This window comes from Metopolophium dirhodum, chromosome 1 (assembly GCF_019925205.1).
Source record: "Metopolophium dirhodum isolate CAU chromosome 1, ASM1992520v1, whole genome shotgun sequence".
Taxonomy (NCBI): Eukaryota; Metazoa; Arthropoda; class Insecta; order Hemiptera; family Aphididae; genus Metopolophium; species Metopolophium dirhodum.
Genome location: NC_083560.1, coordinates 47,087,262 through 47,374,849, shown reverse-complemented (window position 1 = coordinate 47,374,849; position 287,588 = coordinate 47,087,262). Strand labels below are relative to the sequence as shown.

The 287,588-nt window shown below is 29.3% G+C and overlaps 18 protein-coding genes and 1 pseudogene across 26 annotated transcripts; 11 read left to right on the top strand and 8 right to left on the bottom strand.

The window, feature by feature from the left end:
• Positions 1 to 1,163: 1,163 nt before the first annotated feature.
• LOC132934582 (transcription initiation factor IIA subunit 2) lies at positions 1,164 to 6,076 on the bottom strand. 2 transcript variants are annotated; one of them, XM_061000907.1, is made up of 4 exons: positions 5,749 to 6,071; positions 5,548 to 5,652; positions 1,574 to 1,703; positions 1,164 to 1,498 (listed from the first exon to the last, which is right to left on the bottom strand). In XM_061000907.1, exons 1-4 carry the CDS (start codon positions 5,818 to 5,820, stop codon positions 1,467 to 1,469), a joined length of 339 nt encoding a protein of 112 aa, XP_060856890.1. In that variant the 5' UTR covers positions 5,821 to 6,071; the 3' UTR covers positions 1,164 to 1,466. The 2 variants fall into 2 exon arrangements, with proteins under 2 accessions (XP_060856890.1, XP_060856891.1); XM_061000908.1 differs by lacking the exon at positions 1,164 to 1,498 and having other exon boundaries at positions 1,560 to 1,703; positions 5,749 to 6,076.
• Positions 6,077 to 33,574: 27,498 nt separating this feature from the next.
• LOC132935639 (docking protein 2) lies at positions 33,575 to 42,064 on the top strand. Its single transcript, XM_061002232.1, has 4 exons — positions 33,575 to 34,461; positions 34,702 to 34,881; positions 38,265 to 38,418; positions 40,009 to 42,064. Exons 1-4 carry the CDS (start codon positions 34,387 to 34,389, stop codon positions 40,959 to 40,961), a joined length of 1,362 nt encoding a protein of 453 aa, XP_060858215.1. The 5' UTR covers positions 33,575 to 34,386; the 3' UTR covers positions 40,962 to 42,064.
• A 2,574-nt stretch (positions 42,065 to 44,638) lies between these two features.
• Positions 44,639 to 57,790, bottom strand: LOC132936107 (arf-GAP with coiled-coil, ANK repeat and PH domain-containing protein 3). Of its 2 annotated transcripts, none has more exons than XM_061002791.1 (15): positions 57,112 to 57,790; positions 53,017 to 53,074; positions 52,694 to 52,926; positions 52,392 to 52,620; positions 49,931 to 50,112; positions 49,697 to 49,863; positions 49,389 to 49,494; positions 49,147 to 49,320; positions 48,961 to 49,067; positions 48,654 to 48,834; positions 48,320 to 48,579; positions 48,094 to 48,260; positions 47,887 to 47,986; positions 45,951 to 46,071; positions 44,639 to 45,568 (listed from the first exon to the last, which is right to left on the bottom strand). In XM_061002791.1, exons 1-15 carry the CDS (start codon positions 57,159 to 57,161, stop codon positions 45,466 to 45,468), a joined length of 2,238 nt encoding a protein of 745 aa, XP_060858774.1. In that variant the 5' UTR covers positions 57,162 to 57,790; the 3' UTR covers positions 44,639 to 45,465. The 2 variants fall into 2 exon arrangements, with proteins under 2 accessions (XP_060858774.1, XP_060858775.1); XM_061002792.1 differs by having other exon boundaries at positions 49,946 to 50,112; positions 57,112 to 57,787.
• Positions 57,791 to 73,719: 15,929 nt separating this feature from the next.
• On the bottom strand, positions 73,720 to 79,134 carry LOC132935556 (exocyst complex component 5). The gene is made up of 17 exons (XM_061002151.1): positions 78,882 to 79,134; positions 78,681 to 78,799; positions 78,484 to 78,601; positions 77,733 to 77,930; positions 77,583 to 77,647; positions 77,337 to 77,520; positions 77,134 to 77,274; positions 76,989 to 77,065; positions 76,771 to 76,881; positions 76,599 to 76,694; positions 75,642 to 75,801; positions 75,300 to 75,538; positions 75,141 to 75,227; positions 74,975 to 75,077; positions 74,757 to 74,913; positions 74,527 to 74,687; positions 73,720 to 74,460 (listed from the first exon to the last, which is right to left on the bottom strand). Exons 1-17 carry the CDS (start codon positions 78,912 to 78,914, stop codon positions 74,359 to 74,361), a joined length of 2,151 nt encoding a protein of 716 aa, XP_060858134.1. The 5' UTR covers positions 78,915 to 79,134; the 3' UTR covers positions 73,720 to 74,358.
• A 155-nt stretch (positions 79,135 to 79,289) lies between these two features.
• LOC132935557 (DNA repair protein RAD51 homolog A) lies at positions 79,290 to 86,852 on the top strand. Its single transcript, XM_061002152.1, has 7 exons — positions 79,290 to 79,783; positions 82,817 to 82,932; positions 83,110 to 83,247; positions 83,344 to 83,553; positions 83,776 to 83,984; positions 84,452 to 84,581; positions 86,222 to 86,852. The coding sequence occupies exons 2-7, from the start codon at positions 82,843 to 82,845 to the stop codon at positions 86,465 to 86,467; spliced, it is 1,023 nt and encodes a 340-aa protein (XP_060858135.1). The 5' UTR covers positions 79,290 to 79,783; positions 82,817 to 82,842; the 3' UTR covers positions 86,468 to 86,852.
• Positions 86,853 to 89,090: 2,238 nt separating this feature from the next.
• On the bottom strand, positions 89,091 to 98,518 carry LOC132937560 (transcription intermediary factor 1-alpha-like). Its single transcript, XM_061004382.1, has 12 exons — positions 98,394 to 98,518; positions 98,093 to 98,247; positions 96,702 to 96,850; positions 95,496 to 95,606; positions 95,185 to 95,379; positions 94,974 to 95,095; positions 94,797 to 94,903; positions 91,080 to 91,164; positions 90,743 to 90,893; positions 90,429 to 90,630; positions 89,928 to 90,074; positions 89,091 to 89,189 (listed from the first exon to the last, which is right to left on the bottom strand). Exons 1-12 carry the CDS (start codon positions 98,476 to 98,478, stop codon positions 89,091 to 89,093), a joined length of 1,608 nt encoding a protein of 535 aa, XP_060860365.1. The 5' UTR covers positions 98,479 to 98,518.
• Positions 98,519 to 109,992: 11,474 nt separating this feature from the next.
• On the top strand, positions 109,993 to 114,026 carry LOC132935830 (REST corepressor 2-like). The gene is made up of 7 exons (XM_061002462.1): positions 109,993 to 110,710; positions 111,629 to 111,691; positions 111,779 to 111,850; positions 111,917 to 112,128; positions 112,191 to 112,364; positions 113,267 to 113,386; positions 113,456 to 114,026. Exons 1-6 carry the CDS (start codon positions 110,626 to 110,628, stop codon positions 113,294 to 113,296), a joined length of 636 nt encoding a protein of 211 aa, XP_060858445.1. The 5' UTR covers positions 109,993 to 110,625; the 3' UTR covers positions 113,297 to 113,386; positions 113,456 to 114,026.
• Positions 114,027 to 117,137: 3,111 nt separating this feature from the next.
• LOC132936787 (RNA-binding protein 34-like) lies at positions 117,138 to 124,569 on the bottom strand. The gene is made up of 7 exons (XM_061003552.1): positions 124,340 to 124,569; positions 124,130 to 124,212; positions 121,474 to 121,900; positions 121,015 to 121,394; positions 119,861 to 119,979; positions 118,293 to 118,496; positions 117,138 to 117,425 (listed from the first exon to the last, which is right to left on the bottom strand). The coding sequence occupies exons 2-7, from the start codon at positions 124,203 to 124,205 to the stop codon at positions 117,363 to 117,365; spliced, it is 1,269 nt and encodes a 422-aa protein (XP_060859535.1). The 5' UTR covers positions 124,206 to 124,212; positions 124,340 to 124,569; the 3' UTR covers positions 117,138 to 117,362.
• An 11,806-nt stretch (positions 124,570 to 136,375) lies between these two features.
• Positions 136,376 to 152,365, top strand: LOC132936387 (putative serine protease K12H4.7). Of its 3 annotated transcripts, none has more exons than XM_061003107.1 (10): positions 136,376 to 136,513; positions 138,934 to 139,147; positions 139,249 to 139,430; positions 142,172 to 142,407; positions 148,374 to 148,509; positions 148,580 to 148,766; positions 150,683 to 150,812; positions 151,068 to 151,200; positions 151,692 to 151,861; positions 152,019 to 152,365. In XM_061003107.1, exons 2-10 carry the CDS (start codon positions 138,956 to 138,958, stop codon positions 152,156 to 152,158), a joined length of 1,506 nt encoding a protein of 501 aa, XP_060859090.1. In that variant the 5' UTR covers positions 136,376 to 136,513; positions 138,934 to 138,955; the 3' UTR covers positions 152,159 to 152,365. The 3 variants fall into 3 exon arrangements, with proteins under 3 accessions (XP_060859090.1, XP_060859089.1, XP_060859091.1); XM_061003106.1 differs by having other exon boundaries at positions 136,400 to 136,655; XM_061003108.1 differs by lacking the exon at positions 136,376 to 136,513 and adding an exon at positions 138,449 to 138,559.
• On the top strand, positions 144,167 to 146,140 carry LOC132936389 (homeobox protein 2-like). 2 transcript variants are annotated; one of them, XM_061003110.1, is made up of 5 exons: positions 144,167 to 144,472; positions 144,587 to 144,706; positions 144,826 to 145,044; positions 145,183 to 145,263; positions 145,328 to 146,140. In XM_061003110.1, the coding sequence occupies exons 1-5, from the start codon at positions 144,424 to 144,426 to the stop codon at positions 145,678 to 145,680; spliced, it is 822 nt and encodes a 273-aa protein (XP_060859093.1). In that variant the 5' UTR covers positions 144,167 to 144,423; the 3' UTR covers positions 145,681 to 146,140. The 2 variants fall into 2 exon arrangements, with proteins under 2 accessions (XP_060859093.1, XP_060859092.1); XM_061003109.1 differs by having other exon boundaries at positions 145,180 to 145,263.
• Positions 152,366 to 173,450: 21,085 nt separating the features above from the next.
• On the top strand, positions 173,451 to 184,334 carry LOC132939550 (putative serine protease K12H4.7). Its single transcript, XM_061006783.1, has 10 exons — positions 173,451 to 173,645; positions 173,732 to 173,913; positions 174,387 to 174,625; positions 174,913 to 175,048; positions 175,138 to 175,315; positions 177,459 to 177,591; positions 177,759 to 177,891; positions 180,042 to 180,211; positions 180,293 to 180,389; positions 184,325 to 184,334. Exons 1-10 carry the CDS (start codon positions 173,451 to 173,453, stop codon positions 184,332 to 184,334), a joined length of 1,473 nt encoding a protein of 490 aa, XP_060862766.1.
• A 5,685-nt stretch (positions 184,335 to 190,019) lies between these two features.
• On the top strand, positions 190,020 to 195,798 carry LOC132936961 (putative serine protease K12H4.7). Its single transcript, XM_061003775.1, has 9 exons — positions 190,020 to 190,238; positions 190,336 to 190,517; positions 191,799 to 192,028; positions 192,351 to 192,486; positions 192,586 to 192,772; positions 193,403 to 193,535; positions 194,763 to 194,895; positions 195,432 to 195,601; positions 195,686 to 195,798. Exons 1-9 carry the CDS (start codon positions 190,020 to 190,022, stop codon positions 195,796 to 195,798), a joined length of 1,503 nt encoding a protein of 500 aa, XP_060859758.1.
• A 20,157-nt stretch (positions 195,799 to 215,955) lies between these two features.
• Positions 215,956 to 222,898, bottom strand: LOC132933772 (uncharacterized). Of its 2 annotated transcripts, XM_061000051.1 has the most exons (11): positions 222,476 to 222,898; positions 222,186 to 222,399; positions 221,785 to 221,967; positions 221,649 to 221,720; positions 221,447 to 221,537; positions 220,308 to 220,575; positions 219,625 to 219,759; positions 219,333 to 219,467; positions 218,144 to 218,278; positions 217,487 to 218,049; positions 215,956 to 216,403 (listed from the first exon to the last, which is right to left on the bottom strand). In XM_061000051.1, the coding sequence occupies exons 2-11, from the start codon at positions 222,257 to 222,259 to the stop codon at positions 216,272 to 216,274; spliced, it is 1,788 nt and encodes a 595-aa protein (XP_060856034.1). In that variant the 5' UTR covers positions 222,260 to 222,399; positions 222,476 to 222,898; the 3' UTR covers positions 215,956 to 216,271. The 2 variants fall into 2 exon arrangements, with proteins under 2 accessions (XP_060856034.1, XP_060856035.1); XM_061000052.1 differs by having other exon boundaries at positions 222,186 to 222,898.
• Positions 222,899 to 223,981: 1,083 nt separating this feature from the next.
• Positions 223,982 to 233,245, top strand: LOC132933771 (pre-mRNA-splicing factor ATP-dependent RNA helicase DHX16-like). The gene is made up of 14 exons (XM_061000050.1): positions 223,982 to 224,575; positions 224,631 to 224,885; positions 227,222 to 227,344; positions 229,539 to 229,722; positions 229,793 to 230,111; positions 230,174 to 230,290; positions 230,360 to 230,539; positions 230,607 to 230,898; positions 230,969 to 231,255; positions 231,326 to 231,466; positions 231,529 to 231,747; positions 231,807 to 231,937; positions 232,444 to 232,768; positions 232,842 to 233,245. The coding sequence occupies exons 3-14, from the start codon at positions 227,236 to 227,238 to the stop codon at positions 233,151 to 233,153; spliced, it is 2,616 nt and encodes an 871-aa protein (XP_060856033.1). The 5' UTR covers positions 223,982 to 224,575; positions 224,631 to 224,885; positions 227,222 to 227,235; the 3' UTR covers positions 233,154 to 233,245.
• On the bottom strand, positions 224,892 to 227,203 carry LOC132933773 (uncharacterized; annotated as a pseudogene).
• Positions 233,246 to 239,825: 6,580 nt separating the features above from the next.
• On the top strand, positions 239,826 to 247,029 carry LOC132935315 (uncharacterized). The gene is made up of 12 exons (XM_061001830.1): positions 239,826 to 240,439; positions 240,516 to 240,729; positions 240,949 to 241,131; positions 241,196 to 241,267; positions 241,379 to 241,469; positions 242,341 to 242,453; positions 242,521 to 242,609; positions 243,158 to 243,292; positions 243,450 to 243,584; positions 244,638 to 244,772; positions 244,867 to 245,429; positions 246,514 to 247,029. The coding sequence occupies exons 2-12, from the start codon at positions 240,656 to 240,658 to the stop codon at positions 246,643 to 246,645; spliced, it is 1,722 nt and encodes a 573-aa protein (XP_060857813.1). The 5' UTR covers positions 239,826 to 240,439; positions 240,516 to 240,655; the 3' UTR covers positions 246,646 to 247,029.
• Positions 247,030 to 248,846: 1,817 nt separating this feature from the next.
• LOC132935903 (protein TEX261) lies at positions 248,847 to 252,040 on the top strand. Of its 3 annotated transcripts, XR_009663362.1 has the most exons (7): positions 248,856 to 249,225; positions 249,523 to 249,602; positions 249,884 to 250,105; positions 250,184 to 250,280; positions 250,345 to 250,520; positions 250,734 to 250,944; positions 251,752 to 251,934. XR_009663362.1 is itself a non-coding variant. In XM_061002539.1 (6 exons), the coding sequence occupies exons 2-6, from the start codon at positions 249,156 to 249,158 to the stop codon at positions 251,859 to 251,861; spliced, it is 579 nt and encodes a 192-aa protein (XP_060858522.1). In that variant the 5' UTR covers positions 248,847 to 248,992; positions 249,063 to 249,155; the 3' UTR covers positions 251,862 to 252,040. The 3 variants fall into 3 exon arrangements, 2 of the variants coding, with proteins under 2 accessions (XP_060858522.1, XP_060858520.1); XM_061002539.1 differs by lacking the exons at positions 250,345 to 250,520; positions 250,734 to 250,944 and having other exon boundaries at positions 248,847 to 248,992; positions 249,063 to 249,225; positions 251,752 to 252,040; XM_061002537.1 differs by lacking the exons at positions 250,345 to 250,520; positions 250,734 to 250,944 and having other exon boundaries at positions 251,752 to 252,040.
• Positions 252,005 to 271,497, bottom strand: LOC132935902 (ionotropic receptor 93a). Its single transcript, XM_061002536.1, has 19 exons — positions 271,356 to 271,497; positions 271,114 to 271,266; positions 270,517 to 270,621; positions 267,136 to 267,285; positions 266,919 to 267,033; positions 265,865 to 265,973; positions 265,631 to 265,792; positions 265,144 to 265,311; positions 263,676 to 263,888; positions 259,914 to 260,020; positions 259,105 to 259,171; positions 258,950 to 259,027; positions 257,779 to 257,934; positions 255,777 to 255,939; positions 254,472 to 254,695; positions 253,133 to 253,316; positions 252,985 to 253,063; positions 252,195 to 252,349; positions 252,005 to 252,127 (listed from the first exon to the last, which is right to left on the bottom strand). Exons 1-19 carry the CDS (start codon positions 271,471 to 271,473, stop codon positions 252,033 to 252,035), a joined length of 2,601 nt encoding a protein of 866 aa, XP_060858519.1. The 5' UTR covers positions 271,474 to 271,497; the 3' UTR covers positions 252,005 to 252,032.
• Positions 271,498 to 275,894: 4,397 nt separating this feature from the next.
• Positions 275,895 to 279,805, top strand: LOC132934562 (coenzyme Q-binding protein COQ10 homolog B, mitochondrial). Its single transcript, XM_061000878.1, has 3 exons — positions 275,895 to 276,139; positions 278,073 to 278,249; positions 278,320 to 279,805. The coding sequence occupies exons 1-3, from the start codon at positions 276,075 to 276,077 to the stop codon at positions 278,756 to 278,758; spliced, it is 681 nt and encodes a 226-aa protein (XP_060856861.1). The 5' UTR covers positions 275,895 to 276,074; the 3' UTR covers positions 278,759 to 279,805.
• The last annotated feature ends 7,783 nt before the right edge of the window (positions 279,806 to 287,588 follow it).

Here is a 287,588-nt window from a genome sequence, read left to right as displayed (position 1 = left end):
TTTTACAGAAAATTTTGTGCGACCCACAAATAACATACCTATGGTTCTATGATAAAAACAAACATAATATTTTATGCTATAGGTATTGTAATATAAATATCATGTAAAATATATAAAATTTTGCTCCAAGTAGTTGTAAAAAAATCGGGACTTTCTTATCCCGCTGGCTTGTAAGACGGGACACGGGACAGACATTAAAAATACGCATGCAAATCGTGACATACGGGTCCCGTAGCGGGACGCGGGGACTAGTATATATTAAAAGTCGGGAACGTCCCGCCCAGGACTGGCTCAAGTAAAAATAGTGAACTAGGCAAAATCAAATTTTGCCGCCCCTAACAGCTAACAATATAATATTATCAGTATTTTTGAAATGCCGCCCTCTTACTAAAGTGCTGCTTAAGTGCCGTCCTAGGCGTGGGCCTATGTCGCCTACCCCTTGAGCCGGGCCTGGTCCCGCCAAATCGGGAGGTATCCCAACCATAGACCTATAAACTAATGGACAGCGCTTAGAGAGAGAGGCCCGGGGCACGATATAGAGTAAAAGAGAAAAGAGAACGCGGGGGGAATATAGTATTAGTTTCATACGTCAATGGTTACCCCCCTTATGTTCTTTGTTCTTTCTTTCTCTTATATTATGGTTCCCGAGCATTGACGGCAGGGTGGAGTGGAATGCGCTGTCCATTAGTTTATAGGTCTATGATCCCAACCCTAGTTGTAGATGGTAGGTTCCAACCATGGTTCCAACATTATTTTCAGTATTCATTACCCAATGCCATTAATATTAGACACGGCGCTATTAACATTACTGTTTATTACATTAGAGAAATTTATGGCACAATGGATAATCCGCACTTGTATTTATGTATGTACTGATGTCTAATTAGTAATTTATTACTATAAATGTTCATTGCATTAATGCAAAATATTTTTTGCAAAAAATTCTTGGTTTAATGATATACATTTTGAGTTTATTTAGCAATAAATCTAAGTAGGAAGCTAAAGAGTTTGATTATGTAATAACTTTACTGCCAAAACAATATTGTGTTTTACTATAACCTTTCAGTTACATTAACATTTTTCCAGGATTCAGAATATTTAGTAGATTAAGGTTAGACCTAAAGCCATGTCCTGTTTTACCTACATAAATAAATAAAAATGTATAAAGCTAAACTTATTTTTATTAAATTTTATTTATTTTTAAAATTTTAAAATTAAATAATACATTTTTTGATTTTTTTAAATCAGTTAATTTTAACTATTTATTTGAAACACTAAATACTAAACAAATTCAAAAATGTACTAAAGGAGTTTCAGCTAATCAAATTAAATTTAAAAATGTAGATAATACACAAAAAATAAGTACATAAACAATGTTTTATAAGTACATCAAAAATATTATGTGAGCGTAAAAATTAATAATAATAGTAGTAGTAATAGTAGTAGTAACTCTTAAACAGTCAACATTAATTTTTCTTTGAATTTTCATCAGTTACACCTGAAAACATAAATTAATTATAAATAAGATATCTAAATCTGCATCAATTCGTAAAATAAGGCTAAAAATGTTTACTTTTTCCATCACATGCAACAATTTTCAATTTTTCGACTTTAGCCATTTCTTGTGTTTCTTTGAACTCTACATCACTTAACATAAATGTCCAAACATTATCACAAAATCTATAAGTGTCCATTTTTCCAGCCTAGAATAGTAAATAAAACAATTGTTTAAAAAAAAATATGCAAACATTTTTAAACAAGATTTCTTATGCTATACATTAGTGTTTTTGGAAAACACTTACAACAAAAAATTAACATTAAAGAAATATTCACAAACATTAGTTATAATCTTTTGTTTTATGATAAAAAAAAACTTAAATTAGTTCCTACTAAAACAATATTTTTTTTATTAGACTTAGGCCGTGTTGCATAAAAAATGAATTAATTTAATGGACTAAATATGGGTCACAAAATCATATTTAATGGTCCTTAGCTCAATATTTATACAATAAATGTTTAGTGATTGTTCATGCAACCCGGCACTAAAATATAAAGACACTTGGTGTCTAACACAATTTAAGATAGTAGTTGCCTAACGACTAATTAGAAAAATGTTATCACACTACAAATGATTTTAATCCAAAAGTCATGTGATCTGGTGACTTTTTTTATCTACAGAGCTACCAATGGGCAGTAAAATTTGTTTTAATTTTAGTTAATTAAATATTAATTAATAATTTTTGTTTATTTGGTTATTTACTTAGAATGCCTATTTAATAATCAGCGTACAGTCTTTAATAAGATGAGTAAATAACACGTAAAAAAGTTGTCCACCAGAAGAAGCGTTAGTACCGGGATACAAATTGAAATCATACGCCGTCTTATCATAGCTCATTGGGCAACAATACTATCATAAATTGTAGTGTCTACCCAACTCCTATATAACATATTTTGTATTGCTCTTGTTTAAATTGTAATTTAATATTTGCTACTGTATATACTGCCAATTGAATATGAGTTGAATTGTATAGAATATAGATGTATAATTTATGTAAGATGCTATTTTTATTCATTACAACGAGATTCTTATAGTATAGACTATAGATAATAATATAAAAAGAACTAACAAATGAAAGCAAAATGCAATTTCATTTTGAGTGCTATAACTATTGCTGTAGTTTTCTAGTTACACAATTAAATGGATATACGATATACCTACTAAAGAACTGTAGAATGTTATCTTAAATATAATTAGAACAATTGTATCTATAGATTTCAATTTATTGGTGAAATATGGTGTCTATTAATATTATATCTATACTCAACAATTTAACAATACGTAATAAATTAACACTAGAAAAACTGAATAATAGATTTTTCAAATACTTTAATCATAAATTTGGATACAGAAATAACAGATTTAAATTTTAGTTCATGTACACATTTTAAAATATAGATTGAAATGATTGAATATAAACATTATTCATAGTTCAAAGATAAACTATGCTCATTGAATCATTAATTAAAATCAAATTGAACTTAACCTAAATTTATTATGTTTATTATAAACATAATATAACATATACTTTACAACATACAACATATACAACATATATTTTTTAATACTGTGGCACCAAATATATACACAATTTTTTTTAATAAATACCATAAAACGCTTGAACATTATATACAAATAAATAATGGATTCCCACATGTTTATAGACATAACCAGGGCTGAATCTTACTAAGTTGTATTTAATGCTAGATGACATAAATCTTGCTAAGTTGTATTTAATGGTAGATGACATAATTCCATTTCAAGGTACCACTGTTAAATATGTGAAGTCTTATTATGCATGTTTTTGCATATTTAGAGGTTTTTTTGTCTATTTGGCATATTACTATTAATGTCTGAGCGAAGCGATGAATGTATTGATTTTACAATGTGTGTTTTTTCTTATATTTTTTTTTATTTTTGTGTCTGTCATCACCTTTTAGGACGGTAAAAGTGCTTGGATTTTCTTCAACAGTAACTTTTCTGATAGGAAAGTGAATCTAATTGGTACTTTGGGGGGTCAAAAGTAAAAATTTACGAGCGACATGAAAAACAAAAGAAAAATTAAGGAAAAATGGGAATTTTTACGCAAAATCTGTTTTCGAGAAAATCGATTTTGGTTTTTTGTGTAACTCTAAAACAAATGACCGTAGGGATATGAAATTTTGACTGAATGTTTATAATTGCATTTCCTATACACCATAACATTTTCCAAATATTTTGACTTATTTTGAGCTGTTTACGGACATTGTCAATTTCAATTTTTTTTTCTATAAATATCAATAAAGTTTTATCTGTTGAGTAAAAAAGCTTGAAAATTTAATAGAAGGCTCCTAGGTTATTGTTTCAAAGGCAGATGAAAAAAATTAAAAACCCTTATTCACAGTTTTTATTTATAAGCATTTAAAGTTCAAATTTTGAAAAAATCACGAAAATTAGCAAATTATTTTGAGTTGAGAATTCATAAAAATTTTTTTTTTTTAATTTTAAGATTTGAAAATGTAATATAAGATTACTCATAAGTTTGTCTACCTTTATCAAAAAAAAAAATGTCTACAAGAATCTTAAATTAAATTTTTATGAGCGTCTGAAATTTATATTTTTACAACATTTGATATTCACTCAATTTATCATATAACTATTTTCTTATTTTATGGTAATTAAAAAACGAATGACTGTAGATACTTGAAAATTTCACTGAATGTTTATATTAGAATTTTCTATACACCATACAATTTTGAAAATATTTTGACTCTTATAAGTCAGTTTTCAAATTTTTTAGTTTTTTTTCTATAAATTTCAATAAAATTTTATTTGTTGGGTAAAAAAGAGTGAAAATTTAATATAAGGCTCCTGATATATCGTTCTAATAGTAGTTGAAAAATATTAAAAATACATAGGCAATTTATTAATTATTTTGTAGTTAAAAATGTATAAAATGTTTAACTTTTATGGCTAAGGATTGAAAATTTAAAACAAGGCTCCACGTAAATAGGTTATATATAAATTACTTTATTCACAATAATATCATCAAATATACTTGGTAATATCATAGGCTGACTGACCGTTTTCGCTCAGAATCGTTTTTCTTATACAATGATATTATATCAATGAATTCAAATTTAACACTATCCATTACAGTGACCCACTTGAAACCTACTGTACAGCAGAGCGACATCCACTTATCCACCTTTTGTACATGATTTTGATATTCCTATTCATATTATTATATCAATATGCAACTTTTTATGGAAATACTATGAAAGAATCAACATTTGACAAAAAAAAAACGCGATTATTTATAATTTTTAATTATAATATTATATGTTATTTTTGGGAATTTGGTCGCAATATAAAATGATTAAAATTAAATAGCTATACAGTAGTAATTACTTCATTCAGTTTATTAGTGTTTTGGGTACACATCACAATTAGGTAGAATCATTCTATTAGATTCTAATCGGTTCTATCAAAAATGATTTTTTTAAGTGCATAATTTTAGATATTTAGTGCATATAAATGCATATTTTTTAACTTTTTAAGCAATATTTTGCCCATTTTGAGTGCATAAGTACATGCTTACTTAGGCATTTTTTAGGGCATGAACTTACGAGCCCTATACATTACTGTTAATTTAATCTTTATTATTATAAAGTATAAACACATGTAAATAACACGTAATAAGTATTTATGAAATTGTTTATTAATGCATATTAAATAAATTAATAACTAGCTACCTAGTTTACAGATTTTAGACAAAACCATTCTAATTTAATAAAGAATATGTAAAAAAAAAAAATGAAGTATGAATTAATTATATTAATATCCATCTTTATACAATGGTTTGGATAATTTTAATCAATGCTTGTAATAGGTTTAATAAAATACATAATCCACCATTTACCAAACCGATTCCTAAACATACGCAATTTGTGGCACTTATTAGTACCTATGTGTTGTCAATTTATAGTTCTTCATCTAAAACAATTTACCTTAAATGTAATTTTAGACTTGACACGGGTGGCTAATGAATTGTTCACAGACTTATCGAACTGTAGCAGGATTTTCATGCCGAGAGCAGGTGTTATTTGACCATACTGAAAAATCAAAATGTCCGTTTTAGATATTATATCGTATAACCTTACGTTGGCGCGAGCGGTCCACATTATTTAATATTATAAAGGATGCATTACCTGAATCATTTCGTCAATGCTCTCTTGAAGAGTATTCCCCAGAGTCGTGTTTCTATACAGTTGATAAGACATATTGACACGAAACGACGAATTAAAAATGTCTCGACGATCGGATAAAAGCGGTGTTGGCCGACAGACTACGATTCAGTGACGTGACATCGACATTTTAATATTACGACCGATAGAAGTTACCGACAAGCAACAACAAAAACCGGTGTAGCGTCTACCAAGTATCCGACCAAAATGTCGAACCAAAGTCCAAAATCAACAACTCTCACACTCGCACAACCACGATTAAAGATACTATCTCTAATCGTGCGCGCAACGCTCAAATATTGTCACTGATAACGCTATAGATAACGTTTAAACCGCGTGTGGTTCATTTGGTCCTCAACCACTATCGTCAACTATAATATTATGTCAACGTATAGTTTCTATAGTTCCATGGCTATATTATAGTCGAATCGTGCCAAAGCATTAAGTCCGTTATTAACACCGTGATAAAAAAAAAGTCCGGGATCTTTAATCTTTATAGTAAAACTACAATTTTTTGAACGAATGCAGTTTTGTTTCCAACGTTTTTTCGGAATTAATTTTTTCAATGTGTGTTTTTGCATGCTTAATTTGATGGTACTTTCAAAAAAAGTCGCACAAATTTCATTTGGAAGTTATGCTCGAAGAACTTCTAAATATCCGATTTTTCCAAATTGTATATGCTCAACATTTTGGCGAAATCGGAATTTATCTATCGTAGGTACTTATTTTTTATGGACTTTTTTCTAAAAGTAATCTTAAAAAAATCAGTCGTAGAGAGGGCTGGGGCATGCGGTACAGCATTAATTTAAAATTAATCAATTACATTATGGTAAACAATTGATTTTTGTGGATAAACTGTGTAATGATATTATGCTCACACATAATTATAATAAATAAGTAAAAAAGGGTCTCTGCCACCAAAGAATAATCTATAGTTCCCAGGCTCACGATAACCTTTTGATAAAGCCGCCTACCACTCTCTGGTCAGCATGTCCAGGACGTCCCTTAAATCAGCTCATGAGCTATGAGCACCTGCCACCAGAGTAACAACCTCTCAAATCTCAATACCGAATTCTACGAGCTGGACTTCCTATGACGAGCAATATTCAATAATCAGTGTGTTCATTATTTCGATTTGTGTATTTTGAAGTATTACTTCGTGTCGCCTAAAACCCACAGACAATTGCAAGTCAGGTAAGACATTAAATATAATATTTTATATTGATTGCAGTTATTACATTATATGTGCTTTTTGCATAAAATTATATTGTACGGTGTGTTTGATCGGTAATCGGTCAAAATATCCGAACGAAAATATCCAAGGACAAAATATCCAACGGTCAAAATATCCACGGACAAAATATCCAAATTTATCCGTTTTTACGCAAATTAGTAGATTACACTTTACTTTGTAATAAAACTAGCTCAAATATCAAATTATTTAATTATAAAAATATACCTAATATATAATAATAATATAAATATTAATATATCACAAAATTGACTGCACACATATTAGTCAAATAGTCAAATAATATAAAATAAAATGTAAAACAATTTGTTTTTATGAATACAGTATACACACAATGACATAAAATAAAATATTAAATAATTTGCTAAAAACATGACTACTTACACTATTTTCTAAAAATGTAGAAAAACGTTTTTAAAAATAGAAAATTTTATTTTATTTTCTAATAAAATTAGCAATACCATTTAAAAAATTTGGAATGTCCCTACTTCCATCATTGTACTCTTCGCAAAGATGTTTTAATATATGTTTTCTTTTATTTTTCGATGGTGGTCCAATAATACCCAGTTGACTCAAAGCAGGAGTTTTGACTAATGTGTGTGCAGTATAATTTGTGATATTATTACTATAAATGTAATTTATTTTACTATTAGTAATTAGTAATTACTAATTAGCACCTACATTTTTAAAAACGATTTTTTTAATTTTTGGAAAATAGTGTAATATTATATGGAATACCTATATTATATCATATATTTATATTTATATTATATTATTATTTTGCTAAGTTTAGTATCTTAATTAAAACAAAATTCAATTAATATGATGTTTAAATATAATATAGCTGATCCCGCTGGCACTTCGTTGCCCGTTAAATGTACCAATTCTACATGACTCAAACTTTGTTCAATTCGTTATTTAATATTCCGTGTATGGTATTCAAAATTTATCTTAACTTTTCTGCTGCCCGGAATAAAAATTCTGATTCGCAGCAGTATATTATCAGGTAATATATATATTATACAGCAATGATATTATTGTATATCATTGAATTCAAATTTAAATTGAACACCTTGCATTACAGTCAGCTACTTGTATAGTGGCGCGTTGAACTCATTTTTGGTGAGGAGCAAAAATGTATACAAGGCTACTTATATACCTACTTAAATGTAAGTTAGGTATTCTACATTCTACCCACTACCATTGATCACCAATAAGATTATTTATAATTATAAATTAATACATATCATAATTGCATGAAAAATAAAAACAATAATTTTGTACGTATAATAACAATCTTTTTACTACTTAATCAGCGGCGTAAATTATGATTTATTGGATACCTACCGACTACCGTTTCGCAATATAGGTACATATAAATATTGAAAAATGTGGTTAACAGGACTGTAAATTTAATGCGTTTGTACTACGTTTTGCATATTATGTTTATATATTTAACGGGTTATAGGACATTGTTTCTAACTATACTATAACTATAACTATATAGTTTTTATTGATATTTAAAATAAGTATTATTATTATTATTATTATATTTATTATAATATTATAAAGAGAGGCAGCGAGTAATTGCCTCCACACCACCAATTCACTCGCCAACCTAGCCAGGTTACACACACAAACATATGCGCACATCATTAATATTTTTGTGAATAATTATAATATAACATGGTAATTTTACCATCGATTATTGTATGTATATAGCAGCTCCTAAGAATGTGTCTAGTACGAAAAGTAAAGTGTGTAATTCAAATTGAACCTTTATAATATGATTTATAATTGTAAGGCTTCACTTTTTTTATTTTTGAATGGTTTTTTATCAAATTATACATTTTAACTATCTACATTCTACACAGGAATTTTATATATAGGTACCTACCTGACTACCTACTTGTAATGTTGTTTTATTTCTAAAATAAATAAAAACTTAAACATTTTTAGATTCTGAGTGGAGCGATGAATGTATTAGTTTTACAATATGTGTTTCTGTTTAAATTTTTTTTTTGTATCTGTACACGATAAGTAGTAAAATATAAAAATTTAAGTAATTTTCAAAAGCGCCGTAAAAAACAAAAAAATATTAAGAAAAACCGGGAAATTATAATCGGGTTTTCGACAAAATCGATTTTGGTTTCAAAAAATTTTGATTAGTTTTAAACGGTTTACGGACATTTTCAATTTTCAATTTTTTTAGTTTTTTTTCTAAGAATGTCAATAAAATTTTATTTGTAGGGAAAAAAAGTTTGAAAATGTAATACAAGGCTCTTAATATATTGTTACATATTTGTACAAAAGTACATTTTTATAAAAAAAAACCCGAAACGTGCAATTTTGTGCAACACAAAACTTTCTTTAAATTAATCTACATCTCTTAATTTGGATTTGTAGCTTATTTCTATTGAATTTAGAACACGCCATAATAAAAAGGTGCAATTGCACGGGAATCCGGTCTTTACTTATAACCTATTAAAAATATATAATTTATAAATATAAAAAAAAAAGGTTCCATTTTACGGTCGGAGGGAGAATGAATAATATGTGGGAAAAGACGACAATGACGGTCGACGATCATACGATATATTATTATTGTGTTCTGTCGTTTGTCGTTGTTTAACCGAACAGACATTACTCATTACTCATTATGTTCGGCCGGGTTGAAATACGACGATGTGTGCTCATGTACACTGGGCAGACAATATTTTTAACATAACGAAAGAAACATAAAATATGAGGATAGACGACGACAGTGATGTTGGACGGGTAGTAGTGGTATGTACGAGTCCAGTATATAGTCGTAAGAGCGAAAGAGTGAGTGACGGAAAGACGGGCTTAAGGCTTTGAAAGAACGACAGAGAGACGATGATCGAGCGTAGGCTGGCGGAGGTCACACCACACGATGCCAGTTAACAGACTGCGTAAGCCGTCCTAATCGAAAATATTTTTAACTCGAAAACGTGCGAAAAGTTATATTATTGTATATTATAGTTATATATAGTTATATTATTCACCGAACACGCGTAATGTAATATAATATTATATACGCAGTATACACAGATAGGAAACGGTGCGGAGATACGACGTAACAGACGCGATTACCACTGAACGCTGGTATATAGGTATAACACAAAAAACGCACATGTGCGTGTATAGTATAATACCTAAATTACCTATATTATTATCTAATATATAAAAATCTCGTGTCACAGTGTTATAATAGTGTTCGAATTTCTCCGATACGGCTCGACCGATTTTAATGAAACTTTTTTTTAGGATATTTGGTAGGTGTGAGAAATGAGAATAGATCGTTAAGTATTTTTCATCCTCCTTGGTCCAACTCGGGGAGATGATCAATCGGGGATTTTGAGATTTAAGGTGGACATTTTTGTTTATAAATGGTTGGTATTGGTTATAGGAGAAATATATAGTAGAAATGAGTATTTACTTATTATTGGTTGCCATTGGTCATTCGAGCAGATCAGGTACAAGCAGTTGAAAAATATTAAAAATGGATAGGCACAATTTTTTTTTATAAGTATTTAAAGTTCGAATTTCGACAAAATTTATGAAATTTTAAATTTAATAATTATTTTGTAGTTAAACATTTATAAAATGTTCAACTTTTATAGCTAAGGATTGAAATTTTAAAACAAGGTTTCACGTAAATAGGTTATATATAAATTACTCTATTCACAATAATATGATCAAATATACTTAGTAATATCATAGGCGGGCTGACAGACCGTCTTCGCTCAGAATCGTTTTTCACATATAATGATATTATATCATTGAATTCAAATTTAACACCATACATTACAGTGACCCACTTGTAACCTACTGTACAGCAAAGCGGCACCCACTTGCCCACCTTTTTCATATCAAAACTGTTTAATTTACCTAGGTACAATAAAATATGCATTTATTTTAATTTAATAATAATAGGTTTAAAATTTTTTAATGGAGCCTCCATGTGTTATGAAACATTATATGTATAGCCGTATACAGTATACATCACTCACATTGTAGTGTGACCTATCTAGATGAATATGAAAAGCAAGAAATCCTCGGCCTTACTTATGACCATTGATTATAAATACTCGTATTCATAATCAATGCTATGGTATTATGGTAGGTAATGATTTGAAAACCGTCCACAAACAATTTGACAACAACAACTAGAAAACTTAAATGATGCGTGTGGTTCAGTTTAAGACGAGCATCCTGAAGTCGTTTGTGTTGGGCCGTGTTCGCGGATTTGGTTTTACACTTGTTGCGTGTGTAAAATTTCGGTATCATGTAGATTTTAACAAATAATAATCATTTATATACATACACTTTGCAAATTAAATTGCTGTATATACTATATAGTACCTACACAATTCTGTGTGGTTTTAAAATTTAAATGCAACGTTTACATAATACATATCGTAAAACATCTAAAGACAATAGTAAGTAAGTACATATCGTTTTGTGCGATAAGTACCTAAATGATTCAGATGGTTTGAAAACAAAACTTTCTAAAAAATATTATTTTAGTTAACATAATTTAAACTTTGTTGGACTTATTGTATTTAATATCCTAAATAGGGCTTATAGTTTATTTCCTTATGATAAAATGCGAACCTATGTTTGGAAATTATAACAGATTTTTTAGGAAACTTCGAAAGCTTTAATTGGTACAATGGTACTAGAACATCACGTGTTTATGCGTATGATGGCAGAATTATTCATTATTTTCAAAAGTTCAGAAATGTAATTTTGTAGATAAAATATAGGTAAGATAAAATACATTTTAATTACTAGACATTATAATCTTCTTAAAATTTATTAGGACAAACAAACAAATTCAATGGAAAATGGTTGCATGAAAAATAATGCTGAATCGTATGTACACTGTATAATATATAGCCACATGGGTACTTACATAATATTATATTATTATGTTGCCAGAAAAATGTTGAATTCAGTCATTACTCATTAAAATATAATAATATAATGCCAAGGTATTTTATATCATTTTATAGAATGACCGTAATTACCTGGCGAAATATATAATACAAACATTCCTTCGACGTTATTATAATATATAATTCATATTAATTATATTATATAATGCCTAATCAAGGTATAGTTAATATTTTATTGGAAACACTCACAGATATTGATGACACAGATATTGCTGCAGCAATCGATTTTACGTTGTCCAATTATTTATTTATTTTTATTAACTAACCCGCGGAAATTTAGGCCATTGGGTGGTATTTTACTGTGTGGGAGGGTACTGTAAGTTTAAACACGTTTACACAGATTGGCAGATTTTTTTAGTGGGCACCCGTAGGTATCTGCCATGCCTGGGTGGGGGATGGCGGCACTTCTCTCCGGACACCGTGACTTTCCTGAAGAAAAATGCCACCCGCGGCCAGCATCGAACCAACGCCTTAATCCGCTCGTCCGTTCAGTCCCTCTATCAAATTATTACTTTTATTACCTACTGAGATAGGTTGTGTCATTTGTCGATTAAGATATTGTGACTTGTGTTCAAATTATTTTCAGTACACACTATATATACACTATATAGTACTATACAGCGCACAGAATATTTTTATGCGTATTATCTCAATTGTGAATTATTCATTTATAATAGTATAATATTATTAATATTATTCGTGTGTAGGTACTTGAAACTTTTAAAGTACCTATACGTATAATATTATTATATTTTATACACACAATGACATTTACAAATGCAAGGAACGTATTCGCTTTTTCTAATCATGGTATAATATTAAAAATATTTTGACTCTTTTTTGAGCTATTTATAGACATTTAAAATTTTTAGTTTTTCTTCTATAAATGTCAAAACAATTTTTTCGTTGGGTCAAACAGCTTGAAAATGTATAAGTTGTTATAATAGATAGCAGTGGAAAAATATTTAAGATACATTGTAATAACGTAGAAATAAGATAAATATAAAAGCGACTCCTGTCGATAGTTATATTAAAATAGTAAAGTTAGAGTAGTAAAATTACGCTATTACCTTCCTCCAGGTTCGGAGGGCTCTCGAGATCGTGTATTCGAGAATTAGATCAAATACACCGTACAATATAATTTTATGGAAAAAGCACATAGAATGTATTAACTGCAATCAACATAAAATATTATATTATATGCCTTACCTGATTCGCAGTTGTTTGTAGATAATATTGTAGGAGTTTTAGGTTTTAGATGAAACAAAGTAATACTTCAAATACACAAATTGAATTAAAGAACGCACTGATTATTTCTCGCATAAGGAGTCCAGTTGTCGCTCGTTGAAATCGGTTTTTTGAGACTTGAGAGGTTTCTACTCTGGTGGTTGGTGCTCATACACTGGTTTAAGAGACGACGCGAGGATGCTGACCTGAGAGAGGTAGGCGGCTTTATCAAAAAGTCGTGAGCCTGGGAACTAGATTATTTTTTGGCGGCAGCATAAAATAAAGTCACACACATCCTACGTATTACCGTTATAAGTGCGTGCCGATATCTTAATTGTCGTTGTTAATGGTTTTATTTGATGCGACCGATTTCTACAAACAACAGTATGGCCGTTGTTTATTATTCTGTAAAATTTTAGTTTATTATAATGGTGTGTGAGCATATCATTACAACCACCCTGCACTTTTTTGTGTTGTGCCCTCACAACACCGCTCGTGGGAGAGAGTGAGAACAATACAAATATTTAAGTAGAAGAGAGAGAAAGTGAAAAAAAATTGAAATTTGAAACTTGAAACTTGAAACTTGAAAAAGTTATACAATTTAAACTGGACATTTACATACATATATTATATAAAGAAAAAAATTGTATTATACAATCTAAAAAGGGCAATGTAAGTAAGATTAAAGTTTACATATTACATAGGACAAAATTAGGAAGATAGAACTGAAGCTGAAAGTTCGTACTCCCCGCATTCCATTGTTGTGTTTCTATTCTTGTTAATAATCTTATATATTTTATATTTTAAGTTCCCTATCTGGTGTTGTAATGATAGCTATACATTTTTGTTTTAAATTTAATATTTGTGTACAATATATTGTCATGTTGACATATTATGAATTTTTACATATTTTGTTTCTTATTCTATATATTCTACATAGTTTTAACTTTTAACTAATGACATTTTTGGTATGCTTATCTAAATATAAATTTTTATAGTTAATTCGCTTACAATGTACTTAATCCATGAACGTTTTTTTTTTATGATAGCTTAGAAGTTAAATGAGGATTTTTTTACTTTTTTTTTATATATTTCCTACTCTAACATTTATTTTCTTACTTATAGCAGTATACTAGCTTAAATTAGGTTAATTTTTTTTCGCATTTGATTATATTTTTTTACAATTATTTTCATGCCTTCGCTGACTTAATTAGGTAAAAAAAAATTTTACACAATCTTTGTATGTACTTGCTTTAACATTTTTTATACCTTATACTAACTTAAATTAGGTTAATCCTTTTAAATTTTTTTTCTTTTTTTATATTTTTTAAAATTTGTTTTTCATACTTATGCTGACTTAAATTAGGTTAATCATTTTACATTTTTTTTTATTTATTCATATTTTTTTCATGCTTATGCTGATTTAAGTTAGGTTAGAAAAAATTTTACTCATTCTTTATATTTAACTTACTTTAACATTTTTTTTATATCTTATTCTAACTAAAATTAGGTTAATCAATTACATTTTTTTTTTAGCATTCATTTGTTTTAACATTTATTTTTGTGCTTATGTTGACTTAAATTAGTTGTGTTGTGTGATTTGTGAATTATAGACTTAATATTTTTGGTACTTTTAAGAATGTTGGTTTGTTTGACCTTTTTATTTATTTTAATCGTTGTGTTTTTATCATCGTTTTCCGTTACTTTAAGTTTTATGTTGCGTATCAATGAAGCGAGCGTCGGTATTTCTTGTATGTGAACATGTATGTGTATATATTGTTGGAAATTTTATTGCACATTTTTGTTGTAACGGTATACAATCCACAATTCCCATCGTTGAGGACGTTTTCTTCTGGTTTGAATATAGGAAATATACGAGGAAATATATTATTAGTTTGATTTTGATATTTAGGTTGTACCATGTCTTTTATTTTTGTTTCAATTTTATTAATATTATTATCATTATTATCATTATTATCATTAAAAAATGTATAAATGTTATTTATTATGTTAGCGTGTTCTTTTGATTTCCAATTTTGTGTTATGTTTTGTTCGTCTTTATGGTGTATATATGTATTTCAATGTTAGTATTTTGAAATTTCGAGTATATTAATTGTTTTACTATAGACCAATTTAATTTGTCTATCTCTGAAGCTAAGGTGGGTATTGCAATTTTTGGAATGTTTAGTTATAGCTTCAAGTTTTAGATTGTGAATTGAAGATTTTAGATCCTTATATTTGGGCTTGTGATAGTTTACATTTTTTGTTATTAAGTGAAATATAGTTTTATAGTTATTGATTATAGGTATTGTGTCCTCTACATTTTATTTGTAATGCAAGTTGTGGTTTAGTATCACCGTATTCTTTGGATGTTAAATTTGTTATCCCCTTATTCATTTTGAGATCTGCAGATATACAGTGAGCTATAGAAAAGTTATCTGGGCAATTAAATATGCTACCTGTTAATTCTACAATAATGTTGGTATTATTTATACTATTGAGCGCGTTTATATTGTTGATTTTTAATTGGATATTTATATTATTATTTAAAATAATGTTACTGTCTTTGAAATCGATCAGGGCATTATTTTTGATCAAAAAGTAATTTCCAAATAAGATTGCGCTGCTTAATTGTTTTACTACGTGAGCGTCAATATTGAAATATATTGTCGATTTTGATTATAATTTTGGTTATAGCTACCACGCATAGACGCATATAGTGGTTCATTATCTGGTCCTGATATACTCGGCGTTATTGTATAATTACTGGGTAGTAGTTCTTGTCTAATACAACCAGGGACTGGAACCTTTAGGATTTTTCAGGTTCTAATTCCGGTTCGGTTCTTATAAAAAAGATATAATAGGTTCCGGTTCCGATTCCGGTTCTTAAAATTACAAAATATGGGTTCCGGTTCTTACCGGTTCTTAAAAATGAGTTTTTTCAAAAATTACCTATTGCTTATTAGGTAGATTTTTTACTCATTAAGTCATAACTTGGCCCAGTATTATAAAAGATTTAAGATACTTTTACAATTTTATTTAAATACAAATACAAATACATCCATTCAAAAAGTATTTAAAATATATTCCAAATACTTTTTTAATTTTACTCAATTTATTTCGGTTTGCAAAATTAATTTTATAATTGTTAATTTAAAATAGTGTAATGTTAGTTTGTTACATTCATCCAGATATTATTAGAACTTTTTGAACCTACTTCTTAAATTTATACTGGAAAATGAAAACTAATAAAACTGGCTATATAATAATTTTGAAATAATTTATTATTAGGTGGGTAATTAAGGAATTAAACAGTTATTAATAAAATCAGTAATTAATTTAATAATTTTACTAGGTAAGAAATTATTAATTTAAGAAGTGTATTCATTTTTCAAAAATGATTTTAATTGATTAACAAGTGTGCTGGGTTTAGGTCTTAGAAGTTGCTAATAACTAATAAGCAAAACATAAAATTACAGTATGACCATAAAATTAATAAGTCGTAAGTTACTCGTATGTGTTAATGTGTGAGTGTGTGACTGTGTTTGAGAATGTGAGACAGAGTTATAAATAACTATATAAATATTATTTCTCGTAATAGTCGTAGATATTTGGTAAAGATTGTAGAAAAACACATCATTGTTGTCGACCATTCTCGGTACATTACCAATGAAAAATGCAACCCGTATGTATGTAAATTAATCAGTTTCGGTCGTACCTATAATACGATTATTTCGAGTTAAAATATTAAAATATCACATCTTACTATGTACAAAACAAAAATATTTCTATGAAAAATAATTATTTGATTACAACTAAATTCAATTTAAATAAAATTTTAAGTTATTTGAAATAACTTAGAACCGATAAGAACCTAAAAGAACCGGAAAACTTATTGTATATTAAATTGTGGTTCCGGTTCTAAGGAACAACATAGACCATAGGCAGCTGCGAGTCAGGTGAGGAATTTAATATATTATAATATTAATTACAGATATTATTTTATATATATATATATATTACATACAATTATATTGTACGGCGTATTTGATCAAATTCTCGAATACACGACCTCAAGAGCCCTCCGAACACCTGGAGGAAGGTAATATAGCATTATTTTAATATTTGCATTTGATCTTATTCTCCAGTACTTATTATAACTTATAAGTGTAGAGCAGTGGTTTTCAAACTTTGTTATGGATTATAATTAAATACATTTCATTAGAAATGTGTGCTTGATGGGCTAACAAATTTTTATCAATTATATTTTTATAATTTTATTCTTTGACAAATAGTTGACATTTTTCAGAAGACCGCGGCACACAGTGATTGTTTGCGACACACCAGTGTGCCGCGGCACCCAGTTAGAAAACCACTGGTGTATAATATAATAATACAGGTTCTTAACTTTAACATCTAACTTTAATATAACTATTTATATACATTTGTAGTTTTTTTTATATTTGTCTTATTTTTATGTTATTAGTTATTACAATGTAGGTATAAACATTAATATCAATAGATGTGTATAATCGATTATTATATACATTTTATATTTACACAATTGTTAGGAACCCCTGTCAGTCATGTAATACTGTAGCAATGTTAATTGTAATGCAATGCAGTGCAGTAGAGGTATAAACGTTTCAATTATGTATAGGTAATTTCATTATGCGCAATAACTTCGTGGGAACTTATCGGCCAGCGAGAAAGAGAATGTGCTGACACAACCCTTTTGGTATACATATAGGCAGAGCTTGGGTCCCCGCCAGACGAGCTGTAGTAGTGTTATTACCGTGAATTAGGCATGAGGTTAATACAAGATCATATTTTGTACATTTTCCGACATCTTTCTTCAATACAACATCATTTTCGGTAGACGGTAATTCTTTCACGTAAAAATTAATATGTTACCTAACCTTAAGTGATAGGTACATCGTACATTATACTTTATGTATACATACATATTTTCATTAAAAGCTTATAATATATTACATTTATAATGTATAATGTATATATTATTTACTAGTGAAAATATCTGAGACAATATGTGGTTTTTATAGTGACAATTATAACCAACGCGAATAGAAAAAACCTATTCCGTCTTCGTATGTATGGTAAATAATTTTCTAAAATATTAATCTGGATTACTAAGTATATTATATTATATTATAGCTATTAGAGTAATTTATTTTAGGTACTATTTTTGTGAAAATATTTTATTTTATATAGGCACATTAAAAGTTTCAAGTGTCCACAAATAATGTTTAAAAATTTAAAAAAAAATAAATTAACTTGACATTCTCCATTTAAATATTTAATTTTATCTCTAGTTGAACTTAAATATCTTATAAAAAAAATAACTGTGATAAAATATTCAACTTTTATACTTAAGGATTGAAAATTTAAAACAAGGTTCCACGTAAACAGGTAAATAAATTACTTTATTCCCAATAATATCATCAAATATACTTACTAATATAATATAGGCTGACTGACCGTCTTCGCTCAGAATCGTTTTTGTGTATAAAGATATTATATCATTGAATTAAAATTTAACACCATCCATTACCATTACAGTGACCCGCTTGTAACCTACTGTTCAGCAGAGGGACACATATTTGTCCAACTTTTTTTTCTTCATATTACTGTATGCTGATATGCACTATATAAATAAATATAGACGTGGTGGTGTTTGCGTTATCGTGTCATTTTCTATTCTGTATATCCAACTATTCACTTTCACCTTTTCTGTTACTCCACATGAATTTCCATAGCCGCTATCACTGCCTTAAAGTCACTTTTCCTCATAAGTTATAACTTACATTATTATTACTAAAAATGTGTTGGTTTACAGATAAAACTAAGGTAGATGGATATTTTGTATCCATCGCGGTTTTTTTTCTTTAACTATTGTTTTGGTAATTACCCTGTTTACTTGTGCTTTTTATTTAAATAGAGAAAAGGTGATTATCAATAAATTTTTCATTGTTATCTCTATATATAAAAATGGATCCCTGTTTCCCTTGGTCATCGCATCACGCGTGAACGGTTAGACCGATTTTAATAATTCTTTTTTTGTTGTGTTCGTAATTATCAAGAGAAGGTTCTTATGTAACACAATTTTAGAAAAATCCACCGAAAAAGTAGAAAATTTGGATGTCAAAAAATACAATAGTGGCGCCATCTGTTCAGAAAAAAATAAACTAAATAATACAAAATTTTGTTGCACACTGGAAAAGTAGGAAATCCGGATCTAAAAAATACTGTGACGCAATAGGTTATGTTAGGATTTTAATTAATTGATTATATAATTCCACCATAGGTAGAATACGACAAACTTGGTATAACTTTGATACTTTAGAGTTAAATTACACACTTACGTACAAACAGCTCGTGGTCCGCGATCTACCGCAGATAATATACTGCTTCGAATCAGAATTTTTATTCCGAGCAACGGAAAAGTTAAGATTAATTTTGAACATCATACACTGAATATTAAATGACGAATTGAACAAAGTTTGAGTCCTATAGAGTTGGTACCTACATTTAACGGGCAACGAAGTTCACGGGTTCCTCTAGTATCTTATATAAATAATATAATAATTAACTATATAATTTTAAGAACAAGAATGCCACACAGCATATATTCAGCATCAAGACATTTCACTCAAATTTGTAATTTGTCAATTATACCTACAAGAGTATAACATAGCAAATTTGGTATAGTACCTAAAAAATATTTTACCTATCTAAATAATTTTCTTTAATATTAGTTAATTTCGTGGTTAATTAATGTTAATTAACGTTAAGGGGATTCCACCCGGTGATTATCTGTCTTAGTCTAACACACGAGCGACACAGGATTTTTGACTATACAAAGTTAAATTAAAAAAGTTAAAAATAACTAACTTAACATTATATTTTGACAAATGCTCACTTTTTTCTCCTTTAATAGACGCGATTCGTTCGATTATGATATCGATAGTACGATGTCATATTTTTACTTAATGTATTTTCTTTGATGGCCAACATTCAATTGTTACATAAATGTCACCGTAAACAATCAATTGTCACCGTAAACAAAAAAGGGTGGACCATTAAAAAAAAAAATGTGTTGTTTGCCAAACGTACCTATTAACATAGTAAAGCGATACAAATTCTAAAAACATATTTAAATTTCTTTTGAATTTCTACTTGAAATTGACTTTCTCGTATTTTTGATATTATCCCCTGAATTCCTAAAATTTTTATTTAAAAAAAGAGTTATTAGAGCATTTTATAAAAATAAAAAATAAAAAATGTGGAAAAGTTGAATTTAATTTGACTTGACGTCAAATAAAAATCTGTTTTTAGAATTCTTATCGCTTCATCATATAATTTATTGATATTACCAAATTTGCTATGTTATACACTTGTAGGTATGATTGACAAATTACAAATTCGAGTGAAATGTCCTATTAACCTTGACTTCAACCATCTCGAACACACTGGCATGGTGCTGATGCTGAATAGATGTATAGCGTTCTTGTTCTTAAAATTATACAATTAATTATTATATTATTTATATAAGATATAACAATAAAAATGTATTGATAATACCTTTTCTCTATTTAAATGAAAAGCACAGGTAAACAGGGTAATTACCAAAACAATAGTTAAAGAAAAAAAACGCGATTGATACAAAATATCCATCCCCCTTAGTTTTATCTGTAAACCAACACATTTTTAGTAAAAATAATGTAATAATGTGTGTTTGGGGGAAACTGTATTTCTTATTGTATTATAAAACTTTATAATTACAGATCCCAGCACCATTTCGCATTATAACCATCATACGGTGAATAACCATACGGCTATACGGTGCACCACATATATTTGGTAGGCCGACGGGCCGAATTCAATATTTTTATATTGCGCTTAACTTCTAAACTTCTAATATTTATATTATTTTCTAATGTTGTTGTGCCAAAAGTGTAAATTATTATAGCATTATCAAAAACAGCTGTCTTATATTTTATATATTATCATAATATCATCATATATACATATTGCGTTAAAAGTATAATCAGTGTCTATTAAAACAAAAAACCTTATATTAATATCATTATTCATATATTTTATTTAATAATTTAATGTCGATAGTGCAACAGCTATTGTTGCCTACCGTATTGGTGTGAGGGACCGCTCAACTTTATATTGTACACTTTTTTAGAGCCCACTGCGACATTTTTGTTGACCTCGACGTGATTCTCGTTTTTATTATTAGATCACAGAAGTATTAATATTGTATGAAATGTCTTGTTAAATGACAAAATAAAAAGGTCATAATTGAAAAGGTTTTATTGATTTTTTCATCTAATATTAAACTTTTTTATAAAATCTTATATTGCATCAAATTGTTTGTACATTGCATATTTTGACTATCATGTTTTTCTATTAGATTTTGTACTTGATGCACACGTTGTTTGCTGCATATTTATATAATTGTTATATTTAACATAAAAATTATAAACATATTGTTAAAAGTATAATCAGTATATATTAAAAAAATAACCTTATATTAACATCATTATTTATGCGTGTTCTTTTATTTAATAATTTAATAAATAATAATTTAAGGTCAATAATGCAGCAGTTATTGTTGCCTACCATCCTGCCAGCTGTCGTGAAGAAACCCTCAATGTTATATAAGAATAAAATCGACCAACTATGTACTTAAATTAATATTTTACCATCAAATTTCATAATAGTTCGATTCACTCAAATTTGTAAACCAACGAAACTAAACATGATCTGTTGAGTATACATTTTGCTATGTTACGCATTTGTCATACGGAGACAACAAAATATGCTAGTAACACCAAGCAATTTTGTCATGGAAAATAAAATAACTATATATTAGCACTAATATGGGTCTATTACTAAAGAATGAAGAAAAAAATGTAAAATGTTCATAAATATCATACTATTCACACACTATGTATTACTCTTTATTTTAGGTACTTATAGAATATACACATTAGCGTGAGTGCGTGACAATGAAAAAAAAATTAGTAAAAATATTTAAACATTTATATTTTATTTACGTCTGACTCATTGGGTATTATACTAGGGTACGCAAATATAGAACTGTGTTAATTTAAATTAAAAACAGACAAATCGATACCTATTTCACCCACGATAAATAAATAATACTGTACAAAATCAACCCATAATATTAATACCAAAAAAAAAAAAAACTAGGATCTATTAGAAAATATTATATGAGGATTTAAAAATAGTGAAATACACATAATTTACAATATTAATTATACATTAATGATTTTTTTAGATATTTCATTATATACCTATAAAATATACTATAGGAAAATCTGTCCTCAATTACAATTTTATCACACACTATTTAGATTATTTAACATCAATGCATTTAATTTTAAATATTTAATCTTAATAATTTTTCTCCCAGATTCTAAAATTCTATATGTAAAAAAAAATTTTTTTAGAAATAAATACATAATATGTAATTTAGCACCAGATCAGCAAAACCACTAGACAAACTGCCAAAACACCAGCAACATTTTTGTTTGTTCATTTATTAATTATAAACACCTATAGGCTCAAGTACCGTATAGGTAATGTACATAATATAACTTAACTATGAAGTTATGTTGAAAAAGCTACATAAAGGCAAAGGTCTCGGCTAAGACTTGAGACTTTTCATACGAAGGGCCAGATGAAGTATATTGATAATTAGGTACTAAAATATTTAACATCTGGAACGTTGAAATCACCAACAATTAAAAAGGTAACATCAGGATAGGGATATCTCAAATTCTCAATTTGTATACAATGGCAATTAAATATTTCAATTGGACTATTCAAGGGGGTCTATAAAGATATGATTCTAATTGTTATATTAATGCAATTAAGAAAAATGGCTACATAAGTGCAGTATCAGATAAGGTAAGTGCAACAAATGTAATCAATACAAAATGAAAATTTGGATTCATCTAATTTTGTTTCAACCCAACATTTAAATAACGTTAATTTAGTTAATATATCAATGAAACTCACGGAAATTGATTCGAATTTCAAATAAATGTGATCCCAGTCTAGCTGTAGGAAATTTACTTGTGAATTTATTGGTATTGCTACCAAATGGTCTAAAATTAAATAGCTTTTTTAAAATTTTTAATTTCTACAGCCAAGGATTGAAAATACTGATTTGAAAAACAGTTGTGTTGTTGTTAATTACTTACTATATCAAGAATATCAGAAACCTGGATCATAAAGTATGATAAATATTTAAAATTATTATTGGGGATGCCAAAAGATTTTTATTTTTGAATAAGTTATAAAAATCTCAAAATGAACGTAATTATAATAAACTTGTCATATCATATGTAGTAGGTACTAGCCACTGGGTACTGACCAATTTTATGTACAGTAATTTTAGCTATTATTTTTTTAAATTTGTTTTTGTTAGTTTATGTGTTGGTATTGTATTATATAGAATATATATGGTTGTTCCCCAAAGTTGTATTCCTTCATTAGAACTTCGCAGAATAATAGAATATGTAAATGATTTCATATATATGATGTGTTTATAGTAATGTATAATATTGTATTTATAATATTTGATCAATTGGCATTTGTTCTTTATTTTCATAATAATTAATATATTATAAAGCAATATTAACTTTCACGAGTGATACACTTAATATGCTTTTATAAATTGTGAATAAAGTAATTAATTTACATATTTACGTGGAACCTCGTTTTAAATGTTCAATCCTCAGCTATAAGAGTTGAACATTTTATAAGATTTTAACTACAAAATCTTTTTTAAAATTTAAAATTTGATATATTTTGTCAAAATTTGAACTTTAAAATCTTACAAAAAAAAAATTGTGACTATGTATTTATAATATTCTTCAACTGCCATTGATACAATATATTAGAAGCCTTCTATTAAATTGTCAAGCTTTTTGACCCAACGAATACAATTTTATTGACATATTTAGAAAAAAAACTAAAAAAATTGGAAACTGAAAATGTCCGTAAACAGCTCAAAACAAGTCAAGACATTTTGAACATTTTATGGTTCTAATATAAACATTCAGTGAACATTTCATGTATCTACGGTAATTTTATTTAGAGTTACACCAAAAACCAAAATCGATTTTGTCGAAAACTCCGTACCAACACGTACAGAAAAGTGAACTGCTGCCTTATATACAACTTTAAACTATATGTACCTAGTATAAGGTAGGTAGGTACTTATATCTAATTTTATTTATTTATTGATTTTAGAAACTGTGAACGATAATTTATCGAATATAATATTCTATTTTCACCTCGACCCATACAGCAATCGAATTCATGTGGGTTCCCTCGCTACGAGCATCCCGGGAAATGAAAAAGTGGATATACTGGCAAACGAGGCAATTACCTCGACCTCATCCTCAACCAATACTACTCTGCCATACCAAGATATAAAAAGAAGTATAAATATACACACTACCAAACATCTTGGGATGAAATACCAATCTCAAACAAATTAAAATCAATTAAAAGAAAATCACTAAATTGTATACTCAACCCAATGCCTCTAGACGTTCCGAAATTATAAACACAAGAACAAAAATCGGTCGTACCAACCTCACCCACATACATTTCATAAAACATGAAGAACAATCTCTCTGTAGTCAATGCAATGAACCGCTCTCAATCAAACACATAGTCCTAGATTGTCCGCAATTATTGTCAACGCAAGATAAACATCTTCAACCAACCTTCATCGATGGAGGAAGCACTAGGAGAACACAACACACATATGATCCATAGCTTCTTCAAATCCATCGGCATCGACACAAAAATGTAATATTAAGATAAAACTACATAACTAACAAATATAATGTAAATTTATAATATGATTAATATGTACTGTAAAAACCATTTATCCCATAACCGCATGTAATCTCAATTTATAACTTAATTATTCATTAATAATAATTTAATCACAACCGCAGGCTAATGACCTAGCCGTCGAAGCCTTTATTCTCAATAAATAAAAAAAAAAATTCTATTTTTCCTTGTTTTAAATATTATAAATTATTATAAAATTTCCTAAAAAACCTTGCCCCACACGTACAAACGTTTACAACCGTACCGACCCAACCAAACTTAGTACTTACAGGCTAATAACCTCAGTCGTCGATACCTTAAACCCAATAAAAAAAATAATTAAAAATAAATGACAATCCTTTCCATCCTTATTGAGTATATATAACCATAAATGACAAACAATATAGCAAATGCTAACATACATTTTCAGTAAAAATCGACAATAATATTGGTATTGTACAATAATTGTGTCGACGATAAACAACAATTATAGCAACGACTTTCCGCAACCAAATCAGCACGGCGGCTATTGTGGCAAACAAAACTAATGATGATCGCAGCGGCCGCAATGATTGCTGCAGGTGTCTCCAACGAGCTTGGCAGATTCAATAAATGTTGATTCATGACGTAACACACTCAAAGCTTCCAACATCAGTTATTGGAGGTCTTCTAGCTACTATAGGTAATTATTATTAGATATTAGAAAATACTATAGATTTGAATTATACGGGAAGTTTATGGAATTTCTGGGAACAGAATAGCGCAAAATTTCACTATGGGTTGCCTATGCAATCCCCTTATTGTAGATTCTGAGTGAAGCGATGAATGTATTGGTTTTTCAATGATGTGTGTTCTTTTTTTATTTTGTGTGCCATCAATTTTTAGGACTGTAAAAATGCTTAGATTTTCTTAAACAGCATAATTTATGTTAGGAAAGTGAATCTTGATTGTAGTTGGGGGGAGGGGTAAAAAACAAAATAAAAATTTAGGAAAAACGGGAATTTTGAAAAAATGTGGTTTTTAACAAAATCAATTTTCGTTTTTGGTGTAACTCTAAAAAAAATTACCGTAGATACATGAAATGTTCACTGAATGTTTATATTAGAATTTACTTGTTTTGAGCTGTTTACGGACATTTGCAGTTTCCAATTGTTTTAGTTTTTTTTCTATAAATATCAATAAAATTGTATTCGTTGGGTCAAAAAGCTTGGAAATTTAATAGAAGGCTTCTAATATATTGTGCCAATAACAGTTGAAGAATATTACAAATTTATAGTCACAATTTTTTTTTTTTTGTAAGATTGTAAAGTTCGAATTTTTACAAAATGTAACAAATTTCAAATTTCAAAAAGATTTTGTAGTTAAAGTCTTATAAAATATTAAACTCTTATAGCTAAGGATTGATCATTTAAAACGAGGTTCCACATAAATAGGTAAATAAATTACTTTATTCACAATTATATCATAAAAATATATACTTATAGTAATATACTTTATGTTATTTGCATTTGTTACTTGCATTACAATTTATAAAAGCATATTAAGTCTATGTAAGTAGGTGATTTCAATCGTATCTGAACGATGCATCTTTAATGTTTTGGGACACAAAATAGTTCGTCGCGTTCTATAAGTTAATAGTCTTGTTATTGACATAATAAGTATTCACCCATTATCGATTTATAAGAAGAACGCGAGGTAATGAAATTACACGAATTGTAGTTCCTGTATTATTTCCATATGTATACATTATATGGTTAGTTATAAAAAAATGGTTTTATATATTTTATACCCATGTCGTTTTTGTAAGTGTCAGTCGTCACTCGTCAGATAAATGTTTATAATCACCTTTTGATAAGTAATTATTTTTAATTAAATATTCAAAATCCATAATAAGTATTAGACCTACCTAGTACCTACCTAGTACCTATATAATTATTTAATTAAACTTATTGAAGGGTCCCTAGTTGGCCTATTAACTATTGTTAATTATTTCCGCTAAACCCTATATTAATAGACTAAAACCTACAAATGTATTAATGCAACGGGTTTAGTGTTCATATATTGTCAAATAATATAATATATTAATATATATTGTTAATATTATTATACATATGATTCTAAGATACAAATATAAAAATTAATTAATGTAAATAATACATGGGCACAGCAGCGGACAGTAATCTATGAATTTACGTAAATAGGATAAGTAATAAGTATTGTTTAGGTTATTATTTCGAAAATGTGTACAATTTGTTCAATGTCACTCACACTGTTGTCGTAACTCGTAAGACAAGAGACATTCTAGAAATACAAAGTATTTCTAGTAAAGTTAAAAAATTTATCAAGATAAGTATTTATATTTGTTCTTAAATAGTGAATACATGTTATTGTAAAAACTATTTGAAACACTAGGTATTTAAATAATTTTTAAATTGATCTATTTGTATCTCTATTTAAATATTACCTAATGAAAAATATCTTTTTACAATTTTGGTTCTCTCTCGTACATGTTTATGAAAATAATTAAAATATGTTTCAGAATCTGTAAGTTAAATCGTGTATTTGAGTCATAAATAAATATTTTTTTTTTGTTTACAAAATAGGATTTGAACATGTACGTGCGAAAGTACCTACATAGAATAGATAATTATCTAATCGTAGACTATAATATTATCAATATTAAGTAGTTGTAAAACAACAAAAAAATATATAATATGTTAAATGCGTTTAATATTTGATGTTTAAACGCAAAAAAATTTAAATGTCAATACCTATAATATAAAATGATAAAAACAATGAAACTTAAAAACAGTGACATAAAATGGTTATTTAGTTTTGTTTAAGAATATTATTAGTAATAATAGTGCTATATAACTATATAAGGGTGTTTTTTGAGGATTTACTTTATTTAAGACTTGGGTAGTTATTGTATTAATAAATAGAATAAGTACCTAATAACAGAACAACAAAATTAAACTGTAAATTAACTTTTCTTGTTTATAAATAATCATTACCATAATGAAATAATCGTTCGGTCTGGCTTTATTTTTATTTTATCTATCTGGTCCGCCCTGTCCGGTCCTAGTCTTTGTTAAAAATTATCAGTCCGGTTCGGTCTATAAGAAAACGGACCGTGCAGAACTCTTATTGAGGCCCTCGAGCTTATGGGATTTCCGCGTACACAATAACGCTCAATTTTATTTATTTTGATTTTTGTGATGAAATATTTAATTAGTATGATAAGTATAATAAGATAATATTATACAATAACTATTAGCTGTTATAATTATTAATTATAATTCAATATTTCAATATTTAATCGACATATTTTTTTATATTATTTTTATTTGTTAAATGTATTAAAATTTACAAAAGTATATGAAGAGTATTACTCGTGAAAGTTAATATTACTTTGTAATATTATATTTATTATGAAAATCATGAACAAATACAATCGATCAAGCCATTACCAAGTATCAAGCCTGAGCAAGTTAATGAAAATTTTAATTAAGTTAAGTTGATAAAAAATATTTTTCAAAGTTTATATAGTTAAAAGTTATCCTAATTTTTTAGATTCTAAGCGGAGATTAATGTATTGATTTTACAATGATGTGGGGTTTTTATATATGTATTATGTCTGTCATCACGGTTTGGGGCAGCAAAATGGCATCGTTTTCCTTAAACAGTATCTTGTTCGATGGGAAATTAAATCTAGTTGGTGCATTAGGGAAGTTTAAAATTCCCAAAAGTTTTCAAAAGCTCCGGGAAAAACAACATAAAATTTAAGGAAAAACGGGAATTTTTACTCATAATTTTAAAACAATTAATTACCTTATAGATACATGAAATGTTCACTGAAGATTTATATTAGCATTTTCTATACACCAAAAAATATTCAAAATATTTTGACTCATTTTTGCTGTTTATGGACATAATCAATTTTCAGTTTTATAGGTTTTTTTTTCTATGAATGTCAATAAAATTTTATTTGTTGGGTAAAAAAGCTTGAAAATTTAATATAAAGCTCCTACTATTTATGTTCCATTGACATTTGAAAAATATTAAAAATCCTTAGTCACAGTTTTTTTTTATAAGCATTAAAAGTTCAAAGCTTGACAAAATATAGAAAAATTATGAAAATTAGCAAATTATGATATTGTGTTATATTTATTATTTAATTAATTATAAATTATCGTAACTTGGATTTGGTTAAAAATAACTAGTTACCTATTTATTAAGTTTATGCCAATAATAATAAGTTAAGTTAAAAATTAAGTTAATAAAAATTAAATTTAAAAAGTTAACTTAAAAAAGTTTTAAAGTTTTAACTTTAACTTTTTAATTTAAAAATGGTTATCGAGTTATTGACATGTGCATGCGCGTACGAGAGAGGATACCCGCATTTAATTTCACTCACACTAATAATCATTTACAACTAACACATAGATTAGAAATTGCCTAAATGTTACCCCTTAAATAATGACCGTGGCGAAGTCCCTTGATAAATAATAATGCTTATAAGCTAGACAAAACTGCATGACTTTGAACGGCTCGATTTTAATTCTGAAAAAATCTTATTTACTTGGTTTGTCTATAAGTGATCCATCGAGGGTTTATTTTTTCTAGTACTAAAACCTAAACTATTACGAAAGTTTAAAAAGAAGTTTTGAATTTTAAGTATCCCGATCTTTAATAACTAAAAGATCGGTATCCAATCCCCTTAAAGACATTTTTACTTAATAATTTTTAATTGTGCATAATAATTATCAAAATAAATAAATTAAATAAATTGATAACTATTAATTAACTCTACCATATGGCAAAGAGCTAGAGTAACGTTAATATTCTAATAATTAAAACTATTGGTAATTTACTAATTAGTTTATTAACCTTTACTATAATCTGGCTATATTAAAACGTGACGATTGCGTAATATACCAACACAAAAATCATAATAATGTACCTACATATTACGCACTAAATCACAAAACAAAAATGTTTTTCAATTTTTTATCTCATATTTTAAATAGGTTATATATAATAATATATTATGTTTATCATTTACGTATATTTTTCTAAATTAACATTCAGCATACTTGTAACGTCTGCATATTCAATTACGACTATTAACTATAGGTATCTAGGTACTTGTATCTCATTTAATTAATTTATTGACTTAAGAAATTATGATCGATAATATATCGAATATAATATTTTATTTTTCTTGTACTGACATTTGAGTATTTATTGCATATTATATTATTAAATATTAATATAAATTATTATACAGTTTTCGACCGATAAGCTTTGATACCTATTAAAAGTTTTTATTTTGATTATCACTCTTCGTTATGTTTTTCTATAATGACGATGGAACTGTTTTAATTATAACTATATTTAAGAGATTATAATATATTATATACTACTAAGTAGTAGGTACCTATATATTATAAAGTATAAACGCGGTATTTTATATATTATAAAACTCAATGATATTTAACGATATATTACAATATATTATACATTTATAGTCGCTAATTTTCTGTAAAAAATAATACAATATAACATATAAGTACATGATTAACGTAATTAAATGATTGTAATTAAACCTGTATGTATATATATGTAGGTACGAGGTAGCTATTGTGATTATATTTTAATTGTGTTTGTATAGATATGTTAGGTTAGGTTTTAATTTATAAAACGTTTAAATGGCATTAAATATTTAATAATTTATTTTAAGTACCTGATACATACCATATTATAGTATTATAGTAGGTAATATTTGAAATAAAATACCCAATTAACATTTTTTTAAGCAATAGTGGTAGAAAACAGTATATACATATATAATATAGGTATTGACTACTGACCCGATATTAAGGACGTCGTTTAAATTTTTTCCGAACATAAACCGATTAAAATCAAATATTTAATTTAAACCTAAACCTATATCATGATATTATAAAATACATATTTATGTGCTACCTATGCCATACGCCCGTTCAATATATTGCAACTATAAATTGTAGTCATCAAATATAACATTGTATATAACATAAACATAATTTATTATGATTTATAAATTTACAATGCAATATATTATATTATCGATTAGACATCGAAGACATTCGCGCGTCCCATCAATAGTAGGTACCCATCTTGTGTAGTTGACAGACGTGCGCAACATAGACACATACTAATTGTATTATAGTCTTATGTCGCATATGCGACGTATGCAAGCGTTGAAGTGTACCTAAACTATAAGACATTATAAGTATATGTATATAGGTCCGTTGCGGTGTGTGTGTGTGTGAGAGAGGAGGGGGATACGGATACCTACTAGGATATAGTAAAGATACGAGTGCCATAATAAATAATAATTAAAAAACGGTTGGCGAAACGCGCGTATAATCAGTACGATATAAAATATAGTCGTCGAGCTATAAGTAATAGTACGTAGGTATAGTCGCCAATCGCCATCCACCGCGTAATAATATTATAATACGTATTATATTATTATATTATTCTGGCGTCTGACGAGTGATGACCGTACGGGGAGGTCGCGGGGAAACACTCGAGACGGATGTCCTCTTATACGCGATTGCGAGTTGTTACGTTTACCTATATAATGTAACACACAACAGTGTAATGTATATTAAATATATAATATATATATATATATACACACGTACATTCTGTCGCGTCCTACTTAAGAAGAACGTCGTCGCAGTATTACGTTATGTAACTATACGCGGATGCGAGTATGCGATATATACCTACCTAATCACTAAACATAGTATTTTAGTAATATAGTCAGGTACTTATATATATATGTAGTAGGTATTGTAATTTAACGCGAACCGAAAAACCGCACCGACAAAAATAAGTTATAAACTTATCAGTTATAACCGAATACCTATACAAGAAAACGAGTGTGTCCGAATATAATATTATCGCATTATAGTCACAGGCGGCATACGCCTTTCTACCAATATCTTATATTATTCAATTATTGTCTACTGTCCTAGGAATTGGGATATCTGTAGTCTGTACTGCAATAACATAATGTAGTTGTTGACTTGTCGTATCTAAGTACCTAACTATATGCACACTTGTACGTGCAATCAAAAATTATTATAATACCTACTGTGCGAGCGCACATTAATTGGCGGATATTTGGTCAAACGTGCGGTGTGTGGGCTTGACATTTTTATCCACTATCAAAAATGAAGCAGGCTTCAACCTTCAAATTGATAATTACTGCCTAAATATTTTCCCCCTCCCTCCAATATGTAATATTTGTACATGTGTATAAAATGTAGGTACTTCTTATTTACATAGGTAATAATATTATTGTGTAAGGCAAATAAATTATAAATTATATAAATCTATATCAATAATACAAGACGTGTTGTAGACGGACAAAACATTCGTAAGAGGGGGGGAGGGGCTTGAAAACATACTGGGAAAATTAAAAGCCCTCCAGGCGACCAGGCCCCAAGTCCCCCCCCCCTAGGCTCTAAGCCTCTAACATCCGTCAATGAATAGCACTTGATTGACATAATATTTTGGCGTTGGAAGTGTAAATCAATAAAACTAGATATTATAAACTAATATTATGAAAGTATGGTGGTCTAGTGGGTACTATAACGGCTGTACCAATTTTTTAGTACTCAACGTAATGTAAGAAATATGAATACGCCAGCTATAAGTGGATGTCGTCGAGACACGTAGATGTATCAATATTGCTGATAAGTAGGTCTGTGAAATGTGAATTTGTAGGAAAGTGCATTTTTTTTGGTGATTGTGAAGCGTACCTAGCTATTTAAGTACATAATTTGAATTATGTAACTACGAATCCATTTATGAAACATTTATTTTGCATTTTTAGGTCATATTTTTCTTTTATAATTCTTTTTTAGTTCATTTTTCGGTATTTTTAATCAAATTCCGTCAATTTTCATGTTTTAAAAAAACATTTTTTTGTTTTGTACACAGGCTGTATATATACGTCGATAAAATAAGGCAATTGCTAGATAACTAGACAAATTATTTATGGCATATCGTATATCAGTCACGAATTTCCAGATTATCTTTGCTGATTAATAATTTCAGTAGGTAATTGTTATTATTTTTTTTTGTATAAAGACATTTTTAAGCTTGTAAAATGTAATGTACTAATGCGTATAATATAATATCAGTATAAATATAAAAATGAAATCAAGAACCATTCCAAGTGAATTTTCTACCATAATTTGTTGGCATTTTATATTGCATTATTTTTATTTTTAAGGTTTTTTAGTGCAGGCCTGGTGATAAGTGGTAACATGTTCGTCGTACCGCCGCGGCCGGGCCAGTTCCGGATCGCGGTTGTCGGCGCGCGCGGTCAAGGATCATAGCTGTATAAATAATGTTATGGACATCCGCCACAGAACGTTGCCCGAAAAACCCGGTAGGTACGCAACAATTCGTGAACAACAAAATCGGATTCGCGTCTGACCCCCTCCCGAAACTCGACGTATTTTTTTCACCGAGAATCTATCGTCCGTCAGGTACGTCGCATCCCCCCCTCGCCGACATTAAGACGACGTGTTTACCGCCGCCGCTGCGCATACCGGCGGCTCTAATCAGCCAGCGCCACTGCGGTTATACCACTGATTAGAACACGACTACAACAGTGTCCGAAGCGCTATTGATACAACCGCGCACTACGGCATTACCACGGGACTCGGACGTACTGTGTCCAGTGTCCGCTATCAGACACCAGTGTATACTGACTACCACGACTGTCCACTACCCGCCGAGTGGACAGTTTGCACTCGGCGCAGTCGCGTCTCAAGTCCGTACCGCAGTGCGATCGGATCGGTGTTGACGCCTGGTCTGTACCACTTACCAGTGAAAACGCGCGTACAACTGTTTACGGGCTCGGGGCACATGGTTTGATAAGGTTGCCAGCTGCTGCCCGACAACATCACCGTCGACCGACAACAACAACGATAGACGACCACCTACGTATATTATCTTACAAATATTTTCGTTCTGTCGGTTTTCACGGCGCTCTCTTGACTTGACCGCGGAGGAATGCCTCCTATAGTCCCGTAAACCATTCATTCGTAGACTGGCAGGTTCGGTCGTGGTAACCGGAGTGACGACTGTAATATTATTATTACTATTGGTGGCTGCTTTATTCCTGCTTGTACTGCCGTGCTCCGACGACGATCTGGACAAATGGCGAGAGCGGACGACCCGTACAAAGAAGGATATCTCTGCTTTCCGCCACACGGAGTACTATCGCAGCTAAAGGTAATTTGTCAATTTTATTACCTCCATTATAATAATATTATAATCCGTCGATTCTTAACTAACTTTCATAATCTATTTAAATGTCAGTGGTACCCGACCTATTGGGCTGTTACTTGCAGTTTTAATACGTTTTGATTTGATTATAAAATAAGCGATACCCACCAGTATACAAAGCTATGACTAGCTGTAAATTCCACAGGTAGTTGTAAATATTTCTTATTATATTAATTGATCTTTCAGAAATCCTGGCAGAAACGTTATTGTAGATTATTCAAATGGAGTAAACATGGTATAGATCGTCTTGAAGTATTTGATGGCATCGACGATCAAAAGTCTTCAAATATTGCCTCAATAATACCCTTGGAAAGCTGTGTTAAAATAACACAAGATGCTCAAAAACATCAACCTAATGTGTTCGCGGTAAGTTAATTAATATTATTTTATATGTAGGTATTTAATTAATAAACATTTGATAGTGTGGTGATAAGTAATGAGTAAGATATGTTTGAACTCATCGTGTATTCACAGTTCATTATAATATTTAAATCTTAAAATAACTTAATATTTAAATTTAGGTCGGTGCCTACTGTTTTTCAATATCAATTTATCCATGAATAATATCATAGCAATATATCATAGTAATAACACAATTATGGCCCAAGACGTTTCATATTATGGAGCCTGCAATACATTTTTTAATTAAAACAGAATAGACTAATAAATTCAAATTGATTCCAAAATATATTTGATTGCAGTTATTAAAATGTTATTGAGTAAATATATGAAAACTAGGCAAATATAATAAATACTATACTCTATTCCACTTAAAAGTACACCGGGCGGTCGACGAAAACACGTCATGTTCGCGCATGACTTCCCACCACTGATACACAGCGACGGAGGCGGCAATAAAGACACTGTACACCATAGGCACAAATAGCGTTTGAGATTTGAGGGGGGGCTAAAGCCTTACTTTGATAATACTGAAAAAGCTTAAAACAAAATGTAGGAAATATTTAGGGGGGCTGTGGACAGCGTTTGGTCGGTAACAATCGTTTCAGAACGTATGACGGAAGCATACAATTATTTCCGAATGATCAATCATGGGGGTCTGGCAACATACAGCAGTCAGTAGCATATGCACAAACCGGTGTACTCTTAAGTTGAATAGAGTATATAGGGTATAGACATAGGTACCTATATTTATAGTGGTTTTATTGTAAAAGCAATATTACAATATTTTAACATTGGTTCAATAACTAAAGTCAGTAAAGGCATAGCTTGAGTCCTAGTTTATTATATGAAAACAATTATTGTACCTATGTGCTTTTCAATATAAAAATGTGTTTACATTTCAAAATGTGCCTATATTCTTAAAAATCTAGATCTTACTGATCTTAGTAGGTACTACTACCTACATTTAGTATTAAATTAAATATATTTATAAATATGCCTGTAATGTTTAACTTAATGAATTTTTAGTTTGGCAAAGTATTTTATTCATATTATGGTTTAATAATTTAACATAGCTATTGATTATCTTTTAATTTTATCAAGAATTTATATATATTTAAAAACTTTTATCAGTTTAGAAAGATTTTAAAACTAAAAGTTAGTTGGTTTCATGAATTGTTTGGAATATTATATCAATGATGCGCCAAGTATCAATAAATACATACGTAATTAAATACTTTTTTATTTCAACTACTTCCATTAATTAAGAAAAAACCACTATCATAAATTGTTTAAAATAATCTTTTAATGACTGTTGTAATGTGTTACCAAGCACTTATTAAACTCAATAAAAATATAAATTATGTTAATAGAGAATTTATTATTACTTCTTTATCAATATTTATTATGAATGTTTCATTATAGGTACTGTTTTTATAATTAGAACAGCCTTATATTATATTTTATTCAAAAATAAAATGAAGGCATCTTTATATAATCTAAAAATATTATAAAATAAATACTGAATAAAAGAATACATTTTTTTTATTACTTTTATAAACTATTATTTAAAATTGATAAATATTTTAAATTGACAAATACATTTATAATGTACAATAATGTAGACCTTGTTAATTTAAATTTAAAACACTTATAACCAGGGTTTGGAACTTACAGCACTTACAGTTATAATCATCAAAAAAAGCACTTAAATACTTCATTATAAGCACTCTAATAAGCACTTAAAAATATTAAAATAAGTAAAAAAAATCACGACAAAAACTATCAAAACAATTTTTTTCCATATTATCATTTAATTTTTAAGCTTAAGAAAAAAAAATTATCTTTAAAAAAATCAAATATTTTTAGATTTTGAAAATATTTAAATTTCTTTATTGAACTTCTTATAGATTTTATGATTTTATGTCACGCCTTAAAAATAAGCAAATGCTTAAGTCCCGAGTCCTGCTTATAACAATTCCTCGATGATTTTAGACAGAATCAGTTTGATATTGTCTTATGATATTTTATATTCTAAGGAATATGAATAATATGAATTAGTTTCTTCTAAATGTATAGTCCTATACTAATTTTGTGGATAATTACATAGTTAAATACTGATATTTTGTTAATAGCTTTATTACCTATATTACGTTTTAGTTTTTCATTTAAATTTAATAAATTAGTCATGAATTAATGTATTAAATTATGGATTACCAAGTTGCAGAACATTTTTTTTTTATGTACCTAGGTACAATTCTTTATAGGAAAATTGATGTATAAAGCTACTTAATCATTGCAATACTATTTAGAAATTATAGTAAAGGTTAATAACGTAATTAGTAATTATCAATAATTATAATTACTAGGATATTAAGATTACTCTTATGTTAGAGTTAATTAATAGTTATCAATTTATTTAAACTTTGATAATTTTTAAGCACAATTAAGAGTTATTAAGTCAAAAATGTCTTTAACCTACTGAACGCCATTAAATACATAATTGAATACTTATATTTAATTAATTGCTTATTATGTTATATATTTTTTATTTAAATTTAATATTCTAGTTATGAATTAATATATTAAATTATGAATTAAAATGTTGCACAACTGTTTTTTAAAATGTAGATACATTTTAATAGGAAACATGATACCTATGTCTGAAGCTATTGAACAATTGCAATTCAGAAATTATAGTAAAGGTTTACAAAGAAATTTTAGTCATGACTAAATAAAAACTTATACATATTTTTGTAGTCTCTAAATGATAAAACATATACAATTTTGAGTACAACAGAGCGAACTTTGTATTGTTAGATTTAATATTAGAGTGAATTGATCTATTATCAAACTTACCGTTATGAACATTATCTATATTTCCTCATAGGTTTTTATTACATTTTAATTTTTAAGTGAGTTATGAGTATGTAATATATTAATATATAAAAATGCTCATATCGGGCTTAAATTTAAAATATTGTTAAAAACCAAAATCTTTTCAATATTGTTAAGAACACACATAATGTTCTTACCTTTAAGTTGGAATATATTCACTTTAAAATAAACAATACCAAATTGGTTCTTAACTTAACAAAAATGTACTATGTTGGATGTTTTTAAGATGGAGACAACACATCATGCGGGTGTGCAACCTCTTAAACTCAATGAACATAATTTCAAACCATATTATACACATACATATTTACTTAAGACAATGTATGAAAAACTATACTTTGTATGGTTTTAGTATAATATTACTTAGATTATTTTTAGAGAGATAATTCAACTTTTAGTGCATTATATTATTTATATTGACCAATATTATTACTTCCTTATCTATGATATAGGTTTGGACGAAAACTGGTGTTCATCATTTTGCTGCAAACTCTGAACAAGAAATGACTGACTGGATATGTGCCTTGCAAGCTGTGGCATTTAGGGATAATGTGTCAAGACAAACAATTGAAGAAGATAATGATTTATATTGTTCGTCCGGAGATGGTAAGCTAATTAAAAATGTTTTTTGTAACTATTAGGGATATGATTTATGTGAAATATAAGTTAATATTGAACTATGTATTTAATGTTAATATTATAACATACCTAATGGTAAATGCTTAAATTTTAAATATACTTGTAAGTAAGGATTAAAGTTTAAATAATAATTATTTATTCATTATATTTCATTTTGAGAAAGTGTAAAAAAACTATTAAGTTAAAATATAATTATAGTATATAATTATAACTATAAAGTTAAAATATAATTTAAGAGTTAAAATATTTGTCAACTATAGTCAATAGTTCTTAAATTGTTTAGCTCATAACCAAGCAATATGTATTAAAAATTTAGTTAAAATATACATAAATATGATGCAAAATAAAATGTGCACTAATCACCAGGATTTAAGATACACAGGTTGCGTATCAAACTCCCATAATTTGACCGGTGAACTAACTATCTGAAACAGCTGTTCCCAGTACTACTAGCGCACCCTGAGGACAAACTTAAATATTCAATAATACTATATACTATAGGTATTATTGGTATCAAAAGCAGATAACCGTGGTAAGTGGTTTATGTCGTTATGATATTATATATATATTTAACATATTTAAACCACAACGAGCGCTAGTGATTCTGGGCCCTCAGCTGTTTCAGATAGTTGGTTCACCAGTCATCGTAAAGTACTATTCGTTATAGGCCGATGTTTAACCTGTATATCTTAAATCGTGCTAATCACTTTACAAAACTTAGGTACTAATGAAGATATTTTTTGGATTAAAGCACTTAAAATAATTAAAATAGACAAAATACTTTTAAAAACATTAAAGAAAAGAAAATTAACCTGACTAAATAATAAAAACCATAAATTTAGGTACTTTTGTAAAATATTGATAGTATAAATAATAAATGAAAATATATTAACTAATAATACAACCATTGATTTTCAAACTATTTCGGTGTTTTACTGTATTGACCGACGTACCAGATGTGAAGTGCACCAAAAATAACATCGATATTAGGATGAATGACAGTTATTGTATGATTGATTGTAAACATTTATTTCCAATAACACTTATTGTTCTCTAATAACTACTTGATTTATTAGAATTTTTAGTTATCACTATAAATTTAAAATAACATTTTTAACTATATATACAAACACTGTTTGGTTATGAGTCATGTATAACTTTTTGTTTCTGCTAACTTTTTAAATATGTAATGGAAAAAATTTGATTCCAATTCAAAAAAATAATCCTAAACTGAACCAGTAAAAAATAAATTTTTGTTATTTTTTGATATAGCCATTTGTTTCTTAAAAATATTTTCTACTTTGTAAAAACATAGGCAGTGAGTCAAAAGAATCAAGCAAGTTGTATATCAAAAATGGTTTATCTCACTGCCTGTGTTTATTCAAAGTAGAAAATATTTTTGAAATAAGCATTAAAATAAGCACTTTAAAGTTTTATATTTTAAACCTTAGAAATGAGGAATAAATGTCCATAATACTGCTAGAAGTCAAGCCAAATAAATAAGCAATACCATTACCCCACTCAACAGTTAATGTTTAAACCAATTTTTTTTTTCAGCTGGTGTTTTTAGTGTTAAATTAATTTCATCAGATGCCAGTGAACGTTGTGGTTTAAAAGAACAGCCTTATACATTAGTCATTACTCCTGTTGCTCTACAATTACGAGAATCTGATGAAAATGATACACTACTTCTAACGTGGCCATATAGATTTATTCGAAGATATGGGTATAGAGCTGGTAGATTTACATTTGAAGCTGGTCGCAAATGTGCCAGTGGTGAAGGTGTGTTTCATTTGGAACATTCAAATCAACAGGAAATATTTCGATGCATCTCATCAAAAATGAAAAGTATGAAAAAACTATTGAATGGCGGAGGTGATGCGACATCAATCATGTGTGGTGATAATCAGTTCCGAGCGGCTTTGTCTATGATGGCACGTTCTCGAAGCCCTTTACCACCATCCCCCACTAGCACTACTCCATTAATTTTGGATAATGACTTTAATAGCTTTTCTTGTTCAATCAAGCCTCTTATGCCTTTACCAACATTATTAGTACCTCCAACTACGTCTCCACCACCACCACCGCTAAAACCAAAACCAAAGGCAATTTTTTCTAAGAAACTACCTACTCCTTTCATGAACGACCCTTACAACGAAACTAAAGAAACAGAATCACCAGATGCAGCATATGAAGATGTCCTAGTAAGAAATGATGCCTGGAGGACTATGGGTCTAAATGATTCAAATCATTGCGAAAAACCTTATGCTAGTAATAATGTAATATCTGATGATGGTGCTGAACATTACGACCATCTACAACATTTTGGTTTCATATCTAAAACAGCACCTGGGTATAGACAAATTCACCCTATTGCTTTAACCACAAAGCACAAATCTATCATAAAAGCAGACACCATAATGATGCCTGCTCGAAAAGCTGACGATTCACATTACGGGTATGGTACTATAAATAAAAAAAAACTCAACCGAAGAAAATCGCTCAAATAACGAGTCATTGGACTCAGTAGCACACAATGAATTGCAATATGCTATGGTCTTCAAGCCTAATAAGGTCTAGTCTTATATTTTATTATTATTAATTTTTTTTTTTTTTTTGATGAAAATCAACCTTTAAATTTATATATTTTATATCATATTTTCCTATATCTAAACAAAATGTCGTAAATTTATTAAATAGATTCTGACCTAGGGGAAATTTGTTTTGTTTCATATTTTATCATTGACTACATCACATTTAGACATTTAGTGAAGAATTGTTAGTATCTTTATTTTACAATGTTTAATTTTAGAGTTTCTTATATTTGTTTTATTTAATTTATAACAATTTTAATAACATCATAATATCATATGTGCAATAATCACAGTGGAAATGATTTATAAATATTTATTTTATTAATTTGTCATAATTATGTTCTAATATTCAAAAAAATATTTTTGTTATTCTGTTCAAATAATATTACAAATAAAACTATATTAGGGTCAAGTGGGATGATTGGAAACAATATTAATTTATCATCGATGGGATATTATATCCAACCTAATAAAATAATAAAATTCTCATTTGCCCCTTAGCCATCAAGTAATATTGGGTAAATGGAAATATGTGTACTTCATACATTCAAATAATATAAAACAATCCTAATGACAAATATTTTCAAATTCCCCAGAGGTCATTCCTACAGGCTACAGATAACATCCTAACAAATTTGTTTTCATTTACCCCAAAAAATAGGTTTTATCATATTTTGATGGGGCAAATGTAAATTTATATTTTTTTGAAAAAAAGTATGAACATTAAACTTTTAATTGTGACATTGTCATTACCGAAAGTGTTCTAATTAGATCATAATGCAGAAATCGCCAACAATTGTCATGACAACTAATAATAATATAAAATATGGGAATTTAAAAATATTGTTACCAACATTACCCTACTTGATCCTATGTATAAATATTTTTAAAATAATAATATGAAACAATATCATTGTAAATTATATTAAATTATGTAAAATTAAATAGTTCAAATTATATGTTGTACAAATATTTTTATATAATATCAATCAAATAAAAATCTATAAAAAGAATGTTTATTCACTTTCAATTTTTATGACATTGCACATGAAGCTCATTATAAACTATATTTTCACTGTATCTTGACAAATATTAGAACTTTTGCCATATATACATATAACTGTCTAAGTGTATTTAATTATCAATTATTTTACTCAATGTATAACAAATGAAAAACCAAAATGTATTACCAGTTATTGATTTATGTATATACAAACAAATTATATATTAAATATTTATTTGTGTATTATATAAGTATAGAAATTATTGAGTAGGTATTATTTAGGATTAAAATATATTTATGACATGCTCTTAATCAGTGGCGTGGCAAAGAGGGTAAACGAGAGAATCGTCGTAATCGCTCATAAAAAACCCATGTGGCTTTACACTGTACTTAAATAAAATATTATGAGCAATCTTGTATTACATTTTGAAACCAGAAGTGTTAATCATTATAAATTTTAAACTACAAGAATATTTGAATATTTTAGTGGTTTTAAAGATTTTTGTCAACATTTGAACATTTAATTGTTTATAAAAAAAATTGAGTCTATCTTCCTTTAATATTTTTGAACTGCTATTATAACAATTTATGAGGAACATTGTATTATATATTCAAGCTTCTGAACCCAGCAAAAATGTTTAATATATAGGTACATATTAATTTCTTTTAGGTAGGTAACCAAAACGACTTAAGGGGATTGGATACCGATGTAAAAATATAGTAATGGAGACAAAAAACGAGACAACAGTGTGGGGCTTTGGGTGGTCGGATTTTATTCCTGAAAAATACTCTGAAATTGTTGTTTATTCTACAAGCAATTGATCGGTGCATTTGTTTCTTTTAGTTATTAAAGATCGGGATACTAAAAATTCAAAACTTATTTTTAAACATTCATAATAGTTTAGGTTTTAGTACTAGAAAAAATAAACCCTCGATGGATCACTTATAGACAAACCAAGTAAATAAGATTTTTTTCAGAATTAAAATCCAACCGTTCAAAGTCATGCAGTTTTGTCTAGCTTATAAGCATTATTATTTATCAAGGGGCCTCGCTACGGTCATTATTAAGGGGCAACATTTAGTCAATTACTTATCTTGTCATAGCCACACCGTATCTATGTGTTAGTTGTAAATGATTATTAGTGTGAGTGAAATTAAATGCGGGTATCCTCTCTCGTACGCGCATGCACATGTCAATAAATCGATAACCATATCAATTTCACTACACGAATTTTACAAAAACATTCATTTGTTTTGACAAAACTAAAGTTAGTTAACGACGTTAACGTAGTCTGATTTTGATTCTGAAAAAATATTTGAATCCAGCAGAAAAATTTCTGTAGATTGTACAAAACATTTTTCGTTTTTAAAATTAATTTTGATTTTAATTACGATTCGAAAAAGTTGATATTTTCCAGTTTTCAATTACACTATTTACACTTCACAATAATGTACAATAAAGCACAACAGTGCTTCGTAGTATCGATAGACAATTTTCTGGTGAGTTCAAATTTTTTTTCAGATCAAAATCGGATAACTTTAGTTTTTTCAACGCTTTAGGTCTGTTCAGTTAAAATTGACGGCAGTAGCGAGGCCCCTTAAAAAAGTTGGTATCGAATCCCCTTAGCGATTCCACTAGGAACTAAAAGAAATTAGTGATGTGTACTAAATAATTTGTATTATTCGTACTTATGTCTGTTTTAATTATTATAATATAGCCTATAGGTATATCAATTTCATCATGTATAGACAATAAACATTTGATGAATATTTCAAGTATCTATACGGTTTTTCATTTTTAAGTTACAACAAAATAAAATTGTTTATGAAAATTCTATTATAAAATTTAATTATAAATATAATTAATAAACAAATTGTAAATATCTGGGCGATTGTATTATTTACTAGGAATTTATTTTCAAATGATTAGTTTCCGTAGATTTTTTTTTAGCTATGATGTGGAGTCATTATTAGAGCAGAGGACTTATAGTCCTAAACAAACACTAGAAGTGCAATGTGCAAACACTTATGCATTTTTAGATACCTTAAAATAACCTCTAAAACCATACCATAGAATTAAAATTTTTTAAAGGATTAATCAATAAATAGCATTCAAAATAATAAAATACAATCATTTAATTTAAACATATTTCATGCTATTGCCAATAATACATTTAAAAAAAAATTGTGAATGAAATCGTAACTTTTATTTTATATGACTGATGAACTGAATTTATTTATTTGGGATTTCTTCTTCTGTACTAGTGTTTAAACAGCAATCTGCAAGTGCCTTTAAATTATATGATAACTAATTGTCATTTAATAAGCATTATTAAAAAAAAAAATTTGCCAAAAAACTACGATAACATATCTAAATATTATTCAAAAAGCAAAAATATGCAATCTAAAAATACAGAATTGGATTGGTTGTAAGTTGTAACATGAAACAAATGTATCATCTAGCTGGCTTTTTTTAAGCCTAAGCAAAATAAATACGCAAATGCTGTAAGTCCTCTGTCCTAGTCATCAGTTTAGGATAGTAATATAATTATTTACTACATTTTCTATATCAATAAATAATATATTTTTTTTTTATTTTAATATTTCATGTCAATTTAAACAATTAATACATTAACAACTTAAATAATATTTAATATCATTCACACTTCTTGTATGTACATTTAAGATAAATTTTTGTTTCATTATAACTTATTCAGATTTGCACCTCTATCCAAAATTAATATGCCAAACAACAATAATTTAATATGCATAAACATCAAATTTAAACTTAAATATAATATACTATCTTTTGTTTAACTTTTATTCTTTTACATAAAATACACCAGGAACATTATCAATCATAACAGCCATTTATAAATTAATATTACTGTTAAAAAAAAAAGTACAAACAAGAGTATGTTTATATTTGTCTTTATTTTCTATTTTGCTACTAACTATTAAGACAGTTAGTTTAAACATATGTTCGTTACTCATAAAAATCCTATAAAATATTCAACAAATAGGAAATAAATTGTAATAATTATAACAGCTTCACAAATAACGAGGTAAACCGACAGGAAATGTATATTATTTATTATAAACATGTTCGGTGCAATGATGCTTAAAATGAAATAAAATAATAATTATAATAATTTTTAATTAATATTTATTTATCGTTTGTAACATAATAATATAAGGTAACTCTAATAGAAGTATTGAAAAATAAAAAAAACTATTAAAATAACATTAGGCAAAAAACACTTATACATTAATAAAATAAAGTATTCGATAGTATTTTGTTCATTAACATGAATATAGTCTTATTAAATCTAAGAGGTTTATACTTTAGTAGAAAACCACAGAAGTCTTGTAGAGTAAAGTATAGTGATTTTATTAAGGCTAATTTTTGTTCGATAATCATTTATGTAAAGGGCTGAATGTAAGTTGTGTGAAATCACGTACTGCATCTTTGAAAGATTCTGGAATTTCAGACTGATCATTTAGACGGCTGATTTTGAGCCTAAAATAAATAAATATAATTGATTTAATACAGATTATTAATATTAGATAAAATTATTACATTTTTACAATAATTTAAGACCAGAGGTATAAACAATCCTCAAATAACAATAGAACAATATACAGTTAAGATATAAATTAGTCAAAATTATTTGCATTTAACAAAAAAAAAAAGATTAGATGTACTCAAGGTACAGGTAAGGATTGCACACCAGGCGGGCGGCTAAATATCTAAAGCCAGCCCTGATTATACTGTTTCTGAGTGAAAACAAAATGTTGTTCCTGGAATTTATTTTATGGTTCTTTGACCAGAAAATGAAAAAGTTTTGAAAACTATGTATATCGAAACTACAAAACTAGTGTTAGGTAATAAAAATACATACAATGTTACTATATTTGCATTGGCCTGTTTTGTGGCTACTTCTAGTGGTTCAATATTATCATGATCCCTGAGATATTGATTCGCTTTGTGTTTCAGAAGAAGACATACTTGTGCTGTATGGCCTAAAAAAGAAACCAATTTATAAATAACAAATTAACAAGATTAATAGAAAAGACTAAAATATAAAATATATAAACAACTAGCTGTTCGAAATTTACCGGGCCGAAGATTTGTATTTGTAATAAGTATATTTGTAAAAAAATTTATAATATACCATATTGTTTTTAAATTATAATACTATTATAATATGTAACCATTTAGTCAAAAAAAAATTTATTTTTTCCTAAACAAAAAAAATAATATATTTATGAGCTACCCTCAGCTACCTGGAGTTGATAAACTAAACTATAAATACCCTCCAAGTCTAAAGAAATGTATTTATATAACTTTTACTGAAAACAGTCCAGTAATTTTGAGTCTATTAACTTCAGATGAACCAACATCCGTTTTTAGCTGCATTACTCGACTTTGCTCGTGAAAAATATAAAATATTGTGCTATATAGGTGTCTTGGTTTTGATGTACCTCAGATCACAGGCAAATTTGCGTCAATGTACCTTGTGACCTAACCTAACCTTTGTGACTAATTAGACCGAGATGGACAATTCACCTGTGGTGTATAGGATATATCACTTGGTATAAATCAAACAGGATTCAAACTACTCTCTACACTTCCCTGATATCTTTAAGAACAATTTGACATTATTACAAAATCGATAAGTAATTTTTGAATATATATAATATATATATATATAAGCTATATAAGCAACAAACATACATTCAAATCTCATATTTGTTTTAAGATATAATTTCTTTATTCGAAATGATAAACGCGACAATTTGATGCATACTTTGACCTCATTTGCCCAAGTAACCTGGCAACCTTTCAATACAAAAAAAAAATATACTAAATTCTAATAAATATTTCTCTTATTACTATTATAATCTGTAAGCTGTAACCAATAGCAACCATTTATAAACAAAATCCTTAAATCTGTAAATATTAAGATCCTTTTTTGATCACCTCTTCAGATTGGACTTAGCGTGTCCAATTGTGAATCTAAACCATTCAGGTACCCATTCAAATATATGCAAAAAATGTCATCAAAATCTGTCTAGGCATTTAGGAGAAGTTCAATGTCATACATATTTACAGTAGAATTATTATTAGCAAGATACAATATTTATAACAATTAGTATCAGATACTTAAAATACAAAAAATAAGTGCATATTATTATAGTTCAGGAGTTAACAGCTTATGAGAATGGAAGCATACATCCTGAAGTTTGTTGCAAGAAGCAACTCGTAAAATTAAGGAGTGATAATATTTTTAATAGCCAGGTATTTGAAATTCACCGGGGACAAAATCTTGAAGTCTGACTATGCTTCAGTTTGAATCATTATATTAAAACAGAATTCAATATTATCAATATGGATACATAGTTATTCAACTTTTTGTTAACAATATTGTGTGTATTTAACATTAATATGTTTAGTGGATCTATATTTTTATATTTGTATTAATATTGCTCCATGGCCCGTTAAATGTTTCGAAGTTATTGTAGTTGTTACAAAGTATATTACAATTTTAAGAGGTCATCAATGATGATTTGAGATTTATAACAATTTGCCTAGTTAAATATTTTAATCATGTTGGATAACGTAATAAGTTATATTGCCGATTAATAAGATATAAAATAGTATGCGGGAGAAAGTTACAGTTAAAAGTTAAAAATGGCATGATTATAATTCATCCGTTCTATCTAATAGATATGAAAATTAAATATAGTATTATTAATTAAAATATGATAATTATTTACAAGAAAAAATAAGCAAACTAAAAATATTAGAAGATAATATGTAATAAGAAAATTTACCTAATTGTGTAGCAAAAAACAGAGGAGTTTGGCCATGATCATCTTGAATGTTTATGTCAGATGCATTAAGTATCAAATACTCACAAGCCATCACAGAACCCTGCAATATTACCACTTAATTATATATCAATTATAATTTAAGAAAAACACAGAAAATACATTGATGTAACATATAACATGTAAGTGAATATATAGAATGAACCTTACACTGAGTATAGCTTGAAAGAGTGAAGTCCGCCCATTGTCATTTGGATTTTTCCAATTTTTGTCTGCTCCTGTTGCTATTGCATGACACATTACTGGTAGGTTATGTGCTGCTGCAGCTCGGTAAAGCAACATATCTGGCCTCAATGTAGATATATCTTCTTCTACAACTAAAAAAATTAATTAACATTAATTTAAAGATTAAAATAGTTTTTTTTAATATTCTAACCATCTGTTCCATCATCACTAATTGTAGAATCATCATCGCTACTTATAACATCTAAAGATATGCTTCTGGTATTACCACCAATTACCATGACATTATCTTTTTTCTCATTTTTTACTGTAGATTGAGTTCCTCGTCGTCTTACTTTGCGGACACTCCATTTTCTTGTATTATATTCTTCCAAGACCAATTCATTATTAGGTATTGGTTTCACAAATAAGCGATCAACATACTTATTTCGAATCCATTGTTCACGAATTGGGCTAAAATATATAATATTGTAATATCAACAACAATATAGTTAATCAAACTTTGATACTAATAATTAAAGACCTACCCGAGACATTTTGCTGAAGCACGTATAACTGTATCAGGAACATTATATTCATACACCTCATTGACAACAGAATTTCCAACTTCAGCCAAAACTTTCAAAATCTCTGGCTCCCAGTCATCAAGTGTTAATGAACGAACCTTACTATAATGAACGCCAAGACTACGATGTACACCAGAACATTCTAAAATAAAAAATTATATTTATTGAATAAGGAATGAAAATGGTCAAACTAATTTGCCAATATAATGATAGTTGATGGAAGTAAATTTATCTTTTATATTCTTTAATATAATATTTTAATACTAACCAATACATAATGTAATACCCAAATTTATGCTAGCCCAATCTGGATTTGTTGCTTTGCAATCGCAACACTTTTCATTACCGGGAATTTTAACGAGCACATCCAACGTTCTAAGTCAATTTAATTAAATAAGAATAAATATAACTTGTAATAATATAATATTTTTAGTTAAAAATAAAAAAAAATTACTTGGACTTTTTAATTTTTGGAACTTGAAATTGTTCATTCAAATCATTAGAATCATCATCATTTTGATTATTTTTTTGCTGGGGTCTATTACGTATTGCATCTTCAATACCTTGTTGAAGAGCTTCTATCCATGATTTGTATACATACTCAGAATCAGCTTGTAAAATGTGACTTCTGCAAAAAAAATTTTAAAAAAACATTTATTTAGTTGGTTGAGATAAACATCTTATAATAGCACTTACTTAGTTGGAGATAAGACTTCAAAACAAAACCTTCGTTCTGCATCACATGCTGGCTTCACAGAACAAATTCTTAAATCATCTTCCATAACAGTAAATAAATTTTCACCTGAAAAATTATATTGAGGATTGATAATTTTAATGATAAGATTCTGTGTTAAGACAATACATAATTATCATTGTTATTCTAGCAGACATATTATAACATATACATTCAATACTACTTAAGAATTTTAATTATATTTTTGTTCTTTTCTCTGAAACACTAAAAACTTTCCAAGACAAAAACTACTTTTAATAAAATTACAAACCATTTCGTTTACGGTAAGCCAACTGATTATTCTTTAAGTAAAACCATCGTCTATTCCATGTTTTAAAAGCATTACTTGTTCGCTTGTACAGGTAGCCTTCAATGCGTGTCACATCCTTGTCCTTGACACCATTTTCACAATCACCATTCACCATAACCGTATCATTGCTTTAATTTCAAAATAATATTTATTACTATTTAGACTAATGAATTATTAATAATAATTATTTAATACACATCAATTCTGAACCTGTCGACCAATTTGTGATGTTCACTAAGTTGATTTTCCATTTCAGTTGCTTCGGTAGTCATAACAATTACCTCTTTGTTCAGACTCTGAATAAAATCTTGTAAGTCTTCAGTTAGTGTAAAACCTTGATGAAAGTATGTTCCCCACGCTTGAATATAAGATAATAGCTAAAACAAGAAAACATAAGGATTGTCAGATTTTATATGTTAAATGTTAATTAATCTAGAATAGGGGGATGTCAAACATTTTTCTGGTCACATGCTAAAATTTCATTTTTAATGTTTAAAAAAAAATTTTTCTTGACCAATCAAGGACTTCAAAATGTTAAGTATTTAAGAGGACGCTACATTTGTGCGTAACATAGCAAATTTATGTTAAGGAGAACGCGTTTAGCTCCGTTAGTTTAAAAATTAGAGTGAATCGATATATTATGAAACATGATGGTAAGTACATTATCTGTGTTTGTATGTGGGTTTTTTTTACGATAATTCAAGTTTTTAGTAAGTTATAAATATATAATATAGCGTAAATTAAAAATGGTCATAACTAGAACCCGGAATTATATGCACTAAAAATGTATGAAATATGCATGCATTTATGTACTAATTATCATTCAAATATGCACTTAACATATTATGCAAAAATATGCAAACAACAAAAATGCATTTTGATTAATAGTTAAATTAAGATCAGCGGAAATACATGTAACTAGTCCTAATAATTGTATTAGATTATGCAATTTTTATCCATATTGTTTGATTTGAAACAAAATCACAGATTTTGGCAATGATTTGTTCGTATAGATAGAATAAATAGTTGTTCCTTAATGTTGACTTGTCCAGAATAGTCTGGTAAAACTAACGAACAATAGTAAAACAAATGGGTACAAAACCATTCAGTATTCGTAAAACACAAAAATATGCAGTACACATTAATTAAAAATTTAAAAAATATGCAAAATAAAACTTTGTATTCTGGATTTATTGACTATAATTCAAACTTGTAGCTTAACTAGCTACTTTTTGGAATGTTAGAAAACTTGCTATTGCATATCAATCCGGGCCCTACTCATAACTCGCTTAAAAACTGAGTTATTGTAAAAAAAACCACAGACAAACACAGATAATGTTCTTACCATCAAGTTTCATAAAAGGTCGATTCACTCTAATTTTTAAACTAACTGAGTTAAACGTGATCTGCTGACCGTAAATTTGGTATGTTATGTACTTGTAAGACGGTGACAATAAATAACCGTGTAACGTCCTCTTAAGAACATTTTTTAATCATCTTCTTTTTAATGACAACTGAATTTCCTCAACCGACTACATTAGTCTCGCTGATCAGTACTTGATGGGATCAAATTCTATACGGATTATCAAACATAAGGCTTAAAAATAACGGTGTTTAAAGTAGCTCTAAAAAGGGATTTAGGTATGTAAGGTGTTTTAAATAATTTGTAATAAAATGTTGTAATAAAAATTAATAAAATATCAATAATATATTATATGTTTGTTTAGAAATTAATGTTAACATAAATAATTTTTATGAATGTATTTATGTGTATACAAATACATAGTAATATAATTAATTGATTGTCCAAATTAACCAGATGTCCTGATTAGCGATGACCAAATTAGTGTGACTTTATTGTACATACATTTTATTTTGATGTGATTTTTGTTCCAATTAATCATTGGATTTTTAGTATTGAGCAAGTATTTGTTAAGGTTTAATAAAACACAATCATTAGCTTCATTCATTTGCCATCAATGTAAATAAAATTTGACCCCTTTCCCATCATAAAAAACAAGCTTTCACAACTGTATTTTGATAATAATAATAATAAATAAATACTTTTTATAATATAGCTCAGTGGTGCCCAACCAGCAGCTTACGGGCCACGTGAGGCACGCAAAGGTATTCTATGTAGCCCATTTCAAACTTTTAAAATAAAACTTATTATTAAAAAAAAAAAATTAAATTTTTTATAAAATACGATAAAAATTGTAATAATAATAATAGTAAAACTAAAAAATGTTTTATAGTAATTTTTTATGTGACATTTGAGATTGCGTATTTCGTTTACTAATAATGAAAAATCTGGTTGGAATTTAGTTGAGATTACTTATACTTTTATAATATTTGGTGAACCGCTCGGAGGACGGAGTAATAGCTTACCAAAGTAGCCCGCTGAGGAAAAAAGGTACCTTTCACTAATATAGCTGGAAGTGAGTTTCAAATTTTTCAAATTTTATAATATTATTAACTACATTGTTAAAAAATAATAAAGAACTTTTATTTGCTACTTATTTTCATTAAATGCAAGATTTAACAATGAAATAAAAATAGTTTTGCATGTTGTTACAATTTTACCTATGTGGCTATGTGTCTTTTACACGTGTGATTAGTTATAGAACAACATACAACACAAAAATTAATTACTTACTGTTGAAAATATTTCAGGTTTTTTCCTAGTTAAAAGCATAGTAATACAATGCACATGATCCAAGGCAGCATGACGAAAAGAGCTTCTTGCTGATGCAACTTGACTTAGTAGTTCATCTGCTTCGTGTGGACGAGATTTTAGTACCTGAGAGTTTCTTAATAGGGCAGCGTCAAGTTCATATGTTGCCTTTTCAAATACATGCTTGGATTCCTTACTTGCTTTAATATCTCTAAATAAATTAATTAATTAAGAAAATATACTTTTAGATATTATTATATTAGTGCAATGTCCTAAAAACTCACTCTTTAACAAATACTGTTAAGTTGTTCAAAACGGTTCGAGATGCCTGATCCAGGAATGTTGTTAAAAATTTGTTCATTTCTTGAAGAGCATGAATGATTTTGTTTAAGTTTTTAGTTGATGATGTGTCATCACGGAAACAGAGTCCCATTTCCCACAAACTATTTGCAAATAATGATTGTTGACTTACATATGTCTTCCCAGAATCAATCATAAGACTGTATACTTTTACAACCTAAATTGATAGAAATAATTTATTTTAAATGTTAAGGTGAATGTTAATACAAAATAATAACAATTCAAATCTCTAAAACAACATTATTACCTTTTCTAACCTATGTTCTAGTAAATCAATATTGGACTCATGACGATCAAGTTGCGTCCTGAAATAAAGGCATATAAATAAGTTTTATAGTACATACAAGTAATTTAGTACACAGACAAAGTATAAGAAATTATTTTAATTAAAAATTGATGAATTTTTCAACATACTTTTAAATAATAGTAACAAATGGTTAATATTGTACCCATTTAATTTTCAACACAATATTATATTATATTATTAAACAACCAATAAAAATGTTAAGGTGTTAAAATTCAGTATTATTAAGAGGATGATATACCCGCATGTGTTGTCTCTGTCTTACAAATGCACAACATAGCAAAAACTGTTTTGCGCTGGACAACAATTCTCCCTCTGTAATTACAGTAGAATTACCTAAACTTCACAATACATAAGGATGAACTTTATCTGTGTCGTAGGTAGCATGTTTGTTTTTTTGATAGCACTTACCAATAATTTTTAATAAATAAACAAAAAAAACTTAATGTTCTCAAACAGATAACTTTAATTGTATTATGTTATCCAAGTAATAAAATCACCACGGCATAGGAAATTTCTTCCCTATGCGTTGAGAAATATGGTAATTCTACTATAAATACAGAGGGAGTATAGCTGTCCCATGCAAAACAGTTTTTTCTATGTTGTGCATTTGTAAGACGGAGACAATGCATGTGGATATTGCGTCCACTTAAGAGGATTCGATACCGTGATTTTCTGTATTTGTCTAACACACACGTGACATAGGATTTTAGACTGGTGCTTTGCCAATCATACCAATTGATCTAATGAAGCAATGAGAATTCTAAAAACAGATTTGAATTTGTCGTCAAGTCTATTTGAAATCGACTTTATCACATTTTTGATTTTTTGATTTTAACTTCTCCAAAAGTTAAAATACGACAATTTTTAAATACGACATTTATAGGAATTTGGGGAATAATATTAAACATGTGTAAAAGTCGATTTCAAGTAGACTTAATGACAAATTCAAATCTGTTTTCAGAATTCTTATCGCTTCAATAGATCAATTGGAATGTTTGGCAAAAAACACGTCTAAAATACTATGTCGCCCATGGGTTGGACAAAAATGGAAAATCACCGTATCGAATACCCTTAAAGTAGGTTTGATATCTGTCTTCAGTTGTATTTTTCAATTTGTTCAGATACCTACTGCTAAAAATACTGGCAAGGCAAACTTTTAAATCTTTTGAGGTACATTGCCTATTTTTATTGACACCCATCTCATGATCAGAATAAAAGAAGTAAAATACTAAAATTGTACATGAATTATTTATAATGAAGACTTTACTACTGACTTTCACCTTCCTGAATGGCTAATAGCAACCCATACACACACTACTCTCTAACCTTTTTCAGCCTGTACCTCAAAAAATTATCTTCACACTGACACTGATAAAAATTAGGTAGTAGGGTTTTTTAAAGTAGGTACGAAAATCTAAGATTAAATTTCAATGAGTAGTTGACGGTTTTAGTTTTTACAAATAAGAATTTTATAATTTCATGTTCTATTAATAAACAATCACATTTATTAGCACAAATAATTCAAACAAAAAATAAAATGTTGATAAATTCATTAATTTATCAATCTAAAATGTATCTAAAAATATTAAAAATTAAATTATTTATTATCATTATTACCTAAGCTATTTATATAGTTGTGCATTTTAAAATTTTAAACAAAGAAACAGAATATTTAATTTTTCAATAGAATTCTTAAATAGGTATCTACTATCTATAGTAGGTATTATAATTTATGTACTTTTAATTGGTTTAGTAAAATACTAAAATGCTATCGGAAATTCATATTTGTAAATAGTTTGTGTTTTATTAATTTTGTATATGATGAAAATAAGCTGGTATGCTTATTTATCTGGATATTTATCAATAGACAATAATTGTATTTTATGATGATGCATTGATAGTATACTTAGAGACAACAATACATCTATTTCCAACATAATATGATAACAGAAAACCAAATATTTTAATGTATAAGGGAAAAAGTTGCGATGCTGCTATTTTATATAATATGGTAGTCCTAAGGCTATTTCCAAAAAAAAAAGTAGCTTACTATCTTCACTGATACATTTTTTTGAAAACTTTCTTGAATCAATTGTGTGATGGTAAAATATTATATTGTATTATTAATGGTTACACGAGTAAAATTCAAGTATTTTTGTCATATGCTGTCTACAGTATTAATATGTTTTAAATTATTCATTATAAATATTAATAAAAATTAAACATAGTAGGTCCAAAAATTAAAATTATGTCGATAGAAATAATAATCTTTATAATTATGATAAAATTTAAAAACAATAATAGAATAATGTATACCTAAGTATTCCTATACATAATATGATAATACATCAATTTAGTAAGACATCATTATTCAATAATACACAAATATAGGCACTTAATTTTCTTATTCCCTAATTCTAAATACAATAATTTTTTTTTCATAATTGCTTTAAATATATTATAGCCTATAGGTAGATAGGTACTACCAATTTTTTTACTACAAAATGTTTTAAGAGTATGTGATACCCGCATGTGTTGTCTCCTTCTTACAAGTGCGTAACATAGTACATTGTACGCTCAGCAGAACACGTGTAGCTCTGTTAGTTTAAAAATTAGAGTGAATTATAAAATCTAATTATAGAGATCTTATAAAATCTAAAGGTAAGATTATTATTTATGCAACCTCATTGGCTTTTTAATATATTTTAATTTAAAGCTAGTTATGAGTATTTTAAAATTGCAAATTGTTTGTACATCTTAAAGTATTCATAACTCATTTTAAAATTCAAAAATAATAAAAAGCCCATGGGTTGCCTAGATAATAATCTTAACTTTAGATTTATAAGAGGTCAATTCACTCTAATTTTTAAATTAACGGAGCTAAATGTGTTCTGCTTAGCGTAATATTTACTATGTTACGCACTTGTAAGACGGAGACAACACATGCGGGTATCACATCCTCTTAAGGCTCCCAATAAACTTTCTACATGGTGTTGTTGCCATAACTGACGGGATCAACAAACATTTGGGAATGTTTGACAGATTTATGAATATATAGTGTCTAATGTCTTATATGCTAGCCTTTCATACAAGTGTAGTTAGGTAGACATTTATAATGCAACCAATTATCTTATAATACATAGGTAGATATTTTATTTATCAAATAAAAGTGCAACTTTTACTGATCACTGTAGTCAACTTCGGTAGACGGCATACGCAAAGAATACTATAATATACTCACTTATCATAAATTATAATATTATATAATATTTATCTTGTGTTGATATGTTTTAGATATTATTTTAGATATTTGTGTAAACAATGTGCTTTCTATAGGTACTCTATTCCACTAAAAAATGTGCTGCGGACCAACCAAAATCGGTTCTTCTGTAATTACTAAAAATAAAGTACCTAATGTGTAACTAAATAGTCACTACTCCTGATTCCTGATCACTGTATAAAGCCATAAGGGTGAGTTCATATTAATAAAATCTATAGGTAGGTACCAAATAAATATTTTACTGCATTGTCTACTCTGCAATATGGTCTAAATTTATAGATGTAACCAAGTATAGACAGGTACAGTGTGTTAATCTATTGTATAAAAAATATATTATACCTAATATTAATAGTTTTTTTTTAATATTGTAGGTACTCGCGTTATATAGAAAGTAAAATTTAAAAAAGTAAACGTTTGTGGATTATTTAAAGAATACGTCCTAGTTATAACAATTTGAATATAAATTAAATTTGTCATAATTAAGACAAACGCAGTTACAGATTTAAAACTATAGATGGGTACAAGAGTATCTACCATAAGGACTACAAGTATTATTATGGAGTGTTGACAACAAAAATTATTTCGATACCTACCTACCTAGATACCTATTCGAATATAAATATCCTGTTTGGATATTTTCAAAATAATTTACAACCCATTGGTACCAGCCCGACCAGGCTACACGTCTGCTACAGTTTTAAATCGGCATACAATTATTATTTCAACCCACCGACTCCGCGGAAATCGTGACTAACCTGAACTTGGGCGAGTCCTGCAGGCAATTGCTCACCGAAATGGTTTGCATCTTGACGGTTTTCCTGTCGGCAGCGTCAGAACAGCATTATCGTCGTCGATGTGTGGGTGGGTCCGTATCCGCGGAGAACGGCGAAAACGCCAACGGATTATCGCAATAGTTCGCGGTGACCAGACAACGGGCCACGGGGAGAACAGAATAATATTATAGATAACGGGCGCGTCACCCAACACACCGACACCGCAGCAAAGCGACCAGTGAGAGTGTGAGGCAGCGCCGCAGTGGGTAACCAGTACGCTGCGGAGGCCTGAGTACTGAGTAGTGACTAGCGACTACGAATCATCGTGCCCACTATCGCCCGCTGACACCGCGCCCCGACCTACCACCGCACAAATCGCGCTGTTATCGTTTATGTCGGTTGTGTGTGTGTGTGTGTGTGTGTGTGTGTTCGTGTGTGAGTACTGTATATACGAAACACACGGGTGTACCCGCACCACGACTACCCGACTGTATATTATAGTATTATTATTATTATACGGTACGGAATAATAATAATATTATTTACAATATTGTACGCAAGCGCGTTACGAAAGTAGGTTCTATAATATTATTATTATTATTATTATTATTGCTTTATAGTAAACCGTAGACGCAAAAAACCTATACAAGCTGCAACCAGCCCGCCGACGGTGGCGTCGAGTGCGCGGTGCGCCGCCGCCGTCGTCACTCCTCGACGAGCAGCGATAAGCCGGACGACCGATCCGACGGGTGTTTCGCTTTGTCCGCGTCGTTGGCGGGTGGCGGCGGGTGTACCACGGATACACCTGCGCGCACGCCGCACGCGAGACGGGCGACGGCCTGCGTCATGCGTCTCGACCGCGGCCGTATGGTGCCCGTAATCCAACGACATTATTATTTTCGGCGCCGCGCCGTCGCGAGAGCGCGGCAGGCCCGGACCGCGTTATGATGTCGGCGGAGGGGAAGGCTTCGCCGGGCTACGATAAACTTACACTGGTCCCCCTCCACCCCAACTCACCCGGCCGACGACGACCACACTCCAGCCTCAGCGGCTTCGCCACAGTGCAAAACTGCGAAATACGCACCCGCTCATCGGCGGTTCCGAGTTGCGTATTATTTCTTTGTACCAATCAATTATTGTTAACCAACACTGCGTCACCGAACTGTATTATTGGTGCGTGTTACGATACATGAATAAAACGATATAAAATGTAACAATAGGTAATAATTGGAAAGTAGGAAATTGTGTAGATTACGAGAGCAGTAATGCGCATATTATTAAGTAGGTATTATAACGCCTATGCATAATATTAGGAACCCAGGTCGAAGGGTCGTCATTATTGACGTGGGCGGGCGGGGATCATAGTGCCACAACCTAGCAGCCCTACAATTTTATGGACTGATCAATTTGTTAGGGAATGCCAGATCGTTGTACATTTTGAGGAATACTTGACGTACTAAACCGACACTATAGATGCATCTAAGAAATAATCGATTCGTGTAAATATCCTTTAAGAGCTTAATTATTGCTTACTGTTTTATTTTTTACTGTTATAATTAATACCTTATTTATTTGTTTATAATTTATTTTAACTCAACAGCTTTAGCTCAGCATTATATTATTATTTATTATTTTATGTATAGGAGCAATTTATTATTTAAACATTGGCGGTAATCGAGAAGGCTTAGCCCCCCCCAAAAGTCCGTCAAGCCCCCTCCTTTTTCAGATTTGTAGGATCAGAGCCGGGGGGCTCATATTGTTGATAAAAATGTTACGCCCCCCCTTAAAATTTTAATGGATTGCCGCCTAGGATTATATATCTATACCTAACCTAATGTTTATAATAATATGCTTTTCCTACTTGGTGTTTGTGTTTCGTGAAATGCTATTTTATTCATCTATATCTTTTTTTGAATGTAGTAAACCCGCAAATTAATGACATTTTTCTATGACTATTATCATCTTAATACCTATCATTCATAATTAAATAGACACGTGGTATAATAATAAACAAAGATCACTATAGTTATGTCTATGACCATTGCATACTACTTATGTCCACATCATATAGTGATGAAGCTATAATATATTATGAAGAACTCGAAATAATATCTTATATAGGTAGTTACTCGCAGATGGTACCTATACCTACTTACATATTGCTGGAGCCGTGAATTCTTGTTTCTACTTTCGATTATATGAGGTATATTAAAATATGTTTCAGTCACGCCTCAATAACTACATTTTTTTGACCCTTTGAAATGTTTTAAGTTGTTTTTGCCTGTTTGAGGTATATATTATATACTTGGAAAAATACATAGGTAAAATTAATTTATTCTTATTCCCCTTTGGTATTCGAGTTATCGAGACCCGACTGTATCACAATATTTTATACACAGGCACACTGCACAGTGCACATAGTATTGAGTATGATATTAGAAACTGTACAGAGAAGATTAAAATATAAGAGACTAAGGGACTATAGGGAGTGCCTGTGTACGCATACTATCTACGTATAAATGTTTAATGTATGCATTAATACATTGTTTATTATATAGGTATAAATGGTATAATATTATATGTAATATATAGTATATACCAATATCAATATTTGTGTGTAACGAAACTATATACAGCCTACGCCCTATTACCATAATAGTCCTTCCGGCACATTTCGTATTAAAACAATATGTCAACAAATGAACAAACGAAAGCTTTGTATTTTTTTTTTTAAATTAAAATACTAACAAATTATTCTTTTCAAATCATATAAATATATAATTAAAACCAGGAATTTGTTTGTTTGTTCAAATTAAAAAGTATACACGCATGCGCATATTATACTTATTAAGAAACATTAGCTACACCCATCGGGAAATTACAATATGTCAACTATTCAAAATCAAAATAGTACTATAATGAATAACTTTAAGTACCTAACATAAAGTTATGCTTAAAAGAGACGCTATTAAAAATACTTTTTGTCTATTTATTTATAGTAACACACTAATAAGGTATAAATTATATCTTTAATCGTGACACTAACCCAGCATATTATAGGTCACATACTCACATGACACATGATAGGTCATAGACGATAACTGCTTAGCGTAGGTACCTAAATCGACGACTGTTGTTATTTCAGTACAAGGTATTAGGTACTTGTTTATTTTATATAAATATATATCGCAAAGCAAACTGTTCATACAGAAAACCAATATAATATAACCTTTGAATTCGAAAAAAAATTGAATCTCGAGTCTCGGCCCATCACTACTAAATAATATAATATAGGTAATAATATTTATTAGTTGTTATTAGTTATACAGTATATTATGCTTTATCCTGATGATTTGACTTATACCTGTGTGTTTTAAAGATATAATGGTGGTGACCTATACAATAAGCATCGTAAATTAAATGTATTTATTTATTTTTTAACTTATTTAGTTGTAATTTTGTCAAATAGTCTCACAAAATTCATTTTGTATTTATGATAAAATGATCATAATTATTATATTGATATTATGCTAGAATAAATTACATGATAATAAAATATTATCTCACAGTTAAACGAAATCTCTGTGAAAATTATTGTACCACGTTTTAAAGTAGGTAATTTTGTTTTAATGATTTTAAATGATTTCAATTTTAAAAGTAATTTTTTATTGTAATTAAAATTTCAATGATAATCATAGTAATATTATGCCGTGTAACACATGCAGTATACACTGTACAGCAATTAATAGGTAATAAAAAAAACCACACTATTCGATTAAGCTATTGCCTATAATATTAGGTACCTGTATAAATATCACCTGCCTATATAATAAAAATAAAAATGTATTGTTTGTATTTGTAGGTACACATTATAAGCATACAGTTCTACGTATTTAACTACATAATAAATCATAGGTATTTATATGTTACTTTATTCGTCAGAAATTAAATTTTTATAACAAAAAAATTATATATGTTGCAATTTTAAATATTTAAATAATAATAAGTTGTTATATTCTGTAATCTGTATAATAATAGGTAGGTATAATAATAGGTAAGTATATTGTACAATTCGCAATAAAATATAATTAATTAGGTACATGTTAGTAATTTAAAGATTTTACTTAAAATCCTTAAAATTGTTTCAAGCGCTTCGACCATAATTAATTGCTTATATTATAAAATCTATGAATCAGTAGGTAATCACTATATTCTGTAGGACGTAGGTATAATAAGCGTCTAGACTCTAGACATAGGCGCAAGTCGCGCAACTAGGGTTAAAATTCTGGGGGGGGAGGGGGCTAACAAAACTGTTTATTTAAAATAACCCATAGTGGTCTTATATCTAAATCAATAAGTGATATTTATGGGGGGGGGGGGGGGGGCTAAATCCCATACAGCATAAAAATATTTCCCAACTAAGGTAAAAATATTTTCAAGAAAATAATATAATTGTCAAAATATTTAAAAAAGTTGCGTAAATAATTAAGAAATATTTTAGTTATATTCTTCGGCCCAAAAGTTCAAATATTTGAAAAAATTTGATGAAAAACATTTACAAAATATTTTAATGATATATTTTCAAAAAACATTTTTACGGAAACTTTATAAAAATATTAAGTCAACATTTTTATGCAATCATATGGTACAATATTTTTTTATCATAAGAAGAAAATATTTATAAAATATTGTTAGTCAAATATTCATTATTCAACCACTTTAAGACATTCACAAAATATTATCATTTCCCAAATGCTGTGTGGGATCTTAGTCAGGGGGGCCAATGATCATAGACCTATAAACTAATGGACAGCGCATTCCACTCCGCCTTGCCATCAATGCTACGCGATCATATTATAAGCATATCTGCATATAACTGAAAGAAAAAGAACATAGAGTAATGAAGGAGCCCGCATAAGGAACTGTATACATTTTACTTCTTTGTTTTATTTCTCGCTATGTATCGTACCCCTGACTTTTCTCTCTAAGCGGAAAGTGCTGTCCATTAGTTTATAGGTCTATGGTAGTAAGTATGGGTTAGGTTAGTTTTTTCGTTAACACGGCGCGATGTACATTATGTCCTTATATAAAAAATGTAAATGTATTATGAGTAGATATGCCATCTCAAGTCTATTCCAATCCATACATTTTGTTTCCAAAAAGTATCCTAATTCCCAGTTAGAAACTATGAAGAGATATTTATCATATTATGTAGTCTGTGAAAAATAATGATTATGAATCAGACAAGCAGTCATCCGATTAGCGAGACTTCCGGACAGGTGCAGTCCGCGCTATTAGAGCTGTTTAGTCTTTCCCGTCTTGGATTACGATTTGAAAGGAGGGTTTTTTAATGTTTTTATACAGAAGATCGGTAAAAAATATACAACTGAAATATTATTATACGTATTATTACGAGTACCTATAAACTATAGGTATAAATGTATAATAAGTATAATATAGTATAACAATAAATTAATAACATTACCATTAATTTAAATTTTAAATACTATAATTTTGTCATTTGTCATTTACCTATTTTTATAAACTGACAACTATAATAGGTATACCTATAACCCGCGTAGATCTCTTTAATAGTTTCACCGTTTTCGTTGACCTTACATTAACTATACAATATGCATTTAAAGTGTTAATAAAATATACTAAATATTATGTAGCCAATAATTCAGTTTGTGTTCAAGCTATACCATAAACGTATAAGAAGTAAGAACACTGAGTTCTGAGTTTTGTTCAATTAAATATTTTTTTAGTAATATACCTAGTAAAAATTAGTCGAACTACAAATTATGATGACCATGTATAATTTATAGGTACAACTTAAACAAATATTTAAATTAATTGAGTCCATAGTTTAGATACTGTTGATATAGATTTGATAATTTGTTATTTACTATAATAATTAATAAACAGTAAACATACAAAACAAATAACATTTATATTACCTAGGTATATAATATAATGATATGTCGATAATACTATAATAGGTACCTACCTACCTACTAATAGGTATTTTAAGACCTATAATTTATTAAAATAATAAATGTTGATCGTAATTTTATTAGGTACCTAGGTGTATATTAACTTAAATCTAAAGTTTATAAACTATGCATTGTAATCAAAATATTTAATTTTACAGTCTATAATATCAAACTATAAATTAAGAACACTACATGTGTTTCTGCGTTGGCTATTTTATGATGTTTTAATTTTTATGTAAATTATTACAATTTAAAAATGCTTAATAATTGTAGGTATAACAATTAATATATCGTGAAAAAACCAATGTAGGAGGGGCACGGGTAATGTTATTAACGTTAAGAGGATACTATACCCATACATTTGTTCACTATATAGTTTCAATAGTGTGCTGTTAGTTTTGATATTAGAGTGATTTGACCTATTATAAAGGAGGTAAAACTTTAAATTCTCAATAATTTTCTAAAGCACTTTGAAAAACAAAAAAAAATTAAGAAAAAACGGGAATTTTTATGCAAAATCGATTTTTAACAAAATAATCTGTAAATCTTACGAAAACGATTGAGGTGTAACCTTAAAACCAACGACTGTAGATACAAGGAATGTTGACTGAATGTTTATATTAGCATTTTCTATACCTACACCATGACATTTTCAGTTTCCAATTTATTTAGTTTTTTTTTTCTATTAAATTAATTTGTTGGGTATAAAAAAGCTTGAAAATTGAATACAAGGCTCCTACTATATCTTTACAATGACACTTGAAAAATATTAAAAATCCTTAGTCACAGTTTTTTTTTATAAGTATTTAAAGTTCAAATCTAGACAAAATACGGAAAAGTCACAAAAATTAGCAAATTATTTTGAATTGAGATTCATAAAAATTTTTCTTTTTATATCTAAGATTTGAAAATGTAATACAAGATTCCTTATAAGTTTGTCTACCTTTATCAAAAAAAATGTCTTCAAGCAAATCAAATTAAATTTTTATGAGCGTTTGAAGATCATATTTTTATAAGACTGGATGTTTATTCGATTTGTCATGTAGGTAGCGATTTTGTTATTTTGTTGTAATTCAAAAAAGAATAACTATTAACTAGAGACACTTAAAATTTACACCATATGTTTATTTTATCAATTCCCATACTTGAAGATGTTGACTCTTTTTGAGCTGTTTACGGGCATTGTCAATTTTCAATTATTTGGTTTTTTTTTCTATAATCGTCAATAAAATGTTATTTGTTGGGTAAAAAGCGTAACAATTTAATACAAGGCTCCTGATATATTCCTTAAATGGAAGTAGGTAAATAAAAAAGTAGGTCAGAGCATTTCGGCGGTGGATGTTTGTCCATCGTCCCTTCTGGCCTCGGACAGGATAGTGTAATTTTACTGTATTCGATTTGAATGCAATGATTGCATTCGATAAAAAACGATTCTGAGCGGACGAGGGAATCTTTTTTATTTAATTTTATTCGTTTCTATGGTAATAAACAAAGCGTTATAAGAACAGCTTAAGAACGATTTATATAAATAGGTAATTTATATAATTATAATTGTAATTTATAATTATGAAATATCATAAAAATGAAAAAATATATAAAATAAAAGAAAAAGCTCATAAGTCGTTCAAATGTTTTGAAAATTTTACAATATGTCTAGGTAAGGCTAATATAAGTAAACAACCCAAATTTCAAGTTTTTACGAATGTTTTTAACCGAATTACAACAAAAAACTCCCAAAATTAGAATGTCTATAAAAAGCTAAAAAATAGCTAACATTTTCCGAACTTTAAGCCGTAAGAAACAAAAAACCAAAATACAACAAAAAATATCTCTTGTCATTTTTCATTTGAAGCAATATTTCTGGTAGAAAACGTCGTCCGTAATTATTTAATATTATAAAATCGTGAAATCATACGTTTTTCTCCTTTAACCGCTTTTATTTCGAGTAGCGTTTCGAAAATCGAAAAATGACCTCTCTAAAGTACCAGCTCAAGAATACCTTTCAGAAAAGATGCTTTTGAACAAGTTTAGAGGGAGAAAAAGTGTTTATAGAATAAAAAAGAAAAAGAAATAAACATCACTGTAAAACCATTACATTCCTCGCTCCGCTCAGAATCTAAAATATTAAAAATACATAGGCACAATTTTTTTTATACGCATTTAAAGTTGGAATTTTGACAACATTTATCAAATTTAAAATTTAATTACTATTTTGTAGTTAAAAATGTATAAAATGTTCAACTTTTATAGCTAAGGATTGACAATTTTATTTTTTTATTTATTATTTTATTTTACACAATAATATATATTATATGTACAAATTATGCACAATTAGCATATTTGATAATAAGAGTTACAATAATACATGAGTACGTCGTACGTGAGTAAGAAGCCACCCACTAGTGGCACTTGACTGTGACAATTTAAATTTATATTATATAACTTACTCTATTCACAATAATATCATCAAATATACTTGGTAATATTATAGGCTGACTGACCGTCTTCGCTCAGAATCGTTTTTCTTATACAATGATATTATATCATTGAATTCAAATTTAACACCATCCATTACAGTGACCCACTTGTAACCTACTGTACAGTAGAGCGACACCCACTAGCCTACCTTTTTTTTTGTGTCTGTCATTACCGTTTTGGGCAGTAGTACTGCTTCGATTTCCTTCGACAGTATCTTGTTTGATGGGAAAGTGAATCTAGTTTGTGCATTTGAGACGTCAAAAGTGTATCAATAGTTTTCAAAAGCGCAGAAAAATTTTAAAAAAACGGGAATTTTTACGCAAAACTGATTTTGGTTTTTAGTGTATAATTCTATTACAAATGACAGTTGAAAAATATTAAAAATATATAGTCAAAATTTTTTTACTAGGATCTAAATTTTGAATTTCGACAAAATACGTAAACATCACGAAAATGTGCCAATTATTTTGAGTTAGAAATTCCTAAAAACTTTTATTTTTAAACCTAATATTTTAAATGTAATATAAGATTTCTTATAAATTTGTCTACTTTTATCAAAAAAAAAAAAAAAAAAATGTCTATAAGAAAGTCAAATTTAATTTTTATGAGCGTTTGAAGTTTTTACAAATTTGGATATTCACTCGACTTTTCAAGTAGGGATTTTATTATTTTGTTGTAATTCAAAAACCAATAACCGTAGACACTTGAAATTTATATCATATGTTTATTTTATCAATTCCTATACTTGATAAAATTGTCTAAATATTTTGACTGTTTTCAAGCTGTTTACGGACATTTTCAATTATAATTTTTTTTTAATTTTTTTTTCTATAAATGTCAATAAAATGTTATTTGTCAAAAAGCGTGACAAATTAATACTATGCTCCTGATATATTGTTACAATAATAATTGAAAAATATTAAAAATACATAAGCACAATTTATTTTATAAGCATTTAAAGGTTCCATGTAGGTTGTTCTGTAACCAAAAAATATCAAAAATATAAAATACATTTTTTTTATAGTTATTTTATGTTTAAATTTCAACTTACCGGCTACCGTATAAAATATTAATAATAAATAATAAGTAATAAGTAATAACAATATAAATCTAATATAAAATATCCACAATGACAAATCGTCTCCGTTTAGAATCGTTTTTCATATACAATGATATTATATATCATTGAATTAAAATTTAATACCATCCATTATACAGTGACCCACTTGGAACCTACTGTACAGCAAAACGACATCCACTTACTTACCTTTTTTTTTTGAATTTTATTTTGGGCCTGTCATCACCTACTATGATCAAATGCTAAAATTGGTAAATACTAAAATATTTGTATTTACTATTTTGCACTCAGAAATCAGATAATATTCTCTTTTAGATAGGTACATCACGGTTTACCATGAATTTAACCATGATGACATCTAATCACTAATCAGTATTGACAGTATTAATATAAAAAAACTATTACTACTATAATTATGTTATTACAATTACGTCTTGTCTATTATTATATATATATACAGGTCAAACCTTCGCAATTTAATACCAACAAACATTTTTACTTGCGCCATTTTTCATTTGAAATTTTAATCTGTGCAACTTTCAAATTATTAATAATTTTCTTTTAAATCTTATTGATATGTATTTAAAATTGTATTCATAATTCAAGTATATTTAAAATGTTTTACAGATAAATTTCTAGAAGATTATTAAAACGTTACACAAATAGTAAAATAAAAAAAGCGGGGGCTTTCTAGAAATTTATCTGTAAAACATTTTAAATATACTTGAATTATGAATAATATTTTAAATACATATCAATAAGATTTAAAAGAAAATTATTATTAATTTGAAAGTTGCACAAATTAAAATTTAAAGTGAAAAATGGCGCAAATAAAAATGTTTGTAGGTGTTAATTGCGCAGATTTGACCTGTACGTGGACATGCGGGAGTACGTCTCTATTTATTTTAAACAGTTACTTACACTAATGATCACTTACTATGCAGTATGCACAGTTCACACAATAAGTCACATTTACACAACCCGCATGCAGACAAAAAGTTGCCTATATTGAACTCCTTAAAAACTGTCGGTATCGAATCCCCTTTTAATGCCCTTTTATTTCGCATAAATGACCAACATTAATATTTAGATGTGGGATGTGGGCAATGTGGCGCAAATTACATTTGTTCGTCGATTGTTTTGGCACTAATTACATCGTAATTTACAAGTTCAATAATATAATTAATTCAATTTATTTGCCTGTACGACATCGGACAATTCATAGGCGTGTCCACACCTCATCCGCAGGTCGTGCACAACAGTGGCATATTCAGGGGAGGGGTTACTGCACCCCCACCAAAAAAAATAGACAAAGGTTTGGGAATATGACCCCCCCAAATTTTAAAATAAGCTTTATCATCTGATTTTAATTGAATCAGTTTTACTTTTTTTATTTGGAAAAAAAAACAATATTTCTTATCAGATAAATAAATGACTAGGTAGCTTATATGAAATTGTATTTAGTAATTTTAAAATATAATTTTAACACTAATAATCAGGGCTAGGATTTGTATGCAATAAAAAACGGTAAAATATGCATTTTATTTACCAAATTATGCAAAAATATGCATTTAAATTTTTATAAGATAAACACAAAAATATAGTTACAAAAAAAATATTTTTTTGTTGAAATAAATCAGTGATTAGCTGTTTGTCTTTAGGGTCACGTTACCAGTTTTTCAAATTTTTCACAATTCTATAAAATTTGAAAATTAAATTTTATATTTTAGTTGCCACTTCAATTATAAGACTTTTACACTAATCTACTACCTGATACTTATTTAGGGGAGGGGGGGTTGATAGGGTGTATTATATCGAAAAAAAACGACTTTACGGGAATAACGCTCAAGCTTTGTAGAATTGTCGGATTCTGATGACTTTTTTTTTATCTGAAAGAAGAAGACTTCCTACAGCCCCCACCAATCTCTGATTTTGTATTTTATTTCAAATAATTGTATTAAAAAATTTGTAAAAAAAATGCTTTTTATCTTGTATGTTTTTAGACATATTATAAAGTTTGAGAATGAAATATTGAAAAACAGAGATCGATGCGGGCTGTAGAATATTTCTCTCTAGCAATTAAATAAAAAATTATGAAATTTGGTTGATTCTATAAGGTGGTATCATTATTCCCGCAGAATATATTTTTGAGGACAAAATGGCATCGGCATCGGGCGCCTTAATATAATATAATTGAGAAAAAAAAATAATTTAGAAATAAATTTTATAATTCACATTCATTACGAGTGTTACATGTTACGATCACATATTTTTTCAAATTTTCGAGAATGAATGTCAAATTATTTAGTCTTTTATCGCATACCTATTGTACCATAGGATTGTATTTATAAAAATAAAATTTATGTTTGACAAAAAACCAAGTATTATGAAATTTACTATAAAACATTTATTTTTCGCATTCTTATAATCAAAATGTACAATAATATTCATTTTATTCAATATAATATGCAATAATATGCATTTCATCCAAAATATGCAAAAACATGCAAAATAAAAATACCACCATTTATCTCATCATGAGGTGATTCGTGGACATTACTGACAAAATCAACAATCAGAAGTCGCAAAAAAAACATGCTTTTGCATATAAATCCTAGCCCTGCTAATAATACTTCTAACAAATATTTAATTTTATGTTATGAAAATCAAAAAACTTATACGAAATCAGAAACTTAGAAAAAAACGTTTATATTATGCACTGCAATTTATAATGTACCTAAGTTGGATAAAATTTCGCAGGTCATGCCTGTGCATGACAGACATGACCTGTAGACACGCCTATGTCGGACATAGATAAGTAGATAACAATAAATATTATTTGTAAACACCTAGTCAATTATTAAGAAATAACATTATTAAAATTAAGATAAGTAGCCTAAAATTCTAGGGACACAAACAATTTTCAATATTTTATATTGTATTTAACATTATGCAGATAAATTAAAAATTAATTATCAAAATTTACATACTAACTCAGATGATGACTAATGAATATATTGAAAATATAAGGAAATGATAATATTTTGTGGATATTTGAATAATAATATTTTATAAATATTTTCTTCTTCTAATAAAAAAATATTGTACTAAATGATTGCATAAAAATGTTTTTTGAAAATATTTTTTATAAAATATTTTCAAATATATGAACTTTTGGGCCAAATAATATAACTAAAATATTTCCTAATTATTTACGCAACTTTTTTTAAATATTTTGACAAGTGACAACTATATTATTTTCCTGAAAATATTTTACCATAGTTGGGAAATATTTTTATGCTGTAGGGGTAGGTACCTAATGACGACTTAACCCACGAAAATTATGATCTTGTACTATTATTTATTACCTTATTTAGGCTAGGTTAGGTTAGGTCTTATACAGTTATACTTGCCTATCCGTAACATATAATAAATATAATAATAATATTATGGTTAGATCCTTGATCATCGACTCAATCATAATATATAATATTAAAATATATAGGTATATATTTGAATATTATAAGTACCATTATACCAAGGTAAAAATAATATATTACGCATATAAAATGACTAACGTTTAACTATCTACTACGTACACGACACTACATGAATTACGTATATTATTATTGATATTACGCACGTTACACGGCAGACGGCAGCTACGGAATACCTACCTAGCTATTGTTAATTGTGTTAAGTTATCATATTAAAGTGATGTTTAGGTATGTACCAGCTACATGAATATATTACCTTTATGCAAACTAATTGCAGCCAACTAATCGTTGCTAGACTGTTATATTATGATATTTTATTAGCTATTACATTGTAATGTTTTTAAACAATTAATATTTAATCAGCACGCCTCATCTATATTAAATTGAATCTATTACGATGGGATTTGAGTAATGTTGCTGCAGCAGATGATATTTGATATGTAATAATAATAATAATAATAATAATAATAATAATTTACGTCTATGGATTACCATAGTCTAGGTATAAGTAAAAATTATATAGGTGTAATAATATATTGGGTTTGATACCTATTATATCAACAGACACGTCGCGCTGTATATTATTGCCCATACAGCATTTGGGAAATGATAATATTTTGTAAATATTTGGAGTGCTTGAATAATGAATATTTGACTACTTATATTGTATAAATATTTTATTCTCATGGTAACAAAATATTGGACTATATAATATGATTGCACAAAAATTTTGACTTAATATTTTTATAATGTTTCCATGAAAATGTATTTTGAAAAAATATGATTCAAATTTTTTGTTAATGTATTTTTCAAAATATTTTTCAAATGTGAACTTCTTGGCCAAAAAATATAAATAAAATATTTCCTTCTTATTTACGCAACTTTTTCAAATATTTTGACAACTATATTGTTTTTGTGAAAATATTTTTACCATAGTTGGGAAATATTAAAATGCTGTGTGGGTGGTCTTGCTATAGGTACAGGTCTGAGATAGGCACTGCTCTATTGAAGCATACTTATGGAGAGGAAATGCCCTATTGTTATATTTAGATCAGTCATAAATGATAAATGATAGGTAATAGGTATTCTGTGTTTGTATTTATTATATTAAATGCTATATTATATGTACGCAATATAAAAAAATCACATTACAATGGAAATACTGAATATCTCTAATAATTATGAAAAATAATATTCTATCTGCTATATTATATATATAGCAGATAGAATAGAGACTCGCGAGCCACCAAATATATTAATAAATATGGAAGAGCCAAATACCAAAATGTAAAAAAAAAGGTCATATTATTATATAATTTTTATATATATTGTAAATAAGATAAATATTTTAAATATGAACATGTGATGAGTGTTGTTCTTAAAATTGTAAATTACATACGTTCAGGTTCAAAGATACATCGCCAATTTAAAAACTTTGTTGAAAGTTTAGAGGATGATATTTCAAATGATGTTCCGTGGTATTGTTTAGTAATATATGGTATCGAATCTTGATAGTGAATTTATCTTATGAAACTGAAAAAATATATTAAAATATAGGAACGACTAAAAATGAAATCTTGAGGATGCTTAAATCATAGGAAACTAATAATTATAATTTATAACCAAATAAAGAACAGGGTACCTGGTACCTGGTACATCGTACCTACCTATTTAAAAATGCAACTGACATATGAAAACTTTTTGACTTGAAGACTTTCAGGTGTTATATACCATTTGTTTCTTAAACTAGAGGTCGGAATTAAAATTAATTCAAAATGATAAATAAAAAGCGGGTAAGCGGGTGTCGCTCTTCTGTACAGTAGTACAGTATATAGGTTACAACTGGGTTACTGTAATCATTACAGTGTAATGGATGGTGTTAAATTTGAATTCAACGATACCCATAACAATATAACATCAATGTATACGGAAAACATTTTTGAGCAGGGATGGTTTGTCAGCCTTAGATATATTTAAATTAATATTATACCTAGGTAGGTAGGTTTATTTTTGACTTCGCTGTTTCAATCATTAATACGGTAGCTGGTAAGCTTAAAATAATATTATTTTCATAATATTATCATATTTACAGTGTTGTTCATTTTGAAGTATTTGAATGGTATTTTAAATATTTTTTTTATTCTTTTAATTCTTTATTTGTTTCTATTTACAATCCTTGTTAAACTAATATTATATTATACCTATGTAGAGAAAAGTTCATCGTTGTGGTGCAACTATCACTAAAAAATAACTAACATGACTGATGAAAGCATTTTGATTATTGAACGAATCATATTTGTAAAATGCAATAAACAAATTTTTGATTATAACAAATTATATCAGAACTAAATATATTTTAGATTCTGAGTGAAACGATGAATGTATTGGTTTTACTATGATGTGGGTTTTTTTTTTCATTTTTTTTGTGTCAGTGTACACAATAAGTAGTCGAAATAATGATTGGATTTCCAACTTCAGTATCTTGTTCATTGAGAAAGTGAATATCGTTGGTGCATTGGGGAGGTCAAAATTGGAAATTTCCAATAGTTTTCAAAAGCGCCGGAAAAAGCGGGAATTTTACCCAAAATCGGTTTTCCACAAACTAGATTTAGTGTTACAGTATGAAACACATACGCATGACATATAACATAACCATGTTTTAAATTTGTTATCTTTAAAAAACTATAAAAAGTTGAACATTTAATACATTTTTAACCAGTGGCAAATTTAGTAGAAGATAAAAGGGGCAAATAGCTCAAAAATATTTTGAAAATTTTATGGTGTATAGCTAATATAAACATTCAGTGATCATGCATCACATGTATTTCATGCATCTAAATTCTACGGTTATTTATTTAAGAGTTACACTAAAAACCAAAATCGATTTTATCGGATTCCAATTTTGCGTAAAAATTCTAGTTTTCATTATTTTTTTTTTGTTTTCCTGCTCTTTTGAAAACTATTGTGAATTTTAAATTTTTGACTACCCAAATGCACCAACTAGATTCATTTTTAGTTTTTCCCACCGGAAAAGATACTGAAGTCAAAATCGAAGCATTATTTTGTTTACTTATTGTGTAGTGTAGACACAAAATATGAAATGTAGTTATGGAATAATCTTATTTTAATAAATATAAACTATAAGCTATTATTTTTGTATTGAAAAATAACATGATTTAATTGTCAAGTAGGTTTAAAAATATGCTGTTAACCAAATTGATTATAACAATATTGTTGTATTATCAGCGTCAGTCAATTATTCTATAAACAATGTAATAAACAATTACCATTGAAACAATTTAAAATTAATATAATTTTCCTATGTACCTGTTTTAGAAGCTTGTCTATTATAGGTAGTATATAGGTACACATTTAACAATCAGTTGTGACTTGTGATATACTGATATTTATTTACATATCAGCTTATCTCAATTTCAATTTATTACTCATAAACTTAAGTCAAACAAAAATAGTAAATATATTATTGTTTTGTGTATCTTATGAAAATAATTATTGATAAAAATCTTTTTTAGTGCCTTAACAATGTTAATTTTAATTAGTTTGGATTAGTTAAATAATAAAAATATACAGTGTGCAATAATTTATTATAATGCTGAAGTTACATATTTGTTAGTTAGTGTATACAGTATTGGTATGTGTTTTATTTGTCACATATAACAATTATTCGGCAAAAAAATTTACCAGATTAATATAACATTTATAGATTCATAGTCATTTGTATAAATAATTAACATTTCAAACGTAGAACAACATTTAAAATATTAAATGAAAAAATATATAGTAGAATATATATGGCACTATAGTAAATACTAATGAACGCATATAATAATACATGTTATTGCTCAACGAATACATTAAAATCTACATATACCTCAAAAACATTATGTATTACAATATTTAAAATGAGATTTCAGTGAAAATGTAATTATATGAATTATAATTAGATAGTAAATTAACTGATATACACATATATATATATATATATATATTACATTCATATTTATTTGATATAAAAATGTATAACGTTTTAACATAGTAACAAAATAAATTGTACTTAATAATATATTAACACAAAATTACTTTCATTCAGTCATTACATTTAGTGAGAGTAACTTTATAGTAAATGGAGTTCTGCATTATAACAATAAGTTGTTATACATCATCTAGATGTTAGATTTTTTAACAATGCAGCTAACTTTTGAGATTTAAAATCTGAACGAAGTTGAATAAAATTGCTCAATATCGAATGATCCAAACCCACCTATATCAATACAAATTTATTAACTGGTTAGTTACAATACATACACATTTAAAAATTTTATATTACCAATGTGTCACCATAGCACACTTGTTTTAAGTTTTCGTGTTTCACAAGTAGCAAGTTACATAGTGCGTGTAAAGTGTCAAATAAATCAATCACTAATGGTGATCCTAAATCTTTAACGCACCGTCTATATTCATTCATATCACATATCGCACACATGGCACCTAAAGGATTTTGTTTTTAATTTTTAATACACAGTTAAGGGTATAAATGATTCATGAATAAATTATTACCAGCAGAGTTATAAGTATATTGTAACAAATGTTCATAAACAATACGATGAAATTTGATTCCAAGTTCCGCTAAAACAAGATCAGCATTTTTGGCATCCAAACATTGACGTATGTGTTTTATGTTACTACTCAAATACTGAACAACAGATTTGCAAGCCTAAATAGCATAAAATAAATAATAAATATATATACATTTTGTACATTAATTATCTACTTACTACTGATGTCATTGTGTCTACATCGGTTTCTGGCTTAAAGTCTGACTTTTTTTGTTCAGAAGAAAGACAAATCTTGACCCAACCAGTGACAGCATTTAAAGATCTAAAACAAGTTAATTATTTAAATAGAAATATATGATTATATGTTTCGATATTTTATACAAACCTATCTAGACCAAAATCAATTTTTGATTCTATTTGTTCCAGTTTCTTTTTCTTAAAGCTTATACATTGTGAATACTTTGGAGTTGTACTAATAAAACAAAATTAATTTACTAAATTTTATATTCAATAATGATATTAATAAGAAAAAATTAAAACATACATAATTAAAGGGACTAAAGTATCAGACAGCTGGTTTTCAAATAACAAAATTATTGCATTGACTTGTTTTATGACTTCAAAGAAGTAAACATTTGGTGGATCGTGGGTCTTAGCTTCTGGTATGGGCACAGACTGTACAGCTAATTCTAAGCCATAATCAACATAATCTTCAATCAAGTAAGATGTTAAGATTTCAAAAATTTGATAGCTATTAGATGGGATATCAGATGATGAAGATAACTGAAAAATATTAACAATTCAATTATTATTATTTTCTATGAATGATTATAACAAGAGAGTTCAGGAAAAAGTAAATAAAATCAATTATATAAATGATAAATACCGTACAACACCTATCCAAGGCTTGATTAAATTCTTGAATAAGAGATGTAGCTACATATTCAGATAAAAATGTTTCTCCTCCATAATCTTCAATGTGCATTATATTAAAATTGGTACGAGTGCTAATAACTGTCTGTAAATCTCTACGCAATTCTTGAAACCTAAAATTATAAGAAAATTGTGTTAAATATGGTTTGGTCATTAAAATCATTGTTTCCTAATTTGTTGACGTTATGGACCACATAAAGATTACCTTCGGTAGATTACAGACTAGCTCAATTTTTGGGAAACCTATTTTTTCTTCTTATAAATATAGATAACTTTTTTCAAAAATGTTAGAATAAATAAAAACGATAAGTCAGTAGTAAGCAGTAATAACAACAATAAACAAGTCGTGTTTAGTATTGGTCAGGATAATAATAGTTATTATCTTAGATCATATACAATGGATGAAGCTACATGTGTTTCTCGTATACCGAGCCACGTCCAACATAATCCTCATCACACATACTTGGCATCAACAATCACTATAAAATAACCAATAAGTGGGTATAAATTTTGGATACAGCAAATAATTAAGGTAGCTCAAAAACTATTGTATATGATCTAAGGTTATTATTATCTACCCGGCATAATATTCATATTATAATTAACCATGATGGAAAAATACGATTATGTACAGAAAAGTCCCAATAAATAATATATTTTTCGCTACATTGATGTTTTTTAGGGAATAAAAATTATGAACATTTAAATATATCTTTAGTAGTCACCACATTTCACTGATGACAGACATATGGACTAATGTTTGGGAAACACTGATGACTTGAAATAGTGATTTGTAATTGAATAGTAGTAGGTACTAGGTAGTATGAATAATCAATATAAGAGTATAAACCTTAATCAGGTAAGCAAAATATTACTCATATTTCATAAATAGCAAATAAATTATAGTTACCCTCCTGCTTGAATTTGTTTTTTCTGGTGTCCTTTAGATTCATAAAATTGTTGTAAAATGATTAAACATTTTTCTTTAAGGTTTTTCAGTTCAGAACTGTAAATGGTAAAAAAAAAAAGTTTAGAAGATTATACTGATACTACTAATAAGATTGAACTGACAAAAAACATACATAAAGTATGAATCTAGATACTTTTGAAATATATTCTTTTGCATTTTATTTAAAAACATATCATCGTTTCCCATATTTAAGCGTGAAAGGTTTTTAGATAATATAGATGTTCTGGAAAAAAAAAATAATAATAATTCTAATTCTAACAAAACATTTGTGAATTATTTATTTGCCATAAATAGATAAAATAATAATTGAATATTCAAATAGAAACATACTTTTTGTATAACTGAGATAACTTTTCTAAATAGTTTGCCGTATCTTTAACTTCAGATAATATTGTAATAATATGGTTCTAAAATATTAAAAAATAAATATAAAAGGTACTATAGTATTCTATTAAATAAGATAACACAAATATACTTGTAGTTTAAGTTGATAAATATTCAAAATAAATTTGGCCATAACTTGATCAGGATTAGTAAATACTGCTTCAATAATTTTTAGGTTGTTTTCGCAAACAGGAATAATGTCAGCAAAGAGATTTTTTCCCGAAAGTGAGTTCTAAGGAAATATTTATTAAAAATGATATTATTTATTTATGACTTAATAGCATATCATAGTACCGCTTGACTGTATTCAATGAATGCATCCACACATTGAGAATAACCTTTGAAATGAGTTAATATGGCTGCAATTTCATTCATTCGCACTACATTTTTTCGAGAGTGGTTTTTAATAAACTCTTCAATTAATAAACATTCAATTTCATCATATTTTTTAATTATTTTCATTTTGGCTTCCTCGAATCTAAAATGTTAAGTATAAGAAGTTCAAAGTGAATTTAACTAGTAATTTTATCAAAAACTTACTTGCCTGGAGGAAGCTCTTGAGCTATAGGAAATAATTTTTGTATCACATCAGCTGCATCATCAATCTAAATTAAATTTACAATCACATGAATACATCTTTCCATAGAAAAAAAAGCAAAAAATATTCATATGTAATAGAAAGGTTTTTACCTTTGTTGGATCATTAAAAATATCTATGGATAGTGGACCGGCTGACATAAACTCCTCTAAATATCCAATAAGTTTATGAACTTGAACAGCTCTTGAACGTGGTGTATTAATTGATTCTAGTTGATCTCCAACATGAATAACTTTTGTGGCTACATAATTTATTCGTTCATCTAAATTTTGAAATATCGATATTCCAGCCTGTTTAAAAACGTAGATATAATTTTAATTAAGCAAGTTCAACATATAATTTGAATGAAATGTTTTTGTTCTCTATTTAAAGCAGTGATTCCCAACGTGGGCGATACCACCCACTTGTGGGCTTTTTTAATTTTGAGGGAGGTGTTTAATTTTATTAGATTTAAGAATTTAGTACATAAAAATCCAGGGTGGGGGGCGGTGTGAGATTTTTAAAAATCTAAAACGGTCGTTGAGTAAAAAAAGGTTGGGAATCACTGAATTCTAAAGCAAGTCAGATGTTAACTATTCAAGTCACTGTTTTTCAAATATGAAAAACATAATCTACTACCTACTTCTTAAAACTGCATATAGGTATTCAAGTATATCTATTATTTATCTTTGTTCAACTAATTAATTTACTTTTCATCAGTTTTTTATTAGCTGAGCACTCATTTCTTTTTCTCAAAAACTTTTAAAATGTTTAAATAAATTATATTTTAATGTGTACTTTTTTTATAGCATTGTTCTTACTTTTTCACATTCATTAACAAAAAATCAAAAGAATTAAATCTACCTTATTTTGCTCTTGAAGATTTTGAATTTGTATTGCATATAGAGATTCCTTTTCTCGACAATCTTGTTCTAATTTTTCGCATTTTCTTTTTTGACGTTCTTGTAAAAACTTTAAGTCTCTGAAATCCATGTACTAAATTAATATTCAGAAATACTACGGGTTGATTATTATTTTTCATTTATATCAAAGTTTAGTACTTAATTGCTTGGACAAATGTATCCTGAACATCGTCCACTACTGCATTATCACTGTCAGCACTGTTTCCAAATACACGATAAGCTAAACGTTCGACAAATTCATCAGGATCGTATGGATCCTACAAAACACAAGTAACAACGAAATAAATAATGTTTTTTTTCTTAACAACAGCATAATTATTTAGATCTGTACAATTTTACCTGTTCCATTTCTTTTATGTATTGTTGCATCATTTTGTCGTGTTATTCACAGAATAGTAGGTATGAGAACGGTAAATAAAAATAATCGGTTAAAGCGAAATGTGCTGCAGCATATTACACGTACATTTTAATAAATAATAAGCCGTTTGACGAAACGTATAAAATTAAATTGAAACGAAATTTCTTGATCGGCGGACCATAGCGATACGCGAATTTTACCAATCGTTGTTATCAGCTTATCACTGCGAAAAGAGGAGGGCGTTATCCTGATGATTTGGCCGAGAGGACGTAGACGACACGGAAATAAGCCTCAACGAATGACGTGAAATAATTAGTACACCATCGATACAATATTTTTACTATAGAAATATTGTTCAATAAGACAAATAACTCGTTTTGTTTATTGGTTTTAATAATTAATATTTTGATAAATAATTATGAACATAATTTTTCAAATGTTGTGTTGTACTTAATTATTATAGAAATTCGCTAGACAAAAACCGGTGTGAAAAATAATGAACCGGGATGTTCACCGAACCGACAGGTGTCCAACAGAGGAACACACCAGATATCTACCAGATTTTCGTCGTTTCCGAGTTTTCGGTACGAGTGTATCGTCCCCACCACGGGCAGTCTAATCTGTCGTTTCGCGCCCATTTGCCTTGTCCCCGTTGCCGACCGTTGATAATAACAAACATTTTAAACAACACGGTCTGCGCCTATCCAACCATTCCAACCACACTTTGTGCATCATTCCACAGAAAAAGCAGACATTATAATATAAAAATATAAAATATTACTGTTTTTTCCGTCTTTGGTTTATCGTCCGCATCGTGCCCATCGCACTCCGAAAAGAAGTTTTTAAAGAGATCAAACTCAACTTTCGATCCAATCAATCACCGGTAAGTGCGTGTTTTTTTTTTAAACGGTACATCTTCGTTGGTTTGATCCTCGCCATCCTGTTGTCGTGTTTGGATGGTATCATTTTCCGATCTTTTCCATCTCAGCTTTAACAAACTCGAATATCTGTTTTACTCGAATCGAAATGTTTGTTGTAATTTCGTTTGTTTTTTTCCGTCTGTCGCTTCACTTACCTACGTCGCGATTCAATGTGGCTTTGAAATTTCCACGTCCGATATAAAAGAGTATATTTTTTTAAATACAAACCTTGTTTTAGTGTTGATCAGGTAACACAATTTGGTTTTGGTTTTTGAAAATTAGTCCTACACCAGACAGATTTATTACAATATCTAGATTTTTCTTTTCCTATAGCTAAGTGATGACCAACCTGTGTCCTGCCAAGTCTATATAGGAGTAGCCCACAACCAATTTTAGAATATTCCTTAGGAGTTAATGTACCTTATACATAGAATACCTATGTTACAACTTACTAATAAAAATGCAACTACAATAGAAACAATATGACAACTAATGGGGATAAAGATGATGATACATATTATCATCAGTGGCGTATATAGAATTATTTTCACTATGGGCCAATTTATCACTACAGGTGCTCTGTTCAGCGAAACAACGTGCCAATTATGCACATCCTCCCGCATCACTTTGCTATCAAAACTGGTTTTTCCCTATAGCAAGGTGTCTTGTGGGGATTAACAGAAGACCCAATTTGAGCTGGCCTGTGGCATGTTCTCTCACTGAACAGAGTATATTCAAGCATAGCACTAATAATTAACAAAGCCATAACTGGACATCTTTTAGAGTGCCGGGTGGTTATAATTGTGACATAAACAAAACAAATAGAGATTGTGCCATTTTAATTTATAAATATTATGTAAATTAATTTTTATAATAATATTTACAATTTCATCTATATTTAATGTTATAATACAATGAATCGTCATCAAAGCAAGTTCTGCAAGGCTAAAAATCTAACATTTCCTTGTTGATTCCTTAAAAACGTTTTTAATCAACCTATAGTGTTGAAAAACTCCTATTATCAGTGTAAATACAACAGTGAATGGAAATCTATTCCTAATAAATAAAATACACCATCGATGTATTTAAACAATTTAAACAGAAAAGAATTGATGGTTATCACTTATTAGCAAGTAAAGAATTTAAATTCCAATTTTCATAAATCATATATTATAATATAGACTGTTAAAAAAGGAAAAACTTTAAGTATGGCATCAAAAGTATGTACTGGCCACAGGGTGTGATTATGTATTAAGATGTGGGTATATACATAAAGCATGCATTCAATGTTTTAATTAAACTTGGATTTTCACTATAGCTAGGCACACTTGGGTTCTCCCCCTAAATATGCCACACCCCATAGCATATGAAAAATCATACCTAATAATCCTAAAATGAGGTTTGAAATAAGTGTTTATAATGTTAAGTATGACAAAGTTTCAAAAAAAAAAAATTAATAGACGAGATATTTATATTATGAAGATATTTCATACTTAGATAATCATAGGTATTATGTTCAAACCAGAAATAGCTGCTGAACGTTCTCAAGATTTAGCTCTTGGGTTTGAAATTTCAGAAAATTTAATCTTCACCCGCTCAAAAACTACTTTTGATATAGTTGTAGATTTGTCTGTAGTCCACAAATAGTAAGTGTATATCTTGGTCGAATTTATAGATTTTTTCCATTATTTGATTGATTGTGTACTCAATTTGGTCTACTATTGATTTATCTTTTGTAAATCCTGTTTGGTAATCTCCTATTATATCTTTAGCATAATTTTATATTATTACTAACTGTTATACTGTTATTTTAACTTTGATTCGTAGAGCAGTGTGAATAGGTTCATTGTATAAAAAGCTTATAGTATACAATTTATCTAAATATTAATGAATATTTATTGTGTGTAGTAAATAATAATATAATATGTATTAATGTTAAGTTAGTTAAGTTAGTAATGTTAAGTCCCAACAAATAAAACTTTTTTAATTAAAAACAAAATAACTATCATTTTTATTATAATATTATGTTTGAACATTTAATGTTGTCTAAATTAAACTTTGATCGATCATAAAAAACTCAAATGGCTTTGCACTAAACTTTATTGAAATTATATAGGAAATCTTGTATTCAATTTTACAACCGTAAGTGTGGAAATACATTATTTATGAATTTTAGAGTAAAAAACAAAAACTGGATTTCTGTAAAAAATAAAAAAATACACATTCTTGTAAAATCAATTTCTCTATCTCTAATCATTTATCTTTCCTATCAGAATCTATAAATCAAAAATTTCTTATATAAATTTAAATAGTTTAAAAACAATCCCAATATTTTGAAAATCTTATGGTATATTGAAAATGTTAATATAAACATTCAATGATAATTGAATTATAATAGTATAATAACTGTATATCAAATATCTACAAAGCAGACTATGGTTATTCGTTTTTTAATTACCTACAATAAAATAAGAAAATTGTTCCATGAGATATTAAGAAATTGTTTGTGTAGGGGAATATCCCTGAGGATACAATGTCAGAAAATTTGAACTTCAAACGCTCATAAAAATGTAATTTGACTTTCCGATAAACTTTTTTTTGTTGTAGGACTTCTGAGGAATCTTGTATTCAATTTTCAAATCTTAGATATGAAAAAAAAACATTTTTATACATTTTTAACTTAATAACTAAAATAATTTGCATATTTTCATCAAAATTCTAACTTTATAAACAATTATTTCTATCAACAGCAAATAAAAGGTTAAATATAAATATTACTTTATTCATAATAATATCATCAAATATACTTATTAATATATCATAGGCTGACTGACCAACATAATTTTTCTTGTACAATGATATTATATCATTGAATTCAAATGTAACACAATCCATTACAGTGACCCACTTGTAACCTATTGTACTACAGAGCGACACCCACTTGCCTACCATTTTTTTGTTTTACGTATATTGAATATTTGCTTATTTATTTTCAGTTAATATAATATTGGTTTAATACAAAATGGCTATGGCGTCGACTTCACATGTTGAAGAAGCCGTGGTTGAAGATCATGAAGAAGATGATGGACCATTACTAATTGCAAAACTTGAAGTAAAATTATTTATAATAATTTATTAAACTAGTTACTTATATTAAATTTAACCTATTTATAGTGGGTTCGTAAATAAATATGTATGTAATCTAATTGAAATTATGGAAAATTTTGTTTTAATTAATTAGTTGTGTATAGTATTTGAGATAATTAATTTTGTCAATTAAATGGTACAGGGTCAAGGAATTACTAGTGGAGATATTAAAAAACTTCAAGAAGCTGGATACCACACTATAGAATCTATTGCTTTTGCGACAAAAAAACATCTCATTACTATTAAGGGCATAAGTGAAGCAAAGGCTGATAAAATATTGGTAAACAATTGAAATATATAATTAAAACATTTTTTTTGTTGGTTTATATAAGATGATGAAATATTTGTTTTACATGTTCATAATTATTCATCATAGGCTGAAGCATCAAAAATGGTCCCACTCGGTTTTACTTCTGCTACAATATTTCATCTAAAGAGATCTGAAATTATTCAATTGACCACTGGTTCAAAAGAATTAGACCGTTTATTAGGTGGTGGCATTGAGACTGGTTCAATCACAGAAATATTTGGAGAGTTCAGAACTGGTAAAACACAACTGTGCCATACTTTGGCTGTAACTTGTCAGGTAAAAATAATTAATTTGTTAAAAGTTAACCATATTCAAATGATAAGTACTAAATGTCATGAACTTATTTTGCTTTGTTATCTTCGAGTTTTGACAGAACTTAGAACTGTATTTATTTTTCAAAACTGGTTAAACATAAAATAATAATACTAAACAATAATACTAAACAAAATAAATAATCCTTATTCCTTTTAGAGTATAGATTAGTTTTGTGTTTTTTAGCTACCTATTGGTCAAAATGGAGGAGAAGGAAAATGCCTCTATATTGACACTGAAGGTACATTCCGGCCAGAACGATTGCTTTCAGTAGCTGAAAGATATCAGTTGGTAGGAAGTGATGTACTTGATAATATTGCTTGTGCCAGAGCATATAACACAGATCATCAAACACAATTATTATTGCAAGCTGGAGCTATGATGGCTGAATCTAGGTAAAATATTGTATATTATAACTATAATCTTAAACCTTTATTGATCAAAATGTGATCTCAGTGGTTAAGTATTTTCCATAAATAATTTATCATTTAGAAACTTAAATTTTTGACTTCAATAAATTTTAACATTAATTTAAATAATATCCTAAATATAACTTAAGTGAGCTCACTCAGAAGACCTATGGTGTTATAGAACACAACACAACCACAGACATGTTAAGAAAAAGTATACATAATTTTGTTTTTCAAAGTGAAGTGTTTAAATTTAAAATACTTATTGATACCATAACACTGAAAACAATTAAAAATTACTACTTTTCAAATAGAAATTATTCATTGATAATCAGATAACTACCTAAGAAATTATTCATAAAAAAAGAGTATTTTATTATAGCTTAATTAGCTCAATTATTTTATATTTACAATAAGTACAAAATTGTGAATAATTATCATTTATTTTTTAGGTATGCATTATTGATTGTGGATAGTGCCATGGCTTTATATAGAACTGATTATTCTGGTAGAGGTGAATTATCTGCTAGACAGAATCATTTGGCCAGATTTCTCAGAATGTTATTACGTCTTGCAGATGAGGTAAAAATTATATTTTAATATTCTACTATGTTTACTTCATAGCAGTGCTGTAATATCCACTCAGGCAGCCGTGATAAGGCTACAGGAATGTGAGGACACTCACCCATGGTATTTTGAGGCCTCTATTCTAAAAATGTTTAATTTATATGGTTTTAGTAATAATTTTGCATAAGAATAATCTGTATTTTTATTTATTTTAATGAATTAATTATAGTAATAATAATAATAATGTGGATGGAGGTAGAAGAATATGTATTTTATTGTACACAAATGAAAATTTCAAAATTAAATCTTTACTTATGTCGTTAACATTATTTTAATGAAACATAAAGCTCAATTTTAATCCGTGGAAAGTGTTTGTACATTTGATTTGTATCTAAAGAGGATGTGGCACTCGTATGTGTTGTCTCCGTCCTATAAGTGCGTAACATAGCAATTATTATGCTCAGCAGATCATGTTTATCTCCATTATTTTAAAATTAGAGTGAATTGAACTCTTTTATAATTTGAATTTAAGATTGTAATCTTGGCAATGTCATAGGCTTTTCATTATATATTAATTTTAAAGCGAGATATGAGTATTTTAAAATTGTAAATTGTTTGTACAATTTAAAATACTCATAAATTGCTTTAAAATTAAAATATAATAAAAATTGTATGCCATTGTCTAGATAATAATCTTACCTTTACATTTTAAAAGAGGTCGAATTTCTCTTAACGTGATGCTGAGCGTAACATTTTCTGTGTTACCCATTTGTAAGACGGAGACAACGCATGCGAGTCCCACGTCCTTCTAATCCGTAAAATTTGTCATGAAGATGACTTGATTAAGAAATTATATGATTTTGTATTAACTTAAAAAGAAAATATTGATTAGGATTTCACAAGCCAAATTTTAACACTGAAGGAAGTGTTTAAAAATAAATGCTTGATGAGTTTAGTACATGATATGGCTTTTTTTTATATATTTATAAATAATGACTATATTTTTTTTATATATATATTTGAATAATGATTGTGCTACAAGTTCACTGAAATTCTAGCAACTTGTTTAACTCTTAGCAACTATTGAGGGACTTCTTGGAAATCAAGAATTACTTAAGAAACTCCTGTTATTAGAATCATTTTAAGACATAACTTTGCTTTATAAGGAATATGAACGACCTTCAGAAATAAATACTGAACAGTTATTTAAGATTTTTCTAAATCTAAAAGCTAAAAAAATTAAATTTCAAATTTGTTTAAAATGCATTTATTACTAAATGTATTGAATTAAATGTATTAAATACTTTCCAAATATAGGATTTTCTATTAGTCATTCTAATTTCATTAATTTACTATTCGTCAAAAATAGTTGTGTTATAATAGTCAATGTTTGATAAAATACTTAGTACATAAAGTTCTTAGATTTTAAAAGTTTTGTTGGAAAAATATTTTTACTAAATGAAATTGGTATTTAACATATTATGTCATAATGCATCTATATAAATTTCATAAAATAATGTTTTGATAGAGGATGACCTCCAAAGTATCCTTCACATTAGGAAAAAAAACTGCAGCACTGCTTCATCATTAGATACCTAACAGCACTTCTGTCTTATCTCACTTTGTAACATCAATATCAAACAATATTTTTTCAGTTTGGGGTTGCTGTAGTAATAACTAATCAAGTAGTTGCTCAAGTGGATGGTGCTTCTATGTTTGCGGCAGATCCAAAAAAACCGGTTGGTGGAAATATAATGGCTCATGCGTCTACTACTAGATTGTACTTGCGTAAAGGCAGAGGTGAAACAAGAATTTGCAAGATATATGATTCTCCTTGTTTACCGGAGTCTGAAGCAATGTTTGCTATTAATGCTGATGGAATTGGAGACGCAAAAGAGTAACAAAAATAATTTTCTTTATCAAATTCATTCATAAGAATACCACTATTTAAAAATGTTCAGTTAAAACAATTATTTTTATTGTAGATTAAAATTTGTTAAAAAAAAATTTTTTTTTGACATTTGCTAAGCTAAATAATACAATTGTATTAATTTTTTTTTAATTAACCTTATGTTGACATGTTATTTTGTAGAATTATCTTTTATATTAAATATAATTTATCATACATTTTTGTAATATTATAATAGTGTTATTTTTTTTCAGTAAAATTAGTTTTTGAATCCAATTGTTGTATTACCTTGTGTATATCTATTGTAAATATTTTATAATTATTAATATTGTATTTCATCAATATAAAAATTATATATTAAAAATATTGATCTGATTTCATAATACAAAAATAGTTTATTTATTTAGATATCACAATATTACATTACAAATACAGTAGATTCCGCTTAATATGGACACGTCAGGACCAATTTCAACTGCCCACATTTTGTGGTTGGCCATATAAACTGAAATTAGTTAGTATACATTAGAATTGGGACCAGACTATTATGCCCATATTTACTGGTGCCCACATTAAGCATAATCTACAGTACTACCGTATTTATCTTGTGTGCACTATATAAACCTTGTATTTAACATCTGTAATGTAATAAGTCCCAATACTTTGTTCAAAATGAGATTGTACCTCGGTGGCAACCTGTTTTCGTCCTTGATGTTGGACTAATTGTCAGATGCTTCCCCTACAAAGTCAATGTGCAAGGTCAGTGGTTCAGAACAAAGCAACTCATACCCACACAAGTTGGCCGCCTAGGTATGATCTAATTTTGAACAGAGAAGAACAGGGACCTATTGGAGATGTTAAATACAAGGTTTATATAGTGCATACAACATAAATACGGTAGTTGAATACGGCACAAGAGTCCCATATTTTTTTTTGGTGATAGGTTCAATTGATTACTATCGAGATACTTAATGTAATAGGATGGGATTTAAAGGAATTATTGATGGCTGATTATTATGTACTCTACCTCCTCGGAAAAAAAACTGTTGTTTGGATTTCTATTAAGTCTTATCACCTGAAAGCCAAAGAAACAATTCACTGTCATTAATGTCAGGTGTTAGCCAAGTTCCAGTAAGCATAATGACGTCATAAAAGTAAAACATAGGAAAGAAACATCTGAGATTGACTAATTTAGTTTTAAATTAAGGCCATGAACATTTTGATAGAATATTTTTAGATTATAAATAATTGCCTTATTACACATATTATTGCTATTAGTATTAAAATTATCATCAGGTTTGGAAAATGAAGTTTTAAATCTATTAAAATACAATATGAAGGATTTTAAAGTTTGTTGAGCTGAGTGGCAGTGTGATGTACAGTAAAATATATTACACACGCGTATCACACGTCCACCAGCTATCAAATAATATTCATAATGAACTGCCTTTACATGTTATATAACACCAGATGACAGGAAGATAACACCAATCTTAATATAAACAATGGTATTAACGGTTTGTAGAACTCTTTCTTTTTTAAACTTATTTATTATTACTGGCTGATGGTTAAAAAAAAAATATTGTTTTAAAACTATATTTTATACTCAATTTTATATTATGTAATTATAATACAATTGAATATTTTTTTTCAAATAATTATAAAAAAAAATATTGATCTGATACATAGGTACATACATTCAGTTAAAACCAGAAATTGCCAATTGGGAACTATGGAAACTAATCTTCCACATATTGATCAAAAGAACTAATAACTAGGTATAAATAGATTTTTATTAGAATTATTTAGGTATGTGGTACCCATACAGGATGTAACAGAATGAACTGATAAATTATATAGGTAACATTTTTTATAATCAATATTTAAACAATCTTTTTATTTAATATAATTTATAAACACTTGGGCTATAATTATAATACTTATACATTTTTTCATTTTTATTTCTTAAAACTAAAAAATATGCATTTAAGAATGTGATCCAAATTTGTTTGGAAAAATTCAAAATAGCCAATTTTTAAATCTGTTAATAAGAACAATTTTGATGGTAAAAATATTTATCTAAGTCAACTAGTTTATTTTTCTAATTTTTTAAAATATCAATATTTTTTTTTAGTAAATTAGTAAATTAATTTAAAACATAATAACTTTTTTCAAAATATTATTTGTGGGAATTTCCTGACATTAGTATATTTCTTAAACTCTTTATTATCTATATAATTTTCATAATTTTTGTCATACGTTTAACTAGCATCAATTTTATTTTATTTTTGTTAGATTTTTCTGTTACACCATGTGTAATGAATATTATACATATACTTCTTAAAAGTGAAAGGTACTTGTATTGAAGGGGAAGTAATGTTTAAGCTGTTCCCCCTTATGTGGTAATTATGTGGTAATATTGCTATATTGTATTTAAATAATCAATTCAGCCACTATTCTTACAAAAAACCAAATATCTATGATATATATGAATATTTAAGTTTTTTTTTATGTGATGGGTAGTCAAAACTTAAAAATTAAAATACGAATAAAACCAGATTTTTAAACATTCATTGAAGTTTTTGATTCAAATTGATTCACATGTTTATGAATCATCATTTTCTTTTAGTATTTAGTTCTGGTATCCAACTGTCGATCATTGTATTTAAAGAAGTTAAAAGCCTACAGGCTGAATCATAATATCCATCACTTGGCTGAAAATTACATAAATTCTATAAATATATTTGTTGAAAAATATATATAGTGTAGTAAGCCATTTGCCCATATCCCCACGTCAGATTAATTAGATTGTGCTGTTGCATATCCTGTGTTTTTTTGTATGTAAAAAGTGTTAAGTCAAAAATCGTGTTGAGTGTCGGCAAGTCGGGCATCTAAGGTGAAAATCAATTTATGAGCAATTTGGTCACTTAGGTAGACAATCTGAGTATGTTGGGTCGTGAAAAATATGTCCACTAAGAACGGGTTTTGCGAAATTGAACCCCTAAATGGAAAATAAGGGATTGTAGGCGACAGCCGACAGGGCACAGCAGTGGCGCCATTTGTCCAGTAAAACAATATACAATACCACTGTTGTAACGCATTTGCTTAATTTTTCATTAAATGACAAAACGTATAAAGTTTTAATTTGAAATTGTGATTCCTCCAATGCTCTTGATGTGATTGGAAATTATTTATTCATTCCATGGGTACGCCGGGTATTAAGTAACAAATTTAACAATAAGTTTGAATCATACAAGTGGTGGCATTTTTCACTGGAAACGAAATGCGTGGAGGGGGGTCATCTATATTGTATAATATTAAATATACACTTATAATAGTAATATAATCTGAAAATAATATACTGCTTGTATAATCACAAGTGAGTCTCACGGGTAACGCTGGGCGGAATGGCTATAATATAATCGAACGAGTCTTGAACTTTAAATACTTACATGATAAAACATCAATGCATTCAAAAATACTTGTTTTAAATCATTGATTATGTGACCAAGTGTTGTATAGTATGTATTCGTTTCTAAATGATTCTTAATAATATTCAATGTTATTGGATTAGAAATCTTTTCGTAATACGATGGACACTATATTAAAATAATAATGTATTTGTTATAAAAATCAATTGTTAAAAATCAAAACTTTAGTCTGTCTCACGAAAGAAAGGTACCGTTTCACGCATTTAGACTGAGCTATGATGCCAGACCGTTAGTAACCCGATATATCACGACGGAGAACGATAGGTTCACGTCACCGCCGTTTATACATCACTCATGTCTTTCGCTACCCCGACCTTCATCATCGTTGCAGCTACTGACCAATTGTGGTGGTGGTACTAGTTATGGTACGGGGTGGGAATGTGCAAGAATGACCAGATTTCGTCAAGGACCTAACCATTCTTTTGTAAGACAGACTATAGTATTTATGTTTATTTAACTTACGATTCTTTTATTGGGGCAGTCTCTAAAATTAACACTATCACCATTTTGACAGAACAGTTCCATTAATATACGCTCAATAATTTTACGTCCGGGTTCACCAATTGATACACTATAAGTGGTTGATTTCAGATCTTCCAGAACCTTGGAAAACATTTTAGGATATTCACACATTGTACATCTCCAGAATGAGAATGGAGTACGTCTATAAACACAGGCAGATATTATTTAATTATAATTAAAAATAATGTTTTTAAGAGAAGTTTAATGCTGGTATAATTCAAATATGCACATTAATAAATTTAAATTTGAATTACTCATGAATAACATTCTCGGGAATCAAAGGCATATGGCAATGATTATGATAGCTCCTTTTACAATTAACGCATTTAACTAATTGTTCAGCTAATTGACGACAGCAAGAACATTCTACGTAATTAAATGGTTCACTGTCTACATTTTCAGTGTCTAAAATCAAAAATAACGTAAATAATAACTAAGTACTATCATCAATAACTAATCATCAATGACTTATGTTAAAAAACAATGTACGTATATGTAAACTGGACATTCTCTATTAAAAATTTAAGTTTTATCATATAAAGATGTACAACTACAGTTTATAGCAATAATTTTAAATAATATTTGTATTACCCATATTGAAATAACCACTAGTATTAACTTCGTCTTCCTCTAATGACTGAAATGGAAATTTTGACTTTGGATGTACGGACTGTGTCTAGAAACAAATGAATGTACTTAAATATTTATAATAATTGAGTAACTAGTATAAAATTATTTTACAAATAAAGATTTTTGAACCTAATTTTGTTAGGTAATTTTATACAATATTTTAATTATTAGTTTTGCATTATATCGAATAGGTTCTTTAAGTAGAAAACACTGGTACGGGGTAATTATATACTCCGGCCACCGTAGATATGAATTTTTCCGAGAAGTAAAATTCGACAATCTATATAAATATACGTATGTTTATATATAATATTTATATCTATATCTTTTTTGTTTTATATAATCTGTGGTGTTAGTGTACGAACTCCTCCGTAATGGCTCGACGATGTTATTAAAAAAATGTTTGAATACTTGGTAGGTATGAGAATGGGTCGTAAAGTATTTTTCACCCTCCTATCCCCACCAGGGGAGGTGCTCAAATTGGGGTTTTTAGATTTACAGTGGAAATTTTTGTATATAAATGGTTGCTATTAGTTATAGAAGAAATAAATAAAAATTAATAAATTAGTATAGGTAAGTATGTAAGGTTTCATTCAAAAAGAACAAAAACATGAAAAATAATAACGATAAAATATAAAATATTTTCAAATCTTAATTACTTTTTGATATGATAAGTCGAAGATAAGGAGCAAACATAATTTAGCAAACATACACAAATCATCAAAATTAGTAACATGAGAAGTTTATATTTTGACATAAATAGACAAAGCTGATGAGTGATGGTAGATGCTGCGCTAGAGGGAAGTAGGTCATCATATCGGCATAACCATACAAGGGAAATATCAACAAAATTGCTTGAGCAAATACATGATGTAATAAAAAAGTTATGCGCAAATTAATAAAGAGATGTTAGCAGCATCTTGTATGGTCGACACAACATATTAAAAGCCAAAAGGTATATTACGTATGTAATTACATCACGTTGAGGTAACCAACAGAACAGGTTATAGATAGAACCGAGACATTAGTAAACAATCATTTAAACGCAATAATACAAACTGGCATTTTCCAGGACTGTCATAAGAAAAAAAAGATAAAACACGTTAGTTTTATGTTCTTCTTCTTTTTGTTATGGATTTTGGCTGCTCCAGACAAAGTTTCCGACATCGCTTTTCCTGTTTTCTGGAAGTTTTCTCCATTGTATTCTTGGTTCCACTGCCTCAATATCTTTTTTGATACGGTCTTCCTATGTAATCGCGGTATACCTAATGATATTTTCCCAAACGGAGATTCCTTAATAACTTTCATAATAATTGAGACCACGATTGAAGAAGTGTAACCATATGTCATATTTTTATAATTACTAGCTGTTATAAGGTCCCCGTTCTTTGAACAAGTTCTTCAGTTCTTCATTGTGCCATATCACGCATGATGCATTCCTATGTGTCAATACATAGTCAATAAACTCTGATTATATTTCACTTGAAAACTGCAAATATTTTCTTAAGCTTTTCTTAGAGTCTGAAAATATTACTTGTCGTATTTTGTCCTGATTTTTCGTTTTTTTTCGATAAGATTTTTGAGCCGATCCTGATACCTATGCCATTTATGTTATATCAAGTAAAAAATGAAATACTAAATAACAAAGATATACCAAACCAACAAATACAATCTAGGACTTAGATGTAATTTAGCATTAGATTTTGCAGGGTCTTATGCTGATGGGAAATGTGCAATGGTAGTCATAGATGAATATTCCAGATTTTTGATACCCTATGATTTATACAAGTAATTCATTTGGACAGAAACAGTAATACATCACCTTAGAAACATTGCAATGGAACTAGGTTTATCAGACATTATCAAAACCGATAATAAACTTCCTATGAAAGGGAAAATGTTTACTAGTGTTCTTCACTCTCTTGGTATAAAACCCATGCAATTTACACCAATTACACATTTAAAAGCTACAAAGTTTCAGGCAATCAATACTAGTTAGGAACAAGCATTATGTAGATGATTTTTTTTTCGTCATATAATACTCATATCGAACAATATCTCATTTCAACAACTACAATTTCACCAGCATCTGGTTATGGCTTATCTATACAAGTCTATACTAAACCTTCTAGTAGTATTTATTATGATTTATGACATACATTTCCATTATTATACGGGTGTAAGTTAAAAGTATATGATTTCAATGATGGATGATTCGATGTATATGTAAAGACACTCGCTCTGCACAAACCGTCATACAGTGTATACAAGTCACTGATGCAATCCAGTTATATGTTACATTTATGTTATTGTTATAAGTTATAGCACAGACTACAGTATTTACATAATCATACAGTTTTATTAACTATTAGTAATCGTATGACATTATTATTGTATGTGTATTGTGTTTAATAGGTAATGTGTATTAATGATTGTATTGTTTCGATTATTTTAGATTCTGAGCGGAGCGATATAATAATTTGACACTTTTTGAGCTGTTTACGGACATTGTCAGTTTTCAAATTTTAGTTTTTTTTTCTATAAATATCAATAAAATTTTATTTGTTTGTTAAAAAAGCGTGAAAATTGAATGCGAAGCTCTTGATATATTGTTACAATAGCAGTTGAAAAATATTAAAAATACATCATAGGCACAATTTTTTTATGAGCATTTTTTTGACAAAATTTATCAAATTTAAAGTTAAATAATTATTTTGTAGTTAGAAATGTATAAAATATCAAATCTATTGTTATTCAACAACGAATAACTGTAGATACATGAAAATTTTACTGAATATTTATATTTTCATTTGCTATACACCATAAAATATTGAAAATATTTTGACTTTTTTTGAGCTGCTTATAGACATTGTCAGTTTTAAGTTTTTTTCTATAATTATCATTTTATTTGTTGGGTAAAAGAGCGTGAAAATTTAATACAAGGCTCCTGATATATTTTTACAATAGCAGTTGAAAAATATTATTACATTTTGAAATTCATTTTGTGAAGGCACAATTTTTTTTATAAGGATTTAAAGTCCGGATTTTGAAAAAATTTATCAAATTTAAAATTCAATATATATTTTGTAGTTAAAAATGTATAAAATGTTCAACTTTTATAGATAAGGATAGAAAATTTAAAACAAGGCTCCACGTAAATAGGTTATATAATATAAATTACTTTATTCACAATAATATCATCAAATATACTTGATAATATCATTGGCTGACTGACCGTTTTCGCTCAGAATCGTTTTTCTTATATAATGATATTATACCATTGAATTCAAATTTAACACCATCCATTACAGTGACCCACTTGTAACCTACTATACAGCTGAGCGACATCCACTTACCCACCTTTTTATATTTACTTTTAAAATTTTTACAATAAACAAATATGTAAATGGTTTTATATAATATATTAGGTAGGTATACATTTACATCTATAAATGATATATTTAATTATATTTTAATATCTTAATACTTTACATGTATGTATAATATAACCCATTAAATTAAGTCAGATCACCAAAACCCCATGGGCCATGAAAGAATAATTTCCAAATTCCAAATTATTTTAACAATGAGGGTGGAGGAGTCAGCCACTACTGGAGTCAGGTAATAGGTAATAAAAGTTTATCACAAATTGTCAGTTTTCAAATTTGTACATCTCACCTGCAGATTTACAGTAGTTTGGCCAACATTGCTCGATGTGTTTATGGTGTTAGTTTTTGATAAACTGAAAACTGGTGAAGCAATGATATTCCCAATTTCTTTGATAGCTAGAAAATAACTTTTGCATTATTATTTATTAATTTTAGTTTGTATTTATTAATAAACATGTCAAATTACTCGAAATGCAATTGTCCATAGTTTCATAAAAATTATTTTGCAAATCAACTTCTAACTTTGACGTCACCTCAGTTATATTTATGGCAATATTGTTAACATTTTCTAGCTGAGTCAAAACAAGTCTGAAACAAATTTTAATTATATTACCTAGTCAAATATGTATATTGTATATAATATTATGTATTCAAACTTAAATACAACATATAGGTACCTCGAAACATTAAAAATGTCAGATTGATTATTGTGACTCAAAACAGATTTTGCTATTTCAATATAATATTTATTTTTGTTTTGCAAATTCTTAAGTGTATGCTTATTCTTATAAGTTTCACCAATTGTATCTAAAAGGCAATTGTCAACTAAATATTTTATTTCTAATGCGCGCCTATTTATTTCTTCATGTAACCTGAAACATGTAATAAAAAAATGAAAATATTTAAATACTTTGATGTATATATACTATATATTATGTTCAATTTAAATTTAATTTGAAATAAAATAGATAGGTAAGGTAAACATTACATTTCTGTTTCTTTATCAATTTCTTCATGGATAGCTCTATTTTTAATTTCCAGATTTCGAATTTGGTTTTCTGTTTCTTTTAAAGACAAGTCTAGGTTCTTGTTATTCGATCTGAAAACATTTATCATTATTAGTTTGGAATGTAGATTAGAATAATAATAATACATTATTTTATAAAAATTAATTTTATTGAAAGATTCGCAGAGACTGCAAAAAATTATCCAACGGTTCGCCATTTGGTTACAACAATCTCTATATCTGATTATAGCAATGTAACCTTATAACAATATATATACTAACGAGAGTACATAAGTAAAAAGTACTTATATAATGATATATCATTAATTAATGTTTACGTATTATATATTCCTATAATTATATGGAGGGAATTCGATACCAATCGTTTTTAAGGAGTTAAATATAGTCAAATTTCTACGTGTGTGCATGCGGATTGTGTAAATGTGTGCATAGGAAGTGATCATTAGTATAATCAATGCTGTAAGTGACAGCGTGTTTAAAATTAACAGCGGAGCGCTCCCTCACGTGCAGGTACATATAAATAATGCATTACATAGGTAGATTTGTTTTTCTTGGTCAAAAGTATTAATAATGCAGAATGCTTAAAAGGTAGACAAAACTGCATGACTTTGAACAGTCGGAATTGAATTCCGAAAATATATCTTATTTACTTGATTAGTCAATAAGTGATTGAATGAGGGTTTTTTCTAACATTAAAAATCTAATGATAAAATCTAAAATCTTATGAATGTTTTAAAAAAAACTGTTTTTAAATTTTAAATATCCTGACCTTTAAAAACTGAATGAAAAAATGCTTCGATTGATTACTAGTAGAATAAACAACAATTTCAGAGTATTTTTCAGAAATAAAACCCGACTACTCAAAGCCCAACACTGCTGTTACGCTTTTTGGTCTCCATTGACCATTACTAAGTATATTTAAACATCGATACTCAATTTCCTTATTTATGAAAAATATTTAATTAATAATTATTAAATAAGTAGGTTCCTCTAAATACTTAATCGTATTTCTAAAATGTTGTATTTGTATGTATATAGTTAAATTGATTTTTAACATTATGACAAACAATCAAAAAAAAATAATAATAATAAGATATGGGTATGTATAAATATATGCCTTAAAATAATGTATTATTTTTATTTTTAATCATATAATATTTATCATACTCTAGTTTGAATTTCTCTAGTAACATATTTGAATTAATTTCTTTCCGAAACTTTTCAAGAACTTTGTAGTTATGATTATGATGGGAATGTAAATGACAAAATTGACACAACAAAATTGAACATTCAATACAGTAAACATCTGCATACGTCTGAAATAAAAAAAAATCAATTGAATATAATAGGTACATGGTGTTGAATACATAGACAGAGTAATTTAGGGATAACATTGTTAAAAAAAGATAGCATATAACCGGATCCATCTATATTCTATATAGGTACTCATTTATAGCGAGAGAGAGAAAGAGAGAGAGAGAGAGAGAGAGAGAGAGAGAGAGAGAGAGAGAGAGTGAGAGAGAGATAAATAAATAAATAAATAAATAAATTTAACAACAAAGATAATAACTATTTAAAGAAAGATAACATAAACCTTAGTGCTATCATATTATGCACAGGTATAGGCAACCTATCTATTTATAACAATATACGAGTATGCCATTGCTTCTCAAACAGTGAACTACGGCCCCCTATGGTAAGGTTAGTGCATAACGCGGGGAAACATGAAATATTTGTATATATTTATTATTTATTTTATCTTACCCATTATCAAATGTGTTAATGAAATAAAGGAATTATTTTCTATTATCAAATAATTGAATGGTCGGTTCTGTAATTATTATTACATCGAAGAAGTTTATGACACTTAATAATTTGTTGACAATGTTGATAATCTATCAAAGGTGTATAAAAATGTATGTTTATTATTTATTTAAACTGTATTCTTAGTATGTGTCGAACAATTTAGTTTTAGTATGTAATTAAGAATAAAAAATTCCATATTATTTTAACGATTTTGGTGGTAAAAAAATCTACACCTTAGCGGGCCACATAACAATTTTATATGAAATTCAGGTTGCCAAATTAAAAAAAAAATTGAGAAGCATTGATGTAGACAACCTATGATATGGTATGGGGGATGAGCACTTCATATATTAATATGTCTAATATTGTCTACCATTTGTCTAATATGTTACAACATCGTTCGAATTTATCAAAAGTTAAGTTTAGTTTTAAACACATAAAATGTATAATAAAAAATGTGAAATACTATTTAACTGTCCGTAAAACATGGCTTTACACATTTATTTTAATATTCAAACAATTTATCTTTTGAAAATTATCCACTTTTTTTACTCTACAAAAATATAATTTGATTAAGAATCCTATCATATTCATATTTTTTTGATAAATAATCAAATTGTTCTTTTATTTTTTTATTTTTTTAAACATAAAATATTCAAATATCACATTTTAATTATTTAATTAAGGCTTCAATTACAATGATTATTAGCCTACTTTTATTTCTTTTATAAGTATATTAAAAAATATCTTACATCTGTACAACAAGGGCACACAGGAAATTCTTCCAACATTGGATAAGTCATAATTGCATTTGGGTTATGGTCTTTGTTGATACTTATATTTGATGATTCAATAGGATAGTCAATCAGTTTGCCTTTTGTGACTGTTAGACATTTGCATTCCACTCCTATATTTTAACAATGTTTTAAATGCATTATAATATTGAAACTATGTAAATTTCTATAATATATAATAGAATTATGATATTGTATATTTGCATTGGCCATAATTTCTTATCTAAAGAAAGTAGGTAATGAAGTATAAAAAATGTACCTGAAACAGAGTTTTCCTTTCCTATGCAATCTTTACAAACGAAATGCAAGCAACTTAACATTTTTGGATCACCAGTTAACTGCATATTACAAATAACACATTTTCCTACTGACCAAATATCGGTATCTTCAGTAACATTATTTATTATTACTTCAGAAGCTGATGTTGAAGCCATTGTTTTAAATCTGAAATACAAACAATTTACTTATGTATAAGTGTATAACTATTAACATTAGGTAAGATAAATTACCTATCCATCTATTAGGTATATGTTTTAATATTAGATATACAGAAATATATTATTATAGGTATTAGGTAGGTACAGACAGAAGATAGGTACACTTAAAATTTTAAGACTCAGTGTGTTGTCAGAATAAAAAAAAAAAAATTTAAAACAGAATATTCAAGTACAAATACCTACTACATCAAATATAGACCTATATAAACAAAATAATTTATTTAATAATATAGACAACTAATTATTATTATCTAGTATACCTAGATAGGTACCCAAGATATTACATAATGTTTTTCAACAACTATCGTAGAATAATAAAAATTTACCTTTAAAGTTTAAATCCAAATATGGGAATCGACAAAACGTTAGATATGAATGACAAAATCGTATCGAATCGCAGTTATATATAATATTATAGGTAGCGGTATAATGTTTATCGTGTATGATATATTTAATAGATATAGGTAGGTGTTAGGTATTGTTCCGTTCTAAATAACGTCGATCTCAGCCGCCGAGCAATGGTGAACATTCAGAACTTTCGTCATTGCATAGTCGGATAGACGATATTTAAAATAATTAATACCTAAATTAGGTACTTATGTAGGTACAATAATTATGAAAATACCGTTGTTGTCTTAATATATAGAAACATAAATCATAAAAATACTTTTTCATGCACTGCAGAAGAAGTATTGAAAACGAAAGTAGTAGGTAACGTTTTAACCACAGATCACGACAACGGCCCTAAGGCATAGAAAAATAAACGGTAGCAACAACCACGGAGACGGACAGACGGTCCCCCAGAGGGCGAATGATCCTGTCCACAAACACACACAAACTGTTTAAATACAATAGAGAGCGTACACGACGTTCCCCTTTGACCCCCACATGATGCGCGCGCATTATACAGTATATACCTACATAATAATATAATATTATATGACGTGCCGAGGGTCGTCCGAATCAGATCAATAAGTGCGGATTCAGCGGGCTGCAAAATATTTTCCCGGGGCCGCGAGATGAATAATATAACATTATAACATATTATATCATATTATATGTACCATTCATTCACATTTCACATTATCATATCTTGTTAATGTAGCCATGTGGGTATTGCATAAACATTTTTTAATGATCTTATGGTTTATTTTATCATAATTTACTAATTTCAACTTTCACAGATTTACGCTAATATATTGAAGCATCCTGCCTGCAGGCTTTGAAAACGCTCGGATTTATGAAACGATTTTACCATGAATTTAATTATATTAGCTTCTTTGTAGGTAGGTACTGTGCATTAATTGTTACTTATTTGGAAAACTTAAGAGTTTTCTGATGTACCTATTAACTATTTATTTTTAATTTTTTGTTCCTTAAAATGTTAACCCTGTGCTCTTTATGCAAGTAATCAAAAAGCTTAATGTCATCTGACGTACTGACATATTATACTTTTCAAAACTTGTTTTTAAATATTCTTGCTTATCTAATAATACTTATCGTCAAGTATTGTCAATATTTTTATTTTTAGCATTGAATTTTGTGTTAAGTACCTACTTCCTATTTGAATTTGTTTTAACACATCAATAATTACTTGATAGATCATAAATATTCACAACTATATTTTTCAATTATAAATTTCAAAACCATATAGTTATTAAGTTTAGGATAATACCAATAGTATTTTATCTTAAGGGGATTCGATACCCTGATTTACTGTTTTTGTCTAACACAAACGTGACATAGGATTTTAGACTGGTTCTTTGCCAAACATACCAATCGACCTAATAAAGCGATAAGAATTCTAAAAACAGATTTGAATTTGTCGTCAAGTCTATTTGAAATCGACTTTATCACATTTTTGATTTTTTGATTTTAACTTCTCCAAAAATTAAAATACGACAATTTTTAAATACTCTTTTTTAATCTGACATTTTTAGGAATTTGGGGGATAATCTCAAACATGTGGGAAAGTCGATTTTAAGTAGACTTGACGACAAATTCAAATCTGTTTTCAGAATTCTTATCATTTCAATAGATCAATTGGAATGTTAGGCAAAAACACGTCTAAAATACTACGTATGTGAAAGACAAAAACAGGAAATAACGGTATCGAATCCCCTTAATACACAAAACAGCATTTGATAGCCTAGAGTCAAAGATAATATTCTTACCATCGAGTTTAATAATAGGTCATTTCACTCTAATTTTTAAACTAACGAAGCTACACGTGTTCTGCTGAGCGTAAATTTGCTACGGAGCTTTACGGAGACAAAAAATACCAGTGTCACGTCCTCTTAACCTTTACAGTCCTATCTTTCATATTTTATACTGTAGCATAGGTACAGCAAATTAAGCACAGCCACGTTACAAGGCTCAATCATATTTTTAGAAACTCACGCAGACACATTGTTTTTACTTTTTAGGCACAAAATATGTGATTTGCCCATCCGCACGACACTCCAAATTCTAATCGATAGTAAATAGTAGTAGTAGTAGTAGTAGCGCGTATAAAACGGTTTCCACGGTGGCAATATTGGTTGTGGCCAACATCGTTCCGGTACACCTTATGACGAGAGGACGGAGTGAAATAAGACGACTGCAAAAAAAATGGAATCGAGGACGCAAGGCACATGGATGATAAAAATATCTGGAATTGGTGGCAACAGGAATGGGATGATGTAAATGATAAAGGGGCGTGGACAAAGCGACTTATTCCTTAAGTTCGCGATTGGGCAAGTCGAGCACATGGTGATAAGCTACCACCTGACACAGATGTTGACGGGACATGGCTGCTTCCAGGCCAAACTACATAGCTTCACCCGTGCAGAATTCCCACATTGCTTATCCTGTGGAGATACTATTGACGATGCAGAATATACGTTCTTTAAATGTGGTCGGTGGGCAAGGAAGCTGGCAGATCTGGAAGCCGCGGTTGATCAAATCCTTTCACCGGAAACGATAATTTCAATCATGCTACACATCAAGGGAAACTGAGAAGCAGTGGAACGGTACATTACTCTAATCCTGGGGACTAAAGAAGAAGAGGAACGGCTGAGGAGATAGAACGAGAGGTCTAAAATGGCGGGCGTACACGTCGGCCTGAGAAACGGATGTCAAATTACAGGTGAAAAATAGCTCCAGGTGCAACGCACAGACGTGTAATATTGTTAAAATTAAGATTTTGTGTTGATGTTACTGATGTTTTGATGGTCATTATCTATTGTATATACATGTTGAATGATGAATGTTTAGTATAAGGTAAAAATGTATAAAGCTTGATTATATAAATAAAAGATGGCAGCTCGGTGGGAAAGCAGAGCAAAGGCAGTCCTCCCCCGAGTCCGGCGATAAGATAATAATAAAAAAAAAAAGTAGTAGAGAGTCAGTACTGTGTGTCAATCAGAGTAGTGAGGTGTTCGAGAGACGCCCTCTTGCGGTTGAGCACGGTTTGGACCTTAACTTAGGTTAGAAATAGTTCTCTAGAAATAGTTTTTTGAGTTTTCTGTCCAATTATACGATCAATATTATTATAAGTTCACGAACAACCCGGTGTCGGATTAGAGTCAGGTTGTATAAAACTGCCCCAGAGAGGGGTAAGCCAGGCTACTGCCATAAGGTTAACTCGGTCGCCCGATTAAGGTAAGATACACATCTTTTCTATTTTCGAAGTCACGTGCCAAATCGCGTTGTCCTTGAAACACAATCCATCCACATGAGCACATGGCGATAACAAACAAAGTATACAAGGCGTTTACATACTGAGCATACAGAGCGTTAGAGCAGCAAAAACCAACATGATGTAAAGCGCTAAACACCCCCGACCAAAACGTGCGGGGCATCTTGTTGTGACCTACGACCTCATTTTCCTGTTAAATCAGAACATTAACGACCACATACTAGCGGTTTTTCGTGGCCAAAAAACGTAATACAACACTCACGGTGCCAGGGTCCCATAAATCAATCCAAATTAGGAAAAAAATGACCCCGCTAGATAGGGCAACCACTAGCGAGTAACTTATCGAAAACCCGACTTGGCTCGGATCATGATTTTTTAAGAATAAGCATTTTTACACGAAGTATCAGGGGATTATATACCCGCTACGCCCGTTTATCAGATTCACGGAATTCGTTCCGTGGTTAAACTGTAGTAACGCTCAAACCCTCACTAGGGACTAAGGGCAGTGACAAACGGGGAGGAAAGGGGTCCTTCCCCTCCATTCGCCATGGACTCGCTGTCCGGGGCTAGTGGCCCCCAGGATGACCACTCGGTTGCGGAAAAAAAGCTTAAGAGCTTGCAGACAAACTAGTATCATCTAACATCAATAAAATGAAAACAGCCACACCAGGTGTGGGCATGACGAAAAACCCAAGGTCATTAGAAGAATGGGATAGGAAGAAGACTCAGAAAGGTTGGAGAACCTTCACTTTGAACAAATTGGGCGGAGGCTCGAGAAATTGTTGGAGGGCACACGGGCCGGAAACCGTACCAAAAGTGGTTCAAACGTCATTAGCTGAGGCGAATGACTCATTCCAGCTGGCCAGCAAGGCACGCACAGATCGAATTGAAGCTAACATACAGCTAGTGGACCAGAATTCTGAGAGAAGGGGTCATATCATTGAAGATATGGGTGGTGACACAGAAACCCACACATCCAAACAAGATGAAGTACTAAAATAGATCAAAAAGATCAACACAAGGCTGACCGATCATGACCAAAAAATTAAGTCACTGTTAAGTGACATTAATGAAACATTATCACGAGACTGTAGAATTTTCCCTCCACAAGGCTACAGACAATCGACGTCGGCGGGTCGTATAACACCAGCAATGCCCATTGGATAGAAGTAGTCAAGAGGAGCATAAGTTGGCTCCAACCATGGTCAGACAGAAAGCCCCTGCGGTGATGGTTAAAACTGGAGATCTGTCCTACGTTGAAGCACTGCAAAAAATTAGGAAGGAACCTTCCCTACTAGACCTTGCAAAAGACATTATGTCATTGCGTAAAACGGAAGCCGGTCATCTCTTAGTAGAAATAGAAAGAGGTTTCTGTAATATTATTGAATAAGTTCTGCCATCAAGAAAGCAGTCGGAGATGCAGCCGCAGTCTCAACGTTAACTCAAACAGTGAGATTGGGCATTTTTGGTCTTGACGAAAATTCAATACCAGAGGAGGTGGAGAAAGCCTTCGTCTTGGCAACCGGTGAGGACTCCACCATGAAGGCTGGCATGCGGAAGATGCCTCATGGCCTGAAAATGGCAATAATAACGGCCAACATCGACACGGCGCGCAAGCCAGCTGAGCTGGGGCGTATTCGGGTAGGATATACATACTGCAGAGTACGTATGTGGCAAGAAAGTAAGCGATGTTTCCGATGCCTTACATCAAATCACGAAGTCAAAAAGTGTCAAAGGACCGACCGCTCTAGTTGCTGCATTGGTTACGGCAATTCAAGACACTTCATTAAAGACTGCAATGAGACTGATTAAAAGCGAGTGGAATTTAAGGAGAAATTGAGACGTGAAGAGGCCGAGGCACACTCGCAATGATCAGCTTCCTGCAGATCAATGTTGGTGTATGCAGATCATCACAAGAACTGATGATTCACACCGCCAGGGAGTACGGGGCAGACGTAGTGCTGGTAAGCGAGCAGTACCGGAAAGCTGACGAGGACACTGGTTGGTACAATGACGCATCAGGAAGATCGGCAGTTTTTGTATCCAGCAACATAACGGGGGATGCTGTTGGTCCACTGGACATCGGTTTCCGGTGAGTTCAAATAAATGGTATACGCATCTACAGCGTGTATTATTCGCCAAACGCTCCCATTGCAGAGTATATAACTTGTTCCTCAGCAGGCTAGAAAGCAGCACGGACGGCCCAGTGCTAGTGGCGGGCAATTTCAAGGCAAACGCCCAGAATGGGGATCACCGACGACCGATTTACGTGAAGATTTGGCAGAATTTGCTAGTTCTTTAAACCTCCACGAAAGTAACGAAGGCAACCGACCAACATTTACACGAGGCGCTACCGAATCTTTCATCGACGTGACTTTTGTATCCCAGAGATTACGGTGAAAAGTTTCAAACTGGAGGATATTAGATTAGGACTCGTTGAGCCTACACTGTTATATCGCTTTCCATATCACTCAGACTGATCATGCCATACCACTTTCAACACCAGAATTGGTGTAACTCTAAAACAAATGACCGTAGATATATGACATTTTGACTGAATGTTTATATTAGCATTTTCTATACCTACACCATAATAACATTTTCGAAATATTTTGACTTATTTTGAGCTGTTTAATGTTTACGGACAATTTCAAATTTCTATTTTTTTAATTTTTTTTCTATAAATATCAGTAAAACTTTAATTGTTTTGCCAAAAAGCGTGAAAATGTAATACAGGGCTCCTGATATATTGTTACAATAGTTGTTGAAAAATATTAAAAATACATGGGCACAATTTTTTTTGATAAGCATTTAAAGTTCAAATTTTGACAAAATTTAAAAATTATTTTGTAGTTAAAAGTTTATAAAATGTTCAACTTTTATAGGTATTGAAGGATTGAAAATTTGTAACAAGGTTCCACTAAATTATTTTATTCATAATAGTATCATCAAATATTTAATATACTTACTAATATCCTAGGCTGACTGACTGTTTTCGCTCAGAATCATTTTTCATATACAATGATATTAATATATTATTACATCATTGAATTCAAATTTAACACCATATATTACAGTGGCCCACTTGTAACCTACTGTAGAGCACAGTGAGTATTGACATCCACTTGCCAGACTTTTATTTAAAGTAACTATATATAATAATAATAATATAATAAGTATAATATTTTTAATGTGAAAAAATTTAAATCGCAATTTATGCATATTATATTAATTTATAAATAAACACTAACTCTACAGCTACTGAGCTACTCTACCCAAAAAGTCCCTAGCTCGCTCTCACTATCGCTACTTTTTTGTAATGTAGACAATGTAGTGTGCTACTTCTAACGCAGCTATTATTTAAATGTAGCACGCTACTTTTATTTAAAATATTCTTATTGAAAATTGGTACCTAGTTTAATGTTTGTACCAATTTGACATTTGATCAGATTTGAGACAATATTTTACGGTCAGCGTCGTATATGGCTGTAGATATAGGCTGTATAACTGCTATATTGCTATCTACAGCCGTGTAGGTGAAGTGTAGCGTTTCCCAAAGTGTGTTCCGCGGAACCCTAGGGTTCCGTGGGACTATCTCAAGGGTTCCGTCAGATGTATGTGATTATTGAGAAAATAATTTTATATTATACTAGCTGATCCCGAGCACTTCGTTGCCCGTTAAATTTATCAACTCTTTATGACTCAAACTTTGTTCAATTCGTTATTTAATATTCGGTGTATGGTGTTCAAAATTTATCTTAACTTTTCCGTTGCCTGGAATAAAAATTATGATTCAAAACAGTACATTATTAGGTAGGCAATCTACCTGCGGTAGATCGTGGACCCCATGCTGTTTGTGCGTAAGTGTATGATTATAGTGTATAACTCTAAAGTATTAACGTTATACCAAGTTTGTCGTTTTTACTTAATTCCACCTACAGTGGATTAATATAATCAATTTATACAAAATCCTATTCTAACCAAACCATACTAAAATCCGATGAATAAAAAAAAACAAATTTAACCCTTTGTAAATTAACCTATCTTCTTATCAGAGGTCCAATCTACCCACAAACATTAATTTATATATATATATAACTATATCAATACACAGACTATAACTATATAGACTAAACTCTGGAACTACTTATCATATCTTCTTGTATATATTATAAATGTCTTGATTTTTTTTTAAACGAAGAGTATTTCACGGAGAAGGTTTATATAAAAGAAAATTTTAGGAAAATTCACCTGTGTATAATATATTGGTTGCTATTGGTTAATCGGGCATATTTGTTGATTTGTATTATTGTCTTTTGTCAATACACATATAAGATCTGATAAGTAGTTCCAGAGTTTAGTCTGTATAGTTATAGTCTGTGTATTTATATAGTTAGTTGGTAGATTAGACCTCTGGGAAGAAGATACGTTAATATTTACAAAGGGTTAAATTTGTTTTTTATTTATTCATCGGATTTTAATGCGGTTAGGTTAGACTAATTTAAAAAAGGAATTGATCACCCCTGGTAGTTTCTCAAACAGGAATTTTGAGATTTACGATAGAAATTGTTGTTTATTAATGGTTGCTATGGGTTATAGGAGTTGAGAATAATACTGATTTATTATTATTATTTATTATTACGTAATGGGTCATTATTTATAATAATTGATAACTCCTTTGTTTATTAAGTTAGAGAATCGATCAAATGCCATAAACCGTCTCCGCAATGAGCTCTTCAATTTAAAAAAAAAGTCATAACGATCGGGTTAGTAGTTTCCGAGAACATAGGCCTCAAAGGTTTTCATACTCACATTTATATATAAAGATTTGGATTATTTAGATAAAAATAATTATTTTATATTATTTAAAAAAAATTCACCTAAATAATAGTTACTATATAATAGTTATTATAGTATAACATCGTTATAAATAACATTTGTTGTATGTACTTGAAATTGAACAAAATAAAATTATAACACTAATGTACCTATAGACGTTGTCATTACCGTTTGTAACAACCTACCGTTATGAGGCTGGTTTTTCCTCTTATGCGTATACAAAAAGTAAATACAGAAATAGATCGAATGCCGCTAAAGACCTACGAATTCAAGTTTCAGATATAAAACCCAATTTTAAAACTATTGTAAATCAAACAATGAAACAGTTCCATTCTTCTCATAAAAAATATTAATAGTATGTATATTTTAAAATCTAATTAATTATAATTTGTTAAAAATAAATATTTGTGATAATTAAATAATAAATGTTTGTTATTTAAATGAATAAAATTTTCATTGAAAATTGTTTTTTTTAACTAATTTTAATAAACAATAATCATTAACAATCTCATTAAAACATTTTTTGGAGTACTGGTTTTTTTTTAGAAAAATGAGGTTGAGTTGGAATTAAAGACATTAGGGTTCCGCAAAACACAAACTATTTCCTAAGGGTTCCGTGATCCTAACAGTTTGGGAACCGCTGGTGTATTAGATGCAATTTACTAGTTACTAGAAAGCCTAGGGCCTAGGCCCTAGGCTTTAGTTTCTACAGCTTACGTTTTGTTAATTGCACAGATTAAGATAGGTATCTTCCTCGGTATCTTAGTTCATGGTTACACCCATATGTGTTGTCTCTGTCTTACAATTTATTAATATACAACAAAGGTAGCAAAAACTGTTTTGCGTGGGACAATTTTATACACTCTGTATTTATAATATAATTACCAAAATTCCACAACGCATAGGGAAGAGCTCATGTGTTGTAGGTAGACAGGTAGTGTTTTTATTATTTGGATAACATAAATACATTTAAAGTTATCAGTTTGAGAACACGAAATTGTTTTTGGGCTTTTAATTTAATTAATAAAAATGATTGGTTAGTGTTATCAAAATAAAATAGAAACACAAATAAAGTTCTTCCCTATGCGTTGTGGAATGTTGGTAATTTATTATACAGAGGGAGTAAAATGTTAGAAGCGTGCCCAGGATAAAAATGTAGGACAGGCCCGGTTATAATTATTTTAATTTATATAGGTACACATTATTTTTTAGAAACTTTTCATAACATTTTAAGATTTAATTAGAAAAAATTATCATATTATAATATAATATTACACAGTTTATTCCTCCTGTTTGACTTGTTAATAATATTTCAAAAATATTAAAAGTGAATACAAATGAAACAATAGTTTTTTTAAATTATAAGTACATAAAATATAAATATTTAGTGAATTGAAGTCTTCGATTTTTCAATACGAGTATTGAAGGATATACTTTGTACCATGAACTTTGAAAACCACGTTGTTTGTCACAAATTTTACGACATGGGAAATTAATAATCGGCTGAATAGGTTGTACATCACTATTTAAGCTAATATCATCTAGCATTTTTAAGCTAAAAGAAGAAGTAGAAGACTCGTTAGAAGTCGAGGTAACATTTAATTTTAATATTTTCAATTGAGGTTGATCTATTGTACAAGTATCATCATCGTTCAATGTCCTTGTGGATTTCGGAATAGGTTTGTAAAACTAGCTGTTCGTTTTGTTTTAATTTAATTAGTAGTCAATTTTTAAGCAGTTTTAAAAGAAAAATGTATTTAGGTTATTCTAATAGTGTTTTTAGACAAAAAAACAGACGAAACGATTACATCGATCGGCTCTGTCACTCACTATAAAAAGCCACTATACGTCTACACAGTGCACACCGACACACCGTAATAAATTATTAATAGGTACCAATAAATAACATTTTTAATCCATAGTCATTATCTTATATCAACATCGTCAAATTCTTGACGAATGTCGGCGGAGAACAGCCAGCGACGAACGTACCATAATTACTAACATTTAATAACAATCATTTCGGGAATATTATTTACTATTTTTAGTCGTCGTCCTATAAGCAGTATAGGAACTGTGGACACAAATTATTCACCGCGAAGGAAATAATTATTATAAACACGCATAAACGCTTGATATGAGTGTGTAATAAATCTTTAATGAAATCATTTCGTATCTTTTCGGAATACGAAAAAAACACAGGGCGGGCAAAAATGGTCTCGCGCAAAACAGTTTTTGCTGTGTTGTACATTTGTAAGACGGAGACGACACGTCATGTGGGTGTGACGTCCTCTTAAATTATTGTTATTCAAGGTGACTGCTGACTAGCCGACCGAGGTACAATGTAAAAAGCTAATAATTAATAAAGAAAAAAACGAATACAAAGATCCGTCGAAGTGAAAACCGTGCTATTTTCAAAAGCACATTATAATATGACGACAGTTCGCGTCGACGCGTTTGTTCGCAGTTACATCTTTACTTTTTAATATTAAAATAAATGCACACACTCCAAGTTCCACAGCCATCATAATCCCCTGATTTCCCAGCTATCCACCAACGCTATTCCTGGTGACCCCAGAAGGCGTCTAAAACGTACCTGGTGTCGTGACTTACTAATTTAAAATTGTTCATACCTCTATCTCCCCTAATCTTATAATCCTCTTACTAGCTAATCTCTTACTAGCAAATTAAAATCCTAGCCTAAAATCCTAACCTCAAGTGCCTCCAATGGGCGGCTTCTTATCTCCAGCCACTCAAGCCATATCACCTGCATCACACGCACTTATTGTAAAACAACATTTACAGATTGTGTATACTTAAATAAACGATAAAAAAAAAAAAAATAAATGCTTCTATTTTAATTTTTTCCAACAAACCAACTTGATCGGCACTAAATACCTAGGTACACTAGTAGCTGCTCGTTTTCACCCGTTACGTCCAAACTCCAAGTTTCGATTACCTACGCGTAACCATTATAGGAGCAAAGAGAACACCGCGTTCGTGCTTTCATAAAACAAAACCTATATAGGTTGGTTCAAGTGGTCAATAGGTTACTACACAAAACCCGGTCGCGCCGACCATGTCATTGTGACAACGATGATAAAATGTAATAACATAGTACAATATTATTATAATCATAGAAATTTATTGACAAAGTCCATACCGGAATAGGCCGGCAATGGGCGTGATAAAGTTAAGTTTACTTTATTGTGGGAATTGTACTATAAAAAACTGTTAGGTTAGATAGTCAGTTGTATTATAGATAGTCGACCGTCGATACGTCACTCACGTGACTCTGTCATTTTACCATTTCAGCTCGCTATAATATTATCTCCGGATTGTCGATCTCGATTTTTGATTCTCGTTACTTGTGTATGGTTTCGCCCATGTCGTGTCTATTGCATAGCTTTGAACCTCCGACTTAGTGTCTACCCGCCGTAGTACCTGTACCTACGTTGGTATTATTCGAAGGAAGTATGGCTCCCAACAGTTTACACAATTTGAAAAAGCGAAAGCGACCAGCACCGCCTGTGAATCTCGAAGACGAAAATTACATTGATGGTAAGCATTGTGTGGTAAGCGCTGTAGCAGACTAAACGCAAGTTGTGTATGTAATCTGATGTAGGTGGTTTATATACCTCTACACGTTATTAGCCAAGTGCCCAATCCAAAGTCCAAGTAGTTTGTAGTTGAGGAGGTAGATGTTTTGAATCTAGATTAATTTACAGCCACCATTTTCCATCCGTAAGATATTATTAGGATAGCGGTCAATTGTCACCTGTATGGGCTGTATGCAGATAATTCTCATCCATTCTTTGGAGCATGTGGCTATAATGGCTTTATGACTTTAAATTTCAGTAATATTATCTTAGGAGAAATTTTGTATCGTTTTCAAGCCTTAGATATAAAAATAAAAAATGTTATACATTTTGATATTGCAAACGGATTTAAAAGTATGAATAATAGTATTAAGTAATGAGATAGAGTATTTGGACGATTTGAAAAAAGCTTATGATTACTATTGAGTTACCAACATAAAAAATTTGTAAAAATAAAACAATTATAATAAATACTACATCTAATATTACATAATTATAGTTCTTATTTTTATAAAATCATTTTTAAGGATTATTATTCTTGGTATAAACATTTTAATAACTCAGAAACTACTCATCAGAATTTTGATTTAGATACATCAACATTTTCAGGAAAATAATCCACTTAACAATTTGCAGTAAAATAGGTGGGGGAGGGGGGGTCTCATTTGAAAAGTAGAAGTTTGTATCACCACAGGACATTCTTTAAGTAATACAAAAGTTATCAGAATTTGAAAAGATGGTCTTTGGGTATACTTGAAAATTCAAAAATCAGAATTTGAATAAATGTACTATTAAAGGAAAAATGGTGGTTAGCATGCTAGAATAATCACCCTGTACCTATAGTTAAAAATGAAATTATTATAATTTATTTTTTTATTAGAGGATCAAATCAAAGTGGGATCTAATTACCAGGCTGACATCCCAGAGATTTTATCACGCCCAGGTACGTCCTGTCATAAACATTGTTATTTTAAATAATCTGTATCAACATTGTTATGATTATTTAATGTCATGATTTTATTAATTACAGAAAACAAGCATAAACAGCGTCCAAAATCACTTAAACTTTGGTTTCCACCCAAAAAAATCTCAGAAGTCCAATGTACTAAAATCTCATTTTTTTATTTTAAGAAAATACCTATATTTATAATAAATTTATTTCTTATAGTAAATGATTACATATTGCTTTCAAAAAATAAATATGGTTATGATACTGAACAGTGTTTGGGCTTGCTGTACTGGAATAAACACAACTTGGAAAAGTCTATTCGTGATCTATCAAATTTTTCACCCCATCCAAACTGGTCAATTCATGAGAAGTCTAATTTTGAATCTGCCTTTAACAAGTTTGGGAAGGATTTTGTACAGATTAATAAAATGGTAATTAAAATACAATTTAATTAAATTATTTAAAACTCACATTTTACTCAATTGTTTTTTAGCTTCCTGATAAATCATTAAAATCAATAATATGTTATTATTATTCGTGGAAAAAAAAGAAAACTGAGGGGTGGACTATTAAACAAGTCAATAAATTAGAACATATTTGTGCAAATAGGATTCAGAATGGGCGTAGTGATAAATCTAGTCCAGCAAAATCTGAGCCTGATAACATGGTAAATAAAGGATACTATCCACTAGATTAATAACATAGTAAAAGTTATATTCATTTTATATTTGTAAACTGTTTCAACTATATCAGTAGCTCATTTCAGCAGAAAAATGTTAACATGTTTTCAAAATATTTCTTGTCTGTTTATTTTTCCAACTTGGTTGATATCGACTTGCAGTCATTAAAAATATTGTTTATGATTTACCTAACAATTGTTACTTTTCCCCTCACAATGTTCTTCTAAAACTAGTTGCTCTTTAAAATGTATCATCTCTAGGTCCTGGTTGAATACTCAGTAATTTTTTTTTCTCTTCAAGGACATATTACCAACTATCCTTTATTCATTTATGGTTACCTCTTACCTGTATGATAAGAATTGCTAATGAAACTCCATAATTCCTCTTCTGGATTCTTCTTTAATTCAATATATAATATACTTATAATTGTTGTTATTTACTCAATACTCATACTATGCCTCTGCTTATATTGCCATTGGGCTTACATCCTTAAATATTATAAATAAGATAAAATAAAATATTGAATCAGGATACAGAATGAAAATAATTATTAATTGATTTTTGTTGAAATATATTATGTTATTAACATAATGTTAATACCTAGATACTTGACATTAGTTGACTCTTCATACATATGATAAAACTACGAAGAATTGTTTGCTATTAAAAGTTAGCACAGCATAACCTTAGTTTTTGGTCAAGTGATATTTTTGAAAACATCTTGACTTATAAAAATTAGTATTGTTAATTATTAGTTATTACTTTTAAAATATGATTGATATTTTTAAATTACACAATAATAATTTAATTTGTCTTAAATAATCTGTGTAACTAATGAAGGTATTAGTTACTATGTCCAGACAATTTCCATTATAATTTTGTTTGATAGGCTTTCACCATCACAAGACAAGTATGTTAATACTGATCTTATATTAATGATGATCTTCAATCTATTTCATCTGGATCAAATAGTCAAGGAAAAACTATTTTATCAGCAATGGGGGACGAGGTTGTATCATTAAAATTAATAATTAAAACTATATGATGAATAACTTTATTTTGTTATTTCTAATGATAGATACATTCCAACAACAAAACTATTGGACATGTACATAAGAAGATTAAACTAGATGATATTGTATATAGAAACAGTGCACCCACTACAAGTTTCATTTTTCCTTGTTGTTGGAACAATGGTGGAATTTTTCATGATATACAAGATAAAATTAAGGGGATGTTTACCATTTTAACAACTAAATTCTCAAGAATTATTAGATAATCACAAGGAAGCACATACAATGTTACTGTGGCTTAATGTTTTATTATTTTTAATTTTTTTTATTATTTTAATTGCTGTTCAACTATTAATTATTATATAAATAAAGATACGTTTATAATTTATATTAAAATAAAAATATTGAATTATGGATTGTGCTTATTATCTTTGTTGATGTGTAACTAGTATTTCTTAAACCATTTTCTTTAAGTCTAATATTGTGCAATGCACAGTTCACAATCTACATGCTGCAGTATTAGGTGTAATGTTAAACAGTAGTTTTTTTTTTCAAACCATGTTGGTTGAATATATTTTTTAGGTATAAACTTATAAACTTAAAAATTTAAACGTCATAATATTACCTTTGAGTGTAGTCATTACTTATATTGATATCACCAATTTATTCAATTATTTAATTATTTGAATAAACATTATTATTAAAATAAATAAAGTATTAATAACCTCTTATATTAACTCATTGAGCTCTACTAAAATTATCAAAGCATAGCCCATGTCGCCACGCCAAAAATACGTCTGGTCGACTTTTAGGGAAAATATAAATACCGACACAAAAATAAAAACAAATTATGTTGATACCTTTTTGAGACAGTACCTGATTGCCTACAATATACTTAATATTGTTAACTCATTGCCAGTCAAAGTTATGAATCATCAAAGTGAGCACATAATTGTCGACACCGACAACCTGGGCAGTGTTTATGATATCGACTACATGTTAACTGTGGCGTTGAATGTATTAAAAATAATTCATAAATTTTAATGGTCTTTGATATAAATAAAAAGTTGCTGACCCAGTTGCACAACTATACCAAATATTTTAGGGGAGCTGAAGCCACTCAATAAATTTTCCTAAAAGATAACCCAATTGAGCTTTGCCCCCATCTCCTTATTTTTATTATAAATAAAATAAATATTTTTACTCTAGTTTTCCTATTTTTTTATTATTACCTACTAATGAATGTGTTCACAACTTTTTTCAAGTCTTACTTAAAAAATTTGAAATTAGATTTTTTATCATTAACCAAGTTTTTAAAAAGCTACATAGGTACTTTTTAACTTTGACTGAATATGATCTAATTACAATTAGAGATCCGCTATGGTCAAATATAAGTACATATAACTTGACAACAAAATATAAATATACTTTACAAAATACAAAGATGGGTAGTAACTAGTTAAAAAGTTAAAAGTTACTTTTTTAGATGACTTTTAACTTAACTAGTTAAGTATAATATTTTAAATTTTAATGTGAACTGTAAATATTTTCTTTTTTATATCAATGTTTTAAACATTTTCCTTCAAATTCAAAAAAGAAACACTATTAGATTAGACAACATTTAAAACTGAAAATAATTATTAATTTCACATATTTGCTTTATAGCAGAACTAGCAGCAGTAGATTAATTTATATTTTTTGAGTAGAATATGATTAAATAGGTACTATATTATACTATATTCTATTCTATATTTCTATTGTATTTTAATGGATACAAATGGAAAAAAATCATATTTCAAGATTCAACTATTTAATTGTTTTTAATAAATAAATACTAATATTTAAATTATACTGCAAATAACAATAATCTAAAACAGTAGTATTATTTATAAAATAATATAGTCTGTGCATTTGTTATTAATTTGTTTTACTTTATACCAAAACTAGTTATTTTCCTACGATGAGATAAAAAAAACGTTTATGAGTAAGTTAAAGGTATTTAAAAAAAAAAAAGTAACCTAACTTTTAACTGGACTTAATTATTATTTTCATGAAAATTTGTAACTTAACTTAATTACTCAAATTCAGTAACTTTTTAAAACTAACTTTAACTTAGCTTAGTTATTTTTTATTTTAGGATAACTTAACTTTAACTAGTTAAGAAAATTGGTTAACTGGCCCAGCTTTGATAAAATATTTAACAAGTCAAAATTACAAAATGTCTTTTGAATGTATGCCTATTGCCAAGCCTGGGAATTAACGAGTTAAAAAATTAAGTTACATAATGAGCTACTTTTTTTCAGAAGTAACTACTTAATTTACAAGTTATATTATTTTCCATGTTGTAATTTATGAGTTAATTAATTGTATTATTATGTTACATTAATTTTTATATTGCATAATATTCAAAAAATATATGTAATATTAAATAATATTATATTATTAATAGAAAAGGGGTAAATATAACTATTTAATCAGTACTATACACATCTTATTTTGTATATTTATTACCTAGTTATTATTAATTAATAGTTATTAGGTACTTGGGTATTATTATATTTTTATTCATTCGTAGAATTACAATTGTATTGAATAATATTTGATATTATATATGTGTAAGTAATTAATTATATTGTAATAGTGAATTTAGTTATTATAAATTTAGTGTACCTAGTTGTGGACTGTAAGGTAAACTAACACTATTAACAAAACGAGCTTAATAAAATAGTTTACTTGTCCAACCTTGACTATTGCGTGGTGATATGTTGGCATTGACGTTGATTATGTGTGTGTCATAAAAAGCATTTTGTAGAGCTATATGCTAAACTATAGATTATGAGTTCAAAGATTAATTTATCTTGTGGGGGCTAAGCTCCTCCAGCCATCCACTAATTGCGCTAAGTAGCTAATCCCTCATAATATTTAGCAACAGGTGCAATAAATTATTAAATTGTTGTTTTTCCAACTGACGTAACTTCCATGCTTGCCAAGTACATAAATAATCGTATAGGCAAGTAATTAGGATGTCAAGTGTTCTGATGACTGATATATTTGTCAAGAATGTATATTCATTAGTGTATTAGCCATTGTTTTAACTTATGACACAATTACTGACAATCCTCAAGAAATGAACCAGTGACAAACAATTAGGACATAGCAAGTATTCACAAATGACAAATAATTAATTGTCAAGTACACGAGTGGTACACAAGTATTAGAGTAATATAACAATTACTAATAAAGATTAAAAAGTCTAAAATATTGAAATATTAAAATCAATCTTTTAAAATTTACAATATTTTTAATTTATACTGCTTGACATTACAAAAGTGACTTAATGCGGTAGACTGACACTGCTATGAAGCAAAAACTACATTTTGATAAGTCATTTATAACATTTGGATAATTTATTTTACACTAAAGTTATTATTGTGAAAATTCTTATTTCATATATGTGAATTTCAAGTGGTTAAAATAATAACAGAAATCAACTTAATAACTTTTCATCTAAAAGTAAAAAAATGTTTGCATGATTACTTGCTTTACACTAATGGCTAATGCTATATATTAGATACAACATGTTTTTATGTTGTTGATATTAGCAAATTTGTATTTTATATTTTGTTTTTAGTGCAATAATTAACCATGTGTGGAAATGAGTGGAGATCATTGAAGGATTTATATCAGGTTGCAGTCCTTTCTGGTTTTCTGATTACTTAGTAATCATAGTGAATGATTACTGAACAATTTAAAGCACAGCCTAAAAACTACTTCATATAATAATAATATTTGAATAATACCTTGTATTTTAGTAACTACAAAGTACATACTAAGATATCATTACCATATTACAAATTTATATCCATGTATTGATTAAAATTAACAAATCATCAACTAAAATAGTAAATAAAAATGTAATTAAAAAAATATGCTTTTGTAATTTTTTTAATTTATTAGTCAATTCAAATTAGATTAATGATTTAATTTTTTAGCAATCTTCTTTCTCATTAAATCAGTTTTTGTTGGTTTTTGTTTCTAAAACAAACAGAAATTTTTTTTATTAATATTACATAATTAAATATTGAGTACCTATTCTTAAAAAATAAAAATCAACTATAAATATGTATATATTTTACACTACATAATAGGATCTTGATAAACCTATTGATATTGAACAATTTAATATTATGTTTGTACATATACTGTATTCAGAATAAAAGTACAACAGGTGGCAAACAAAAACATGCTGTGACATTAGCACATCCTCAGTACTATTTACTAGCAGTCCTCGGTGGAGGTCTAGTAATGACAAAATTTAGTTGAGCATGAGCAGACTGGCAAAATTTTTTTCTGAATAGAGTTAAGTATGTATCAAAAATATTTAAATAGGCATGGGTGTTGAATTAAAGAATAAACCAATGAATTAAAAATAATATATCAAGAGCTCAATATATATTATCCTTAGTTGAATTCACAATAATGTAAACATATATCTAGAGGGCTAATGATAATCAACCAAATTGTCTATACCAAAAGCCAGTACTTGAATTCAGAAATCTATTCGTCAAAATATCAATCTCTCGTAATGTATTAATTTAATAAATCATGCTGAGCTGGTAAGTGATTTGAATTTCATAAATCTGCACCCCAAAGGTAAATGACACCATTTCACAAAATAGTAATTTTACAGGAGATAGGTCCCAATGATGTTCTTTACCTCTAAAAAAAGTGGACATGGTTGTATTTTCCATAGTATTATTTTTTTATAATGATAACTGGATATAGTAGACCTTTACATAGAGCAAAAAATTTAGAACAAGGACTTGTATCTAACTCAATTTTGTAAAAAATTAACATGGTGTTCGTTACCTCCGAGGTACAGAATAAGAAATAAATTATTACCTTTTTATGCATTTTCGGTTTTATTATTTCTCCTTGGAAGTTTTGACCACTTTTACCCATAGGTCTGGTTCTTTTAAATGGTATCGGTCTTTTGTTGAACACCTTATTTGTATTTTTATTGGTTTCAATTCTTTTAATGCGAATTTCTCTATTTTGAACCTTTTTCCCTTTTATTTGCATAGCTAATTCAACAGATTCTTTAGTCTGTAATGAAAAACACATTAATTAAATATTACAAATCAATTTGAATAAATTAAAAATATTTAATTATTTATTTATTGAATTCAGAGTAAAAAGGTTGTTGATTTTTAATTAAATGTATTTTTTGTTATTGCAGTAAGAGTCAGATAAATTGGCACAGCAGAGCGGATAAGTAGATCAGGATAAGTAGATCAGGCGTTATCCGTATTTGGTTAATGTTACAAAATATTTCAACAAATGAACAAAATCTAATTGTTACAGAATATTTTTAAAACTGATATTAAATTATTAATTTAAAAGAAAATATTCTGTTTGACTTTGTTTTATAATAAGTACAGATTTTATTAATTAATATACAAAAAATTAACAGATAAGTGCCATCACACTAACCTTTCTGACATCAACAGTAATTATTATTCAAATATTTTTAAATAAAATGTAGACAATAAATTAAACATAATACATTATACCAATGAGTAAATATAAGTGTGTTCTGTCTTTTAAGTAATACTAAATATCTAAGCCTGATGATCTTAGATTGAAAAATGGTTTGCTGTGATAGGTAGGAGGTACAGAAGTACACATTTAGGTAAATTTGAAATGTTTAACTCAGTCCTTTGGTTAAACTTGAGTTTTTTTTTAATAACAAACCTTATTTTTTTACCAGACTTTTTTTTCTAAGACATTTTAATCCATTGACTATAGTCATGGACCTAAAATTGATTTACAGCTTTTTGAAATTTGAAAATAATTAAATTCTTTCAAAAATAGGGTACATTTGTATTGAGTAATTTTTAATATGATTTATTTTTTTAACTTATAAAATGTTCAACCTTTCTTTTCTAAACTCACTTCAAATGACGAGGTACTTCCCTATGAATTACTGTCAAATTTTAGAAACTTTTTGATAAAAATAAAAATAATAAGTTCAAAGTAATTTACATTTTATTTCACAGTAAAATTTCCAAATCCATATAAAAATTCACTCAATACATAGGCCTTTTTTAAAAATTGGAAAAAAAAATTGAATGATTTGGAAATTTCAAAAAGCTGTAAGTCTGTTACTCAGACAATTTTAGCTTTAGAATCAAGGTCAATGGATCAAAATTACTACAGAAAAAGATCTATCCATATCCGGTTACATGATTGTAACCATTTGAATTGCTATTCAAAAAATCATAACTGGAATTGTACAAGTGTGCAACCTAACCAAAGGAGATACAAATTTGAAATGTGTACTTCTGTAGCCCCCAGCTATCACAGCAAACCATATTTAAATCTAAGGTCATCAGGTTGAGATATTGAGTGGTATGTATATGACAGAACACACAACTAAATATACAACACATTTATAAAAAAATACTCACTTCAAAATCTACATATCCAAAACCTTTGCTCACGCCTGTTGCATTATCACGCACAATACGCACAGCTGATATTGTTCCACAATCTTTAAAATAGTCCCATATTTCATCTTCCTGAATACCTTTATAAAAGTAAATATTTTTTTATATAAATATACACACTATACAGAGCAATTATTATTTTTTCAGTACATTTTTTTTTTTCAAATGCTTCTCAGATTGTTTAAATTTATATATTATATATATACAATGATATACAGATACATTTTTATCTATAACATGGGTGGCCAAACCGCAGCCCAAGTATAAAAATATTATAATTAAAGTGAGCATTTTTATGCAATTCCATATTTTTCCTATTCATAATTTTGAGATTTTCGTCAGTAATCTTTAAGAATTGTAATAATTTGAAGCTAATGGAAATTTTTTTTTTTATAAAACTGCTTATTTAATGGTTATTGGCTATTGCATATTTATGAATAATTTGACAAAATTCAACATATTATATTGCAAATTAAAGCGAAATTAAAAAAAAATATGTATATAATAATTCCTCAAGCAAAAAATGAAATGATACATTTTATAGACACTATGAGATTATTCATTTTAATAATATTAAATTATAAAATTAAAAATTATTTTTTATTGATTAAGTAGATAGTAGATACCTATAATTATAATTAAAAGTTGTTTAATTTGTTCTAAATTATTTTAAGTCAGAATTATCAAATAGTAAAAATATCTATTGATTAAAAATAGTTTGAATTTTTTTATCATATTATTATTATACAGTTTAAAGTTATTTTCTTGTACATTTTCACGATTTTGACTGCATATTATATGTCATATTTGACACTTATAATAAAAAAAATCATGATTTAGTTAAAATAATAGGTATTATTCCTTGAATTTCCTTTTCTTGCTCTTCATATTTTTTTTCATTATAATGTGCAGCTCCCAACTTTTATCCCTAATCTATAATTATTGATTCTATCGATTCTAAAAATACTGATGCAACCAAGTAACCAACCCAGTTTAGAAATCAAAATAATAAACCTCAAAACCTGTAGGTACAGGTGTTAAGACTGTATATTTATTAATAGAAATGTACTTCATATAAGTTAATAAATTGAAAATTTTAACTAAATAACACTCACTATAGGGAAGATTTCCAATAAATATTCCTTTTTTCATATTCTGCTTATGATTTGAATTTAAAGCCATATCTACTCTTATTGTATGTCCTTCAAACTGTGTGGCGTTTAAAACCAATGCTTGTTGTGCCTGTTTGATGGTTTTGAAACGTACATACACATTAGCAGTATCTCTTTGTGGATGAAAATCCCCTTTCATTATAGATACACGTTTAGGCACATCAAGATTTTTGACAGCTACACTTCTTAATCTAGTAGTTTCTACTTCTCCAAATTGTTTGAATAAGTTTTTTATTGCTGACATTTTAACACTAACTGGAACATTGCCAACAAACACAGTTCTTGATTCTTTTTCAACATAATCCTCAGAAGATTTTATATCCCTATAAACAGATTTATCATAAATATAAATTATTATACCTACCTATTATATATATTTTTTAGTTATAACAAACTACTTACGATGAGTCAGTCGTAGATGATTTTTTTTCAATTTTTTTAGTTTTATCATTAGGTACTGTTGAATTATCTTTTGGTTTTTTGTTTTTCTTTTTTTTAATTTTTTTTTCAAAAGTTTCAGATGTATGACACCCTTTTATAGGACCTGAATTTGAGTCATCGTTAATTTGATTTGTTTTATTGTTTACTGACACTAATGATTCTTGACTATTAGTTTTTTCAATTTTTTCATTAACTATTTCTGATTTTATATCAAAAGCTTCAATTTTTTGAGGGTTCAAATTTTTTTTAATTTTTTTTATTGATTGTTCATTAGAATTTTTCTTTGATTTTCTCTTCTTTGATTTTTCTACATTTTCATTTTTAGACAAATCACTTAAATTTGTTTCTGATTGGAGTTGACCTTCTATATTCTTTTTCTTCTTTTTATCTAAAGTATAAAACATTATTGTATATAAATTTATTATGTAATCATTGGTAAATTTAAGGGTAAAGGGGCTGTATTGGTATTAAGAGGACACCACACCCGCCAGTATTATTTACGTCTTACAAACGTAGAACATAGGTAGTACATTTTACATTAACAATAATCTATTTTACTATGATATTTTTAACCTAATCTTTACCCATTATAAAATTTAAAGTTAAGATTATTATCTAGGGCATCTCGAAGGATTTTATTGATATTAGTATTTTTAAGTAAGTTGTGATCATTTTAAAATGTACAAAAAATATATAGTTTAAAAATGGTCCTACTTGCTTCTTGATAAAACATATCAATAAAAACCTCCAGCTTATATAATAGAATAATCCTACCATTGAATTTTATAAATGTCAATTCACTCTAATTTTAGAATTAGAAATGTACTGTTGTGGACGTGAAATTGGCCATGTTCTACGTTTTTAAAGTGGAGACAACACATGCAGATTTGGTGTCCTCTTAGGTTTTCTGATTTAAAATTTTTACTCATTGATTTATTTGAGCTATTACTAATCAATTTAACTTATCTAACTTGATACTCTTATATATAACACAAAATACTATACTGCAATATAGATTAGTTATAGTGCCCAAACCTAACAAGATTTTATGGTTGTATTCTGATAATAAATATCCGGATTTTAATGTAATAAAAAATTCAAAATATTTAATATTACCAATTGTTATTTTTTTAAATTATGTATTAAAAACATGAAATAAACAGTAGAAAAACAGATAAATGAATTAGAACAAATATTCACTAGAGTAGTAGTTCATATATTTAACAGACTATCAATAATTGTTTACCTATTTTATCATATTTATTACAATGTTTTCTTTTACAATTTATGACACAATAAAATATAAATATAATTATTTATATTTACATAATGATTTTTGTCAATATACTTAAGAATATTTTGAAAATACAAAACATTTAACAAAATATGTACTAATACTTATTGGTAAAATATTTAAGAAAATGCATTTACTTCAAAATATGCAAAAATATATTGTATTAATCATTATATTTTATTTTACTTAGTGTTATGAAAACTGAAAAATGCTAATTTTTTATTAGATTTAAGTAATCTGCATTTAGTAAAATTATGTAAATAAATACAAATCTGCCCCTTACTGATGATATTTATCTCAATAGCTGACAACTAATTATATAGTAAAAACAAATAAAATTTTTTGCAATGTATTAGAATTAGAATTTAAAGTAGGTAATATAATTCAGATATGTATAACATGACCATACATCTCGCTTTCGAGCTTTGTGTCCCACGGTTCCTAAAGAACCCAAAAACGTCCCGTTTTGAAAAAAGGTGATCTGTGGCATTTTGTTCCACTAAAAAGAGCACAAATTTATTCATCACAACCAAAATCATTATGTTGGTAGGTATACGGTATACAAGTACGTATACTGTACACCAGGAGACTGACCAATCTTGGACAATTTCTAAGTTAATCCCACTTGTTAAAATGTTTTAATTATTGTTATACATTTGTCATTTAGTATATACAATAACTAAATACAGATTTTGGATTAACCTATTAGTGTTAAATGTAATTTTCTCATACAAAAGTTATAAAAGCTGAATAGGTACTGTGCTACACTTTTTTATAATCATTTCGAACAACGTTTTAGTTTAGCAATTTGCGAATATTACCGAGATTATAATTAACAGCCCATGATATGCAACGACAAGCTTCTATATCAACATTACAACGTTAATATATATTAAAATTATTTAGAAATTTAATGCAAAACACACATTTTAGATAACTTTACTTTTATTTTATTAATTATATAAGTATGTCTATTACCTATAAATAAAATATTTATTTGCATTAGTCGATCCTAAAAGGAAAAATATACACTCAGTAGATCTTAATCAAAAAAAGTTTGGCCACCAAACACTGCTGTAGACTGATATACATATTAAACATTTTATATAAAAATGTAATGTTTTTTTTTTGAATAAAAACACACTGTTATATTCTACTGATGTTGTCATTTTATGCAAAAATTATTAAGGCTTTCCTTTCAAAATGCACAGGTCTCGCTTTGAGTAAAAAAAAATCATGGTCACGTTAGGTATGTGTTTGACCATAATATTATCAACAGTTAATACCATTATTACTTTCAATAATATACAAATAGGTACCTACCTTTTTTTGTTTTCTTTTTATTTCCAGAAGATGCAATCAATTCGCACAATGCTCCAACTTTGTACTCACTATCCATGATATATCTGTAAAATTAAAGGCCGTATTTGATTAGGTACCATGGATAAAGCGCAAAAATTGTTTCATTTGTGGACAATTTATAGTTAATGAACATTAAAAAAAAAACATTGAAAAATCCTGAAGAGTACTTACGATTAATACACGATCGTGGGTAAAATAAAATAATTTCAAATGATGGACGTATTGTTATTTGATTGAATTATTGTTCAAAATAATATACTTTTCAAATGTATTATAGACAATTTAATACTACAGTCTACAAAGTACAAAATGAAAGAATAAAGATATTATTTAAATATTTTATCATCAATTTGTATTTTCACGTGTTTGTAGCATTTTTTAAAATGAAAATTGTTATCACAATTATTGTTGTTACTTGTTAGCGTTATCACGATGAACCACGATTATAATCTTAGATAATAATATTATACCACAGATTTCTATAATATAATCACGGACTAAATATTCCGTGAATATAATACAAAAGTAGTTTTCTGAAGTAAAGAAGTCTGTGTATTATACCCTTAGATGATGGATGGAGCCACAGCGTATTAAATCAATACAAAAAACGTTGCCGATATAGCGACGAGTCACCGAATTAGGTGGTCGATATTGCGAATGCCCAACGCGACTTCTCGCATATTTATCCACAGATACTAATTGTACCTACAGATAATTATGCGAGGAGTTGCATTACGCTTGCGCACATTGATTACCTAATTCGGCGACTCGTCGCTAATCGCTATATCGGCAACAAAATCATACGCTGTAGCTCCATCCATAGTATATTATGATCTAAGATTATACCATTGAGTATACTTGTATACTATCTATACTCAATGATTATACTCACGATGTGTCGAATGTCGATGTAGAGAAGATCTTAATATGTAGTATCTTCTCTACATCATGATTATAGGTACTATATAATTATCATAAAAAAAAGGTCTTTTCTATAATAGCATTAACTACTAGCATTGGTTAAATATATAGTATATTTAATCAATGCTACTAGCTAGTGGGCTATAGCGGCTTACGAGTCGTATTATAACACACATTTATATTTAGAACAGAAGTAGTTTCTATATAGTGTAGTATAGAATTTTGGTATATTATATGTATATTGGCATATCAATGCAATATTGCACTATATTATGATAAATATTAAATTATATCGCTAACAATATTCCGTCATCGATTTTATTTTTAATCCAAAGTCGATTTTCTTGGCTACGAGGCATACTTTCAATTTTTAATCATTATAACTTGTCTTTACTTATTAATCGAAAACTGAATTTGTACTTTAATTTTAGACGTATTACGTATAGTATATTAGTATATATAATATAGATGAAAATCATGAATATGTAGGTACCTAATTGAAAATACCCAATGACCCCATCCATGCAGTAAAATAATTATATTATTCAAGAATCTAAGTTTTAAATTCTAATGCATTTTATTGCTTTATCAAATAAGTAGGTTGGTCGTTGGTACCTATATTAAATACAATATAATATTATTTAATATATAAAACGTATTTTAAAATACCTAAGTACCTATTTAATTTCCCCTCCATAAGATGAAGTAAATACCTAGGTACTTAATATTATACTGTTGTAAGTAATATTCAATATAGTAGGTAGGTACCTATATATATATTAAAAGTTTTCCTGACAATGGTCATCTAAACTTAGTATTACAGTATTTTTTTTTTGTCTTTTTAACAACAGATAATAGGTATAAAATTATTTACAACAATTACAATAGAAATTGGAAAATTACAATATACCATATAAAGTAATATGGTATATAGCCTTTAGGTAGGTATATACCTATTGTTACTAATGTAGGTACTTATCTACATTCAAAGAATAAAATACAAATAAACTTAGATAATATGTAGGTAGGTACTGGGTGAACCCTATATAGCTATACCAACCACCATAGTTTGTATTGTTCTTATATTTAGCACTTCATAATGTCTGCGAAAGTGCGAAACGGTGAAATGTGATGCAAATATTGACCTATATATAACAACTTAATTAATTTATCAGTATCTATTTCTATTCTATAACTATTATATAATATTATAATGAGTAAATAAGACGTGCACGTTGTCTAGCTATTATTGTTATAGGTAATATGTTACCGAAAGGATATGTCGTCACTTGTCACGGTAGGTACCTACTTAATTTAAACATGATAAAGAGACAGGTACCTACTCGCATACATAATACTATAATAGTAATTTAATAAAATGAAACCCCGACTACGTAAACCCAAATAAACTAATAACTGGTTCCCAAGTCTCAACTTTAGGTCGACGAAATTCTTGGTAGATAGTTTTATATGGGTATACCTAGCATTATTGTAAAAAATACTTTTAAAAAGTATTTAAGTAATTACTCAAATACTTTTAAAATAAAGTATTTAAAATACCACCCAAATACTATAAATATCTAGTTTATTTATAGTATTACCTTATTACCTAGTTTAGATTATTTCAAATAATCTTCAAATACAAAAAAAATTCTATTCAGTCTGATATAATTTGTTTATTGCATTTTAAATAAAAGGTTAACTATCTTATCAATAAATATTTCAAGACTTAATTTTTTTCTATTTCATTTTTAATTTTAAAAGAAAGTATACCTAAACGGTAGGTACCTCGTACCTATCTTTATATTAAAAGCTGTGATAGGATTTCAATGTAGGTTTTTGCAATAGTTCCTACCTAGCTATACAATTCTTGTTTTAGATTCTGAGCGAAGTGATGAATGTATTGATTTTACAATTAATTGTGTTTTTTTTTTCTATTTTTTTATTTATTTATTTATTTTTTTTTTATGTCTGTCATCACCTTTTATGATAGTAAAAGTGCTTGGATTTTCTTCAACCGTAACTTTTCTGATAGGAAAGTGAATCTAGTTGGTACTTTGGGGGGGGGGGGGGGTCAAAAGTAAAAATTTCCCAGTAATTTTCCAACGCGACGTGAAAATCAAAAGAAAAATTAAGGAAAAACGGAATTTTTTACGCAAAATCGGTTTTCATGAAAATCGATTTTGGTTTTTGGTGCAACTCTAAAACAAATTACCGTAGGTACATACAATTTTGACTGAATGTTTATATTAGCATTTTCTATACACCATAACATTTTCCAAATATTTTTAGCTATTTACCAACATTTTCAGTTTCCATTTTTTTTTCTATAAATATCAATAAAATTTTATTTGTTGGGTAAAAAAGTGTGATAATTTAATGCAAGGCTCTTGATATTATATTGTTACAATAGCAGTTGAAAAATATTAAAAATACATAGGCACAATATTATTTTTTAAATGTTTTATTTCAAGTTTTGACAAAATGTAATAATTATTTTGTAGTTAAAAATTTATAAAATGTTCAACTTTTATAGCTAAGGATTGAAAATTTAAAACAAGGGTCCACGTAAATACTAAATAGGTAAATATATAAATTATTTTATTCACAATAATATCATCAAATATACTTGTTAATATCATAAGCTGATTGACCATTTTCGCTCAGAATCGTTTTTCTTATACAATGATATTATATCATTGAATTCATATTTAACACCAATCTATCACAGCGACCCACTTGTAATCTACTGTACAGCAGAGCGACATCCACTGATCCACCTTTTTTTCAATGTATTTTTGTTGAGTGGATACCTAAATAGTGGCTTTTAAGTTTAGGTACTGGATTTTATTTATTTTTCAATTTTATTGTTGGTATCTATTTTAGGGAAATTTTTCATTTTATTATTTTAAAACATTCTAAAATGTCAGTGGTTACATATTTTATTACATTTTGATATGTATATTATAATTTAATATTTTCTTTATTTAAATTTACTAACATAGTAGACAAAAGCAAGTAGATAATCTCTAATGTATCATCTACGATGTACCAAATACATTCAAACTCGATTGAAATTTAAAATTTATTAAAGAGCACTCTTTGTACCTAAGTGATAAAAAACAAAAAAAGTTACATTTGAGTTCATCAGTTTAGTACCTAGTCGATAGTCGGCAGGTGTTATAAACTTCTACGATTTGTCGATTTAAATAGATAGGTAATGGCTCAAAATTAATCTAAATACTGAAGTAAGGTTTTGCGTAGGTACCTATAATTAAAAATAAATATGCGTAAGAATGATAATATAATATATTTTAATTACATTATTACAACAAAATAACTAAAACCGTTATTCTTTGTTGAAATATCAAATTTCGTCACAAATTGAACTTCAAATGATGATTAAAGTAAATTGTGACATTATATTTTTTAGATTTATAAGTTTCAATAACAACTACGGCACTACCTACTCTTATATGAGTTATGACTTATGATAAGAACCTTGTATTAAATGTTCAAGCATAAGATACAAGTACCTACCTATTTGATACAAAAAACGTTTTCACAAAAGTCTTATTAGTTATTAGTTATTATACTTGAGTTATTATATTTGAGTAAAATAATTTAAATACTTTTTTCCGTATTGAATACTTTTTATTTTGAAGTATTTGAATGGTATTTGAAGTACTTTTTTTACTATTGAATAGGTACTATAATTTTATTGAATACTTTATTTTTTTATTCTTTTAATTCTTAATTTGATTCTCTTTACCTATAATCCTTGTTAAATAAAAAAAACGTCATGTAAAAAAATTATAATGCAAATTGTATGAAAAAAAACCACCGATAAATGGTAGGCTGATCATCTTTAATTGTGTCAAATCGTAGTCTTCTAACGTACTTTATAATCATGTTTGTAACTATTAGGTAATGACCACGTCTCGGAAATTATTGCACTTAAAAGTAGGTACTAAATATACACCTGTGCGCTTAAAAAAGTAGACACCTACCTACAAATATGCTCTAAATATAACATGCACTTATTTTTTTTTACTCACAATTTTCATAAATACAACATTTTATATTTTATACTTCTTACTAAACATTTAGTAATAAAAACGGAACATTGTATGTCAACTAAGGAATTTAAAACACTAATACACAATACAAAATACCACGTAAGAACTCTCAAAATAAAAATATACATAATAAATGTACCTATTTACTATAGATTTTTATTGCCAAATTGTAGTATAAACGTATCATTAATTATGAAATATGCTCGCGTAAAACTACAAAATCACTAAATATACAAAAATATGCACTAAAATAATATAGACTATATAAACTTTTACTATTGTTTTCGCAGTGTCGTGAAAATGATTTCAAGCTTATTTAGCATTACATCTAATAGCCTAAAAAAACATGCAGGTAAATGCAACAACTTCCTAAGCCTAAAATTACTATATACAATATGACCGTTAACTTTGAAATGGTTAATCAAAACCAATTATCAAGTACCATTACAATTTATAGTTATCAGTTGACAGTTAAGTATTCTTACTACACTATGGTAGATATATTTAACAATTATGTTAACACCATACATTTTTGTAAAATACTATATTATACATGTATTATCAGTGTTTGGCAAGTTCCTTATAAAAAGGAATTCGTTTCGTCCCTCATTATTTTTTAAAAAAAGGAATTCGTACCGTTCTTTATTCCTTAAAAAAAAGAATTCGTTCCTTTGGTAAATTAACAAATTTCTTTTTTCGTTCCAAATAAAATAAAAATTCTTATTTAATCATTTATGTTTTTTTTCTTCATATTATGCATACTTCTTTAATTTTTATTTATAATATATACCAGTATACAAGTAGGTACTTCCATATTATTTTATAATTTTATTTTGAGATTTTCTTCAAAATTAAATTGTTAGTCGACTGTCTTATTGTTTATTGTTATAAATAATTATATTTTATTTAGGTACTCATTTCTATACAAATTAAAACTTACAACTTATGAGAAATATTAATAAAGTGACTAATGAATAATGAGTAACGATTATCGTCGATACTCGATAACGATCACTAATTAAAAATATACATTATACACATTAAAAAAAAAATATATCTTAATTTAAATTATTTAAATAATATCTATGTATTGTGTAAATTATTAAAGAAGAATATAACTAGAAAATAACTAGAAAGGAATGAAAAATTTTGTTATTTTTCCTTAAAAAAACTCGTTCATTTTCTCGTTTTTTTTTTATAAAAAGGAATTCGTTTAGCACTTTAACGTGCCGTTGTTTAAAAACGAATTCGTTCCAGGAATCCGTTCCTTCCAAAAACTGCGTACCTATAATACATGTTGCTATAATACACGTATTATACATATTAAAAATAAAATACAGTAATTTTACACCTGCGCAGGGTACCAATAATCTAAAATATTAAATTTAGATTCAAGGTACCTATAGGCTATAACTTAGTTATAACTCATAATATAATACAATTTAACTTAATCAATATTTAATTTACACACCTACCTACATATATGTTTTAATGAATTAGTAATTACCTACCTATAGTTTATTTGCATTTATGGCAAACTATAAAATGAGTGAACACATATTAATATAAAAATTGCTGATACGTATGATAGTACGTACAATACCTACCTAATAAACATTATAACAACTTTAATTAATTCAATTCGTGACTATATAACTTTATAAGTACCTAAGTACAAAGTACTAAGTAGGTACAAAGTAGGTTATATAATAGCCATAAACTCCTAAAAATGAAAATATGAAAATAAGAAAATATGCGAGAAACACGTTACACGATACAGTATAATAATTGTTATACTGTTATAGTAGATAGGTACTGTTTGAACAATTTGGTATATACCTATTTAAATTTGAAAGCTTAAGCCTAAAATTGTAGGTTTTTCGGAAAACAGTGAAAAACAAAAATATGCTTGTAATACAACATCCTCCCTTTTATGTTAATTTACTAATCTTTTGAAATTTTGAAAATGAATAGGTACTTTGAAGGTCGATATGTAATTAACTTATATATATTGAAACATTTATAATATGCTTGATATATTTTTGAGAATTTTAGATTCTGATAAGCAGAGCGAAATAACGTATAGATTTTACAATAATGTGTGATTTTTTTTACGCAAAAACAATTTTTTATTATTTTGGTATAGTTCCAAAATTATAATAACCGTTGATACTTAAAATTTTCACAAAATGGTAATATGAACATTCTCTCTACCTAAATGAAAACATTAAAAAAATTATTTTGATTCTTTTTGAACTATTTATAACCATAAGAAATTTTCAATTTTATTAAAATTATTATTGATAAAAATTTTTTTTGCTAGGTTAAAAACTTAACAATTTAATACAAGGTTCCTCGTAAGTTGTTATAATAGAAGTTTAAAACATTAAACATACATAGTCATGATTTTTTTTATAAGTACTTATTTGAAGTTCCAATTGATGAATTTCGTCATTATCACGAAAATTTGCAAATTATTTTGTAGTTAAAAATGAACTTTAACGTTCATTTTTTATATCAGAGGACTGAACATTTGATAAAGGTTTCTCAATCCTCATATATATATATGAATATACCTATAATATATTATATTGTGTCCTAAAAATCTTAAAAATATACTGGCACAGTCTAACACAATTTTTCTTTATAGACATTTTACATTTGAAGTTAAAGTTTGGACAAAATTACATAATTAAATGAAGAATAACGATGATAATGTTGATTTAACTTTTTAAGAATATTAATATATTTTATATGTAGGTACACATACAAAGATATTATTAAATGCAATTTTTTGGAAAAAATAAATTTAACCTATACCTACTCTATAAGGTTTACGTACTAGAATAGTAAAATAAATTACTCTAATAGCAATAATATCTTAAAATATAATTAGTAATACTATTGATTATAAATACTAGTATTTAGTATTATGTTATCGTGTTATAAATCAATGGTAATACCTATGGGGTAACAGACCATCTTGAAGTGATGAAATTTCAATGTAGATTTTTGCAATAGTACCTACCTAGCTTTACAATGCTTGTTTTTGTTCAATGTCTTTTTGTTGAATGTATAATTTGACTCTTTTTGAGCTGTTTACGGACATTGTCAGTTTTCAATTTTTTTAGTTTTTTTTTTCTATAAATATCAAAAAAATTTTATTTGTTGTGTAGAAAAGCGAGACAATTTTATGCAAGGCTCTTGATATATTGTTACAATAGCAGTTGAAAAATATTTAAAATACATAGGCACAATTTTTTTATAAGCATTTTTTTCAAATGTTGACAAAATTTATCAAATTTAAAGTTTAATAATTATTTTGTAGTTAAAAATGTATAAAATATCAAGCTTTTATAGCTAAGGATAGAAAATTTAAAACGAGGCTCCACGTAAATAGGTTATATATAAATTACTTTATTCACAATAATATCATCAAATATACTTGATAATATCATTGGCTGACTGACCGTTTTCGCTCAGAATCGTTGTTCTTATACAATGATATTATATCATTGAATTCAAATTTAACACCATCCATTACAGTGACCCACTTGTAACCTACTATACAGCTGAGCGACATCCACTTACCCACCTTTTTATATTTACTTTTAAAATGTTTACAATAAGCAAATATGTAAATGGTTTTATAGAATATATTAGGTATACATTAACATCTATAAATTATACATTTAATTATATTTTAATATCTTAATACTTTACTTGTATGTATAATATGTGAATTACCCATTAAATTAAGTCAGATCGCCAAAATCCCATGGGCCTAGAAAAGCGTGAAAAATTAATGCAAGGTTCCTGATATATTGTTACAATAGCAGTTGAAAAATATTAAAAATACAATGGCACAATTTTTTTATAAGCATTTATGAAACTGAAAATGTCCGTAAACCGCTCAAAATAAGTTAAAATATCTGGAAAATGTTATGGTGTATAGAAAATGCTTATATAAACATTCAGTCAAAATTTCATGTACCTACGATCATTTGTTTTAGAGTTACACCAAAAACCAAAATCGATGTACTCGAAAACAGACTTTGTGTAATAAAATAATTCCCGTTTTTCCTAAATTTTTCTTTTGTTTTTCATGTCACTTTTGAAAACTACTGGGAAATTTGTTGAAGAAAATCCAAGCACTTTTACTGTCCTAAAAGGTGACGACAGACATAAAAAAAAAAAAAACACACATCATTATAAAATCAATACATTCATCGCTTCGTTCAGAATCTAAAATGATTTTGTAGTTAAAAATGTATAAAATGTTTAACTTTTGTAGCTAAGGTTTGAAAATTTAAAACAAGGTTCCAGGTAAATAAGTAAATATATAAATTACTCTATTCACAATAAAATCAATACATTCATCGCTTCGTTCAGAATCTAAAATGATTTTGTCGTTAAAAATGTATAAAATGTTAAACTTTTATTGCTGAGAATTGAAAATTTAAAACAACGTTCCACGTATATAGGTCATTCCGTAAAAAAAAAATAACTAAGTTTAAGTTATTTTATTTTCAAATTTGGACGTAATTGGATACTTATTGGATACTAAACGAAGAAAAACAATTTTAATTTTGTGTATATTTTAAAAATATTTTTTTGTGGTTACATGAAACTTTTAACTAAGTGCTTGCAAACGTTATAATAACGTTACATTTGACTATAAATGATTGTAACTGATTGATTTGTAAACGTAATTACCTATAACGGAAAGTGATAATCAAAAATAATAAAATACCGCAAAACAAAACGATTAAAAAAATATATTATATATCACTAAACAAAACGTCAGTAATTTATAGAATTTCATTTAACGAAAAATTTAGACTAAATAATTTAAAATCCATTTGTTTAAAAGTTATATTGGTTTCGTAAAATTTTATATTTTATTTATTTTATGCATATTATGGATATTAGAATTTATTATATTATATTCCGTATCCGGCCATTAGATACCTTTTTTTTTAAAAAAACCTGTTAAAAAAAACCGGAAACGGGTGGGAACTGTTTAGCACAATATTGCCACCCAATCCCATAGCGTTTATTCACCAATAATTAATTACACTTAATAATTAGTTATTCATATCTGGGGGGTTTTTAACCACCCTGAAAAACTGGCCTTCAGCCCACAAAAAACAAATTTACCCTACCCTTCCACCTCCTCCCTGTCTGATGCGTTGTGCTGCCTCCTTTAGCCTGAGTATCGTCTTCACCACCTTGCCAAACGCTATCCTCTGCTTATCCGCCTTCTTCTCAACTTATCATCTGGGAGGAGCTCCTGCTCCAGCCCCAGAATAATATCAGGAACATTCTCGGGTCGTAGTCGCCGACCGATGCACTGCTCCATCTAGAATCTACCCTTCACTCAGTACGGACAATGCGGAACTGTGTATGTTCCACTGTGTCCGGCTCCTCGCAGTGGTTGCAGCGGAAATCAGCTGCCCTACTTCTCTTCCACAGATAATGCTGGAAGCATCCATGTCCTGTCAGTGCTTGGGTCATATGAAATGTCATACTTCCAAGACTTGACTGATTCAGTCACCTCTGGATATACGGAATCAATCTTCTCGTTCATGCCACCTTCGTGGTGAGGTTCCACAGCTCCTGCCATTCGCGAACAGTAACCTCTTGTTCCTGCCTCCTGACGACTGCTGCCGTCGTGGCTTCCCGTTTGCGACCCTCGATTCTACTCAGCTTGACTGCCAGAAGGCGCGCAGGGGGCATCCTAGCCAGGATCTAGGCAGTCATAACGGACACAGTCTTATAGCACCTCGCTACTCGAATAGCGGCCCATATTTGGACCTGACTGAAGGATGTCCTAATACGGTCCGTCACCACCGCCGTCAGCAACCAGACCGGGGATGCGTACAGCAGTTTGCTGTGGGCGACCGACATTAGCAGACGCCTCCTACAAGCTGAAGATCCTTGGATGTTGGTCATTAACCTTCCAAGAGCGGTCACCGTTCGCTTGGCCGCTACTGACACTAACCTGACATGAGCACCAAAGTTCAGCCCCATGTCCAGCTGGACCCCGAGATATCTCGTTGTAGACTTCACTAGAATTTGTTGCCCATCTATGGTGAATATGGGGTTTCGATACGCCCATTTCTTGGTCAGCACAACCGCTTCAGATTTCTGCGGCGCTACCTACAAGCCATTCCCCTGCATGATTGCATCCATTGGTTAACCAGCTCCAGAGCCAAATTGCTTATGTCCTCTAGGAGGTCTGCATTAGGAGCCGAGATGACAAGCGCAATGTCGTCAGCAAAACCAATCAGCCTCACTCCTCCTTGAAAATCCAGCCGCAGGAGATCATCGTAGAAAATGTTCCATAAACTAGGCTCAATCACCGCCATTAAATACCTACCCGCATTAGTTATTAATAATACATTTAAAAGGTATTAACACTATTCTAAATAACGATAAACGCAAAACTTTTATAAAGTTTTATTTCTAAATAACGATAAACGCAAAACTTGGATAACGTTTTAATTCTAAATAATGATAAACACAAAAATTGTATAACGTTTTAGTTGTAAATATTATAAAACAGAATTTTTTTTCAAATGTAAGCCCTGCACCTGCTTCTAACGTACCTACCTATATTATTTTATACAAATATGATAATAAACAAAATTATAATAATAATTCAACTTGACCGGCTATACTGTATTAATAATAACAATGTAAATAAAATATCCTAGGCTGACAAACTGTCTCCGCTCAGAATTGTTTTTCGTATACAATGGTATTATATTATTGAATTAAAATGTAACACCATCATTTACAGTCACCCACTTGTAACCTACTGTACAGCAGAGTGACATCCACTTACCCACTTTTCTTCACAACGAGTTTCAATAGAACTATAAACGTATATTTCATATAAAAAGATCATAATATTTCTAATTACATTGGTATATGTGATTTATTTCCGATTTCTTTTGAAAAATATACATACTGCCTACTTATAAGCTACAATACGTAAGTAATGAGTATAACTATATTTTATAAAAAAATATACTTAATGATTGAAAATTTTTTATACCTATTGCTGAGTACAAGTGTCAAACGATAAGATAGACAAACTCGTTAAGAAATAGGTAGGTTTGTGTTTACCTAATTAGCTGATAAATATTATATATTAATCTAATTATTTCGTTTTAACTAAATCAAGAAGGGAAAATAAAGAGTTAATCATTTTATTTACGTTTATGCAGTTGTTTAGTAAGGACCCAGTCAACTATATTATATATAATATTTATTTTGTTAGTTTGCAAAATTTATTAAATTTTTTTATAATATAATAAAATCTAATCAATTAATTAATGTAAGTACAAGTGAAGTAATTATTTTTTTAAATCTTAAATTCAATTTTTGTTTTTCACCTATACATAATATTCAGTGAGGTATTTTCATTAATTAAAAATATTCTATGGTCATATAAGTACTAATCAAGAAAAATATATCAGGTTTTTACACTTTATTTTATTAAAATTATATGGGGAATTATATTACTTACCTAGAGGTATGGGAAATATTTTTATACCTGTGTTGGCTGTGTAGTATTATTATTATAATATTAATACTTTTTAATTGAATTATTATATTTTAATTGTGAACTGTTGATAAACAAAAAAACTATAAACCCTGTTAAAAACATTTTGGTAAAAAAATAAAATTTTTAAGCAAACAATATAATTTATTAAAATATAAAATATTTTCAACTTTTAACTTGAAATATAAAAATGTTTCTTCCTAATACAATGGCCAAGTTACTACAAAATATTAAAATGGATATATTTAATTGATCTCTTTCAACCTCAGTAAGGTGTATAAATATAAATATATAATTAGGTATAACCATTGAATATTGATAGCATGGACCATGGTATAATATACATAAATATATTCTTTGGAAGGATATCCGGTATTGTGACACTCTTATTTACTATCTATTTTTAAGCTAAAGGGTTTCTAAAAACCCTCCATCCTTGGAATAATTGCACCAGTAATGGTATCAAAAAATGTTCGGTATGATTTATATACATGCATATTACATAATTATTCATACAATCAAACACGATATAGTATATGATATATTCATATTATAGGTATTTATTATCTATTTAAAGCATGGTGGAAATAAATACATTTGAATATTTTTTACGTAACTTAGTCGTTGTATTTTAAAGTACTACCTAGAAACATTTTTATATATCTGTAAATAAGGTGTACAATTTTAATATTTTAGTAATTAAGTACTATTTTTTTGTAGTAAAATTTTTAAATATTTTATGAAAATGTTTTTAGTTTTTTGTATTTTTAGTGCATTTGCTATTTGTTATAATTTAAAAAATAAGTTAATAATCAAATTAAATTATATTAATACTTCATCTGTTAGAATGCATTGTAGAAATAGACCTACCTACTAAGGTTGTGAAATCATAGATATAAGATTGGTAGGTACTAAATAACACTATTACAGCCCATATTATATGCCTACATTAATGATTAGGTATTGATGATTTTAAAATTCAATTAAAATTAATACATTTGAGTAAAATGGCAGGTTATAGTAAACATTTAATTTAATATTTATTACAAGTAATGAAATAATGTATCAATACTGACAATACTCAATAGTAAGCTAATAGTTGCTTGAATATGATTTTATAGAGTACTATTCATTAAGTAAAACTGTTAAATTAACCATTTTTCTTTGGAACTTGACAGTGGTCTAATTCAATATAAATAACAGTTGGAATATTGAACATCAACTATTGTTTTTACACAACTAATGTTAAATAGATCCATCCCATAATGAAATATAGGTACCTACTTAAATGAGGTTTTGTACTGTGGTATAGTTGTACCTATTCCAGGTGTAAAAATGTAGGTAGGTACCCATAAAAAAAATAAGCCTACTAGGTATGTTGTATTGTAATTATGCAATATTGGGTATTTACATACATATTTACATAAAATACAAAGAGTACCTAGCTATATTTAATTTAAGATAGTTAAAAAATATTTGAAAGCTATTCTTTTAGTGGTTCAATTTATCATATTATGATATGTACCTTTAGGTATTGTGTAATGTGTATTTTAATTTTCTTTGTTTAAATTTAAAAAAGATAGTAGATAGTATGTAGGTACTATAATTTAAGCCAATAGGTACCTAATAGATTAGTAGTAAATAAGTTGTAGGTACTTACCTAATGAATTCAAACTCAATTCAGACAGTTAGTATAAAATAAAAAAAACTTTTTTGATCTTCAAATATATTAATTTATCAACATTTACGAGTACCTACATACATATTGTAATCTATAATAGGGAATGCAGGACGCAGGTACTTCACCTGATTTCACAGGTAGGTTTTATTATAAAACAATTACCTAATATTTTTTTAAATATAATTTATAATATTCTAATTGTTGATCATAATATTATAATTAATATAATATGTATAATATAATGTTATTTGCTATCAATAATAATTTAATAGTTCTATAACTATTCAACCTAATTATTTATAAAATTATAAATATTAAAATAATACTAATTAGAATGTTTTAAGAAAAATAACTAAAAATGAAATATAATTACCTATAATTTCAATATTGGTACAATAATTCAAATTTAAACCATAAGTTGCAACATATCACATTATCACTTATAAGTTCAAAATTAATTTTAACATATTTTGTATTTTATCATTTAATACATATTATAAATTTTTTTTAGATTGTAAATTTTTATTTTAAAAATGAAATTTACATTTTGTATACTGTGGCTTTTTGTGTGGATGAGTTTACCAGCCAACGGTATCAAAAACATTCTTATTGGATTAGGAGAACCAAATTCACCAGAATCATCAAGATCAATGAATACTGAAGACGAATGGTTCATACAGAAATTAGATCATTTTAATCCTACTAACAATAGAACGTGGAAACAGGTAAATTAAATATATCTACATAATATATGGCTATATTATGAAACAATTATCATAATAATTCAAAATCCAAAATAAACGCAATTTTGATAAATTATGTCTAGAGATATCAAGTGAATTTGGACAATTATAAAAATGATGGACCCGTGTTTTTGATGATTGGAGGAGAAGGGGAAATTTCAGCTAAATGGATGAGCAGCGGAGCCTGGATTGATTACGCTAAAGAATTTAATGCCTTATGTTTTCAACTAGAACATCGGTATTATGGCGAAAGTCACCCTACTGAGTAAGAATTATAATGAAATATAAAGTAATGAATTTGTAAAGTATTATTTTTATATCTATAATGTCTTCAATGAATATTATAGGACATAATATATATGTTATAACTTTATAAGTAGTATACATAGATAGGTATACATGATTATTTATTACCCATTGGAAAAAAATAATATAGAACAACGTTTATCAATTCTGAGTGGGGTGATGAATGTAGGTATTGAATTTTTTTTGTCAGTCATCACTGTTGGAGCAGTAAAAATAATTAATTCTTTAACTTTGAAGGTGGGTTTAGTAACAAACTGGATTTACTTGTGGCACTCAAAAATTCTATGTACTTTTAAAAATAATGGGGGGGAGGGAATTCGGAATTTAGACCAAATATAAAGTCGTATTAGTAATTTCTAGACAAAATTTAATTTTAAAAATATTTTTTCTATTTTGTTGACGTTTGAATATTTTAATTATATTGATCATTTTTAGATTCATTTATGATAAATTGATAAAACATGTTAGGTACCTACTCAATTATGAAAAGGTACACTCAAAACCTGTGGGTCCACTATGTCATTCACCCGATTCACAGTTTTATAACTCAAGTTCTTGATATAAATGTACCTACACAAAATAAAACAACTAAAGTTATTATAATTTGTATAGTAAATATGGAGTAGGTATATGTATTTAACAACCAGGTTACTCTGCTGTACCTATAGTAGGTACCCCGTACCTATAATCGAGGCCACTCGTCACTGTAATACAGTGGTTCCCAAATGGTGGTCCGCGAATGAAAAAATTTAAATTTTACATTTGAATTTTTATCACCTTTTTTTATTAAATTAAATGTTTAAATAAATAAGTTAAAATATTTTTCCACAACATAAACTGTATTTCTGATTTTATTTTGTACCTATAAACTATAAACTATAAAAGAATAAAAAAATAAGGGATATAAAGAGTTATTACAACCAGTCCGTGATGGTAAAAAATATATAAAGTGGTCCGTGTCTAGTGTTAAGTTGGGAACCACTGATGTAATGGATTACGTGTTAAATTTGAATTCAACGATAAATCATTGTATACGAAAAACAATTATTCTGAGCGGAGATGGTCTGTCATTACTCATTATTTATTTCAAAGGGGTAAATACATCTTATTAGGTAGGTACATATTTTTTAATGGGAGCCGATTGAAACGTCAACAATCAATACATCGATAAGTTAAAATGTTGGCGATCGAAACATCGACGGGTCAATATGTCGAATATGTCAATACGTATAAATTGTGTAAATAAAAAAAAATATTATAGGATATCAATTATTAATAAACATAAAATGTATGAACCATGAAATAAACTAAGATTATAATCTTATATTGTAAGCAATTCCTCTTAAAAACTCTATCACTGGAACGTTTCCGCGATTTCGTATCATGTTTTGGATTCTGTCCTCTCGTTGTTCATTTTTCTTTTTTGAATGTGGACGAGGTACAAGGTTGCCATTTCGTGGTGTTTTTCGAACTCAACCAAGAACATAATAAATTATCCTCAAACCAAATTTTAAGATTCCATGCCAGATTCTTTTGTTGTTATATAACTTAAACTTAGTCTCACCAATCAACCTGTTTTCATTGCGAAAATCTACAGTGCGTAAAGTCCCTACTCGCCTACGACTAATATTTTTTGAATTACACTCAAATAACCAACATGGTTATTCGATTTCGAGAGGAGCAATGAATGTATTGATTTTACAATGACCGTACTACCGTATAGATACTTTACATTTTCACCAAATATTTATAAAAGCAATTTCTATACACCATAACATTTTTTTAATATTTTGACTCTTTTTGAGCTATATATAAGCATATTAAAATTTTGATTTTTATTAGTTTTATTAAAATTACGGTCAGTAAAAAAATTCGTAGAAGATTTTGTTAATGAAAATAAAAAAAGCGGGTAAGTCGATGTCACTCTGCTGTACAGTAGGTTACAAGTAGGTCACTGTAAATGATGGTGTTAAATTTGAATTCTATGATATAATACCATTATATTTATAGGTATTATTATTATTACCAATATGTTAGCCGGTAAGTTGAATTAATATTATACTTTAGAAGTTTCAAACACCCACAAATAATATTTTCAAATTATAACACAAAACTAAAATCTTTCTTAGTACCGATCTTTATTTTTGCCCCTTGATGTTTTACTACCAACAGTACCAACCAGAAACCTCCCTCAAAGTTGAAAATCCAAGCATTTTTATTATTTCAAAATGCAAAGGTTTCCACGGACAACAAAAATAAAAACACTTCATTGTAAAACCAATATATTCGCCGTTCCGATCAGAATCTAATGTTATATCCTAGCATAGTAGCATATTTCTATAAAAATGTAAAATTGTTCATTAAAATCTTTATACAAATAAAAACACCATGTATTATTTAAAAAAAAAAATTGTATTAATAAATTATAGTTTAGTATCAACACACGTCTAATATCTATCAATATTTTCTTTTTATTAAGTTCCTATTTAACTAATCACAATTTTAAATTATTGCAAGTTTAATTATATAAAGTACGTAGGTAGGTATCCTATATTTTAAACTAATATTATGAACAGCAGCGATATAGCGTACCCACAGGCCACAGCTCACTTATATTTTAATAATAGTTTTCTGTAAATGTTTTTTATTTATTTTTACCATCGCTTATTACTTATTCATATATAAACGTATATTTTACAGAGATATGAGTACTAGTAATTTAGTGTACTTGAGCAGTGATCAAGCATTAGCTGATTTGGCAGAATTCATTGTTAAAATCAAAATTAAATACAGCATACCGTCTACAGCTAAATGGGTAGCATTTGGAGGATCTTACCCTGGAACTTTAGCTGCATGGTTAAGAATGAAATACCCACATCTTATACACGCAGCAGTTTCTTCTAGTGGGCCACTATTAGCAAAAATAGATTTTAAAGGTGTGTCTATAAAAAACCGGCCAAGTGCGAGTCGGACTCGCGCACGATGGGTCCCGTACCTTCATCTGTAAAAATGTTGGCAACACTGCTTATATTATATATTCTAGGATTTTTAGTATTTGTTGTTATAGCGGCAACAGAAATACATAGTCTGTGAAAATTTCAACTTTCTTACTTTCATTGGTTCATGAGATACAGCCTGATGACAGACGGACGGACGGACAGCGGAGCCTTAGTAATAGGGTCCCGTTTTACCGTACAGAACCCTAAAAATGATGGACGATAATTACGATTTAATCTATATTTGTCTACCCGAATATGTGCGCATACGTAAAAACGTAAAATCGCAAACTTAGGAAGGAGATTTTTTTTTGCACCATCTTAACTATAGTTGAAATACATATGTATCAAAAAAATTAATATAAAAAAAATCGCGTGGTAGCTAAACTGCAACTATTCTTTATGTCATTAATCATTTGAACGAGTATATTAAAAAAAAAATAGAGTTTAATAATTTTTAATAATATAATAGTAATAATTTAAAAAAAAATGTAATTTGATCTTACCTATACATCATGACGTGACGAGTCGATGAGATGTACAATTTAGATAAGGTGGTGTGAGTGGAGAAGTCCCCCACAAGTTCACCATACAAATTTATTTTAATATCCCATTCCCAAATGAAACATTCTTAATTATGCCACTGCCTCCTACTCTTGGAATTTTTTTCTATACAGTTTTCATTGTTTACTGTTTCAGTCCAACGGTCAATAATAGTATATAATAATATTACGATTTATGACATAAATGGTATCTAAATCAATATTAATTTTTCAATTATTTTTTTTATTAAAAGTACCTCAAAAATAGGCAATATTAAAGATGGTCTGAACTGATAGTATCCTTGAGCAGTTGGGCATTGTATTAAAACTCATTTTTAGTTTTATTTGTTATGGCATAATGTGTTGGAAAATAGAAACAGCAGGCAAACATAACTAAATGATATTGTTGACTAAAGTTAACTAGACGAAATTAATTTATATTCAGCAGTTTATATAGGTACTACACTACTACTGCTAGTTGTATCTCTTCTAGAAACTACTACAGAAATAACTTTTAGTAGGTACTAGGTAGGTCTTTATAGATTAAATGATTTGGACAAAAAATAATATTAGTGAAAGTTATATAAATATATTATATATAGTTATACCTACCTTGTACCTATGTGGCGTATCTGTTCATAAATTCAAGAGCGTATTTTCAACGTCATAAGAATGAGCTAAATGAAAAAATATATTTAAGAGGATTAACTAGGTACTAGGTACTTCATTCCATTGAATTCTTAACAATTATAATTTGAGATCATCAAATAATTTGACTTTTTCGTATCTTGGAGTAATAATATTGGTACTTATTGCATAACTCGTCGTCGTCATGCAAAAACTGACTACATGCATAAAGTGACCAAGTGAAATAACATTATAAAATGGGTTATTTCAACCATATTATTGTATGGAAAAATTGACCAAGTGATATGATTAATATTTTACGAGATATAAAAAAGCAGTTTTGACTAACTGCAGATTTCGTAAGTATTTTTCTAGCAAAAAGTGATCAAGTTTTTTAGTCACTTTTCGCATGTCAATATTAAATATATATAAAAATATTGTTTAAGCCAAAAGTGACCAAGCTATTTAGTCATTTATTACATGTGTACCAAAAACGTTTGATTTGTACAGTTGGTACTTGGTCATTAAATTATTAATAAATAATAATCATAAAAGTAAAAAATATTGATAATGATTGACGTATAAAAATAGGAAATTATAAATATCTATATTTTATAAATAACAAATCTATGGTAATAATTCACGTGACATGGATATTATTATCACCCAAAATATTATTGATAATATTATAAACTTATTTAATTATTTACTTGTCATAGTTGTTAGTTGTTTTTATATTTTATTCATCAAAATAAAAATTTAGTTCACTGAAGTACAGCTATTTAAAATGAATAATCGAAGTAAAAAGCTTGTTGCATTGTGCAAAAGTAATAACAGTAAGTAATATTTTAATTTCCTGCTACCTATGAAGTATTGCCATTTTTTCATAGCATTAATATTATAATAAAATCATAATGTTATAATTAATTGTCCTTTTAAATAAAATATAGAATCAAATAATGCTAATCCTCAAACAATTCAATCTCTGAATGTAATCAATGAATCAAAGATAGTGCATTTAGAAAATAATATCCAAGTCTCAAGTTCACAGAACTTTATTATGAAAAAATGTAAGTAATATGTTGTTAAAATAAGCAGGTAACAAACTCATAACTTTATAATTAATTAAGCTTTAATATAATCACTATTTTTGTACTTATAATATTATAACTTTTTTACACTTTTATAGTTCTGAATGATGTAATTACAGTACCAAAATCAATTGACATTGATTATCAAAACTATAGTAACAATATTACCTCATACAATGATCAAGACCTGAACATACTAGAATCAACTGATATTAATACACAATCAGTAACTGGACCATCTCAGATAGATCTACCTAATAATAATCTCACAGAAAACAATAATAAAGAAACTGATACATTAATTAACAGTAATACACGTAAGATAAAAATACTAACTACCTATTATATTATTTATATTTAAATATAAAATGTTGAAAATGTTTTATAACATTATTTATTAATTTATTTTCAGCTAAATAATATTTGTTTTTGTTTTTATACTATCATGTTAGCAGGTTCAAATTATAATACTAGATTTCAATTAAATAAACAATATTCTACTGATCAAAATGTACATAATAATAAGATATTATTAGGTATGTAATTTTTAATAATATTTGTTAAACTATTTTCAAATAATTAATATTATTCATTTTATAGATAGTAGTGATGAATGTGATGATAGTGGTGATGAATGGCAACCCTATAATAATAAAAATAATGCAATTGACTCTGATAGTGATGGTGTGATAGGGACCTGCAATGATGAAAATATTTTTGGTGTGATAAACGTTACAGAAAATACAGAAAATAAGAAAACAGGAGAACAGAATATAATTAAATCAGTGATAAATTATATTATTGATGAAATTTGCAATCAAAGTAAAGACACATTACTTGAAGCATTAGATGAAACCGTGAATAGTCAAAGTAAAAAATTGGTTAGAAGAGTAAGGGGTGATGCAAGTAAATGGAAAAAAAATGTTATTTCTAAAGAAAAAAAAAAAACTTAAAAAACCTAAGGCTATTGATTGTTCCCACTGTAAATTTAAATGCTCTATTAATTTTGATGAAAGTTATAGAAATGAAGTTTGTAATAAATTTTGGGCTTTAGATTATAACCGCCAAAAAGATTTTATTTTAGCCAATGTAAATATAAAATCTGTCAAACGCCATGTCCCAATAACAAATATTAGAAAAGCTAAGGAAAACTCAAAAGTATATAGTTTTAATAATAATACAGAACATAATATTCAAGTTTGTAAACAATTTTTCTTGAAAACATTATGTATTAGCCATGGGCCTGTAGATAAAGCATTTGAAGGATTAGGCACAGACACTGGATTATTCATGGACCATGATAAAAGAGGCAAAGCACCATCGGTGAATAAATCTTCTGATGAAATTATAGCTAATATTAATTCACACATAGAAAAATTTCCTACAGTTGAATCCCACTACTGTAGATCTACATCTAAACGTCAATATTTAGATCCAAATTTATCTATATCAAAGATGTATGAGCTGTATGTGAAAGAATGTAATGAAACAGGTCAAAAACAAGTAAGTTTATCATTGTATAAAAAAATACTTTGTGAAAATCATAATTTATCATTCTTCAAACCAAAGAAAGATCAATGTTTAACTTGTGAAAAGTATAACAAATCTGCAAAACCTCAATCCAAAGACATGGTTATAAATTATGAAAATCACATCCGGAGACGTGATGAATCTTTTGCTGCAAAAAAATTAGATAAAGAACGAGCTACAAGTGACCAATCTTTTTGTAGTGCTACATTCGACCTTCAAAGTGTCCTCCAAATTCCAAGTTCTGAAGTATCAGCCATGTACTACAGTAGGAAACTTTGTGTATATAATTTAACATTATACGAGGCTGCTGCACCAAATAATGCATTTTGCTTTTTATGGACCGAAGTTAATGGTCAAAAAGGAAGCTCTGAGATTGGATCAGCATTATTAAAGTGGATATATCAACTCCCTGAACGTATTAAAGAGATTTCCCTGTATTCTGATACATGTAGTGGGCAAAACAGAAATCAATATGTTGCTGCATTATTTTTATTTGTTGTAATTCATACAAACATTGAAGTACTCAATCACAATTTTATGGAGAGTGGTCACTCATATATGGAGGTAGATAGCATGCACAGTGCTATTGAGTCAGCTAAAAAAAACGTACCAGTCTATACCATGCACGATTGGTTGAATATCTGTCGCCTAGCTCGTTCTCAAAGAAACAATAAAAAATGTTCTGGGTACTCTGTTCATGAATTATTATATACAGATATTTATGATCTAAAAAGTCTAGCAAGTATTTTAATAAAAAATAGAACTATTGATAACTATGGTGATCAAGTTTCTTGGTTAAAAATTAAAGTTATGAAATATGAAAAAAATAAAAAAGGGATAATACAGTTCAAATACAATTACTCAGACAATGAATATAGAAGTATACACGTGGGTGGAAAAGGTAGGCCTTCTAAACTTCCTGAAAATTTAAAAATGTTGTACGACAAACAATTAAAAATATCAGAAAACAAAAAAAAAGATCTCATGAAGTTGTGTAAGTCTGAAGCAATACCAAAAGACTTCCATAATTGGTATCAAAATATTCCATTCAGCTCAAAGAAGAAAGATACAATACAAATTTCAGATTCTGAATCAAATTCTGAATAGCATACCATATTTTAGTTATTATGAATTAACTATTTTTTTTTTATTTGTAAACAAGGTCGAAAGTTATTTTTTATTTTTTTGTTATTTTATTGTAAAACAAAGTTATCTTTTTATTTTTATTTTTATTTTTTGTTATATTATTTATAATGAATAATATTATTTACTGTTAAAACTAAGATTTGGTTTTAGTAATTATACAGTTTCAATAGGATTAAAATAGTTATTAATGTTATTTATATAATAATACCTAATAACAGAATTTGGAAATAACACATGTTACCTTCCAAGTTCCAATACTGTATGTTTAGACCATTGTTAATAATAATAACATGCTGATGTACATTGTGCATTTTATATTACATTATTATTCAATTTTTTTTTTTTTGTAAACAAGGTTGACAGTTATTTTTTTGTTATTTTATTGTAAAACAAAGTTATCTTTTTATTTTTATTTTTTGTTATATTTATAATGAATAATATTTACTGTTAAAACTAAGATTTGGTTTTAGTAATATACAGTTTCAATAGGATTAAAATAGTTATTAATGTTATTTAAATAATAATACCTAAAAACAGTATTAGGTAATAACACATGTTACCTTCCAAGTTCCAATACTGTATGTTTATACCATTGTTAATAATAATAACATGCTGATGTACATTGTGCATTTTATATTACATTATAATTTAAATTAAAATATAAATGGAAAAAATGACCAAGTGCTTAAAATGCCACTTAGTCATTTTTTACCCATATTAAATTTCAAATTTTTTCAATTTAAGCTTAAAACAAAAGAAATTGAAAAAAAATTATTGAACATATTAATTATACACATTATTACAGTTTATATGATATCAATTTTGAAAAAAATGGATAAAAATTGAATTTTTCATAGCATATCTAAAAGTAAAATTGATATAACCTAAAACTATAAAAATACACTTGGTCAGTTTTTGCATGACGACGACGAACTCAGTACCTATATAATAGTTTCTTTTATTTTTGTAGAATATTTTATGGTAGTAGAAAATGCATTAGCAACATATAATCCAGAATGCGTGTCTCAAATAAAACAAGCAAATCAAATGATCAACTATTGTCTTAAAACCGACCATGGAGCTAAAATAATTGAAAAAAAATTCAAGTAATACGAGTGAACCCATAATTATATGACCTATATTTCATGTATACAATTTATTTTCGAAATGTTTTAGATTGTGTGATCCCTTGGACAGAAAAAACGATAAAGATGTATCATTTTTGTTTGAAATTTTAGCTGACAATTTCGCAATAATTGTACAATACAACAAAGACAATAGACATTATAAGGATCCTGAAAGATTGTCAGTAACATTAGAAACTTTGTGTGATATAATGGTTGACAAATCAATACCAACTCCAGTAAGTTTAATATGTTCATATATTTTAAAGATTCTGTGCAATGAACGTATCTATTGCTTTCACAATAATGTATGTATTATTAAAAAAAGAAAATGTTATTGTCTGTCCTGGAGTAGAAAAATGCTTCAATCTTTAACTTTAAGTGCAGATTTTAGTAGTAAATTGGTTAAGTTAGTACTTATAGTAAAAAAATATTGTCTACTTTTCAAAACAATCGATAAAAAACCGGTAATATCGGTAATATTTGTACGCATGATTATGCAGTTGAAGACAAAATTAGTTTCGTTTTTTGTTGTACTTAAGAACGAATAAGTAATAACCGTAGAAACCTGACATCTACACCAAATGCTTATATTAGCATTTTCTAGGCATGAGGTATAATTTTAACTTTGGATCTTTTTGTGCTATTTATAGACATTTAAAATGTTTAAATAGTATATTTAGATGTTTTTTTTAACAATTAAATATCTAGAACATTTGGTACAAGGTATCTAAAACGTTGCCTAACTGCAATTTAAAATATAAAAAAACATATGAATGATTTGCTTTTGTAAGTGTTTGAGGTTAAAATGTCGACATAATTTGTCATAATCATGAAAAAATATAGAGTTTTTTAGTTAAAAGTATATTATTGAATTTTTAATTTTAACAGAATGCTTGATAATTTAATACAAGGTTCTTCATAAGTTGTTTTTACAGTTTTATATAAATATAGAAAATACTTTGGGACAATTTTTTTTTTATAGAAATTTGAATTTTTAATTTCGACTAAATTAAAATTAATATTTTATTTGAGGAATATAAATTCAACTTACCATAGGTACTAATAATATAAATTTTACTTAGAGATAGTACTTAATATAAATTAATTTAAAATTAGAGGCTAACACTGTCATTGAACAGAATAATTTTTCGTATGAAATTATTTATCACAGTGACCTACTCTATAACAAAGTAGTTAGTAGGTACATTTGAAATTTATTATATACCTACCTATTGAAGAGTCTTCCCTGGTTATTTTTCCTAATACTGTATACATAACGTATGTACCTAATATATTTTAGGTTTAAACTCTGTCACAGAACATAGAGTTTATTGTGCGTCGCTTTAGGTTTTAAAGTCGTTATATTAGTTATTAGGTATAATTATAAATTATAGTAAATACAATAAATTATTATCTGCTTAAATTGACTAAAATAAAAAATTGTTCCCTAGATAAATTAATTATAGTATTACATATTTATATTGTACATTTGTACAGAAAAAGAGATTTTAACGAAATTGAAAAGTCTACCAAACCCTGAAAAATTACGTACAAAATAATTTTAATAATTATAAGATTATTACTACATTCTTGTTATTATTTTCCAATATGACATGAGTTTTGGTTTATTTTACATTTTTACCTATATAAATAAATATTCATAATATAACTAAGAAACTTCCTGGTTTCGAACTTCCATGCTCGATCTGGACAATAACTAATAGAATTAGGACTGAGCAGGGTAGGTGCCATTACCTGCTCCATAAGTGGGGGATGACTGAGTCTCCGTTTTGTGACTGCGGTGAATTTCAAACGGTAAGACACATCGTAAAATCGTGCCCTCGGAGGAAATATCCTGGTGGGATGCTTGGAATTCACCAAGGAGGTAGTGATGCGACTGAATGGTTAAGCAATCTGGATGTCCGTCTATAAGTTATCATTTTTAGTTACCAAAAACTTTTCTGTATTTGCCTAATTTGTTACCTAATTTGTTTTTACATGTCTTTTAATTGTTTATCTATTTTTTTTTTTTGTAATGCCGATGCCATAATATGATAATATAATATACTTATTTATTGTATTATTGATTTACCTACTCAGGTTTATAGTTGCAATACCTACCTACTTTAATTATATAATTATACTGTTTTAGTTAGATAGGTACGCAGCTGTTAACAGTAAACTATTATCCTTAAATGGAGAAGATTGTCAAGATAATATTTATTCCCAGTTGATTGATTTGTATTTAAATACATCTTGGAGTAGTAGTGCAGCAGGAGGAGGTTAGTATTGCGTTTTTAACTAGGTACCTATTCAATTAAATTGTACCTATGCAAGTTATGTAGTTAGGTATCATCACTAAGATAATATTGTATTTTATGAAAAGTGGTTAATTGTATGAAAATAGGTATATAATATATATTAGTATATTATAATATTGTATATGTATTATGTATTATTTATATATGTAAATTATAATAGGTATTAACTTTACATTTGATCTTTATGTTTTCGTGATAAGACAATTACTGTTACAGGTCGACAATGGACATATCAAACTTGTACAGAGTTTGGATTTTATCAGACATCTAGTCAAGATGATCATGTGTTTGGTCATAACTTTCCAATTGACTTTTTTATTAATTTGTGCCAGGACATTTTCGGAAAATCGTAAGTTAATAAACACTGTGTATTAATATATCGGCGTTAGGTAGGTCGTAGGTATAGTATAGTATAGTAATATGTTATACCTGTTAAATGTTGGTAAGTACATCCCAAGAAATCGGTTATTAAATACCTATTATAAATTGATTTTTTTAGTAATGTTAACACTTCTAAAAAAAGTAATAAATATCAGCTATTAACACAGCATCTACAAAATCATATCATTCTTATTTAAAATGCTATACATAGCACCTGTAGCGGAGTTGGACGTGTATATAGGTTCATTGGTAGGTTTATCAGTGTATGTCGATTCTATCACAGTCATTTGTATGTAGGTATACTGACATATTTACATACCGGCATACCTGGTATACTGTTTAGTGTTTATTATAAGTTTATAATATAGAATATATAAATATATAAGTATACCTAATCCTAAGAACAATTTGAATATATCGTACCTACTTACCTACGAGTTACTATAATTTTCCGTTTAGATATAATTCCGAGCTATTGACAGCTGCAGTCGAACGAACTAATACAATGTTCGGTGAATTGAACATAAGAGATAGCCGGGTAATATTCGTACACGGTTCGGTTGATCCATGGCATGCATTAGGTATTACGCAAGCAAGAACAAAAAATAACGTGGCAATTTTTATTAATGGTAACTATAATTATTAATATTATTTAAAATTAAATTTATATCATATTTTTAGTTGACTTATGACGTGTATGTATCCATAACTATAAATACAACTATTTAATAATGCCAACAATTTTGCGGTGATGTGGTTTACGTACATTTTACGTTTCTTTCTTAGGTACATCTCATTGCGCAAATATGTATCCTCCGTCATCGTCAGATCTTCCAGAGTTAACACAAGCTCGTAATACGATCAGATCATATTTGAGAGAATGGTTGGCGGAAAATGATTTTGTGGATTCAGCTCAATATACATAGTTTATGCGATTTAACATTTAAATTTTAATATTTATTTATTTCGTACTTGTTGTTATTATTATATAAAATATATACGTGTACGTTTATTATTTTTAAAGTCATATCCCCATATATTACATTTAATTATTTAAACTTATAATGGATATTTTTAAAACAAAAGTATTTTGATAATAATAAATGATTATATTATATACATTATACCTAGTATGCATAATGTATTAATCTATATTATTTCCTTGTATTTTATATTAGAAAACCTAACAAACGCAGACTCTTGCCATTATTAAATATTGTTTGGTTCACACTTAAAATATCCTGTGCTTCCAAATATAAATATCTCATAATATACAAAATATCCCCATTAATATAATTCCTTATTGAAAATAATCCTCTTTATATTTTTTATATTCTGAGAGGAGCGACAAATGTATTGGTTTTATAAAAACAATTTTTTTTTTGTGTCATAATCTTTTGGGACACTAGATCCCGGGTTTTGGCGCCTTTCGGCTACAACCGCGGACCTTATGTTAGCACTGGGTTCTAGTCAAGAGCCGCGGAGGTTTTACGGCCGCCGTCGGCCGACCCATAACTCTGCACGACGGATCGTGACTGACGTGTTCGTGATCGATGGACAGTCGACCGCACGTCGTCTGAGGACCACGAGCACCGGGCACGCGCGGAGGGACACTCCGGCGCGCCTGTACCATCCGGCTAGAGCATACAGGTGCCTTTCGCCGCCTTGGTGGGGCCGCAATCTATCCACGTTGCTTTCCGTTTTTGGTTACGGACAACCTTCGCTGCATATAGTCCCAACGATTAGCTGGGTGAGCGCTAAGGGGAGGGGCCGTGCTTCCTCGGCCGGCTCTCACCGTACGAGTCCACCCGGCTCCGTTACTCGGCAGCCTTCCCGTGGCCAAGCATGTGGCCTTTTACCACATGGTATACTCCGGTATACTGCCACTCCGTAACCAAACCGCCGTCGACCGAGGACAGTGTTCGCCGCGGTCGACGTGTGAGGGCTCGATGTTAATCTCTCAACACCGAGGGGCCCCCTCACGTCCCGAAGCACCATTCTTGCCTTCCGTGAGGTAAGGCACATCATTGGTGGGATGCTCGGACGAAGCTTCGTCGGCGACTTGCCTCAGCTTATAGTCCTCCCGAGATTTGGGCCGTGTACCACGGGCTCACGGTGGGCCCAAGCCACGCCTCCCAGAGGCGTCACCAGGCGGTTAAGCCCAGTGACCGACCCGCTCTTTACGAGGTCATGGTCAGAACCTCTCAACGCCCTAGTCCCCGGAGGTTTCGGTGCGTCCGCGCCCCGGGCGCCGACCCGACTGGCTTGTTCCCTTTGAGTCGCCTCGTACGACAAGCAGGGAATACTGGGGTAGTATTCTCCAAGGCCCCTACTCCCAGGGCCTGACTCCTCGTCCCTGACGTATGAGCACGTCCCGGGCCAGAACGCGCTCGAGCGTGTTCCCTCATTTCTGCCACTTACGCCTTACGTGCTCATCAGGAACACCCCGAGTCTATGCCTTCCGAATACTGACGGGGCAGCGTTCTGACCCATTTAGGTCTTGCGTCCTTATATTTTCGAAGATGCTTTGTTATTCTCCTTCGTTTTCATCTCCTTTCTACCGGTCACTCCTGTTGGTTAGGACTTCCCTCGAGAATGTCCTCAGAGCTTCGAACGTCTTTTTAGATCTGAGGAAGGCCCCGTCCCTAGGTGGCCAAACTTCGTCCTCCTCACTGAGTATCTGCTTCAGCTTTCTACGAGCTATCTTGGTTCTTGGACAGAATCTCAGCACGTGTCTTACAGTTTCCGGCATGCGGCCACACTCATATATTGGATCATCAAACAGCTTGAAGCTATGCAGCTTCGCCCTGAAGTCTCCATGGCCAGTGAGGAATCGAGTGACGTAATAGTCAAGTTTTAGGAGTAGCTGACATCGGAGTCTCACAGACGGTATTATCTTTTGAGACCAGCTACCTTTTTCTGATGATTCATAGCGGACCTGCCATTCACTCATTAGTTCTTCAGTACAGAGTTCTAATTCCTCCGGTGTGGTTAACCGGCGTCCTGCTCTCCTCTTGAGCGCTTGGAATTGTACCTCAAGATCGAGTGGAAAAGTTCCTGCTATGGCCGGGAGACAGTTTGACGAGGCTGTCTTATACAGTGATGGCTCTAAGCGGGGCCCTTTGCGTGCTGAGCAGTTTTTTGCGGCTTTTTTCCCACTTCGCTCCGTTGCACCAAATTTCGGCAGCGTAGGTTATTCTCGGGAAGAATACGCCTTTATATATGGTTCTAGCAGCTGACTGTCCCATGCCCCAGTTGGCGGAGTACAGTGCCCTTAACTTGCTGTACATGTCACACGATTTTTTACTGGCGGCTAGTTCATGATCCCAATAACTACGCTGGGGGTCCAGCTGAACTCCGAGATATTTGGCTGTCTTCGACGACGCGATTCTTGGAGCGTCTCTAACTGTGCCGAAACCAATCGTATATCCGGGCTTTAGGCCACCTTTGAGTGAAAGGAGCTGCGTTTTCTCCGCAGAGAAGTCTAATGCGTAAGAGGCTGCCCAGGCCTCAAGACCATCTAGGTGTTTTTCAGTGTGCAAAATATCATCAGCGTAAGTTATCAGTTTTGAGTGCTTTTCCTCTTCACGGGTTAGCAGTTTGTAGATAGGCGATATCGCAACCTTCCACAGTGTCGGTCCGAGTTGGGAACCTTGCGGACATCCACGTTCCAGCATTCTGACGTACTGGATGCCTTCCAACTCTAGGCTAGCCCACCTGTTTGCGAGGTAAGAGTGCACCAGTCTTACTGTCCGTAGAGATGTGCCTAATTTCATCAGCTGTACTAGCATCGGCGACCATTTCATATTGTCGAATGCGCCCGTAATATCCAGGAATGTCCCAAAGACATGTCTGGATTTGGACGCATCGATCCACTCATAGACATTTTCTAGCGCACTGATTGTGGACTTACCCGCCGTAAATCCGTGCTGTTCGTCATATGTGTCAATGTTCGTCTCTGTACTAATGGACTCTATGACGAGCGTCTCTAAAGCTTTGACCAATACTGGCAAGAGACTAATTGGCCTAAAGGACTTGACCTGGCAAGCGTCCAGGTTTCCAGGTTTGGGTATCAGAACTAACCGGGCAGTCTTCCAACTTTTCGGGAATACCCCATCTCTGATACACTGGCTGAATAGTTCCGTGATGATTTCTTTCATCACTGGCCATGCCTTCCTTAGCATACCTGCTGTTATGCCATCAACACCCAGGGCGCTGGAAAGTCTGATTCGCCAAATTGTGGCCTTAATAGATTCTGACTCCGGCGGAGCCTTCTGGTTTAAGGGTCCGTGGTACACCAGGCTTATTGGGCCGGGTCAGGAGGTACAAAACGATTTAATATCAGCTCCGCTGTCTCCCGGCAGTTGCTAGTTTGCGTTCCGTCAGGCTTCATGAGGGTGCTCGGTGATGCCCATGTTCGGCTTCCGCACTTGGCCCATTTTAACGCCCTAGCCCATGGGTTCTCATTTAGCTGACCGGAAAAACTTTTCCAGGCGGATATCTTATGCTTACGTACTTCCGCAAGGAACTGATTGCGGACTCTATTGTACTCAGCGCGGTTATTTGTACGTAGACCCTGACGCCTTTGGAGTACCAGGTTTCTGCGTCGAGTCGTTAACTCCAGAGACCACCAAGGGTTCTTTCCCGTCGCACTGTCAGCCTTTTTCTTTGCCATTGACCGTGTGGCAGCCGTTACCAAGGCACTGCTTATTCCCTCAGCCATAGAGTCGATATTGTCATTCGGGATCCTGCCTACCTCACTCGATAAGGTTGTATAGAACAGGTCCCAGTCTGCGGTTTTTACATTAAACCGTGGCGCGGCCGGGTTACGGGGTGGCCGCTTTTTGACCGACAAGTCGAAACTGATCACTCGGTGATCACTGTCTGTGAGATCCCTGACTTCCCAATTATTATGGATGTGTCTGATGTCTATAGTGGACAGAGTGACATCTATATTGGAGGTCCGACCATCCTATTTCATCTTTTTTTTTTTTTTTCATTTTTAATCGATAACTGGGGGTGGAACCGACGTTAGTCATTACACCCCCCAGCCACCATCATTTATTGAATAATATTAACAATAAACTTCAAGGGAATTACACATGTTTGGGGGAAAACAACAAAGGTGAGAGGCCCCTACTCCTCTCTCAATTTTTTGCCTTCGACATACATATATTGAACTTAACTAATTTTAATTATTTTATGGCTGGTCTGCAGTCTTTCGCCTTCGCTCTTCTTCTTCTTTTTTTCGAAGGACCTCGTTGATGAAGTCGTCTATGGTGGTCCATGCGTCTTTGCTTGACAGCATCACTTCGGTCATGTTATCTGGCTTGATCTCTCACCCGAGTATCAGGTTCATTCTGGTACGCCTTGAGTGCCATGCGTCACACACAAAAAAGGTGTGAAACGCATCGTCTGATTCGTGGCCGCAGTACCAGCACGACGGGGAAGCTAATTTCCCGAAACGGTGGAGGTAATATGGAAAGCAGCCATGTCCGCTGAGAGCTTGGGTCAGTCTGTAGTTGACTTCGCCGAAAGTTCTGTTAAACCATGGGTCTATCTTGGGGATCAGTCGATGGGTCCACCTTCCATTTTCGGCCAAGTCCCATTCTGATTGCCAGTCTCTTATTAGTTTGCTTCTTGCTTCTTCCTTCCGGGCATTTTCAAATATCTCTTGTCTTTCGATGGCTATTAAAACAATTGGGGGCATGTCTGCTATAATCTGTATGGCATTGTAAGAAACTGTGCAGTAACCTGATACTACTCTCAGTGCTATGCGTCTTTGTACCTTTGCTATTTCGGTTTTCCCTTTTTTACTCATCTTGGGAGCCCAGATGGGGGAACCATATAGAATAATTGAGTGAACTACATTTGCGAGCAGCCTTCTCTTCTTAGGTTTCGCTGCGCTTATGTTCGGCAGAATTCTGGCGAGGTTGTTGGCTACTTTCCCCGCTTTAAGGCATGTGTGGTTAGCGTGTTCTGTAAAATTCAGTTTTGTGTCCAAGTATATGCCAAGGTATTTTATGCATTTAGCGCCGTTTATGCGTGTGCCTCCAAGCATCATTGTGAAGTCGGTGTGGACTCTCGTGTTCGTTAGGATTATCGCTTCGGACTTTTCGACTGCTAGTTGTAGGCCGTTGTTCGACAACCAAGTCCTCACGATCTCCGCGCCCGCGGACAGCATTCTTTCTAGTTCAAAGGTGTATTTACTTTTCCCAATGAGCGCCAGGTCGTCTGCGTACGCTAGGAACTGTACTGCAACCGGGAGGGTTTCGCGCAGTAGTCCGTCATATAAGATGTTCCATAGGGTTGGCCCAAGGACCGAACCCTGTGGGACACCGCTTGTAATGTTATCTACTTTTTCAGGTCCACCGTAGTTGTACTGGAGTTTACGTTCGTGAAGGTAGTCATCGAGGACTCTGCAGAGATACGGAGGTATGTCTTTTGCGTATGCTTCCCGCATTATGATATTCCATGAAGCGGAGTTAAAGGCGTTTTTTATGTCCAGGGTGAGTACGCCTACTCTTACATCCTTGCGGCAGTTATCTATAATTGACACTAACTTATGAATGGCGTGAAGAGTTGATCGGCCTTTTCTAAAACCGTATATCAGCTAGGCCGTTCGATGATTCCAAGTGTTCTCTTATACGATTATCAAGGAGTTTTTCAAAAAGTTTGACACAGGAGTCAAGGTGGCACAGCGGACGGTACGAAGACGCTTCGTCCAAAGGTTTATCACCTTTCCGTAGCAAGACTAGCCTCGCCCTCTTCCACGGTTTTGGGAAGCGGCCTTGATCGATACATTTATTGTACAGGGTGAGTAAGACCTCTGGGTGTGACCTGCATAATATCTTCATTGCTTCGTTTGGTACTTTATCCGGGCCTGGGGAGACAGAGTTCTTCAATTGGCTTTCGGCGTGTCTAAGCTCAGCGATAGTGAAATGAGCATCTTCTGGAAGGTCTTGTGGCCATTGTGTCGTGCCTCGTTCCTCATTTACCGGGAATAAACCTTGGATAATCAGTTGAGCGCGGCCTGGAGTATTGATTCCGGGGATTTTCGAATTTCTGCATAGTTTTCCCGTAACCAATTTATATGGCTTTCCCCAAGGGTCCCGCTGTACTTGGTCGCACAGATCAGTCCAAGCTTTTTCTTTCGCACGTTTAATAGCTTTACAAAGAACGGCTTTGGCCGTCTTTGCTGCTTCTGCCTCAGCTAAGCAGGATTCCCGGCCGGCTCTCTTCCTTTTCCACTTGTGGACTCGTCTTAGATGATTGGCGTCCTTGCGTAAGCTACTGAGTTCTGTAGACCACCAATAAACCGACCTTCTTGCTTTTTCTAAACGCGGCCTGTGCTGGAAGCCACATATCTGGGTTATAGTATCCGTGAGCCCGGTGGCTAACGCATCTACATCATGGGTTGTAAAACTCAGTGGAAGTGGATTTAAGTCTAGGTATTCTTTCAGTTTGCTAGGAACCACTTTGATGTTTGTGTATGGCTGGACGTCGGCTTCTGCGTTGAACTCCACACAGAAGTGCACGTAATTATGGTCACTCAACGATGTTTCTTCCAAGACAACCCACTTTGTGATGGAGGTTGCTGTGCGTTGGGTCGCGAATGTTACATCGACAATGGACGATCGATTGCCGCTTTGGAAAGTAGCATCCGTTCCCTTGTTACACACGACCATTGCTGATGCCTGGATCATGTCGGCTAGAAGATCACCTTTTTTGTCGTTTGTATTACATCCCCATAAGGTGTGATGAGCGTTAAATTCACCGTATACGATGACTTCCCTAGTGCTGGCTCTAATGCTTGTTTCCAGACGTCATAGGAAATCTGTGAAAGCAGCTATGTCCGGTCTTGGTGTCCAGTAGCACGAGTATATCTTTGTACCCGCCAGTCTACACCAAGTGAAGCCCATATCCGGTTTATCAAGTTCGTCTATCTGTACTCGACTGTGGTTTATGATAGCTGATTTTTTGGATTGGTCTTGCATCCATGACCGATCACATGCTTGATTTTGCTCGGACACCAGGATTATGTCAATATTGAGGTCATCGGCAGTTTTGGTGACCAAAGCTTGGGCTGCTTTGCAGCAGTTTAGATTAATTTGTAAAAAATTAATCATTTTGGAGGTCTGTGAGATCCCTGACTTCCCAATTATTAAGGATGTGTCTGATGTCTAAAGTGGACAGAATGACCTACTTTGTTGTGGGTCAGATGAAATAGGATGTCCGTCCGTGCCGTTTGATGAAATCTTCTATTAGCCTACCCCGTCGATTCCGGGTCGCCGAGTACCATAACATGGAGTGACCGATTGTTACCCTAACGGCGGTCACCTGTCTAGAAGAGTACATGCCTAAGTGGATGATCTGGAATCGTATCGACAAAATGATCACAGCCACACCCTCGTCCTTACTTATATGGGGCTTGTTACATTCGAAAACATAAACATTATTGTTTATGATCAGCGGCTCTTGGACGAGGACAAAGTCGATTTTTTGTTCCTGGCATATCTGTTGTAGCTGGTGACTCGCTATTCGGCTACGATTGAGATTATACTGTATAATTTTGATTCGGCAGTTCATTTTATTACTGGGGCTAGTACGGAACGCCCGAAGTCAGTCCGACGGGTAAGTTGCCTAATCGTGGCTGCTCTTGCCGGGCACTTAGCTGATGCCGCGTTGTGGGTCTTGCTGCGGCAATTGGAGCACTTTAAAGTTTGCGCCGTGCTGATCCTGTAATCATGACGTTCCGAGTACTTTTTACACCTAGGCTGCTCTTCCTTACATTTTTGGGCCGTGTGGCCGAAGCCTTGGCAGTTGTAGCACTGGGTAAATGAGTCGAAGATCTTCATCTTACATTTGGTCATTCCCAAGTAGGCCGATTTGCCTTCAATCTTCGGCAACGTTTCTGGGGCGACCTCAATTACCCAGTGTACAACATTTCCGTTACGAGGACCTAACATGAACAATAGTTTTATCCGAGCTAGCTCCTGTTCACTTATCTCAAGAGAAGCGTTCTTGCTCCGAGCCCACGGGATCTCGTCTTTGTCAAGGAGCCTATCGACAAACTTTATGATCACTCTTGGCAACCGTGGAGCCCTCTCAACGAGGTTAGTAGTACGGCGCAGAGCAGCCGCGGTATCAGCGTCCTCGGGGAACGGTACCAAGCCACCGTTCTTGGTTTTAATCATCCTGATTTTCGGGTTAGGGAGCTTCTGCTCTATAGACTTACGGAGGTCTTTCCATCCCTCGTCGCCCGTGGTGACATCAAATCTGGGACCCACCCTGGTGGATCTGGCCCTATTTTTGCTCTTAGCTGCTGCTTTTTGCTTACCGGTATTGCTGACAGGCTTTTTCGTGCCCAGCCTACTCTTAGGTTATAGAGGCATCGCTCCTTGGCGCTATCAGCGTTTTGAGCCCAGGGAAATCTTCCCGTTTCTTTCTAGGGGGTGCCTTCGGTTTAGCTGCAGCAGCAGCATAAGATGTGCCTGATGGACTTACGATCATGACGCAGTCATCGTCGACATTTGCAAATTCCAAGGGAGGAGGAAGCCTGAGCGGCGTGGCCGACGGCTCCGGGACAGAACTGCCGAATGTGCAGAGGGCTAAGAATTTTGCTATGACGTTGTCCTTTTCAATTTTACACTGATTGTACCACTCCTTTAGAGCGCCCATGTCGCTATGTAAATCGTTGACATGTCCTTTAAGCGCACGGAGCTCGTACGTTGCTCTTCCCACTTGCCGAGAATTTCAAAGCTGGCCCTGCCTAGGCGGTTGTTGCTTATTAAGATCTCGTCAAGCTGGTGGGTGATGGCATCGACCCAGCGCCTGTCAATTTTGGACTCCTTTAGCATGTCTTTGAGGATCGTTTAAGTGTCAGTGATAGTCTCACTCACCTCGTCGGAGTATTTCTCAAAGTCCACGGCGTGCGAACAGGGAGAGCCACCCGTACCAGGGCTAAGATCGTCCTCTCCAAGTCTGTTACGCTTTATAAGCCTTGTCGCGGGCCTATTCTGGAACGACGGCGTATTGTACGCCAAACCGCTCGCATCGGTGCCATCATCACCACCGCCGCCTATAAGGCGCAACGTGCTTTTGGCTGACAGAACATAGCCAGCACCGTCAATAATGGTCAGATTTGTGTCATTTATATTGGTCATATCACCCATAGGCACGTCGGTTTTGTTTCTGCCCGAAGGCACGTCAACCAGGCTGCGTCAACCCATCTTTTGGGACACGAAACTCCCGGCTTTTGTGCCTTGCGGCTACAACTGCGGACCTTCCATTAGCGCTAGGTGCTAGTCAAGAGCCGCAGAGGTTCACGGCCGGGGCGAGGTGGTTGCCCACCACACACCGACCGCGCGTCGTCTAAGGACCACGAGCACCGGGCACTCGCGCACCACCGGCCGAGGCCAGTGTGAACTCATGCCCGTACCATCTGGCTAGGGCATACAGGTACCTTTCGTCACCTTGGTGAGGCCACGATCTATCCACGTCGCTTTCCGTATTTGGTCACGGACAACCTTCGCTGCATATATTCCGGACCCGTCACTCGGCAACCTTTTCCTGTCCAAGCATGTGGTCTGTTACCACATAGTATGGTCCGGCATACTGCCACTCCGAAACCAAACCACCGTCGACCGTGGACAGTGTCCACCACGATCGACGTGTGAGGGCTCAACGTCGAGGGACCCCCTCACATCCCGAAGTACCATTCTCGCTCCCGTTAGGAAAGCACATCATTGGTGGGATGCTCGGACGAAGCTTCGTCAGCAACTAGCCTCAGCTTATGGCCCTCCCGAGATTGGGCCGTGTACCGCAGGCTCTCGGTGGGCCGACCACCCCGCTGAGGGGTGTCACCAGGTGGCTAAGCCCAGTGACCGACCCGCTCTTCAAGGTCACGGTCAGAACCTTCAACACCCTAGTCCCCAAAGGTTTCGGAGTGTCCGCGTCCCAGACGCCGGCCCCGACTGGCCAACCCTTTCAGTCGCCTTTTACGACAATCAGGGTTTACTTTAGCCGTATTCTTTCATCCAGCCCCGGGCTATAGGGCCAAACAAGTTCAGCTAAGACGTGCAAAGCTCCACGCCTCTCCGAGGCATCTCCAAGGAGATCGACCCGCTCTTCAAAGGTCGCGGTCAGAACCCTCAACACCCTAGTCCCCGAAGGTTTCGGTGTGTCCGCGTCCCGGACGCCGGCCCCGGCTGGCCTCCCTTTGGCCAGTAAAGGAGCTCTCTGTGCGCTTAAAAGTTTCTTCCGGCTTTTTATCAGCAAGGCGCCGGCCTTCCATATCTCCGACGCATAGGTGATCCTAGGTATGAAGACCCCTTTGTAGATCGTGCGGGCAGCAGTTGGGCCCATGCCCCAGTTGGCAGAGTACAGGGATCGAAGCCTCCTGTACATGTCACAAGACTTTTTGCTAACTGCATTGACGTGGTCCCAGTAACTGCGCCTGGGGTCAAGGATGACACCGAGATATTTCGCCGTCGTTGCTGATGCGATTCTAGGCGCATTGTCTTTCGTCCCAAAGCCAACAGAGTATCCCGGCTTTAGGCCACCCTTCAAGGAGAGAAGTTGGCTTTTGGAGGCCGAGAACTCGAGAGAGAAGGTTGAGGCCCACTCAGAGAACGAGTCCAGCTGCTTCTCTATTCGTAAAAATGCTGTGTGTGGGCGAGCCGCGCCAACCAACAAAAGTATGTCATCAGCGTATGTTATGATTTTTGACGTGATCGAGGATAATAATCGCTCGTAGATTGGGGAAATGGCAATTTTCCACAAAGTGAGCCCAAGTTGCGACCCCTGAGGGCAGCCACGACAGAGTTGTCTTTTATACTGGATGCCTTCAATTTCCAGGCATGCCCATCTGTTGGACAGGTAAGAGCTGATTATCCTCACTGTATTGAGGGACGCGCCGAGCTTAATAGCTTGCTGCAGCAGAGGAGGCCATTTTACATTGTCGAAGGCGCCCGTTATGTCTAAGAAAGTTCCAAAGATGTGTCTGGAACGAGACGCATCGATCCAGTTATAGACGTTTTCCAAGGCGCTGATTGTCGACATTCCCGCGGTGAACCCGTGTTGTTCTTCGTAGGAAAGTAAGTTCGTATCAGATTCAATGCCATGGATTATAATGGTCTTCAATGCTTTGCCCAATGTGGGCAGCAGACTAATGGGTCGATATGACTTGGCCAAACTGGCGTCTAGTTTGCCAGGTTTTGGTATTAGAACCAATGTTGCAACTTTCCAACACTCGGGGAAAATCCCGTCGGATACGCACAAGCCGAACAGTTGAGTTATATGCCCTTGTAGAGCTGGCCAGGCTTTCCTCAATATGCCCGCTGTTATTCCATCTGCACCGGGAGCGCTGGTGGGCCTGATTCTCCATATGGAGGCTTTGATTTGAGCAGAGTCGGGCTTTTCTCTATTTTCAAGAGGGCCCTGATAGCACCAATTTCCTTGGGCAGGATCAGGGGGAACGAACTTGTCCAAAAAGAGTTCAGCTGTTTCTCTACAGTCTGTGGTCTGTGATCCGTCCTCTTTAGTTATTGTGCTCGGTATAGACTTTTCCCTGTTGCCGCGCTTGGCCCAGGAGAAGGCTTTGCTCCAAGGGTTGGCGTTTAAGTCACCAGCAAACGACTTCCAAGCATCAAGCTTGTGTTTTCTGATTTCCGTAAGGAATTCGTTTCTTAGACTGTTATATTGTCGCCGGTTATTAGCCCTCATGCCTTGTCGTCTGGCTCGGGATAGGTTTTTGCGTAGTGTTGTAAGGACAGGAGACCACCAGGGGTTTTTCCCCGGAAAGTCAGCTGTTCTTTTTAGCGGAATAGTGCGATCGGCTGCCAGTTTTATAACCCTGTTTATGCCTGTAGCCATTTCTTCGGCATTTCTCTCGGGGATGCTGCCGAGCTCGCCGCGAAGGGCTGTATCAAACGACTCCCAATCAGCAAGTTTAGTGTTGTATCGAAGAGCTGTTTTAATTTTGGGCGGGGGCTTTGTGATCGCAAGGTTGAATCTAATAACCCTGTGATCACTGTCAGTAGTGTCCTTTACCTGCCAGCCTCTGACAATATGTCCAATGTCAGCTGTAGACAGAGTGACATCAATATTTGAGGTTCTGCCATTGTTTCGGCAAAAGGTGTTCAGCTGACCAGGGAGGTTGTGAATTCTAAGACCATGTCCGTCGATGAATTCCTCTACGATTCTCCCCCGACGGTTGCGTGAGAGCGAGTGCCAACGCTTTGAGTGGCCATTTGTATCAGCTCCAATCAGGATCCTATTTTCCTTGACAAGGATCTGGTTTAGGCGCTCAATATGTAGCGTGGTCGGGATGTTATACTTAAAATAGGCAGGCACCAGGACAAAGTTGTTGCAGGGCCTGGGACCATAGGTTATGCGTATCGCCACTGAGTGGTTGGACAAGTATGAGCTTAAATTGATTGACTGGTATCGTCTAGTCAGGACTATGGTAGCTGCACCGGCGTCTCTGCTGATCAGTGATCGCCTGCAGCTTTCGAACCCGTAAACTGACTGGTTTATTATCATTGGTTCCTGGATAAGGACATAGTCAATTTTCTGCTCCTGGCAGATTGCGCTAAGTTGGTGGCTGGCCGTGCGGTCTCTATTTAAGTTGTGCTGTATTACGCGTACTTCAGCACTCATAGTCAGTGAACGTCTGTAACTGCCTTATTCTAGACTCCCATTTTTTGCAGTCCTTTGACAGGGACTTGTGCCTCCCCTTGCACTGCGCGCAAGTGGGTTTGCCAGAAGACTCTGGGCAAGACCGCTTGTCATGGTCTGGTTTGGCACAATGGAAGCAAGTGACACCTTCTTGCTCACAGTCCTTGGTCGTGTGTGTGAGAGAAAGACATCTACGACAATATGGGGCCTCAATGAACGGTCTAGGGAAGGTTGATACCAAACCGATCTTTTGGGATAATAAAAACTTAAAATGCTTAGATTTTCTACTTCAGTATCTTTTCTGGTAGGAAAGTGAATATAGTACATCCATGAATTTAGCCCACCCACATTAAGTAGTTACTTCTTAAGTTTAATTTCAGTAAAATCTTCATCAATAGTTATTAGTTTGAGAGTTAATTACAAGAATTTTCTAGTTCACTTTCAAAATTTGAGTCACTCTTTTTACAAACCATTTCCATAATTCGTTATAAGAATTTAAATTTGGTATTTGCCATTATTTTGCGGACATTAAGTTATTTTGTACAAATTAAATCTTTTTACACTTGATGGACTTGGCGAGTATAGTATGCATACGTGAAAAAATGTTGCAACAAACATTGCATACAAAAAAAAATGGGTGAATTGGTGCTAAAATTCAAAATTGTTTTTTTAACATCTAATGTAAGTATTACCATGTGTGATATTTTGAACTAAAATTTTGTACAAAAAGTAAATAACTATGGATTTATTTATATTCGTAAAAAATATTCTTAATAGATATAATTATTAATTCAATTCACTAACTACCTACCTACGGGCTACGATGACTACAAATAACCATATTATTGATTTGTTATTGCACAAAAATACTTATAAATAAAATAATTATTACTATTTAGTATTTGTTATTGTAGTCGTAGTCATTCTGATATGTAGTATTTTGTCAAAACAGCTATTAAATTCACAAAAAAAGAAACTAACTAAAACAGAAGTTGGTAAATTACTGCACCAGTAATTGGATTTAAAATAAAATAAAATAGATTATTATATTCAACTTGGCTTTGTTTATCGCATTTAGATTTCTCTATTCAATTTCCATTTTTATATTTAGATTTATAATCAACTTGGCTTTTTTAAACTTGGACTTTTTTTATTCAAATGAATTTTTTTTATTTAACATGTCATTTTTTTAAATTTAGGCAATTTTTTTATTCAATTTAGATTTTTCTATTCAATTTGGCTTTTTAATATTCTATTTAGATTTTTTTCAAATTAGCTTTTTTTATTAATCTTGCTTTGTTTATTGAATTTAGATTTGGTTATTCCATTTAGGTTTATTTATTTGATTTGGACTTTTCTTTTTATTCAAATTGGCTTTTTTTTTTTTATTAAATTAGGCCCTTAATTCATTTAGTCTTATTATTCCAATTTATATTTTACATTTTTTATTTATATACTCAACTTAGCTTTTTTTCTACAAATTAGTTTTTTATACGATTGTGAAGTTGGCACACCACTTTTGTCGCGGTCATCATCTCATCGACGTCCGCGATAGTGGGACTTACCTTTTTGTACCTCTACGTATATTGTACTAATAAAAGTTGTGTCATATATCGAAACGTGTCCGTTGTCAGTAATTTCAACTGTCCTACACCTACATTTGGAACAATCAAAAAATGAAAAAGTTAAGTGCTAATTTTAATAAAAGTAATTGTACGTATATTAATGTAAATTAGCACATATCGGGTTAAAGAACCTATAATAGTTGTCCTGATCGTACCGGTTCCTAACAGTTTTATTCTAATTTTTTTTTAAATAAAATATTAATGGCTTATCCAATCTAAGGTTGTAAATTTTGGGAAAATTTGCATTATTTTAGCGTAATTCCTACCGAGCTTGGTCTATGCTATTTATAGATTGGAAAGTAGATAATAGCAATTATAATTTAATATAATCACAATGTGGGCAGCAAATGCATTGGTGAAATAAATATTGTTGTGATTAACCGGGAGTTACATAAGCGTGGCATTGTGACCGGGGGGGGGGGGGGGGGGGCAAGGTCGATAGACTCTTAATACTTGAGGAGTTTATTCGAATCAAGGAACGTATGGACCCAGGATCATTGCGGTTCGGGGTAATTTACAAGGCGTCTGCCAAGGTACCGGAAGAAAAAACATCAGTCTTCCGTGGGTTGGTTGGTAAATTTGTGCTGGTTTATGTGTATATGGTATTATGGTATATTCAGAGAGTCCTGATCAACATCTAAACCACTTGCAGAGGGTCTTGGAGCAACTCCAGTCTTACTGTCTGACTTGCCTACCGAAAAAATGTACATTCGGTGTGGCACAGTACAAATTCCTAGGACACGTCGTGGACGGTAAAAAAAAGTGATAGACTGGAAAAACTGACGGCCATTCAGGAATTACCGATTCCAAAGAAGACAAAGGACGTGTTTCGGGTGTTATGCGTTTGTGGTTGTTACAGCCAGTTCGTGCCACACTACACCGAGATCACAGCACCACTCACGAGTCTGTGGGCCAAAGGCACCAATAATGGCATTGAGCAAGAGGCGTTCCAGAAGTTGAAAATGTGCAAATTATTTTGAGTTGGAGATTCATAAAAATTTTTCTTTTTTAATTCTAAGATTTGAAAATGTAATACAAGATCACTCATAAGTTTGTCTACCTATATAAAAAAAAAAATGTCTACAAGCAAATTAAATTAAATTTTTATGAGCATTTGAAGTTCATATTTTTACAATATTGGATATTCACTCGATTTCTCATGTAGCGATTTTGTTATTTTATTGTTATTCAAAAACGAATAACTGTAGATGCATGAACATTTTATTGAATGTTTAAATTTTTATTTTCTATACACCATAAAATGTTGAAAATATTTTGACTCTTTTCAAACTGTTTACGGACATTGTCAGTTTTCAATTTTTTTCTATAAATATCATTCAAATTTTTTTGTTGAGCCAAAAATCGTGACAATTTAATACAAGTTACCTGATATATGGTTGAAATGGCAGGTTAAAACTTAAAAATTTTAAAAATACATCGGCAAAATTATTTTTATGAGAATTTAAAGCTCGATTATCGACAAAATTTATCAAATTTAAAAGTGGGTCACTAATAATAATGGATGGTATTAAATTTGAATTCAATGATATAATACTACCATTTAAGCAATATACCAGGAGCCTTGTATTACAGTTTCACGCTTTTTTACCCAACAAATAAAATTTTATTGACAATTATAGAAAAAAAACACAATATAATTGAAAACTAACAATGCCCGTAAACAGCTCAAAAAGAGTCAAAATATTTTCAAAATTTGATGGTGTATAGAAAATGAGAACATAAATATTCAAAAATAAAAATTTTTATGTATCTACTGTTATTAGTTTTTGAATTATAACAAAATAACAAAATCATTACATAAGAAATTGAGTGAATATCCAATATTGTAAAAACATGAACTTCAATTGCTCATAAAAATTTAATTTCATTTGCTTGTGGACATTTTTTTTGATAAAGGTAGACAAACTTATGAATAATCTTGCATTACATTTTCAAATCTTAGATTTAAAAAGGATAAATTTAATGAATTCTATTAACTCAAAACAATTTGCTAATTTTCGTGATTTTTCCGCAATTTTCAAGACTTGAACTTGAAATGCTTATAAAAAAAAATGTGACTAAAGATTTTTAATATTTTTTAAATCGCATTGTAACAATATAGTAGGAGCTTTGTATTAAATTTGCAGGCTTTTTTACACAACAAATACAATTGTATTGACATTAATAGAAAAAAAATCTTAAAAAGTTGGAAACTGAGCATATCCGTAAACAGCTAAAAACAAGTCAACATATTTTAAAAATGTTTTCGTGTAAAGAAAAGGCTGATATAAACATTCGGTGAAAATGTCTTTTTTTTTACAATTACCTATTTGTTTTAGAGTAACACCAAAAGCCAAAATCGTTTTTGTCAAAAACTGATTTTGCGTAAAAATTCCCGTTTTTTCTTAATTTTTATTTTGTTTTTTCCGGGCGCTTTGGAAAAGTATTGGGAATTTTAAATTTTGTCCTTCTAAAAGCACCAACTAGATTCACTTTTCCGTTGTATAAGCTAGTGAAGTTGAAAATCAAAGCATTATTTCGACTAATAATCGTTTACACAGACACAAAAAAAAATTAATAAAAAACACACATCATTGTAAAACCAATACATTTATCGCTCCGCTCAGAATCTAAAATACTTATAGAAAGTGTAATGTCTTGGTAATATAATATTTGTGAGGGTCATTAGGAGTTAAATTGTGTATATCCCTTAGAAGTAAGTTATAAACGAATCTCACAAATATTAAGAACGGTCCTGGCCATGTGTAGACGTACATTTCCCCACCCTCGTCCATTTAAATTGTTCAACTTTTTCCAACGCCAATATTTAGTGCTCCATTCCTGCCAATTCCTGCCGCCACTCCCGAAATTCCTGCTCAAACACCGCACTCCTAAAAATTAAAACTCTGAGTGAGGGGGAGGGGGAACTTTTCTTAGGGAAACTAATACTTACTTGATGTTTAAAATATCGTAAGTATCACTTCTCTATAAGTAGAATACTGAATTGACACTTTAACTATTAAATAATGTCTTTATTAGTATACCGTATAGGTAGCAGGTAGGTACTTTAGTTTTAAATATGTATTGGCGTAATTTAGCTATAATATTAGTCAATGTTTTAATTGTTTTTGATTAAGCATTCAAAGCTGTAAAAATTTCTACATAGGTACACATCAATTAATAACATGTTAGGTATTCATTTAACAGCCATTAGTTATCACATATCTGCACTTAACAAAATACAATTTGTCATAAAATTGTAGTAACTCAAAACTATAAATTTTTCACTTAATTTAGGTATGAAATATTTATGATTTCTGATGATATTACCAAAATGCCATCATGATAATAACCGAGTAATATGTACTATAAAATGTTACATTTAGTGTATTTCAACACAAAGTTAATTAAGTAAATGTTATACGACTAGTTTGTTTTTTACAACTAGGTAAGTATCTATTTAACCTTGATAAAATGTTTGATACATAGGTATAAAAACAAAATAGGGACCTATAATTAAATAGTTTAACTTCTATTTTTTTGAATTCATTACTATAGGCAGTGAAAAAGTTAACAAAGTAAACCTGTCAAATTTGTATATCAATATAAGTGAGTATATTTTGTTTGATTTGTTATTATATTTTGTCTTTTTATATAATTATTAGATATATATCATAGTACCTAGGACCTTTCATCTGAATTACCGAAACCATAACAAACCACCCGGGTTAACCCGAATGTGGGATAATATGCAATTTTGAAATGTTGTATATGTTTTCTGTGGTTAGATAAAATTTGTAATTTCGTAGTTCTTGTGTAATAATAAATGATTGGCAGTATAAATTTTACTAACAATTTGTATTAAAAATTTGGGTAGAACCCGATTGCGTACGATTTACCTTTTTGAGAACACGATTGCGTATATGTTTGCTGTATAACAATGGAAACCCGTAAAACGACACGATCGCGTATGCAACATTGCCAAATTTATAAATATACAAAAAGTTCACCATTTATACACAATATTGAAAATACATATATTTGCGATATAACAGTAAGTTCAAAAATATATAAGAAAAAATCTAAACATTATTTAAAATAAGTACAGTATATGAATTATTTATGAGAATCGTCATTTTTAATTTTCAATCCTTAGCTATACAAATTGAACACTTTTTAACTACGTACCATTTTATTTTTACCATATTCTTACTTGTATAACTACTTAGATACTTATGAGCAGGGCTAGGATTTGTATGCAATAAAAAACGGTAAAATATGCATTTTATTTACCAAACTATGCAAAAATATGCATTTAAATTTTTATAAGATAAACACAAAAATATAGTTACAAAAAAAATATTTTTTTGTTGAAATACATCAGTGATTAGCTGTTCGTCTGGTATTGTCCGAGTTGCGGTCGCAATAGACGAATTGCGGTCTTAATAATATTGAAGGTAAAATTAACGTCTTAATTGCGGTCAGTATCCGGTTATCGATTATCCGATGAGCTCTTATCCAATTTTGTGCATCGTTTGTGCAGAAATGTGCACCAGATCCCGACGTTTGTGCACAAAAACTCCCAGCGCTATCCAAAAAACAAAGTGAGGGGTATTAACACGAGGGTCCCCCTTTTTTGAAATTTTAAATATTTGTCATATTAATAAATGTTGTTTACGTACCTAATAGGTTTAATACGTTACCAGTTTTTCAAATTTTTCACAATTCTATAAAATTTGAAAATTAAATTTTATATTTTAGTTGCCACTTCAATTATAAGACTTTTACACTAATTTACTACCTAATACCTATTTAGGGGGGGAGTTGATAGGGTGTATTATATCGAAAAAAACGACTTTACAGGAATAACGCTCAAGCTTTGTAGAGTTGTCGGATTCTGATGACTTTTTTTTATCTGAAAGAAGAAGACTTCCTACAGCCCACACCAATCTTTGATTTTGTATTTTATTTCAAATAATTGTATTAAAAAATTTGTAAAAAAAAATGCTTTTTATCTTGTATTTTTTTAGACATATTATAAAGTTTGAGAATGAAATATTGAAAAACAGAGATCGATGCGGGCTGTAGAATATTTCTCTCTAGCAATTAAATAAAAAATTATGAAATTTGGTTGATTCTATAAGGTGGTATCATTATTCCCGCAGAATATATTTTTGAGGACAAAATGGCATCGGCATCGGGCGTCTTAATATAATATAATTGAGAAAAAAAAATAATTTAGAAATAAATTTTATAATTCACATTCACTACGGTGTTACATGCTACGATCACATATTTTTTCAAATTTTCGAAAATGAATGTCAAATTATTTTATCTTTTATCGCATACCTATTGTACCATAGGATTGTATTTATAAAAATAAAATTTATGTTTGACAAAAAACCAAGTATTATGAAATTTACTATAAAACATTTATTTTACGCATTCTTATAATCAAAATGTACAATAATATTCATTTTATTCAATATATGCAATAATATGCATTTCATCCAAAATATGCAAAAACATGCAAAATAAAAATACCACCATTTATCTCATCATGAGGTGATTCGTGGACATTACTGACAAAATCAATAATCAGAAGTCGCAAAAAAAACATGCTTTTGCATATAAATCCTAGCCCTGCTTTTGAGAAATCTTGTTTTAAGTTTTCAATCCTAGGCTATAAAAATTAAATTTTTTTTAAATTTTCAACTAAAAAATAATTTACATATTATGTTTGCGATAATTGATAACTGATAAGTTATGATTGGGATTAGGGTTTCTATGCCTTTGTATGTGTTTTTCCTTCAGTCTAAATTAATTGGTTGTCAGTTAGATATGTCCATAATTTTGCACATTTCAATTGAACAGAACCATTCTTTTCTCATATTTTTTTTTATCAAAATTACTGTAATATTTAGTTTTTATGACTTAAAAATAAATTAAATACCTATTAATTTTTGGGTCCTTCGCACAAATAATTAATTTACGTAGTCCGTTTAGTCGATTTTATTTTAATGCCTAATAATAGGCTTATAAACTATGCAGGGCCCTGGTTGTGCTACAGTGTTTAACTGCGTGAGTATATTAACTTATAGTAACTCAACTTATTATTTCTCGTTTAAATATATAATTTCATCCAAATTTGAACTTAAAATATCTATTAAAAAAGGGTGATTAAATATTTTTAGATTATTTGGTTAGAGCATGTTACATGTTTCTTTCAGTTACTTCTGAGTAACCTTGTTTTATATTTTCAATACTTAGCTATAATAATTGAGCATTTTTAAATATACATAAATTATAATATTATGCGGTATCTTATAAATAAAGAATAATAATTATTAGCTTTGCTGTAAATTATTTATTTATATGTTAATGTTAGTCATGCATATTGAATAAAAGTGTTGATTATTATTTATTTTTTTATCTGATTTGACTATCAAAATGGAAAATTTAATTATATGCATAGTAAAATTGTTTTTTTTTTTTGTGAAAACTAAATGTAATACCTCGAATATTTAGGTATAATATTTTTTAATTCTTGTATATATATAGTAAAAATTATATAGTAGGTATTAAAAAAAAAATATAGTAATGCGTGGTGTGGTGGGTTTAAGAGCCTGAACATAGGTATTTATTATTTTACAAGAGTTCAGAAATACATTACCTACATAATAAATCATTAAAACTATTGTTTCAAATTCCAAAATTAATTATAATACACATCATAAAAACGGGTAAAGCATATAAGAAATTAAGAAAACCCTTTATTTTTATTAATTGCTATTGATCCGTCTTTACGTTTAGGTGTGAATTGTGAATTATATTTATATAACAAGCTTACTACGCAGGTATAATTTTTTTTAAAAGTTTAACTTTTTTCAGATTAGGGATCTTTATTTCAAAAATGAATTTAATATTTTGCGTGCTCTGGTGTTGCCTTTGGTTTGGTGCTTTGGCTGATAAAGGTAGTTTTATGAAACTAGTTGGCGTAGGAAGACCAAATGCACTAGCAACATCTAGAAGTATAGCTATCGAAAACAAATGGTTTACACAGAATGTGGACCATTTTAATCCTACTGATACAAGAACGTGGAAGCAGGTATTAATTTATTTAATTTATGTGCTATAACGTAATGATTCAGTTATTATTAGTCAAGTATTAACAGAATGATTGGATTTTTTTAGAGGTATCACATGAATTTGGAATACTATAAACATGGTGGCCCAATATTTTTGAATATAGGAGGAGAAGAAGAAATTACACACGATTGGATGACTTCTGGTGCTTGGATTGAATACGCTAAAGAATGTAATGCCATGTGTTTTCAATTGGAGCATCGGTATTATGGAAGAAGCCATCCCACCGAGTGAGTGCTATACCTAACGAAAGCTAAAACAATAATATGAATCTAAGGGGTATTAATTTTTTCCCTGAAATGACTTCGTTAACAATAATATACCATGTATATACTCCATTTACTATATGCTATAATTAATTGGAAGACATTAATAATATTGTAATATAAAATATTGCCAGAGATATATAGAGTGTTCTTGCAGAATACAGAGTGTTTGAAAAATAAAAAATAATATTTAACAAAATATGTTATTATTATTTTCAAAAAATGTACATATATTGGTTATAATACTATGTATGTTGCTGCTTGCGGGTCTCCGATGTCGGCGCATTGTCTACCTGATGTATTTTTGGCGCGGAAACAAGGGCTATGCGCTGACAATACTAGCGGAGCTCAACGTGTTATTAATATTAAATAACAAAATCATTTTAATTCTTTTAAATCATTTAAAATGGTTTTTATATGATAATCGTATGTTTCAGTGATTTAAATACTAAAAATTTGAAGTACCTAACTGTTGAACAAGTATTAGCTGATTTGGAAACATTTATAAACACCATTTCAAATGATAATGAATATATTCTACTTAATGCTAAATGGGTAGTATTTGGAGGATCTTATTCAGGAAGTTTAGCTGCCTGGTTAAGAATGAAATATCCACATCTCGTACATGCAGCAGTTTCGTCAAGTAGTCCTTTAATGGCAAAAATAAATTATAAAGGTACTATAATATAACACATTATTTGACAATTAATTTTGACTTTCAAGACAACATTGTAAAATACATATAAGTATATAACATTGAAATTTAAATGACATATAGTTTTTAAGTACCTAGTAGCACAATACTTGGTATGAATTAGGTACCTATTAATTGATACTTAAGTTAAATTAAATATTTAGTACAATGTATATTAATTATATTGCAGTTTATTTTATCGGCAGTTACTTTCTTCGTCGCGATTGTCGTTGAAAAATAAATAATTTTGAGATCTTTTATTTCTATAGATTATTATATAGCTACCCAAAATACAATATCAAATTATAATCCAAAATGTGCGTCAAATATAATAGAAGCAACTTCAACGATTAGCGATTTGTTACAAACCAACAATGGAGCAAAATATGTTGATGAAAAATTCAAGTACCTAATTCACAATGCTTAATTAATATCATAATGGTTTATATAATAATAGTAAGTAATTAAAGCCTATTGTAATTATATAATTTCAGAACGTGCAGTGATATGAGTATAACAAATAAAAAAGATAAAACACTATTGTTTAATAACTTAGCTGTACCCGTTGCAGTAATTGTACAATACAATAATGATAACAAAAAGAACGATAAATCGTATTTATCGTTAGAAAAATTATGTGATATGATGTTAGACAAGTCGTTAGGAAGTCAAGTAAGTATTTTATTAATATGAGGAATTTAATAACTTATATAATAATATAGGTGTACATAATTATTATAATGAATAGTATTAATTAACTGTGAAACAGCTGTGGGTAAACCTTTGTTGATTTTGTGTTATTATTTATAACAGAATATCTTACTAGGTCCCTTCAGTGTTAATCTTCAGTGTTGGGCAGCAACGTAACGAAAGTAGGTAGGTAACTCATTACCATTTCGAACTGTTCGAGTATTGAGAATTAAAAAATAATAAAAAAAAAAAGCGGTTAATGGATATCGTTCTACTGTATAGTAGGTAACAAGTGGGTCAATGTATAATGGATTGTATTAAACTTAAATTCAATGATATAATATCATTGTATAAGAAAAACGATTCTGAGTGGAGACGGTTTTTCAGTCTGGATATTTTATACCGTTATTATTTGTTATAGCCTGTAAGTTTAATTAATATATTATAGATATTAGATACATTTTGAGAGGTCAAAATTTAAAATTCACAGTATTTTTCAAAACAATCGGGGAAAATCAAGAGACACTTTTTAACTATTTATATACTTGACCTGAACATTTGCAGGATTTTTTTATTAGCATGTGAATTTGACAGACTAAGTCGAAATCACGGATATTTGAATATTATTTTGTATAGTTAAATTAAAAAAGCGAGCAAGTGGGTACCGCTCTGCTGTACAGTAAGTGACGAACTGGTCGCTGTAATTGATGTGTTAAATTTTAATTCAATTAGGTACCTATGTATCATTGTAGAGGTACAAAAAAAAACGATTCTGAGTGGAGATGGTCTGTATCATGTATCTATATCATGTATATTTTATAATATGCTTTTTGATAGGTATTGCTATTAATTTATGTTACTTTGAGCTTTTCAGTTTTGAAATACTATATACTTACCTATTAAAAAATAGCATCTAGGAACTAATCTAACCTAATACGAGAACCATAACTTATAACCATAGGCGTGCTAAGGGATTTGGTATGAGGTGTGCTATGAAATAATGGGCCACTTTATGTTAAATGGGATATTATAGAAAGTTATAGATGTTAGTTTTTTAGTAGTAAAAGTATACACGCCTTGAAATTAATATCATCACAATATTACAATCGATCTTGAACATTGGACGGCAATGATGAGCTATATCACTATTAATGGTTGTTTTATACAACTGGTTATCCAAGTTAATTGTTCATACCTCATACACGTGGGTTATCATTTGTACTATTTACTTTGTATAGCTTAAGCATTAAGGAAAGCCCCAGAATGAATACAAGTTATATACAAATAACCACAGACCACGGGGTGCGCCACACCACATATTCTGGCACACGCTGTGCGAATGCATATGCGTGTAACGTGAAACTAACTTAGTTACTTCCTTTTTTGATTGAAAATTAATTTAAAATTTAAAATTTGTATTTGGGTATTTAGTAGAAGAACTTAAAGTAACTTCCACAACATTTTCAGTGTAACTTATTGTTAGGATTTGTATGACGGTACCTAATAATATAAGTAGGTAGGTAACTAATTAATTACCTACTATAATATGTCTAAATAGTATACTATATTATTGTTATAATGTAATAATTGTAAAGATAAGAATACGCTATGCATCTTAAACTCATGCATTTCACATTATGTCTAACAGCGGAAATGTAAAGTTACGTAATCTACACTGTCAAGTGTCGACGAAATAGTCTGATTTTAACTGATACAAATATAGTAACTACACGTTTTACCCAAGTAGGTAACGAAATATCAAAACCTTTAAATAATTTTTCTGTTGAAAATTTGATCAAAAAAATGTACTACGTAATACCTACAATATTAATATTTTAAGCATGACTTAAAATGTTGGGTAATTATAGTAGGTGGGTACATCGTACACGGCAGATCAAATTACTATTTTGCTAGAAATTCTTATTTTAAATAAGTATTTAAACTAAATAAATTATCAATCTGACAGTTTTATTGCTCTGAAGTCAAAGGTATTACCATTGAACCATTAAGTGGCTGATAAATTGTCTATAATATATGTGATCATGTAACTGAGTGATTTTTATCATTTGATAACTTAAAGAACTAATAAAATAATAATCAATAATAATGTGCATATTTTTCACAGCTTGAAAGATATGCAGCGGTACACAAACAATTAAGATCCGTTAATAATCAATTATGTACATCAAATACATATCAAGATGTAATTTCCGCTCTCAAGGAAACATCTTGGAACGCAAAAAATGTAAAATCGGGAAGTTAGTATTGTTTAGTACTTTATTAGGTACCTTTTTCATATAAAATGTAATTAATTGTTCTCAAGGTATTTTTTTCTTATCTAAAGAATGTATTATTTATTTATTCAAACAGCTATTTCATCTGCTTTTGTATGATGGTATATAATAATCAAACTATTTTATTTCAGGTCGACAATGGTTGTACCTAATCTGTACAGAGCTCGGTAATTTTATAACATCAAATAACCATAAACACTTATTTGGTAATACCATTCCATTAGACTATTTTACTGGCATGTGTAGCGATGTTTTTGGAAAATCGTAAGTTGATAAAAATATTTCTTAAAGATTATATTTTATTATTTATATGACGTATTATATATGAGTATATGACTATACTCTGTCTTAAAGTAGAATTCACTGGTTCTAGCTTCGCACTTTTTTCCCTTTCACCCATCACTAACTAATCGTTATATTATGGGAGATGCGTGTCGCCGTCGGAAACAAGTCGCCGCCCGGCGCATTATACTTTTAGACAGAGTATATTTTAGTGTTGAGTCCATTCCAAATATTAAAATAATTCATTACGAATGTGTAGTGCGTTTACTGCATAACCACATACCTATGACGTAAGTAGGTATGTTACGCATAATTCGTGTTAATTATAACGAAATAAGTAGCATATTTCAACGAATTCTCTGGATGGGGGGTGGTGGTGGTGGTGGTGGTAAGATGGCACTAGAGGGTGGATTCTTTGGGTGTTCTTAGATTTCTAATAAACACTCCCAGTTTCTCCGAGTAATTTTTTCCATAATTCGTATCATTTCAAAAGTTAATAACTGAACGCACGTTAGTGCGCCGGCCAATTTCTAGAAAAGCAATGGACCTTTACACGAAAGGCTTCAGCCGGTTTTTCTAACCATCATATTATCTATGCTTCCTCTTAAGTTGGACTTTTAAAATGTCAAACATATATTGAGCTTGAGTAATTTCGAAAATTGTAAAAAAAATTGAGCCCTTTATAGGTATTAAGTCTTTTCAACAAAGGATAACTTCAAAGTTCGAATTTTGTTACTATAACTGACTCACTGATTATCAAAATTATAAGGTACTTCCCGTAAAGGTAGAAATCTGAAATTTGTCATGAAGGTAAGTTTTATAGTGAAAATAGAGGGACAAATCAAAAATTGCAATTTGATCAAAGTTAATCGCACTTTAAGAAGATTAAAGGGTTTTTTTAACAATTTTTAAAACCTGCATATTGACAAGGTATTGTATAAATGATACATACATTTATGTACAAGGGAGCTGAAAGAAAATATTTTATCAGTTTTGATAATTAGACTAAAAATTGGCCCTTATTTATAGAAATTATGAGGTGTATTAATTTGATTTTTATAATAGAATAGATAACATTTATTTAAGCTCACGTCAGTAAGTAGATATGGATAATTTGGCACAGAGGTTGGTCTTATAGTGCAAAAGGAAAAACCTAAAAATTGCAATTTCTCAAAATTGATGCTGCTTTAGGGAGGGTAGTTATCATTGCCTGATGTGACATTGAATAGACACCGCGACGTTTAACAAAAACTGGTTTTTGTCTTCTGCATTTTAATATATTATAGTGAATTTATGATTAAACCCCCAAAACATTGCCCACTATGCAAAAGCCAGCAAAAAGGAATGATATTTGACAAAATCCTAACAGTAAAAAATGGCAAAGTCTGGGACACCCTCACAAAAAAGTCTTTAAATCAAAGTACTGATATACAAATCTCTTTTAATTGTATTGCTTATCACTTGGCCAGTTTTAATGAAAAATAACCAGAAGATTGAAAAAAAAATGTCAGTCGTTGACAACGCCAGAGAGACAAAATCATAAACTGACAATTCACTCTTACATTAAAGTTAACAATATAAAGTTTGTAAATTTGTGTTAGAAAATGTTCTATATTGTAAGTTTGGTAAACTGAGCCAACACCGTGCGTATTTGACGTCTCTTGAAAGGAGAAAATAGTGGTACACCGAGTCGCTGTTCGCGATTAATTATTTAAAGAAAATGTTCTGTATTGTAAATTTGATAAACTGAGCCAACACATGAGTATGTGACGTCTCTTGAAGGGAGAAAATAGTATTTCACCGAGTCAATGATCGTGATTAATTATGTAAAGTCTTAAAAGTAATTGTTATATAGGTACATATATAAATACTACTATAATATACCGGTGAATGTGACATATTACAATATCATATTAGACAAATTAATTCTCGTTGACCAAACTATTTGAATAATACTCAAGTGGTTTATAAGTTGTAGCTAGATAGGATATATGATACATCATACTATAGGTATGGCATGTATTGTATTAATTGTTTTAACCGTCGATAAGTATGATGATGCCGCATCGCTTCATTTTGAAATCTATAGAATCAACGTAAATAATTAAATGAACATTATTTTTTTCATTTAGGTTTAACGAAAAGGCATTATATACGGCAGTCAAAAAAACAAATATGATCCACCATGATTTAAAAAAGAAAACAAGCAGGATTATTTATTTACATGGCTCTATCGATGCGTGGAATACATTGGGTCTCATTCAACTACAGAGTAAAGACTCCGTTTCAATTATCATTAAAGGTAGCCAATCATTAAACTATTACACTCATTTTTAAAAAATAAAACGTCTGTTTATTGTGAAACAAAATTATGTATTTTTAGGAGGATCTCATTGTGCAGATGTATATCCTTCTCGTTCATCGGACCCTCCACAGTTACAGAAAGCTCGAAAAACTGTTGCATTTTATTTAAAAAAATGGTTGTTGGAAAAATAATGTTTTACACGGATAAAAGATAATTAAAATTATTATTATTTAAAGGAAATTCAATAGTAATTTAATTAAGTTTTAAATATTTATTCAAACATAATATTTTGTTGGTACCTATATTTAAATAATTAAAAACCAAATTAATATATTATTTTGCTCTAAATGATAATTAATATATACATATTACAATACACATACTCATATGTTAATATGTATTATATTATATTAGTAATACACTAATACATTAAAATATTAAAATATTTATACGTAAATGTACTTTTCTGGCACTGTGAATTCTATGCGTGAGTCAAAACACCAGCGAGCAAAGACGAGCTCAATCATCCTCATAATTTATGTGAACTGATATTGTACCAGAACCGGAAACGATTACACATTACTACAGGGTGTAATGAAATTATTATACTCGCCTGAATTGTATAAAATAATATTTAAGCTAACAATATCTATACTTTGCCAATTATTATATTTATTTTGTATTCGTATTTTAAACTATCATATATTCATATTCTTATGTATCAACCTATAGACACAATTAACACTAATAATAACTCTGACGTTGATGCAAAAATAATAATACTTATATACATAATATACATAAAAAACCAGTATTCATTTATTTACCTATTCTTTTTTATTTATCCTTAGAAATTCTTACATAAAAGGTGTTATGCTATAGGTAGTGACTATAGCCTAGGGGAGAGCGGGGCAAGTTGACTAGCTTAAGGTTTGAATAATTATCATGCTTCAACCAATGGTTAGAGTATCTAGAATTTTTTTTTACAGATAATGCATAGTATACTAATAGTTAGTATCTACTTAAGCATCAACTATGAAACTAGGAACCTGCGAGTGCAGACTGCAGTTTTCTCAGCTTTTTATTAGTTAGCACAATGAGCAACTTTTAAAGCTAAGATTATTTATTTTATAAAAACTCGTCGAAATCATTTGTAAATTATTTTATTGATAGAAATTTATAAAATGTTCAACTCGATTAGAAATTCAATAAAAAATTAGTCATAAATTATTCTCAGAGAAACCTAAAAATATTGAAAATACGTAGGTACGCACGAATTTAGATGAGCGGAGCAATGAATGTATTGATTGGTTTGTTTCTATAGTTCGGCGACACCCGGTTTTGTAATCAAAATATTAGTTTTTAAAAGGTCCAGTTAGGTTCCATTTAGGAATACATAAATATATACAGACAAACATTAATTTATATTATTTTCGGGCACTCAATTAATTTTTCTAAGACAAACTAAAACATTAAAATCTTCTCAATGACTCGTCCGATCTATAAGTAAAAACTGTATTAAAATCTGTTGAGTACTTTTCGAGATATGCTAGTACATACAAAAAAAGGGCTTCTATTATTTGATATACTAGCTGAATTAGCCGGTGTTCCCCGGAAAAAATTCTGATTGTTCAACCACTTTTGGGTGTGGAAGCAATGTCTTTTTAAGTGTAAAATATGTTATTATATTTTAATATAAAGCCATCTCGACCGGCATTGTCCATGAGATTCACAGCAGTATATTATCACTTATCAGGTGTGCGGTAGAACGAGGACCCCGTGCTGTTTGTACGTAGGTAAGTGTATTATTTAACTCTAAAGTATCAAAGTAATACCAAGTTTGTCGGTTTTACTTAATTCGATCTACGGTGGATTAATATAATCAATTAATACAAAATGATAACCCAACCTAACAGTAATAAAATCAGATGCTTAAAAAACCAAACATTCGTATGTATCGATAAAGAAGAAAAATAAAAAAGGTGGGTCACTGTAATGGATGGTGTTAAATTTGAATTCAATGATAAAATATCATTGTATAAGAAAAACGATTGTGAGCGAAAACGGTCAGTCAGCCTTTGATATTATCAAGTATATTTTATGATATTATTGTAAATAAAGTAATTTATATATAACCTATTTACGTGGAGCCTTGTTTTCAATTTTCAATCCTTAGCTATAAAAGTTGAACATTTTATAAATTTTTAACAAAAAATAAATTTTAAATTATAAATTTGATAAATTTGAACTTTAAATGCTTATAAAAAAAAATTGTCCTATGTATTTTTAATATTTGAACGATGTGCTATTTGAACGATATATCAGGAGCCTTATATTAAATTTTCACGCTTTACTACCCAACAAATAAAATTTTATTGATATTTATAGAAAAAAAAACTAAAAAAATTGAAAACTGACAATGTCCGTAAATAGCTCAAAAAGAGTCAAATTATTTTCAAAATTTTATCGTATATAGAAAATGCTAATACAAACATTCATTGAAATTTTCAAGTATCTATAGTCATACGTTTTTTAATTACAACAAAATAACAAAATTGTTACATGAGAAATCGAGTGAATATCAAATGTTGTAAAAATCTGAATTTCAAACGCTCATAAAAATTTAATTTGACTTTCTTGTAGACATTTTTTTTTTGATAAAGGTAGACAAACTTATGGATAATCTGGTATTACATTTTCAAATCTTAGATTTAAAAAGAAAAATTTTTATGAATTCTCAACTCGAAATAATTTACTAATTTTCGTGATTTTTCCGTATTTTGTCAATATTTGAACTTTAAATGCTTATAAATAAAAACTGTGACTAAGGATTTTTAATTTTTTTCATCTGCCTTTGAAACAATAACCTAGGAGCCTTCTATTAAATTTTCAAGCTTTTTTACACAACAAATAAAATTTAATTGATATTTATAGAAAAAAAATGGAAACTGAAAATGTCCGTAAACAGCTCAAAATAAGTCAAAATGTTATGGTATATAGAAAATGCTAATATAAACATTCAGTCAACAATTCATGTACCTACGGTAATTTGTTTTAATGTTGCACCAAAAACCAAAATCGATTTTCTCGAAAACAGATTTTGCGTAAAAATTCCTGTTTTTCCTTAATTTTTCTTTTGTTTTTCACGTCGCGTTTGAAAACTACTTTTGACCCCCCCCCCCCCCAAAGTACCAACTAGATTCACTTTCCTATCAGAAAAGTTACTGTTGAAGAAAATCCAAGCACTTTTACTGTCCTAAAAGGTGATGAAAGACCCAAAAAAACACACACATCATTGTAAAATCAATACATTCATCGCTTCGCTCAGAATCTAAAAGGAAAAATAAGAAAAAAAAAAGGTGGGTAAGTGGATATTGCTCTGCTGTACAGTAGGTAGATAGTAGAATAGATCAAGTAAATCAATTTAAATATTTGGGAAACATACTAAGCAATGACAGAAGATCAGAAAAGGAAATAAAAAGTAGAGTAGGGCAAGCAAAAAAGGCATTTCTAGTTAAGTATAAATTACTAACATCAAGAAATGTAGATCTAAGAGTTAGAAAATGTTTAATTAACAAGCTCCATGTCCCCGGCCCCTCCACTTTGGAATTTCAAAACAAAATTAACTCCATTCGTTTGTGCAGTTTGTACTTTAAATCCCGTCGTTTGTGCTCAACTCCTGCCATAGTTATTCAATTTACAAAGTCGGGGGGCTGGGGACATGCTTAACCCCCACTTTTTTTATAAATTACAATTTATAATTTTGAAAATATTATCTAGATATTAAAATAAAAAGGTTTTATTCAATAAGTACTATAATTTTTTTTAATGCATATTTAGTGATTCTCTAGGGCGTAAGTGCGTGCATATTTTAAGGGCACGAAGTCCCTAACCCTAGACATAACATTCCGTGATTTCCTATTTCCGACAGTTTGAATTTCAGGACTTCATTGACATCCCAGGAATTTTAGGTACATTCGAAGTTTTTAATTTCGTCTAATTTATTCTGTCTTATTTTCTCTCTCAACCAACTTATCGTCCCGTTAACTTATATTTCAATTCATTTTATATTGTAGTTATTCTATACACTGTATTCTGGTTATTTTATAGTCCAGAATAAGAATTCTAATTACTGTCCAATTGGTCTCTGGCCGGAATTTTTTTTTTACATGTCCATTTTTTAAAACGATTTGAACCATATATTATATATGTATATATGTATATTATATATATTATATATTATTACATATTATAGGCACCTTTATTAATTTTAAGTACATTTTACAGCTATAAGTTGCCAACATTTTAATGATTTTAGATGTGGCACTAAAAGTTTTAATGTACAGTACCTATAGACATAAAATAATAACATTATTATTCCCTTATCAGATATTAGTTATCTGCTACTAAATAAAATTACGATTTGTCATAAAAGTATACTTAGCTAGGAACTACACTTTTTTTCACTTTATTTGAAAAATATTAAAGATATCTAATGAGATCGTCTGATCGTCATATGCTAAAATGATAAAAAAAAATGTGTAAAAGAAGTAAAATTACATCAAGGTTGAAAATTTATTCCTAATTAAAAACATTTTACGAGTTGTAAACTAATTTAATTTACTGTGTGGAAATACACTATAATGTACCATTTAATTGTGCTATTAATATTATATTAATAAATAATAATATTTATTCCTATCCTGAGATCACTTCTTCACCACCGCACCATCTATGCTTCCTCTGACCCACTCGTCTTCGTACACTTGTGCACCCCCGAGTTTAAAATATGCACCCTCAAAATATAAAAGTCTTAATCTATTATATTTTGATTATTTTGAAATAAAAATTATCAATAAATACAAAAATGTTGTACCATTATACTGTATATTGAGGAGTATACTAAGTGGGTACTTCATTATTATGTTCCAACATTCTCAGCTATAACAGTATAACATAATATTTTGAAATAAACTTTAGCTTAGGACTCGTCTTAGGTATTTAATATTGTATAGACAGGTATCAGATACGTCGTTATTACTTATTTGTGTAACAATGATCATACCTAATAATTATTTCTTATATATCAACAAAATAACTTTGAAAACAGGATAACGAGATTTCTCTCTATCTTTGGCAGTATAAAATGAATGTGAGCGCATTTATATCGTTTCCTTGCGTAAAATAGGAGATAATATATTTAAGTTAAATTGTGTTGTTCAAAAAACTGTAGTGGCGTTTTTTTATGAAAATTAAATATAGGTACCTATCAATGTTTATTCAATTATTGATAATATTAAACAAATAATAAAACCTATAGAACCTAGATAAATTAGTAAAAAAAAAAAACACACGAAATTGACAATCTAGGTTTTCCAGCTTTAAGCTGTTCTACTTCTAGTTGAAATCAGTCAGAGTTAAAAAATCCATAATAAAAACTGAAATAACTGAATAAAAATAATTGTAATGGCATTATTGATTAGGGCAATTAAGAGAGGAGGGATGGACTAAGTTATCCTGAAGTCTGAATCAGCAGTATTTTAAATATAAATATAATTTACTGGAGATAAAAATCTTATAAAATAGTTGTGATCATTTTACTTCTTATTTGTTGCTGTTTCATTCATATATATATAATACATACATATACATTTGAAATTATTGTGAATAAGTATACTGTATACAGAAAAGACTTGCTAGATGAAATAACTTTTGTTCCAATCAATATTTTTAATTTTTTTTATATATAGTTGTAGTCTTTTGCGCTAGTTATACGTATAATAAAAAAAAATTTATTTTTTTACTTTGAAAATTAAAAATTTTAAATTTAATTTAAATTTTTGGAAAAATTCAAAATAACTAATTTGTAAATCTCATTATAAGAACAATTTGAATGGTAAAAACATTTATCTAAGTCAAGTAGTTTATTTTTTAGAACATTTTAAAATATAAACATTTAGAAAATTAATTTAGAACGTACCTAATCACTTTTTTCAAAATATTTTTTGTCACAAATTTTGTAATACGTTTAAGTGGCGTAATTTTTTTTTTTTGTTGGATTTTCCTGTCACACCCTGTATAATATGCAGTGTGGGTCTGGGAATTCTTTACAATTTGTGCACCCCTAAAAATATAGGTCTAGTTGCACCTATGACTTCGCCACTTACCCAAACAGTCATCTAATACATTTATGATTCCCGTATGCTTGCGTGGATATAAATATTAGAGATGTTCCGGGTACCCGGCAATTACTCGATGACCGGGTACTCGATATCATATTTAATACACGGCTCTTACTCGGTACCCGGCGTAATACCCGTATTTTTACCCGACAATTACTCGGTACCCGGAAAAATACTAAATTTTTACTCGACGCATATCCAATGGCAAACGCTGATAATCTATTTATAAATACATGCATACCTATAATTAATGTAACGGGAGAAGTCTAAAATTCTCGAGTAATAAATTATAATTTATTTTGGTACATAATGGAATAATTGAACCGATTTACAATAGCCAGTTGATTATAAACAAATCATGTTATTCTTCTACGAATTACAAAATTAAATCTCGTGTTTACTGTTTAACGTTTATATATTATAATTTTTTGATGCAAAATGCAAAATTTTTACTCGGCCAATACTCGATACCCGATTAGTACTAAAAGTTTTACCCGGCCAATACTCGGTACCTGGTTTAATACCAGATTTTCTACCCAGAACATCTCTAATAAATATATTATGCTGGTAACGTGCCAGATCGGGAGGTAGACAAAGGTGACGACGAGGGTTTCAGTGAAGGCAGTGGTGGTGTGAAGATGTGGAGGTTTGGAAAGATGAAACGGTGCAGGTGGCGCGGAGTTGGTCCCATTATCGGCATAAATATACTATTAATGGGCACAATTAAATGGCACATTAAGTATATTTGCACGCAGTAAATTAAATTATTTTACAACTAGTAAAATGTTTGTAATTAGGCATATCTAAACCTTGTAACCTTGATGAAATGCTTTATAACGTAACAAAATATTTACAGTATGATAGTTGGATTTCAATTGGAAGTTATTTCGATAGCTTGTGCCAAAAGTCTGTTAAGTAAAATTCTCCAATCTGCATATCAAAATAAGTGAGTATATTTTGTAATAAAAAAATGTAGAGCTCTTATACAATGTATGCACAAATATAGTTTGTACTTTAAGGTCCATACAAACCCTATACATTTTTTATCAAAACGTCTTTAGCGACTAACAAAAGTTAAGGTACTTCTAGTGGTTCAATTAAAAAAATTTAGAGATAATATATGATTTGATAAAAAAAAAAGTTTACTTTGCCTCGGTTGGAGCCTATAATATACAAAATGTTTAACAATTTTGAATTAATATAATGTAAAAACGTAAAAATTTATGAAGTTTCATTATTCCTGTCAATTGATATAGTGCATAGTTAATATTATTTTCACAGTGTGTTTAGGAACCATATTTTGCCGTTGACTTACTTTTATGTTGCGAAAGGTATAGCTTGCCTAATAGATTTTTAATTAGTTAATTCCATTTTCAATTAATATCAAAAACTGCACATAAGTATCGTCAGTAGGTGTCGATGTTTTTAAACTTTTTAATAATTGTACAGGTTTGTAAATTACAAATTTTGTTGATGCCATAGCCGAATATTGAAATAGTGTTATAATTAAAAACATATTTGTTTAATGAAAACGGCATAAACACAGTTTTTCTACATTTTATATATTATATTTCCATCACTTAAGCTATATTATGGTAAGTGGTAACTGACTAAAACCTCTGTAGGCCTTCTCATATACTCCATCCCAAGACGTACTATTGATCCATCAATACTGGCATAATAGATTTCATTAATATTTTATTGAATAAAAAGAATTGGTTCCAAAATACTACCTTGTGGTACACCATAATTAATTAATCATGAGTTAACATTTACTTAATTTATTTTAACTGTTTTTTTTTATATTATGTATTTAAGAAATATTTTTACGTTTACGACTCATTTCTTTATTGATTGGCATATAATATGAGGCACCTACCTATATTATTAATAATATTAATTAAAAAATCATTGAACATATTTGATGATCTTATTGGATCCTTTCTGGCATTTATTTCTGTTTCATTATTTTTCAATTTGATTATTTCATCTTTAGATCTACATTTAAAACCAGTTACTTAATTTATTAGTTTCTATGTTAATTTTAGATTAGAACTCACATTTTTATATTTCTGTTCATACAATTTTAATTTTGCTAGCCTTGCAGTTTTTGTAAATTTAATCTTGTACTTTTTATAATACAAATCTAACCTTAGACTGTTAGGGTATTTTTGTATTTCATTGAGAGATAATGTTTACGGCGAGCAGAGGTTAATCCATTAGTCATCCACTCTTTCAGACATTTATTTTTGGCGTTTTCTAACATACAATAGTTGTGGATTTATCAATCGCAGATTCAATTATTTTATCAACAATTATTAGTATAGTACTATATACAGTGACGTGCTCAGGGGGGCTTATATCCCCCCATTGTCTTTTTTTTGTTGACCTACAAAAAACCACTTATTACAGCTGTTTAGAGTCATTGATTTGTATTAATTATTAATTTTCTTCTTTGAATCAACAAGCTTGAAATTTAATACGAGGCTCCTAATATATTCTTACAATGGCAGTTGAAAAATATTAAAAATAGTCACAATTTTTTTTTTATAAGCATTTAGTTCGAATTTTGACAAATTACGTAAAAATCACAAAAATGTGCAGATTTAGAAATTCATAAAAATTTTTATTTTTAAATCTAACTATTTAAAATTTGATAATTTAATACAAGATTCCCCATAATTTTGTCTACCTTTATCAAAAAAAAAAAAATGTTTACTGGAAAGTCAAATTAAATTTTTATGAGCGTTTTTGAACATCAATGGGTATTTACTAGATTTCTCATTTATTGATTTTCATATGTTGTATTTTTTTTTATATAATATATATATATCAATACATTTTTATTTGTTTGATTCAAACGCGTGAAAATAGAATACACGGCTCCTAATATTTTTTTACAATAGCAGTTAAAAAATATTAAAAATGCATATGCACAATTTTTTTATAAATATTTAAAGTTTTAATTTCGACAAAATGTATCGAACTTGAAAATTTAAAAAGCGGGTAAATGGATGTCACTTTGCTGTACAGTAGGTTACAAGTGGGTGAATGTTTAATGGATTGTATTAAGCTTGAATTCAATGATATAATATCATTGTATAAGAAAAATGATTCTGAATGGAGACAATATAACAATATCAATATCATATAAAATATCGTAGACTGCCAAACCGTGTCTGCTCAGAACCGTTTTTTGCACACATGATAATATATATCATTGAATTTAAATTTACAGTCACCCACTTGTAGCCTACTGTACAGCAGAGCGACTTCCACTTACCCGCTTTTTTTTGTTTATTTAAAAAAAAATTTTGTCCCAAACCCATTTAAAATTCCTGGGCACGCCACTGATTATATATTTATACTTTATCATTAGTATTAAACAAATAGTATGTAGGTACCTATTGTACCTAGAGAAATAATAAGTGAGTAACGAAGTACACAATGTATAATAAAAACTTATGATTTTAATTAGTTTTATTGAACCACATTTTCCGTTTTTAGATTTTAATAAAACCGGTCTATTACAACTCTAATATTTATGTTTTACTAACCTACTGCCTAAGTATAACATTAACACAAGTTTTAATTTTTTCAGTTAGCGGATTTCAATTTGAAAAATGAGACTAATATTTTGCTTGATTTGGTGTTGCCTTTGGTGTGGTGGATCTGCTCATTTTAGCAGTTTCACAAGACTAGTGGGCATAGGAGAACCAAATGCACGTCCATCCTTAATTGGTACTTCATTAAAAGCAGCAGGCTTGAACTTCGTCACAGAGGATTTTATTGTACAGAAACTGGATCATTTTAATCCTACTGACAACAGAACGTGGAAGCAGGTATTAATTAATTACATTTTATATGATAAGCCTTAATATGATCCTAACAATAATAAGTTAGTCATCCTAACAATAATAATATAATTGCATTTTTTAGAGATATCAAGCTCGTTCAGAATACCATAAACCTGGTGGACCAGTTTTTTTGTTATTGGGAGGAGAAGAAAAAATTTCAAAAACATGGATGAAAGATGGGTCTATGATGGAATACGCTGAAAAATTTAATGCCATGTGTTTTCAATTAGAACATCGGTATTATGGAGAGAGCTATCCCACTGAGTGAGTGCTGTTTAGAGGGATAAAATAATTATAAATCTAAGTGATTGCCTTTATAATTAGTATTATTATACTGTACACTGTCTGGTAGGCAGGTACTCAAATCAATAACTATAATGAACACCTTCCGTTTTAATTCAAAATAAATAGGTACTTTATTTAAATAAGTTACGTACAATTGAATAGCCAAATACAGTATATTTATAATGGTATAATATAGTTACAATAAATAATAATCAAAAAATATTATAAGCCAAAATAATAATGTACAAGCTGATCATGTGCATTATGAACCAAGTGAGAAAATTAATATAAATAATTAACTTTTGTTAGAAGTTATGTCAACGTTAAGAACATTAAGTGACAAGTTAGTACTTAAAAACAATATTGTATACACAGATTTCTCATTAATATAAGTGTTTTTCTTTTTTTAGTTAACTGGGGTTTATAAACTATCTTTATAAATATTGTTTATTATTAAATTATTATAAAGGCAAAAAGACAGTTATACAATTGTAGGTACCCACTTGATGGTATGCATAATAAACTGTACCTATACTTAAATAATTGGCTATAAATACAATATTATTGTAAGTTGTACAAGATAAAAAATGTATGAAATTATAGGGTAATCCATTGATGAATATTTGATCAGCCACTTTTACAGGCCTACAGTTTATCTAGAGGTAAAGCCAGTCTATCAGTATAGTAATCTATTCTCATTAATCGCGATGCATTTTAGTTATTATTTATTTTGATTTAAAAAAAATTTTGATTGCCATTGACATATACATATTATGATGTGTCAAAACACTACTAAAAAAGTTTGGCAAGAGGGTACCACTCTGCTATATAGTAGGTTTCTAGAGAAGTCAGTGTAACGGATATATTACATTTGAATTCAATGATATAAGACCATTGTATACGAAAAACGATGCTGAGCGAAGACGTCAGCATATTTTATTACTAACAATTTGTATATTAATTTATAGATTAGTACTGCATAATTTGTTTAAAAAAATGTTTTGTGAGGGGTTACAGTTCTTACCCCCCCCCCCCCCCCTCATAGTTGCGCTACATTTGAAAAAGGTAATTTTAAAAATTTTTAGTAACTACTTGTATAACCTAGCATTAACTATATAGTCAATTATTATAAAAATTTTAGGTAATAATTTAATTTAATGATACAATGTTAAGCATTAACCCATAGATCAAAATATATTGATATCTAAAATAACATAATAACTAAAAATTGTATTAAATAATAATCATATTATGTTTCAGTAATTTAAATACTACCAATTTAGCGTACTTGACTATTAAACAAGCATTGGCTGATGTGGCAGCATTTATAAAGGATAGATCTCAAAACCAATTGCGTAACAGTAAATGGGTATTATTTGGAGGATCTTATCCAGGAAGTTTAGCTGCCTGGGCAAGAAGTACATATCCACATCTCGTATATGCTGCAGTTTCGTCGAGTAGTGTTATAAAGACGAGAATAGATAATATAGGTAGGTACTAACTACACCATTATAATAACGCATTGTTTGATAATATTTTATTTAGTCTTCTACAACAACTTAATATACCTAATACATATATTAAACATTTTAAATTCCTATGACATATAATATCGTTTTAAGTTAGTATAGTGTAAGCATTATAATATATTTTAACCAAATAAGTTAAATTAAACAGGACCTTATGTAGTAGGTACGCCATAATATGCCATATATAAGTACAATGTATTGCAGATTATTTGCTTAACATTCACTTTCTTTGAGGTGGTCTTAAATGAAAAGTGTATAATGTGGAGATCTTTTATTTTCATAGATTATTTTAAGGTTGCCGAAAAAGCATTATCAGATTATAATCCAAAATGTGTTTCTAATATAAGACAAGCAACTATGATGATTAGCGATTTGTTAGAATCTGAAAATGGAACAAAATATGTTCAAAGCAAATTCAAGTATGATAGTTATTTATATGTACACAATTATTAATTAATATTAAAACACTTGCCTCTTCTAGGTAATTATAAACGTAAATTTTAATTATATAATTTCAGAGCATGCTATCGTATAAACACAGATGTTAAAAGAGATGTAAGACAATTGTTTCAACAATTATCTTTACCCATTGCAGAAACTATACAATACAATAAAGACAACCGGTATTACTCAAATATGGAAAAAGCGGATTTATCAATAACAGCATTATGTGATCATATGTCAGATAAGTCATTAGGAAACCCAGTAAGTATTTTATTAATTAGAAATTTAGTTATAAATATATTAAAATATAATTATCAAGTATATATATATATATATATTATATATGTATGTTTATGATTATGAACAGAGCATTACTTAACTATCACACTGTTGTAGCTAGATTTTGTTTTATTATTTATAATCTAATATCTTACCTGAAAATCAAATATGTACCTACCTAACTAACATTATCGTATGGATGATATTTTTCAATTATTTTGGTCAAATGCCAAGTGATATATTCCTGACTGTCGATGAACTATAGATTTTAACTGCTATTGTCATAATAAATACACTTATTCACAAGTAGAGAAGCCCTCGAATAATTTTTTGTCGAACGTTTAAAAAAATGTACAATATAATACAATGTTAATTTTTCAAACATGATTTAAAATGTTGAGTAATATTATAGTAGCTACTGGCAGAACAAATCAGTATTTTAATAGAACATATTTTTATAAGTATTCATAGAAAATAAATTATCAATCTGACAGTATGATGGCTGCTTAACTATATATACCTATAATGTCTATATCCCTATAACTGAGTGATTGATGTAATTTAATAACTAAGAACCGATAAAATAATGATTTATATGCATATTTTTCTCAGTTTGATCGATATGTATTTTACCACAGAAGAATAAGACATGTATTCAAAAGAAAATGTTCATCGTATTCATACCAATCATCACTTAAATCCAATTCAGAAATATATTGGCACCAAGGATCAGTAAAATCAGGAGGTTAGTAATTTTTTGATCAAATATAATTAATAAGGGCTAATTGATTATTAACAGATCTCGTCGATCTCGGGGATTCTGGAAAATATTTTGTCGTAACCATATTCTGTCGGAACCGTATTTTGTTAGAAAAATATTTTATTGGTACAATATTTTATAGGCATTTTTTAAATCGAATTTTGTCAGAACCATATTTTGATGAAACCGTATTGTTTTTAATAAAATATTTTGTGGGAAACGTATTTTATTGGACTCGTATTTTGTTTAAAAGTTATAATATAATGATATCGGTAGACTGTAAAATATTATTATACTAGCTAAGATAGAAATTAAATTAAAAATTCCCGGTCTATATATTATATTATATTATGTTTATATTATTATCTGACGAAAGCCATAACAATTACATCACGTAGATAGTTGTCTCCATATACGTATATTAATATATGGTTGATTTTATACTTCACTCAACTCAAAATTATCCTCGGACTCAACTAGTTTATTTTTGATTTTCTAACCACGGACTCAATTAGTATATTTCTCGTTTATACCCGGTACTCATTTAATATATTATTTTTTTCCCGTTCAGGTATTGAGACTTCATTAATATAGGTAGCTACAGTGAATATTACATATAGTTTTTATTTTTATAAAATCATTTTTAAGGACTATTATTCTTAGTATAAACATTATATAATAACTCAGAAATTACGCATTAGAATTTCGATTTTGATACATCAAGCAAATCATACGATAAAATAATAATATTCAGTAAAAAAATAAGGGGAGGGGGGTTCATTTGAAAAATAAATTTTGTATCGCCACAGGATAATCCTTAAGTAGTAAAAAAATATCAGAAATTTTAAAATATATAATCATTAGTATACACAAATAACCTATACTTAAAAATTCTTAAAAACATCATTTGAATAAGTGTAGGTTCAATTAAGGGTAAAATTGGGGTGAGCATACCTACAAAATTACACTGTATATATAGACATGTATAGTATAATTATTATATTTTTATTTTTTCGCAATACTCAAAATAAGTCAAAATGGTTATGCGTTATATCATAGGAATAATTTATCAAAATTATTTCTATAACATTGACGTTGTTTGGAAACAATTTTAACGAAACTCCATACCGAACAGATAAATTTATCGAATGACTATATTTTGTTAAGTACTATTTATGTTAGAACTATAATAAGAAAACTATTTTATTTCAGATCGACAATGGTTTTACCAACTCTGTACAGAGATAGGCAATTTTGTAACATCCAATGAAGAAGATCACTTATTTGGTAATACCATACCAATTGACTTTTTCACCGATTTGTGCACTGATGTTTTTGGAGAGTAGTAAGTTGATAAAAAAATATCTTAAAAATTATATATTTTATTCATAAAACGTACCTATGAGTTTTTTAGTGTAGGGTTAATTTCTGATACTGAATTTATTAAAACGAATTATGTACCGAGATCTGTAGCGTATTTTAATGAGTTATCTAGAGAAGATTTTGGAAAACCCTCAGATTTTTTAATAAGCACTTTTAATAAGTTTCCCTGAGTAATTTTATTCCATAGGTATTTAATAACTTGAAAAAGTTATAAACATTTCAACATTTGTTAACAAATTGTGCTATCAAATTCAAAATTGAATTCTAATATTTAATATTTATACATAATAAACATTGTTATTTCCGGTTGATGGAGTTTATTTTTTAGGCAGTCAACATATAAGACAATTATATATTAACATTATAGTTGAATTGGTTATAGGGTCGTATCAGGATTCCACTATGCCAAATTAATAAATTAATCTTGAGATCTATGGAATGAAGAAAAATAATACTTCATAAGTTAATATTTTAAAGATACTAAATTATTTTGTTTAGTTTTAATTTAAATGAATTGGAAAAGGCAGTTCACAAGACAACTATGATGTACCATGGCTTAAAAAACACAACAAGCCGGGTTATTTATTTACACGGATCTTTCGATCCATGGAACGGATTAGGTCTTACTGAACCGGAATCAGACGATTCCATATCAATTTTCATTGAAGGTAATCTTTAAACTTTTATCATGTTAATCTAATTTTTTTAATTAAAAATGTCGTTTAATATTAAAACAAATTATATATTTTTAGGAGTATCGCATTGTGCAGATCTATATCCTTCTAGTTCCAGAGACCCACCAGAGTTATCGAAAGCTCGTGAAACAGTTATACTTTATTTAAACAAATGGTTGACGGAAACTTGAATTTTATATTTTTATCACATTAAAAGATAATAAAAATCATAATTTTTTAATAGATATTTAATAGTTATTTAATTATAAATAAATATTTTTTCATACCTACATATAATGTATTATTATATTTAGATTAATACAAATTATATCAATATATTTTGCTTTAAATGGCAATATTTATGTATTTATTCGTAATAGATACATTACAATGTAATAATATATATATCATACTACCCCGCACTCCGAATTTTATCGTATAATTTGTTCACGATTCAAAATACACTGTGGATACAAAATGTCATCGTAACCGATTACAATCAAAATGTATTTTTTAAACTTTATAACTAAAAGTAGTACAATATATTACAAGTATAGTACTATATATATTTTTCGAGTGTACACACATCACCTTTACCAAATCCAAATATTTACAATATTGACATTTCTTTAATGGATATATTTTACGAATTAGACAATCTAAATATAAATTTATGTCGAGGTCCAGATAATATATCTCCTAAATTTCTTTATAATTGCAGTTTCATATTATCATATCCAATTCACTACTTATTCAAACAATCGTTATCCTCTGGAACTTTTCCATTTTATTTTAAAATAGCTTACATTTCCGCGTTATTTAAAAAAGGAGATCGTTCATCCGTTTTAAATTATCGTCCTATCTCAAACATATCAATCATACCTAAGATATTCTCAAAAATAATAAATGACAAGCTATTTCCTATATTAAAAAACATTATCATCAAAGAACAACATGGATTTTTACAAAACGATCAACCATTACTAATTTAGCCACATTCAGACAAACCATTTTTGAATCTTTTAACATGAATACACAAACAGATGTGATATATACTGATATTAAGAAAGCTTTTGATCGGATTGATCATAACTTATTGATATTAAGTAAACGTAAATTAAAAGTATTAAACCAATAAATTACCTCGTTGACCAGTAATTAATTTTATATTATTACTTTCTTCCGACATATTTCGTTCGGACATATACAAATATCGGAAGTATCGGAAATTACAAAATTTCGTTCGGAAATATACATGGAGACACGCATGTCACGCAGACTACGAATGATTATGTTCGTCAAAGTATACGTCTTTACGTATACCTCACCTACTGCCGAAATCATCATTGGAAATCCTGATTTCAGATAATATGAAGATAAAATTATTAATGAATCGATCTAAAATGACAATATTTTATCAATTTTGACGTATATCCTCGCAATAGATGTCAACGTATTTAATGTGAGAAGGCACGTGGCAATGTGAGCTCTGACCAGGTAAGAAAATAAAATTGGCGGAGTTTACATATACCCATTATAGGTAAGAAAATAAAACTGGCGGAGTTTACCATAGACCTATTATTACCTTTTTATCTTGACCGATATTCTGGCGGAGTTTACAATCGCCCAACTAAACAGTATCAGTGCAGGTAAACAGGTACCCGAGAATCAACTCATACGCAGCCATTTATTTAATTAAATATTTAATATGAATACTGGACCCACGCACACCCCACTGAGAAAACTCGTGGTAGGCCCTGGAATTCCAAATTACGTGATAATCTATTACAAAAATAGATGTTCGTCTGTCTGTAATTATTAGACTCGAAAACTACTGGACCGTTTCTAATAAAATTTTTTTCAATATAGACTTGAGACTTGAAGGGTTTATTTATACCTTATTTTTTCAACCTAGGTAGCTAAAGTATAGTTCACAGATGTATTTTTCATTAAAAAATATGGCATATATTTGTGAATAAAAACAAATATATTTATAACAACAAAAACAAATATTTGGCACTGGCAGTGCCGGGCGGGACAGCTAGTATTATTATAGAATACCATTTTATTTTAAAATACCTAGGTAGGTAGGTACATATAAACTGGTTAAAATACAACTAATTGAGTGAAGTAGAATTACATATTATAAAGATTTATGTAACTCACAGGGGCTTAACCAGGATTGATTTTCTGGTAAAGGGTGGAAATGAACTTCAAAATGTTTTCTCAACAGCCGTTTAAGGTTTATGAGCAGTGTTAGGAAAAGTTAACTAATAATTTATCTAGATAAACATAAAGATAAATGTATAACATTTTATCCAGATAAATTCACGTTCAATTCAAATTTTACACATTTTTAGTGTTACAGCCATAATACAGGTTTTAGGTTGGAATGGACCAGTAGCCATTCTCTGACTTTTGCGAACCTTGGCGACCGGAGCCGGTAGGTGTAGCGAGCCACTGGTATATATTCTTTTTACACTGTAACTGGTAATGATACGTGAAGTCCACAGGACTTCGAGTTTTGCGACCGGGCCTGTTGTCTACCCAAAAGTATAATTTCAAAAGTACCAACTAGCCAATCCGCTACCAAAAACCTCCATCGAAGTGAATGAAAAGAGCTTTTTTTTCTACTAGAAAAGTTGAGAGGTGTGAACATGTGAACACCTAAACGAGTGAAATTATTAGATTGGACAAAATAATAATACAATTGTAATTATTAATGTTCAAGCACCTTCCATTAAGAACCTACCGGATTTATAACTAAAAGCGTGAATAACTGTGGAACATTGATTAAACGGATTTTAATTCTGAATACAGATTTTGATTCGGTAATAAGTTTGTGAGAAGACGAATATAATATAAATAATAATCGTAAATTTGTATGCAACGATTTATCATTGAATTCAAATTTCACACATCCATTACAGTGACTTTTAGTTACTTTGTAGTTTGTAGATCTACTTTCCATCTATACTCAATGAGGATGTGTCGAGGTACACTGTACAGCCGATGAGCCAAGTACTTACTGTACCTACTGTTACCTACCTACTTGCCTACTTTTTTTGATCTTTTATTCTTATTGTCGTATTTTTAACGGACCTATATTTTTCTTCAAACATCAAAACATTATTTACTTCTTTTATTTCCGAGTTAACAGCAGTCATAAAGCTACTTTTGTGGCTCTTGTTTCTTCTAACAACTTAATTAAGTAAAAGTAAATCATTATAATTATATATACCACTGTACGTCTTCCTCGTGGTCCCATAATATTGTTATTGTTTCATTTTAATATGCAAACACTACATTAGATTCATAATTTTCTATTCTTATATTAATATATTTATTTTATGGATAGAAAAAATTATATCAATAATCGTGGCTATTTATACCATAAATTAATATTTATTCAATATAGATTTAAATACATTTACAAATAATTATGTTGTCATGATAATAAAAGTGTGTAGTGTAAATATTTATAATATACACTTATATAATAGCATTGATTATTAATACTATAATTTAATATAATACATATTTATAATCAATTGTAATAGATATTACCATTGTAAGTTAATACTAATAATATGTTTTAAGCAATCATTTAGGACACGATGAAAATTTTAATAATTTTATTACTCTCTCTTAATGTAGCATATTTATTAGAACTCAATGTTACCACTAATCATGCCAACAAAATACTTATATCCAATGGTAAAAATTTTGATGCGGGAAAGTATCCGTACGTATTCACAACTAGTTTATCAACATGTAAAAACGCCACTGATTATCAGTATAATAACACTTGCACTGGTTCATTGGTAAAACAAAAGTACGTGACCTCTTCACGAGCTCCTCGATGGCTTAACAAAGTTAACAAAAATAATATAAAAGTAAGTATACTTAACAGTGGCGTGATTAGGAATTTGGTTTGGGGGGGGGGGGGGGGGATATACCTTTTAGCAAACATGAATGGTCATTATCAATACTTTGATCAAAATGTTAACGGTAAAAAAAAAGTTTTGGGGGGGATCCATCCCCCCTAATCCCCCCCCCTAATTACGCCCCTGATACTTGATACTTCTGTGGTATTACCATACCGTAATACATATTGTAATTAACTATACTCTGTCCAGCGACGGAACGCTCCGGTTCTTCGCATCCCCCCGCATCACCTTGCTATCGCAACCGGTTCACTTATGGCAGAGTGTTGTGTGGGGGAACTTGTTTTGGTCGGTGCGCAGCGCATTCTCTCGCTGGACAGACTATAACTATTATACATTAAATCATCCACGACATACAACATGTAAAATTATTTATTTAATTATTTTAATATTTCTTACAGTTTCTGTATAGCATTGCTACCGTGACTTTCGTCATCGCCCTCACCGTGGCTGTAGTCATCGCCCTTGGCATTGCTGTTGTCGTCACAATCGCTGTGGCTGTCGTCTTCGGCGTCGCCGTGTCTGTTGTTATCACAGTCGCTGTGGTTATCGTCGTCGGCGTCGCCATGTCTGCTGTTGTCACAATCGCTGTGGCTGCCGTCATCAAAGTAGCTATGGCTGTAGTCACCGTCGCCGCGGCTGTCATCGTGGCAGCATAATAATGTAAATAATTTATCATTTATAATAATAATGAACATAGTATTAATTAACGGTGAAACGGCTGTATGGGGAGACAATATGTCAAGATGTAAACAGTGTTGATACTTATCTAGATAACAAATTACTCATCGATTATCTTATCTGGATAACTTTTGTGACATTTATGTATGAAACATCATTTTATTGTATTATTATTTATTTTGTTAGCAGCATCATCACATTGATAAAAAGCAGGGCCTTGCACAAGAATTAACCGAAACCCCCAACAACCCGAAAAACCCTTAAAACATCAATCACTCAAAACCCATATAACCCGAATGATTCTGTTTTCAAAACACCCGGATAAAACATTCTGGTTATGCGAAACCCGAATAATTTTATTTCTTACTATCTTCATGTGATATATCATTTTGTATGTATTTCTTGAGGTGAGCTCAATTCCGTAGTCAGTTTTTTGATAATAATAATAAATTAACGGGAAGAATTTCACAATCAATCATAGATTAATTCAATAATTATTTTATTAAAAATAAAATCCAATAAAAATCTTTAGTTGATTTTGATTAAGCTAAATCACCTAATACTAAATTATTTCTTATGCCTAATATACATATATAATTTATTAGTATATAAAGTAAATCCAAATATAGCAAACAGCAATATAAAATAAAGACATAGTCTCAACAAAACTGAACAATGTATTGACAGTCGTTGTCAAAATATCAAATACTAATAACTAATAAGTAACAATACGTATAATTAATACATATTATATAGAATTATTTGCCGACCAACTTCCCAAGCAGTATCATTATAATTTAGTAATGAATATTGTAATTCGTGGCTATATTTATCAGTTTTCCGGAAATTGCAAAATCATAATTTATATTTTATTTTATTTCTCTACGGCTCAACACCCCTATGGCCTACCTATTTTAAACATATTAGTTAACGCATATCCGTGGGCTTGGCAAGTGGTAAATAAATAGGTACCTATTAAATTTCCCAAATTTCTTAGTTGTTGTGGTTTCTTACAAAAAAGGAATTACCGTACGTCTGTACATTAATAAACTGAATTTGGTCTAAAATAAATGCTAAGCATGTTGCAAATTGTTTGGAAACAATTTTAACTAAACTCCGTACCGAACAGATAAATTTGTTGAATGACTATATTTTGTTAGGTACTATTTTTGTTAGAACTATAATAAGAAAACTATTTTATTTCAGATAAACAATGGTTATACCAAACCTGTACAGAATTATACAATTTTATAACATCCAATGGAAATGATAAATTATTTTTTATTTAGGTCATACTAAAGTCTTAAGATCTTACCGATTTGTGCGTCGACATTTTTGGAGAATCGTAAGTAGATAAAAAAAATATCTTAGAAATTATATTTTTTATTCATAAAACATCGTATGAATTTTTTAGTGTAGAGTTAATTTCAAAAATGATAAGTAGTGTTCTTAGCACCCACCGATTTCTAATAAGCACTCGCTTTTCCCAGAGTACTTTTTTAAACATATTTAATGTCCTTAAGGACCCTTAAGGGTATTTCAATAGTCGATCTCTGGTTAAACCGCGGAATTCGGCCGGTAAAATCAGTGGGTTAAAGTAATCGAAGTGTAATCGACTATTGCAATACAGGCCCTAAAGGATATACAAATAATTATGTAACAAATGTACATCATAAAATTGAAAACTTATACAGTCAAATTGTTCTTCAAAATTGAAATATTTATTTAAAACCCCAAACCTTAATTAACAAAATTTTTTATTTCTATATATAAAATCAATGTGATACCTACATGTTATAGGTACGAAAATTCGTTCTAACGATTATACTATTCCAGTATTATTTTTATTTTGAACACATCTGACACATATTATGCAATAAAACAATTCTGGAAATATTATATCAAATAACAGTGGCTTAGTCAGAATTTTGCATATAAAGGAGGGGAGGGGGTAATTTATTGTAAAGAGGAGGCTTAATTAGGATTAAGACCTTAACCCTTATATAACCTCGGGTAGGCTTCAGATAAAAACCTAGTTGGTTATTTCGGATTGTTGGCATTTTTGGTAGGTATAGTCAACATACGAGACGATAGAATATTTTATGAATATTTCTTACGGTCAGTTCGCATCGCAGTTTATCCTAGTAAGGATCGCATCAGGATGCTTCTATGCCAGATGAATAAATTAATCTTGAGGTTTATATAATTAATAAAATATTGCTGCACAAATAATTTAGTTAATATTTTAAAGATAATACATTTATTTGTTTAGTTTTAATTTGGATGCATTGAAAAAGGCAGTCGGCAAGACAAATGATATACCTACAATGAATTAAAGACCAAAACAAGTCAGGTTATTTATCATTTATGTACACGGGTCTTTCGATCCATGGACCGATAGCCACCAATTTTCATTGGAGGTAATCTTTAAACTTGTAAGCTCATTTTTTAAATTAAACACTAATTTTAATATGAAACCAAATTACCAATGTATTTTTGGCAGGGCTTAAATCAAAAAAATAATACCGTTTACCGTTATATGGATAGGTAATAAACGTTATGATCGAATGACTGTTTAACGTTATAAATAATTTAAGCATTATTCAATTTCTGTGTTCAAACCAGAAAATTTTAGAAAAATCCACCGGAAAAGTAGGAAATCTGGAAGTCAAAAACACAATAGCGGCGCGGCGCCATCTGTCCAGGAGAAAAATAAACATATTAATAATATATTTTTGTTTATTGTAAGGTTGCTATTGGTTATGATTGTTATAGTTTTAGTTGTTTATTTTGAAGAATTTTATTAAAATAAAAAGAAGAAATCAAACCTTGGCCGCTCCACAAATGGTGTTAAGAGGAAAAATTGTCAATAAATATAATAGAAATTAATAAATTATAATTTTAATAGATCGGTTGACTTTTTCGATCTTATGAAAAAATGTCAATAATAAATTGATAAAATATAATATATAAAATTCTCGTGTCACAGTTTTCGTTGCCATACTCCTCCGAAATGGCTTGACAGATTTTGATGAAATTTTTTGTGCATATTCAGTAGGTATGAGAATCGGCTAACACGGACAATTATACGTGGCATGCTCTCGAGTGGGTAAACCATCCAGTTTGTTTGTGTTAGCTAATGATGGACTAACAAAAAATATTGTTCACGCTATAGCATTAAGAGATTAATATTGTTTAATAGTGTTACTGTCGTAATTGTTTAATTAATGATATATAATTTTACGGAATAAATTATAATAACTTAAAAATAATGTTTGCCTTTTGTTATTTTTATATTCCCTCATCGTTCACAGCGCTCCATGCTTATTTCACGCATATACCACATTCTTACATACATACAATATATACATTCTAACATAGATACATACTTCCAATAAGTAAGCTATTTTTAGTCTACACTAGAAATTACTAGGAAATTATTTATATGGCAAAACAACGTTTGCCGGGTCAGCTAGTATAATATATAATTCTAAATGTAATATCTATTAAGTGTGGCACACAGGTATCTAGGATTTTTGCGCTTTCGTACGATACCAACTCATTTTGGTGCTAATGTCTTCCACCGGTACAAACAGCACGATGTCCGCAATCTACCGCAAGTAGATTGCCTACCTGATAACAGGGACGGCCTGGTCCACCGGGATACCTGGAAGTTCCCGGTGGCCTGACCTATTGGAACTTGCTATTGGCCTGACGGATGCATGATATTATTTTTTTTTGATAGTTAGTGTTTCTTTATACCAAATAAATATACTTCCTAGTATTGATAATTGTAAGCAATATTACAAGAGGAAAATTCTAATATTCTAATATTTTATAGTAGGTAGTAGGTACCAGGGTACCTACTACCTAGTTGTTTTGGACTTTTGGAGTTTTCTACTGTCGAAGAATTTTGTGGTGACCGTTGAGCACTAGGTGATTATGTATTTAACCAAACGTGCTTAATACAATAAGTACTACTAAGTACTCACTAATTTTTATTAATAATTATAATTGCTCAGGCCTTAGGTAGTTAGGTATTTAAGGTTGATATAATTTGGGACGCATTGACGCATTATTATTATTGTGTACCTATATATGCTTGGTCTGATCGTCCGTGAGAATGTGACTACTTCGAGCACACAGGCGTGGGTCCCTCTCTAAATTTTTTTACACTCTATTTTATTTTATCTGAAAGACTGGTCGGATCAAAGCCCAAATTTTCATTTTACTAATAGTGTTAGAAAGATGGGTTTGAAAAATAATAACAAATAACAAAAGAATAACAAATATTGCGCATTATTCAAATGCATATTTTTACTCATATACTGATCCTGCTATCTACAAAATGTTGTCTTATTTAAATTTAAGAAAAATGGACGAAAACCAACTATTCTACAGGAAGTGAGAGTTTTTCCTGTAAGGCCGGGGCTGTATACACGGCGTTTTCCGACGGCCAAGCTGTATAAGACGTATCCGTCGAGCGTATTCCGCACATATATCTATACAATATTTTAAAAAAATGGTAAATCCCATAATTATTGTATATTAATCGCAATCGAATAGTACAAATTAATTATAGATACTCATGGATCGATCATTTGCACTAGTCAGTTCGTAGGAGTAGGTTTATAAATTATCATTATGCCAAAAATTACAAGTTTCAAGTTACAAATGCGGTTTCTACGATTGTTATTTACAAAACTATACTTCAATAAATTAAAAGTAGGTAACCAATTCAAATTATAAACACCAATTACTAATTAAAATATTTACTTAGATATTTTGATACTACTTATCAAATATGAAATAATTTAACATTTTTCTTTACCTATGATAAAATTAACATAATATAAACCTAACCTACGGTACCTACCTACATATAAAATATACAATATATTTATTATTTATGAGTAGGTAGGTAGTTAAATGAAATAGATAAAATATTGAATATCCTCGTCAAATTGTTGTATTCATAAAATTATGGTGTAAAACGCAGCGTTTTCCGTCACCAGTATAGCCCATCCAAATATAAAACAATGTAAAATTAGGAGTTTGCGTTTTTATTACTTCGGCGTTCGTCTGCAAAAACAAAGGTCTAACAGCAGAGTGTTTTCCGCTGCGGCTTAGAAACGCACTGGCCGCGGCCGTTAATGGTATAAATTATTAATTGTTATAAAAGCTTCAAGCTGCATAGTAGGTATTGCATTTAATAAATTGTTAATTCAATTTTTTTTTAAATATTTTTAAGAGAATACATAATATAGATAAGCGTATCTAGGCATTTGAAATATTTACGGGCAGTCACACTAAAATGTTGACGCTGATTTATGGACTCTTTTTTTTGTGATCCTCTACTCCTCTAACATATAATAAAAACTAAAAGGTTAGATAAATAAATAATTATAAAAAATGTTGTCGGTAGACGGTGGGTGTATTACATAAGATCAGCCCCCCCCCAACCCACATATTTACGCCTATGACGTAAACATACAAATGTGGCATGGGTAATACATTTTCCCGGCCTGAATTTTTCTCCAAGGCCGTCCCTGCCTGATAATATACTGCTGTGAATCTCACGGGATAACGCCGGTGGAGATGGCTATACATTAAAATATAATATCATTGTCACTTAATAAGATATTGCGTCCACATCATATTACACAGGTTAATACTTTAATAGTTTGTGGTCCTTCGTATTTTTTAGGCAAAGCTTTTTTTTTTAATTGTTGATCTTTTCATTGGTAAAATCATTATTTATAAAATGTTCCATTGTTTGAGATACCGTGTCATAAAAACTGCCGTCATTTTTCCACCGTTAATACTGCACCGAATCAGTGCACCGATATCCCCTTCCCGGCGTACCTTATCGGTGATAAGCTGACCTGTCCAGTGTCCACCGCATACCTACACAGACGAGTTTAGTCACCGAACCGCCGACGTAGGACGCTGTCGTCTTTTTGGTGCGTGAGTTTTTTCGTCGTCGTTTGTTTTCTTTGAAAGTACCGTCGGGGAAACATGTGAGAAATCGTTCATCCACTCTACCGTTTACCGTTCACCGTCACCTGTCACTCGCTTGCTGTCTACCGTTATCGTTCACCGTCTACCGTCATCTGTCACTCGCTCGCCGACCACCGTCTACCATTACCTGCAGCCGCCGTCACGGTTTTTTATATTTATATTTTTAGATACGTGTATTATTTTCTTATTTTTATTGTGTTGGCCGTAATCTGAAGTATTTTCCATTAGCTGGCCAGCACCTTATTGTGCCCTCTACCTTTTACTGTAATTTTGTTAAAATAGTGGTCCGCAACCCGGTTATTGAAATTATACCAAATCACGTTGTTTTCTTTTTGATACCATAATATTCTACCCAGAATCGCCTACCGATAATTTGTTCAATTCAATACAGTCCATTATTCATCGTAACATAGGACATTCGGTTCTCAGGTTATTAATTACTTCAAAGTTCATTATTTTACCAACATTTACAACATTTATTTTTAATGAACAATTCTGTAATATCTAATATAGTATATACTATTTAGGCTATAAGTAAGTATCTAAAACAAAAGACCATAGCTACATAAAATGTTCACTGGATGTTGTGACGTCCAAAGCAAATCAGTGAATTATCATTATTATTAATATTCTAGCATCGACACAATACACCCGGTACACATTATGAGCAAGACATGCGACGAGATAACACATGCTATCCCGCGGACCTCAGGTCTCCGCCGATCGATGTGCGGCACCACCTGTACGGCAGTCGCACACACGCTCCCCTCCTAGTACCCATGGCTTATATATAATTATAAGGTTCTTATAATCAACAACGATCACCATACTTTTAGCCAAATACCTAGAGCAGTGTTTCCCAAAGGGTGTGCCGTGAAATTAGAAAGGTGTGCCGCGACAAATTGAACTTTTTTTATAAAAAAACATAACATTTTAATTTTTAATTTTTTTATATAATACAAATAAAAATAATTAATATAAAAATAAACTTTAAAATTACAAAAATGATTATACATTTTAGTCTTTAGTGCGAAACGTGTGCTTGATGTTGTTTGCATAATAGTGCTATCCTAGGAGAGATCGATGACACACTCGCATTTCTTGGTCAACTGATAAAAGTCGTTCACGTTTCTTATGTTAGTTTTTCCAATTGTATTGATTGTTTTACATTTGATGAAAATAAGCGGCTAAAATAAGTTTTGTCTTTATTTAACAAATGACCGTGTTTAGTAGTAAAATGCCTTTTTAATTTACTAGGTACCATACATTCATTACTCAATTTTTCTCCACATACCAAACACTGAGGAATAGGAATAGTTTCTGATCCACAGAAAGTGAAACCAAAATTTAAATAATTATCATGGTACTTACGGCTTGCACCAGAAAATTATGTACCAGATTTGATATTTTCAGTAACTGTCGTTTTCTTTCTTTTATTATCGCCATTATTTTCATCGTAATCGTCAAGCTATCTTTTTATATTTAAAAATTTATCCATATTTATTATAAAACGAACGTCGCAAAAATTCAATAAAATTCGGGCTTGTCGTGGTGTGGTTTGAACGTAACTGTTTCACGAATTATCATTTAATATTGAAAAGACAAAAATGTATGATACACAGGAAAGTTCTGTGATATATATATATACAAGTACAGCTATCGAGAGATAATAATATTATTATCTAATAACGATAATAATACCCGACATCATTATATACGTATTATTCGATAAGTAGGTAATATTTATCTAAAGTGTGCCGTGACTTATAATAACTAATAATAATGTGCCGCGATGGGAAAAAGTTTGGGAACCGCTGACCTAGAGTATCGGCTACTCATTCGCTATCTACACATATGTCACCCCTCCCCCCCTGTCACCTGTCGTCTGTTCGTGCCACCTAAGATCGCCGGGTATCGGCCGACAGATAAAAATATATTAATATATCGGCCCGTAATTTTTTTGTGTGTAGTATATCAATAAAATTGTATTTGTTGGGTAAAAAAGCTTGAAAATTTAGTAGAAAGCTATTGTAGTTGAAGTATATTGTTTCAAAGGCAGATGATAAATATTAAAAGTCCATACCTTATCACAATTTAAAGTTCAAATGTTGACAAAATACGTAAAAATTACCAAAATTTGCAAATTATTTTGAGTTTGAAATTCATAAAAATTTTTCTTTTTAAATCTAAGATTTAGTAGATTTATTATTTTATTATCATCATATTTGTATAGAATAATATGCTTAGGAAGTTTTAAGTACCCACGAATAAGAGTTTGAAATATAACGGAAAATTAAAATCGTTCATCTTAGTTTAAATATACGAGTATATCTAATTTTGTCCAAACTTAAACTAAAAATAACTAAAAAAAAACTTTGCTTTTAAATTTTTTGGTTACAAAATAACTTACTTACGTGGAACCCTGTTTTAAATTTTCAATCCTTAAATACAAATGTTGAACATTTGATAAATTTTTTTAATTTTTAATTTTTTGTCAAAATTCAACTATAAACGCTTATAAAAAAAAATCTTTCAAATTATTATAAAAAATATATACATAAATCATTTATTTTTATATATTTATAAGTTCGAACATTATTTAAGGCAAATACTACAATACCCTATTTTATCAAATGTATGTTAAACAGTGTCTATTTTAATCATTGTGGAAAATTGCACATAACAGTATAAAGAGTTTTAAGAAATCCATTCACAATAAATAATAATATGAACAGTTATTAAAAAAACATATTTTTTAGATTCTGAGCGAAGCGATGAATGTATTGATTCTACAATGATGTGTGTTTTTTTTTTATTTTTTTATTTTTTTTTTATTTTTGTGTCTGTCATCACCTTTTAGGACAGTAAAAATGCTTGGATTTTCTTCAATAGTAACTTTTCTGATAGGAAAGTGAATCTAGTTGGTACTTTGGGGGGTCAAAAGTAAAAAGTAGTTTTCACAAGCGACGTGAAAAACAAAAGAAAAATTAAGGAAAAACGAGAATTTTTATGCAAAATCTGTTTTCAAGAAAATCGATTTTGGTTTTTGGTGTAACTCTAAAACAAATGACCGTAGGGACATGAAATTTTGACTGAATGTTTATATTAGCATTTTCTATACACCATAAAATTTACAAAATATTTTGACTCTTTTTGAGCTGTTTACGGCCATTGTCAGTTTTCAATTTTTTTAGTTTTTTTTTCTATAAATATCAATAAAATATTATCTGTTGAGTAAAAAAGCTTGAAAATTTAATAGAAGGCTCCTAGGTTATTGTTTCAAAGGCAGATGTAAAAAATTAAAAACCCTAGTCACAGTTTTTAATTATAAGCATTTAAAGTTCAAATTTTGACAAAATACGGAAAAATCACGAAAAATAGCAAATTATTTTAATGAGAATTCATAAAAATTTTTCTTTTTAAATCTAAGATTTGAAAATGTAATATAAGATTACTCATAAGTTTGTCTACCTTTATCAAAAAAAAAATGTCTAGAAGAAACTTAAATTAAATTTTTATGAGCGTCTGAAATTTATATTTTTACAACATTTGATATTTACTCGATTTCTCATGTAACAATTTTCTTATTTTATTGTAATTAAAAAACGAATGCCTGTAGATACTTGAAAATTTCACTGAATGTTTATATTAGCATTTTCTATACACCATAACATTTTGAAAATATTTTGACTCTTTTTGAGCTGTTTACGGACATTGTCAGTTTTCAATTTTTTAGTTTTTTTTTCTATAAATATCAATAAATTTTTATTTGTTGGGTAAAAAAGCGTGAAAATTTAATATAAGGCTCCTGATATATCGTTCTAATAGCAGTTGAAAAATATTAAAAATACATAGGCACAATTTTTTTTTATAAGCATTTAAAGTTCAAATTTTGACAACATTTATCAAATTTATAATTTATTAATTATTTTGTAGTTAAAAATTTATAAATTTTTAACTTTTATGGCTAAGGATTGAAAATTTAAAACAAGGCTCCACGTAAATAGGTTATATATAAATTACTTTATTCACAATAATATCATCAAATATACTTGGTAAAATCATAGGCTGACTGACCGTTTTCGCCCAGAATCGTTTTTCTTATACAATGATATTATATCATTGAATTCAAATTTAACACCATCCATTACAGTGACCCACTTGTAACCTACCGTACAGCAGAGCGACATCCACTTATCCACCTTTTTTTTATTTTCAATTGTATATTATTTATTTGTAGGTATTTAAAAAACAATTTTCGGATAGGTGGAATTTGGAAGGGGCGGGTGGGTAAATCAAATTATTTAAACTGCCAGTTTCAATTTCATTGGGCGCATATAACTGACTATACTATACTATATTTTATATATTAAAAAAAAATAGTTTCCGTGTGACTTATAATTTCACTAAATTAAAAAAATTAGGATATAACTATTAACTTTTTTAAATAGTTTTTAACAACTTACCTTAACCATAGGCGCAACTATAGCCCTATATTTTTGAGGGTGCACAAATTATAAAGAATTCCCAAACCCCCCAGACCCGCACTCTAATAGGCTACAACACGAATGCGCAATTTTTCTTTTTTTGACCCGACTAATTATACCACGATTGCGCAAAAAATTTGTAACACGATTGCGCCCCGATATTTTTTTAGCTGTTAAAATCACAACACCATTGCGCACCAAATGATATGTGTATATATTAAATAATATAGTACCATTTAATACCATATGTCTATATACCATAGTATATGCTATGTATAATAATTTATATATATATATATATAACATAAAATAATTAATCAGTTAAATTGAAAATAAATAATGAATTCCCAATTTTCCTTATATATTATAAATTATATTAAAGTCAATACCCAATATTATTTGTTTTTCGATATTATATTATATATTATATCAAATTAAACGAGTAACTTTTTTCTGCATTGGTTTTTATTTTTATTTTTATAATTTTATCTGATCGTCGACTCGGTGTAAAGCAATAAATTATAGTAGATAGGTACCTTTTAAGATAATATTATCTTAATAAGCGATGTCACCATATCGGCGTTGGATATTGGTATTTTTGTTTCATTCGCAATTTGTATCGCGTATAAAGTGAACGTTTATACCTAGTATATTCTAGTGTAAAACATACAGTGTCAATTATTGAAATGGATCTGAAAATTCAAAAGAAATTCGAAAACGAAAAAGGTAAGCCATGCATGTTAGTCGATGGACATAAATACAGGGAATTCAATGTACCAAAAAAATGTGGTAGTATCCGATACCGGTGTACCTATAAAAATTGTTCTGCAAGTCTGCTTGTTAATAAAGATGTGACAATAGTTATTAGTATGCTTAACGATCATAACCACAATGTAATTGCTGAAAATATCGTCGGTAGGCAAATTATCAATTTCCGTATTAAAAGAAAATGTGAGAATGATTTATTAACAAGGCCGAATAAAAGAATTCGAGCTGAACTTCAAAACGCAGAAAATGATATTGAATTTGTGCATTCTGATGTGAGGTTATGGAGAAAAAGTATGTACGATTTCCGTCGTAAGAGTATGCCTAAAATTCCAAAAAGTGTTGAAGAATCAAAAGTTCAAATATTTGATAGACGCGAAAATATAATAAGTAATACTGGTGAGTAGTTTTGTCATATGGAAACAATTTCAAGTCCGGTAATGTTTACTTGTGCTACTAATCTTAAAATATTAATTCGAAGTTCTCACATATTCGCCGATGGGACGTTTTCACATTCCCCCAAACATTATAAACAACTTTATACTATTCATAAATTGCAAAATGGATTTTATATACCTATAGTATATTGTTTTTTGACTTCAAAATCAACTCAAACATATATAGATATGTGGCTTACAATTGTAGAATTGTGTTTGAAATTGACCGGTATAAATTTACAACTATCATTAGCTCAATCAACTTTTCATTTCGATTTTGAAAAAAGTACACATAACGCTGTTAAAGAAATTTTCCCGAATTGCAGAATTCTGGCATGTAGGTTTCATTTAAATCAAGCTTGGTTTAGACATATTCAAAAAGATAGTCAGCTACTAAATGAATATAAATCAAATTCGGAATTGGGTGTTTGGCTAAAAAAATTTTTTGCTTTAGGATTTTTACCAGCCAATTTAGTAGAGAATGCTTTTTTATATTTAATTGAAAATGCTCCTACGTCTAATTTTGGAAATACCGATTATATACTCAAAAACTATATAGAAACCGATGCACAATTTCCACCAACTTTATGGGCATATAAACCATCCGAAGAAGCTAGAACAACTAATGGTCCAGAATCTTTTCATATACACTATAATTCGCAGTTTTATACCCAGCATCCATCTACTTTCCAAGTAACAAACATATTATTAGGTATTCAAACTGAAACCTATTTAAAAATAAATAGTATTAAACGTAATTAAAAAAAATATATTACGAAAAGAGCAAGAAAACAATATAAAATTTATGATGGATACTTGGGAAAAATTTAAGAACAACAAAATATCAATGAATGACTATTTGCAATCAATGGGACCACTTTTTTGTGCTTGACATCAAATTTAATTTTTAAAATATTATTATTATTAATATACTCTTATTATTAAATTTATAACTGATTATTTTTATATGAAAAAAAAAATTTCGACTATTGACTATGTCTGTACTCGTATATGCATTTAGCATACGTCACGTAATTTAGGAAAAAACAATTTTTAACCAAGCCAACGATGATAATTTGTTGACAGTCCTAAGCCTGCAATAATTGGAAAGGACAATTTTGAATTAATTATTTATTCATTAATTATACATAGCATGGTATTATATGGTACCATATTATTTAATATATACACATATCATTTGGTGCGCAATGGTGTTGTGATTTTAACAGGTAAAAGAGGATCGGGGCGCAATCGTGGTATAATTATACCAGTCCCTTATACCTAGTCGGGTCAAAAAAAGAAAAATTGCGCTACTTATACGTATGACAAAAATTGTGAAAAAATATTTTGAAAAAAAGTTATTATTACATTCTAAATTAATTTACTAAAAAAAAATTGATATCTTAAAATATTCTAAAAAATTAACTACTTGACTTAGATAAATGTTTTAACCATTAAAATTATTCTTATAATCAGATTTACACATTTTGGCTATTTGGAATTTTTCCAAAAAATTTAAATTAAATTTTTTATTTTTTATTTTCAATATTAAAAAATAAAAATATTAATTTTATATATAAAAAAAATTTTAAATATTGATTTGAACAAAAGTTATATTTAAAGCTGGAAAATCTAGATTGTCAATTTCTTGTATTTTCTTTTTTTTTAAATAATATAGGTTCTATATGTCTTATTATTTGTTTAATATTATAAATAATTGGATAAACATTGATACCTATATTTAATTTTCATAAAATAAACCATAACAGTTTTTTGAACAACACAATTTAACTGAAATATTGTTGGCTATTTTACGCGCTCCCACTTGTTTTATAAATTATAACAAATTATAAACAAGTAAACAATATAAACGCGCTCACATTCATGAACCATGGGCAGTATTTTATCCTGCTAAAGATAAATAGAAATATCGTTTTCTAATTTATTTTGTTGATTTATTAGAAAATATTATTAGGTATGATCATTGTTACACAAATAAGTAATAACGACGTAACTGTGACCTATTCTATACAACATCAAATACCTACCTAAGCTAAAGGTTATTTCATAATATTATGTTATACTGTTATAACGGGGAATGTCGGAACATAATAGTGAAGTATCCACTTATTATATTCCTCAATATACAGTATGGTACAACATTTTTGTATTTATTGATAATTTTTACTTTAAAATAATCAAAATATAATAGATTAAGTCTTTTATATTTTGGGAGTGCGCATTTTAGTTGCGCCAATGACGGCGGGTTGCCGGGAATTTTCCCGGTGGGCCTGCTTCCTATGGGTTGTGGTGTACCTACCTTTTTTCGACTTGAAAGTATATCAAGAACAGGTTGAGGAGCAAACTATTTAACTACCTATCTGAATCTAAACTTGAGCAGACACAATCGCGACAACTTGAAAGATTCGTGTTATCACTTTCCACATTTTTTGGTATAAAACTACCTTACCAGGGGGCGTTTTTTGTTTTGTCTTAGAACTTACGTAGGAATCTTAACGAGTTTAGAACGGTGGGCGAAAAAAATTAAAATTTGCGAAAATCTTTGGTTTTTAGGTTTTTGATTTTTTGGTTTTTTTGCATGCATGAATATAATGCTTTATGATATATTTGGTTAATATTTGACTGTATATTGAGCAACCAACCTTTGTCAAAAATGTTGTTTATATTTTTCTTCAATAACTACAAATTATGTTAATAAAATAAACAGTGAAAAATATATATGAAGTTTTTTAATTGAAATGCAACATTACATACGTGATTGTTTACCGGGACTGCTAGTTATATTTATTAAGATATTTTACAGTATAATCTAGTACAGTGCTTCTCAATTTTTTTTTGTCAAGAGGCTCCCTAAATTTAATGTAAAACTGTCAAAGCTCCCTTAATCAAAATTATTGTTTTTTCTAGATTAGGTGTGTACTAAAATTACATGTACTATTTCACACAGATAAATTATTATAATGTATAGTAAATTAATGTTTTAAAATACTTTTGAAAAATATTAATAATAGTATTAAAATTTAAGCATTTAAACTTTTTCCATAAACGCTTAAGTCTAAAGAAAAAAAGCACTGATCTAGAATGACCATATAAATCTAGCAACCATTTAGCTTTAGCATAAAGATATGTTTCTATCCCTAGGATCTCTGTTAATAATATATAATAATATATAGGTAATAGCATTGATTTTATAATATACTAAAAATACTATGAATATATTATAAAATCAATGGTGATAGGCACAACAAACTGAGTAATAAATGCTTATAAAAAGGTATTACAGTAGAACTCCAATTATCCGGTCTAATTAATGTCAAGGGTGGTCCGGATAAGCAAATATCCGGATGATTGACATATGATATATCAAAAGTTATATACACACGTAACCATAAACAAATATGTAATTTTATTAGATATTCAACTGAAACAAAATAAGCTTTAATTAAAGTAGATACGTGACATAATTTAAAACCAAAAAAAAAGCTGACTTGGCACATAATTTATTTTATTGTACTATTGTACTATACCGTGCGACGATTATACAACAACTGACTTACTAAGAATAATATCTATGTATGTGTGGCAATATTGTAAAATGTTATACATATGTATATGTATTGTATTATCGATAATTTTTAATATACCTACGTTGGAATGACGGATATAATTAAGAATAATATATATGTAGTACCTATTCTTTATCTAATCTAAAAACGATTATGAAACACGTGTGTGAATAACGGCACGTGCCGTATTTTTCTCGTCCGGTTAATTGGACGTCCGGATGATTGGCGTTCGGATAATTGGAGTTCTACTGTAAAATATATGCATTTTGGTAACACAGGTAATATGAATACTAGTATTAACCTCAATATCAACATATTATGAATTGTATTTAAAATCCATATATTAATTAATAATTAATAATTATTATTTATTAAATGTAACACTTTGAAAGCATTATGTATGATAATTTAGTGAATTAACTCTCACATTTTTCATATATTTTTTTTTTAATAGGAAATTTAAAAATGACAATAATATTAATAATTGTTTTTGATTAAAAGAAAGTATTTAAATACATGCATATAAATAATTTAGAACATAGACGTCATTATTCAATGAAAAATTGTTCTTTAAAATCAAAAAAACTTGATAATTTTTTTTTAACATATAAAAAATAATTTATTACAGGCTGCAATGAATTCCAATTTTCAATATTTAAAATTTTTAAAATTTTTTCAAAAACAAAAATACAACTGTCTAATAAATAGACTTAAAATTGGCAATTACAATGTATAATATTTATGGCTTTGTAATATTTGAAATTCCAGAAGGTCCAGCGGAAAGGTTTGAAGCCGTTGTAAGTTGACGATTTCTTATGGTTTCTGCCATTTTTTTTCTTAGTTTTAATACCATTTTTTGCTTTTCAGCAATCTATAAAATAAAAAATAATTAAAATATAAACTATTTTAATAAATAACTAAAATACAGGGTTTTTCATTTAACTTAAGACACTTGTTCTTTCAGAAATAAAATGTATTAAAAAAAAAAATTTACATAATAATAACTGGTTACAAAACTATATTTTTTTATCATAAGTATTATACCATAAGCCATTTTAAAACCACCTTTTGAATTACATAAGCATAATATTATTTGGAGTATTCCCACATTTATTCGTTGAAGTTATAAATACTTATAACTAGAGCAGCACAGATTTGTATGCATTAATATAAAAATGTATAAATATATTAATATAAATTATGCACCGAAATGTTCAAATACGCACTCAAAATTTCATTTATTTTGTGAATGTTTAATTTAAAATTATGGAACACTACTATTAATACATTTCTTTAAAATGTCGGTATTTTGTAGATAGTTTTAATGTATAAGAAAAATAGGAATCAATTGAGAGGACGCCACACAGAGATTTGTTGTCTTCGTCCTACAAGTGCGTAATATAGCAAATTTACACAGAGCAGATAACGTTTAGCTCTATTATAAGATTATTCTATAAGAAAAAAATTAATTCCCTGGGAAAACCGTTTACACATACGAGTATACGTATTAATTTATTTTGTTATAAATCAAAACTATAAATGTAGAAATATGCAAATAATGCACCATAAAAGTTTCATAGTTAAAGATGTTTATATTATGAAACATATTTTGTACCCACTTAGCATATCATACGATCAACCAGAATAAATATGCAAGTGCATACAAATACGCGTTTTAATCATAAATCCTAAACTACTCATACAAAATTTGATTTAAATTTATCTAAGTACTCCAAAAAACATTCTGCTTTAGAATATGGAACTAAAATTGTATTTTACACTAAAAAATTAAATAATTAAAAAATTAGTGAAAAAAAAGTAAATAATTTATATATATTTTTTTTAAATGTTTTTTGACAACTTGAAGTTATGGAAAAAAATATTTGAAAACATTAATAGTTTTTTAAAGAACGAGTGTCTTATTTTAGGACTTAAAATCCTCCAGTAAACTCACACTAATCCTTAGACTTTCAAGAGCTTTGTCTTTAGCTTCAATTTTTGCTTTCATTCTTTCCAAATCTTGATCTTTTATCAACCCTTCACAGCCAGAACACATATTAACTAAACTATTTTCAAAATACCCTAAACATTGTTCAAAGACAAATCCACCCCTACCATAACATTTTTCAATACTATCGATTTTTTCTAAAAGATCGTCTAACTCTTTGATTGTTGTAATAGGCGTTTTATATTCATATTCCTTGCCATATATTTGTATAGTTGGCACAAGGTTGTTATAAAAATGTATTTTCTTCACAGTTACATCATTAGCGTTTTGTTGATAAAACCGTGTTGCATTTTCAATATTAAGATGTTCACTCTTCCAATATAAACTAGGAAGTACAACTTCCTTAGACAATTCAAAAATAAGCCCGTGTACATCTTCAGTATTGCAAACATCCATTGTAGTACATTGTGAGGTTCTTTTCTCAATTGGTTCCAAGGTAATGGACAACGAACTATTAGATGAATCATCAATCGTAAGGTCAATTATCATGGGAGTATTATCTGTATCATCTGAAAGGTTATACATTTCTTCAGTATTTGATTTTAATGTTGGATTTAAATTACAAGTTAAAATGTATTTTAGTAAGAATTGTATACAAATTACCTTTTACATTGTTTTGTTTTCCTTCTGACGTCTGTTCAGCGGCTTCACTATCTATTGGACTTATGAATTGATCTTCACATGTACTCGTCAATACAGGCGCCTCATCAATTGACACAGGCAAAGCAGTAGGAGGTGCTAATGATTTGAAAAAGAATTTTAATTTTTAATTATTATATAGATTTTAACACGTTGGCTGCCACATGGACGCCGGCAACCCAAATGACTTTATTTATTGTGAAGCCAATTGGGTCGCCGGCTACCAAATTCCACATTATCTTAAATGAACTTTATTTTAATACGGCTTGGAGATAGAAAAATATAGATTTTACCATGGCGTAGACTACAAAAAGTAGATGGTTTTGAAAAAAAAAAACTATTGAAATATTCAAACTTATAAAAGATTTATTATTACTTAAATATATGTGAAAAAAGTTACTTTTATATTAACATTATACATTAAAAATTATTATTACTATGTATTATATATGTGATTTATCGTTGTTGATGAAGTTGCAAACATCAATTTCAAATAACGGATCAGTATCACTATCGTCAATACTTTCACTAAAAGAGTCGTATGATTCATTTAATGAATCTATTATCATATCTTCATCCATTTTGTAAAAAGTTTAATTTTATTTGAAAAATAAAACACACAAGGAATTTAACACTATCAACAACGGTCACAACGAAAACGAAAACGAAAACTAAAGACGACTGACATTGAATAATCGATTTATCTATAATAGTGTACATTATGATAAGCAAAAAAAAATACCAGCTAAGTTTATGTTTAGAACAAGACCGCCGGCGACCAACAGTGGCCCATTATATAAAGTCATATCATTTGTAGGCCACTTGCCAGCCGGCGACCCAAGACATTTCTTCATTTTATATTATTATACAAGGTTTACTGATTAAAACTGTATAAATTTTATCAAAATCGGAAAATTAGAGCTATTTTTACAAACGTAAACATTTACGATAAATTATGTGAAAATAGTATGGCCCACCACGCTCAGAAATTACTTGGGGCGCCGGCGGCCATGCGGCAGCCAACGTGTTAAATATAATTTTATTATAAAAAATAAATATAACATCAAAGATTATTTAAAATGACATACCCAAGTCATTACCTTGGATTAACTGATTTAAGAGGGAGAATTGCTATTTTAAGCATGTTTATTACCTATTACATTGTTTTGTTTTCCATCTGACGTCAGTCCAGCAGCTTCCATATCCATTTGACTTATGAATTGAACTTCACATGTACTCGTCAATACAGGCGCCTCATCAATTGGCACAGCTAAAGCAGCAGGAGGTGCTAATGATTTGAAAAAGAATTTTAATTTTAAATATAATTTTATTATAAAAAATAAATATAACATCAGAGAAAGATTATTTAAAAGGACATACCCAAGTCATTATTTTGGATTAACTGATTTAAGAGGGAGAATTGCTATTTTAAGCATGTTTATTACCTATTACATTGTTTTGTTTTCTTTCTGACGTCAGTCCAGCAGCTTCCATATCCATTTGACTTATGAATTGAACTTCACATGTACTCGTCAATACAGGCGCCTCATCAATTGACACAGGCAAAGCAGCAGGAGGTGCTAATGATTTGAAAAAGAATTTTATTATAAAAAATAAATATAACATCAGAGAAAGATTATTTAAAAGGACATACCCAAGTCATTATTTTGGATTAACTGATTTAAGAGGGAGAATTGCTATTTTAAGCATGTTTATTCAACAAAATTAAGTAAGTTCTATATTATTCGCATTCATTAATTATAGATTTATGAAAATTAATTAAAATCAAAATGTTTTAATCAATAATTAAATTTGGCATATGCAACTTAACATTATTAAAAAATATATATATATTAATATAAAGAAAAGAGAATTGTGGTTATGAACTAGTGTTTTTACCGCATGGGTTTGCTTTATTCTAATTGTTTAATAAAACCTTCTTTCTTATATTAAATCATAAGAAGTTTATAATATTGTTCATGTTTTCTTTTTTAAAAAAAAGTTAAAAAACATTACATTATAAAGCAAAATAAAACCTTCTATTTACCTAAACTATAATAATAGATTGCTAATTAATAATTAAAAAGTTAATACAAAATAAAATAACAAATAATTCATTTTTTCTTACCATTATCTAAATATAATGATGGAACAGCATCGGGTTTTAATCTGTTCTTTAATTTAATATTCTTGAAACAATCGAGTTCAAAGTGAGTACTACAAATTCGTATACCACTAATTACTATATCGGCCGGATCGTTTTTTAATCCTAATTTTTCTAACCATGTTTTTCTCAACTTGAAATCTTTGGGATAGCCAAAGAGACTAAGATTCTTTGATAGCCTGTTAAAGCAGTTTTTAACGGAACATCGCACTCCAAGTCTTAAAGTATGGTTCTTTAAAATTTAAACACATAATTCATATAAAAAAAAATATATCAATATTAAAAATGGCTAGGTTGCCAATTATAAATTACAAATTAAAATATAAGATGAGATAAATACATATTTTAGTGATGTAACATTCAATGGTCTAGTTTGTATAGTCTATATATTTAGGAGTCTAAAGACTATTTTTTGTAGAGACTAGAGGGCATGGATCCTTCTATGTCTTTGTAACCAAAATAATGAACTACAGAGTACTGGTTGTAAATAACATAGAATCAGAATACTACTCACTACTTTAGAACACTTGATAACCCAGCTAACCTTTCCCAATCATTGCAATATTGTTCAGGTGTAAGCGAAGAACAATTATTGATATTTACAATCAATGATTCTCAGTACTTTGTTGACTGTACAGTATATGATGCAAAACAATTTACGTACAAACCAAACGGAGTCCGCGATCTACCTAATAATATACTGCTCCCATAATCACATGCGAATCTCACAGACAATACCGGATGGGATGGCTATTCATTAAAATATAATATCATTCAAACTTAAAAAGACATTGCTTCCACAGTGTGTTACATCCGAAAGGAATGCCGAGCAATGTCAGGTAATTCAGCTATTATTATTATAGTTTTAAATTATTAACAAATATTTACAGCTACTCTTCTATTTATAGACAAAAAAAATATTTATATATATAACTATATTGTATATACCTTTATGAAACTCCTAAAATAGTATCATTGTTAAGATCGATTAAGATCAAGGCCTTACATATTCAATAAGGAAAGCATAGAAAATCATAAAAAAGATAAAGATATCAGACTGGATTGACCATGTTTATTAAAAATATTAATACTTATTTACTGACCGGCAAATTTTTATTACTCATATCTTCATTGTTTCTAGTAAGACTGGGTGATTTTAAATTATTTACACCAGCATTTCCAATATGTTTCTCTCTGTAAAATTCAGATTCTATACTATCACTTTCATCATAATAAGACAAATTTCTAGATTTTCAAATAATTGTAAAAACAAAATCTAGTCTAATACAATTTTCATTAACTCACTTTATAATATTTTGTTCCATTGGTAAAATTACATTATTTCCAGTTTCAACACCATTACTTTGAGTAGCATATCTATATAAAAATAAAAATACTATTGAAAATGAAAAATTAAATTATAGAGATCCAGAAGTATTACTTAGAAGGAAAACCATTTCGATTATAAGGTTGGGGAATAGTATTTGAAAATAAAAATCGCTTTTTTCTTGGCTTATAGTTTTCTTCCAAAAAATGATCACTACATATACGATGCCAATCAAAACAATGATCAATTCCATAAACTTTAAGCCATTTTCTTCTCATGCATTCATCTTTGGGAATTCTATATTAAAACAAATATCAATGAATACAATAAATTGCTAATCTTAGGTTAGGAAAATAAACACCAAGTAGAAATTATTACGCTAAACCGGTTCAAAATTATTTCACAGTATCCCGCACCAGGATAATGAACCATGTCAATAATATGATACAAAAATCCATGTGCGTTTTTTTACAAAAGTTTGAGCGAGTAAATTTCTAGAACCAATTGATACTCACCCATGATAAATAACTCCCGGACGATTGATCTTGGTGTCATCATATCTATTGCCGCAAACTATGCACTTATGCATTTTTTAAATGTAGTGTTATATATTAATATCAGAAATAGAGTTAAAATAATTAATATAAAAGTGCAACAACCAACACAAATTAGACAAGTCGGATATTGAAGTTAGCCTTCTAAGTAGACTGTAATCTGTATTGTACGCAGCTGGAACATAGAAAAGAGAACTCGATCAATGGACGTGGGTACCCTCAATCAGTCAGTCTTGGAATGTATACGACACCTGTATTCCGGTCTCCTATAGACCGATGATTGTGTTTTGAGGTGTACGTTTTCTCGTGGTACTTAATCCAGTCATCCAAGAATAGTTTGGTGGTTATGTATCGCGTGTCGTATTTTTCAAAGGTATAATTTTTAAAGTATTATACATACATAATAATATGTCTTCTGCAATCTCGCCGAGTACTGTACATAGCACATGAATGATACTAAGAAAAACATAACTTTTTGGTTTCACAGTCACTAATTTGATGAGGCATTATTTGTATTATTAAAAATGAATGTTTGAAAAGCACCTATTTATTATTTGACCAGACAAACACACACGGTAAAAAATAATAATATTCTGTCACGAATAGGTACCATAGCATAAGGAATAATACTTTCTTATACTTTGTTGAATACTACGAAAACAAAAGACAATCGACTAGTGATAAGCGGAACTCCTGTAATCACGGTCTAAATAAATCAGTAACGAGTACTTTTGTTAGTTCAATGGTACATAGTTACAAATTACCAAATGGTCCCCAACAGTAGGAATTGTGTTCGTTCTACCTCCACGGACGCGCCGTACGATTCTACGATCTAAATTCTAAAGCATTATACATTTACACGAGAAAAATTACACGCGAACAATAATTATTACGCAGGAATGAATAAATCGGGAAAGTATATAACGGGAATAAAAAAAATCGGAAATGTATTACGTACACGTGGACTTAGGTAATAATCCTGAAATTATTATGGACACGGGCAAATATTAAACGGGAATGTAGATAATAAAATACCTTATAAGGTAATTTTATCACGAAAAATGTACGAATATGAATATACGTATTGTCGACGTAAAATCTATCTTCTTCGGTGTATAATATACATTGTGTATTATACGAATAATCAAGGCTGGGCATTAACGAGTTAAAGTCAAGTTAAAAAGTTAATTTTATTTTAACTTTTTAACTTAACTAGTTACTTTTGGCTTTTCATTAACTTAACTGTTAACTTATTAAATTTCTTTCTTAATTAACGTGAAATTAACGAGTTAATTTTTCATTTTAAGAAGTAAGTTAAGTTAATTTATTTTGTTTTTAATTTTATAATATTTCACTATTTCAATCTATTTCGTTTTCATGTCAAAAAATATGTATTGTAAATTGTTTAAAGTTAAAAATGTATATCATTCGAATCTTACTTATATGGAAATCTGTATGAAGTATTAACACTATATCCTATAATTTAGTTTTGGGTGGGAAAAAAATCAAGTACGTTAGCGTTGTATAAACAAATTAACTTTTTTTTAACTTAATAAAAAGTTAACAAAAAATGTGTATTAACTTTTAACTTAACTGAATTAACCTATAGTTAAATTAACTTTTAACTTTTAAATTTTTGTTATTGGTGCATATTAACTTAACTTAACTGAGTTAAAAAAAATCATTAACTTGCCCAGCCTTGCGAATAATGACTACGTATATACATACACCAAAGTTATCCTTATTATAAACGTAGATTATATTTGCTATGTTTACCGGGTACAAGATAACATAAATATACCTTATATTGGAAAATATAACGCTGGAGAAATATGTGGTACTCCATTTTATGTGTAAACTTATTATAACAATTATATTTATATTGTATTTATATTTATTATATTTATCGAATCCCCTTCCGTTTGCTTTTGGCGTTCGCTATAGCCGAACGTAACGCGTGCGGTGTAACGCGTACCTATCAATCTATAATAATGAGTGCTAAACGAAAACTTGTCGTGAAAAAGTGTTGATCATTAACCGGGCTGTAGATCATGGTGAAAGTGTTCAAAAACTTGCAAATGAGTTCGGCGTGGGTCAACAGTTCGTGACTTAATCAAACAAAATAATGAAATGTTCAAGTTCATATCTTGTGCAGAATTATCAGCTAAGAAGAGAAAAACTATGAAAAATTCATCATTATCCGACATGGAATCCGCTCTTTTTGAATGGTTTAAACAGAAGCGTATTGAAGGCCAATGGCTTGTAAAAAAGCAAAATGGTTTCATGAAAATTTGAAAATTGAGCTACCCGACCGCATAGACCCATGAATGACGCTATCTCCCCCAGTTAACGTGAGTTTACACTTATTTATTTGGTTCCGTTTATAATACCTATCATCTCTGTTAGATACTCCGGACTGACTATAGTCAGTAAGAATTGAGCGTACGGTGCAGATCATTGCAATATCATCTGTGTCATTATTGGCATCATTCTTCATTAGCGTAAGTCCGCCAGCAAGCATTGTGCGTTGTGTGAGTGTCCGCCCAGGTCGTCCAGATGCAATACGCTGATCGGCCAACCATATACCTTCCACCTGGATGCGTGGATATTCTGGATCGTTCAATGGATATCGTGACAACTGGACATAGTTCCGTAGCATAAGTTAGTTGTAGGATTATATCCGATTGTCGTGAGCTCTGTGGTCAATGCACCATACCGATCAGATCACAGAGAGACTCCCTCCATATACTTAAACTGCATAATCCTATTTCCCATTGTATAACTTGTATCCTTCACACCCTCGCGTTTCGGTTCCTTGTGGTCCACCGTCGCGTTATTGCTACCCACAGTCACATCGTTGGGCTGTGTGTTAAATTACCTATATCTTGGAAGTAGGCATTGTCATACAGTCGCTTCTGAAACGTTAATCGTGCATGAAATTTTGATTGCCTATCCGTGACTCCTTCAATATTTTCGGTAGATACAATCACAACAAATTCAATCTATCGAATGGTCTTTCGCAATCATCGATTACCCTTTTAAATTGAATTGCCTTTTAAAGAACCGATAAATAGTTTCCTCGTTGAAACAATCAACAAATCTAGGCTGAGTAATTTTCCAAAGTAATTTTTGTATTTGTAAATATTGTAATTACAATTAATATTTTTATTTTAATTAATTAGGATATTGTTTGTACAAAACTTGTGCAAACAATAAAAATAAAATAGTTCTACTGCCATAGCAGTACTAGAATATTGATTCATTTATTCATAAGCATTTTAAAGGCTCAGTCAAACAGAAAGCGGTCTGCCCACGCGAGCACTGTAAAATAATACATCCGGACCGCTACCCGTACACCATGGCAGCCCGCTCTCTGTTAACTGAGCGTTTAAGAAACAATTTAAACTCAAATATAAATATATTATACTAATTAATACATTCTTCTATAACCTATTAAAACATGCTGGATTACAACTTTCAATGTGTAAGTGTCTTAATCTGTCGGTCACGTTCGCATTGTCGAACACATTTGAATTTGAGTTGATGTTACCATGTGTCTCATTGCCAAGCACATTGTCTTTTGCAAACATGCTAGCTCTTGAGTCGATGTTAACATGTCTCACATTGTCAACCTCATTTGCTTTAGAGTCAATTTCAACATGTCTCACATTGTCAACCTCGTTTGCTTTGGAGTCAATTTCAACATGTCTCACATTGTCAACCTCATTTGCTTTGGAATCAATTTCAACATGTGTCACATTGGCAGATGCGTTTGCTTTGGAGTCGACATGAAGGTGTATAAATGTTTTGCTCACCATACTGTGTTCTATCGAGTTGGAGTGGGCTGCTCTCGCTGTGCACTCTCCATTCTCAAGAATCTTGTTGGCTACGCTCTGAATTCTCTGTTCGACAACATGAGGACTGTCTTGCCATTTGAACATTAGACATTTGACATTTGAATTTGAGTTGTTGTTACCATGTGTCACATTGTCAGATATGTTTGCTTTGGAGTCGACATGAAGTTGTATACATTCTTTGCCCACCATACTGTGTTCTATCGAGTTGGAGCGGGCTGATTTCGATACGCACTCTCCATTCTCAAGAATCATGTTGGCTACACTCTGAATTCTCTGTTTGACATCACGATGACTATATTGCCCAGTCAACACACTTTCTATGCTTTCCCAGTACTTATGCAAACATTTATCGGATGATCCTGTGATCACCCGGAGTAGGTTTACAGTCTGGCTGTCGCGGTACAATTTCAACTTCTGTAAAATGAAGACAGAAAAAAATTGGTTAAAATAAATTAAAAAGGTAATAGAAAATTAGTCACACTTTCAAACGACACAATAATAATTATTGTGTTTTAAAACGAAATTTATCTGTGGACCGTAAGACGACACCAGTTCGCTATCTCTAAGATACCTATCTCGTTTATTACATAATGCAATATAATGCAATATAATAGGTACGTATTTCTTTCTATTCCTTTAGGCGTCGTGCGTATTTAATATCCTTGTTTTTTTTCGGTTTCGCCATTTTCGGATGCTGTCTGTGCAATTTTTGGTACAATCTGAATAAAAACGATGGTCAAATCGAAACAACACGCGTAACGCACTGGTGTCCTGCGAAGTGCCGAAGTCGTCCGTTGTCCCGTGTCCGTACTCCGTAGCAACCTTGAATCATCGAGGTTAGGTTGGATTGGGTTTTATTAGTTTTCAAAAGGTACTACCCTTACCTCCGGTAACCACTTTATTAGGGCTGTAATAGTGGCTGCAGATATCAGTAAAATATTATAGTTTTGAATAGTATAAGCGCGCGCCCGCCATCAACGTTATCACTGTACGGCGTTTAACTTGAAAAAAGGGATAACGATTTTGGCCGCCGAAGTTATCAGTGTAAACAATAAACAAAAAAATTACGATATCATACGTTATAAATTTTAATTTTTCTCAAAACAATAACTGGCTTAGCATTTATTTATTTTTGTTAAGTATTTAGATTTACGATGGCTTCCAGTGACAGTGACGAGGATCGTAGAGAACGTGATAAATTTGCCGAAAGGCTCAAAAGAAAAGACAAAGACAGAACTCGTAATATTGCTATTCCTCGATCTGGTAAGTCTTATAGATAATATTAAAATTGTATTAAAAGTCCATAGGTCAATTACACAAATAAAACTATTAGACAAAATACAAAGTTTATGATTTATCTCGTGATTTATGCATCAGAGGTTTATTTGTTCGATACTTAATAAATGTTATTTGTACATTTCAATAGTACACTGTGTGGCAATCTGGGTATTAAGCTATTTCAGTCTGCCGCTTCCAAAAATGCTTTTCTCAATATTATGGCAATATTGGTTTTTGCTGTGTTAGGCATCTCCAAATTGTTTCATATAGAACAACATGGGAGTAACTCACCAACATAATAATTTGTGCATGTATATTAATCTGATTTGGACATTACCCTTTCTGCCCGCTGCTTAGCAGAATTTTCACTTTACTGCCTGCATGTCGTAAAATAAACATTTATTCTCCGTTAAATGTAAACAGGTTTACCAAAAATTCAACCGGTATTTAAAATAAAACTTTTGATGCAGGCGTGACAAAAAAAAATATTTAAATAGAATTATGAAAAATGTTATATTTGTGTCTCGAGAACAATTCAGAATGTTATTTTGGAATATTAAGATAATTATGTCTGGGAACTTTTAAATCAATGTTCAATCAAAATGTTTTCACTCATATTACGATTATTAATTTACCATAATAGATATTTGTTAGTAGGTACATTACCTAATTGATTTTTATATTTTATATAATTTTAAATACTCAATAGACATACTAACATCTATGTTTAAAATGAAAACTTGCATTTTTATTTATTTGAATACTGAATAATGTTGGTAAAGAATGAAGATAAATAAGTATTTGCAAGACATCTGCATCAGTCTTGGAGTCTTGACCTTAGAGGTTATTTACAGATAAAATACTAGTTGGGTCCAACCCGGTTGCATTAATATGTTAATGTTTTTTGAGTTTACCTGTTCTACGCAAATAATATATTACGTCAAATTTTATTTTTGAAGTACTAATTTGTAAAAATATATACGGTTGCATTAATATGTTAATGTTTTTTGAGTTTACCTGTTCTACGCAAATAATATATTACGTCAAATTTTATTTTTGAAGTACTAATTTGTAAAAATATATACGGTATAATACATAAAAAAAAAGGTGAACAAGTGGGTACTGCTCTGCTGTACACTAGTTGTCGATTATGTCATTGTAATATATGCATTATATTTGAATTCAATGATAAATCATTGCATCCTAGTATAATTGTATAAATAAGCAAATTTAATAGTTTTAAAAAAAATTGAAAACATCTTATGGCTATAAATAGTGCAACTTTCCGGTGCAAACTATTTTTGTTTGACAAAGGTAGAATAAACTGTGGGGAATCTTCTATTAAAATTTCTAATGTTAGCCATGATAACAAAAATTTATTTGAATTTCTAACTGAAAAATAATTGGCAAATTTTTGTCAAAATTTAAACTTTTAATATATATAAAAAAAAATTGTATTCTTAATATTTTTGAACTGCCATTAAAGCATTTCATGTTGCATTACATTTTCAATAATTTTTACTTAGTGAAAAAGTTTTTATCAACAATAGTTTAAAAAAAAATGTATCAAGGCTATAAATTGCTTAAAAAGCTTCAAAATATTTTGAAAACGTTACCATATTTGAAAAACGATTATATAAATATTTGGTGGAAATTAGAAGTATCTACAGTTATTAGTTTTTGAGTTACACCACAAAAATTTAATTGTTTTTTTTTTAAAATTGGTTTTGCATAAGAATTACTATTTTTTTTTTCTTTTTTCTTTTTCCTGGCGCATTTTCAAGATACCTTGAATTTTTAATGTCGATCTATTAAAAGTACCAACTAGAATCACTTTCTCATAAAAAATATGCTGATGTCAAAAATCGGAGCATTTTTACTTCCTCAAATGTGGATGACAGACAAAAAAAAAACACACGTCATTTTGTAAACACAATACATTCTTTCGCTAAGCTCAGAATCTAAAATACACACAATTAATTTTAAATAAATTATTTTAATAGAATATAATACATTTAATGAAAACTTAAAATTATGGTAGGTATTCTGTATGTACAAATAATTTTCGATCTAACCCAATGTATAATTTATATTTAATAATATAATAACATATTGACTAGATAAATGTCATGGTTTTTATGGTTAATGAAAAAATATATAATTCTCATTAATTGGTTAGATAAGAAAGCTTACGAAGAAGCAGCAAAACGATTAAAATTAGAAAATGAACGTGAGAAAGAAATGGTCATTCCTCGACTGCGTATTGAGTCTCGTCGTAAATATCTCGAAAAAAGAAAAGACGACAAGGTTACTGAACTTGAAGCCGATATCATAGACGATGAATATTTATTTGATGCTGAAGAGTAAGTTTTGCTATAATTTAACATGGTTTAGACTGTAAAATATGCTATTAAATTAATACATTTTATTTAGTTTATCGCAACGTGAAATTTTTGATCGTGAACACAAAAAGAAGTTATTGAGTCTCGCTAAAGAACATGAAAAAGCTAGAGAACTTGAAAATGTTCAACGGTATCGAATGCCTCAAGATATCAAAGATGACCAGATGGAATATGAGATGGAGGTGGATAAGGCACCAATTACTGAACAACAAAAATGGGAAGAAGAACAAATGTCTTCTGCTGTTTATAAGTTTGGTGCTAAAAGACAAGAAAAAGAACAATATGAATTATTGATTGATAATCAAATAGATTTTATTCAAACTGCAAATTTACCTGGCACTCATGAAGATGTATGTTAATACCCTTTGACAAAATAATTCATATTTAGTGTTTATTTTTTTTTGCTTTTAAGGAAAAACCGGAAATTACTGAAAAACAAAAGAAAAAACTTAACATAGAAGAGACAAAAAAGAGTTTGCCTATATATAAATTCAAAAAAGATCTAATAAGAGCTATTAAAGACCATCAGGTAATAATTTTATTTGAATAACACTTCATTTAATTAAGTTTTAATATATAAATTTTTTATTTTATTTAGATACTTATCATAGAAGGTGAAACTGGTTCTGGTAAAACAACACAAATTCCTCAATATTTACACGAAGCTGGTTTCACAGAAAATAATAAAATAATTGGATGCACTCAACCTAGAAGAGTTGCTGCTATGTCAGTTGCAGCTCGTGTAGCCGAAGAAATGTCTGTTAAACTTGGAAATGAAGTAAACAATCTAATTATATTTTTAAAAGAAATACAAATTAATTTATTGACACTTGATACAATTTTAGGTTGGTTACAGTATACGTTTTGAAGATTGCACTTCAGAGCGTACTATAATCAAATACATGACTGATGGAACATTGCATAGAGAGTTTTTGTCTGAACCAGATTTACAGTCTTATAGTGTCATGATTGTAGATGAAGCTCATGAACGCACCCTTCATACTGATATATTATTTGGTTTAGTAAAAGATGTTATACGATTCAGACCAGATTTGAAATTATTAATATCAAGTGCCACTTTAGACGCCCAGAAGTTTTCTGAATTTTTTGATGATGCACCTATATTTAGAATACCTGGTAAACATTGTTTAAATTTTATAATTTCTTTGTGTAAATACTAAATCTATTTTTGGTATGTTTGTTATAGGAAGACGTTTCCCTGTGGATATATACTACACAAAAGCGCCTGAGGCAGATTATATTGATGCCTGTGTTGTATCTATATTACAGATACATGTAACACAGCCCCTCGGAGATATACTAGTTTTTTTAACTGGCCAAGAAGAAATTGAAACTTGTAACGAACTACTGCAGGAGCGTGTTCGTAGACTTGGTTCTCAAATCAAAGAATTGATTTTATTACCAGTTTATAGTAATTTACCTACTGAGATGCAAGCCAAAATTTTTGAGCCTACACCTCCCAACGCTAGAAAAGTAAATCTTAATTTTTTTTTCTTAGTAATAAATTTAATCAAAAATAATAATATTATGAATTATACTTTAGGTTGTTTTAGCCACGAATATAGCAGAAACTTCTTTAACAATTGACAATATTATTTATGTTATTGACCCAGGTTTTTGTAAACAAAATAATTTCAATTCACGTACTGGCATGGAATCTTTAATAGTTGTACCAATATCAAAGGTAGATTATTTGTAAAGATGAATTTACATTTATACTATTTTTTATTGATGTTAATACTTTAGGCAAGTGCTAATCAAAGAGCTGGAAGAGCTGGTCGAGTAGCTGCTGGTAAATGTTTTCGCTTATATACATCATGGGCTTATAAAAGTGAACTTGAAGACAATACAGTTCCAGAAATTCAAAGAATTAATTTGGGCAATGCTGTGTTGATGTTAAAGGCTCTTGGTATTCACGACTTGATACATTTTGATTTTTTAGATCCTCCTCCGCACGAAACCTTAGTAAGTTAATTTAATTTATAAAATAAAATTTTTTTTTTTAAAAATCCTTTTTTTTGAAGGTGCTTGCATTGGAACAACTTTATGCATTGGGAGCATTGAATCACAAGGGTGAATTAACCAAATTAGGACGTCGTATGGCTGAATTCCCATTGGACCCAATGATGGCAAAAATGCTCTTGGCTTCCGAGAAGTTAGTATCTTTAATTTGTACTAAACATATTTATAGTTAATATAGGATAATAAGAGTTATATATAATTATTAAACTATTATAATTAATGCATCAAAATAAAAATAAAACAGTGGCTTGGCGTGGCGCGGTGGCTGCAATCAGTATGCAAAGTGATTGAGAGTACACATCACCTGCTGCTACTAGCTCCTGGATGGGTGCCCACCTGGGTTCTTAGTGGCAAGAACCTTGTCACCATACACACTTTGCCAACCAACCATACTAACCAATCCAATTTTACCAACCCTAACCCCCTACAATAGCTAATGGCCATAGTTGCCAGGCCCAAGACCAATGAAAAAAAATATAATAAAAATAAATAAATCAAACTATTTTAATTTACAATGGTCAATTATTATTTTTAATCATTTCTACCAATGACAAAATTATTGTTGATTTTTATATTTAAATCTTAATTGTATTTTTATACTCTTAAAAATATTATCATCTAATTAATTTTTAATTTCAGGTATAAATGTTCAGAAGAAATTGCTTCCATAGCAGCAATGTTAAATGTAAATAGCGCTATATTTTACAGACCCAAAGATAAATTAATTTTAGCTGATACAGCTCGTAAAAATTTTTTTTCACAAGGTGGTGATCATTTAGCTTTATTAAACATTTATAATCAATGGGCCAATACAGATTTTAGTACAAATTGGTGTTATGAAAATTATATTCAACATAGATCAATGCGCAGAGCTCGTGATGTCAGAGATCAGTTAGTTGGTTTAATGCAACGTGTTGAAATGGATATAGTATCAAATCCATCCGAAACGGTTAATATTCGAAAAGTATGACATTTAACACATTTCAATTACATGAGATATTTGAATTTTTTACATAAATATATTTTATTTTTTTAAGGCCATAACTGCTGGTTATTTTTATCACATTGCAAGATTGTCAAAAGGTCATTATCGTACTGTTAAACATAATCAAACCGTTATTATTCATCCAAATAGCAGTTTATTTGAAGAACTTCCAAGATGGGTTTTATACCATGAGTTGGTATTAACAACTAAAGAATATATGAGACAAGTCACGGAAATTGAAAGTAAATGGCTACGTGAAGTAGCTCCTCATTACTATCAAGACAGAGAACTTGAAGACTCTACTAATAAAAAATTACCTAAGACATTAGGAAAAACAAGTTCTGAACTAAAAACGAATAATTAAAGTATAAATTAATTAAATATTTAAGTATGTGATTTGTTAAATTTTGTTTTAAAAATAAATAAATAAATAAAAGCTAATTTTAAACTTAAAAATGTGTTGTGTGTATTAAAATTATATACAGTCTGTACTTTCTATAGCAACTCTACCACATAGGTCGTAATTCCGTGACAACTTTAATTTCAAGGTTATGACAAAATATATTCTTATATCTGTATGTATTAAATTAATAAAATTACAGTATCACGATCTTAGCGCATATATAATGAACAGAGCTAGGTACTTAAATAATTTTCAATATCCAAAATAACCCCCTCCCCACCCATTTATTAGTCATTAATTATTATATAACGTTTGCCACTATTTAAGATATATATCATATATCATAGATGTATCGAAATAAAAATAATATATTTATTATCTATGAAAAGTTATTGCTTTATTCGTTGACCATTGCAAAATATTTGTTAAGATATTTTAGTATTTACGGGCCATGTTATCGTACAGAAAATTATCTGTGTTCGTGTGTTTTTTTTTACGATTATTCAGTTTTTAAATGAGTTGTAAGCATTTTTAATTTACTCTATATTATATTATACGCATTAATTACTAAAAAATTGAACTACGTATCGTAAAAAACCCACATATAAACAAAGATATTGTACTTACTATCAAATTTCATAATAGATTGATTCACTCTAATTTTTAAACTAACGGAGCTAACCGCGTTCTCCTGAACGTAAATTTGCTATGTTACTCATTTGTATGACAAAAACAACAAATAAAATGGCCGTGTGTCCGTCCTCTATAACAATATAATCTTTGACATTGAATGAATTGCCTTAATTACACAGATTTTAGTCTCTAAGGACTTAAAAGACTCTAACGCCATCCTAAAGAGAAGATGTTTGGTGGGACGCTGGACTCTGGGTCTACTGGAGTGATATTTATAAATTATTTAAAATAATATTTTCTAAAGCTAAATGTGATTTTTTATTGGTTAACAATAAATTCATTGCATTTTTTTTAAACCATATAAAATTATTGAAAATACTACCTAGTATCTTATTTTTACAAATAGTTTTAAATTTTAATGTAACTATTATGGAAAAACAAATGTATTCTACTTCATCAATATGTTATTAATTATTCGATAGAATTATTTTGTGTTCAATTTATTTAAGTTAACATAAATTAAATAATGTATAGGTACAGCCTTTATAAAATATAATTTCGCAGTTAGACAATTGTTTTGGTAAAAAATATATTATACTTTTTGATGATTAAATATATACAAAATTAAAATAAATATAATACCTAATATAGGTTATTTTACCTCTACAATTTCGTTGCAAAGTTTATGTCATCATGGGTCTATACAATTAACTTGTGCATAGCAGTTCATGCAAAAAAGCAAAAAAGTAAAAATAATACATACAATTTCAACGAGTACCTACCTATTCCCATGTTGTGATGTTCCCAAATTGTTTTTTTTCGGCTAATAGTGTGATTTGTTATCTATCAACCTTTGGGTTGTTTAACCTGTGATGTTTAATTAGGTATACTAAGATTGTCGAGCCACCTAAAGTCAATTATTCTAAGAGCTAAAAAAAAAAGTAAATTTGCAGTGAATTGGCATTCTGTTTAATCACTGTTAAAGATTTTATAGAAAAGCTTTTAAATTCTAAGCTCTGAGCACTACAGTTACGATTTAGAATTTAATTTTGAAAAAAAATTACCAATTATACAAATAAAATTTAAAATACCCTTAATACAACTGGGTTCTTTGATATTGATGTAATAAGTAAATACTATAATATAATATTATATACCTACTAGTTAAACCAAACTGCAAATGTATCTACCTATTAACCTATTGAAATAAATTACTATGGTGATTAATAGCAATATAAATGTATTACAAAATTATTAAATACTTTGTAATATACCTATAGGCTGACACGTCCTTTCCAATCAGATTCATTTTTTGTATGCAATAATTTATTGAATTAAAAATAAACGTAACACATCCTTGCAGTGGCCAGTGACTCAATGCCTATGGGTAAGTACACTCAAAACTCATAAGTCAACACCTATAATACACTGCAGAAAAGTGAATTCTCCGGTTTTTTCATTTATAGCTTTAAATGGTAGGTTTCAAATACTGTGTTTTATTAGTAAGACAACAATAATTGGACTACAGTTGGCCACAGCATATTAGCTGGTAGATTGTTTCCTAATTCATGGTTTGTATAATAAGATACAATATACAACACGAATAATACATTATACACTTATTAGTTACCATTACACTTTAATGGGCCTCGCTACTGCCGTCAATTTTAACAGAAAAGACCTAAAGCATTGACAAAACTAAAGTTAGTTAACATTGTCCGATTTTGATTCTGAAAAAAAATTTGAACTCACCAGCAAATTGTCTATAGATCCTACAAAGCACTTTGTAAAAACTAAATTTTACATTATTGTGAACTGTAATTAAAAACTGGAAAATATCAACTTTTTCGAATCATAATTAAAATTAAAATTTAATATTAAAAACGAAAAATGTTTCGTACGATCTACAAACAATTTTCTGCTAAATTCAAATATTTTTTCAGAATCAAAATCAGCCCACGTTAACTAACTTTAGTTTTGTCAAAACAAATGTATGTTTTTGTAAAATTCGTGTAGTGAAATTGATATGGTTATCGAGTTATTGACATGTGCATGCGCGTATACGAGAGAGGATACCCGCATTTAATTTCACTCACACTAATAATCATTTACATCTAACACATAGATCCGGGATGGCTATGACAAGATTAGAAATTGCCTAAATGTTGCCCCTTAAATAATGGCCGTAGCGAGGCCCCTTAATGATAGTTTTTCCCTAAAATCGAAATTATTTTATTTTTGTATTCAGTGACAGTAAATGTATCGAATATGATTTAGTTACTTAGTTTATCTAAGCTCATCAAATATAGGTATCTGTAAACTTTGACATTATAATATGTGTTTAGGATAGTGTGCAGCTGATTTTTATACACCATAAAAATATAAAATATTGACAGGATTAAGGTTACGCTCAACAATATTTAACTATATGGTGTTATATTATGTCAACGGAGCTGGGGTGGTTTCCCAAATTTCCTATATGCGCTATATTTATAATAACGTGACAAAGCCAGCTGGCCCTTAATATTTAGATGAATATTTATAGGTATATAGATAATAAATAATATTAAAAACATTTTCAGCAATTGGAAGAAGAGGGGTACCTACGGACTACGGTTATTAAAATTAACAAAAACTATTTAAAAATGTGTACCTACATATTATAATACGATAAATAGTAATATGAAAAATTTTGGTTACTTCTTTGAATATATGATACATTGATTTTAACAGCACTCAAGCTCCTTTCCTCAAAATTGACACTTTCTTGCAGCCCCATAGGTCGATTTAAGTCTGTTCAATATTTTACATCACTAACATCTGGTATTCTTCATTTTTATACATTTATACATTACATTACCGATTTATAAGACTTGTGCGCTTATTGCTTGATTACATTATAATTATTTATCATACATAATATATAATATATATAATTATTATATTTGTCTTAGTTTAACCGTAAGTTAATGTTTTGCGTGATTAATTCACATATTTTTTAAATGTCCAGATTAATTATAATAATGATCTATTCTCTTGGTAAAGTCCTTAGGTAGTTTCGTTCCATGTATAATTATTGAAACTAAAAACCGTTTCTAAATTGTATACAAAAATCTATTCACGTATACGAGTAAGTATGTACATAATAATATACCTACTACATACCTTTATACATACCTATATAATATGTATAATGTATATTATACTATATTGCAGTTTACGTATATGTATACATATTATTATGTAATGCTTAGACGTTTCAATACTTAATTGTTTAGTATTTGTTTTCTGGCTTGTACATAATGAGAAATGAATATTCAAAAATATAAGTTCCTATGACATTTTTTTTTAATATCCTTAATAACGACACACCATTCATATAACATATTGTTCGTTATGCATTACTGGTTAACTGACGTGACGCGGAAAATATATTTGTTTCATTAAGATTATTAATTAAATTAGGTCTCATTAGTATAATAATATATTATGTTATGTTTATAAAGCACAAGAGTTGCGTATTGTTATTAAAAGTGTTTCAGATACTAGCTGTAAGAACAACTTATGAGGAAAATAGTTCTTTATTGTCAAGTTTATAGGTTAATAGGTATTATATTATTATTCTTACCTATTACTTAATTACTTTTATATTATTATTATTATTATGAATGTATATATTATAACATAAAATATAGAATGTAAATTGTTCTCCCAACTAATGACTTTATTGTTGGAGCCGTAATAAAAAATAAAAATAAAAAACAAAATATATATTTATGAACATTGATACAGCACTAGATATTGCTATTGCTTAGCCTATGCCAATAGTCGTGTCTTATCAGTCTTGTAAAAGATACTTTTAAAATTGTATTTAAATACAGATACAAATACATCCATTCAGAAAGTATTTAAAATACATTTCAAATACTTTTTTTTAATTTACTTTTCCACTAGTTAGTTTACTAAATTAATTTTGTAATAACTAATTTAAAATTGTCATGATACATTCACCTAGGTATTACTAGAACTTTTTATACCACTTTCAATTGAATACTGAAAAATGAAAATAAATAAAACTTGTTATATTATAGAAATTCTTTAATAATAGGTACCTAATTAAACAGTTCCTAATGAAATATAAATGATGTGGATATACAGAGCTAGGGGACAAGAGTTTTCAACAATTATGAAAGAAAAATATTTTTATAATTTATAAATAAAATAGTATAATAATTTTCAAAAAAAAAAAGTGACGACCGACGAATAATTTGTTCAAATTTTCAAAAGTATTTGATTTTCAAATACAAATATGTCCAAGACAGTATTTAAAATACTTTCCAAATACTTAAACCAAAAAAAATCACTATCATGTACTTAGATGAACAGTCTTCAGTAAAACGTTGATGGTTTGGGCTTAAAAATAAAGGCATTTATAAGTAAAACAGGCAAATAAAAAACATTTATCAATATTAAATGACACGCATTTTTATATAAAAATTATTTCTCTATTATTATTATTAAAAAAAGGATTTTTCCTTCAAATCCGAATCTTAGTGATAAGTAAGAGAAAAATATGGACAGTTATTTATGAACAAATTTGAGACTTATATCTTCCGACATTTGACACAATTGCTAAAAACTATTATAGATCTATAAACGATTAACATGATTGATAATTATACTTGGTCTTACTTTAAAGGTATTAACTAAACAAACATTTAATTCCCTAACCATAAGTTGATAAAATTGTCAGTTATAAAAATGTAAAACTTAATTTTATTTTCTGACCAAACAGCTATACTAAGTGACTATAGAAAATCTAAGTTTGGTTGACTAAAAACACTGTATTTTAAGAATTATAGAATAATATATAAGCATTTTATTGTGGTTATAGCTATTTTATCATTAGTTCTTGTCCGAAATGTACATAAGATTTTTAGTATTTTTAATACAAAACGTGTGATTATTGGTCACCATTACAATTTTAAGTTTAATTCTCCATATGAGAATACCGGGGAAAATATAAACGTACATTTCAGATTAAATGGCTTGACATTTTTAATGGTTAGTTTATTATTAAAGCGCCCGGTGCCAATGTGTAATTTTGTCCACAAAAATTGTTGTATATGTGTCATTTTTAAGGAGTTGTGTTTAGGCAATTATTTCGTTCCTGCGATTACTGATCAGTTTGTTTGCAGGGGCCTTAATTTAAAATTATAGAACGCTACTACTAATAAGTTTCTTTCAAATATCTGTATTTTGTAGGTAGTTTTAATCTATAAGAAAAATAGGAATCAATTGAGAGGACGCCACACGGACATTTGTTGTCTTCGTCCTACAAGTGCGTAACATAGCAAATTTACTCACAGCAGATTATGTTTAGCTCTGTTAGTTTAAAAATTATAGTGAATCGACCTATTATGAAACTTGATGGTAAGAACATTATCTGTGTAACCAACATACGAACACAGATTCACTACAATTTTTTAACTAACAGAGCTAAACGTTATCGGCTAAGCATAAATGTTACGCACTTGTAAGACGGAGACAACAAATGTTTGCGTGATGTCCTCTGGAAATCAAAAATTTATCCTAAAAAGAATTAACTTAGGTAGGTACTAAATAATAATTTCCAATATTAGGTATATTTATGTTATTTTGTAAAGTATTTTATTACCTACATTCCCGTAAAATATTTGCCTGTGTCCCTAATAATTTCCGGATTATTACATAATTCCATGTGTACGTAATACTTTCCCGATTTATTCATTCCTGCAATCCTGCATAATAATTCTTCGTATGTAATTTTTCTCGCGTAAATTTGTAATGCAATTACCGTAGAATCGTACGGCGTCCGCGGAGGTAAAAAGAACAGAACTCCTTCTGTTGGCCGTTGGGGACCATTTGGTAATTTGTAAATATGTACCGATGGAACGAACAAAAGTACTCGTTAATCAAAAACCGCGATTACAGGAGTTCGGCTTATCACTAGTCGGTTGTCTTTTGTTTTCGTTGTTTTCGTAACAGAATATTATTATTTTTTTACTGTGTGTGTTTGTCTGGCCGAATAATAAATAGCAGTTTTCCGACATTCATTTTTAATAATACAAATAATGTCTCATCAAATATGTGACTGTGAAATCAAAAAATTTTTTTTCTTAGTTTCATTCATGTGCTTTGTACAGTACTTGGCGAGATTGCAGTAGATACATTATATATGACAAAATAGAGAAGGAGAAACATTTTGATGCGCGTCGTGTTCACCTACCACTCCCCGCACCTTGATTACAAGCCGGTTCACCACTGTATGTCGGCCGAGTAATTTAGCGGCCAATGAAATGAGGAGAACTACGACTATGGTTGGGAAAGGTGGGATACGCTAACAAGTAACAGTACCGTCAGTACTTCGTCTCGTCATCTCGTAGTGTTGCCGACATACCTATCTATTTTGTCATGTTATTATGTATGTAATATACTTAAAGCATACTATATCTTTGAAAAATACGACACGCGATACATAACCACCAAACTATTCTTGGATGACTGGATTAAGTACCACGAGAAAACGTACACCTCAAAACACAATCATCGGTCTATAGGAGACCGGAATACAGGTGTCGTATACATTCCAAGACTGACTGATTGAGGGTACCCACGTCCATTGATCGAGTTCTCTTTTCTATGTTCCAGCTGCGTACAATACAGATAACAGTCTACTTAGAAGGCTAACTTCAATATCCGACTTGTCTAATTTGTGTTGGTTGTTGCACTTTTATATTAATTATTTTAACTCTATTTCTGATATTGATATAAAACACTACATTTAAAAAATGCATAAGTGCATAGTGTGCGGCAATAGATATGATGACACCAAGATCAATCGTCCGGGAGTTATTTATCATGGGTGAGTATCAATTGGTTCTAGAAATTTACTCGCTCAAACTGTTGTAAAAAAAACGCACATGGATTTTTGTATCATATTATTGACATGGTTCATTATCCTGGTGCGGGATACTGTGAAATAATTTTGAACCGGTTTAGCGTAATAATTTCTACTTAGTGTTTATTTTCCTAACCTAAGATTAGCAATTTATTGTATTCATTGATATTTGTTTTAATATAGAATTCCCAAAGATGAATGCATGAGAAGAAGATGGCTTAAAGTTTATGGAATTGATCGTTGTTTTGATTGGCATCGTATATGTAGTGATCATTTTTTGGAAGAAAACTATAAGCCAGGAAAAAAGCGATTTTTATTTTCAAATACTATTCCCCAACCTTATAATCGAAATGGTTTTCCTTCTAAGTAATACTTCTGGATCTCTATAATTTAATTTTTCATTTTCAATAGTATTTTTATTTTTATATAGATATGCTACTCAAAGTAATGGTGTTGAAACTGGAAATAATGTAATTTTACCAATGGAACAAAATATTATAAAGTGAGTTAATGAAAATTGTATTAGACTAGATTTTGTTTTTACAATTATTTGAAAATCTAGAAATTTGTCTTATTATGATGAAAGTGATAGTATAGAATCTGAATTTTACAGAGAGAAACATATTGGAAATGCTGGTGTAAATAATTTAAAATCACCCAGTCTTACTAGAAACAATGAAGATATGAGTAATAAAAATTTGCCGGTCAGTAAATAAGTATTAATATTTTTAATAAACATGGTCAATCCAGTCTGATATCTTTATCTTTTTTATGATTTTCTATGCTTTCCTTATTGAATATGTAAGGCCTTGATCTTAATCGATCTTAACAATGATACTATTTTAGGAGTTTCATAAAGGTATATACAATATAGTTATATATATAAATATTTTTTTTGTCTATAAATAGAAGAGTAGCTGTAAATATTTGTTAATAATTTAAAACTATAATAATAATAGCTGAATTACCTGACATTGCTCGGCATTCCTTTCGGATGTAACACACTGTGGAAGCAATGTCTTTTTAAGTTTGAATGATATTATATTTTAATGAATAGCCATCCCATCCGGTATTGTCTGTGAGATTCGCATGTGATTATGGGAGCAGTATATTATTAGGTAGATCGCGGACTCCGTTTGGTTTGTACGTAAATTGTTTTGCATCATATACTGTACAGTCAACAAAGTACTGAGAATCATTGATTGTAAATATCAATAATTGTTCTTCGCTTACACCTGAACAATATTGCAATGATTGGGAAAGGTTAGCTGGGTTATCAAGTGTTCTAAAGTAGTGAGTAGTATTCTGATTCTATGTTATTTACAACCAGTACTCTGTAGTTCATTATTTTGGTTACAAAGACATAGAAGGATCCATGCCCTCTAGTCTCTACAAAAAATAGTCTTTAGACTCCTAAATATATAGACTATACAAACTAGACCATTGAATGTTACATCACTAAAATATGTATTTATCTCATCTTATATTTTAATTTGTAATTTATAATTGGCAACCTAGCCATTTTTAATATTGATATATTTTTTTTTATATGAATTATGTGTTTAAATTTTAAAGAACCATACTTTAAGACTTGGAGTGCGATGTTCCGTTAAAAACTGCTTTAACAGGCTATCAAAGAATCTTAGTCTCTTTGGCTATCCCAAAGATTTCAAGTTGAGAAAAACATGGTTAGAAAAATTAGGATTAAAAAAACGATCCGGCCGATATAGTAATTAGTGGTATACGAATTTGTAGTACTCACTTTGAACTCGATTGTTTCAAGAATATTAAATTAAAGAACAGATTAAAACCCGATGCTGTTCCATCATTATATTTAGATAATGGTAAGAAAAAATGAATTATTTGTTATTTTATTTTGTATTAACTTTTTAATTATTAATTAGCAATCTATTATTATAGTTTAGGTAAATAGAAGGTTTTATTTTGCTTTATAATGTAATGTTTTTTAACTTTTTTTTAAAAAAGAAAACATGAACAATATTATAAACTTCTTATGATTTAATATAAGAAAGAAGGTTTTATTAAACAATTAGAATAAAGCAAACCCATGCGGTAAAAACACTAGTTCATAACCACAATTCTCTTTTCTTTATATTAATATATATATATATTTTAATAATGTTAAGTTGCATATGCCAAATTTAATTATTGATTAAAACATTTTGATTTTAATTAATTTTCATAAATCTATAATTAATGAATGCGAATAATATAGAACTTACTTAATTTTGTTGAATAAACATGCTTAAAATAGCAATTCTCCCTCTTAAATCAGTTAATCCAAAATAATGACTTGGGTATGTCCTTTTAAATAATCTTTCTCTGATGTTATATTTATTTTTTATAATAAAATTCTTTTTCAAATCATTAGCACCTCCTGCTGCTTTGCCTGTGTCAATTGATAAGGCGCCTGTTTTGACGAGTACATGTGAAGTTCAATTCATAAGTCAAATGGATATGGAAGCTGCTGGACTGACGTCAGAAAGAAAACAAAACAATGTAATAGGTAATAAACATGCTTAAAATAGCAATTCTCCCTCTTAAATCAGTTAATCCAAAATAATGACTTGGGTATGTCCTTTTAAATAATCTTTCTCTGATGTTATATTTATTTTTTATAATAAAATTATATTTAAAATTAAAATTCTTTTTCAAATCATTAGCACCTCCTGCTGCTTTAGCTGTGCCAATTGATGAGGCGCCTGTATTGACGAGTACATGTGAAGTTCAATTCATAAGTCAAATGGATATGGAAGCTGCTGGACTGACGTCAGATGGAAAACAAAACAATGTAATAGGTAATAAACATGCTTAAAATAGCAATTCTCCCTCTTAAATCAGTTAATCCAAGGTAATGACTTGGGTATGTCATTTTAAATAATCTTTGATGTTATATTTATTTTTTATAATAAAATTATATTTAACACGTTGGCTGCCGCATGGCCGCCGGCGCCCCAAGTAATTTCTGAGCGTGGTGGGCCATACTATTTTCACATAATTTATCGTAAATGTTTACGTTTGTAAAAATAGCTCTAATTTTCCGATTTTGATAAAATTTATACAGTTTTAATCAGTAAACCTTGTATAATAATATAAAATGAAGAAATGTCTTGGGTCGCCGGCTGGCAAGTGGCCTACAAATGATATGACTTTATATAATGGGCCACTGTTGGTCGCCGGCGGTCTTGTTCTAAACATAAACTTAGCTGGTATTTTTTTTTGCTTATCATAATTTACACTATTATAGATAAATCGATTATTCAATGTCAGTCGTCTTTAGTTTTCGTTTTCGTTTTCGTTGTGACCGTTGTTGATAGTGTTAAATTCCTTGTGTGTTTTATTTTTCAAATAAAATTAAACTTTTTACAAAATGGATGAAGATATGATAATAGATTCATTAAATGAATCATACGACTCTTTTAGTGAAAGTATTGACGATAGTGATACTGATCCGTTATTTGAAATTGATGTTTGCAACTTCATCAACAACGATAAATCACATATATAATACATAGTAATAATAATTTTTAATGTATAATGTTAATATAAAAGTAACTTTTTTCACATATATTTAAGTAATAATAAATCTTTTATAAGTTTGAATATTTCAATAGTTTTTTTTTTCAAAACCATCTACTTTTTGTAGTCTACGCCATGGTAAAATCTATATTTTTCTATCTCCAAGCCGTATTAAAATAAAGTTCATTTAAGATAATGTGGAATTTGGTAGCCGGCGACCCAATTGGCTTCACAATAAATAAAATCATTTGGGTTGCCGGCGTCCATGTGGCAGCCAACGTGTTAAAATCTATATAATAATTAAAAATTAAAATTCTTTTTCAAATCATTAGCACCTCCTACTGCTTTGCCTGTGTCAATTGATGAGGCGCCTGTATTGACGAGTACATGTGAAGATCAATTCATAAGTCCAATAGATAGTGAAGCCGCTGAACAGACGTCAGAAGGAAAACAAAACAATGTAAAAGGTAATTTGTATACAATTCTTACTAAAATACATTTTAACTTGTAATTTAAATCCAACATTAAAATCAAATACTGAAGAAATGTATAACCTTTCAGATGATACAGATAATACTCCCATGATAATTGACCTTACGATTGATGATTCATCTAATAGTTCGTTGTCCATTACCTTGGAACCAATTGAGAAAAGAACCTCACAATGTACTACAATGGATGTTTGCAATACTGAAGATGTACACGGGCTTATTTTTGAATTGTCTAAGGAAGTTGTACTTCCTAGTTTATATTGGAAGAGTGAACATCTTAATATTGAAAATGCAACACGGTTTTATCAACAAAACGCTAATGATGTAACTGTGAAGAAAATACATTTTTATAACAACCTTGTGCCAACTATACAAATATATGGCAAGGAATATGAATATAAAACGCCTATTACAACAATCAAAGAGTTAGACGATCTTTTAGAAAAAATCGATAGTATTGAAAAATGTTATGGTAGGGGTGGATTTGTCTTTGAACAATGTTTAGGGTATTTTGAAAATAGTTTAGTTAATATGTGTTCTGGCTGTGAAGGGTTGATAAAAGATCAAGATTTGGAAAGAATGAAAGCAAAAATTGAAGCTAAAGACAAAGCTCTTGAAAGTCTAAGGATTAGTGTGAGTTTACTGGAGGATTTTAAGTCCTAAAATAAGACACTCGTTCTTTAAAAAACTATTAATGTTTTCAAATATTTTTTTCCATAACTTCAAGTTGTCAAAAAACATTTAAAAAAAATATATATAAATTATTTACTTTTTTTTCACTAATTTTTTAATTATTTAATTTTTTAGTGTAAAATACAATTTTAGTTCCATATTCTAAAGCAGAATGTTTTTTGGAGTACTTAGATAAATTTAAATCAAATTTTGTATGAGTAGTTTAGGATTTATGATTAAAACGCGTATTTGTATGCACTTGCATATTTATTCTGGTTGATCGTATGATATGCTAAGTGGGTAAAAAATATGTTTCATAATATAAACATCTTTAACTATGAAACTTTTATGGTGCATTATTTGCATATTTCTACATTTATAGTTTTGATTTATAACAAAATAAATTAATACGTATACTCGTATGTGTAAACGGTTTTCCCAGGGAATTAATTTTTTTCTTATAGAATAATCTTATAATAGAGCTAAACGTTATCTGCTCTTTGTAAATTTGCTATATTACGCACTTGTAGGACGAAGACAACAAATCTCTGTGTGGCGTCCTCTTAATTGATTCCTATTTTTCTTATACATTAAAACTATCTACAAAATACCGACATTTTAAAGAAATGTATTAATAGTAGTGTTCCATAATTTTAAATTAAACATTCACAAAATAAATGAAATTTTGAGTGCGTATTTGAACATTTCGGTGCATAATTTATATTAATATATTTATACATTTTTATATTAATGCATACAAATCTGTGCTGCTCTAGTTATAAGTATTTATAACTTCAACGAATAAATGTGGGAATACTCCAAATAATATTATGCTTATGTAATTCAAAAGGTGGTTTTAAAATGGCTTATGGTATAATACTTATGATAAAAAAATATAGTTTTGTAACCAGTTATTATTATGTAAATTTTTTTTTTTTAATACATTTTATTTCTGAAAGAACAAGTGTCTTAAGTTAAATGAAAAACCCTGTATTTTAGTTATTTATTAAAATAGTTTATATTTTAATTATTTTTTATTTTATAGATTGCTGAAAAGCAAAAAATGGTATTAAAACTAAGAAAAAAAATGGCAGAAACCATAAGAAATCGTCAACTTACAACGGCTTCAAACCTTTCCGCTGGACCTTCTGGAATTTCAAATATTACAAAGCCATAAATATTATACATTGTAATTGCCAATTTTAAGTCTATTTATTAGACAGTTGTATTTTTGTTTTTGAAAAAATTTTAAAAATTTTAAATATTGAAAATTGGAATTCATTGCAGCCTGTAATAAATTATTTTTTATATGTTAAAAAAAAATTATCAAGTTTTTTTGATTTTAAAGAACAATTTTTCATTGCATAATGACGTCTATGTTCTAAATTATTTATACGCATGTATTTAAATACTTTCTTTTAATCAAAAACAATTATTAATATTATTAATATTATTGTCATTTTTAAATTTCCTATTAAAAAAAAATATATGAAAAATGTGAGAGTTAATTCACTAAATTATCATACATAATGATTTCAAAGTGTTACATTTAATAAATAATAATTATTAACTATTAATTAATATATGGATTTTAAATACAATTCATAATATGTTGATATTGAGGTTAATACTAGTATTCATATTACCTGTGTTACCAAAATGCATATATTTTAATACCTTTTTATAAGCATTTATTACTAAGTTGGTTGTGCCTATCACCATTAATTTTATAATATATTCATAGTATTTTTAGTATATTATAAAATCAATGCTGTTACCTATATATTATTATATATTATTAACAGAGATCCTGGGGATAGAAATATATCTTTATGTTTTACTGAAGACTTCATCTAAGTACATGATAGTGATTTTTTTTAATAGACACTAGATAAATATACAATATATTAATTATTTAATTTCTTAGCAAATTTTTTTTGTAATTGCTTTTCATATAAATTAAATGTTTTTTTTTTTGCTGTTTTTGACATTTTGAATGCTGTATTTACCTATTATACTGTCAATGGTAGGCAACAGATAAGAGTGTGATCAAATGATTTGAACTTGTTTTTTATTTTCCATATTTTGTTTAGCCGCAAATTAATAACACCATAAAATGGTTTTTGGAATTTTCAATGATTTTGAATTTCTATGGATATTTATTTGCATATTCGACATTTATTCATGCATATTTTAAAATTTTTTCTTGTTTATTGATATGCATACATTATTTTTATTTTAACTCCTATAACTTCTGAGCATTAGTTATCTTTGTGACATAGTATTGTCAGTGGTGGTTTTTTGGGTGAGGCACCGACTCACTTGTAATTTTCAGGAAAATAAATAATATATGTTTCTTTACATTAGTATTTTGAATTTTAAAATTTTAATCGTATACTTTATTTTTTAATTTTAACTTATATAGGTACTCGTAATCCAGGCATTAAATGCTTTAGAATTAAAGTTTAATAAATAACAATATTGATTATTATTTTTTTGTAAAGAACATGTACAGTCGTACCTACGAACTGCTGCACGTCGCTGTAACGTAACTTATGCGCCCGGCGCCGCCACCGCTAAAGCGCTGAGATCGACAGAGGCTGCAGCCGCCGTCGCCTAAGTTTGTGCATGCGAGGTGCGTCTACGCACACACTTGTAAGCTCGTAAAATAGTGTGAATAGCGCATGCGCAGACCGCCGCCAGAGGCGACTAAAATTTACTGATCAACGATATTATTATCGTCGGCCGCCGGGTAGGTACCATAGACTTATATGAATATATATAGGGATATGGGGCATCGCCCCCAAGGGTTACTTTTTATGTAATATCAGGTGGGGGCTACAGCCCCACCGAAATTTTAGCCCTAGTTGCGTCACTGGACATCAGCGACGAATCGCCGAATTATGTGGTCGATATGCGCATGGGAAACGCGACTTCTCGCATATTTATCTACGGATACCTATTGTACCCATGGATAATTATGCGAGGAGTTGCATTACGCTTGCGCATATCGATCACCAAATTTGGTGGCTCGTCGCTATATCGGCAACAAAATCATACGCTGTAGCTACATCCATAATACGATGATCTAAGATATCCATAGATATTAAAGAATGGATAGGCCACGTAAAATAAAATAAAATAGAGGCAAGTGTGCGGAATGAGGAAGAGAGAAAGACTGTTATTTATCATTGCCTCTCAGTCTGGCAGAGGGTCTATCATAATTAATAATATACGTTATTACATTTATTCTATTAAGACCTCTATAACCTCAAAATATTTTCATGTTCGTTCCCGTACGATAAGCAAAAATGGCCCATCAATTCCCTAATCTGATACCATAAATCGTGAAGCCAACATACAGACAACCATGACGTTATCACTTATCTCACGTTGTCACTATCTCATAAGTCATAATGTAAATTTCATAGCTGTTAATATAACATGCTTCGTAGCCGCTGACCGTAGGCATAGAGGCCAAAAATCAAAATCTTCATGACCGAAAGCATCGAGATGGACATTGAGTACATAATAACGTCGTACCTAGTTCGTCTGTCGTGCCATTCGCAGTGATCGTTTGTTATTTTTCTTTAGATAAATGACTGAAAATGGCCTCGTAGTCAATACAAGGGTTCTGATAAAAAAAAAAAAAATACCAATCATTCCACGTCCGTGTGCCGCAGAGCGATGATTTTTATGTTTTTAGTCATCGCTATTGCTGCCGTACTGCAGATAGCACTAATTTCGGTTTTCATTGGTGAGTTGAAAGATCGTTTAGAATGTTTGATGCAAGATTTTCATGACGCCCACCGCAGACTTTGTGCATCTAATCCCGTTGTTGAATGTGCACGTCGAGCTTTTTATGAATTCTTTCAATTGCATTGTAACAGTAGCATTTTGCAATTCGACATAGGTATTTGTGGTTGATTGAAAACAAACCTTTCACGAAATACAAATCTGCTTTTGGACACCAAAACTAGCGTGTTCGCGTCATGATGTTAACGTCACAGTTTCAAATACGTTTATATTATCGTTTTTTTTTTCTATATTCTAGGTGCTGGAGTTTATTACTTGGCTGAATTTGTTGAAGAGCACACAGCATTAACAAAAAAAGTTATAAAATGGACAATTCATGTAAGATTAAATATTAAGTTGTTCGTTTAACAAATCATAAAGTAATTTATTGCTTTAAATTAATACAATTCACAATATTAGTGAGGGGTAACTTATCATAACCGCCAAGTTAAATATAATTAGATACCTATTGGAAAGTAAAAATCATAATTTTGTAGGTACATTTCTTATTTCTTGTTCAAAATATTATGAACTTATTATAATTTTATATTATATATTAGCTTTAAGTCAAAAATAAAAATGGTTCATTTAAATAATTAAACTGTTATACTTAATTACAGGTTGTGATAATATGTCATATTGGATTGTATGTATTTGACAATTTACCTTTAACATTGATTGCTTTGGGTCTTTTGAGTCATATAGTGTACTACTTTTTGCTCACCGACTTTCCACACTTCAACTTAACATCGCTATCATTCATTTCATCAATTATTCTGTTAATTGGGAATCACGTGCTAGCCTTCAAATTTTTCCGACAACGTTATACAACATTATCTGAAGTATGTATACTTTTTTTTTTTAAATATATCTATTCTTATTGATGTCTGATTAAACATATATATAATATACATTTCTAGGTTTTTTCTTACTTCACAGTGTGTTTATGGATGGTGCCGTTTATGTTTATATTATCATTATCAGCCAATGATAATACATTACCTATTACTAATGTGGGTAAGTTGAACACTTTTACTAATTCTAAGTACTTATTTATAGCAATACATATTTTCTCTTTAAGTTGGATTATTTGGCATTGGTAAAGCGTATTACATACCAGGTCTGCCGTGATCTATTGTAATTTTACACGTATAGTGCACAATTTACAATAATATTTTGAAATGTGGTGGCGCCACTAATGATAAAACCGATAAAAGGAATTAGCATCTGGAGAGACATGAGAATACAAATTATCAGGTGCGTTGTAAGGATGTCAATCATACAAATCAATTTGTTCAAATAATGTATTTTTACCTATATCAAGTATTTTATATTTATTCTTGCTGTCATTCAAATCCAAGTTTGGACCAAATATTAGAAATTGTTTAATTTTGTATCGAAGACCTCTATTAAAAATTCTCTTACTGGTCGTTCTAAACTGACCGTAATTAATTGGTTTAATCTATACAGAGAAATTTGCTGTTCATTGTTTTACAAGCGCCAAGCAATTGGTGATCCTATGGAATCTGTACAAATCAAAGAATCACTATCATGTGGAAATCGGAAATACAATTGCGGAACATTGATTTTTTATAGTTCAATGAAGAGATAATAACAAATGAATTCAAATTATTTAAACAAATGTTTTGTTAGTGACTACTATAGTATCAAATTTGTGCTGGTAAGTCACAAACTAAACCTAAAAATGTCTGGTAAGTCATACGCTTTACGGATGCCTAAAATGCTCACAATATTTTTTTAGATGATCAGGCGTGTTAAAACTAGTATTCTTCAACATGTTATGAATCACAACCCTTAATAGATATATTTGTTTTGTGATCACATTTATTTAACTAGTTTATTAACTCTTAAATGCTAAAATATTTGAAAAATAAATGTGCTAGACTTAATAAAGGATGCCACACCTCCATGTGTTGTGCCTGTCCTACACACATACAACATAATACATTTTACATTAATATAATCCAATACACTCTGATATTCTTAAAATTATAGTGAATTGACCCATGATAAAATGTAAAGGTAAGATTATTATCTAGGGCATCTCATAGGTTTTTTTTATTATATTTTCATTTTAAAGTGAGTTATGAGTAAAATGTTTAAATATCCAAAAACATAAATATGATATATATTTATTTTAAATTTAAGCCCTGATTTATATACATTTAGCTGTTAGACTTAAACTTTTACTGTTATAAAGTAAATGTATATATTAGTTTCAGATTCTAATTGTGAAAGTATAGCAGTATATTGTTAATGATCATATAATAGGACCTTGTACCCTCATTCGTTGTATCATTCAGCTGTCTTACTAACGCATAACATAGCAAATAGTATATTGTCTATAATTTACTTTACAATAATTGTTCTATTGGACTCATAAAATATTTATTACATGAGATTTTTAATACATCATAACTTACAAATATTTGTCGATGGTAATTAATTTAATTTTAAATTTTTATAGATGACAATGTTGTATCACATTATTTCACCAATCGTAAACGAAGTTATAAAATAAAGAACCTTTTTACTTATCTTGGTGATATTACTGGTAAAAACAACCATCTGAAGTAAAGATTCAACATGAAGAAATGGTACTTATAACTTCAATATAATATTACAATATATAAGTATAGAATTATTTGTATATTTATGTGTTTAATTATTTGTAAGAATATTAATTACCATTGTTATCTATATATTTTAATAAAAGAAAAAGACTGTTGAATATACAGTTGTTTGATATCAGTTTATGAATGGTGTTATTACTATCTGACGCCGATTTATGTATTTGTGCAGTATGTATTCAAAAACAAATGACACCAGCGATGATAGTACACCTTAAACAAATAAATAAAGAAAAAAAAGTATTATATAATTAATTTATGTTTGTAGAAGTAGACTCACCCAATAATAGAACAATAAACGATCCTTGCATATCATCTAAATTTACTTTATGATTTGTTACTTCTAATTGTGTGTTGGTCCAACATTGGTCTTTTTTGGGTAATGTGTCCACTAACCATTTGTTTATGAGACCAACCTTATGCATTTTTTCAATTCTGTGATAATAGGATAGGTTTATTGAATTATACTTTTATATTGTAATTAAACACATAGAAAAATCAAATATCTGCTCTAATAGTACTAATAATTAATAAGCATACTAGTTAAGTACTCAAGTACTTTTGTTGTGCTTCTTAGAAAAAAATAGATAGTTATTAAAGATTTTTTTTTATTTGTTTATTCCTTATTTATTTACCTACTTATTACGTGGTTTAACTGAAAAACTAATGTTTTTTTTGTTTAAGTGTACAGAAAATAATGATAATGCCTACCTAAGTTTGTTTGTTTTTTGTTTGTAATTTATATTTAAATGTGTTTAATCTTAAATTAATTTGGTTTTGATAAAAAATATCATAATATAATGAATAATAATTATGTATAATATAGGATGTATACAAGATACAACTATAAAAGTACTGAGCAACACAATATTCAATATTGAGTGGAACATGTAAACAAGCAATGACACATACACAACTGTGTTTATCTTATGTTTGAAATGTTAAGCTAAATCATAAATGTGTAACTTGCAGTACCCCAAAAACCATACAACATTTATTTCAACCTTAATTCAAATAGAATATTTTACACATTGTTTTTTAAACTTGTTTAAACATTTAATTATATTTACTCTCTGTTTATTCTACTGAGATAAGGGTTGTCTTTTGATAGCATCATTGCCAATTTTTCTTCAGCAAAATCTTCATTTCCTGTAAATTACTCTTAAATATTAAGCTCATTGTCATTGAAAATTAAAATTAATATACTAATTGTCTTACCTATAGCAAAGTCACATCTATTAGTTTTAAGAAAATCATTCTTCATAATGTACATTAAATTGGTTCGACGGTGAATGAACGCATGTTTACCAGATCGCACTCTTTCTATAATTGATCTTGACAACCCCTCGTGGTGTTCGGCATTTTTAATTAACTCTTTGACCATTGTATCATCTGGTAATGTCTACTCATAAAATAAATCAAATTCGGACTTTTAATAATAATAAACTATTAATAGAGCTAACTCTATGGCTGTGTCACTATCCATAATATTTAATATCATGATTTCTAAAAGAGAATTTATTCCCTAAATAATTTAAAAATTTGTAGTTATTCCAATTTATAAAAATAGTAATAGAAGCAAATGTTTAAACTACAAGCTTCAAGCTTTTATCTCTCACTTAAACTTTATTAAAAATCTGAAAATGCCTTAAAAATAGGTTATTAGAATTGTTAGATAAACATAGTTTCTTTCACTATAATCAATTTGGTTTTTGAAGTAACCTCTTGACTAACAAATTACTCAATATATATATATTATGTTAATTAAGATAACAAACAACAATTATGTTCTTGGTATTTTTAAATATTAAACAAGCATTTTGACTCAGTTAACCATAATGTCCTACTCGATAGTTCTAATATTATTACCATAAGTAGTGAGGAGACCACATAAGGAACTGTACACATTTTACTACTTTGTTTCTTTTCTCGCTCACCCTATATCGTACCCCTGATTTCTCTCTCTAAGCGCTGTCCATCAGTTTATAGGTCTATGCAATAAATAATTCGACAGAAACTCAACAATAGTTTGAAAATAATAGCCGTTGGTGATATTATATCGTTTACTAGGCCATCTAAAATCATCCATTTTGAATTGTGATATTGTAACTTTAGCTTCTCGAGATGTAGCCATGTAGATACTTAAAATAAATGTACACAATGCTCGAGCTTCTATCTTACGACCTACCTAAATTGTCACTTTTTTGAATTACACGACATTCTTGATAATATATAGGTACCTATACCCGATATGCCCATATGACTTCAACCATATATATATATATATATATATATATGATAAACCAATTTTAATACAATTATATTTCCAGTCGTAAGTCTGAAAAATATCCCCTAGACCTAACTTACGTATGAATAAAAAATATTTAGGCCGCAATTTGAATTAGGTATTTACAAGATATACGAGGTCCGCACTCCACAATTTACAAAAAAAAAATTGAAAATGGGACGCAATTTACATTGACCCTTTAGATATAAATAGACACAGCCACATAGGTACCTATATCGTAACAATAACATTTGACAGTTATTTACTTACGGTAAGTAATGAATGTAAATTTGATGTTTTCGGTATTCCCCATGAATATCCTTGAGGTTTACGAGCCATCAAATCAGCCACATTAGACACCATTGAATCCATCTGGGGAAACGTCAAATATGCCACTAAGTTTCCACTGTACGTGGTTACGATGACCAACACGAATAGCCACCAGGTGCCAACTACTAATCGACCGCTGTCTGCATCAGGTAAATGTGCTCCCCCTATTCGGTAATCAATATTTTATAAGATATAATGATAAATTGTATTTAAAACTTTAATTAAATACAGTAAACTTTCCTTAGGTATATCCAAGCTCAAGGGCTACAGAAAGGAGTCGAGATAAGAGTCTTCAAGTACCTAATTTTAATATTACTTCAAGGGGATTTTAATTGAGTTCGACTAGTTTGAGATAGGTATAGGTGACGTTTCCCGCGACGCCGTCGGTTCAAACAGAAAAAAAAAAAAAAAAAGGTATAGGTGACGTAAAATTTCAGATATCAATTTTGGGCATAATTAGAATCAATAGAACCTATTAGGTACCTAAGTTTATTATCATAACTCTTTTGCTTTTGAACGTGTTTTATAGGATCGTATTTACTATTTATAAATTTCAAATGAACCAGTAGCCAATAGGTATCTCCGAAATCTGAATCATTGAATAAAAAATAGCAAACTGTTGAGCATATGATGTAGGCTATACCCATCACATAGGTTGTATATAATATTATAATGTATTATAAATTATTAGTTATTAGTTTATTACCTATAAACTAAAGATATAAATCAGAAGTGTCATTTGAGGTGTTGCAAGGGACTTATGCTTGTGCAGCATACCTAATTTGGCCCTGACTATAAGTTTTCTGTGCCAGGCAAAAATAATTTTTTTTTTATTAGTCTTATAAGTATCGGCAACTATGGCTACCTATTTGATAATTAAACGAAGTATAACAATGGTTGGTTTACATTAAATATTTTATGTGTGATTGAGGATTTGAGGATTTGTTTAAAATACACTATTTATGTACTTATAATGTAGGTAATTTAGAACTCCTGGGCTCCCACACGAGTTCTTTCAGGGGTCCCAGTATTTTTGTAAAAAAAATACCGTGTTTTCAGGTACAATATACTATGTAGTATCTATCAATATTTGGAATATTTGGATATAACATAAATTATTAATTAATACATAGCTTAACATTTTTGTGAAATACCAGCTATCGGCTATGGACTATCTTGAATTAGAAGTGACCGTTAGAACAAACATACCTACTGGTAGGTACGTGAACATTTTTGTCAACTTACCTTGTTGCAACAGTGCGCCGTAAACATACCAAAAACAATTTAATGGTGAGTTAAGGCCTCCTTTTCTTGGTATGCTGTGATATTCATAGTATGGACTTAAGACATGAAATACATTTAGTAGAGGACCCATAAGACCAACCACAATAGCAATGCACAACCAAGTCTAAAAATTATAAAAACTTATAATACTTGTAAAATAAAACAAGATATTATTATTTTTTATTATAAAATACACTTATTTATTATAGTTATAGCAAATATTAAACATGGGTAATGACGGTAATGGTGATGGTCTATAGATAATTCTATAATGAAATGACCAAGCTCCTTGTGAGTTGGGTTATTGTTTATAAAAAATATAAAAATACATCAATAATCGCACTGTATAATAAATTATCTAAATTTACATAATAAGTATGAAGTGATTATAAGATAAAACAATTATTAAATTATTAAATTATCCAAGCAAGCTGCAAAACATATTATATATTGTATTATAGGTAAAATGCTACAACTAGGGTCTAGGGACCTGTGTTCAACTTGGGACAGTTAAATGGATATTATCGCTATTTTTAAGATAAACAACTTTTTTTTCTAGTTATAGGTAGTTAGGTACCTATTTACACAAGATTATCTATCGACTAAATGCAATGAGACCACCGAAAACACAAATTTATTATAACAACGGATAAACAGTTTTCATTCTTACACTATATATTAACCAGTGTATGGCAAGTTCCTTATCAAAAGGAATTTGTTACGAATTTGTTCCTTTAGAAAATGGAAAACTTCTTTAATTTTTAATTATATTATATAACTACAAGTAGGTACATATTTTATAATTCTATTTTGAGATTTTCTTCAAATTTAAATTGTTGGTCGACTGTCATATCGTTTATTGTTATATATAATTATATTTTATATAGGTAGGTACTAATTTCTATATAAATTATAACTTATAACTTATGAGAAATATTAATAAAGTGACTAATGACTAATGAGTAACGATTAACGTCGATACTCGATAACGATCACTAATTGGCAATATACATTACACACATTAAAAAAAATATTTATCTTAATTTCAATTATTTACATAATATCTATGTATTCAGTATTTTGTAAATTATTGGAACTAGAAAGGAACGAAAAATTTTATTTCCTTGAAAGAAAAAATTTCATTTTCTTGTTCTTTATTTTTGAAAAAGGAATTCGTTCTACGTTCTGTTCTCTAAAAGTGAATTTGTTCCAGGAATCTGTTCCTTTTGGAATTTGTTAATTCCAAACACTGATATTAACAGTCCTCAACAATTCTAAATCGGTAGACGGTAGGTTATATATAATTATGATTTATGTGAATTATTATTATTTTTATTATTTGAATTCAATGATATAAAATCATTGTCTATGAAAAACGATTCTGAGCGAATCGGGAAGACGGTCTGTCAGCCTATAATATTCGATAACTATAGGTACTATAACTACTAAGTATATTTTATATTATTGCTACGGTATTACTATCAAGTAATTTATTTTACTATTAGACATTAGTAATACAGTAGACATATAAAGTTATAATTTGGACGAAATTATGTATTTTAACGAATAGTAATAAGTAATAACTACCAATAGGTAATAGAATTTTAATTATTTTGTTGTAACTTGTAATACACAAATATTTTTCATGGGGATTCAAAACTTTTTAAGAAAAATTAGGGAATGTTCCGAATTGTAAGCTGTGCATAGTACTTGAGACAAACATAAAAACAGTAAAAAAATACTCAAGTAAAAATGTTATTAAACCAAAATCATAAGTTCCACATAATTATTGACAAAGAGTAAACTTTTGACACCAAAATTAGCTTGACTAATAGCTATAAAACTTAAAAAGTTATTATAGTTTAAAATTGTCCTAAGTTATAGCATTTAACGGTAATTATTGTCACTAACAACAATATTTTTACAATGTAGTTAAATAGTTATTTTTTAGCTTTGACGTTACCAATAACGTAAACGGAGCAGTAAACAACAAGGCTCGGCTTAGTTCCTTTGGTCTGGCCACTAAAATTTGATGTGGCTCTAGACTTATGTGTGTTGTATAGTTAACCAATATTTGGTTTGCTTGTTTTACGGCAAATGCAGCTGCTGCAATGAACACCTAATTCAGAAAAATTAGCAGTTATTAATCATTAAACACTTTAATAGTTTAATGTATCGATATAATAGATACCGTTAGTTAGGTATAAGCAAATAAAAAAAGGTGGACAAGTGGGTACCGCTTTGCTGTACAATAGTTGTAATGGATGTGTTATATTTGAATACAATGATAAACCATTGTATACAAAAAACGATTCTGAGCGGTTAGCGTAGCCATTCTAATATTATTATTTTTTATTCGTTGCTATGGTGATAAACAAAGCGTTAGAAATTAAAATCCCATTTTTAGCGGTTTTTCGTAATTTTTCGGTAGATTTTCTCGACGCTTTCTAAAACTACTTGGAATTTTTAATTTTGACATCCCTAATGTAACAACTAGGTTCGCTTTTCTATCAGAAAAGATGCTGATCTCAAAAATTTAAACATGCTTACTATCCAAAATGTTGCTGACAGACAGAAAAAAAACACACATCATTGTAAAACCCATAAATTCTTTCGCTCCGCTCAGAATCTAAATTATTGTCGAATTTGTTGCCTGGAATCATAATTTGATTTTAATAATTGTACAATAAAAATGTAGTTACAATTTGCAGATATAGGTAGTTTAAACTTGAACTCATTAGGTACACGTCATAATAGTAACTTACCTATATACAATATTTCCTACTATAATTATATGAAACACAAGTCCAAACAAAGTACAAACACTTCACACTTAATAGTGTGATAGCAATCCAAATCCTATATAATATAAAATATCTAATAAGAAACATATATTATAATAGCTAGATATAGCTCTACTACTCTATGAAAATAGGTATCTATTTTGTACGAATAATGCAATAAGTTTAAATTAAAAATAAACTAGGTAGTATAGTACCTAACTAATTAAATAAACAAAAAATAACTGTACGATGTACCTATGTATATTATATGCTACTCTAACTTCTAGGACTTAACAAATGCATTTAATAATGTTGCGAGTATTCAACAATTAATTTATATTTGAACCTCACTTTTTCAGCTCGAACAAGGTCTATCATTTTATCCCATAATGGTTTTGAGACTACTGCATCATGTTCACCCAATACATTCTATAACATATATTATTGTATGATTATAGCCTATTGGTATTAAAAATAAATACATTAGATATAGGTAGTTGACTTACATTTTGCATAAATAAAGTTCTCGTAGTATTCATTTGGTCCGTATTAGATATGACAATGACATTATAACTAGGTACAAAATATTTATTCTTATTAATAAAAATCTACTAGTTAAAAAATATCATAATTTATAATATTTGTCCGAAATTATATTTTTAAGTAGGTACATAAGGTAAACAATAAACAATATTTTGTAATTATATTTTTATTTTTATTAAGAGGATGTCACACCCCGACACCCGCATGTGTTTTCACCGTCTTACAAATGTACAACATAGCAAAAACTGTTTTGCGCGGGACAACTTTTCTTGCACCATATTTGTGGTAGAACTACCAAATTTTCACAACACGTAAAGAAGAAATTTGTCTGTGCAACAGAGTGCTCTTTTTTTAAATAGCACTATCCAATCATTTTTTATAAGCAAATGAAAAAAAACCAAAAAAACCAAATGTTTAGAAGCAAATAACTTTTATTGTATTAATGTTATCTAAAATATGGGCACGCTGTTGCATAGATAACTTTCCACCCTATATGTTCAGAAATTGAGCCACTACTACAAACTACTACTACAGAAAGATAAAAGTTGTCCCGCGCAAAACAGTTTTTGCTATGTTGTACATTTGGAAGACGGAGACAAAACAAGCGGGCGTGACATCCTCTTAAGTTGCATATTATTATTATAATATATAGTATATAAATATATAATTAGGTATGTGCCTAAACGTCCTAAACTATAATATGATATTATAACATTGTTTACCCATTTCACTATTTTATAAAAATAGATAAACTAACAAGACTTATACTTACGTAAAATTTAATGTTTTTGCCAATTGATTGATAATATCGAAAACTAAACCACTATAACCTATCAAATGACCACTTCTGTTGAAATTTACGATTTGCCAAGGTGGAAACTGTAATGAACGTTATAAGTATATTTTAACAATTTAATAATATATAAATATTAAATAATTTTACCTAAGATAATACAACAGTGAGTACATAGCAGGTGGTGAGACAGATTTAATTGTCAAGTTCCTAAAAGGTATCCCAACTATTTCAAAAAACTAGTAAACGGCCCTGTTTCTGATCGCTTAAATATATACTATCAAAATGTCCGCGGAATAAATAGTAAATTAAATGTCTTAATGCGCAATGTATGTTTATCTGAATATGATATTATTAGTCTTTTTGAAATTTGGCTATCGCAAAATGTCATTACATCGGAATTAGGTTTTAACAACTATACTACTTATCGCTATGATCATAACTTAAATACAAGCAACTGTTCTAGAGGCAGCGGTGTTCTATTAGCTGTAAATAATAAATATTGTTCTCGTATATTATCTGTACCCGCCAGTCCAGCTGTTGAGCATTTATTTGTACTAATTAAAATTAATGCTTCCTATATACTACTATACTAGTAAGTAATGTTTATTTTCCACCTCGTACTAACATCGATAATTATAATATTAATTTTAATATCATTAGTAACCTACTATCTAGTTTACCATAAGTAAAAAATAATCACCTGGTTGGTGACTACAATCTTCCAAAATTAATTTGGATTCCTAGCTCTATAGGCTTTTTCCCTAGTTTATCTAACTTAACTTTGACAGAGTCGGAATTTTTGTCAAAATTATCTTTTTTAAATATTTTTCAATTTAACCATATAGTAAATAACAATGGTTCAATCTTAGATTAAATTTTATCTGATGCAAATAACTTGTCAGTTAATAGGTCAGATTGCCCGCTTCTCCCTTGTGATAGCTATCATCCAGGCTTACTTATTTCTTTCCCCATTACCATAATTAATCCTATCGATTATAATTTATGTACTTCTAATTTCTATAACTGTAACTACTTTGATATTAATTTCACCTTAGCCTCGATTATTTGGTGCAATCTGTTTAGAAACTTAACTATAAATGAGGCTGTAATTATTTTTTATTGTATTATTTATGAAATTATTAATATATTTGTTCCTAAAATTATTAAACGTCATTCAAACTACTCGATTTGGTTTACAAACAATTTAAAAGCTCTGATTTAAAAAAAAAATGCCCATAAAGTGTATAAGAGTACCGGTTTGGTGAGTGACTACATATCTTTTTCAGAACTTCGTGCCAAGTGTAAGTTCTACTGAAAAGCAGATTATTAACTTTACATTAATAATTTACAAAAAAACTTAAAGGTCCATCCAAAAATTTTTTGAAAATTTATAAATAATAAACGCAAAGCCAACTTTTTACCAATAATTGCATGTATTTGTATAATGAAAAATTTGATTCACCTAATGATATCGTCAATGCTTTCTCTAAATATTTTTCTAGTGTATATGAAAATAACAGTAATATTAATTTAAATTATAACCAGAATAGTCAACCAAATGTACTCCTATCTCCTTTGCACTCATGTACAATACACTTACTTGATATTTCTAATTCGCTTAACTCATTTATTCTAGCTCATGCCCAGGATCTGATTTAATTCCAAGTGTATTTTTCAAAAACTGTACTTATGCTTTTTCTACGCCCTTATTATATCTATTTAACCTGTCGCTATCTACTGGTATTTTTCCCGATGCATGGAAAACTAGTGTTATTTGCCCTGTACCAAAATTATCATCAGACTTGTCTAATATCTCCAATTGCCGATCAATCTTACTACCTTCTATTATACCCAAGGTATTCGAATCTATTATTGCAGCAAAAATCATACCTCTTTTAGCAAATGTTATCGTTGACGATCAGCATGGTTTCTGGCGTAATAAGAGTACCATTACTAATCTGCTCGTCTTCCAAAATTTCTTATCTAATGCCCTTAAGAAGTTAAGACTGGTAATAGTGTTGACGTTATCTACACTGATTTTGCCAAAGATTTTGATAAAGTTAACCACCAGATTTTATTTACAAAATTAGAACAAATCGGAGTATGTGGTTCCCTCCTAAACTGGTTGATATCTTTTACCCAAGATCGTTTTCATATTGTTTCTTACAAAGGTTATAGTTCTACCCCAATGCGTATTACATCAGGTGTTCCGCAAGGATCCCACTTAGCTCCAATATTATTCAATATATTTATTAATGATATAAAATTTCAAAATTGTACTAAACTAATGTTTGCAGATGATATTAAATTGTTTCGTATAGTTAATTTACAACTGGATGCTGATTTACTTCAATCTGAGTTGAATATCCTATATGATTGGTGCACTAAAAATTATCGATCACTATTAATATTAATAAATGTCAGATAATGACTTTCACTAGATCTAGATTGACTACTAACTATAATTACTTTATTAATGGTTTAACTCTTCTACGTTCTACTGGTCCTATTAAAGACCTTGGTATATTATTTGACCCAAAGCTAAAATTTGATTGCCATATTCACATGATTATTAATAAATCGCATTAATTATTAGGTTTTATTAATCGTAGTTGTACGGACTTTACTGATAAACTTACTATAAAATCGATTTACTGTTCGTTAATACGACCCATCTGTGAATACGGTTCTATTGTATGGTCTCCCTACCAGACAGGAAAAAAAACAAGATTGGAAAAAGTACAGCACAAATTCTTACGCTACATCTCATTTAAATGCTCCAACCTAGAGAACCTCACATGTCTTACAATACACTCTTATCTTTATTAAACCCTGGAGGTTGTAACACAGACGTTGAGACGTATAAGTCTTGATTTATGTTTCCTGTATAAGCTTTTGAATGGTAATGTAGATTGTCCCGATTTTTTAAGCCGTTTAACCTTCTATACTCCCACTTTTAACACTCGATCGACAAACACTTTTCGTTTAAGCATACAAGTTAGTAACTATGCAAATAACACTCCCTAAAATAGATTAATACAAACTGTTAATAAATTTAAAATTGATATGTTTAGCTCGCCAAATTTAGACTCATTCAAATCGTATTGTAATTATTTAATTCTTAACACTTAAAAACGCTATGTTTATTTCAATAATTATTATTGTACATTGTTTATTATTTTTACCAATTTTCATAGACATATTTACTTATATGTATATGATTAATACTATTAATACTATTATTATTATTATCATTAATTTTATATTCCTATTTTGTTATACATTATCATAATGATTGTAATGTTGTTGTCTATTGTAACAGGACCTTGCCCGTTTAATATTCAATAAATAAATAAATAAATATTACACTGAATTGCGTAAAAATGTATTTTTTTATTAGTTCACTAAAATTGAATGGACCAACCATAGGACATTAATTTGTGTTTATGGCTCACTATATTGATTCATTAAATGTTAAGTGATTGTTTATGCAACTCGCCAATATAAGCAATACGCGTCTATGTTATATTGTTATATATGCCGTACGGTTATATACAATAACAATATTAATAGAAATATTATAATATTTTATAATTCCAAGCTAGTTATGTGAAGTATTGTGATTATGTTACAATATAGTTATAGATTAGTGGGTTATCCAATAGTTGAAAATTTAAGATTCAAAATCTTGTTTTATTTATATTTTTAATATTATCTGTATATTTGATTACTACTTACATTAAAAGTAGCAATAGGTAATGCTATTCCTCTGAAACCATTTGCCAAATGCAGGAAAAGTGGTTCAGTTAGCTTTAAGCCAGTTTTTGTATTCCAATAACCCACCGGAAGAATGTAACATCCTTGACCAAAATGCTCTTGGCCCCATGTAACACCAGAATCAATTTGCCATAACGGGCATGTTTCGCATACACCAGATTCGTTCAAACGAAACTGTCAACAATATAATAAACAACTTTGTATTTTCAAGGCTGTTTGAGCAGCTTGTATTAGTTATTGCTTATACTGCTACCGATTGTGTAAGACCTATTATTTTTATTTATTTTATATAATCTTAAAAAGTAATCCATGTTTATAAGAGGAAAAAATTATCTTACTAAAATCTAGGCAGTTCACAACGTATCAAAAGTTCTATAAGTGCTCTGTAAAGTCAAAAAGGTTGGGTGCATTAGTATTTTTCAACCTTTTTGACCATTATAAATAGGGATAAAAATGCCTGAAAAATTCGGGAAAATGTCGGAAAAACCTGTTTTTTTCCAGGTCCTTGGAAAATGTGGAAAAATTGGAAAATATTAAAATAATACATTTCCGAAAAACCAGTTTTCGGAAAATTAAAAAAAACCGAATTTTTGGAAAATTAAATAATTGTATTTACGCTTAAAAATTAAAATAATCTAAGTAAAAAAAACCATTTTAAAAAATAGATAAGGAAACTTGTCATTTCACATTTGCCAATACGGTTATCAATGTATCATTGTATTAAAATTTAAAATTAAACTATTTAAAATATTAATACGGATATTTCAATATTCTTTCTAGAAATAACATATCAAAAAGGTATTTATGTGAGAGAGTGTATTCCTTCGAAAATAAATCACCTGTATTTTTAAATGTTATATAATTTATATTACTTGTAAGTTGTAGATAATTAATATAGACACCGCATGACTGACAAATGAGTAATGATGACAACATAAATTATTAGGAAAAGACGTAACAACAAAACATCATTGGTGGAATACGATAATATTTTATAAAAAAAAACATTTTTTCTGGAAATTTTAAATGAAAACAAATTTTTCCAATTTTCTTTTAAAAAAAACGGTAAAACCTTTTTTTTCGGAAATGTTTATCCCTAGTGTAGGTAACTTATTAAAAAGGAGCCAATAGGTATACAATAAGGATGGGACATTTCTGGGAATCATTACACCTACTGCGTGAATGGATTAATTTTATGCATCATATGAAATATTGATGGTGTAATTAATTTAAATATTCAAATTTTTTCACTAAATTTCAGTTTAAAAAAGGTGGACATGACTATATTATTTTATGGATGTGTTACATTTGATTTGAATTATACGAGAAACGATTCTAAGCGAATGTATAAATAATAATTTGTTAACAAACAACTTAATATTAATCATATTTATTAGAAATTTTACTTGGTTATATTGTTAAATTTTACCTTGATGAACGATACCATCGATTGTCTCCTATCAATTTTTGACGGTCTAATTTCATCCCATTCTTCTTCCGATACTCGTTGTGATAACTCTATTTCTTGTTGAATCAATGCGCTGAAGGCCATTATAAACACAGACATTAATTCATCCACCAAACACAAGATTCCTCCCTTTAAATGTATTAAAGTACAACATTCCACAGTAAAATATACAATTTAAATTATATAAGTGTTAATTATTAACATATTATTTATCACAAGGTGGGTGCAAAACGTAAAAGGATAATATTGAAAATATGATTTGTCAGTGAATTGAAAGTACTAATGGATTAAAATATGGCCATACATCAATATCATATGACGTATATATATATAATGCAGAATGAGGTTGGGTTTTTGTTAGATTGCAGTGTTCCTAGTATTCTGATAAATTATGATAATATATTATTTTATGGTTTTATTTATTAAAATATTATCATTGTAAACTTACAATACATTTGGAACCTGTTTTTGTAGAGTTGTAAATAAAAGATATATTTTCTCCTTCGCTCAACAGATTTGTAAATGATGATGAATTACTTCTAGATGAATCTATATCTGGAATAATAATTAGCCAACTATTTTCAGCAGTCATCAAATTCAATGATTTAGCCTAAAATAATTAAATATACACTTTTATACTCTAGTATGCAGTATTTTATTCTTTGAATACAATAATCCTTACCACGTCTAGGATTAAAGGTACATAAAGAATGCTGACAATGCAAATATAATTTGAATTTATTTCACTCATTTTTAAGAAATGTTGAAGATCCTCCATAAATAATTTTCTCCTTCAAAATATATAATAAAGAATAATTATTTGTGTGAACCATGTAGGACGTAGAACAAATCGATTACAAAACGATTAAAGAATAATTTGTCTTTGTTAGGTATATTGATTTATTAATTTTAAAATTAAACTTGTTTTACACTTACACTTATCTTTAAAATCACTGAATAAACGTTTCAATGTGCTAAAATAAGTAGGTTTTATAGTACCTACACCAGTTATTTAACATGACATCCCTTAACATCGAGTTAGATGTTCTATTATAAACTATAGTAACTACCTACAATACTTTTCAGCTTGTAGGTACTTTGTACCAAATACCAACTGCATCAGTTTTTATATCATCCGCATTATTAAGGTAAATTAAAAATTATATATTATGCTATACTATAATACAATATTATTGTTGAAAATATACCTATGTTATAATGTTTCTATTTGTTGGATTGGTATAATTTATTAAAAGTAAGAAACACGTTTCAAAATAAAATAAATTAATAAAATAAAAACCTGACACTAAAATCTTACACTACAACTACTTTGAGATATCTATGAATCGCGATATTTATATTGTACAGTACCTACTACAATATACACAGTAGGTATTGGAATCTAAAATTACTATAGGTATTATAGGTACCTGGTACTTACTACCAAATTGAACACGTCTGACATGTATTATCTCTTATTGTTTGAATTACGTTTATATTTTAAATGAATATAGTATTCAATTATTATGTGTCCAATTTTAGATCTTAATTTAATATATTATTATAAATTATAATACTATAGAATAGTACTATAGTAGGTAACATAGACTGTATACTGTATTACTGTATAGGGATATCTAAAATCTATTATATATTAAAATGTAAAAAAAACATGTTAACAAATGTGCTGAGTGGAGCTTGTTAGTCAATATTATTAAAGTATAAATTGTTACTACCTCTTCCACTCAGATCCTTGCGTATAAATTTCAAAAATAGTTATAGATGGTGATAAAATATTACTTGGATAGTACTTTGTCAATGAAGTGACAATGTGTTGTAAAACGCTATCCCCTGAAATAACAAATAACAAATATATTACCTAATGATTAAATGTTGAATTGATGTAAAGTATATTTTAAGTTCTTATTTGTGTCAATAGTTAAAGAAGATTACCAATAGAATTGTCATGCATTAAAACTGCTGATTTCCATGAAAACGCGTTTGACATTCTTAAATCCAATATCATTTGAGACAGTTCCGAATTATGGGCTGTCAGAGGAATAGTAATTGCCTCGTCGGTTGGTAGTCTTGGACAATCAGTATCTAAATAATTATTAAATTATTATTAAACATATTATATTTTGTCATCACGGTATAGTGGCCACCGGTCAATGACCTCTACAGGCTATTGTTGGGAAAAAATATCGTCTCACATTCATCCACTTTGCATTTTAAATTAACACGATGAAAAATTTGTCAATAGTAATATGCTCATAGGCGGAGATCGGTGGTATATAGAAAAACATAATTGTATTATAAAAATATATTATAATATGGTTTACTATAACCAGTTATCAGACTACCAGAGGCGGCCAAATGGTTCATCTCAGATGATTTATTTTGTCAGAACTTATAATTATACCTATATATAGCTACATTTAGGTAATAGATAGATATTAGATTTACAGATTAACCTGTTTGTGTAAAATACATTTTTTCACATGGAAGTTATAAAATCTGAATACGGAGCAAAAGTCGGTGCTACACTTTTTGATAATCATTTAAAGCAGCGTCAGCAGTTTGGCAGCCAGCGACTTTAATTACCCAAATTATAATCAACTGGCTAACGATATGAAATGACACGCTTCTACGCCAGCAAAACCTATAATGTTAATTTATTTTGAAATTATTTAGAAATTTAATGTAAAACACTCATTGTTATAATATAACCTTACATTTTTATTTGATTATTTTTATAAATGTGGTCATTATTAATATTTTGTATTAGTTATACAGATTAAAAAAAAAAAAAAATTGTTTTACCAGAGTCGATTATTAAAAGAAAAATATATGACCATCGTGGATCTTAATTTTATTTAAAAAAGTTTGGCCACCCCTTCAGTATAAGCGTACCTACACATAATAAATTAGTAATGTATAGGTACGTCTTGAAAATTGTAAGAGCTCTTAAAATAAAGTATAGGTACGTTTTTGTAATGTATTGTATACGGTATTACCTATACTTAATAGCTTTACCAATTTAATTGGGCATTCGGACCTATTATCTATAGAAGCTTTACAGCAACATTAATCATGGATAAACTATAAAATATTAAAAAGCCCGGAAGTAAATTAGCCAAGGTACAAAAAGTCACTCTGATAGTCTGGTATACGTCAATACACGTCAATCATCGTAATATAGTGTATAAGACTAAAATAAATAAATTATCAGTGTGTTAGTTATGTACTTAGTACTTATCATATTATATAATATCATACTATATTATCATACTTATATAGTTACATAATTACTTAGTTATGTTGTGATGCTCTCATATGAGTTTCCGTCTTAAAAACGTACAAATGTACAATATAGCAAATTGGAGCTCAACCGAATTTATTTTGTGTAAATTTGTGAATTATGAGCATTTTCAAATATTAATATTTTATATACTGATAACTCACTTAAAAATTAAAATGCCGTAAAAACCCTACGTGAGAACACGGATAATGTTCTTACCTAAAAGTTTTATAATAGGTCAATTCACACTAATATCAAAACTAACAGCATACCATTGAAACTGGTGAACGAAAATTGTCTATATCGTATGTGTGTAAGACGGAGAAAACAAATACGAGCACGACAGCGATGTCCTCTTAAATTTATTATAAAAGTAAATTGAGATATTATTAAATTTAAAGGTAAGAATATTGTCGGTTTTCCCTCGGTTGTTTTCTATGATATTTTAATTTTAAAGCGATCTATAAATTTGTATAATAATAAAATTGAAATATAATATTATGCTCATAATAACTCACTTTTGAGTTAAAATAAGGAAAAAACCGACAATATTTTTAACTTGAAACTTGATGATATGTTAACAACATAAAATATATTCAGCTGAACATACATTTTTTATGTTGTATGTTTATAAGACGGAGAAAACACAACATATGCGGGCACCACGTTATTTTAACCATACAATATGTACGACTTCATGACAACAAAATTGAATTCATCAATTAAAATTAAATTAAGAAACAAATAAAATCTTAATGACATAATGTCATACGTTGAGTGGTTGTACATTGCGTATATTCATTATATATTTATTATGTATAATATACAGATATTATCTACTATCTACTTATGCTGATTTGTTTAAATCCACTAAGTACCTACAGCAATTATTTTTCGTCTGAAATATGTATCTAATAAGAAATTGTTTATTACTTAAACAAGAAAGTGTAATATGTACATTTTATATACCTACATTACAGGTAATAATTTAAAATAACGTATAGGTACTTTACAATAAAAATACTACGAATCACTAAAACTATACACAACACTGAATACGAGACCACAAGAATAATAAAATTAAAACCTGCAATATACCTATGTACAGTGTTGTGTGGTGTACTATTGTGTACCTACAGTGGCGTAGGTACAATGTTTGCCGTTTGGCAAGTTCCTTATAAAAAAAAATTCGTCCCGTTCCTTGTTCCTTAAAAAAAAGAATTCGTTCCTTGGTTGTTCCTTTGGAAAATCAACGAGTTCCTTTTTTAGTTTCAAATAAAATAAAAATGCTTATTTAATATTTTAATCATTAATGTTATTTTGCATATGCATACTTCTTTAGTTTTTAATTATACTATATACCTACAAGTAATAGTACATACATATTTTATAATTCTAGTTTGAGATTTTCTTAAAAATTAAATTGTTGGCCGACGTATGTCGACTGTCTTATCGTTTATTGTAATAATAATAATAATACCTTAAATAGGTACTTATTTCTATATAAACTATAACTTATAACTTATGAGAAATATTAAGTGACTAATGACTAATGAGTAACGGTTAACGTTGATACTCGATAACGATCACTAATTGGCAATAAGCATTATACACATTAAAAATAATATATCTTAATTTCAATTATTTACATAATGTGTAAATTATTGAAACTAGAAAGGAACGAAATTTTGTTATTTTTCCTTGAAAAAAAGAACTCGTTCATTTTCTTGTTCTTTTCTTATAAAAAGTATTTCGTTCCAGGAATTCGTTCCTTTTGGAACTCTTTCCCTCTAAACACTGTGTAGGTATTCAGGAATATTAACCCCATAAAATTATGTAACCCAGGATCTTATTTGTTGTAATATATTATATTGTTTACACAATACAATGATTTATCATAACTTATAGATTTTAAAAATCATTTAATAATTCATAAATAATATGTTACGTACCTAGTAATATTAATATAATATAAATATTACTTAAAGATTTTTTTCTAATTAATTATGTGAACTATGAATTATATACATAACCTGTTATTGAAATATACAGTAATCCATTTAATCCTTCAAATTCAGCTTTATAATATAAATCCCAAATATCTTCACAGTATGATACAATGAAGATCGAAACCATATCTAAAGTTAAAAATCAATTGTAATCATTATATCTGTATTATTGTTACAAATTAGTTTTATTAAATAAAAATAAAAAAATAAAACTCATTAAACATCGACTATCGTTTAGTACTATATTATGTAATAATATTATTATGTATTATAATTTACAATTCAATTTTACACGAATTGTTCACGGTTCGCCTAAAAAAGATTATATTATACACATGTACGTTGAAAATTGCTCCCAAATATTATGTGCAATTTGAAATCCGATTATTATCACAATTCGTATTCTACCTATATATTGACTATAGTCTATAGAGTATATTCGTATTATAGTTCGATAAACGAAGTAGTTTTTGTAATTTTTTTTATGTATCCTTAGGACTTAGGAGTTGGGATATAACTATTAAACTAAATATAAGATACTAGACTTAGTTGATAATAATTCTAATGAATTCAATTGTATTTTTAATAATACAAATACACTGCAATTTTACTTAGTTTTACCTCTCGATAGTTTAATATTAGTTGTTGCATAAACTTCAACAGACACTCCGGCTTGTTTAAATACATCTTGTTTTAGTTTGTAAATATGCCCATTAATGGTATTCCTAATTTCATTATTTTTACTTGCGGTAAACTTTGGGTTTATAATTATAGCTAAATTTAATAAAATAATTCACAAAAATAAATAATTATATTTTATAAAATAATTTTGAATGACGTAAAAAAATGATTTTATTACTTACCAACTGTGTCGTTATTCCTTGGACCTGTGTCGATGTTGTAAATATTTAGACCATTGCAAATTGTAATGATCAGAATGTTGTGCACTATAATATTATATACCGTGGTAAAGATCATCATATCTGGACATCCACTTGCCGTTAAAAGTATTACTTTTAAAAACCTGACTCAAAACTACTTTCTGCACTTATACTACCGAAAAAATAATCGAATATTAAATCAAGTAACTGTCAGTTTGTCATATTTCATTTCAATAGTTTCTTAGTTTTAATTTTCGTTATTGCTTGTACTGTGATTGACCATAAAATCAGATAATATTATATATCATATGAACATTACCAACGATCACGCAACGTAGGTTTCGTGTAGGTATACCACACACGAATGTTTGTTGAAAAAAATAAGTCCATCATAGGGTAGTTTCGTTCACCTCTATAAACTAGGTCATGTAAATAAATAAACTGACAGAGACAACCTCTTTAATGAGCTGACTAAACAAATAAATCAATTATATGAATACTATAATAAGGAGGTATAACTACCTAATTGAAATATTTTATTGCCTATAGCAGTATCTAAATTAAGCTAAAACATCGTAGTTACCTACTAGTTATACTATACATCTATGTTTATATAGTTATATCCTAAATTTATTGTATATTAAAGTGGAATGAAATTATCTACCCAAAAATGCCAAATCCAACCACCGCATGTCGCCAAGTCCACAACCATATTAATATATTATAATAATTAAAGTCTCTTACACTGCTCGAAAAATAATCATCGTTATAGGTAGGTTACGTATAAAAAATAGAAGAAATTATTCAATCATAATGGTATTTTAATAATTAATAATTTGCGATAGGTATCAGTTTTTCTTTAATTGAAATGGAAATGAGGAAGTACGCATAGGTACCTATGTACCTATTACACATAACGTAAAAAGATTAATAATATTTTTGTTTCTGAACGTATAGATGAATATACCTATTGATTTTACAATGATGTATGAGTTTTTTTTAACTTGGTCATCACCTTTTTGAGCAATAAAAGTACTTTTATTTTCAAAATCGAAGGTGGTTTCTGATACCAAATTTGATCAAGTTGCGGTACCTACTTTGGTTGGGTGGGTCAAACTTAAAAAACAACGATTTCTCATCAAATCGTATTTGTAATTTATATTATTGATCACGATTTTGGATGTCATTTTGGATGCACTAAATACCAAGTATCCTTGAGTTAATTTATATTTTAGATAGATTATATAGCTGATATAGATAGATTTGTTATTGTTGTTTCGAATAATATACAATTAAAATAATATGATAATAGAAAGTGATAGCTAATAATGTAGCATACAAGTAAAGTTTAAATAACAAAAAAGAAAATGTATAATTACGATTATTGTATTGAATAAAAATTAGCAAAACTGTTTATATTAATATACAAATATTTTATTTTGAACCGTCATCATTTTTATAAAATTTGTTTCAATATTTAATATTTTAAGCGGAGCTATTCATGATTTTATAATGATGTGTTAAAAAAAAAAACTGTCTGTCATCACTTTTTAATGCAGTTAAAAAGATTTGATTTTCTATTTCATTTTTGGCAGGAAAATAAATCTATTTGGTAATTTGGGTGGTCATAAAATAAAGTTACGTAGGTACTTATATACTCACATGTTAACTCTACTTATATTATATTAAATTATAAATAAGAGAATTCCAATAGAAAAGGGTTTTTTATGGAAAATTATTATTAATTATAATAATATTATATTGAGTGGGCCTGTCACACTGTAATTTCCCGGGCCGAAATGTTCGGCCAATCCGCCACTGCAGAGAATCTACCGTATATTACTAGGTAAGAAATAATTGTTAGGGTTCGGAATCATTAAAGTATTTGATTTTTTTTGGATGGACTTAAAATCAAGTAGAGTGATAGGTATGCAAAGTATATAAGTATCATATTACTACAATTATTTCCAACATAAAATTCTTTTTTTAAATACGATTTTCATGTTTTTTTTTTATAGTTTTTGATTTATTTTAAATAATTTCTACTTTGAGATGGAGATGGGTTAGCCCCTGACAAAAAAAATGATTTTTTTATAATTGTTTCATTAATTTTCTGATATTATAGTTACTAATTATATTTATATACTCATTAACTCAACTTTGTATATTTTTGCTACCTATCCGTTGAGTCGTGGCGGTGGCCCGTCTCGAATACAAAATACAAAATATATTCCAAATTTCCAACGTTCCGGTAATAGTTTGGCAGGAAAAATAAACTATTACTTATCGCCGGTATAACAATGGTTTAAAGCAATCAACACACTATAACCAAATACTATATAGATTAAATCTATATAGTATTATAAGTGTTGACTATACCTAACGTACCTATGGTACGTATGATTTGTAAATTCTCGGTCGCGCTGTTCATCGTATTGCAGTTTCGACGTTGTTTGTCAGTGTATTAATTTAGTTTATATATTTATAATGAGAAATTATAAATTATTGTTATTCACTAAAACAGTTTTAAAAAGCCGTATCATCTGAATTGGGGTAAGTAATTTTTCCCTGAGAAGGGCTTGATTTCGAGGAAGAACCTATTTAGTTAGTTGTAATTTTAAAATATTATTCCTGTGTACTTACTTGGACAAATTTCTAAAATTGATTTATTTTAATGTTTTAAAAAACAGCTATTATAATGAAGTTTTTCAGTATAATCTAAAGCACTTATTTTGTTGATTTTTAGTGCTTTAATAGTCCCCAACCCAACAGCTAATTGCTAATAGTCAAATAAATTACTTTAATAGCAATATAAATATATCATATATATTATACTATTATTATAGTAATATGGGTATAGGCGACAGAGTGACGGCCATCTTCGTTCAGAATCGTTTTTCGTAAGCGATGATTTATCATTGAATTAAAATTCAATATCTACATACATTTAACACTTGCATTACAATGACTTATTCAATGACGAGTTACATTTAACACCTACCTATTGTACAGCAGCGAGCGATTACCAAATATTTTTAAATGAATTATTTTGTGTGTGTTATCGCGCAGAAAAATGCTTAAACATCGGTGGTACTTCCTTGAAGAATATTCAGTATTGGATCAGTTGGTAGATACCTCTACCTAGGTACTTAGAGGGGAAAGAGGAACGGTTCAAGGAGGTGAAATAGAAAAGCCGGAAATATACGAACATATATTACCTATATTATATTACGCACCACAGGTGTTTACCAAAATTATATTGTTAATTTTTTGTATTTCATTACCACGTATTCGCATTATAGAGCGATGCAAAAAAGTTCGTGTTATAAATAGCTTGAAAGTTAACCTAAATATTTTTAAAATTACTTAGTGCATAACAAATAACAAACGTATAACGGTGAATAATTTTAAATCATTAGATACAACGTTTATTCGGTTCATCATTCAAGAACTTTTAAATTTTTTAGGGTTTTTAAGGCGAAAATTTCAAAAAAAACATAAACAATTTTAACGTTTTCGAGTAAAATGTTCGGTGAACCATTTCATTTATATCTTTAACCGTTTGTTGAACATAGCTTGATTTAACGTTTATCGCAAATAAAGTTCAAAAACAAATTATGGAACCGAACCAAAAATTAACGGTTAAGGCCACCCTGTTAGATACGATTTATATTTTTTGATAATTATAGCATTATAACTGTAAAATCGTTATTTTTCGTTTAAATATCCAATATCATCAAAATTAGATCTTCGAATGTCTATAAAAAAAGAACTTTACAAATATATTTTTGATATTTTTAATATTAAATAATCAACTAATAATTTTACCTAGGTAATAAATCTTTTCATAAAAACATTAACTATAATATTATATTGTAATACGCCTAATACTCAATGATAATAGGTTTGCAATATTGTATAGGAGCTTGTAATACAGGCGTAACTGCGTTTTATAACATTTAAAGTTTTAAACTTAGGGATAATACTTCTCAGCCCCAAAAAATACCTAGGTACCTACCTACAGTCTTAAAATAAAATTTACCTATCATCATAAAACCTATCATCATAATAATAAAAGTTACTTAGTTAATTATAATAATGACCATCCTAATTCTTAAAATTACCTACCTTCACGTATGGATTCACCCGTAATCACGTTTAACATTTTTATTTATTTTATTAATTAACTCACGACAATCGGGCAATTAGATAAATAATGCAAGGATATATACAATGTTTAGTACTTATATAATAATTACAGAAGTTAATTGGATTAAAATGGACACAGATGAAAAATAATAAAAGTAATAAAAGTATTAATCAAAATGTATTATTCAGAATTTGTGCACTTTAAAAAATGTACCCATATAAATTAATATTATGTACCTAGGTATTTAAATCTGATTATTGGAACAAAATACTATTGGACATGTTGACGTATTCCGTACACATCACTATGATTGTTAGTATCACCTACCATGATAATATCATTATGATTGTTGATAAGATATCGCAAAATTGTTTTAGTCCTAAAAATTTTATTCTATAATCGCCGACATAAAATCACAAACCACAGTCGTTGATAGTACTTAGTAAAATTAAAAATCATATAAATTGTTTATTACTCATCGTTGTTTATTAATTACGTAACGTTATGCCAAAGGTTCCTTGTAGTTGATCAATTTGCGTTAGTTTGAAGCCATGTCCAGAGTAACGTTTATGAATTTTAGGCGATTAGCTAATACAAAGGTGTGTTCAAAAAACAGGTAAACATTTTTTTTTATCATTGTAAAATATAATAACTTCTAGTTTTTTTAAAATAATGAAAAAAATGTATATAATATATTTTGTATTTCAATATTTAAAAAATATTCATGCAATAAAAAAAGGAAACAAATAAAGTGTTAATATAAAAATATTTTGTCCTTGATAGATATATATTTTTTTATTTATTTTTTTATTCATTAGCTATAAGTTAAAATTAGGTTTTTTTTCGCCTACTCAATATTAGCAACACATATTTCGAGGTCATGTGCTATAAAAAAATGGAGTTGAGTTAAATTTCATAATTGTTTTTATACAATAGTTTAATAATAAAAAAAAAAAACTATTAAGTAATTGGTACACACATTAATTCTTATTTTTTCAATTCTTCTATAATAATTAACTGTTTATATTATATTCATATATATATTCTAAAATACAAAATAAATTACTTATATTATGAAAGCTGTATTTTTATTAACCTAGTAGGTATTTAAAAAAAAAAATAATTTAACCTTTGATCAATAGCATTTAATATATTTTAATATTAATAGTTATATAGTAAACAGTAGGGGTAATATATAATTTAGTATTTAGTATCTAGTAGATTAATTAATTATTTTAGTTATATTTATTCATAAAAGTTTAAGAAAATTTTGAATAGGTACATTGGTAAATCAACCTTTACTAATTTTATCAATTATCATTTGTCATATCAATAAATGATTTAAAGATACACTTTTTCTGATAGTAATTTTAAGATAATAAATAAAGGATTATAATTTTACATGATATGCACATATTCCCACATAGCATTTTGTAATGATAATATTATAATAGTATTATAATAACGTTATACTAATATTATTCATTATTACAATGTTATAATAATATTATTAATCATAAAATTGCTGTCTCGGTTCAAGCCTGGATAGAATCATCGAGTTACCGAGTTCAACTCTGTGGGCTTGGCTATATTTTGGTAGATTTGTATTCAACTTGCTTGTTCTTACACAATTTAACGGGTTTCAGGCTGGTAAAAGTTCTAAAACTCAATGGACCGGTATTTGCTTTATACGACACTGCACTTATTACATGTTATTAGTTATTATAATTCAAGGCAACAAGTTATAGTTGACAAATAGTAACATTTTTTTTTTATGATGCACTTTTTGTTGTAAGCAAATTTCCTGTATAATATGCATACATTTTTACAATGAAAGGTTAAGCATAACTATATTTATTTTTTTAAATACTGATTTTTCTAAACAGGAGTGTGTAAATTAATTTTTTTCAAACCAATAGGTACATTGTGACATGAATTTTCCTTTAGAAAATCAAAATAATAGTCTCATTGCAAAGAATGTTTTTCAGTATAATGAATTTTAATTTTTATTCATGGAACTTTGATAAATATATTATTTTGTAAATATTTTTAATATAAATAAATAAATATATGTTGGTATATAGGATGTAGTTAGTAAATAGTAGTCTACTATGAGTACAATAAATTTTAATGTTTATAATTTAAAATAGAAGATACATTTTTAAAATATAATTTTGCTTCCAGAGAAAGATATTTATAGTTATAACACCTTTTAATAGGTAATATGAATCCTAAAATTGAATTTACTTCTTTGGTTGTATAAAATATAAGGACAAATTATTATTTATATGAATAAAATGGTTGAGATATATATTCACAATATCACTTTAAACTATTTTATAAATAATAATAATTGGTCAAGTTTTCTAAATATATACATATATATTTTCATACATTATTTATCTTTTGCTTTGTTATATTTAATATTTATAAAATAATATTTTTCATTAGTTTTTGTATCAAGTTTATTATATTTTGTTGTGTTGCTTTTAGTAATATTTAATTTGATATTTTCCTATTAATTTATTTGCATTTTTGTTTGTTTATAGGGAATGGAAATTCATCAGTTTTATGAATGGCAAAGACATTTTCTATTCAACTAGTTGTCTTACAAAAATAGCAATAACACCCAAATGTCTGTGTTCCATACATATACGGACATTTATAAATATATTTAATACCGGAGAAAATAACCAAAAATTGTATAGAGTAAAACAATTGATTGGGTAAATTTTACATAATTTAAAAATATTAACAATACTTATCTTTTTTATTGATCAAACATATAATTTGTAGGTATTCTCCTGAGCAAATGTTTGATGTGATACAAGACACGGAAAATTACAAACATTTTTTACCATTTTGTCGAAAATCTGTAGACCTAGTTAAAGGAAAGAATCATCGTAAAACTTATTTAGAAATCGGTATTCCTCCTATAATAGAAAGTTATGAATCGTATATAACATTTCAACGCCCTCATATGATTAAAGCAGAGTGCCGTGATGGAACATTGTTTAAATTTTTAATAACTCAATGGAATTGTGATCCTGGTTTAAAAGAAAATCCAAATACTACTATTATTACTTTTTTTGTGTCTTATGAATTTAAATCACAATTACATTCAGCAGTTGCCAATAGATTTTTTAATGAATTAGTTAAGCAAATGGAACAGGCTTTTTTTTCTGAAGCTGGTAAGAGATATGGTAAACCTTGTATAAAAGCCCGAAAACTTTAACTGAAAATTAAAGATGTTGTTTAACGATTCCAAAAGAAGTAACTAATAACAGTACTTTTATGTGAATAACTTTGTTAAAAATTTAGTATTGACTCCTGTTTATATTTATTTTTGAGAGGAATATTCAGAAAATAAATTATCTATACATAGGTAATTATTATTTATTAATTAGTGAAGAAATATAAAAAAATATTAATAATAAGAGTGGAAATCAGTTGTGATATCATTGAACTAAAATATTAAAATAAAAATGTATTTTTTTTCAAATGTTGTATTTACCTTTACCATAATATGAGCAACAATATGTATTATAGTTCTGTCTTGTTTTAACTTTTAACCAGTGTTATTTTTAACAATTTCTACTTGATGTTGGATGTTATGAAATATTTTATTTTTTCCATTAGTTTTCATATTTAATTTGTAATTGTTATTTTTAATGTGAAAAGTAATGAAAAAAATTGTTAAAATTGATTAAAAATCAGTGGTCCGTAACGATTGTTTTTTAATGAATTATACGTATTATATGTTATTTATTCATACAAAAGTATCTAGCACCAAATTTAGTGCAAACACTACATGTCAATAGATTTTAGTGCCATTTGAGACAGTTGAATTATGTGTATCTACGTCATAATAATATCAAAAATTGTAATTGAGTATTAGCTATAATTTGTATGCAAGAAATAATAAATCATTAGTGACATAATAAAACAATATTATACATTTGAGGTGATTTAATAATCCATCTCATATCTTTAGTACTCGACTTTATTATATTTAATTATAAATTACACTAACTGTTGATGGTACCTTCTATCGATAACATTATTATTGAACATAACCTACTACAGTTACCTACTATATAGTGCATTATTTTATCATATTTTGTACCTAAGTATGTATATAATATGTATAGTACTTTAATGTAATTTTATCTCTATTTCAGTTATTGTTATTTAGTTTTTGTGCATCTTTATTATAATTTAATAAATTAATATCATTGTACTAGTAACTGTTAAACTAATAAATTGGGCTTGGATACTTGCATATTGTGAATTTGATCAATTTACTAGACAAGTTAGATTAAATACAATATTAATGTTAGCAAATGAGTGCAAAAATACATTTTTATAAAAACTATTTTCTTAGTAGCACATCTAACCCAAAATCAACTTGGAAATTAATAAAACCTAACTGAAGCTAAGACACCAAATATCTATCTTAATCAATATAACAAGATCATAAATACTTCAGAAGAACCATAATACTATGTTTCACACAAATAAGTAAGTATTACAATCCTTTAATTGTTTATTAGGTATTAGTTTTTTTTTTTTGCATAAGTAAGAAGTCAGAAATCAGCTAATTGTGATAACCATAGTCCATAGGTATTGTTGCTGAAGATATTATTATATATCAAAATTATTCATTTGATTATTTAGTCAATAGAAAAACCAAAATATTATGACACCTCAGCAGGTTAGAGGTTTTGATAAAATAATTGTCACTTATTAAAATATAGATATGGGTACCTTACTAAAAGTATTTTGAGGCCATTGACTGATACCTCTAAATAATTCAACTACCTACATATAATAAGTTGCACATTTCCATAAACAAAAATTAAGCTGCGGTACTAGGTAGTGATTCCATTCATTCATTGTATAATCATCATTATGAAAATTAAATATTATATTTCCAATAATATGGTTTTAGAGTAAAAACACCTATTATCAAAATTGCAGAAGAAAAGTTAATCTGTACCTGTTTAAAAGTCGATTGTCGACATTTTAATTACTAAAATCAATAATTCAAATTCAAAAGTAAAATATCCCGTCTTGGACCTAAATATTGGACATTAAAAATAAAATATTGAAAATACTCATATATCTACATGCCTAGATAAACTGCTTCTCTTCAATTTGTATAATAAATGTTCAATGTTCATACTATAATGTCACTCAGTATTCAGTACCTAAGCTATATTAATGGAAATACGAAACTAAGTTTCAGTGTTTCATTAAAACTCACATTTGGAATTAGTGTGTAAAGTGCTGTGTTATTGACAAGTATGTGCACGTGCGCGAGCGTTCTACTAATTATTTTATGTAAAGTCACTCACGCTAATGATCACTTGCTACGCACACGTTTACACGAGCTCTATGAAAATACATATTGAAATTCTTAAAAACGGTGGGTATCCAATCCCCGCACTCAAATACTTGTTGGTAGATAGTTTTTACAATTCATATTTAAATCATGAAAAGTTATTTGAATAGGTACCAATTGACCATGCAATTATAACCTAATCAGCTCACCATAAAGGTACTTATAAAATGCACTCAGATAATAACCATATTCGCTATGACCATACCACGTTATTCACCAGCTCTCATCCGATCGCTAAAGTTAAGCGAAATTTGGTGTAGTTAGTACTGGTATGAGTGACTGCTTGCGGCTTGGTAACACTACGTGACGTTGGATTTTTTTTTTATATTTGCATATTTTCCATAGGTTATTTAGGTATTTAAAAAAACCAAAAATATTATTGATTTTTTGTTGTTTGTTAATTTTTTATTATTCAAACAACTATTTCAGCAAATACTATTTATTTTGACAGTAGGTATTGTGAGGAGCTATAATAATTCTGAAAGTATAAGTCCGGACCGTATATCGCCGGAATCAGGAAGGTAAAAACCGTATTGTCCGGAAAGTATTATAAGTTGCCTATATTAAGCTCCTTGTAAAACGCTAATGATTCAAGCTCAACTTTGAAGTAAAGTAAAAAATAATTAACCAATGTATCAATTATTGTGGGTATACAATAAATTATAATAGAAAAAATATTGATCGAACATTAAGGGGGCTGCACGTGATCTGTTTTTTTGCTCAAAAACATGCCTTACAAGAAAAACTCTCACGCCTCGTAAAATGATCCGATTTCGATAAATTTTGTTTTTTTTTTTAAAAAGAAACACTTCTTACAGGGCTAATTGGACAAGGTTTTTCAAAATTCTATTTCAAAATTCTATTTCTAAACCATATAATACGACCTTGAATATGACCAATTCTCACAAGCTTTTGTTATTTTTATTATGTTTGTTTTAAGCAAGTAAACTAAAAATCGAAGTCAAATGCGTCCTGTAAAAAATTATCCTCTTTCAAACAAACAAAAAATTAATCAAATCAGACCACTCTACGATGCATGAGAGTTTTTCCTGTAAAGCGTGTTTTGAGCAAACAATTACGCTTTTTAATTTAGGTCGGTGGTGCCGTTGACATGTGCGCTCTGCAGCGCGTAGATAGCTAGGGTACCCGCATACAATCACACTCACACTAATCATCATTGACGACTAACACAAATGCCATGGGCAGTGACAAATAAATCGCATATTGCCTAAATGAGGGATGGATATCCAAAACGTACTATTGCCAAAATACTGATTTTTCAGGAGAAGCGATTTTCTGTATCTTAACATTTCCAATAAAAACAAACCATTTTTTAACCAGACAATTCATTTTGAAAAAAGGTTTTTTGTTTAAAACTATTTAATAATATAAGTATTATTTATATTTAAAACGATTCAAATTTGTTAATTAATATTCTAGAGTTATATTTTTAATTTAAATCAAAACTTAATTTTAAAATTACATTTTAGTACGTTTTGGAATAACATTTTTACTTCCCTATATATAGGCATACGTAAAACACGGGTAAAAGTACGTTTTGAAAATAGTTCGTTTTGATATAGTTAACGATTTGTTCCTATTCTTTTAACATGGCAATAGTACGTTTTGGCGTAAAACTGGAAAAAGTACGTTTTTATTTTCTAAATATCATTTTTTTGTTTGGAAAAGGTTTGTTTTAGATTAACCACTCATTTTGAATCGCAGATTTGGCCAGAAAATAGTACATTTTGATCTATTCTGACGACGCTAATCGATGTATCGATATTTTTTCCATAAGAATCGATACCTAACTCGATTTTCTCAATTTTGGCAATAGTACGTTTTGGATTTCCACCCCAAAAATATTCTCCCCCATTAACAGTGTTGAGTTTATCTAGGTAAATTATCTAGATAAATATTCTTTTATCTTTTATCTTATTTAGATAAATATCACCGTTATCTAGATGAATTTATCCAAATAGTTTAATTTACTAAACGGATTTTATTTTGGTAGCCAATTAAGTAATTTATTAAGTAGGTAATATTTACTAATAACTATCGACATTTTCGATAACATACTATTAAGTTATTCTATATTGCTACGAACTTACGGAGATAGTCCAATATAAAAAATGTATCCATCACTTATCTAGATAAAAAAAAATGTTCATCTTTATCTAGATAACATTATTATAATTTATCTTTATAAAATTATATTTATCTCGGCTCAACAATGCTCATTAAAGACAAATAGGCCGGTCCCTTAATAAAAAAAATGTACTGAGAAAAGATGCCTTTTGAGTTTGTTGCATTATTGTACCTCTGTATAAATAATACAAAAAATGTATAATATTAACGTATAATAATATTATGTATGTGAGAATATTATATTTTAAAAATTAAATAAGGTCAGGCGGGGTAACAGCGATGTGGTTTTGCCAAATCTCAGTTTAATGGAACATACAGTATTCTTACAATATTCTTACAAGGATTTTTATCATTCATTAATGAACGTATCAGGAATTAAAATTTGTAATCAAAAAAGTGTTTTGATAATATTTTTAGTCGAAAAAAAATTATTTAAAAAAAAAAGTGTCGCACTTTCCTGCTACCGGGGTAAGTGCAAAACCGGTACTTTTAACACAGTTTTATACAAACTATTCTTTGGCCGGGCAAGTGCCATAAACTAATGAAAATCTTCAAACAAATTCCGTTGAAAGAATTCAATTGTTTTAATTTATCAAGATTTGATAGACCTCCAAAGTTTTTTAATTTATGGATAAGACATATAAGTTTTTTTAAGTTTTGATTGTTATAATGTTAACACATATTAAAAGTATAATTGTTAACTATTTACATATTTAAAAATGAATATTTGTAACTCATAAGTATTTTATTCACAAACAATGTTTATAAAATCTTTTATACTATTTAACAAAATAAGGAGGAAGGAATGTGAGGAATTTTGAACGTGGGAAGTGCATAATCGGCTAATACTGATTTGTATCATACAATTAGCATAATTCATAAATTAAATAGTATTATAATTTTAATATAAAATAACATTTATTTATCTAATTTGAAATTAATTTTGTGCAATTTAGGTGGGTTAACTAGACCGTTGAATTATCGTCGATTTAAAAAAAATACGAGTAAATAACTGATTAGCTTTTCGGATAGTGGTTACTGCTGTGTTTGATATCCTAAAGTGTAACCAACATTATACAACACTCGATTACTATTAATCGTAATCTTCATGAAATCAACTTTAAAACTGAAATATTGTATTTTTATAACCCGATTAGGCAGTAGCCCCGTTAGGGTCTTACCCCATTTGACCTTAATTAAGGTAGATCGGACCAACGAAGTTGGAGTTTGTGTCGACACCGAAATATTACCAATTTAATACCGCTGCATGGGTAGTCCCGCCGTTGTGAGCGTAGGCGCGTAGGCGCGAAAGTGGCCATTTTTGTCGAGTTTGATGGATAATATACATTTTATATTACTGTCTCTCTTCCTTATTTTGGAATGTTACCTGCTATGTTTTTGAAATACGAATTGCCTATCCATTATATATTAGGTAGATTATATCAATGGCCAAGCTCGGATTAAGAATATTTTGGCCCCTGGGCCAAATAGTAATAATATATCCACTACCCATATATTATAAGAAACTGTCTACCCGCCAGGTGTCCACTATTGTTCGATATCCGTTGTGGTCCGGGGGCCATGCCCCCCCTTAATTCGGACTTGTCTGTGGCGATTGGCGACGACTGCTGCAGTAGCATGGGCTAAGTGTATTATTTTATGTTTCATAATATTAATACCAATAAAAGTGTTTCTGATCAAAAACTGTGTTTGAGCTTTGTTGTAATATTGTTTGACGTTCTTACCTCTTAAACGGAACGGTGCATAGATATACGTACTTTGAGTCGAGAAATAGTTTGCCTGAACTTAATTGTACCTACAGTACAATATATTATATAAAATCTGTCTGAGAGTCATTCTGAATTAGAAGGAACGACCGTAAAGTTAACTCAGACTAGCTTTAATCAAGTACGAATGCACGATAGTATATCGTACTTGATTAAAGCTATTAGCGCTAATCTGATTGATTTTGGAGAGAGTTCAGAGCGTACGAGACGATCGTAAATTTATTGCGTGTCACACGATACGGGTGATACGACAGTACATACCCATTATCTTCTGGTCTATTCCAAGGGGGGATTTACCCCTACCACCACAGGGACACACTTGTACTTATCATTATATTAAGCCATTTTCCAGTATGGCTTTCGAGTTTGAGAATTAGGGAGGTGTTAGTTTATTACACAGAAAGCAATTAAACTTTTACAATTACAAAATAACCAGGGAAGTCTGCTATTATAGTATAGGGGTCGTCGTGTCGAGTACCTTGTCATTGAGTAGATGACTAAAATTGATACAAAAAACTACTCTAAATGGAGACAGATCCTTAGTCTGTCAGCCTGTATTATTTCCAAGGATATTTTATTGTATATTTATACTGATTTTATTAATTTGTTAATTATTTTTCTAATATAGTAACACTAAATATAAAGTATATCAAGTTGATTTAAGTTTCACTAAAAACAAATCGTATATTATTCTGTTGGTATTTATTATATAATAATAATTATAATATTGTTTCATACAGTATAACTAATAACTATATAGATATAGCATCAGCCCAATTCAATAATGAGGTAGCGGCCCATCGTGTTTTACTCAATCCGGCCCTGGGTTCGGAACTTGCCTGCACTAAAAATGATCGGAATATGCATGCAAATATGCTGTTAAAAATGCTTAAAATATGCAGCTAATTAAAAATTTTTTAATTTTTTAAACTTTAAAACATCACAATTTTAGAAATCAAAAAATATCAACGCTCTTGTTTCACACAGCTTACAAAATAAAATAATTCCATTGGTAGAAAATATATTTTCTCTGAATTTGGATATAATATAATATTAATATATTGATTTATATTAAAGCTATATTGCATGTTTTGGGAATTTATAAACTTGTAAAATAAAACAACTAGGTACCTAACTAAAAAAAGTGTTTCATCAAAACACGTGGAGGTAAATATTACAACACCTTTATAATTAACTAATATAAATATTTATGTAAAATTTTTTTAAAACTCATATAACGCCTATAACTGAATAATTTAAACATAATTTTGGATCATTACTTTGTGTTAAGGAATAACAAATAACGTAATATCCCACACAGCATACAAATATTTCCTAATATTTTCAGGAAAATAATATGATTGTCAAAATATTTTAAAAAGTTGCGTAAGTAATTAGGAAATATTTTAGTTATATTATTTGGCCAAGAAGTTCATATTTTTGAAAATATTTTATAAAAAACATTTATCAAACATTTTAATCATATATTTTCAAAAAATATTTTTACGGAAATTTTATAAAAAATATTAAGTCAACATTTTTATGCAGTCATATATTACAATATTTCGTTGTTATGAGATGAAAATATTTATATAATATTATTAGTCAAATATTCATTATTCAAGCACAAATATTCACACAATTTTATAATTTCTCAAATGTTGTGTGAGATGCGATCACCGTGATAAACGATCACGTATACTTACTAAATTCGCTATATCGTTCTATAATTTAGAATCTAGATGTCATTAAATTTTACCATAACTATATACTATTGCTAATAACTAGGTTGATATCCGGGATATGTGAAACAAAAAAAAAGAAATATAAAGATCGTCAAAAAGAATACTATAGAGGTAGTACACATAGTTGGTAGTGTACAACACTTTTGAATCGATGAAATATTGACTGCCATTGCTCACAATTTAAAATTGTATAAATAAAACAATAATAATAATAAATATAATAATATAATTTTTTTTTTTTAGTATTTTTCGATTTAATAATTTTTGGTGGCATATTACTTCATACATGTGATTACAAAATATTTTAATACAATTTTTATTTTACGTGTCAAACTTACACGCGTCAAAATGCATTCAATTGTCTAGCGTCCACTAAATCTAAGTATCTAACACTTATTTTTAGATTCTGAGCGGAGCGATGAACATTGAACGTATTGATTTTGAACAATGATGCAGCGTGTGTGGAATTTGTACGCAAAACCGATTCAGTTTTTTGTAGTTGTTTATTTTACTATCTATAATAGTAAAATAAGTTACTTTATAGCATTATAGCAATATCAAAAAACATATCATAAGTTCATAAAGTATCAGTGTTTGGCAAGTTCCTTATAAAAAAATAATTCGTTTCGTTCCTTGTTCCTTAAAAAAAAAGAATTTGTTCCTTTGGAAAATGAACGAGTTCATTTTTTAGTCCTAAACTCCTAAATTTTTTTTTTTTTTTTATTTTTTATTTGGCATAAACAATCTGTACTATTTGAGCACAATAAGCTTATATGATAAAAGTAAATATTAGAACATGGTTGTTTTGAATAAGCAGCCACCCATTAGTGGTTCTTGGCAAACTCCTAAATAAAATAAAAATTCTTATTTAGTCATTAATGTTTTTTTTTCGTAATATGCATAATTCTTTAATTTTTAATTATAATATATACAAGTAGATAAGGTACATATTTTATAATTCCATTTGAGATTTTCTTCAAA

Bases quoted from the DNA above. Each gene is read 5' to 3' on its own strand.
- LOC132934582 (XM_061000907.1), bottom strand. From the start codon at position 5,820: ATGTCTTATCAACTGTATAGAAACACGACTCTGGGGAATACTCTTCAA. The intron at 5,653-5,748 runs GTAATGCATCCT...TTGATTTTTCAG, and splicing joins GCATTGACGAAATGATTCAG to TATGGTCAAATAACACCTGC. The intron at 1,499-1,573 runs GTAAACATTTTT...TTATGTTTTCAG, and splicing joins TGTTGCATGTGATGGAAAAA to GTGTAACTGATGAAAATTCA.
- LOC132935639 (XM_061002232.1), top strand. From the start codon at position 34,387: ATGGCGAGAGCGGACGACCCGTACAAAGAAGGATATCTCTGCTTTCCG. The intron at 34,462-34,701 runs GTAATTTGTCAA...TTGATCTTTCAG, and splicing joins GAGTACTATCGCAGCTAAAG to AAATCCTGGCAGAAACGTTA. The intron at 38,419-40,008 runs GTAAGCTAATTA...TTTTTTTTTCAG, and splicing joins ATATTGTTCGTCCGGAGATG to CTGGTGTTTTTAGTGTTAAA.
- LOC132936107 (XM_061002791.1), bottom strand. From the start codon at position 57,161: ATGCAAACCATTTCGGTGAGCAATTGCCTGCAGGACTCGCCCAAGTTC. The intron at 49,321-49,388 runs GTAAGTGCTATT...TTTTTTTTGCAG, and splicing joins GAAGTCTTATCTCCAACTAA to AAGTCACATTTTACAAGCTG. The intron at 45,569-45,950 runs GTATGTATTTTT...TATTTATTTTAG, and splicing joins AATGCAAATATAGTAACATT to GCTCAAAATCAGCCGTCTAA.
- LOC132935556 (XM_061002151.1), bottom strand. From the start codon at position 78,914: ATGATGCAACAATACATAAAAGAAATGGAACAG. The intron at 78,800-78,881 runs GTAAAATTGTAC...TGTGTTTTGTAG, and splicing joins ACATAAAAGAAATGGAACAG to GATCCATACGATCCTGATGA. The intron at 74,914-74,974 runs GTAAGTAGATAA...TATGCTATTTAG, and splicing joins TAGACACAATGACATCAGTA to GCTTGCAAATCTGTTGTTCA.
- LOC132935557 (XM_061002152.1), top strand. From the start codon at position 82,843: ATGGCTATGGCGTCGACTTCACATGTTGAAGAAGCCGTGGTTGAAGAT. The intron at 83,248-83,343 runs GTAAACAATTGA...TATTCATCATAG, and splicing joins CAAAGGCTGATAAAATATTG to GCTGAAGCATCAAAAATGGT. The intron at 83,985-84,451 runs GTAAAATATTGT...TTTATTTTTTAG, and splicing joins GCTATGATGGCTGAATCTAG to GTATGCATTATTGATTGTGG.
- LOC132937560 (XM_061004382.1), bottom strand. From the start codon at position 98,478: ATGCAGTTAACTGGTGATCCAAAAATGTTAAGTTGCTTGCATTTCGTT. The intron at 90,894-91,079 runs GTAATACAAATA...TTTTGATTTTAG, and splicing joins TAGTGGTTATTTCAATATGG to ACACTGAAAATGTAGACAGT. The intron at 90,631-90,742 runs GTAATTCAAATT...CTGTGTTTATAG, and splicing joins CCCGAGAATGTTATTCATGA to ACGTACTCCATTCTCATTCT.
- LOC132935830 (XM_061002462.1), top strand. From the start codon at position 110,626: ATGGCTCCCAACAGTTTACACAATTTGAAAAAGCGAAAGCGACCAGCA. The intron at 110,711-111,628 runs GTAAGCATTGTG...TTTTTTTATTAG, and splicing joins AGACGAAAATTACATTGATG to AGGATCAAATCAAAGTGGGA. The intron at 112,365-113,266 runs GTAAATAAAGGA...TTTGTTTGATAG, and splicing joins AATCTGAGCCTGATAACATG to GCTTTCACCATCACAAGACA.
- LOC132936787 (XM_061003552.1), bottom strand. From the start codon at position 124,205: ATGGATAGTGAGTACAAAGTTGGAGCATTGTGCGAATTGATTGCATCT. The intron at 119,980-121,014 runs GTGAGTGTTATT...ACTTTTATAAAG, and splicing joins TATTGGAAATCTTCCCTATA to GTATTCAGGAAGATGAAATA. The intron at 118,497-119,860 runs GTGAGTATTTTT...TTTTCATTACAG, and splicing joins TTGGATATGTAGATTTTGAA to ACTAAAGAATCTGTTGAATT.
- LOC132936387 (XM_061003107.1), top strand. From the start codon at position 138,956: ATGAAATTTACATTTTGTATACTGTGGCTTTTTGTGTGGATGAGTTTA. The intron at 150,813-151,067 runs GTTAGTATTGCG...TTACTGTTACAG, and splicing joins TAGTAGTGCAGCAGGAGGAG to GTCGACAATGGACATATCAA. The intron at 151,862-152,018 runs GTAACTATAATT...TTTCTTTCTTAG, and splicing joins CGTGGCAATTTTTATTAATG to GTACATCTCATTGCGCAAAT.
- LOC132936389 (XM_061003109.1), top strand. From the start codon at position 144,424: ATGAATAATCGAAGTAAAAAGCTTGTTGCATTGTGCAAAAGTAATAAC. The intron at 144,473-144,586 runs GTAAGTAATATT...AATAAAATATAG, and splicing joins ATTGTGCAAAAGTAATAACA to AATCAAATAATGCTAATCCT. The intron at 145,045-145,179 runs GTAAGATAAAAA...CTATCATGTTAG, and splicing joins ATTAATTAACAGTAATACAC to CAGGTTCAAATTATAATACT.
- LOC132939550 (XM_061006783.1), top strand. From the start codon at position 173,451: ATGAATTTAATATTTTGCGTGCTCTGGTGTTGCCTTTGGTTTGGTGCT. The intron at 173,914-174,386 runs GTGAGTGCTATA...CGTATGTTTCAG, and splicing joins GGAAGAAGCCATCCCACCGA to TGATTTAAATACTAAAAATT. The intron at 174,626-174,912 runs GTACTATAATAT...TTATTTCTATAG, and splicing joins GGCAAAAATAAATTATAAAG to ATTATTATATAGCTACCCAA.
- LOC132936961 (XM_061003775.1), top strand. From the start codon at position 190,020: ATGAGACTAATATTTTGCTTGATTTGGTGTTGCCTTTGGTGTGGTGGA. The intron at 192,029-192,350 runs GTAGGTACTAAC...TTATTTTCATAG, and splicing joins GACGAGAATAGATAATATAG to ATTATTTTAAGGTTGCCGAA. The intron at 193,536-194,762 runs GTTAGTAATTTT...ATTTTATTTCAG, and splicing joins AGGATCAGTAAAATCAGGAG to ATCGACAATGGTTTTACCAA.
- LOC132933772 (XM_061000052.1), bottom strand. From the start codon at position 222,259: ATGCATAAGTGCATAGTTTGCGGCAATAGATATGATGACACCAAGATC. The intron at 221,968-222,185 runs GTGAGTATCAAT...GTTTTAATATAG, and splicing joins CCGGGAGTTATTTATCATGG to AATTCCCAAAGATGAATGCA. The intron at 219,760-220,307 runs GTAAGAAAAAAT...TCAAATCATTAG, and splicing joins ATCATTATATTTAGATAATG to CACCTCCTGCTGCTTTGCCT.
- LOC132933771 (XM_061000050.1), top strand. From the start codon at position 227,236: ATGGCTTCCAGTGACAGTGACGAGGATCGTAGAGAACGTGATAAATTT. The intron at 231,256-231,325 runs GTAAATCTTAAT...ATTATACTTTAG, and splicing joins CACCTCCCAACGCTAGAAAA to GTTGTTTTAGCCACGAATAT. The intron at 231,748-231,806 runs GTAAGTTAATTT...TTTTTTTTGAAG, and splicing joins CTCCTCCGCACGAAACCTTA to GTGCTTGCATTGGAACAACT.
- LOC132935315 (XM_061001830.1), top strand. From the start codon at position 240,656: ATGCATAAGTGCATAGTGTGCGGCAATAGATATGATGACACCAAGATC. The intron at 240,730-240,948 runs GTGAGTATCAAT...GTTTTAATATAG, and splicing joins CCGGGAGTTATTTATCATGG to AATTCCCAAAGATGAATGCA. The intron at 242,610-243,157 runs GTAAGAAAAAAT...TCAAATCATTAG, and splicing joins ATCATTATATTTAGATAATG to CACCTCCTGCTGCTTTGCCT.
- LOC132935903 (XM_061002539.1), top strand. From the start codon at position 249,156: ATGATTTTTATGTTTTTAGTCATCGCTATTGCTGCCGTACTGCAGATA. The intron at 249,226-249,522 runs GTGAGTTGAAAG...TCTATATTCTAG, and splicing joins ACTAATTTCGGTTTTCATTG to GTGCTGGAGTTTATTACTTG. The intron at 249,603-249,883 runs GTAAGATTAAAT...ACTTAATTACAG, and splicing joins TTATAAAATGGACAATTCAT to GTTGTGATAATATGTCATAT.
- LOC132935902 (XM_061002536.1), bottom strand. From the start codon at position 271,473: ATGATGATCTTTACCACGGTATATAATATTATAGTGCACAACATTCTG. The intron at 265,312-265,630 runs GTAAGTTTACAA...ATACATTTAAAG, and splicing joins AAACAGGTTCCAAATGTATT to GGAGGAATCTTGTGTTTGGT. The intron at 254,696-255,776 runs GTAAGTTGACAA...ATTACCGAATAG, and splicing joins CGGCGCACTGTTGCAACAAG to GGGGAGCACATTTACCTGAT.
- LOC132934562 (XM_061000878.1), top strand. From the start codon at position 276,075: ATGTCCAGAGTAACGTTTATGAATTTTAGGCGATTAGCTAATACAAAG. The intron at 276,140-278,072 runs GTAAACATTTTT...GTTTGTTTATAG, and splicing joins AAGGTGTGTTCAAAAAACAG to GGAATGGAAATTCATCAGTT. The intron at 278,250-278,319 runs GTAAATTTTACA...TATAATTTGTAG, and splicing joins AGAGTAAAACAATTGATTGG to GTATTCTCCTGAGCAAATGT.